We start from the raw sequence: 279,925 nt of genomic DNA, 5'->3' as shown, positions 1-279,925 counted from the left end.
AAAGTGAGGTATGCAAGTCTCAGTGTTTATGCAGACTTGTTTTCTTGACTTTTTACACTACACATTTCCAAGCCGCTGGCTGATCTTTCCAACTTTTACCTGCAGGACAAGCTGCTCTGAAGCATCCTCAGCTGAGTAACTTCACTCACTCGGTGTTAACAGAATGAGAACCAAGGCCTAGAATTTCAGAGTCAAATGTGAAGCACACACAGAAAAACAAGCACACTGAGATATTTATGTGCTGGGTGCTGGCATGGCAGTGACTGCACTTCATCCTCACACTTCCTGAAAATTACATCATTTATCATTTAACAGTACAGCTGCAGATTCCCCACCATTTACAATGAATTAAGTAGCAGAGCTCTTCAGGAAACCCCACGGATTTCCTGGGATAGACAGTATGGCTAGTTAAGTACATGAATATATGATGTAAATATTTTTTTGTTTTATTGGGGTTTCTGAAAATGAAAGCATCCTGTCTCTGCCTCACAGAGGGGAGGGCATTGCTGGTTTTTTTGATTAAACAAATCAAAACTAATGCTATCTCTGCCAGACGTGCCTGGTCAAACTACACTGGTTGATGATAACCTTGCCCAGCACTCTTTCATTCAGGGCTTCATCCTGCAGTCCTTGCACCCCTGGAAGAAGCTTGAGGAATTTCAGTGCTGTCTAATTTGAAATTTATTTCTGCAAGCAAATGTCTTCAGGACACACCAGCCAAGGCAGACACATTCAAACCTATGTCAGCGTGTCCAAAGTCTGGGGGACTACATTGCTGCTCAATGTCCACATGAGCTTCTGTCTCCTGTCCTGACGAATTCAAGATGATTCTGAGGGAATTTCTGCAGTCACAGAGCTTCAAATCAGTCTTTTCCCAGCCTCACTCAGTTAGTAGGTGCTTTCAAACAACCTGCTTATGGTCGGAGAGAATAAGCTTCTTCTTAAGTTCATAGATCAGTCTCATTAGTACTCATTCTTCTAGAGCTCCAGTTAAGCATGTTCGTGTTTTCTAGAACAGCACTGCTTGTATCTCACATAAGATTGCTGCCAGAAAATAAGTGCAGAGTTCCCAGTTCAGACCTGTGAGCTGCAAGGACTTCCTTAAATCCATGTCTAATGTCAGTCCTCTAAAATGGTAGCTCTTACATTTAACCCTGATTTAAAAAGAGGTGCTCAGAACCCCATTTTCATACCTTCCTTAAAGGAGTACAGACCTCCTTAGAGATGTGGCTGAAGGGCAAAAAACTGCCTAATTCTTATTTCTGAAGTCAGATGGGACTTCCACCCTTAAAGCTTTTGAAAAATTTACTATGTCGCTGTTTGGGCTGAATAAAAATTACTGGTGAGAAAGGCTTTTCTTTTCAGCACTCTTTTTAGGCTTGGAAAAGGCTTACTCAGGAAAAGAATTAAAAAGATTAGGCTGTTTTTCAACTTCACAACTTTCCCAATTTTTCCAGATTCTCTGAAGAGGCCGCTGGGTGCTGGTGGGTGTGACTTTCAGGGCTGTGAGCCTTGCAGGGCCACACCAAGTCCCATTAAAGTGAGTGGTGGAGTTTCCATTGATTACAGCAGGATTTGGAGGGTCCCATACAGAAGGTGCTCTAAATCTAGGAGAGCTGATGTTCCCACCCACCTGTTTGCAAGGAGTGAGCACAGGACATGCGAGGAGGAAGTAAAATAAATTTATCTTTTTTGCAAGGAAAGTTTGCCTGATTCTCATTTATTTCAATCCCAGTATCTATATTTCAGCATTAATAATGGACCAACCTGCAAAAGGAGCTCATGGAAGCTGCCAGGTTTCCACCAGGGAGACTCAAGTTTGGCTGCCCAAGGCAGAAAGGAGCTTTGGAAAGTGCTTTGTTTAAAGTTGAAGCGTTCAAAACTGTTTTGCACATTCATCATCCTCAAAGAGAAGTGCTTGGCTGCCCTCCATGGAGGGAGGGGAATGTGCAGCAATGGGACCCTCAGCAGCTGCCAGCAAAAAATAATCCAGAAGAACTATGAATAAATAAAATACATTTTGCTAGACCTAATATTACACAGCTTTCTTCATGCTCTCCCTCTAAAGCTGTAATTCCCTTCCAACCATATCTGGTTTTAGTTTTTATCATTGGTTGCTCTCTTCCTGTCTCTCTTCCTTTAAAGCCTAAACTGTGGTTTTCTCCTTACCTGAAAGTTTCCCCTCTCCATTTCTTAATTTCCTACTAATTTCTCTCTTTTAATCGTCTTTTAAAACCATTCTGATGCAACTCCACAATACTCTGCTGACCTCCAAGACTCTTTTATCTTACTCTTTTCTCTGCAATGTTTCCTTTCATCATCCTCTTCCCAACTTTAACAAAAATTGCCTATGTGTGGCAGAACACAATTCCATTTTAAAGTCAGAAGTGTTTTGCTTTCTCTGAATATGTTGCTATGCCAGTTGTGCTAGTGACAGATGAGAAAACACAGATTATCTACTGCACTGTATCAGAAGTGGAAAAATTAAGTGGTCTGCGGGCTCTGAACTCAGGATCATCATCTTTCAGGCAATGCCTGAATGGAATCATGAGAGAGACCAAATTCAGCAAGCCCTGTTCTTGCTTGAGATGTCTCCTTTCCTACTCGTCATAGCTGGCTTAGGCAAATCGGGCTGCTCTCCACAGGACACTCACTGGCCCAGATAGTTTCAATCTTGTTCATTGTGGCTTTATCAAAGTTAGATCAGGAAGCATAATTCTCAATGCTAGGATTTTATTTTATTCTTTCCACCTCATGGCAAATTAATTCCTTCCCTGCTGCTATGAAGTGCTGCTATGAATGAACTCCTTAACCATCCTCCTCATCTTTGCTGTCTTATAAATAACAGTATCCTGCTCCATCCAGATCCAGCCCCAGCCAGCTGGTTCTGTCCTTTAATTTATGAGGAAAACTTCTCTGATGTGCAATGGTGGCTCCAGGAGACTGCCAGGTGGCTTTTGGCAGAAGTGCTCGACTGAACAAGGAGGACCAAGCTACAAATCTGAGGTGAGGAGGAGCCTACCTCTAGTGCCTTGGTCCTGCTACTCTCAGTGCAGCCAGTCCTTGCCTTGCACTGAATTACTTCTGAGCCCTAGAAAAAGCTGCAGTTGCAGGTTGCTGCTTGCCAGAGCCTAATGCCAAAGTCCTACCTGTCCAGACATCCCATATAACAAGAAAGTGCTGATGGCAGCATGACAAACCTCTCTTTGGAGCTGATGCTATGTAGTCATGTCTGCAGCTGAAGCCCCAGCACAGCCTCACCAGCGGGTTGGTTCTTGTGAATGCTATTTTAAGGCAGTGGGGGTGCAATGGTGTTGCCACAGCATGAGAAATGAAATTTAAAATAGTGAATATTTACAGAGCAAGGTTATTCTGACTGTCTGTGAGATGTGATCTTTTTCTCTGAGTACATGTAGTGCATCATTTCATTTCTTTCTGCCACCTGTAAGCTGAGGCAAGAAAAGTGTGCTATGGCATAGGGTGCTGCATATGGACTCACGGGCGTTTCCTGAAGAGCTCTCACATGCTGCTAATCACTTCTGGGACGTAAGGGTTTGGGGTTTTTTGTGGAGTAGTATCAGAGGAAGAGTCTCAGTTTAAGAGCCATGGCTGCTACTTATCCACAGATGTTTCTGCGTGCTTATCAAGATCGACAAACAGTCAGTCGCCCCCCCAGTGATACGCCCTCGCCGGCAGCGATTGCTCTGGGTCTGGAAGTTGTCAAATCTCTGTCTATCTGCTGATGGCTGAACTACTCTTGTGCCGAGTGTGCCTCTTTCAGGAAATATCCAGCAGAGTACTCAAGCTGGCCAGAGATCTAATTGCGCTAAACCTTCATCTTTTAATGTTGCAATACTGTAGCAGCTGCAGATTGTTTTAATTAAAAAAAAATTTAAAGAAACCCCAAAAAACGAAAAAAAAAACCTAAAAAAAAAAAAAAAAAGAACCACCACCACAACAACTCCTAACCTGTTTATCACCAGATAAAGATATCTGTTTTCTCCAGATAATGTACCGGCAGTCTCGGCCAAGCCCCCCTGTGACTATAAAGAGGTGTTTCAGTCACTAACCTGTCCTCAACGTCTCTCCTGGCTTCTTCCCTCTGTGCACCATGTGATAGCCTGGGATGTGACTGGGACGTTCCCTCCAGAAGCTGATAGTAATCATGGTCTTTGCCTCCTCATCCTCTCCCTCCTCTGTGAGTCATCAGGAATCACTCCCAGTCTTTTGTCTCTTTACTTGGGTGTCATTTGGCTGTGCTCATGTTCCTCGTCTTTCTGCTCTCGGCCCTTGATGGCCTAGGTCTTAGTTTGTCCCTTGTTCTAACTTGTCCTTTGCTTGAGGAGCTGTGTGCAGGGGAAGGGGGAGGGGAGGGGGGGGAGCTGTGATGGTGACAACCCGCTAAACTGAAGATTTTCTCTGTCCTTAGAACCAAAATGCAGCAAAACCAAATTCCTGTTCACCCCATTGCCATATTTTGCTTTGTCCCATTTCTCATCTTCCCTCCATCTGGGAGTTCCCAGCCCACAGCAGCTGGTCATAGCCTGAAATGGGTGGTTTTCTCCAAAACTGAAGCAAAGCCCACCTGCATTGGAGGACGACCATCGTAACAGAAATGTCACCAAAGTAGAAAAATTTGGATGAAAGGGGGAAAAAAAATACCAGCATTGTATCCCACACATGATAGTGCAGAGTAAGCAGTTGCTGCCCTATAAAGCTTGTTTAAACGCCCGCAGTTTTGAGGGAGTTTGGTACCAGCTTTGGCTTGCACAGTAGAATTGCTGGCCAATGCACATTCATCACTCTAATTTTATACAGCTGCATTATTTTCACAGTTTATGGTGGCACCATCTCATTTATGAAGTACACACTGCAGTTACACATATGGCTGTATTATTTTAGGCACTGAAAGTTCAATTAGTAGTTTCACTGAGCTAAGACTGTCAAAACAGCAGCAGGAGTACACACCGTATTGTAGCTGCCCAAAATTTATATATGTTTATGCAATAAATACACTGCACTTTGTGTGCTACAATTTGGGTCACTGGTTCTAAAATAATACCAGAAACACCAGGTGAAATTCACTGTCACTGACTCAGTTTCAACAACTGTGGCTCCAGCTCTTCATTTACACTTGGGATAATTATGGCATTATCATGGGTCACAGAAACTCTGCTTCTTCCCTGCCCAGAGGTGTCGTGAGACAAAACACTGATGTGAGCCACTGGCTCTCTTATTCACAGACCAAGCCTTTAAATACAAATTCATGTTCACCCCATTGCCCAAGCAGGAGGGTGCCAGAAGCTGGCCTTTGGAGATATCTCTGTCCATAATACTTTATTTGAGTCACTTGCCAGCACCATAAGTGATCTTCCCCATTAAGAAACAGTTTCCTAGGGAAAAATGGGCAGGATGGGGAGAAGGAGAAAAATTACACAAATTTCCTGGGTGATTGTGCTTGCTGAAAAATGTGCCAGTTTGCATGTCGCTGATTTACTCTTGGTGCATTAGTCATTAGGGAGGGTAAAACCACAGTGATAACGGAGGTGCTATCGGGTGCTGCAAACAGACTGCAAACTCTGCTTTAGTCGACATCAGTGCTGACTTTCCCCAGCATTTGCATGCTAGCAAATTTAGCAAAGAGGTAGCTGTTGTTCAAAGTTATGAGAAAGAGCTTGGTTCCTCCCAAGCACCTCGTAGTGCTTCTGAAATGCTGACCTTCATGCAGGTGCTGAGCAGTAGGAAACTCTGAAAATCAACTTTTCAATGCTCCAGTTTCACAATATGCAAACCAGAGAGAATTAAAACTACCTTCAGGTGCATTCAAAAACTTGTTTATAGTCTTCCAAGCTTTCTTTAACCCCTGCCTGGAAGGTACCGCTGGGACATGAAGTGCGGTGAAGTTCCCTTCAGCTCCTATGGCTGGTTCTGGTACAATGAGAAGAGGAATGGCCTCAAGGCACCAAATCCAAATGAACAGATGTTTATAGCAATCCTGTCTTCCTCCTTGCTCCACAAAATAATGGATCTATCCTTATCACCATCCCTTACACATGGCCAAATATAAATATAAATAGGAAAATACTTACAGCAGGAAATGAAGACTTGTTGTGGGACTCGTCAGCCTCTGAGCACGTTTTTTCACATCCTGACAGCGCCTGGCATTAATTCAGCTTCTGACACACAAGGGAAAGTATACCTTTTTTTGCTCTACTTTTTTGGCAGTTGTCATTAATTTGGCTCGCTTTCCCCTGCAGTAATGTTGACAAACACATTGCTCATGGTAGCATTTCAGCAAGCCCATTCAGGCAATTTATGTTTCAATATTTACAGACAGCACTGCCTCATGCCAATTTGATCTTTTTGTAATGAATATGTTTTGACTTGAGACAGAGTGGGAACTTGCCTGTCACAGCCACTGCGCCTGAAAGTTTATACCCCCAGTTTCACACTATAAAGAAATGTATTAACCTCCATATTATGTGGTTTTCTAGGTTTAAATTGGTGTGTTTCCTTCCTGTTCTGCTCATTGACTCATTTCCTTAAATTTGACTTGAGCTTGCTATTGAGTTTTAGCCTCAGTACACCAGTAGTGGCTGTAACACCCCCAATTCAGCAGGAAGAGAGGTGACAGCAAAAGACAAAACATTTTCATTACTTTCATGAGATAGTACAAATTATTATTTTCTGCTAGGAGACAAGGAGAAACAACAGTGGACACGACAACCAAGAAGCAACTGAAGTATTTCTTTCAGAGGGAACCTTACCTGTCACTCCAGTGTCCAAGCATGTCTTGTAAACCCCGCAGAAATGCTGACCTGGATTCACAGAGTTGTCATCCATTCTCTTTTGTAGTTGAACGTGTTTGAATGTCCCTTACAAAAGAAGAACAGAAGCCAGAAGTGCTTTTTTCAGGAGCTGAGGAAATCAAAGAACAACTGCTTTTCTCCTCTACCTTAACAAACATTTACTGTTTCTGGTATTCATTCTGTCTGTATCACAATGAATATTTTCCATAATATAAGTTCCTCTACTTTTTTTTTTTTTAAAGTGGATTAAACATTTATTATTTTAATCCATCAGAGCACAGAGCTTTTCCATGCTCAGGCAGATACTAGCTCTGAGAGAAGCCTTTGAGTGTAAATACCAAGGATACAGCAAATGTTCTTGATTCAAAATTGCTTTAAAGCCAGCAGCTGTCTGCTCCTTTATATCTAGTCCATGATTAAAGAAATGTTTTATTGAATGCTTGCCCCTGGCTCTCTTTCAGCAAGGTGAGAGACCTATTCCCTGTTCATGAGATGAAGCACATTGTTGTAGGAGTGTCTGGCTATTCGGTGTCAGCTGGGCTGTGCCCAAGCCTCCAATGGCTCAAGCACAATTTCCTGCCTGCAAGTGCCCCCATTTAGACATCTAACTACATCTGCAAGGAAGTGCTGTGGCTCTAGTTTTTTGCCAGCACTTCAGCATAGATTTAATAATGAACTGCAGGCACCCTACTTGATACTCACATTTAATTGCACCTGAACTGTCAAAATGCAGCCCTTGATCAGGGGCAAGTTTCAAGCTCTTGCTTGTGGTTAAGGAGGAACTTACAGGAAGCATCAGGCTGCATTTGCAAAGAGCCCAGATGCTTTAATTCATGGAGAATTTGTGGGTAAAGACACTATGAGAATGAATTGAGACCTTGCCGTTGGGACAAAGCTTTAGGGGTCCAGAATTCACACATAGTCAGGCCTTGATATTCTTTGGTCTTGGGCAATTCTTTTAGCCTCTTTTGCACCTCTAAAAGGATAACAGTGATAACACCTCACTTCCCTCACAGGCCTTAGTGTGAGCTCATTACTTAGTGTCCTTAAGATACTGTGTAGATAAAAAATGCAAATGACAGCAAAGGCCAAATCCTCGTCTCATCTATCCCAGCTGATATTAAAGTGAATTGAGGTGGAGCCAGGGAAACCCGGAGGAAGACTTGGCTGTAGGCGTGAGGCACCATGACTGATCTGTCTCTGCAGAGCTCACTGAGGAAGCTTCTTAAGGAAGCTTTTCCAACCAGCTCTCCGGCCTCAGCTGGCACAGAAGCCCCATGCTTATTTTATTTTGTTGCTGCTTCTTTTTTAAATTGGCTGCCAAGGACTCAGTACTCCTGTTTATGAAGCCAATGGGCTTTGGCTTGTGTGGATCTGCAGGCAGAGCAATCTCCTCAGGTTCTGCAGTGCAGGAGGCATCACTTTGGGGCAGGCAAAGGTGACTGGGAGCCACCTGCATCCAACTCAAACTCCATGGGTGAACCAGCACTAGTGTGCAGAAACAAGCCCCAGAGAAGCCCTGTGAGGCTGGGGTCACCTGGACTGGCTGCTATAGTCATCAGGTAACAGTCCACCCTATAAAAAGAGCAGCAGAAAGGCAGGTGTGATGGCCAGGGTCATCCCTTCAAGTGAAACAAAAATGGGAGGCTCTCCATCAGCTGAGTGAGGAGGCTTGACTTTTGAGGCTGCCCTCTCTCTGTTTTGGGGACAGTGGCACTGGGTCAGGCAGGGTGAGGGGTGAAATCCCTCTGCCCCAGGCAGCTGGAGCACTCTGCAGGGCCCCTCAGCAGCACACATCCAGGCCCCACCTCTCCTTCTGGGGTATTTTGATTGTAGTAAAAGGCTCAAGAGACAGAGAGAGGAAAAGCTCGTTCTATACTAAATTGACATTTGAATTGTGAAATGCTTCTAATAAATTGCATCTTAAGGAGGGTTTTAATCTGATCAGCATTTGGATGAGTCTGATACTGAATGACATGGTATTCTATAATACACTACATCTGAGATTATTATTATTACTGTTACTACTATTATTATTATTATTATTATTATTATCATTATTATAATTATTATTTTTATTATTATTATTATTATTATTATCATTATTATAATAATTATTATTATAATCTCAGGGTCTTGGGAATCCAATCAAGAAAATACACATGGTGGTTTTATCTAGCCTAGACTATACTAAAAGAAGATAGAACTTACTGTCCCTTCTGCCTGTTTAGTGAGAAAGGAATGTCCTCTACATGTTCATTTGGGAAAAAGGAAAAAAAAAAACCATAAAACAAAAAACCAAAAAACATGTTCATGATACTGGCTCACTCATCCATGCACTTGTTCTCAGGAAATTAAACACCATATCCCTGATTTTTTTCTTTACATGAACATAAGATGAGCCTGTAAATGTAAGCTGTCTCCACATTTCTTAGTGAGCATATTGCAGCTCCTACAATTATCTAAATAAAATGCACCTTACTGTAAGCTAAATTGCCTCTTACACCATTAACTCAGATTTTATCTGGCTGTTGTTAGGGACAACCACATGTCACTTATGGAAAGCCAGGGGTTTTTGAGATGTAAGCACAGGGGATTCATTAGTTCCCCAGCATCTGATCTGACCCATCTTTAAATAACAGGCTGGCTTTTCAGAGGGACGATCCTCACCACTTCCTTAAATTGCTCAAGCCTCCTTTAAGTGTCTTAGACTGAGTCCATTAATGCAGAACTACCCCTGGCTGTGTGCAATCATGGTATTTGTGTCCAGCTAAAGGATTAATTTTTTTCAAATATCAGACCACCAGCACTTGTATAACCACAAGAACAATCCAGAAAAGAAAAAAAGGTTTGACTAAACAGGATGAAAGAGACACCAGAGGGACAAATTTGGTTCAGCATACACATATTATACAAACAATAAATGCATACACAAATATACATTAAAGCAAAAATGCAAAAATATCCCTAATGCTCATCGTTCTTTCCTCCAACCCAAGAAACACTATAAAGGGAAATATTTTTGAATTTTCCTTTTTGTCTTAGGTCCTGAAAGCAAAACTGGTAACTGGTAGAAAAGAAAAAGAAAGCCAAATTTCACTGAATAACCCCCAAATTAGTTAGAAGCAACCATGCAAAAAGATTGGCAAATACAAACATGTTGAATTCAACTCTTTCATGTTTTCTTCACTTGCAGTAAGTCATGGCCATCCTATAAACACTGGAAAAGTCTTTTTTTAAAAAATCTTTTCAGCCAGAGGTGCCTGCTCAGAGCTAATGTGTATTGTGCTGTTTAGATCACGGCTGCACCAGGCTGTTTCCTGAGAGACTGGTTTTGCATTGCCTCCAGCGCCCAGCAGGACAGGATATAGCATATTACTGTCAGGATGCACCGGGACAAGTGCAACCAGTCCAAACAGTTCTCTGGGCCAGCTCAAGCAGAAAACAAAAGCTAGTGTAAAGTGGCTTTAAAGTAGCTGTTCCCAGAACTCCATTAATCATCAGTCTCCAGAGTCTTCCTCAATCCCATAAACAAGCAGGTCATCCACCTCTGATTGGTAACAGGGTTGCCTTGTTCCAATGACCTGGGAAGGAGGAGAGAGAGCTGGAGAGCAGAGTTTTGAAAAGTATAAGGGTTTATGTACAGCAAAAGTGCCCTTCAGACTTTATGAAAGTCTGTTACGCACAGGGGCATCATACGTGCTATGCCACTGTAGGTCTAAGTCCTAAATTTGTATTTTATACACAGAAACTAATGTGGACTGAAGATATGGACTGCAGAGGAACGTATTAAAGTGCTTTTGCGTCCGTACAATTTTTCACACTCCTTTCTGTATAGCTTTTGCACTCATCTGTCCCCTGAAAAAACCCTCCTTCTAAAGCACCCATAACTCAGCAGTTTTGAAGAGGCACATTCAGCCAAGCAGAGAAATGAAAAGGTGGGAATCGAGATCTAAACTTGAAACTCAATGAGCTCAGACTGCAGCAGAGCTTTGATCCAGAAACACCTCTGGTAAATAATTCTTTTGATTCCCATATTGTTTGGGGCACCAAGAGGGTGCACTCTTTTCTGTCAGGAAACAAAATCCATGGAACTCTCTTTTGGGGAAGGATTTTTCCTATGCTGCATAATGATAAATATCCAGTCCTTCTCTTGTACAGCTGCCAAACCTCTTTTGTCACCTAGGCTTTCTGAAATAGAAATCTTAGTTTAGGATGACATTGGGGCTGCTTCTTTAAAAAGGCCAAATCAAGGAACCAACTTCTTTCTCATGCAGGTGAGGCAAGTTTTCTGATACTGGGGTATTAATTCAGCTCACAGCTAACAAAGGGCATGTTCCTAAACAAAATTCAATTCTTCAAAGCATGGTTAAATAATGCAGCATGTTCCTTGGGGGTCCTAGATACTTCTAGAAGTCCTTCACAGCCTGGAATTAGTCTGGGGAACATTAGACTTTAAATGGAAAGGCAAATTTAGTCCAACATCCTAAATATGGTCCTAAACTGTGGCTTTAGTTGGCATGAAACACATTATTACAGAGGACAGCAGTGACAAATGAAACAGCCATTTCCTCCCCCACCCAAGGCAGAAATCAAGTGTAAACTGAACCCTGCCAATCATAGCACACTATTAACAGTGGCAATTACAGATAATCACCACAATTACTAATAAAACATTATCAAGGGTAATGGAATGGGTAATTGCTACCTTTCATTTAAGAAGGTCCAAGACCATGGCAAGACACTCTCAAGAAGGATGATTTCCAGCTCCCTTCCTATTTGATGGCACCCGTTAGGAGACCCCACAGCTACAGTTCAGGAAGAGAAAAAGCAAAGGGGTGTCAATCCTCTTCCCTGGAAGCAGCTTCCAGGGCAAGACTGGAGCACAGCTGCAGTAAAAAGCACCAGCAAAATAACTACTTCTTAAGCACTGTGATACCTCAGTGTGACTGAGATGCCCATGGACACCCTAAAATATTTCCAGCTTGATGCTTCCCAGAGCCACAGTTGAGGATCATGCTTGCAGGCTCTCACTCAGGAGAGGCTCATGGCAAACTCTGTGGCTTGGCTTGACCCTTAGCACTGATCTTTGGCGTCCATCAAGCAGGAGAACAAACATCCTCCCTCAGTCCCCCAAAATGCCTGGGTGTTCACTCCAGGGACTGAACACAAAGAGCTGTGGGAATTGAGCAAATCCTCAGTCCCAGTCTAGTGTGCATTTGCAAAGGCAAAAGTTAGTGCCGTGGAATTGTTAGGCCATCAGCCTCCCCTGGCTGAGGGTCACCTCTTTACATGGCCATTAGGGGACATACGAGAAAGGTATTTTTCCAGCTGACCTGCTGTCTTCGGAGGTTTGCATTTTACCTCACTCTCAGACTGATTTCCCACATTCCACATTAAATTATATATGAGTAAGTGGCAACTTGTGTGCAGGGTGACACAGACCAGCAGCAACAGTTCCCATGCTGAAGAGCAGCTCATACACTTGCTTATTCTGTCAGAGGAGCTGTGCTGAGATGGATGTTTGTGTCCTCTGCAAAGAAACAGCAGTGGCTGTAACCTGGTGCACAGGCACTGATTTGACTGGCATACATCTAAAGCATGGGTACCCAGTTCCTTGGGGATTATTCCATGAGTAGCCCCTCTGAAACCAATTGGGTAGGCATGGTGTGTGCAGCATGGTCCCATTTTGTGGGGACAGTACTGTTTGCACAGGGTGCAGCAGCAGGAGCCTCATCTGGACCACAGAAAAGCTCAGCTTGTTTGGCTCATTTTAATATATTCAAGTAAAGGAAAGGAGTTTCAGCAATGCAAAGGATAAGAATAAGCTCAGTCTTGGTCCAAAAGTGAAGTAGAGAGTAAAATTATTGCTCTTCTATGTGTCTTCTAACAGTTCACACTGAGCATCAAATCAGGAGCTTATCTCAATTCCCAGCACATGCAGCTTTTTTTCCCATTCACCAGAATATTTGCAGTCACAGGTAAAAGTACCTTTTATTGGCTTTACAGTCCCCTTATATTGCTGTAAAAGAAACAGGATTTGAGTCAGTAGCAACTATGTGTTGCTGAGCACAGAGCAAATTCCCAGGGCTTTTTATTGGATTTCTCTACCTGGTACTAGGCAAATCCCCCAGGGGGATCAAAATTACTGCAAAGTCCAAGAGGAGCAAAAGTTTCACAATAAATAGCTGGCGCAGATCCAACAGGCAGCCTGGAAGGTTGCCAGGCTGCTATGCTCAAGTAAAGATGGCTGGAGTCTGTAAGTCAGGTCTCAGCAGTGTGAGCAAATTCAGGGTGATTAGCTGGCAGGTTGTGGCAGCACGCACTGGAGTGGGAGGGAAGTCACACAGGTCTGCTGAGCAGGTGGCAAAAGGTCAGGGAGGAAGAGGACACCAAAAAGGATTGAAGAGAGAGTCTAGCTGATCAATGGACAGAAAAAAAGCCCCTTGCTATTAGAGAAAGTAGCACAAAGGCATATTCAAGTACTTCATTGCACATCTGTCACGTGTGTAAACGGGTGACAAGAGAATCTGGCTTAAACAAGGGCTGGAAAACCATTAAAAAAACACTTTAAAAAAAATCCACCCACTTTAAAGTGTATCCTTTGTTGACAATAGCATGACCAGCAGGTCAAGGGAGGTGATTCTTCCCCTCGATTCTGCTCTTACTCACCTGGAGTGCTGAGACCAGCTCTGGGGCCTGCAATATAAGAAGGACAAGGATCTGTTGGACCAAGTCTGGAGGAGCAACATGAAGATGACCAGAGGGATGGAGGATTTCCTCCTCCATGGAAAGGCTGAGAGAGTGGTGGTTGTTCAACCAGAAGAAGAAAAGTCTCCAGGGAGACCTTATACCACCTTCCAGTACCTAAAGGAGGTCTACAAGAAAGCCAGAGAACGCCTATTGACAAGGGCACGTAGGGAAAGGTGTCTCTGCTCATGGCAGAGGGATTGGAAACTGGCAATCATTTAGGTCCCTTCCTACCCAAACTATTCTTTGAAGATTCTATAAATTTACTCTATAGTTAGAGAGGAAGCAGAGAAAAGGAATTTTGCTGGAAATTCTTGGTGGAAATTTTCTGCAATATTTTCTGTGATTTACACACTGTCCAGTTGCCTTTCCAAAGATGCTTTGTGGAGAAAGTGGGGGCAACCACCGTATGATGTCTCTGCAAGAATGACCAAGCCTCTGAAACCTGAGCAGCATGCATAATCTGAGAGACACAATTATGCAGAGATTTGAGAGCAGCCATAAATTCCATACCCCGAATAACTGAGGCATTCTGCCCACTCTGCAAAACATCACTGTCAAGAACTTCCCCACTCTGAAGGCAAGCCCATGCTGCCAGCAAGGACAGCCTACAAGGGCTATGGTGGAAGCTGCTTCCCCCTTTTCATAATGCTGCTTTGGGACCAGCCCAGAAATTCTCACTCTCTCCTACGGGGCACACTAGGAACTACTGTGAAATACAAGTTTATCACTTCTAGAGATATGGATGTCAAGTATGAGCATCTGGAACAAAGCAACTTGAGAGTGGATTCCTATGAACTGTACTGAGATATAAATCTCTTTGATGGACAACCATTTTTGATAAGGCATTTCCCAAACAGGGTGAGGAATCATGGTTAAATTCCTAGAGACTGATGAGCAGTTCTGGGGAATGGGAAAGAAACATGCCAGGTCTGAGCAAGGAGGGCAGCACTGGTGTTTTCTCAACTTTTCTACAAACATTTCTGGGGATTAACAACATGATAGATGTAACTGAAAACACTGGATGGGTAGATCAAACATATGGAAGAGCTACTTACATTAGGCTAATGCAAGTTTATGTTTTCAATCTATATAACTTTGCTGTGGATTTAAATCTCAGCAAATGGGCCTCTTCTCCTAGACAGCTTCACAAAGTCATCTTATCCACCCTTCACTGCAGCATCTCTGTCTGTGAAAATGAGATTAATAATACTTGTAAAATATCCTGTGATCTCTAGATACAGAGTATCTCTACACCATAGAATTGCTGGCAAATAAATGTGGCTTTTCTCTCCCACTCACTCAAAACCTCAGGTCTGGATATCAAGTTTGCATGTCCAATACAAAGGGTAGAAAATTCAGGCACACCAAGCTCATTTGCTCTTTCATCCTTCAGCCCAAGGAGTCACTGGGTGTGAATGACCTGGGTTTTACAGCTCAGGAAGTCATGAATGGGAAGAAGAGTAGAGAGCCTGTTCTTATGCTCCACTTAGATCTGCTGGAAATCATCCCTTGCCAAACGAGGCAGAGCTTTAGCCTCATCTGTGGCTCACATTGCCCTCCCCAGGAGCCACAACCTGAGATGTCCAGACAACTGCTGGGAGGAGCAACCAGGGCTACAGTGCAGCAGCCTCTGCTGGGGCTCCTGCCATCCATCCTCAGCCAGGAAAATATGCAGGAGGATAAAAGGAGAGGAGGCATGACCTTCCACAACACCCTGCAGAGGCAACTCCACACCAGCTCTTTGGAGAAGAACGAACAGTTTTAGTCACCAGGTGTAGAAGATGTGAGACAGGACTTCTACCTACTGCCACCGCAATGTAACTTGCAATAATGAGCAGTAAATGTAAACTGTGGAGTTTCCTACCACCTACAGGAAATTTCTAGTATTAGGAAGTGTGTGTTTGTGTTTCTCTGTGACTTCACATACATTCAAGCTTATGTACTTTAATGACATTGGTTATTCCTAGGAATATGGATGAGGACAGGCTCCATTTGTTCTGCAAGACTTATAACAAAGGAACAAACTGATCCCTACTTAGGCATCATGCAAGAGAATGGGACTGAGCAAAAAGGCAGCTCTGCCCAGGCAAGCTTGTGAAGCAAGTTCAGGAAATCCCATCAAATCAGAATTTGGGGATTCCTCCGAAAAGTCAGAGCTCAGTGCCTGTAGTGCCAACCTGCTTGTAGAGATGAGTTTGCTTTCCACAGATGAATTTTGCAGAACCCATTTCTTGATAACAAGTGACACCAGCAAAGCACAAAGGGAGCAACCCTTTTGCTAATTTGTTAGCATCTTTGGAGAGGTTTGTGTAAGAGCATGTGAATTGTCTCACATGAGCACGGTTCCATCCAAGGAGACGATGAGATTCACAGCCTGCTGGCATGAGGATGAGGTCTAAATCTGAGCTCAGTGTTCATTAATTCACATCATATTTCCACCAGTCGTGCTCAAGTTCAAGTCCAGCTCTTCCAAGTTAGCACAACACTATTATGCTGTCGTGTTTCTACAATATCTGCTAAGAAGGAGATGCACTGAGGTCATGGTAAGCTTTGGTCACGTGGCAGCAAAGTAAATTCTCAGAGCCTTTAAAAGGCAAGAAGAGATAAAAGAGAAGGAAGACTTCCTTGAGGAAGGGATGATGTATGGATATTGCAGTGTCAGGCTATGTAAACACAGCTGCAAATCTCCACATAGAGTCAAGCTGCTTTATGGGGTGTTTATTACACATCTAGATGGATATCTCTTTATATACTTATAGAAAACAAATATCCACATAAAACACTCTTCTGCAAGTGCTACTCAGGCCTCTTCATTGCGAAGAAATTGTTACAAGCAGGATAAGGGAATACTGTGAAGCATTCAGATCAGAGCAGTGACTACAGGTGAGCCATCCCAATGAGCTCTGTGGCATTACAGTCCAGCAATCCACAGTAGCAACATCAAAGCATCTCCTACAGTCCTGCAAGCACTGCCACCACTGGGTCTTTTAACAGCAGTTTGAGGCCATCAATCAATTACCAACATGCCATCAATGCAGGGAAGAGTCACCAATAGGCCATAGCACTGGGGTAGCATTGGACATACAAGAGAAAATGTCCAATGTCTGCTCTAAAAGAAATGCAGACATAAAACTGAATGAAATCAGTTGGCTTGGCAAGGGATCAGTCTGGTTTATCAAAACATTTATGGATGCAATACCTTAGCTTGCTTTCCTGCAGGCAGTCACCAGCAAAAGAAACGTGGCTGGAGGGGTACCTGACACCAGATTTTGCAACTTTATAGTAAGCTCTGCAGGGATTGTTCTCAACTTGCAACCAGCAGTGTAGCAGTTTTCTGGTTCTCATATTTATTTTCAGCCAGATCAGCACCCTAATCTCCAGCTACATCATCTTTTGTGTCAAAACAAAGAAGAGGGCAGGAACAAATAGCCAGTAAGAAAGGCATCTCTCCTTTACAGTGTTTCTTCACTGGCACAAGTTTTACAACCAAACTTCCTGTTAAATTTCCTCCATACCTTGCATCACACTTATGAATTCCAATACCATCTGCATGTACCTTTCTCTCCAAATTCTTCCAGATTTCTTTCAGAGGGGCTATATACCAGTCAGCAAAGACTAAGCTAGAGCTAGAAAAAAGAGCTGCATATGGGGGCTAGCTTCAGCTGAGAGAATGATGACAACTTCCAAAAGAGCCATCAAAAACTTCTCTACTCTAGGACTGACAGGTGCTGAGTAAAAGGGATGTTTTTAACAGTTCTCTTGCTACCCCTTGGCCCCATGGCACTGGAACAGTAGGACACAGAGGACTGAAGGCACAGTGGTGTCTCTCTTGCTAGTGGAAACCCTTGATGCGGCTGGGCAAGTATTGGGGGTAACTCAGCAAAACACAGATGCTGCACTCCTGACCACATTCTTACTACATTATGCACCAATCCATCAGAGTGTGTTTCTTCAGTACAGGCATAGTTGAAAAATTTGGAAAATAAAATACCAAAATAGAAAGCTGGGAAGAATATCTGTAACCATCTATTGGAGGAAACCTAAACATGAGTGTGCATAAGTCCATGGGACCTGATGAGATTCCTCTGCAGGTCCTGAGGGACCTGAAGTCACTAAGCCACCATCTGTCATTTTTGAAAAATTGTGGCAGTGAGGTGAAATCCCTGATGACTTCAGGAAGAAAGGGAAATATAACCTCTATTCTTAAAAAGGGGCATGACCAGCAGACTCCACCCGGAGTGCTGCAACCAGCTCTGGGGTCTCCAGCATAAAAAGGACACATAACTGCTGGAGCAAGTCCAGAGGAGCAATGATGAGAGGATGAGCACAAAGCTGATGAGAGGACTCGAGCACCTTTCCTCTAAAGACAGTCTGAGCTGGGGCTGTTCAGCCTGGAGAAGAGAAGGTTGCATGGAGACCTCATAGCAACTTTCAAGTACCTGAAGGGAGCCTGCAGGGAAGCCAGACAGAGACTCTTCATCAGGAACTGTAGTGATAAGATAAGGAGTAATGGGCACAAACTGAAGAAGGGGAAATTTAGGTTAAATATTAGGAAGAAATTCTTGGCTGTGAGGGTGGTGAGACACTGGACCAGATCGCCTAGGACCTGGGACATTTATGGACATCTCAGTGTTCAAAGCCAGGCTGGATAAGGCCTTGAGCAACCTGGTTTACTGGGAGGCATCCCTGGCTATGGAAGGGGTGTTGGGAATAGATGATTTTTAAGATCCCTTCAAACCCCTTAACATTCTATGATTGAAGTAGTTATGTAGCATCTATTGCATAACCATCAGATATTATGGCAGCTGTGAGTAGCCTTTATTATTTCCAAATTTTCTTTCTATATTAAAAGAAAAAAAACAAAACCCAAACTTCCTAATCACACATCTTTACCTCACAGTTGACTTCTCACTGTAGTGACTAACCAGATATACCAAGCACGTCAACAGAGATTCTTTTAAACTGTGGTCCACACTTAACATTTTCAGCATAGTTGCAGCAAGAAACTCCATTTTATGATTTAGAAACTGAAGTTTTTGGTTGCAATAACAATTTTGCAGTCATTATGTATTTTGTCAAGGGGATTCTTATAAACTGCCCTTGCATCAGGAACGCTTTACCAACAGAGAGCTTCTGATGGAGCTGCCTGGCTCTAATAAAAATATTCCACTCCTCCAAAGATTATCAGATTAGATGGGAGGCTTTTTCCTTATTTATTTTTCTTCTGGGCAGGCTTAGTATCCAACAACCCTTCAAGGACAATACAAGGCACTCTGAATCATGGATGTCTCAGATACTCTCATGCCTGCATCCCCTCCCACTGAGGGAAAAGTAGAGAAGGGCAACCAAATCCTCCCCCAGCAAAACTGAGTGGTGACAGGAGATCTAAGCTGCTTCCCCCTGCTTTTTTCTCCCCATGTCCTCCCTCTATGTGTGGCTCTGAGGAGGGTGGTAAAAGGTGCAAGTTGTTGTGGGAGAAGGAGAAGCAGCATTTCTCACAGCTGAATTTTTGCCAGCATGAGCTGTGGTTCATGAACTCAGCCTCTGGCCCAAGGCAAAGTTCAATTGTGTCTGAAGTCTGATGAAATGCTTTGCATTGCTCTAATACAAATTTCTATTTCAGCTGAGGTTTTTTCCAAGGCAGGAGACAATTCCTCTGCCTGACTAAAAAACAGGCTTTGAGCACTGTTTGTAATGCATTAAAAGGGATTTGCTTTGTTAATTTTCACAAATACCAAGTCCATTCTGCAGGCATATAAAATGTACAGTAAAAAAAAATGTGATCCATCTAAGGATCACAGAGGTTCTCTTCACATTGTGTCCAGTGGAGATGATCAAGATCCTGAACTTAGAGATTTTGTAATTCATAATGAAAACCTTGACTGTAAAAAGATATTTCTAATATAAATGTCTCTTTATGAGACAAAAATGTAACAAGATCTAATGGCTGGAAACTTGGCTAAGAAGATACAATTAATTTTAATAATCACTAACTATTGAAAGTAATTAGCTACTAGATCAAACTACTGAATAATAATAATTTTTAAAAATCTTAATTTCTGGCTTCATTTAATTGAAAGTACATGTTCCCTTATAAGGTGCATAGTAGCTCAAACAGAAGTTACAGGGCTGAAGCAGAAATTACTCAGAAAAATGCTATGATCTGCATTAAACAGGTCAGGCTGGATGATCTAATAGTCCCTTCTGGCCCTAAATCCTATGAATTATGAATCTAGGGTGCTCTCCTTGGAGAGTTTGACAATGCTTTGTCGACATGAGGTTATAATGCACTGTCATACTGCAGGCCAACCACAGCATCACCTCATTGTCCAAAATCTATGTTTTATGGCCATCTCTAAAGGGATAAACTTTACTTATTAGGGTATTAAATATTTCAGAGGAATTGCTGGCAGATCTGATATGTGGAAAAATTCCCTTTTACAAAGGGAGAGCAGGACAGATGTGCACTATGAGTGTCCCTGTGCCAAGGACCTCTGTCTGCCCAGCAGGAGCACCATCTACTTTCTAGGCTTATATCTTGATATCACCCTAGCAGAGGCACAGAGACCTCAGCTAAGGATATGGGCTTTTCCTCATTGAAAGGGCAAATAGCCTGACCATCTATCTACCCCATCTCTCTGTATTATAGGCAAAATAGAGGGATGAAGACACTCCTGCTTTAGGTACTGCTAAAGAAGCAGTGCAGCAAGGCAGTGCATGCTCATGTGGACACACTGACACCAATATTAAAACACAGGCACGTGGATGCCCCATCCCTGGAGGTGGTCAAGGCCAGGTTGGACAGAGCTTTGTCCCTGCCCATGGCAGAGGGTTGGAAGTAGGTCCTCTCCAACCCAAACCATTCTATCATTCTGTGATAACAAGGAATAAATTTTCAATAGGCCACTTTAAGCTATACAGGGGTTGCTTATTTTAGTTGCAGACTAACAAGACTGCAGGCTGCAATTGCCTCTATGAACTCAGCTCAAACTTTGGAAGACTTCTCTGTCCTTACACAGTTACACAATACAGACTGGTTCCAAAGCAGCTCAGCTCCAGGAGAAGATGTCCCACTTTTGTGTAGCAGGGAGCCCAAGGCAGCCAGCCTGGCAGACACAGATGAGTTCTTCCCTTGCCACCCTCCCACCACCGGCACAGCAAGGTCCCCCCGTACCCAGGGTCAGCCTGTGCTCAGCAGCCCCACAGGTCTGGCTGGATCCAGACCGTGCTCCCTGGTACAGCAGGGACTCAGGGATTCAGCACAGGGTGCTGAGCCACAATCCAGAGCTTTCCTGGACTTCCTAGTGCTACTGAGGGGAAGGATTCACTTCTGAGGATCAATAAAGTCTGGGAAGCCTGAAGATGTCCACTGAAATAGCATTAACATGCCTGAACCCAAATGCCTCCTCTTTGCAGAAACAAGAAGAGCTTCAGAGGCCTTTTCTTTGTGGCTTATAGACAGGAGGGCTGACTGATCATGTACAAACTTTGATAGTGAAACAAGTGTGAACATCAAGGCTTGGAACAATTGTGACTGTACAAACCTCTAAGGAAATCGAATCACTGTGGTATCAGAACTGCTGAAGCAATGTTTGAGAGAAGAGCAGAGAGGATCATCCCAGGCTCTGTTCTAACAGTGTGACCAGGCAACTGCTCATGCCCATGGGACTTGTGTTAAGCCCCTTGAAGCATCCCTGTGTTGTAACAGTCAAACCACAGACCTCTTACACATGAAGCTGCTATAGAATGAAGCTGAATGCTTTTCATAAAAGTCTGATCCAAACCTGCTGGAGACAATATTGCATTTAACTTCTGCAATCAAGCCTAACAGGTGTTTTTTAATATGCCACTGCATTGCTCAGCATGCCCTTTCTCTCCCTTCACAGTCACATGGCTTTCCTACTGAGTTTTATTTTGACCTAAGGTAGCATTTTCAGCAGGCACACATCATGTGAACAAACCAGAAAATTAACAGGCTGGTGATTTGCTGCTGCTCTCGTTAAGTCAAACAGAGAGAGCACCCTTGTCTTCATAAAGCTGTGCTACAAAAAACTCAGCCAGTGAGAAGTTGCTACTCCAGTTAAATAACCCTCAGGTCTGTTTTGAACCATTCTGCAATCAAGAAAAAATGAGGAACCAACAGCTTTGCTTCCTGGCTGAGCCTTTTTATCTGCTTTGGCCAAGGACTTTTTGCCTCTGGAAAGCTTGGTCCCGTTCCTTAGACTGTGCTAAGGCTTTGCTGCAGGATGTACATGGCTATGAGGCAGGTAGGAGCTGTAAGCAGCAGAGCATTGATTGTCTCATCTGGGACAGGGTTAATGGCTTTAAATCATTGTGCTGAGGATCTTCAAGACTTGGAAAAATAGATCAAACATCATAATAAAACATATACTGAAACAAATATCCTTCTTTAAATGAGGAATAGCCCTGCTCCGAGTTCAACAAATGCCTGTGCTTTGTCTTGGTTCCCTCTGTGTAAAGTGGGTTCACCAATATTAGTTCAGAGCAATGTGTTGAACTATGGATTGTGAAAGGAACATCTACCACAATAAGCTCTATAAATAACCTAAAAACACTTGGACAGACACATGTAGCTAAAGGACTTCATACTTCAGTGGGCAAAACCACAAAATACCAAAATAATTAAATTTGCCCCTCAGAAGCCTTGGAAATAATTGGGTCAAGTTTCCCTATTTCATCCCTTCCTATTTTATAAGATAATTATGAACAACTCAGTACACCCAGTTTCTGGAAGCAAAATTCTGCACATCCTTCTTTTTCCTTTTTGCTTCCAAAGAAGCAAACAAAAGAAAGAAAAACTGAGTCTGAGCACAGTTAGGTCTGCAATATGCCACTGGCTTTCCTCCACACAGCTCCCTTGAAGTCAAACCAGCTGATTAGCTCAGAGATGTCTCTGTAGAATCTCTCTTCCCAGAGCCAACCAGAAACGGAATTGTGGTTGCCTGAACCAGAACAGTGCTTCTGGGATTTTTTCATGCACTCTCTCTGTGCAGAAGAGTCAACATAATAGTGCAACATGACAAGATGTTGAGCCACAGTGCGAAGACAACTTGCACACTTTGCGTTTTTCCTATTAGAGATGCATCAGTGGTTCTGGAAGGGAAGAAAGGGAGAGGAAAAGAGAGAAAATAGTGCAGAGGAGTCAAGTCTAGCTCCAAAAGCCTTTGTGTTTTCATTTTTCTATCAAGATGAGGTATTACAAGACAGTGATGATTTGCAGAATTTAAGTACTGTAATAAATTTGCCCTTTTGTTAAAACTGTTTTCCCAAGGAAAAAAAAAAAAAACAAAAACTAACACAAAACAACCAACCAAACACCAACAAAAAACCAGGACCATAAGAAAAAAGGACCAGAACATTACAAACTACATGGCATCCTCAAGTGCATGCTTCATGCTAAGATGAGCAAACAGAGAAAAAACTAAAAGCAAAACCTTCTTTTCAATCCCTCCTCACAGTTTTTCTGGGAAATACTCCCCCCAGATCACACTACCAAAAAAACTGTGAGTTCCATTTCTTTTCTTAATAACAGGAATGAAGAAATACTGAAAGTTTTGAATGCATTTTCCAATCTTCATTTTTCTTCTGACCAGAGACCTGATTTTAGGCCGGTTTGTGTGGACGTTTTTGATTCAAGGGAAACAGGGTTTGTACACTATCTCTGCACCCTTCCAAACCAGGGTTCTCCCCAGTGCCAGTGCAGGGGGTGGCAGCAGCCACAAGTCGGCCTTGTGCTGCAGTTCCCCCCTCCCTCAGCACCCGCCAGCTGGGTGCCCACTGGGATGTCCCTGGTCAGGACTCTCAGCCCGTCTCTGGCTGCCCCTCTCCAGCCCGGGGTGCTGTGCAGCAGGGAGCCTTTCAGCCACCCCCAGCACCCAGCGTGCCTGCTCTGGACCCCAGGGAGTGAGCAGCAAAACCGTGCTTGGGTTGTCACCCACCTGCCCAGGCTTCGTCCCCACAGCAGAGCACCAGGGCCACCACTGCCCTCGGGCCCATTTTTGCAGCCCATCCTACACCGTGACCTCATCTCACAGAGAGTCTGTGACTCCTCACAGCTCTTGAATCCTTTTAATTTGTAGTGACAGAGACAGGGGTTGCCCATTGCTGATGGGCCTGTCTCTGTGCTGGAGGTATGCACATATCTGTTGAGTCATAAGGAGACAGCAGTTCATTTTCAGCCTTTTTCACTGTAAATGCAGTGGTAGATTATGGGGCAGGAGGGTGGTATCATTTCTAATGGAAATTACCTTAATTATAAATTAGAAACATAAAGAGGATTACCCTCACAAAGGAAAGTATTATCTCATAATTTTTATTAAAAAACTACTGCTCTGCTGTTTTAACACAGTCAGCTTAAAACCTCCAGGCTGATGAAAGAGTTCACTCTCAGTGTTGCTTTTTTCAAGTAAGGAGAAGATATTTGGATTGACTTCCCTCCCCACCCCACCCCGCTTCTAAAGTGTCTCCTAAATTGCCCCACAGTGTTACTGATCCATGAGCTGTACTGTAGATATTTGCTCTTAAAGGTCCACAAATCCCCTCTCTTTGTTAGGTGACAACCTATGCCTAGGGCCCTGGCAGAGATTATTAACTTTACCATTTAGTTGGCTTCCTGACAGAGATTTTTAATCCTGTGAATTACTTTTAGGAGGGCTACATCAAGAATTTCAGAGCTGCTTTATTATCTATGAATCAAGCCTTGGCTGCACATTCAGAACATCATCCCTACTTGAGAAGAGCAAACATATGTATGTGTGGGGATATAACAAATGAGTCTTTCAGACCCATCTTGACAATGAAGTTCATGGATTTATGTCCATTCTGAAGATGCAACAGAAAAAGGACAGAAGGTCACAAGTTTCCTTCCAGTATAAAGCCTGAATTTAGCCCCATCACAGTTTTGCTCTATGGAACCGTGAGCCTGAAATTTGCCAGACACCCCCAAGTGACAGAGGGTATTTTTTCAGGAAAAGGAAAATTAACTGGAGATTTGTTTTTTCAAATATGGCTCAGCGAACATTTACCTTCTGTTAAGACTCTGACTGCTGCACTGAACCTGTAACATTTCTGCACAGAAAATTTCCTGCAGAAGTAGTTTTTGCTCTGATTAAAATTTAAATATAGAAACTAAGCAAAGAAGAGCTACTTTTTTAGATAGAAATCACTTTTCAGCAAAACATTTCCTCTTTGACCTTGGCTTTCAGTTAAAAGTGCTTTTAAGCTACCTTTTTAAAGATCACTACATGAACTCTGAAAAGGCTGGCCTTATGGGGAAGGGCAAGGCTCTACATCAGATTTTCTTTATCCATCCATAGAGCTGTTAGGCAAGTGCTGCAGACACCTTAGGGGGCGTGGAAGAGAGGGAGGTGCACACTAGATGTGCATCCTCACACCCATCTGTGCATAAAGCTCATGGAGAAATAGCTTGGCAAGCACAGCAAGCTCCTTCCTGCTCGGAAGAGCCCATGCCCTCTCCTTGATGGTGGCAAAACCCCCTTGTCTTGGTAGGGAAGCACTGAGCCCTGAGCACACCAGGGCTGCAGAAACCTCTCCTCAAGGCCACCAGCCAGGCACTGGAGGTCCCTCGATTCCTTGGGCTTGCATCTGCCACAGGTACTGATGTAGAAAATGGCTGCAAAAGCAGCAACGTGCTGCCAAAAGGGGGAAAGCAACAGGTATGGGATTTGTCCTTCATGGGCTACGGGCATTCCAGCACCTCTTCTGCAGTTCATCGGGCTGGGAGTCCTAAAAAACCTAATAAACTGTGAGCCAGACATTCACCATGTTGGGAAGCTCGTCCTCAGATCACCGTTTGGTCATGTTTATACATTTAGGCTGTATGCAAATCTCGTGGCGAGCTATCAATTATAAAACCTCAAAGGCTTTTGCACTGTTATAAATGATACAGCATGAGAAATGTTAGAGTCGCGGCACTAGTGTTTTCCGAAGCAAAGGCATACAGCCCGGAGCCAGGAATGAGGTAATTACTTGTACAATAGAAATGTAAATCCAGTAACCTGAAGCGGGGGTGGGGGAACACAGAAGCGATACAAGTCCTTACAGAGCCAGGTCCCAGGGGTGAGTCTCAGGCACCGAGGCAAGCAGGCAGGAGGAAGAGAAAGTTTTTCTATGAAGGAATAGTCACCTTTAAAATGAGAGGAAGAGGTAACAGAATATCCCAGCCCCAATAGCAGCAGATAATGAACTACTCTAAAAAGCTAGCTGGTTGAGGGAATAGCCAGAAAAAATAAATACTTAAAGCTAAGTAAAATGTTAATAATTCTTTTATTTTATTAACTTTATTCTACTATTACATACCCTCAGGCCTAAGTAAACACCCTTTATCGTTCAGTCTCATCTACTGAAAATGCTGACTGTCGAGAAACATAAAACACAGGGTTTCCAATCCTTCTGGGCTGGAATCAGAGGATTAGTATGCTTTAACAACAAACAACAGCCAAATTAAAAAATAAAACCAAACCAAAATATTCCCAGGATATCACAAACCTCCCCAGAGAGGAGGAAAGCTCCTTCAAGAGCAGCTGGGCATGGGAGCCCCTCTGATGTTCAGAAGGGGGTGGGAAGGACCCTGGGCACAAAGGGTGTGCAGCACCGATCCATGAGCAGTGCTGGAAGCCTCTCTGCCTCGGGATAAAAGCCACACAGCAAACCCCCATACAGAAGGAGCTCAGGACACCTACCTGAAGGAGCCTGAGATAGGAGGAGGACCACTGGAAGCATCAGGAAGACTTCAGCAATCCCACCTCTTGGGCTCTTATTTCCTAGCTGCCTCTCATCATTCTCCAGCCCCTCTGTCTAAACAAGTCAGCTGAAACCCATAGCCCAGGGCACGGCTGTTCAAATGGAGAGGGATAAACCAGCTGTGTTTTGGCCAGACCTGACTGAAACCCCACTACTACAGTCGGCAGTGCACTGGCAGTTTAAGCTCATCAGCTGGTGAAAATCAGCTCCACATGCCCACCGTAGGTGCAACTGTGGGAATTTGCATCCTGCAAGGCTCTGTTGAATGCATCCTGGCTTCCTTTTCAGTGTCAAAAATAAAGCTTGTTATTTGCTGAGGTTTGGGATAGGGGGTGGGGATGTGACAGTAAGATCCTGAAATGTTTAAATAAATGGAGGCAGCAGTGTTTTGAAGTACTGCTTGTTCCTCTCCAGGCTTTGCCCCAAAAAAAAAGAAAAAAAAAAAAGGATTAAAAAAAAGTGTGGCCTTGTGACTTTTTTATAAAACCCTGCTGCATCAGAAAGTTTGAAATATAAACAGCTGCTTTTACTGACTACATCAGTGCAGCTGGGCTGCCTAATCCTTGGGTAGCAGTGCTTATAAATACTGCTCAGACAGGCAGGTTAGATCAGATTTTCCCATGAGCTCACCCAGGATGGTTGGCTTTCATGGACAGGCACGCAGTTATCTCTTTTAGCAGCCAGCGTTTTAACAGCCGGCTTTTGAAAGGCAGCTACAGTTTTCAAAGAGTCAGTCCTGGGGAGGAGGAGAAGGAGGTGGCAGAGGAGAATATCTTTCATCACAAACCTGACACGGGAGAAGTTGTGCCTGCATTGATGCCAGGGGAGAATGTATCACTCACTGTCAGGCAGAGCCAGGCCATTTCCAACAGGCAGCGACCAAGCTGCTGCACAGCCCTGGGCTCTTCCCCGTGGGCACAGGCCTGTTGAGACCAAGTGCCCCTGGAACACTGGAACCTGGTTTTGCCAAGGGGGTAAATTGTGGCAGCAAAGGATATGGAGCTGACCTCCTCCCTCTGCATCCCTGAGAGCATCCCATCACCCTGGTACTCAAGGGATGGGATCCTCCCACTGCAACCCCACACCCTAGAAACACCACTGGGGGCAGACAGAGAGATGGGATGTGGGTATTTCAATGAGGATTGTTCACTTTATCATAGAAGCTGGGCTTTTTAACATCAAAGGGCAGCAATGCTCCTAGTTGGACCTCCTGGCACTGTGGTTCCTGCCCCTCAGGGGTATTTATCCCAGCGGCATGGTCACCTCTGTGAAGGGTGACACACTCTTAGCAAGAGGAAAGCATCTTGCAAAGAAAGGATTTACTGAAATAAAAACAATAGAATGAAGTAGAAACAATAAAAAGAAGATGCATTGTCAGTAGAGTTTAAATTGTAGAAGGATGACTAATCAGAGCCCAGCTTTGGATGGCCTGTGCGGCCTGTGCCTGGCAAGAAAGCATTAACCCAAACCTCCTCAGCCAAGACACGCAGAAAATCACCTTCAGTTCCGCTGCCTTCTTTGAGCTGATCACTACAGAGGTGCTCCAGAGCAGCAAACACAGGGCTGCAGCTCCAGGGAATCCATCAGGAGGGAAAGGGGGCAGTCCCACAAGCAGAGCAGATTGAGGAGTGTTTTGAGGAGCGCAGGCAAGGCCGGCGATGCCTGAGCCGCCTCAGCGTTCGCCCTGCTCAGGCCTCAGTCAGGCTCAGGCGCTGCAGGAGCCGCCACAGCTGCGGGGCATGGGCTGCCCTTCCTGTCAAAAGCCATTCCTGGAAATCTTGCTCTGGGCATTTGGCTGATGTGTCAGGAGAGCCCTGAGGAGACCAGGGAGGTGACATTATTGCTGCCGCAGAAGAAAAGTGCAGATAATGAAAACTGTGGCTGTGTCAACAGCGCTGCTGAGGAAAGGCTTTTTCCTCTCTATGTTTCTATTTCTTCAAAAAGAGAAGCAAATCTCCAAGTGTTAGCAAAAGAAAAAGTGTTTTTATGGGAGTCCGCTGAAAAATGCAGCCAACATGAAGCCACTTGAGCTTGCTGGCTCCATTAGAGTTAAATCAATGCATCCCTCAGCGAAGGGTCCTGTGGCAAAAGGGCCTTCAGCTATATTTCCTTGTCTGTCCTTATACTGATCCTAGTGGTGCCATCCCAGCTGAAAAAAAGATGTTGAAAAAAAGCCATTACATCTGCATGTACACTCAGAAGGGGCCAGTGCATAATAGCTCCCTGATGAGGGTCTGAGCTCCAGCCACAGACCCAGCTGAGCACAGGAAACTTGCACCCAGCAACCCCACAGGGCACAGAAGCTCCCTTTCTTTCCTGAACACCGTCAAGACTGAGAATAAAAAGCCAAAACTCAGGTCTTCATCACCCCCTTCCAAGTTCAAGGAAGTCAGTAGTGAACAGTGGGACAGGGTTAGTTTGGGCCCATTCGGATCACAAAGTGTAGAGGCAAAAACTTCATTTACCAAAAAAAGGGTGATCCACCTAAATGATTTCTGCCACAGGGCATGAGTTGTCTTTAATTTCCAATTGTCAAGGGCTGCAATAAGGGAGGGGAGAGAAGGATGGTCATTAGGAGGGCAGAGTTATTAGCCTGTGTCCTCAGGAATACAGACATCATCCCTCTCTACCTCTCTCTCTCTCAGCCAATTTCAGCTGAATTTAAAGGAGTCTCAGAGGTATAAGTCTCAAAAACAATTGAACTTCCACATGACTGATGAGCCATAGCAGTCTGGGAGAAAAAGAGGTCCCAGGGAAAAGCACATGGCCAAGACTAGGCAGTGGTCAGCAATGCCATTTGTCTGGATGGCCCCCACCTGGACACTTGAGGAACGTGGCCAGGCAACCAGGGGAAGGGAGCACAGGCTCAGTCTTCCCAGGGTCCACCAGGTCTGCTCATGGGACGTAACTTCAAACAATGCAGGATATTGCTGGGGAGAAAAAACTATTTCAAAGCCATTTTCTGTGACTGCTTTCTTTGACAGGGTGTTTCCATGCTTCAGATAGAGACTCAGCATCAAATTCCTTGGCTGCAGTTTGAAGGAACATTATCTAGGTTGGAAACAATCTCCCTGTTTTCAGAGGTGATGGGGATTTGTCCTGTATGCTGTACGAACACACCATTTCCAGCACAGGGTTACACACATTCCTGCAGCAAGATCCAGTCAGGGCTGTAGGCTTCATGCAGCAATATCTGGCAGCTGATCACACTGATCCTTTGAGCCTTAAAATTAATTAGTGAAAAACTAAGAGGAAGCTAATCACTTTCAGTTATAATGGTTTCATATGATATCAGGATGAATATGTATCAGTTCGACAAGATTACAAGCGAAAAGTGGAGAAGAGGTGAAAAATTCCTTCATTTTTGCTGGTGTATCACAAAGCAAAAAAAAAAACCAAACAAAACAGATGCAATCTCTTCTTTCACAAGAGTCCTGGAAAGAAAATACCCAGCCCTACAAGGATCTCCATTAAAAGACAGATTCAGTTCCCGTCACTCTGACATGGAAGTGCATGCAGAAGTAATGAAGGTTTGCTCTGCTCACAGTTCTCTGTGCATAGCTGCTGGTAATTGTTCTTACTGAGCAGTGAGGCATTCTTCTTTGTGGAAAAAATCAATAAATATTTAATTCATAAATGCAAGAGAGGTGATGAGCAAAATATACAACTAATAAAGATAAATGGCTTTTGTACCCATGAAGAAGTCTCATAAAGAGTCAGTGGAAAAAGCGTCCCTGCTGAGCAAAGAGAACAAAATAAATGGGAGATTATATACTGCAAACACAGCATTGAATTTTTAAAAAAACAACAAAAACAAACAAAAAGAACAAAAACCAAAACTCCCCCCAAAACACAAGAGAAAATATTAATGCATCATTAATGCTGAGTGTTTAAATCTACAGAAATCAGCACAACATAAAGGAAGATTCCTGAGGCAACATTAATTGGGACTTATTGTGGGCTCTGTTATTGATAATTACATACATTCAACTGCATAAACAAATTGCCAAATCTGTATACAACTGGAATGCAAATAAGGGATGTGCAGTCATGTGGTTTCTCCTACACTGTGAGACCCAGCAGGCAACATGTGCAGCAGGAACAGTTTACAGATGCACACACATGTATATATGTTCCATGGACCAGCACAAGGCAAAAAGTCCACCCACAGTACCTTCAACATAAGTTATTTGTGTTTGTTTATTTATTTGCAGGCAAGTTAAGGATGGGGCTAACAATGCATTCTTTTAGTGCTTGCATAATTTGTTTCATCTGTTGTATCTGAAAATGCTGAGACACGACAAGAATGTAACACTCCCTAAGTGGTAAAGTACTTCTACTTAGTCATTTCTATGGCCAAATGAAAACTTTGTGTTATTTCATGTCCCATACTGCCAGTAAAACCACAGCTGAGCTAACATGCTCCAATCCCTATGCCTGTTTTCCAAAGCACAACATCCTGGGGACATATTCTCTAAATTTCTTGCAAAGGCTTTGGAACCACACAAATGCAGCCCAGAGAAAGAGCCTCATCCATCAGCAAGGCCAGGGTCTGTCTTGGCTCCAGCAATAACATTGTACCTTATCAGCACCAGGCAGTCACAACTTGGCAAAAGGCACTCAAATTGATGCTGGAGGGGGGGTATTATTTGCATCACTGATATTCCCAGAAACCCCAACAGAGATCAGATTCCTGCTGCAAGTACAAAAGAAATTGTCCTTCACGTACAGGTAGGCTATTAAACTTTCGGAGAAGGGATTAAGTGTGAGTGGGTCATCCTTTCAAACAATTCCCATTTCAGAGGGGAAGAACTGACCCTTCTACTGAATGCTGTGGATTGAAGTGGGAATTTTGGTGTCCTGACCAAATTTGTTAAAAATTAAATCAAGCTCAAAAAAGTGATCCCAGACTCTTTATCAAGGCACCCAAAGTTGCACACTGCAACAGAACCCAGAGGTGCCACTCTTCCCCACTGGCATTTCCCATGAATAGCCAGTCCCTCCCCACCTCTTGTGCCTCCTCTTTAATCAGAAAAAAATAATGGAAGTGTTCATGCAGTGTTGCATCTTCTTTCCACTTTTGCTTTCAGGCTCCCTGGCATCTGAGCATGGGGTGAAACAGACAGGGGAGACATTCTGCTTAGATGATTTAACCAATCTCATGCAAATGTACTCAGCAGTCGCAGTACCCATTGTGTTTTCACCTACATAATGGCCAAGACAGCTGAATATAGCTTTTTCCAAGGATAATAGCATTTTTATGCATTATTCCTTAAAGCTTTTTGTGCTCACACACTGAAAAACAGCTCCAGCTGAAGAATAGCTGAAGTCAATATACTCGGTCTCTGTCCAGGTAATTATGCATCCTCCTCCCATGCTACGTTAAGCAAATATGATAATGATAGGACATCATTAACATGTCTATTTCCCCTCCTCCTTTTCTTACTTTCAGCATGTGCAATGGAAAACCACAGTTAAACATTTATTATCACATATTTTCTGACATATATTGCCTACTTATCCTGCATTTGAGAAACAGGAAGGATTTTGCAGGCAAGACAAAACGCAAAAGAACTCGTTTAAACCAGAAAACAATACACTTACTCTCCTGAATTTATGTGATCTACCGATTTCTTAATTGTCTGAGCCCAGAAGAAAAGGACAAAAAATCCCTCCCAAAATATATAGATTATATGTATGTATATATGTAGTTTCCTTTAGTAATAGAAGCAAAGCCACTCAATAATGGTAATGGAAGAGTTGTCAGCTCCTCTTCTACACCCCTCACCAATTCTCAGGTTAATTTGCCAGTGATAAAATCCACCTTGATATACCTTCTTCCCAAGGAACCAGGATTGGTAGTGAAAACCAGCGTTAGTGGTTTTTCCCCTCTTCAATTCTGACCAGGTGTTGCTCCTGCCCACACTCGTGGGTTGACCAATGCACAAAGACTTCTGAGTAAGATGGGGATTTCAAATCTGACACCAAGGGAGCTGGAGGATTTGCTGGAGGGAGTGGGGTGGGTTGCATATGAGAAGACAATCAGCTCACAGCCACCTGAAGCATTACCTGGAAAAGCTGTAGCAATGTGGCACCTGCAATAACATTCTGGAAAGCCACAACTTCCGTATAGGTCCAACACATTAAACCCAGCTGTGAAAAAGGAATGATAGCAGACTTACAAAAAATGTAAGCACTTGAATTTTGTAATAACCAGCGTTTAACTTATGCTCCTGAGAGAGCACTTTGACTGTTGATCTATCTACAACTGACCTTCCAATCCATTGGCTTCCACAGGCTTTAGGAAATTCCTGTGGATTTTGACAGCTGTTGGCTTATACCCAAGGTCCATGCCTTCAGAGGCATGAAACCCATTTTGATGCTTTAAACAGATATGGAGAAAGCTCCAGCCCCCCCCACCCTCTGATACAAAAATGTGACTGCTTTCACTGTAGATGTGATCATTGTTCAGCATCTTTCAAGTTAGCTTCATTAGGAGGAGAAATTGCTGAGGGATTCAGGTAATTTGATGAAAACCTGTTGATTTTGAAAAGAAAAAAGAAATACAAAAAGCCTTGAATACAGTCTGAATCAAATCAGATAATTTATAATTTTCTAGTCTGCACTCGTATTTGTTATGAGAATTTGCAGCCATTCTCTCCAAATTGTATTTCCAACTTTTTTTTCTGTCTCCAGGGCTGTCTAGATCCTATTTTTCCCACTTGTTTCCTGGCTATTCAGGCTGGCAACACACTCCAGTAACAGTATCTTATTGCTTAGATCCTAATTTGAGCCCTGGAAAAATATTTCACCTTTTTCTGATTCTTGTTAATTATCCAGAGCCTATGTTTTGGGCATTGAATCCATTCATATTTATTCCAGAAAAGGAGATTATTATCTTCATTCTTGTCTCCTGAATGAAAGACACCATCACACTGACATGCTTTAATTAAGTTTCACCCAACCACCAAGAACTTCAGACATGGTTTAAGAGAGATTGTATCATCAGAGATAAAATGAATTAAAAAAAAAATAAATTATGGAGCCAAAAAGCTTCACAAAATGGAAAGAGCACGCAAAAGCATCATGTATCACTTTGTGGTGACATAAAAGCCCACAAGGATTGAGTGAATGCCTGGTGAATGCACAGTAGCCACTGCTCCCAGGTATCTGCTGGAGGTGGGAGGAGTAACTCGAGGAGCAAGTCACTCTGACTGGAGATATAAGCCCAAATATTCTCATTTAGAAGAGATAAAAGGAGAAAGCAGTGGACTTCATTTGTAGTACTCATTTGGTAAATTTCACCCAGATGCATGGAAACATTCCTGAATTGTTACATGGAGACCAAAACCAGCTCCATCAGAATGACCCTCATCTGGGCCTTCAACTTTTGCTTAACAGTTGTGCTTCAGAGCAGTTTCTTCAACCTCCAGCTGCAGGAACTTCCAAATACACTGTAAGAAAGTGGCTTGTGATGAAGCAAAATTACTAACAGGATTCTTGGTGGGTGCAAAATTAATGCTGGAGAAGAGTCTCAATTACTGGAAAATTAAAATACTGTTTGGAGGTTGGGGGTTTTGTTTTCTGGGAGTTTCTTGATTTTGTTTTTTTTTTTTTTTTTTGGCCAAATCTCATTTTCAATTAAACCATTTACTGAAAGCAACATTTGGCCAAAGCAGAGCGTGATTTTCACAGAACAGCAATAAAATATTTAGCATGTTTATGTTCCCAAAAATTAAAAACAAACCAGAACAAAATACACAAAACAAAACATTGTGCTGAAATGGGCAGACTAGATTAGTCTTCTGCTGCATTACCTCTGGTTTTGCCCTTTGTCTGAGAAATGCTAGGCAACAGACAATTCCCACTTCATCAATAGGAGCTGCATCTGTGCTGAGCTCTGATCTGTTTACAGGCCTCCTTACAGCTGCCATCCCGATTTAAAAGCATTCTACGAGAAAGCTTTTCCTGTTTACAAGCTCGCTTAGCCAGACTCTGGCCCTCCTGGTCACTTAAGCACACATTTAACTAAAGTGCAGGAGCAGATTCCCGAACTTAAGAGAGGTCCTGACACTGCGAGCAGGGCCAGGTTGTTTGAAGTTAAGCACATGCTTAAGTGCTCTGCTGGATTTTTGCCCAAGCTGCCAATCTTTTATAGTTAATCATTTATCACCCCGCTTATGTTCTGGTAGTTATGCTTCAGTGTGCAAATATGTAAATTGCTTTCATAAAGCTCCACGCACTGAGCACAAATAATGCTTCCTCAGCCCTTTGCAGTTCTCCAGTCCTGTGACACCTCAGATAGATCAAGCGACACTTACAACTGGCAAGAAAGTTACTTCTCCCTTAATTAAACAGAATCATTACTGTGTTCGTCTTCTTAATGGTGAGGCACATTCACGGACTTGCAAAGTAAGCAAATAAATAATGCCAGTTAGCTCTAACCTGACAAGTATCACACATTTTGCCTCTAGAAGCATGTACACCGATCCATCTTCCTCTTCCACTCCCAGAGTGAGAAAGGGATCAAGCTGTCAAACCCATCGTAAGCATGTTTGCATAACTTTGGCACAGATTAAGGTAAATCACTGCCTACAAGGGTATTTGCAATGCATCACAAGGTAATTCTCCCAAACACCAGTGACCATTTTAATTTTTCTTTCCCTCCTGAGGTTAATTGCTGTGAACTACAGGGGAATGTCACCTCCACTTACCTGTGCTCTGTTGCTTTGTATTCAGAAAGCTCACAGCTGCCGTGACTTTTCACAAAGAACTAAAATTGCCAGGAGGAGAGCAAACATAGTTACTGCCATTCAGTTCCAATATATTTATTGAAATGATAGGCAGCAATGGTGCCTCGCTGAAACAGAGCCTTAAAACACAATTAGTTGCAGTTCTATAAATTGCAGAGCCAGTTATTCTGTGCTCCTGCCCGTGGGCCTTCCATGCACCCACTAATAAAAAGGCTGCTTTTCCCCAGATGTCAGGTACTTTTGCAAGAACTGAGCAGCAGGAAGGGAAAATGATAGAGTCTGTTCCCTTGCTCTGTACAGCAACTTTTTGTAAAAATTTATTCTCTGTCAAGCAAACTGCCTGAAAAAAAACCCCTCAGTCAGCTACATTTTCTAAGAGGAAGCTTGAGCACTGTTCAGATTGAGTCATATTAAAACAAATTAATGCTGACAGCTGGTCTCACAATCATTACTTGAAAAAAAAAACAAACTAAACCTCAAGCTTTAAGTGTAAATTAACAAAAAAAATCCAACTCTTAAACAAACAAACAAAGAAGCAGCAATCTAAACAAATGGGCCCTCCTGTGATAGACCGGCTGCCACCATGACCCACTGAATAGGACAAAATTCGTCCCCTGAACTGTCCTGGGTTTGGGTCCTGGGACTGCAAAATGCTCCTAAGATTCTCCTGCAGAGCTGGGCTGGCAGATCAGGTCCTGGGCCAACAGGACACATTGCTGGAGAAGTAAAGGCAGGAGGGATCCTCCAGGGAAATGCTCATGCTTGGGAAAAATAAATCTCAGGCAGGGTTCACTGCATGGCTGTTTTGGGATTAGTGGGGAAGTAAAGCCCCAGGAAATTAGGAGCCTCAGACAAATTTCAGAAGGCTTATGTTCAGTTCAGGTCCTGGATGGAGATTTGGCCGTCATCCCAAATACTAGGTTTTCCTGCACTACGTAATTCTTTAAAAATGACATGCATGTTAACTTCTTATTTTGGTTGTAACCACCAGTTAATTACCAAGTTACATTACAGCAAGTAAGTTTGTAGCATTTTAAAGGAAATATAAAGTAGGTTAGAAAAGACACAGAAAGATGCCACTTGTATGGAAAAATGCATGGTGATGAAACAGATATCTTCCTTTCACAGTAGGTCAGATTTAACAAGCCCTTGATGGAAAATATCCACTCACTTCTGGAGATCTAGTGAGATGGAGACACAAATATCTGAGCAGCTAAATATAGTTCTGGATAGCAGTGCTTTGTACAGTAAGTTCTAGTGTCTCTTAACTTAATATGGAAATTGATACAAAAATAAAATCACAGCATTTTCAGAGTCTCTCTCTGCTTGTGTGCCCACCGCAACTCACACCACCAAATTTCAGCCTCTGTTGAAATTACTCTGCAGTTTTTGTCTTGCACTGCCTCACATGCCAAGAAGGCAGAATAATGATGTACATCACTAAAAGGCCACCTCTATTGAGATATAAAGGTTACTCCACAGAAAGTCAATATGAGAACTGCACTGAGCATGCCTTGTCCTTCAGCATTTCCACAAGAGCGATAAGCTAAGTTTAATTAGAGGAGTCCAGGTCTTGGTCAGAGGTTTCCCCAGCCCTAAATGCCAGTGGTTCAATTGTGCAATGTTTGTTACTGGACATGTGCCCTTTGGATCAGCCTGTGGTTGCTGAAGCTTGGAGCCAGGCTTGGGCAGGTACTGCTGGAGCTGCAAACCCCTTGAGAAGGAAGAGGGGGCAGTGGGAACAGTGAAGAGCTGTGGTAGTAACACGTGTCTTTCTCATATTTCTCCTACTTTCTCACTTCGAGGCAAAAACTTTGGACTCCGGTGTGATTGCTTTTGCAGTGATTTAAATTTAAATTCCCCAGGCCTGACTGTACATTACCTTGTCCCTCACTCAGCTGCTGGCCCCAGCACTGGGTGTGCAGGACTTGGTGGCTGTACATTGGGTCACAGGACAGTTCAGGTCAGGAAGGGCCTCCTTGTAGCAGAGGTGACACCCCGAGAGGGAGGGTGCAGATGGCAGGAAACTCAGAGCAGAAGTGGGCTCCATCCCTGGCTGTGTCCCACTGCAGTCACAGACAGCTGGGGGGGACTTGGCCTGGTGCTTTTTCTCCCCATTGCAGAGAAAGCACTGGATGATATCCAGCCGTTATTAACAGGTTTGTCAGCAGTACTGACCTGAGCAAAAGGTAAACCTTTAAGTCAACTTCACTTTATGTAACATTAGAGGCATTTGCTCTTACAACTGACATGGAAAAAAATGCAAACAAAACAAGGTGTGTTGTCATTGCCTTTACATTATCCACCTTCAAAGTTAGAAAGTTATGCCAAGCATAAGTCAATAAATAAACAAATAATGGAAATATCAACAAGTTTGATTTCAAAGGTCATGGGAAGGGGGAGACTGCCATGCTTTCAAGCCTTCTTCTTCCTCTTTTCAGTCCTCGAATTCTAAAATACTGTGCCCTGCCCTGGGGTGAGGAGGGTGCTCTTTCAGGAAGCAGCTGGATTCAGAGCCTGTATAAGCAGATGAACTGGATTCAACACTACACATCCTTATGAACATAACTAGTCCAAGAGAAACCAGAGAGAAGTGAAATAATTTGGTGACTGCCAGCTGCTGTGATGGTCAGTCCCAGCTCACCACAAGCCCTGTCTCATGGATGGATAACCAGGACTGACCTGGGGCTGTACCACACAGCTGGCAGCTCTGCAAGCCAGGTTCCGAGACCTTCCCCAGCCACAGAAGCTCATCAGCAGCTTTCCAAAGACAACACACAGTAGAAGACAGTTTTCCACCTTCAGGCTGGATGAAGCCACGTGATGATAGAGAAGAGGGCACCTGGAGATGTCCCACCACTGTGACACACAGCACACCCCAGAGCAGGTACAAGACAGACGTTCTTCCTTCCCTACCACAACTATAGCTCCCAAAAATATTGTCTTCAGCTGGCACCTGCTCACAGTGCCCCACATATATCAGATGCAGAAGCAGGGCACCCTCCACACTCTCATCCATTTTGCCAAAGGCATCTGGGTGAAGTATCCCCAACACTCAAAGCCACAGGAAAAGGGACTGCAGGGTTCACACAAACAATCTAGAAAAGTAACAAGCATTGAATCCTTACAAATTAGCTGGGGTGGTAAGAGCTGAAAAAACATTTGCATTGTGGCTTCTCCAAACCAGACACTGCAGTTTAAGGTTCAGGTGGGACCATGAATGTTCATTCATATCATTATTCTCATTCAAAAATGTGAAGACTGTACCAGACTTACAACTAACAGGCACGGCATGCATCGAAATCGCCAGAGCTTGTAAAATCTGATTTACTCTGTGAAGGAGAAGGGGAAGTTATTTAGTTTGAGTCATAAGAGGTCTTGATACAATCTAGGCTTCATCATTTCTGAAAAAACAGTTCACTCCCTGGGCAGATATCAAAAGGCTGCTGTGTACAGCTTTGATAACAAAAAAGTAGAGAACAATTCCTAGTGCTGAAGATTACAAGGCCTTTGTATCAGCTGCTCTTCAGTATAGTTTCTCTTGCATTACACCGCCTGATGGGCACTCTAGGTTTACGGTTAGCTCTTCAGGGATCCATGGATCTGAAATCAGGAAGACAGAATCCTTGCAGAGGTTTTTAGTTAAAAAAAAAAAAAAATTAAAGTTGTGCCACCCTTGGTGTGAATATCAATGTCCATCTACCTGTCTTTTCCAGCCTGAGGGTTTCACCCTCTGGAGCCTCATCTGCTCCAGTGTCAGAGAGTGTGCAGCTCTGCTGCAGTTGAAAGAAGGTAGGCAGAAGAGCTTGGGGTAAATTCTGCCTTCATGTCCTTCATGTGTGCTGGAAGCATCTGCTGGCTCAGAACCCCCTTCTGTTGCCTGAATCCTGTCAGGACCCCATGAAGAGGGATGATGATGCTTGAAGACCCACAGGTAGAGCAAAAGAAAGCTTAAATTCATCCAAACACAATTTTACTCTCTACCTTAGCTGCTAAGGTTGGGGAGGATGTTTTATTGCCGATGCCATTTGTTTCTGGAGAACACACATCTGTGGGAGGGAAGAATTGACTTTGTCACACACCCCATGGGGTTGTGTAAAGTAGCTGAGTGGGAGAATTTTTGACACCTCTCCATGCTGGAGTCAACCCAGAAGTGTGGGCCAAGACTCCAGCAAGAGCCTCCCCTGGGGAGACACAAGAATAGCACAGCCAATCCTGCCTCTCCATGAGAGCTGCTCTCCAGCACTCCTGTGGCCTCTGATGGAAACTGAATTCGCAAATGGCACAGAGATGCAAGGAACTGGAGGGGGGAAAGGGAAAGGGCAGCTGAGGTTGCTACCACCATGGCCCAACCAGAGCAAATGGCAAACAAGAACAAACCCCTGCAGAGCAGCACTGGGGAAAAACAACACGCATATTGCAAATTGCACATTGCATATTCCCCTGTGCTCATTGTCCCCTTTCTTCTCTTACAAGGAACAACGTAAGAAACAAAACTCACTTTGTAGAAAAAGATGCTATGGAAACCATAAGAGAAAGAGTAACTGATGCAGGCTGTACTTTGCACGTTCATTTCCATTTGCCTGCATACCACAGTACAGAGATTATTCCCACCACCACAGATGAGCAGCACCAGGTGCAGTGGGCTGAGATGCTGTTTTATTACTAGCCCCCTGTGGTAAAAAAAAGGCCTTAGGCTTGAGCTCCTCTGCATTCTCCCAGGGACCCTGCAGTGCCAGCAGTATCTACCTCCCAATAGGTAGGACATCCATTTGGTCTTGTCATAAATAACAAGAAGTTTTGATGAGCTTGCAGAAGGTGGGACTTGTGGGGTGGCAGCCATGTGAGTCCCACATTCCCAATGTTTCAGTCAATTTCTTCACTCACATCAATGCCAGCTGTTCAGCTGCTCCCATGAGTGAATTTGTTCTACAAACAGAAGTTCTGCAAAGCAGTCACTCCAGCAATGGGGTCTGGGACAGTCAATGGCTTAGAGCTTGGTGTGCTGAAGGGAAGCACTATGGGCAGAGGTCTCAAGACATCAGCTAGGGCACAGAAAGCCGAGGATGCAGAGAGTACCCACAATGACAGAGTATATGCTGCAGATACTTGTGGAGTGAGGCTAAGGTGAGGACAGCTCTCCACAGCAGACACTCACTGGATCCTGGAACAAGTGTGGCACATTCCCATGCCTATACATGGACTGTGCCCTAGTGGCAACTTTCCAGCTGCTCATGGCTGCTCCTTGCTCTGGCTGTAGGGTACAACCACCAGCACCAGGCACGTGTCCGCCTTGAGGTGTGCAGTCTGCAGGTACAGCCTGTAACAAATGCAAAATACCTGCTGTAACTGAGGCCAGCTGTGAGCCAACACGCCCAAGAAGACCACTGAACTACCACCTAGTGGAAAAAATTACTCCCTTAACAGTACTCAGATATTCTCAAGGTACGCTGAAGCTGCACTGGTGACTGCAGGCCCGGGATGCCATTTTTTTTCTAGTACCTGAGAAGCAGATGGAGGTTTGTAACTGGCTTTTCCCAGCCAATCTTCCTGCAGAGGGATGACTAGTTTTCAGAGTGTTTAAGAGACATGTGACCATGGCCAAATGCCAGATGGCGGGAAAGAGCATTGGAGAAGCCCCCACGATGCATGAGCCTTGGCTGCCAGCATCACGCACCATATGTATCAGCTCCCAGATAGAAAGGCCTGGCTGCCACTTGGGAGTGTGACATGGGAATATTACACAGCACAATTTTAGTGATGCCATCATAGAATGGGCTGGAATGAACAACACTTTTTCTTTTCCTTGCTTCTCACTTGTAATCAGTACACAAGGAATCTGCATTAGATTCATTGTGTAGCCATCACTGATGCTTACAGTAATGGAGCAGAACACAAGTGGAAAGAAAAACAAGGAAACAAAAAAAAAAGCCTGCACATGGCATCACTTTCTGAAAAGCAGCAATTCCAGCTACAGCTCCATGACCTCTTTATGCTGATCTAACTGGGCTGCTAGGGAAACAACTAGCCCTAACCTGCCTGCCCACCCTATCATGAGCTGGCTCAGGGAATCTGACTGCTACTTAACCAGGTTCCTTTTCATTTGGATCATGAGTGTCATACCTGGGTGTCTTCCTGCTCAGCCTGCCCAAGCACAGGAGACAGCAGGAGAGCCCAGTCAGCAGCAGCAATTCACAGCAGGATGAGCTGAAAGACCTTGTCTTACAGCAACAGCCTCACAGCACACCAGCCTTAACCTGCCTCAAGATATCCTCACAGGAACATTGACATGGCTGGCAAAAAGCACAGCCCGTTTCAGAGATATTCCAATGCGTGTGCCACATCAGGTACACACAAACCAGTCATCTGCCCATTCATGACTTAGTCTGGGAGGTGCAAGATATGAAACTAAGCTAGAATTTTGCAGACTCCTAATGAGAGTATAGAAAAACAGCTGGCAGCCAAGTTATAACAACAACAACCACCAAACAAAAAAACCTCCCCAAAAAACACAACCCAAATGACAGCTGCCTATGTATTTTAAAAAGAATTTTGTTGCTGTTGTCATGTTCAAGAAATATGTACACCTGAAGAATAATCAGAGGCTTTTTTATTCCCATATTCCCATTGGTATCTCAATGGCAATCCTCAAATGCAAATTTCAGTCTGTGACAGCATTTAATCTGTATCAGCACAGCACTCGATCGCTGGATGGGATTTTGGCACTCCAGTCCATTAACCCTTATTTGCATTCCAGAGCTGGAGGTTGGTTCAGAGGAAGTCTGAGAATGCTCCATCACATGGAATGGTGCTTATTCCTTCTGGGAAGTCCAAGTCTCCGTGTAGTTAACAGCTGGGCCAGTCCATTCATCACCATCATAAATATGGTCAGTGACATCACCAGCACATAGTGGCTAATGCTGCAAGGAAGAGACAGATAAAAAAAGTGAGAGAAAAATAAAAATTTGCAGAGTAAAGAAAAAAACCTCTGACATGAATAACCCTCTGAATATTTTTTTCCATTTTAAGTAGGCCTAATTGTTCACCTAGGATGTAATTTCATATACACCACTCTTAGAAGACAAGTATTATAGCAGTCCTGTCATGTAAAAACCCAAGTCTCTGACAAAATAAAATAGTGGGGACAACAGAAAACACAACTGAGCATACACCAAGTGAGTAAGAGTACCAGGTGTACTTTTCATTCAAATGGATAATTCAGTGTATGTGACTGAAACAATTGCAAAACTTTCATTTGCTGTCAATTATAACACAGAGTCTAGAGAAAACTTGCCATCAGGCAGTAAGTAAGACAATTGGTAGTAAGACAAATCAGATATGTATGTCAGATGCATGCATGCAGGGTCCTGCACCTGGGGAAGAATAACCCTAAGTACCAAGACAGGCTGGGGGACTGACCACTGGAAAGCAGTTCTGTGGAGACAGACCTGGGTGTCCTGGTGGACAATGAGCTGTCCACGAGCCAGCAGTGCATCCCTGTGGCCAGGAAGGCCAAAGGTATGCTGGGGTACATTAGAAGAGCATTGTTGCCAGCAGGTTGAGGGAGGTGACCCAGCCCCTCTGCTCAGCCCTGATGGGGCACATCTGGAGAGCTGTGTCCAGTTCTGAGCTCCTCAGTACAAGAGAGACAGGGAGCTCCTGGAGCAGGTCCAGGGGAGGGCTAAGATGATCAAGGGACTAAGACTGAAGCATCTCTCTTACAAGGGAAGGCTGAGAAAGCTGAGCCTGTTCAGTCTCAAGCAGAAACAAGTGAGAAGGGATCTCTTCAATGTCTGTAAGTATTTGAAGGGAGGGTGTCAGGAGGATGGATGCAAGCCCTTCTTGGTGGTGCCAAGGAACAGAACCAGAGGCGGTGAGCACAAACTGGAACACAGGCAGTTCCACCTCAATATGAGGAAGAACTTCTCTACTGTGCAAGTGACTGAGCACCAGAACAGGCTGCCCAGAGAGGCTGTGGCATCTCCCCTGGAGAACAGCCATCTGGGCACAATCCTGAGTAAAGTGCTCTGGGGGACCCTGTCTGACCAGGAAGGTTGGACTGGGTGACCTCCAGTGGTCCCTTCCCACCTCAACCACTGTGTGATTCTGTAAGATCTGAATTGGGTACTGTTAATGTAAACCACTAGTCATTCAGAAACCAGAAATCTTCCAAAACCAGTGACATTTCAGGTTAGAGCTGCAGAGGAAACACTGCTGCACCCATGTCCATTATGCATCCAGTGTGGCTTTGGTTTTTCTTAGGATTACTGAAGAAATTAGCACTCTGACATGAGAGGTACCAATACCTCCTGATGCACCCATACCTATTATTCCAAAGTAGATGGCTCTTTAGGACAAAAAGAGTAACTTCAGACTCTATGAAGTCTGAGTTTAGTCACAAAAAAGGATTGCAAAGAACGCTTGCTGGCTTAATGACCTGGAATTTCTGCCAGAGGACTCATTCAGTTTGAGTGTTTAGCCACAGAAGAGCAGTAAAGCTCATAATGCCAACACTATCAATCCTCACAACCCTGAGACTGTGACAACTCTGGCTCTAGTGTACACAATTTAGACCTGTGAAGTGGAGAAGTAGCATCTCTCCACAAACCTGGGCTGCTAACCAGTGTGAGAGAATAAAAGTAATCCAAAAAGTTCTTCCACAGCCAGGCTGCCAGCGACCAAAGGACCAAACATGGAGAACATGAAAACAGACTTGATGGATGCTGTAAGACTTTTCTGTTTCACTTAAGTCTGACTAAAACACCTCACAAATGCCCTGCTCAAATGATTAGTTTTAAGAAATCAATTAGAAAAACCCGCCACCATAAAAGGGCTCAGACCTCAATGAGTGGCCGAGCAGCATGCCTACAAGAGCCAAGCTCCTGTCCTGTTTCTGTGGGGAAGGTGTAAGAAGGGATACAGGGAGCATGAAGTCAGACACAAAGCCTTCTGTCACCTCGGCAGTGCACTTTGGACTTCATTGTTCACAGCACGTTTACAACAACAAAGATCAACTCCCTCAAGAGCTGCCCTTGAAAGATCACCTGGGTGTGTTACAACTTTGGTTTCAGTTCTCCATGGGAAAGGACACATTGACAGATGAAACTCAAACTCTTGTTGCAGTTATCTTCGTGGCATAATGTGGCCTTGCGGACAGTACATTCACCACAGGTAGATAAGGTTGCTGACTCCTAAGGGAACAGCCACTCTGGTTAATAGCTGGACACAGTGTCTCCTGCCTTACTTGTAACACCTCAGCTTTCCTTCTTACCTGGCACCAGAATTCTAGTTTTTCATGTAAGCAAGCAAACCCCACTTTCCTTCTAACTTTCAAAGAAAGTGTGAATGCGAAATCTGAAAATCACAAGCCAAGCAAAGACCCTGCCTTTATTCCCATAGATATCCCAAGACCATCACAAACCATGCATGGTCCTCAGACAGGCATCTGAGTTCCTGTGCACCCTCCAAAAGGAGCTCTTTCGGATGTGATCAGGATTTGATGGGGCACAGGGAAGGGCTTTCTCAAAGCAAAAAGGTCTCTTGAAACTCTCCTGATCCATCTGTCAGCTGAGGGACTGGATCCTCCATACTTTTCTAGAGAAGAGTGTTGCACACACTTCTCCCTTGCTATACTGCACAGGTCTGTATAGTTATGCTCCTTTAATAAAATATCAGACATTAAAATATATATCCTTTATATAATAATGAATATATATTCGTTATTATATGAAGAATATATAATGCCATAGAGCACAATAAAAACAATTTCAATCTGCTTGTCATGTAATTACAAAGAGCCAGCATCTCTGTGTCTCTCAGCAACTGGCACTGCACTGCCTGTGGGCAGCTCTGCCTGGTAAATTACTTCTTAGACTTGGGGTAATGCTGTATGTAAACAAAGAAAACCAGACTCTTACAGGTATAAGCCACAACAGCAGTGTCAAATCTTGATCCCTACACAATTCAGAAGCTATACCCTTGACTGGACATGTAGTTACAGTGAAGGAGGTAATTCTCAAAACAAGCTTTCTGCATCAGAAGTCGAACCTGAGCTAATGAGGAGTGAGATTCTAGGCTCCAGGCAAATTAGATCCATGTGGAGGAAGAAGAGCCATTAAACAGGTACAAGAGAAGAGCATAATGGGGCACAGTGGGGCAATGCTTAAAAAGGATGAGATGGCAGAAGCAGCAGTGTGGGGGATCGTGGATGATCTATGGTTAAGGTGGCACTGCTCAAGGGAAAGGTGAGTGACCATGTAGGAATCAATGTCAACAGGCAAAGCTGGTGGTAGGAATATTTTTTATCAGGGAGCAAGACACCTGTTTCAGTGACAAGGAACCACAAGGAGAACATATGAGGTACTACCACCTCCTGGCTTTGTGACCGTGCATATTGGTGAGAGAAAAGGAAGACAAGAAGAATCTAAGATATTAAAAAAAACAGGGGGATAAGTGGTGGGAATCAATCTTGCTCCGAAACTTGGCTTTCTCCCAAGACAGGCTAATTCCTAAGATGACAGACCTGATTAGAAGCTGGAAAGACAAGAAGATGGAGTAAGTCACCATAGCAATTAAAACAACTAGGACCAAAATAAGTAAAACAAAAACAACTTGTGCAAAGTCTTGGACAAGCACTCTCCAGAAGCATCCAGAGACATTATTTCTTTGTGACATGCTCTTTGAACTGTTTCCAAGCACACACTGAGACCCCAGATTTAGATCGTGAATTTTAAATTTCTTGCTTTTCCAGCCAGGATGTCACACCCTCTCTCCTCAGTTTCACCAAAAACAAATCACAGAACTCTTGTTTTAACAGTTCAACCAAAAAGCTCCAGCACCCCAACCCCAAAATTGACTCCGTTATTCCTAAAACCTAAAAAACCCAGTTTTGTGCTTTATTTATGTCCCCTGACCTTTGAAACTGCAGAAGAGCAGTTAAGATCATATCTTTATCTTCCAGCAGCTATAAAGAGAAGGAATAGTACAGTATGTGTCTGTATAGAGCTATATAATAGCCATATAAAGAACCTTTAAGGTTTATCTTTACTATCAGGTTACACAACTATTTACAAAGTGCATGTACTGTAAAGATATAGTAGGCTTTAAAGGTTATTTCTCTCTCTTTCTGGAAATCTACAGACAGAGATAGATAAACACCTTTTAAGCTGCAGAGAAATTATTGTGGTGACAAAGAAGCTGAAAAGCTAGCTATTCCATTTGGTTCTTATTCAAAAATAAAAGGACCTGTCAGAACAAACCTCTCTTGATCATGTACTACACACTAATACATCAAAAACACTAGGAAAATTACATTATTATTTTTAAGAAATTTAGTGGTGTGTTCTTCTGGGTCACATGATATAATTCAGGTTACCTCAAGGTATATAGGTAGAGGGCAAAGTGAAGCACACCTTAGAAGTTTATTTAAGCTGCTGCTTTGAGTCCTGCATTCCCTGCAAGACTATTGCCCCACTATTATACCAAAACAATGAAAAGCACTCTCTGAAAGACAAGCTTACATTGATTTTGGCATCAACATTAAGAAAACAGGCTTGAAAACTTTCTAAGAAGCCATAAATATTTATGGTAATTGATAATTTACTGAGAGGAGGAAATCATTGGTGCATTGATAATTTGCTGAATGTGGTAATACCAGACCTATATGTTGATCTGTTGTTGCTCAGCATTTCATTAATGAACTGGAAGAATGGAAGAGGTAGAAATCTGCTTCCATTCAAAGACAACACTTATGTGACCTGGTGAATTCCAGTGGGAGAATAAAGACATCGTATTGTTAAGGCAACTGTGAGGCATGGTAAAATGTCATGTCATATGGTTAAGGCATAGCAGAATAGGATGCAAAAAGCCAGGAGTTAGGGGTGAAATTTTTAAAAATAGAAAATGTCAGTTCAGTAAACAAACCTTACTTCCAAACAATAAGATCCACTAGGAAAAAAAACATCAAGGTGAAAAAGTAGTGAAGGTCTTTTTATTGCAAGGGATTTAAAGCCAGCTCATCTATATGAAACTTGGCTGTTAGTAAAACCAAATATTGCCTAATGAGTCTCCCACTCAGCTTGCATATTCGTAGTAAGAGAGAAAACACAGAGAACTTTTGAACATGGTAGTCAGAAAATCCATGGAAAGCCCATCACCTCAAAACAGGATGAGCAAGGAAACACACATCAAAGCTTTACAAATGTGGCACATACACCACTGAGCTCTGAGAGACTTTAGAGGAATGAATCTCCACCACACAATTAAGCTGCACGTTTTCTACCTCTGATTTCACTGATGTGCCAACCAGTAATATAACACAAATCCAGGTATTTTTCCTGACACACACATACACACTTCCTATCAGTGTGACAAGATAAAAAGAAAAATATGAGAGCAGCTGTCCCTAATGACTTGTCCTATTCTCAGGAAAGCTTTGGCAACATGGAAAACGTTGCCTGTTGTAAGACAGGATATTTTCAGACCTTGCTGTCAAAGCAGCAACAGACAACACTGCAATGAGAATGCCACAGAGCTGTCACTGCACTTGCAACAGGAGGACAGGAAAGAGCTATGTTAGTATCTCACTCCCACTGGTTTTGGGAATCACCCAAAACCCCTTGAAGCTCATCGTCTCTTTCAGGAACAAACAAACAAACAAAAAAATCTGCTGTTGCCTGCTAATTTTGCCAAGCCTGAGGAGCACACGTTAGAAATCTGCTCAGAGGAGAAAGTTCTGGTGCCAAAAGAGTGCTCATGCTAGATAAAGGAAGGACCACTTAGCTCCACACCTATGGCTTCACTTCCTTTCTTAAGCAACCTCATTTTTCTGATGTGCATATAGACACCTACATATAAGACATATATAAAGAGACTACAATAAAATAACATAGGTGATAGAGTCAAGCAATCAAAAGTGAAGTAATGACAGAGGTTGCCTGAAAATCATGAATTTCCATGTTAAAAATTAATCACAAATTACTCTTATCAGAAGCCTTTTTCAGTGCTTTCTTCAGTGATCAAAACACACACACAGAGGCAGAATTAGTGGTGCATAATGAGCTCTCCTAAACTCTTCAGAATCAGGCAACCTTCCAGCTGAAATAGATCCAGCAATGCATTACTGTTGTAAAGCTCTAGCTATGAAGACCATGTATCAGAGAGGAAGCTTCTGGGTACTTGTAACAATTTACACTTTTCCTGCTAACTCCCTAATTAAAAAACTTATTACCCAACAGAACAGAAATTTTCTGAGGGCTTTAATGTCCTTACTAATCTGCAGAGGAATTCAAACCAAAGGATGAAGCCCTCTGATTTACCATAAACTGACCATAGCAAGGAAGTGAGATGCTAAAGTGACATTTCACTGTTTGATCTAGATGTACCTCAGCCCACTAGGAACCTCAGAAGGGAACAGTGAGCAGGAATGGGAACCTCCAAAGAACATGTGTGCACACACTGCTGGGAACAAAGGGGCTCACAAAAGCAAAGCACAGAGCACACGTAGACTAAACAGAATATTAACAATGGGTCACTATTCAGCTTCTGTTTAAATAACAGTGTCAAGTGACCAGATTGGCTGGATTAGAAACAACGCGCTCCCTACTAAGCTTACTACAGCATTTTATCTATTTTCACAACTCAGGAAAGGTAAATATGAAATGTGTATTCTTTGTATTTGAGGTTAATATAACTGCATAATATAATGCAAAACAAATTCTCTCATTTTAGCTGTGATTGCTATGTGTAAATGCTAAACTATTCCCCAACTAGGGGGAGGATAAGTGCATAGGCCTTAGTAGCCACCAACATATTTACACAAGGTTCACTACTTCACAGTGAACTGTGTATGGAGGCTTAACTAGAAACAAGGTAATTAACAACTTCAATAAATTGTTATTTTAACAGTGATTATAACTAATTAAAATGCAAAACATTAATTAAAATAGGTTTTGTATAATTACTCTTCAAACAGATCCTACTAACTGTATTTCTTGCCATGCTGGATTTATTACTTACTCTGTGTTGCTCTGGCACAAGTTTTAGCTTGGGATATGTATGTGTGCACATGTGTTTCATGTATGTGGAACATCCCCAAAGCATTTGATTAAGTAGAGTAATGGGAAAAAATGACAAGAATTAGGAGTAGATAAACAATAGTATGAACCCATGAAGGTTTAAAAACGCAATGGAAGCACAAAAGGTACTGTACCTTGTGCCAATATCCAGCCAGCTTCCATAATCTTTAACCAAAAAGAAAAAATGCTAGAAAATAAAACAACTTCAATTAGTATAGCAACACTGCACAATTTGAAAGAGAAAATTCAACCAAAATTTTTTCAGGCTGCTTACCCCAAATTCCTAATTCTTCACACAGAATATGCACACCTTTCCAGGAATGACCATTTGGACCCCCCAGTAAAGAACAGTTTAGGAACCCGGAATAGATTTAACGTGGTATCAAACAAAAACATCAAGAGATGGATGAAGTTCTGTCTAGCTTGGCTTGCAGAAACCAGAGAAATAGCAGAACTTTGTCAATAAGAAAAGCCAAGCTACCTTACTGTTTGAAATAACAACATGCCAAATAATGCATAGTGCCTAAAAGTTGTCATGGAATTTCAACACAAATGTCTTTGGGCAACTCTGGCAGTTCTCTACCTGTAAATGGGAATAATTTTGGGAGAGGATAGTAATTCCCTATTAGTGAATTCCCCTAATTCTAGTTGGTGGGCCCATTAATTCAAGACTACAAACATGTTCTCTTTTTGTCCTGCTACTTTCTCATTTCTTGAAAACAGGAGAATACATGAGATGTAAGACCTGGGTATATTGGGGCCTGCTACACACCAGTAAGTACTTGTAATCTTCTTTTGTTTTAATTATACTGATTTTATTAGTTAAATGCTATGAATGTGGTTTATTGGTATACTATTTCTTTTCCTGTGGAAGTTACCCAAAAGCAGATTAGATACAGACTTATTTGAAACTTGACACAGCCACACCTTCTCCTTTTCTCACTCTACAGACAAATTAGCAATTATTTGGTTTTTACTTGCTGTTTTTTCCTATCAGGTGATATTCACAGATCACACTGTACTAAGAAATAAGATCAGGAATGCTTACTCCAAGGGATAAAACAAAAGCAGCATGTATAAAGTGACAACACCAGCTCTACCCGCTGATTTGAAGAAGTTTCTATTTACCAGTGGCACTGCTTGCTGATTTGAAGACAGCTGGAGTGGGCAACAAAAACACACTTTTAACCTGCAAAAACTGTGTTGGGAAATTGTTCAGCTTTGGGTTGTTTTGGCTAGCTTGGTTTGTGGATGCAGGCTTTCTGAAGATAGCATTTCCTGACAGCTTACTACAAAGGGCACAAAGTGTCTGTCTGGATGTTGCTGATCTCCTGGATTCTGACAAGTGTAATGGAACTGGTGGGTAAAGCATTTCTCCTTTTTCTCTCTTTTTCAAGAGAAGCTGGGGTGAGCAAAAGGTTTGGAATTCCTGAACAATTAACTAAACCCTGAACACAGCTAAAACAGATATTCTTGTTTAATTTTTTCCAAGGATTTTGATTGTAAAGCACATGAGGAACTCCAAATGTTAACTTATTATTTCATTTTATCTCTTATTATTATGAGAACATTACTTCTTCAGAAGCATTAATTACATGAAATTTGAAAAGCAGTGATTGGAAGAGTTTTATCTCTAAGTTATGCTAGGATTTCAATCCAATTCTCTGCCCTAGTTAGAAAAACTTTGAAGTCTGAAACAAATTCAGATCTCTCTTGATGGAATTAGGAGAATTCTCTGCTTCTTGATCTTATTTGAAGAGAATGTGCAACAACAACTTACCAAAGCCATAATGTCTGAAATCACAAGAACAATGAGGAAAAGGCTGCAAAGAAAAAAACCCAACAAAGTCAGACCATCAACCTTTCTTTATGGACACAGCTATTAAAAGAGCTTATTAAAACCCACAGAAAGAAATTAAATAAAGATATGATTTCTTGCATTTGCCTTTCAAACAATCAGGTACATTTCAATCTACTAGGAACAATTAAAATACACTACTAGGACATCTGGCATTTATAATTTCACATTAACAGGGTTTCAATTTTGCAATGGAGAAACCCGAGTGATTTTTTGGAGAACAAAAGAATCTTGCAAAGAGCATCTGGCCCATTCTTGATGCAGAGAGCTGTGTGCTGGTTGGACAAAATAAAGCTGATTTAGGAGCTTCATGATGGACTCAAGAGTGAGCAAAGCTGCTTGGCAGGTACCTGAACTGTTCAGTCCCGCTCTGCTGACAACCACTGTTGGGTCACAGGCTGCTAAAGGAGGTGCTTGCCCCCTTCCAAATCTCTGGATCCCATAACCTGCTCTGGGAACATCCAGCATTTTGGTGGTCTGCTCCCAAACCATGGGACTCTTTACAGGTAGCAATTAACTTCTGGAAGTTAGGCTTAGGCTAGTGAAAGGAACCAGGAGGGAGGAGGCAGAGCTATTTTTCCCCCCCATTAACCTAATCTTCTTTTCCTGAAACTATGTAAATCCTAAATTACATGAAAGTAATTGCTGTAACTGGTTAAAACTGGTTTCTAAGTTAATGACACTGAAGTAATGTTGCAAACAGCTGACCCATTAACAAAAGTCTAACTAGAATACAGCTAATTTATCAGTACTACCATCATAAAATTACAAATGTTTTTTGGAAAATGTCCTGCTGCAGCATTGCATGAGCACGTACTGGGGAGATACCCATACCCAATGCCTCCAAATGAGGAACTTGCTGATATTGCCTACATCAATTGTGCTTCATTAGTAAATCAGGATGCAGCAAACCAACTGTATCTTGGACACAGGGAAAGGCTTCTCTCTGCTAACCCATGGCTCAGATAGACAGGATGTTGCAATAATAGTGCTTAGGAGGCACTCAGCTAGAGGGATATTTTTTATAGGCAAGCTCCAAGAACATATTGGGACAGAATATTCCCCACTGAAAAAAAAAAAAAGTCTTTAATCTGTAATCAGGGACTTTAGGAGCAATTTGTCCAAATGACAAAAATCCACTTTTTGCTGTTCTGAACTACAGGAAGCCTTTCTCAACAGAAGGACAAGACTAATTTCAAGGCATCTTTATACACTGCGAAGACAAGATTGTTCCCAGTGATGGTTTAATTTATCTAGCAGGGGCAGCAACAGCAGTAAGGAGTGCAGCACAGACCTCAGGATGCGCTGATAATCAGAGCACAACCTCTCTGGGGATCCCGGGTGCGCCTTGCGGTTTCTGCCTTGTTCCCAGGCGGATGCTGTGGCACTATCCCTGCATTTGTTACCCCAGCCCAGCTAAATGAAACTGGCACAAACACCAGACAGAGTTACAGCCACAGCCTCATGAAGTGGCACAGAAATATTTGTGTCCCCTGGTTAATGAAGGCAGTATCATTTCCCCTCTCACACACTCAGATGCACATTCCATAAAAGTTTGCAATATTACCAGTGCTGCCAAGGCAAGCATTCACAAATTAGGAAATGCTGACCTTTATGATGCTTGAGCCCTAGAAAAGGAAACCACTAGCTGGTAATTTGAGCAACCCCAGGTCCCCAGGGCAGCCCTGCCCTTGTAGAAGCCTTAGGGATGAGGATGAATGCCCTTCCTTGGGGGTCCAAGGATTACACAGGCAGGGTGCACACACAGCTATGGCACAGCAGGTGAAAGGGGTGGGGAGTGTCGTGCTGCCACTCCAACAGGGAGTCAGATTTTGGGCTGCCCCACCTCTCTTTGGTGGTGGGTGGTGTTGTACAAGGAGACAACAGGCAGGGTCAGGCAGGGGGAAAGCAAATAGAAAAGCAGAGGGCATCACAGCAAGTGAGGGCAGCTTCCTCATGCTCAGCTGAGAAATGCGCAGGAGAAAGTCCCTGAAGCCCTCCTGCCACACACAAGCAGGACTTTTGGTCAACCCACACAACACCCCACAGTGACAAAATCACATGGCTGACAGGGACCTCATCCATCTCAGCACCATCCATAATATCACACGATGAGTGGAGGATTCAGTCATGTGCACTGGGTCTGCTGAATGGGGTGAGCAGGGCTGACAAAATAAAAGTCTTGAGATGGGAAAACATGTTTCAAGTCTGGATACAGCACTTCCTGAGGCTGGGCACCCATACTCTGAAAAGTCCTTAGAGATAGGGAAAGAACTGGCAGCCATCTGCTCCTATTGCAAAATAATATGTAATACTGAACACATCTGGGAAGCACTGAACTGCAATGCAAGGACATCCAGTGCCTTTTTTAATGCTACTGCTGGTGAGGTCAGTGCTACAAAGCTATAAATTGGTTACATTATAAATGGGCTACTTAAAAAATACTATGCGATAGGCAAAGATGCAGTATAAGGTAAAAATCAGACTTTAAATTCTGCTCATTGTTAACATTATGGAGGAAAAAGGGTCTTTCTGTGTATTGTCAACAAAGAATATTTAATATCTGATTGTTTCAGACAAGGCCAACACTTCAATTTATACTCATTTATCACTGAGGAAAAAACCCTGAACTTGCAGAAATCACTGAACAAAACCCCAATCCCTAGTAACAAATAATAGCAACAATGAGATCTAATAGGTTTTTTTTTTTTTTAAATTACCATTGAGACCTGAAAATTCTGAATTCCTCCAAAATAGATTTGAAACCCTTACTAATGCAGAAATACAGCATGCAATGTACCTCTTAGAAGACAGCTGTGTTGTGACTTGAACAGCTTCGAAAGCACATGATACCAGAACAAACGGGATTGCAACCTGTTCAAAACACAAGCCACATTTTGGCTTATAGTCATATTTACAAAAAGAACCTGGGCAGGTTGTGAAAATATTTTCCTGTTTTTAAAACTATCACAGAATGGGTATGTTACAAAACAAAATATTGGCTAGACAGGGTAGAAAATAATTTTGCAGGAAACATTTTCAGTTAATTAATAAAAACCCCCTTCCCTGGTCATAGCTGAACTGCAGTGAAATAAGCCACGAGGTAATATCAAAAACTATAATTAAAGCATATCCTCACTTCATTTATCCATTTTAGCACTAGTGATAAATACTCCAACAAGTCTAGAAGACAGAACTATTCAGATCCAGCATCTCACATGACAGGCTGCAGAGTTTCAAGAGTAAAGCACAAGCTCACCACCAAAAAAAAAGTCTGAATGCAGAAGGCATTCAATAAGGCAAGGGTCACACTGCCCCTCCAGAGCCAAGTCATGCAAATGTAAATGGTTCAGTAAATTAAGAACAAAAACTAGAAAACATGAATGCTGCCTTTGCCTCTTTCCAAAGCTGATTTGCAATCCTTATGTTAGCAGTGTATAAAACCTGACTACTGGCATCCAGAAAGTTTTTGCACTATGGATCTGTGTCCTGTAGGACAACATGCAGTGTTTCTGTAACTTCAGGCTGCTTCCTCTGGGACAGAAGCAGCAGAAAAACAGTGGTAAAAAATACTACTAATTTTGGTAATAACAAATAGATTCAGTGTCCCACTTCACCCCCTCTGGCAGATCCTTTACTCAAATACTAGAAAAGAGCTACCACACCTTGCCTGCAAACCAGAAGTGCAATCCAATCTCTGACAGACTATTAAAAAAGACAGAAAATAATGGGAAGGTAAAATGATAACCTAATCAGTAGAACATTCAATACCTCTATTTAATGTAATATAGATAGAGCTAATTATATATATATCCTCAACATTTCTGCTGAAATTATACTACAGGAAAAGCTTAAAACTTGAAAAATCATTAAAGTACTTTCAACATTTGAAATTTCCATCTTAATAAAATAAACTGACCTAATGCTGTTAAATTACACTTCCCCGCACTTCAGCTTCTCTTAGGGGAAACAAAATGATCTCTCTAGAAACACTACAAAGACTGAAAGCTTCACACACAGTTAAGAAGCCTAATGAAGCTCAAATATATATACATATGTTCTTTTGTGAATTGCAAAGTAACAACCATGTATGAGATACCTTATTTATTCCACAGTTTTCTGAGAAAATCTCACCAAGCTAAGATTACTAACCTTCAGTAAAAGCAAGCCTCCCATCATGAAGGGACTGAACACAGTCAAGAAACAATAGACAGAAGCAGGATCAAAACTAGAGAAACATGAAAAAGACATTAGATATCTTTGAAATGGCATTTTCCATTTAAAATAAACCTCAGCCTTTAATTACCTTGTAACACACTGGGTTGTACATACATTTTTAAACAATTTCCAATTTTATCTTCTCTTGATGAAATATTAAATCAGCAGGGACTGCCAACCTCACCTGTCTTTCCCTACAATTTCTCTCTGATTGTGTTTTTCAAGGTGCCATGCTGTTGGTGGGCAACCAAGCTCTCCCTGCTCATCCTCATAACATCTAATGGAATTGAGACAGCCTCACAACCAACAAGCTCAGGCTCTTAGGGCAGATATTACAGAGAGCAGAAACAAAATAGTTATCTCTCCACTGATTACTGCTTTGATTCTGCCGCCCTGATTTTGTTAACTAAATTTACATTTAGTACGTCAACTGCAGGAAGAATTTTTTGTACTCTGTGTCTCAAATAAATGAAAAAAATTTACCTGTTAATAGAAGCTATGTTTCCAGTGCCAAAAAAGGCTGTCACTATGAAGAAAACCTAGATAAATTTAAGGAAAATACACTAAATAAGGAAATAAAACCCACATTTCTCCTCCTTCATTCCAATTTACTTTCAAAATCTGTTATGAAACTACAAGAAGATGATCCACTGCTACAGGTTTACAGCATATTAAGAAATCCAAAGTATTTTCTAGCTCTACCCTAGACTTCACACACACCTATACCAATTTTAAAACACACACTGCCTAGGGTAAGGTTTTAGAGCCTGTCTTGAGGCCCTTGTAAGTTTTTTGTGTCTCTGCCTAGCAAGATAGGAACACCCCTGGACCAGAAACTCAGCAATGCATTCAAACACGTGCTTTTGCAGAAAGTAATGACACAGGCATGTGTTCTGCACATGGGGAACTGACCATGGCTCTTAAAAAAGGCTAGAAGTTCCTATGCTATCCTTACTACAGATTTTTTTTGTCCCAAGATTATGCTGAGTCTACCCATGGCAATAAGGGACTTCCATTTTCTTCCTCACTTGAGGCAGAATGACTCCAGCAGTCTCTGTACAGCTAGAAGCTTTTTGATAAACCTTACCTTTTTCATCTAGATACAGCACTTGTGACTACATGAGCCCACAAAAGAGATTTTTCTTGCACCTGAGCTCACTGGAGCCCATTATAGCTCACATGACTTCAGCTGAAGAATGGTTTTTAACTTATTCTGCATGAGGCAGAGGGTCATAAGTCAGTGAGGATGGGCTGCTGTTGCCAGAGCTCCCTCTGGTCCTTTTGCTCCTGTTATAGCTCCTGCACTGGGTCATTTAAGTCTCTCCATAAACAATTTGTTACCAACTGTTCAGTAGAATAGTTGGGATTCTGCATGCAATATTTTGGAAGGATTAGGTCAGCATAACTGAAGAAATCAGGCTTCCCAAGAGTATCACATAATTTCAAGTTTAGCAACACAGCAGTCTAACAGCCTAGTGCAGTTCTGCTGGTTGAGATTTATAAGAGCAGGTCTGCAATAAAACAAACAAGAAAACACCAGTAACACATAGGTCTAATCAAAATGCTAAGCATGAGCAATCTGAATCTTTTCCTCAAAGACCAGACTGATTTCTCAGCAGATGCCAGCTACTGGGCCTGACACAGGAGCCTTGGGACAACCTTACAGCACACAGTTCACAGGCTTGTAGCTGCAGTATGACTGCTCTAGCAGAAAAAGTTTTTCCTCTAATACCACCACTATTTCTAAACATTACACAGCATCTAAATTTAAAAAAAGACATAACATGTTTTATTTAAGCAGACAAAGGAGATCTGAAAATTGGTTATTTTTTCAGGAGCTGAGCAAAACACATTCAAGTGTTTTAAAGAAGTGCTCACTTGTGGGGCAGTGTGAAGAGCAAAAAAGGCCTGGACTCTGTGCAAGCACTGAATTACCAACACTGCTGTCATCACAAATGCAAAACATAGCCTCACGCGAGCTACCATGAAGAAAATTAATTCTAGCCAAAACCAGCATAGTGTAACATTCCAGTGTTAAAGCTGGAGCTTTAAAAAATACAGTTGGATTAGTTGATTTATTTTTACTACTATTTAGCAACTGACAGCAGTAGTTTTACAGAAGTTAGCATATTTTTTGTTAAAAAAGCAAATGAAATTGATGCATTAATGGCATGGTCTCAGCTCTTTTTAGGTAGACTAAAGCAAAGAAACATCAAACACCTCACAAATAATTCTGCCTTCTTTCTTAGCATTAATCTGCCTTCTTCAATTGGCATCTGTTACGCTTTCTCTGCTGCAGGTTCCTAATATCCAACAACATAGTTCCAAATTCCAAAAGTGTGGGCTCTGTGACTGTGACCCACCCTCTCAGATCTGATTATCTGACCAACTATAAAGGCTGTTTTTGTAGGAACCAGTACTGAGAACTTCCTCCCCAGATACAGTTACTCACCTGCATGAAACCCCCCTGTGTTCTAGACTAGCTCAATTTCTCCCCTGTTTGCTCATCAAATGGTCCTTGCTACAAAATAGCTCTCACTTAATTACAGTCCCACAATGAAAGAGAAAAATGACAATGCTATCAATGTACATTATTAAAAAAAAATCAGCTGCAGTAGCAGTTACAGGAACACAAACTAACTGCTATGTTAGTGAACAAACAGCTCTTCCCTCATAAGACCATAAAATCTCTAACTGTAGAAATCACTTAAGATATAAATAATTCTAGGCCAGATTCTGGGAACATATTTCACTATGAGCCTGCAGGAACTTTCCTTCTTGCTTCATCTGCCTACCACCTAACATCTGCTTCCTAACACACTGCCACACTCTAAAAATGAGAATAATATCACCTATTTCAACTGATTTGTGAAGGTGAGCAAATTCCCTCCAGCTAAAATGAAGTCAAACAAAACCAAACTGAAAACAGAACTCCTCAGAAGAAAGTTTACCTAGCTGCAATGGCCATAAGTGGGCAAAGAGCCAGATTCTAAAACTGCATTTTTAACTTCTTGATAAAATGCCTAATGTACAAGACCATCGCCTTTTGTGCAATATGAGTCAAATCACCCTCACCAGCTCCTGTTCTCAGTGAGTGCCAGGCTACAAATTTTGACTGCAGGTCCTTTTGAAGCAAACCCCTTTTTTGCCCTGGAGTGCAGCAACCAACCAAAGGATACAAAGAAGAAGGACCTCCGGACATCATCCAGGTGGAGCTGTCGGAACTGAGTTATATCCATAGTACAGGTGAAGTTGAAAACAGCAAGCTGGAAAGACAGCAGAAGGAATCAACACCAAATATGAACTAATGGACTTTGACAGAGCCACTGTATTTTTACCGAGATGAATGAGAAAGAAACCTACTTCCCTATTGCCTGTTATTAGAGTATTATAATAAGGACTGCAAACATGTCCCATGTTTTCATTATACTTTAATGAATTAATGAATCTGCCAGAAAGACTGTATAAGTGAGATGATCAAATGAACAGTGAAGCTTCTGCTGTTATCTACACTAAAAATGAACTTCTATGCCTTAGACTTACAACCATCTTTTTTCATCAGAAATATTCCTCCTACACACATACACTTCCACTGCTCACATGAGCATATGGATAAAGATCCTCAGAAATAAAAGACTGCAATTATCCTTATTTGACTTATTTTGTGAGTGAAAATAGTAAAATACTCTCCATCTCCTTTACTCAGTCCTCAGCACAATATCACTTGACTTGAAGAGGAATTATCTTCATGGAATTTAAGAGGTCAGTGAACTCCTTTACATTGGAAAAAAAAAAATCAAGTAATAGACATTCAAGACTGATAACATTTTAATTTAAAATAATCTCTCATCAGAGAATTGAGCTGCATTTTCTAATACAAGATTTACTTTGCAGCATATATTAACAGGCATTCTAGGGATGATATCTTCTGGGGTAAGCATTATTGTTCCTTTCATTTGAAACCACAAGGTTCAAGTAAAAGTTGACAAACAGTGAGTGACAACTTAAAACATAATTACAGCCTACCTATGTTCTTTTCATTTGCATTTGATTAGTAAAGTGCTCACCACTGTTTAATACGACTTCAATAGAATTTTATTTTACAATGAACAGAACACCAGACTAACAGCAGACAGGCAAGCATCATAGATGCCTTGTAACAAGATACAAAAGTTAGAGTGGGTTTTATAGTGGAAGAAAAAATACATCTCACAGATGCTAAACACCTTCAGTCATAACTGTGGCATCACACTAATTGTAATGGTGATATTCAGATTCCATCCCTGTTGCTTAAGATGCTACAAAACACAATCACACAAATTATCATAAGTAAAGGTAGCATAAATAGAAAATGATTCCTGGTTTTAATTTTGTTTTTTAGCCTTGAATTGGTAAATCCTACTCTGTCGAATTTCAAAACTGCCTTCATTGTAGGAGCACCACAAAACCACAGCTAATGTCAGGGTCACTCTGGTGACTGTCTTGGCTCAGGTTTCAACCTCCAGGACCTAATTATTATGAGCTGCAAAAGGAAGGAAAGATGGGTACCAGCACTTCTCTTCAAGTGGCTCTGGCCACTCCCACGCATGTGTAGCCAGGAGGGCTCATCTGGGAGAAGCCAGGGAGAGCTGTGGTGCACACCCACCCACCTGGCTTCAAGGACCCAAACCACTGTAACTGGCACTTGGGATCTGACCAAAACAGCGGCACAGCCCCAGCTGGTTCAACCCCACACCTAACCTAAGAGCTAAGTTGCAGTGTGAACAGCATGGCCTTTGCAAATTGTTGACAATATACTAAATTTTAAGGTGAAGAATTTGCATTGATTGCAAACTCCCTTTTCTCCTCCAGGCAAATCTGAGAAGGAGCTAGTTCCAAGTTGGCCTCTAGTTACTTGTCAGTCTAAACAGAAGTAAGTTTCCATCCTTGGACAAAGTCAAATTAAGATTGCTAATATCTCCTAAGGTCTTTTCAGAAATCAACTAATTTCAGCCTCTCACTCCTGAGTCTATGATCGGACAAAAAAAAGTACAGTGACATTGTACTTCCTCTGAGAGTTACTGCACCTTATGCTACACTTGACAGAGACAGCTCTGTGGCCTACAGACCATACCACCGTGTCTTACTAAGACTGTCTTCCTGCTTTTCTAGAAATGGCTCTGATGTGCAATATCTTCCATAGCATGAATTACAAATCTTACTTAAAAAGTCATATTCCTAGTTCCTGATACAGCTAATATTGACTTCCCAAACTGAAAAGAAACATGAAGTGTTGCATTCTGAAAACCATTCAGAATATTTATAACATCCTGAAAAAAGCCCAGCTAAAGCTATTAATTACATTGATATATCTGTCAAGAGCTGTTACCTTTGGTTTGAGTGAAAGACCATAGTGCTGCAGTGCTTCTTGTTCCATATTTATCCACACAAACATCAAACCAAACAGTGCCAGTGGAAAGAGAGCTTCATATCTGAAAAGTAATGTAATAATCATAGTAAGTGCAGTTGCTGACAACTAATTAACATCAAATGCTGACATGTTTCTTTGCTTTTTTCTTCACACAAAGAATATGCCAAGATCTAATGGCATTCTTTCCCTTCTTTCCCCATTTCCAAATACCCACAGTGGGTTGAATTTTAAAACCATAAAGTAGTTAAATGGCAAAATTAGGAGAAACAGAGTTTGCTTCAGCTTTGCCATGTTTTGCATTTTTTTTTTTGTTCAATGGCTGCCACAATGTTGGATTAATGCCTTTTTTAATCTTAACAAAACTGGAATTTTAAAGAAATTAAAACTTAAAAGAAACAGCAAAAAACCTGTTTGACATTAATTTTCTGCAAAATGGAACATTTCTCACTGAGAGCCACTTGGAATGGAGGGGTTACAGTTCAACTTAAACAGCAGCTAGAGACTGTATCTCTTTAGGACTTATCACACAAACTGATTATGGTGATCTCAGTTTTGTTCTAAGGAAAAACACATCTGTACAATAAACAGAGCATTACATTTCACTTCAGTGAAACCCTCTTTTCTCCACTGTACTCCAATCCTTCACAACAGCAGCATCAAGTCACACACCATGGCCACTAAGCTGTTCTAGCTACACTCCCAATCTCTGGGTACTTCTGGCTCCTACAGCACTCAAATTCCAAACTATGAATGTATTTATGTGAGAGATTAATACTCCCAGATAACATAAGGGTGTAAACTGAAACTGGATAACATTTAGTTTCTCCAGATGCACTTCACGGTACCTCCCAAGTTTTTTTCTTTCAGGATAGAACCGTAATACTGATAAGACTGTAAATGTTTCCCTTTTTATTTTTTCCTTCTTAGACAAATATCTGTCAAAAAAATAAGGAAATCACTGCAGTCAATCTTGGTATTGTTTCTGTTGGCTACAAAGCAATTTCAAACTGGAACAAAAACTTTTGAATAGACATTTCCACTTTAATTATCAGAACCACAGGCAGCTAAACATGAAGATGAAACAGTTATGCCGTCAGCAATAGAAACACTACAGCCCTTAAAATGTTCTACACTTGCCTTCAGATGAAATGCCTTCGACAGAGTTGGTGACAAGTGGTTGCATGCAGCCAAGCTCTTGGGCTGGCTTCAGTGTTTCCACTTAACCCCGCCTAGAGAGGTGCTGCAATTTCCCAGGCAATGTGCTGGGTTATCAGCACATGATAGAAGAGTGCACTGAGGAGAGAAACACTGGACACTTTTGGCACCAGTGCCTTGGGTTTTGTTTTCTCTTTTAAGAATCGCTCCAAAATTTTTTCATCTATTTGGACATTGTAGGAAGGCAGCATTTACGTGGTCTGGTGCAGGGCTAAAATACAAAGAGGGAGATTGCCAGCCTCAGAGAGAACAACATTCCTGCTTTATACAGTAGCCAGCACAGGCTAAGAAGGTTGAGTGTAAGAATGTATGTGCAGTCAGGAGTAACATTAGGATCAAAATCTTAATGGGGAAGTGGGAGGAAGGGGAGGCAGAAGACTGGAGAGAAAAAAAAAAAAAAAAAGGAGATGCTTCAACTAAAATGAGAGTATCCACAGGAGGCAGCTATTAGAAAATGTCTGCTGCAAGATGTTTTATTCCACTTAATTTTCCAGTGTAATTAAATCCAGAGGATAAGTGGGAGGGGAGGCGGAAAGAACAGTTCCTATACTCCCCATTAATTATGCTCTTAAGAGCTACCAAGTCTGAGAAAAAAGAAAGGGCTGGCTGGCATAGTGTTTTCTTCATTTAAAACAGCAGAGGAATTGACTTTTATCCAAAAAAAAAAGCAAGGTCTAGTCTTTATGGGTAACAACATCCCTTTGAAAAAAAAATTACTTCCACAAAAATCTCTCAGAATGCAATTTTCCCTCATTTTAGGACTACCTGTTTCCTGGCACACATCATTTAAGCCATAACTAGACACCAGTGCTGAGCAGCTGGGAGAGATGCTATTCCCTTTTGTTTGTGAGCAGAAAAGCACACATCAAAACAACAAAAGGCATAAACTAAACCAGACTTTCTTATTTTGGTGCAATATTGTTTGAATACACACCCTTCTAGCCACTGCCTTGTCTAGTTGAAAGGAATGTCAACAAACTGTGTTTAATACAAGGAAGAATATGAAAGTTCCCCTGAAATTTTAATTAGTAAACTAAACAAGGAGATAAATGCTGGAAGCACATGTTACTCCTTTAACAGAAATGTGCATGAGATGAAGCAGTTTCACATACAGTCCTGGATTTTCATGAGTAAAACCAACTGAAATAATGTAAGAACGAAATACCCTGTGCTGAGGAGCAGGTAGGTGGACATCAGGGAGAGCAATATGCTGAACAGTCTCTCAAAGAGAAATGTGGGGCTCAGTAGCAGCAACACTGGGGAAAAAACTGCAATAATAAGAAGAGATCCATCAGTCACAATGTGCAAAACACTTCATCCTCAATAACAAGGTATCCTCCAATCTTGACATATTATGTACAGCAATTCAATACAGATCATATATGACCCTCTATTTTCAAAAGTTACTTTTGCTACAGAAAATACAATATTTGGAAATTTTCACATTCATCAAAAGTAGTTTCAGTTCTGTATGATTTTAATTCCCCGTCTTTCCATGTTACAGCCTTTATAACTTCTCATGAACTGATGTTAATAAGTTTTTAAGATGACGCAGAAGCACTACCCTCGAATCCAATCAAACTTGACTATTTAATACTACTCTGACCAATTATCAAGGCCCTGAGGACCTCTGGCAGCTCAAAAACTGCAGAGACAAAGCCACTGCTCCATTGGATTAGAGCCATAGAAAGGCTTGGGTTGGAAGGAACCCTAAATATCACCTAGTTCCAGACCCCCTACCATGGGCAGGGACACCTTCCACTAGGACCAGATTGCTCAGAGCCCCATTTGACCTGGCCTTCTCTCTTTTGCAATTAGATTAGGAACTGGGCTTCTGGAAAAGTGAGTAAAGAGGCAGAAAAACAGGAAAGGTGGCCAGCGCTTGAAGAAGGGAAAAGGAGAAGGACAAGCACTGCTGTGATGTAATCTTTACACCAGTTTTTTAATATATAAAAACTGAATGTTTATAAAAAAGTACACTGACAAATAATATTCATGGGATTCTTCATTGCAGTATAGGAACTTGACATTACTAAATCATTCAAAGGTTGCATCAACAGTAAGTCAAAATTAATAATCACTCCAACGAACACAAAAGATATGGAAAGTACTCCCTTGTGATTATCATCATTGTATCCATTAGTACCTATAGTGAACATATCAATGAAAGGTGAGGAGGTTTCTAAGTCCTGTGGATCAGTATGTTTTATTTCCCAGCTTTCAGCCTTGGCCAGTGCTACAACTACAGAATAAGTGACTTCAAGGGGCCCCAAAAAGGCCCAATTCAAGGAGGAACTCCAGGGACCTCACTGAAAGTCAGAACAGTTGGAAATAAAATTCAGCATGACAACTGGCCTCTGTGAATGACACTGAACATATCAGATGTGTAGCACTCTGAGTGCAATCATAGATGAGAACAGATGAGTGGCTAGTAGGTGATTATTAGTCTTTCTCTTCCATCTCTGATGCAATATATCAGACACTAATCATAAAAAGACCTGTAGGTTTCTGCCTGACCTACACAAACCTCTGTATATGACCCCTGCACACAGTTGTGACACCAATTTCCTCAAAATTCAGCAAGTCGCTATGCTAAATTCCCGCAAATGAAAATTTTAAGACATAATATACATTCATTTAGAACTGTCTGCTAATATTAAGAAGGTTCTGAAGAACATGGGAAGCACCAGAATTAATGTTACACCCCCTGGTTTTGCCTCTATGGTTGCAGTTAAGTGCACTGTATGAACCATCCAGTGTTACAGCTAAAGCCACTTGGACACAGGCCTGCAGGAACCCAGCCATCACTAATTCATTTGCCTGGTTCCTCAAACACCAGTCTTTCTCAAAAAAAGAAAAAAAAAAAGTAGGTCAAAGTTAAAATTTTAAGAGTTAGGCTTCATATTAATCAAGATAAACAGCTGAGAAGGGGGAAAATTCCCTAAAAAACTTCTGAAGTATGACTATTTTTCTGACACAATAATAAAACAGTATTATTATGAACAAATACTGTTAACTGTGTGTTTCTAGTTCTATAAACACACAGAGATGCAAAAAGAGTTCAGTAACAGTGCCATTCTTCCACAACTACGCAAAAAGACAACGAGGAGTTGGACCACCTCTAATCCCACCAACTTGGGAAAAGCTACAGTAGAGTTTGGTACTTTAACTCTTATGGTATCCCATTTGTGGTACACCCTGGCAACAAGGCAGGTGCTAGTTGTGGGTATAGTAATGACAAGTCCTTTCTCTCCAACAGGACTATTGAGGACATGTTGGATGCCTTAGTGTTTTACCTGCTTATTTCTGTGTTTAATTATGGAAAGCAATTTCAGCAAGTACACAAAGCTCCTATCTTGTATATCATATTCACTTAGAATGATTACTTCCAGTCTGAAAGACTTTGCTAAAATATTCAATACTACTGTGGCAGCTAGTAGATATTTTGAGTACCTACAGTTTACTTCACCCTTAGCTTTATTTTTATCATCACCCACAACAAAGAGAATTTCTAATATACTTTTTCATCATAACTCTAAACCTCTTTGACTGCCTGAATCATCTCTTAGATGAAAAATGTTTCTCTTTCATCCTTACACAGGAGAGAAACATAACCTTTACACTCAACTCCTGCTCCAGTAAGCCAAGCAGGACTTCATTGATTTCATTGACTTTACAACTGCAAGAAATTCATCCACACAGAGATCCCCATTTAGCTTTAGCAGGCTCCAAAGAGTTAGGGGAGCATGATGGAAAGGAAAAAGCTCCAAAGAAAAATACATTACTAAGAAAGCATTGCTCACACACACTGATCACAATCACTGAACTTAATCTTGAATCCATTTGCTCAAACAGAAGCAGGATTGCTAAAACTGACACTGATCTGCTTAAGTTAAAACAATGTCACCCGTACAGGAATGTGCAAGACAACCAGCAAGTAGGTAGCATGGGCCACAGTTCTTCCATTGAGCTATGTTTAAATTCCTAATCTTGAGTTGTAGCAAAAAGCTGCTATCCAACGTTATATGGGATATGTTTAACCCTAAAACAAATCCCACATTTCAGATCACTCAGGGATAAACAATGCTTAACATTTTCTAATGGAGCCCTATAGAAATTACTTTATAACTGAAATATGAAAGGTATTGCTTCACTGTATTCCAGAAGTCCAGTAACAATTCCATTTGCTGTTTAATAACACTAAGATTTTTGAGTGGTGAAAAATTCATAGACTTAATTTTTTTTTCTTTAATAATTAGATACTATCAGATATCAAACATACACTATCATCATTATTTCACAGGTATTTTGCAAAGCAGCTCTCAAAATTACTTCCACATGAGTCACTGCCATCCGCTGCAGCTTCAAGTTTACATTGAATTACAGCAACAACCTTTGGTCATCTCCCTGTGTTCAACTGGATTGATGGCAGAACATCTCAGATCACCCATATCCAGCTCCAAGTGAAACAAAAAGGGAATTTATGCCATTATATCCCTAAAAGAGGTCTTCAAAATACTCAGAACACTCAAAAGATAAAGCTATTTGTAAATCAAAGGTATTTGCACTTTATCACAAACTTACAAAGTAATAATATTTTAGAAGACTAACACATATCTCAAAAAAACTCACTTAGAAAAGCAAACATACAGAAGAACTACCAGCAGTCAGATAAAGGAAAAGAAGTTGTTAATGAAAAAGTGACATCATCCCCCACCCAGTCCCAGACTCCACAAACTGCCAGCATAGAAGTTTGAGAGGGAAGATTTTCTTACCTAGTGTCATCCAGCTAATAATTTGATTCATTACAGGTAATCCCTGTTTGATCTTAAGACTGTTATGGGTACTGCCCACAACATATGTCGAAAGTGCAACACTGAACATCTAGAAAGAAGAAATCGGGCAAAACAACACAAAATTAATGTATGGATCTCTGCCATTCCATCCTAAATACATAGATATGCTTTAGAGTTGCATAAACACCTCATCTGAATCATCATAAGAACAGGAAGTCAAAGACAGTGTCAAAATTTATAACTTTTTATAACTTACAATTACTGGCTTTTTAAAACTTCATCTAAATTACTTTTTATTAGCATTCTTGTTATTTATTTGTGCTCTTTTAGAATAGTATCCACAAGTGACCTGGACTACTGATTTGATATGCTCTGCTCTTTGTCAACAGTAACTATGTAAACACTCCTGCAAACCACAGAAAACACATGCCCCCAAGTCCTTCAAGGGGCACCTGTCCTCAAACAGCAGCCACAAAGAACAAGCAGAGCCCTTGGCTTTGCTGCAGAATCAGGTGCAGGGAGAAGGGGAAGGTTTCTGGAAGAAGAGAAGCAGCAGCAGAACTACTTGGAGGTGGCTTTTATAAGATGGAAAGAAGCTGCTGGGTTTTTTGCCCCCCAACTGAATCCACTGAACCACCTCAAGCAGAGCCCTCAGCCTTGCAGTAGTAGAAAAGCTGGAGAGGTTTTTTCTTTGACTAATTCAAGAGACACCATTCAGTCATCAAGTACGTGCAAAGAGCCTTTTGAAAATTACCCCATGAGTCAGTTATTTTTGAAAGGTGACAATTATCCAAGGAAATGCTTGAGCCAAGTTCTCAATAACTGCTATTTATTCACAACTATGCAGTTCCACTAAAAGGCAAATCAAGCATGCACAGTACTTTGCAAACACGTGCTTTAAAACTGCATTACCAGATCTAATTGCAGTCGTGGCTTTTTAGTGCAGGCAACTACACCATGCACATCCATCACTTTGTACCATATGAATAGCTGCTATTTCCCTGCTAGACTGCAGTGATACCTACTGGGATCAGCCCAGACAATACATTTAGCACCAGCATTCTTTTTTGACAAGTTTCACAGGAGCTCAGTATCTGCTGCTTCTATTTCATTCCAAGCCACAAGAACATGTACCTTGTGACATCAATAAACAAGGGCAAAACATTAGGCATCCAAAAGCTCAGGGAATTTTAGACTTCTGATGTTTATTTTGGACACTTTTGCTGTATTCAGGCCCTTTTACATATCTTATCAAGTTCTGTTTGGTGTCATGAGCTCTGGTAATTCCTCCGATATCCCCTAGACACTGGTGAAGTCACTTTGCACTGACTTTGTGTCACCCTCCGTAATATATCCTGTGCCTTGGAAGACTTGTGATGGCCTGGGAACATTAATAAGCACAAGGAACTGCTGCTAAATCTATGCCAGTGTCCAGGGAAGGGCTCAGCAGGTGCTTTTGAGAAACTGTGTTGACATTTTAAGTAAAGCTCAAACTGGTCTTGGCTTTCACCAACACCTCCAGGACTGAGGTGGAACTGAGCAGAAGTAACTTGGAGAGGCAAACTGAGCTAAGCTAAGAATCTGTCTCCCTTCATCCTTCACAATCCTGTCTGATGTTCAGAGACAATTCCTGAACAACTTAGGAGCAGGTCTCAGATACCCATACCTGCAGGTCATACTGCTACAAAGAAGAAACCAAGGGTGACACCTGAAGTCCCAACACTGCCAGCTGCTCTGGCTGGGAGCTCTCCTAAGCATCAAACATCTTAAGGACCCATAGGGAGAATGCCAGGAGAACCAGCATCATCAGCTGGGCACAGGCCAGTTGAAAACACCCTTCCTGTCCCCTGCTTCCACCAGAATGACATGGATTCCTACTGTTCGCTTCTATTTTAAACAGCATGAAGATGTTGCTCTTAGGAACACGGTTTAACGGTGATCTTGGCAGTGTTAGGTTAATGGTTGGACTTGATCTGACAAGTCTTTTCCAACCAAAATTATTCTATAATTCTAATTAAGAGGAGGAAACTAATCAACTGACCATCTTGGACACACATGAAGTCCAAGCATCTTAGGAATAATAACTTGGTTCAACATTATCAACCCATCAAAACAGCAAATTTTCAGTGGTGTGGCAGAAACTGGACACCATCTATGAAACAGATGGCAAAGAGAAGGCGGTGCTCTTTCCAGCAAAAATTAAGTTATACAGTAAGCACTGCAGCAGTCTAGCTGATGGATTATGAATGACTCCTGGTTTCATCATTACTGAAGCCTTAATGACCTCTCAGAGATCAGAGAATCAAACAATTGTTGAGGTTGGCTTAGGTTTAATTCATCAGTGACTCCAAACATTAAGTAACAGCGTTATCAGAGGAAGGCATAACCTTTGATGACTGCCTCCAAACACTGCTTAGGGGAAACTTGCAAAATCTACTTTTAAGAAATCCCTTGTCAGATGCAGAGGAGGAATCTGATTGAGTGTGCTTATCTATTAGAATGCCAGTGGCCTGATCACCATTTGTCACAGCAAAATAAGTATTTTCCCCTGACTAGGGGATTCATCTCACCTTTAAAACTGCCTGGGAGCTGTAATCAAAATTCAGGATCTCAAAATGAGCATTTTTGAAGATTACCCCTTCTTATTCCCACTGAAAAGTCCAACTCAAAGGAAAATATAGAAGTAGAATTAGGGAACTTCATTGACTAGAAATACCAGTATTCTGACAAGCATTTTTTCTTTTGTATTCCTGTACATTTCAAAGAAACTAAATGCAACCTAACCTCAAAACAGGATATTTATTTAGAAACACATAGAATACCTCTGTAATGTCCTTTTATCCCTCTACATCTGAATAATCTCACCTCCCAATCCTTTCCTTACATGAAATGTGAATGGTGGATTCCATATTTTCCATTCTCAATTAAGGTACTGAAACAAAAGTCTAATAGAGACTAGTAATTAAATGTCACTACTGTAAAATATCTTCTGATTAAGAGGCAATTTGAGGAACTTTATGATGATCTTAAAAGTTGGGAGGAAAATGAAGACATTACTTCAGGAATAAGCTGGCAGAACATTTTCCTCTAATTAAGTACCACTCTGAGTGAATTTCCTGATTCTCTACGTTTGCTCAAGAACAGTCTGGCATTACTTTTTTACTATAAACCAATTTCTTCATCATCATGAGATGCTGTAGCAGTTGTGTGGTGAGTTGAGGTTGGCCAGCCGCCTACTGGTTTGCTCCCTCACTCCCCCACCCAGAGTAAGCTTTTTTCAGGCATTCCAGCAAGAAATCCATTGCTGAGTGTATACTGGAAATTTATGTTTTAAATGCTTAGGAAAGGAACTGACATCTCTTTTCCGCATGTAGGCTGAAAAAATTAAGAGACATCACACCATATTTGACATGCATTCATGCTAAGCTGCTAAAGCCACTTTAAGCATTCATTACTCTTTCCCTTCCTCCTTTCAACCAATCTGAGGTCCATACCTAAATCACTGATATAATGAGTGCATTGCTTTGCTCAGCAAGAAACTCCAGCACACACTTAAATCATAACAGATAAGGCTGGTCCTGAAATAAAACTATTATCTTGTAATAGGTTGAGATAAAAAAAAAAGAAAAGAGGACAGCAGGCATGCAAGGTATTATTAGAATCTTAAAGCTCTCTAGAACTTAATTAGCTCCAAGCATGAAAAAAACCTACCTATTTCACAAAGATATAATTCACCTGAAAGAAAACTTAACCAACAGAAAACCAGCTCAATATCAATCTCACATTGTTCTTCTACAGACAGAAACTAGAATTAGGTCAGCCCCCCAAACCAGCAAGCCCAAGTGTGCACATGCAACTACCAAAGGTCACTGCAAGTGATATACACAGACTAAAGGCAGTTCAAACTCTCCAAGCAGAGCATCAAAATCTATATGCACATTGATATAATCAAGCAATAATTATGGACAGGATGGGCTTTTGGGAACATAGCATGATGATATTTAAGTATGTGCACATGGTCCTCTTGAAATAGCCAAGGAGAAAACTCTTAGGAACAATCTTTTTTTTCCTGAAAATTGTGGCCTTGGTAGAAATATGTTCTTAGAAGGAAAGTGTTGCAGTGTGCTGTAATAGCCTGTTTTAAACTTCCGGGTCCCTTCCCCAGGTGTGCCAATACCCCTCTTTCCCTTCCCCCCCTCACCCCCTGCTGGGTTGTCAATCAGTTTTAACATACCAGCAAGGCGTCCTGTGGTTGGTCACTTTCAAAGGATGCCCCTCAGGCCTGGGGGTCATTGGCCTGTCTGGGTGTCATCCTCCCCTGAGACCCCGCCCCTCCCACCTGGTTGGTGGCTCACCTGTCCCCTCCCCTCCCCCTCCCCCGGGAGCTTAAAAGGTGAATCAGACCATGCGGTCGCCATTCTGTTGGAGCTGTTGCCAAGATTCAGACCTCTGTGACCATGGAATAAAGCTCTGGATATTAAACCCTCCAGCAGAATCCATCTCCTTTTCCTCCTCACCATTCGCCTGAAGCCTTCTTCCTGAGGGAAACTGAGTTCCTAACAAGCCTGGACTTGCTCAGCTGCCCAGCTGCAACCACCAGCAAGCTAAGGGTGTCTCTGGGGTGATGCACCACAGCTGCCGCCTTTGGCCCAGCAGCAAGGTTCAGACTGGCCCAGGCACAATCTACCTGGTAATATTGGGATTCATATTCCAATAGAAAGTAAAAATTTGCACATAAAAACTCTAACATTCAGAATTATTGAAAAGTAACAACTGACCTGATAAAAATATATTTTCAGATCTTCATTATCTCTGTACTTATTTTCACTTTTACAAAGACATGTCAATGAGAATAAAGATATCAAGATGGTCAGCAAACCAGCTGCTGTTCTGCAAAAACAAACAAAAGAACAATAAAATCTCAGAAAACATGATCAAAAATTTCTTTTGCCACCGTACACTGTCTTGTTGCACTTGACATCCCACACCAGATTCAACCCCAGGAGCGTTTTGGGTTTCCTAATCTCTCCTGAATATTCAGCGCCTCCAGGTTCCTCTTGCATTATCTAGCCCTGCTTTCATCCCCATGTTTCCTTTCTATGACTGAGCTGATTCAGGAGCTCCCTGCTCCTACCATACAAGTTTCATTAATGTACTAAAAAGCCCTGACTTGACAGTACTACTGCCCAAGAACAGAAACACCTATTTCTCACTGACTTCTTGATTTCTCCCTCTTGTATCTTCTCCCCCAGTATCAACTTATCTGCAATATCCTGAAGTGTCACATTTATTTTTAATTGCTGCTTCAAACCATTCCAGCTTCAAAACCCCCTTGAAAAATTTCAGAGGTACAATGTTGTATAAGAAGAATAAACAGAAAGATGTACAGCCTGCGCAAGGTGAATATACAGAGGTGTCAGAGAGGAAGATCTGTAGGTCATTTAATTCCATTTTGATTTCTAAGCTATGTTCTAAAGAATAGAAAAACCTCAGTTTGGACTAGCAGCAATACATATACATGTATATACAGCTGAGAGGCTGTAACACAGTCAAAGAAAATGTGTGCTGAATATTTCTCATGTGCCAAGGAATGAGACCAAGAAGGGTTTTCAAAGATAGATTTAAAACACAGTAGAAAATATTGAGGGAAAACGTCAATATTCTTGGAAATATCTGGGCTCATAATTCTACTACCTGCAATCACATATTGCTGCTTAAATCCCATATTTCACTGAGGACGAGGCACCCTGGCTCTGCTGAGGCATGACATCTTCTACCAGCCAGCAGGAGCCATTGCAGCCTAGGGTAAATCCACTTTTTCTGCAGTAACTACAAAGAGACCACAAGCCTAACCCTTCAGGCCAACCACCTGGATTGCATCCAGATATGAGAGAATGCTCCTATGACCAAAGAGTAGCTCACAAGAGGAGAGGGACAGATAAAGATGTACTAGAAAAACAATAAAAAACAAAAACTGTAGAAAATCAGACAAGCAATACCAGAAAAGAAGACTCAGGATAGAGAAGCAGAAGTGGAAAAAGAAGAGACACAGGAAACACAGAGGAAGAAGAGAGCTATGCCTACCCTGTTTGTTCTATTTCCCTGAATATCTCATTAGGTAAAGAGTGCTATTCAAAGACAAACTCTCATTAGTGAATAACTGGGGTCTCTGTAATAATGTTATATAAACTCTGAATTTCAACTCCTGTCTCAGCCAGCTTTCAGTAATGCAATTCACCAAAAATACCAAAAGGCAGCCTAAATTTTGAATCAAAGAGGGAATAAAAAAATTTAAAGAACAAGATGAGATTCTTACACCAGAGGAATGTTTGGTTCTCTTCCTACAACAGGCATTAATGGAAATATTGCCAGGAGCACACACAGGAGAGTCCAGATCAATGCTTTTGTCTAGAAGAAGAAGGAGATCATGTGGACAGACAATTGTCTACTGATAAAGAAATATTTCAGTGCACTGCTAACAGCTACTAGCATCTCCCATATGCAAAGACCCTGCATCACCAAGGAGTAAAATTAGCTAAAAAAAAAAAAAAAACCAAACAAAAAACCAAAGAGACCATGGGGTCATCGGTATTACAGAACTCCAATTTAATACAGAAAAGAATTTCATTTATGAAGCTGTCAAAATCCTATCAAAGACAATGATAATTAAAGCCAAGTTTACACTTATAAGCACTTTTCTCAAAGTGTGGCCTTCACACATTGCAGGCATCAGAAATCTGACAAGTGGCCTTCTAGAAGGAAGGCATAAAACTAATACCTCAGAAGGATACAGCAGTTAATTCATCAGCATTGAGAGAGAATACAGTAACATTATCCAGTCTTTGCATCTATGTGCCATTTGATTTAGCCACCATAATCAACTAAGTAGTTCCTGAAACTCTTTGCTGGATGAAAAAAAGCAACCTATCCCAAGTGTTTTATATAACTAAAAACATTAAGAGCTGTGTCATGTAAATTTTTCAAGTTCAAGTAAAATTCATATTCCTGAAAGGAAATTTCACACTACAAAACATCATCTGTGCATATCCAGCTTTAAGACAAGTTACTTGATTATTCAACTAGAACAAAAAATAGTAAATTAAACAAATACAAGCCTCCATCTTGGCAGTTTTTGGAGACCAAGACTTAGCAATTTGACTCCTTTTCTCCATTCCAGAACCCTAGGTTTTAGGTATGCCCTGAAATAAGAGATATTGGAAGCAATGAACAGTAGAAACATCTCTTCAATTTAATACCATGCCACTTCATGAAGGTGGAGGTTTTTTCCTAGGAAAAACAACACAGAAAGCTGCCTCTGAGGAACAGTGTGTCCCAGCTGATTGCAGACAATAACAAGTTGACAATTGCTTTCCATTATCTTCAATTTTTTTTCTAATAAATTATCATATTAGTTAAAGGGTGACACTTTCACCAATCATACACATAAACAGCATAGTCACTGCAACGGTTTGATAAATGATGTGCATTTCATATGATTGAGTCAAGCATTTCTTAGTCATCAACAACAGAAAACTGATAGCAAAATATAGATACCTCAGATACCTCAAAACAGATACCTCAAAACTCTGAAGCAACTCTTATTACTTCTGCTGTGTAACAGATCCATTCAGATCACCTTAAATTCCCTTGCTTTGCTACACGCAACTTAGGACAGATCAGAAAAAGAGCATAACTGAACAAGAATCTAAAGCAGCATTCCAAAGCACTCCCAACATCCTAAGGATTCAATCCAGCTGTTCACCAAAGCAATGCAATACCTTAGCTTGAATCCACAGCTGTGTGATCACTGGCCAGCCACCAAAGACAAGAAGGCCAACAGTAAGCGCAGAGCGGTAGAAAAAGCTGAAGACCTAATTAAAAAAAATCCAAGAGAGGACTGAAAATCAAACACATTAATTCCTCAAAGAGGAAGAATACAAGAAATTAGATACCCTGTTGATATATAAGGATAAAATACTTACTAGTATTTCAATTCCCAGTATACAAACCACGAGGAATCCTGCCAACTGACCACGATGAAGCGACAAAACATTTGTGGCAAGGTCTTGAATGACAGGAATTCTGTTCAAAATGATAGAACAAGAGAAGATTCATTAAAAAAACCAGAAATAGTGTAGCATCTTACCTTTTCAGGGCAAGAATGGGGTCAGAGCACAAAAAGCATTAGAGGTATTGCTGGTCCTGCCTAGACCCCATGGTTGATGGCCAGATGCTCCTGTCCAGTTTTAGTTGATGGAAAATCTACTATAAAACCCTCCAGCTTTTTTCCTCCCATATTTGGCACATCTTTGCCAGTGTTTGGACAAGCTTCAGATTATTCACTACCCAAACTGACTCTGAGTACATGAATATTTTTGGTTATGTTGTGCTTAATGTCTGTCATAACTGATGAAACATTCAGAAGCTTTAGAGAGAGAAAAACCTTCCTTGTTAGCTTTTCCTGTGCTTTATGAGACAGCTCATTATCTAACTGCAGTTGGTCTCATTTTCTCTGAATAACACTGGAGTTGGTATCTACAAATTGCCAGTAGATCAAGAAAGTAAAAGGAATCTGAAGATAACAAGCATTTTTGCGCCTGGAGTAAAAGGAGACCCAAACAAGACAAATATATTTCAATATGGGAGCACATTCCTCAACATGACTAGCACACGCTAGTCTTCCAAAAGTAGCTGGTGTTCCACAGACTTGACACTTTGCAGGATCATTTTGCAAAATAAGGCAGCTGCTGCAGGTATTTGCAAAGATTTTAGCACTCTTTTGTAACAGTACTAAAATTATGTTTTCATGGAAATATCTTTTCTATTAGCAAAAATAAATAAGCTATGTTCTAGAATTGGCAACTGTATCAGTCAGCTTGGACACTACTCATTATGTCAACTGAAATATAAACCAGAGTCCTTTGGAATGTCTCAGGAAGCACTTAATGAAGTTTTCTCCCAAATTTAAGGGAAAAAATTTAATTCTCTACAAAAAGGAAGTCAAGACTTGGTCTTATAAAACAGTAGTAATAAATTCCAGTCTTTACTTACTCTTTCACAACTGCATACCATACTGGCACTGGCAAGAGACTGTATATATAGTATGTCCAAGGACATGTTTGAATCAACAGGAAAAAAGTTATCATCATTCCAGCAGAGGCAAAACCATAGAAGAGAACAGCAGATTTCTGAAATACAAACGTTTGGACAAACATTCTTTTAACAGCAATAAAATGCTTTAAACTACACTCTATTTTCCATTTGTTAGTTACACAGTAAAACAAATGCTATTTTAACACAGCCACACAAGCTGTCATATGTCTCTACACAACTCTAGACAAAGTTGTCAGCCAGATTTAAAAAAAAGCAGGATTTGAAGATCTAATTCTAAATGTGTCTATTCAGAAGGTGCTGGAATAAAATCTGCATGGGAAAGACATACTTGTACAATCTGGAAGCCCAATATATGCAATGTCATTTATGTTCAATGGATACTTGGAATCCATCTGAAGCCAGAGATGCTAAGGGGTTTAGGAAAAAGAAATCTGAAATTTAGATTGTAGAAACAGACTTAATGAGAATATAACCATCAAGTTCAAGTTCATAGCCTTACAGTCAAAGCATTTAATGAAAATTCCATCAGCACATGTCCTCCTTCTGCTTGAGACATTTGTAAGAGAACTAATTAAATTAAAATATTAAGCATTAACTCCTACCAGAAAAAACCCCACTGCTATTCAGTATCTAGGAACAATTACAAGGAAGCTTGTGACCAACCTTCCACAGGAAAAACTTCCTTCCTCAAAGAACCCACAATTTCAAAATACAACAGAGGACTAGTGCTGCATGGCCCTAAAAGGTAGCATAGCTACCATTCTTATGATATTTCATCTTAACCTACAGGTACTGCTTTGGGCTTTTCTTAGAAAAAAAATAGATACAAGATTGGAGCATTGTGTTTCTTGGAGTACATATTCTCCAAGTGAGAACACTCTTGAGGAGAAACATCAAAGAGAGAAGGAAAATTTTCAAATGGGTTATCTCAGATAGGCAGGTCAGTCCTTAATCATCAGCAGAAATCCCTTGTTTGTACAAAGAGAAGCATTAAACAGTGACTCTGCATCTGCCTTTTATCTGGTCATTGAACTATTCTTCCCTATTCAGGGACATTCAAATATCAGATGAATTACTGGTAAGGGAAGATAATGTACAAGTTTAAAATAAACAATTTTATTCATATTACAACTTGAGATAGCAAAGGCAGCTTTAGTGTAGGTAATGACAGACACTGCTTTCTTCTACACAACTGCTAGTTTTTCGAAAGACTTAGGTAGACAGATACACAACTATGTTAAATATGCTGAGAAGAGGAGACAATCAGCTCACAGTTCACCTAGATAGATTAACATCTTTTCTGACTCCCCCTCCCTGTAACTGATGTACAACTGCCTTGATCTAAAATGACAGCAAATGCAAGTTCTAAATTATTTTTAAAATAGATCTTTTCCTAAGATATACCATTAGCCTAAGAAAAGATATGTCATATAGAAAGCTGACCTAGGGCAATTTTGCTTTAGTAGTTTTAAATTTTACATTTGCTGACATATAGGCAGAACGAATATGCATATATATGATATGCACACAGTATAATTTATCACTGAATGAGTAAACACATACAATCAACATTTTATTCCACATAGTGACACAAATACTATAGAGTCCAATATAGTCAGTCATGCATTGAAAGTGGAAAAGAGATTTGCAATTCTGTAAGTATTTAAAATAAATTTAAAGGTCATACTTCTTGCTAGGCAAAACAACATTGTACACCAAAAGAAAAAAAAAAAAGGTGTTTTTTCATACACAGCATAAGAAGCCAAAAACTTCTAAAGATGATATATACAGGATGTGCAGTTTCATTACTCAGAAGCTTCTTGATTTTATAAGGGTGTGTTTTGCAGGAGACTATTTGTCAATGGTAGATTAGTCTCCCAGCAAATTTCTTTAACGTGCTTCAATATAAGCTATAAACCAAATCACTTCCCTATATGAAGCATTAGCCTCATATTGTGATTCTCTAAGTATTTAGGATCAATAAAAAAGGTTCCTACAGAAAAGGGCCTCTTATGAAAACTGAAGAAAAATTCTATAGACGAAGAACTAAGGTATCTTTTTTTTTCTGCCAGTGTCACTAGCATTAAATTTGTCTTCAACAAGTTAATCAATATATGAAATTAAGATCGATGTCAACTAAGAATGCAAATTTTTCCTTAATGTAGTTATTAATATTCCTGATATTCAGCCTACTTATTGCAATTATTTTGTTTGTGTCTAACATAACATGCATTCTGGATTATTTCCTCTCCGTTATTTGATGAAAGAGCAACTAAATTATGCAGTACAGCACTTATGAATATTTTCCACTTTAATTTTGTTTGAGCATTTTCACTAAAGGTCAACACTATCTCATTTCAGCCAGTAGCAAAAAGTTCAAGATAACATGATAGGAATTTTCTCAGAGTAACATATTGAGGGCAGTAAAGATGTTGAGTGCTCACTCTCACCTACGTTACAAAATAAAACAATTCTTTTTATTCTGAAACAAATGCTTGAAGTTTGGGAGAATTTCCCCTCCCCACAAATGCTTTAACCCCTCTCTAGTGAAATGCTAGCTTTTTGCCTATTCACCTTTTTGACATCTCTCTTTTCGTGACGAATGACTGAAAATAAATTCTTAGGATTTTATACTTTGTGAAAAATCAAACCACAATAATCTAGTCAAAAAGAGCTTCCTTCATCTTTAAGGTCTTCTGCACACTTGCAAATCATAAAAAGCAAGAGAGCACACTATTCTGTGAAACCACAGCTCACCTGCTATCAAAACAGGCTACACATTTTAAAAATGCCATGACTGGACTGCACAGTTTCTGAGAACAGAAATAAAATTACCAAAGAGGAAAGGAATAAAATTATTTACATGCTGGGGGTTTTTTTGGCCTTACAGTGAAGAACCATCAATGAAACTGGAAGCCTGAAATCTGTATTCTTCCAAACAATTATTGCTATTAATACTGAAAATTAAACCTGGGAAAACTAAACCCAGTTAAATACAGATCCTTTAATAGCTTTAACTCACTATGTTTTCTCACACTTGCATTAGCATCTCAAATGGACAGCTGTAGCAAGAAAAACTGAAGCAGCACACTCAGACTTACACATCTTAGGAATACTGATCCTAATCACTGGACTTAACAGCAACACCACAGAGGATTCACAGCAGCTGGAAAACTCAACAGCTTGCCAGTTGCCACATTAAGTCAAAAGAAGTATAAGGTATTCAATTTATCCTGCACACAGTCACTTAGCATACATGTAATACTGAAAACCGATAGAAAAAAATAATTGAATGCTTCAAACTTACCTTTTTATTAGCTGGGACAGTCTTGGTCAAATTGGTATGGGCCTTGATAATGACCAAAATTACGTAAGTCGTCCAGCCCACAAAACTCACTGCAATGCTCAGACCCAGGAATAATCTATCATAGGTGTGGTAGTAAGACAAGCCTTCCAAAGCAAGGTTAATCAGGGTTTTGCACAGAGATATCTGGAGGCAGACAAAACATTTAAGTAACATATGAGAAGAGTGTGAGCTCCCCATTCCACAAATCAACCTGACAGCAACTGGAGCTCCAGCAGCTCTACCACTCCTGGCACATGTGTCCTCTCCATGCTCAGGGACAGTGTTTTGGCCAGAACCAACTGCTGCAGGGCACACTGCTTGGGACTCCTGCTGGATACCAAATCAGCCATCACCTGGCTCCATCACCATCCTCCCTGGCCATGGCTGGTTAGAAGGTGAATGCCACACAGACAGCACACCCTGACCATCACCTGCTACCAAGCATCCATTTGGTTTTCCCACAAGCATTTGACTGTACATACTCCAGTGTAAGTTATCCCCTTAAAAATCAGTCAGGTGCTCCTGAAGGCACATTTACACAGGGGGAGGATTATGGATGCAGCTGAAACATGGTCACTCTCCATAGCCTGAAGTACTCCCTGCTGGGTTTTGACATCCTCCACTTCAGTAGTACCTGATACCACAAGCACCAGCAGTGAATTCAGAGACTAAAAGGGAGTCCCAGATGCATTTACAGAGCAGCTGCTTGTAGCTCTCAGGACGTAAATAATTTGGAAACAAGAAGGGCTGTACCCAGTCTAATCACAGGTCCCCTCACTCAATACCTCCACTGGGGAGACACCATAATAAAGACCATGGATTTTCCCACTGTGCCATTTGGGTGTGCTGTGATTTACCAAAAGATGGGAAGTTCATCCACACAATTTGGAAGAGTACAGTAACAAGGTGAACAATGAATACACAACGACGCTTTTTTATATGTGCAGGTATCCAACTGGGATTCAACAAAAACAAACTCAGGAAAAGGTACAGCAACTACTGAAGAAATCACAAGTCTGCCAGTAGGCAAACTCACCCCAAAAGACATCTATTCTATACAATCCTTCTATTCTATACAATTCTGAGTGCATATTTGCAATGCAAAGAGTTGCAAGGGTCAGGCAAACAATCATGCAAACCCCAGGTTCCAGGAATGGAAGAACCTTTTCTTCATTGCAATACAGGATGCTGAGGATAACCAAGGCACAGGCACAAGTCTGATGTGTGAGTGATCAAGAGTGAACTTGAACACCTGGAGCACTCAAACAAGCGGTAAAATTTACATATAAGCAACAATACAAAATCACAAGTTCTACTCCTGAAACGCATAGAATGTCTCCTATCAGTAAATGTGACAGCTAAGTAGAAGTATTAAGAAACCAAAAAGAAATAGATCAAGTTATTTAAGCTGAACAGTTTCCAATTTACAACAAAGCAAGTAAAAAGGCATAAAATAGATTTAGCTGTCCTGTGCATAAAATAGTAATTTATTGCTCCAAGAATCATATTCGGAAAAAAGAACTCAACCCTAGCACACAATGGGAGTCTTCCTTGCGCCTGGCAGGTTAAATATAATCTTATGTATTTAATACTTTCACACTTTTTAACACAGAAGTCAATGACCAAACCACATCTGTTAAAATGAAAGACTTCTTGGTATCATTTAGTTCTACAAATTCTTTCTGTGAACATCAGAATACAAGCATTGGTGAACTGCACCCACCAAGTACCCCACCACACAGTGAGTGTTGGCCAATGCTTAGGAAAGTAATACTGGAACTGAGAAGCATAATTCCATGTATGGCTGCCAGTCTGACACACTGAAATGTGAAAATAAAACCAAGCACAGCTGGTTCAGGTAAAAAAAAAAAAAAAAGATTAGATAAAGCAGGATCCGTGATGGAACAAGATACCAGACTTTTTTCATGAAACAAGCAGTCTTAAGTAGTGCAAACATGAACTACATTCCTCCGTTTATCTGTCAATTTATCCTTTTCTAGTGTAGAAAATAAAAACACGTCTTGTGAGTCATCATACTATGAAATAGCAACAAACAGTTTGAGAAAAAATACAACATGTTAGTATTGTTTATTAGAATTGGTATAAAATTGTAAAATCTTGAAGACTTAGTGGGGTTTTGAGTTAATGAAATGTGTATCATAAGGACAAAAAAGTTTTATTTCTCAGTTACTTTTGTTTTAAAGAAAAAAATATTTCCATATAGCAAAACCAGACTTACCGCTTCATTGTACTTCCGCTGCTCAATATATAGTCTTATTTTTTTTAAATAGTTGATCTGTTCAGAAGCAGAAAGTGGTCTGTACAACAATATAAAGAGATATTAACATTTCTCCTTTTCATGAGCAGAAAAAATTAACTTTGCAATTAAAATAATTATTCTGTAATGAAACCAATATATTCTGAATGTCATTAGAAGCAATTAGGTAATTGAGACTAATCTATTCCTCTGCATTCATCTTCACATGTGTCAACACAGCTGCTTTTTAACTTATCTCAAAATTGCTGCATTAATAGACATTACTTTAATGTGGCTGATCCCATCTAATACTGCTGAGAACTATCTCCCTTGTGCATTATTATTGACCACTGCTCTGGACAGGAAGCATGGCACATAGAAAAATTAAGCAATTTAATTGATTTGAATATGGCTGTAAGCAGTTGATAAGACAGCACTGAGTGCTTTGCTCATTCTATGTTAACAGTAGATGATACCTAACAATCTTCTCTTTAAAAAGTATGACTGTCTCCTGTTACTCAAGGAGCTATTAGCTGAGCAGGGGATAACACAGTTACCTGGCTACACTGAGGTCACTGATAAAAGTCTCTTGGATTTTGATGAATCTGATCATCAGCCTAAACAACTGCTACCATTCTTCCCTTACAGAAAGCAGCAACCAGGACAAAAAAGCCAGTTGACCAAACTCCACTAAATGAAGGCAGAAGGCCTTCTCCAGTACCATTTTCTTTCCATATATAGGGACAGCAGCAGGCCTGAGAATCCCAGACCTACCCTAGATAAGTTATAAGGCACATAAGTTATATGGAGCAGTTACAAGCCATAACACAGTCTCTGTTGTTCTTGGCACCATAGCAAACCCCCATGGGCCACAGCTTCTGACAGGCAGGGAATTCATACTGCAGGTTCCCCTCACACACGGCAGTGGCACAGCACCAGCTCTCAGCATCCATGGCACAAGATGGCCCAGCTGCTTGCCTGCCTGCCTCCTGCTCCTTCCCATGCCTCATTCACAACCATCCACCTCATGTTTCAGACAGTGCCAAATCAGGTCACTCCCACCATTTAAATCATCAACAGCTGCCCACGTGGTCACTCAGCTGAACCACGGGGACAGGTCTTGATTTCAAGCAGCTGCTGCATGGAAATGCTCATTCCTGCAGCTCCCAAACAGCCATGAACCACTTTTGCCTACAACCCAGTCTATAGGGTGATACAGCACTTAACAGATACATCAGCAATACATACGCACCATCCTTTGAGCCATGAAATACATTGCAAGTATTCTGTGCCTCAACAACCTGAATTTTAGTAGTAGTAACATCCTGGTATATTGTGATGCTATTTCATTAAGTTCAGAGCAGAGCAGTATCATGCAGGAATCTTCCAAAACACTGAATAATTTGAACAGCAATTAATCTTAATATAGGTACTACTCTTCTCAAAAGTAAGAAAATGTTTATCTCTTCAATCTAGAAAAGAATTGAAGGGTGGTATGTATAAACAAGTAGGAGGAAAGAGGCACCATGGAAAAGGAAAAAGGGATAAAAAGATAATCACAAGGTCATGGTAAGAGTTTGATCACCTTAACTTTGAGGGGAAGACAGAGGATTTTAGAAACCAGACTTGAAAAATAGCAAAGTGAATGTTGGTTGTTTCTGCACCTTCATGATACATCTCTATGGAAGCCAACCTTACACCTCCACAGGCTGAGGGCTACAACTAGAAACAGTTCCTGAAGGAGGCAAACCAGACCCCAAGCCCTGCCTCAAGGAAATCTGTGGCTTTCAGATTTTGCTAAGTTGTTTGGTAGGGGAAAGGGAGCAAAACATCCACTCAAGATGGGAATTTCACCATGTGTAATAATAGGAGGAGGAAAAGTAGGAGAGGAAAAAAATAGGGGGAGGAAAAAATAAAAGATATCTTAGCTTTTAGGTAAGAATTTTTTAACAATATGGAATAAATATTCAGAAACTTTATTTTGGACTTAAACACATTCAAGTTGTTCCTCTGTTCCCTGGCTCATTTTTATTGTTTTACACATACTGTTATCTGCAAATTCTATCCTTGTCAAATTCAATGCAAATTTCTTCCAAGCCAAAATCATATTTTACTTCATATCTTTAGTCATTTAGCTATAACCCACTTATTATCCTTTTATTCTCACTGAATCCTTATATTACTAATGAACAATAGTCTTCACCTATTCCTTCTTAGAGGACAGCACCTAGGATCTCTGTACATGGATGGTGTAACAGAATAAACGGGGTTTTCAAACAGTAAAATTTTGACTAAATCAAACACTGAAAGCAATTATTTTGTCAAACTTGGTAACCATTAGCAGGTGCATTGTTAATTTTCAATAGCTAACATCATAACACACATATTACCTTACTTCCATATACATAATTTTCAAGAGGTTGCATTTACAATTATCTAACAATTGCTTTTGTAAAATTTATGAATTCACCAGAAATTAAGGACTATTCATATATTACTATGAAAATGCAAGGAATTATCATCTTAAGATGTTTCTTATCTCTGTAGTAAACAAAAACAAAAAGAAGTTATTAAATATTTTTTGTATTTTTGCCAGTTTAAAAAAGTTACCAAATATGCTGATAATTCATCAATTCAAGAATGGGCATAGGTCACCATTATCATCCATTGAGGATACTGATTCACTTCCTGAAGCTAACAAAGTAGATGGGAGATTTAAAAGAAATCTCCCAGAAAGCATAAAGAGACAAATGTGAGCCATTAACAGAAGTGGAAAGTTGCCTATGAAAAAACTCATGGACTTTAGAAATGGTGATTCTATAAAATCTACAAGACTTAGCAAAAACCAAAACCACACAGAAAATTTAAATCTGAGAAGTTAAAGCTTGATCTGTGTGTAGCACCACTTGATTTTAACTTAAACTATTTTAAAGGTCTCCAGCAGAAGACAATGTTAGGAAATAATAAACTGATCAGAGCTTTTCCCTGTTGCAGAGCATCCCAGAGGCATTAGCAAATGTCAACGTATTCTCAAGGTCACTTAATAAACATATCCATGCAATTAATATTAATAACAATGAAGTGAATTTACTGATCATTATTAGAAATATTCTCAATTCTAGAAGGAAAACTTGGGTGTATGTGTATATGCTCTTGCCAGCTATCCACTATCAAAATCCAATTCTAACAAATTCAAGAGGAATAGTTTTGCCTAGTAAAATCTGAGGACTTTTTCCATAACACAAAAATACCTGTCCTATTAAGAGGCACACACAAAGAGAATTCGGTCAGTGGACTCAACTCTGTCTCCTTTTCTTAAAAGTATTGCAAAACACATGCACTGAAAAGGGTAATACTCAGCAGTTTAACTTAAAAGAAAAAACAAAAATTCCATAATCACATAGATTATAAACAAACATGCATTCACGATACTATCAGGACTCTAAAGACTTAAGATTACATTCTTCACAGAAAATGATGGTGGCTCTAGAAGAGTCATTTTATTTTTCATAATGGCTATCAGAGATTAACTTCCTGGTTCCAGAGAGAAATCACAGCTTCATCCATGAATAAACATAATTAATTATGAAACAAGATGATTGGGCTAATCATGCAAGTGCTTGTAAACTCTCCCTTCTGAGATGTTAGTTACCCTTGTCATAGGTATACCTGACAAAATTAATCTTTCCAGCACATCACTCATGCTTCATATAAGCTAAGCTATTTGACAGCAACTCACAACAAGACTGTGATGAAGTACATTCACCATAGCAATGTCAAAGGGATCTCTCTTTGGCCAATGAGTCTGGTTTATCATCACACTACAGTAATTACATCCCCAATGGCATAGGTTGCACGCTGCAGACAAATCAGGAAATAAAAGCTCTCAGAACAAAAGGAGATACCTTGCAAATGCATCTGTATCCACCACTGCTAGTTTGTTGGTTTCATTATGCCTACTTATTTGAGTAAAGATTTGTGGTAATTTTATTGCACAGTAAATTTTCCAGAATTCTGCTATAAAAAGTAACCCCTTCGTGTCTGTATTAGTTGGACACTTATAACGATTCAGATTTAATAATGAAAGCCAAGGAAGCACCATAGACCAGTAGATGAAACGTACAAGAGAAAGACTGAGATCTTTGCCTAGCTCATTGTCAGATGAAAACAAATTCATTTCAGCTGCTTACCTACACACACTTACAAACCCCATGCACCTATGTCAGCTCACGCATATCTACACCCTTCTACCACTGCCTTTTCACTCTCTGCATCAGAAAAAAAGCAAATACTGTACATCCTACAACCCTTTGAGAGTGCAAGATTTGCAAAAGACGGCGATCACTTTTCTATGTCCCTTATCCAGCAGCAAATCAGAAGTAGCTGTTTAGCAGTCTTCTATCTTTTTCATACTGGCTATTTGGGAGATGGGGAGGAAAGCACCTGCTCCTCCTGTTGATGCAAAACTAAAAAGCTAAAGAATATGAACACACATCCCTAGACCCCTGTGCCAACCCCATGATGGAGCAAGGCCATTTGAATATAGCATGATGGAATTTTGTATAGGTGATCATCTTTTGAACACCACATAAAGCAGAGCTTCTCACATGCCTTGCTATGAAATTCCTAACTCCAGAATTGTTAGCAGCAAAAGAGCCATCAGCCTGACACTGTCCAAACAACTCCAGCAACATCTGCCAAAATGCTGAATAATTACAGCTTCTCATCCTCTTCTCCAGAAAGAAGATCCCTGGTACCTGAAATAAATCAGCCAGGATAAAGTTGGGCACCACCCACCCTGCAGAGCATCCGAGGCCTCTGCCATCCAGACACTCCATGGGGCAGGTGCCAGGGTCTCTGGGCTCTCTCCCCATGGGAGAAAATTGCCAGCAACACAATCAGCCGAGTATGTTCAAACCGTGTTGCCACACCCCTTTGTGAGAGGGCCATACTTCAGAGCAGAGAAGGCTTCCACTCCAGCAACCCTGCAAGCAGCTGAAATAGTACTCACAGGACCCACTATTTTGGCTTTGAACCACAAAGCAATAATTTGATCCACTGCTGGCAAAATGCCATCTTGAAAATGCAGCTGTAGGACTGGACTGAAGCTTTTGCAGGGCTGCTATTCAAAAGCAACTGAGCCAGTACAACAACAGGCTTCAAAAAAGCAATCCTCCATGAGAGCTGCCTTCAAACATTGCCTGTGATCAACAGGATGGTACCTGAGAAAGCACCAGGTGGGTAAGGGCAGAGTAGAGACACAGATCTGTCTGCATTCAACACTATTAATGTGGCAGAAACATGACTGCACATTTATTTCTGTTCTACCACAAATTCACTCCAGTTAGCAACCCATGAGTGCAGAGACTTTATGTTGGTGACAGCGCAATGTCAAATGAACCCAACTTGGTAATTCCCCTGTTTCTTGCTTCCTGTTTACTTTTCCAAGTACTGTGCACAGTCTTGTAGGAGCAGAATAAAATGCATAAAAGAAAACTTTCCCACTTCATTAACAGCAAAGAACAATCACAAAGACAGTGAATGGCAAATGATGCAAACACTTAAGTTCATTCAATAAAATGTGAAAAAAAATTGACCAAATAAATATTTCAAAAATCAAAGTCTGGAACCATGATATTGCCTTTCTGTTGAACTTGCTGTGCAATACAGAGTACATGATGTTACCTGGGGCAATGATCAGGAAAAAGAAAGCTATTACAATTCTATGGACCTCGCCAAATTACCTATTTACATGAATTTTAATGGCCAGAAGCCAATTTTTTCCCATTTTCAAAATGCATTCAATTCCAGTGCTTCAGATGTGCCTTTTTGGAAAAAAGAACTGTTTTATAGTATCTGCCAAAGACAGACTGAAAGCACATAGTGTGAGATAAAGAGACAATCCTTAGCATACATTTTAGTTCTGATCAAAGAGTGAAGCTTCAAAGATTAAACAATTTGATGGGTAAATCAGTGATCCTTAATCTGTTTATATGGCCTTAATTTTACTTGTTTACTAAAATATTTTCAGGTAAACTGCTAAAAGAGGCAAGTCCTAAAAACCATCATTTTGATAATTAGAAGATGCATGTTGATTACAGTTTTTAAAAATTACAGCCATAGTATTAGTATACTAAAGTTATGCTTTTTAAAAGAAAATGTGCTCTACATAAACTTACACTAAAGGGTTTACTAGAGCTTCATAAAGCCCAGAACCCACAATATTCCCTTTCCCAACTTAATCTAATGCCTTTGTTCCTGTTGTTCCACTGTCAGGGGTCTAAATTTCAAGTGGGTTTTTGTATTTCTGGATTTTCTGACTACTGTGTTAAATTTTTAGTCAGGTAGTCTAGTTGTAGGGTCATAGTAAGTTATTTTAGCAACTCAGTTATCCTTTTCTTTTAAAGAAGCATTAAAAAGCACTGCTGACACTCCAAAAGAAAGAAAAGAATAGAGAAAGTCAATAAGAGGCTCCAGTTTTTAAGTTCTGAGGTTTTTGTTCTTTAAAGCATAAGGAACTGAAAGGACATAGACACTTCCACAGGCCAAAGGTAGCAAAAAGTCTATTTACTGACACATTGCAGAAACCTATGAGTACATCTATGCTTTTGTATTCATCAGATTCACAAACATGCAGAGGAGGACAGCAGGACATCAGTGAAGCTGCAGGAAATGGTCTGACTGCTAATGCTCTAACCCTGCACTGTCAAGTCCCAGGAATTAAAATAGCCTTTAATATTCACAAATCAGTATCCCTGATGTAGCATATTCAACAGCATAGTGCCTTAGGATATTTATGTAAATCCCTTAGATAACAAAGATGAGAGAAAAAGGAGCTGACAACTAAACTGCCAGCTGCCAATTCACTGAACAGAGAAGCAATTAAGGTAACTGGGCTGCACACAGCATATTTTGCATGTAAACTACTATGGCAAGAGCTTCAGAGAAGCAGAGGCCAGAAGGGAGGAAACCACACTCCAAAACTGTCCCTCTGGTCCCCTTAAAGCAGAACTGAGAAGCTGGATGCAGGGATCTTCCAGGGGCAGGGGTTTTGTCCAGAAAGCCATGGCAGGACATGATGCCACAGCTTTGGAAAGGGAAACTGCTTTTCAGGGAAGGTGGAAGATCCTTGAAGGAAAAGAAAGGCACCATTTTTAAAGTCCCTTCTATTTTAGTATTACAGGGGAGGGATATGTGCTGACTGTCCATAGCAACACCCTGCCAATGCTGCCAGTGAGCCCTCACATCTGCAAGATACATGATTATTTATGTCAATGACTTATATATGATTTATGACAATGAGCTGGATCTAGCTATCTGCAGTGTTGTGGCTATGTAGTGTTATACCACAGCTCCTCTTCTGCTCCACCATCCTACATGCCCATCCTAAACCCTAGTGACCATTTTTGAAGCAGCTGCATCCAGAGCAGGCAGCTTGTGCTGTGCAAGTACCTACTAGCAGGGCCCCACGGGCACCCAAACATGTCTGGGAGAACACCCACACTGATCCTAACCAGGAGACCACTGCACATCAAGGAGTCACTGATCCACGTACCCTATGCAGGCCCAGGCATGTGGTGCCCAAATACCTTGGCCAAGGGACAGACCCAGTCGGCTGGGAGGAACAGAGCAGCCTGCAGGCAATTCCCACTCTGTAACAGGGATTACACTGCCTGCCTGTCCTCATGGATGTAAGAGCTGCAAGTTCTCATGTGAACCTCCTTTCTGTCTGACAGTAGAAATTATCACCAGGGTTGATTTCTTGATTGAAAATCACCTCATTCAAGCAGCTTGAATGAGCAATACAAGGGAATGCCTCCACTGCCAGCATCTGTGTGACACCATCAGAAAACTGATCCCACGCTCCCCAACATAGGGTGCCCAGCATCTGAAGGGATGTTTGATTTACTTGCTATGTTTTCTTCTGTTCATTTCCTATTATTACAACAGCTACTTTATAAAGCTATTTGTCTTTGGGCTTTTCTTACTGGGATCCAGAAAGAGCCCTGTACTCTGCCCCTCACCTCACACCCCAGAGCAGAGCATTCTCTGTCCATCCTCTCCTACCATCTGCTGGAAATCCTCACTCACCCTCATTGCACAAAGCCTCACAAGTTCCACAAAAAGGCCAAAAGGATTTGTAATACAAGGAAATAGAGAAATATACATTAATCTTGTGATATTTTATCTTATATACCAGCCTTTTAGGTCCTTCTTAAGACCTTGCCTACTTCCTATTTGATAGTAAATCCAATTACATCCAGTCCTCCTGCGCAGAAGCCGCTTCCAGTTAGCTTTTCATGTACAAACTAACAGCTCCTGAGTGCACTGCTGAAACTCAGGACCAGCAGGATGTCTGCCTTCTGAGAGGAGAGCAGCAGTGTGCTTCAGACATAGCCCATTCAGTGAGAGAGAAGCTGACATTTTTGCCAAAGAAAGGCATTGATTTCTCCCTGAAGAGATAATACCTTAACTATTTAAACAGGAGGGCTTTTAGTAAAGAATAATACAAAACCATTATTTTCATTTGAGCACTTTGTCTCTACAGCATTGGTGTTCTATTTTTTGATGTATCTACACATGTCCTTAAAGCAAGGTTGAAGGGGAGAGGGCTGCCAGTCTGCCACCCAACACCAGCAGGCTAAAGGTGCCCACACTGGCTGGCTTGTACCAGCAATCCCTTGTGCCTAGATTCACACCTGATAACACGACGGGGACAAAGTGGAGACAGGAAAAGGCTGCCTGCCTTTCCAGGGTTCACTTGGAATTGATAGAAGCTGCTGGTCCTTCATTCTTGACCACAGGATGAAGGGGCTGAAATCTCTGCAGCTAAATCAATGCTTCTGCTAAATAAAAGGTCCTCTGAAGACACAAAGCATTCCAACAAGCATGCAGGGAGAATAATCGCTATGAGACTATCCTTTCCTACTGCAATATTTTCACCCTTTCCTCTTGGCAGTAAATGCGAAATGTTTGCTCTTGCAAGCATTATCACATATATCACAAATACCTTACATATTACCAGTTATTTCAATAAAAGTAATTTATGTAAACAAAACAAAAATAGTATGTTTCAAAGGATGTACTGACATCTTAAGGAACCCTGCCATGCTCAATAGTGGAAAAGAAATCACCTGCTTCACTTTGATCCAAATGTCAATTTTGTGGGAATATCTATTATTTAAGTTTTGAAAGGCCATCAGACAGAGGGAACAATGTAGTACTGTATCTCCAGTCATCAGAGAAAGGAAGAAAAGAGAGATATTTGTGCACATGGCAGTTTTTTGAAGTTTCTGTAATCTTCAAAGACACTTTACACTCTATTTTCTTTTCTATCACTGACAAAATACATAATGGGCAATTATGTGGAAAGACTCAGCCTCTACATGATTGATATTTCCTTACACCAAAGTCCATACAAATGTTTAAGGCAGTTATATCTCAATTCATACTAGAGGATAGAGTAAAGGAAGAGGTACATTTTCATATGGTGAAAAATACATTTTTATTTAATAAATGTACACTGCACATTAAAAATGCAGTGATTGTCTACATAAATATGCAAGTTGAACTAGATTATGCACACAAAAGTAATTATTTGGTACGATGAATATGTAGGATTCAGACTATTAGGTTACTTTAAAAATGCAGCATAAGGTGGGATGGGATTTTTCCTATATGAGAAGATGGCTCAAGTACCTTACTAAAAGTCAAGTTTCTATTTCCTGATAAAAAACCCCCAACCCCCAAGTTTTTATTATTAATAAAAACTTCAAGACACTCAATAAAAAAGCAGAGCTAGTGGTAAGCAAGCACTGATTATAGTTTAGGGGTCCATCCCTTGGATTTTTTTCTGAAGATGGTGGTTCTTAAACTACTGCTCCTGCCACCTTACTGCGAGGGACCAGAACCTGACCAGCTGGAAGCACAGCCATCCCTGAAAGCATTGGATCCACCAGGACTATGCAAAATGACTCCTGTGCTTTTATGTAGTTATCTTAAATCTCTTGTACCTGTTGGGACAATGAAATTGCACTAACTGGTTACACAGATTTTAGGGCAACACTGCTGCACCATTTACTCACCACACCACCCTGTCCTTCTGATACTTCTTGCAGGATTACTTCCACAGGCCAGAGATGCCAACTTTGGGAATGATTTTGCAACAGTAGCATCTGGCCCCTTGGCACACTGGTCTTTGAGCTGTGCCAGCTTGGCAGTTGCCCTAAGGTGCATCAAATGGTCAGAAAGCTAAGATAGTTCACTACCCTGGACATCTTTTTTCCTCTGTCAGCAGTCTTCAGATTTGTCCTCTCACTTCCTTCAAAGCATCTGGTATCTTGGCACCTCCTTTTCTTACACATAAAGGTCAAGGCAGTGTGCTTCTCTTCTCAGAATTCTGAGAAAAGCCTCTGATTTTGCTAAGCAAGTGGCTTTTGAAAATGTCTTTTGTAGTTGGGAAAATAAGGCAGGGAGAGAAAGGAAGCAGGAAGGCAACAAATTTCAGATAGTAACTTCTTTCATATATCCAACTAGAACTGCAGTTAAGTATTCAGTCTCAGCAAGGGATACTGCACCTTGCCTTGCAGAATCAAACACTTGGAGCTGAGTTTCTGAAATGCAGTCTCAACAGTTTCACAAGTAGCCTCAGGATACACTTTTACCCAGATTTGTTCCTTGATGAAGGCACTTTGATAAAGCAAAAATGGCAGCCAGACACATCCTTATTAATAGATGGAGCTATTCAAACTCTAACCCACCTCAAGTCTGGTCAAGTAGACACTATTGAAGTTTCTATCACATAACACAATGATCAGCTCCATCCTCCTTCTCATCATTACACACCTGACAGACGGATTTCAGAGAGAGATGCAATTTAGATCCAAGCAGGAAAGGGCACATATCTACTGGCCTCCTTCATTTCCTGTCCACTGTGCCAGCCACACTTCTGCTAGGGATGAGACTCCCTGTGGAAATCAGAAGCTTTATATCAATTCAATACTCTTCCTCTGTTGCCAACACTTTGAAAACAGGCTTATTTTATCCACAAATATATATGTGTATACTAGCTTTATGCTTTTGGTACAATATATTCAATGTACAACTCAAACACTGGTTTTTGGGTCATTGCAGCTGAAGGTCATGAACAGTTTTCTACTCACTCAGTAATAAAACACCTGAAAATCAAACTAGAAAACAGGATTTTCCCCTCAGAAAGTCAAAACATTTTAATGCTATTTCTGACTGAAAAAATTAAGTCCAGGTTAAGTTTCTGTTAAGTTGCAATTTCTACAGAACACATTGTTTGTGAATATATCCTCCCCTCTCTCCTACTCTGTAAACTACATATTCATTAGTAATTGCACCTCTAAAACCAGAATGTCTCAACCTGAAATTCTAAACTCAGATTTCTTCTGGAGCTCATTTCTACATTTCTATTATACAGACTTTATTCAACTGCATCTTGAAATAATTTAAGAAATTCGGTTCTTAGACATATCTTTGTTCGTTTTCAGGTCACCAAATTGCTGAAATAACACAAAATCTAATACTCACAAACAAAATATTTAAAATTTTCTATGTAACGTCATGATTCCAAAGCGCTTCAGACGTGAATTACCTTTTACTAACTACCAATAAACTATGAAGGAAAAAAGAACTATATGTTGGAGCATACACCTTCTGAGCTTCGAGTTACATATTTCAGGCACCAGAAGGATTAAAAAGAAGAGTATAACTCCTTTGTACAACAACTGAAAATGAACAGAGGCAGAAGAAGTTATTTGTGTCTGAATGAAAGGACAGTAGAGCAGACACAGCACAGAACTGTGCTCAGCTGCAGCAGCAGGTAAGGCCAACCATAGGTTAATACAGATCAGGGATCAAACCTGATAATAAACCTGGGCTGACAACTCCCAATAGCATACAGCTCTGCAGAAACACAACCTCCCTACAAATACCAATGACTCTGAAACATAGCACAGCACACCAGGATTTCTCTTGCTCTGGACAGGAGGTAGGTGTCCCCACCTTAGCATTTTTAACTTCACCTGAAAAAGCAATAATACCCTTCTACATCCCCTATCTGCCACCAAAAACGTGTCTCAACAAAGACAGCAGAAAGGGAATGCATGCCTTCCCCTCTCTATGTCATTCAGATTCAAGCATAATTTGTGTGATTATCTGATGTGGTTTGCCTCATACTAATCAGATCATGTATCTGCAGCTGAAGTTCAGGCTTGTGTTCACTCCACATACATTCAATCATCTGCATGTGAAAGGAGGGATGGATCTATAGACAGGTCATGCCTAAAACTACCTTCAGTCTTCCTTTGGTTCCTGCAGGCTGGAGCACTAGGAAGTTACTCATCTGCTTAAAAGTAAGTTCGTGTTCAACCACTGCATCCCAACTATTAGTAAGAGGTTAGACAAGACCCCTTGGTAGCTTCCCAGACATGAGCCAACTTTTGAAAGTCAAGGAGAGCTGTGAAGACTAATCAGAAGGTGGCTAAACTACTCCCAGCACACTGTGGGTGAGTATTTTCATTAGTCTGTGACCATCCATGGTGAGTCTTTTTCTGCTTTCCAAGCATGAATAAACAGCATCATCCTGAAGCAACAAAGAAAGTCTTCACCCCCACAACATTCCTGTAAGGCATTTCACTGTGGTAGCAGATTCCTGCCTCCCCCAAAACCACTGACCAAGTCCGGAACTAATTCTAGACCCAGCTGCACCTAAACTCCTTCTGAGAAGGACGTTAGAATGTAAGGGGGTCTTCTCTGCATCTAACAACTCAACAGGAGGATCTCCATGACAGCTTTTTCTGACCCATCCTCTATGCAGTAAATAATCAAGTGCACCTTGACACTAAATCTTGCTAACTGCTGTGCCATTTACTATCAAACATTGTGAAACAGTTATCACTTCTCTCGGCTGGAGTGATGCACCTCGCTCATCAATGACATTCACACATCCAAGGAATTATTTTGGTCTCAAATAAAAACATTTCCTGGAACAACTATTAGTCCAAATTTTGATTCAGAAAAAATTGTAAAGTATCTAAAGAAAATAAACTTATTTTTGCAGTGGACCATACCAAAATAACAATATGTTTATACCAAATTTTAGTTGCATTTTCCAAGTGATAAATGTCTCTGGCATTTCCACTTAAATCAATCCAACATAGCATAAAAAAGCAATCCATAAAGCAAGAGGTAATTATTAGATCCTTTAAAGATAAATATAGCATTAAGAAAAGCACATCTTATTGTATAAACTCAGTCTTATTTCTCAAGGAAAGGTAAAAATGAAAGGCTGTGAAATCAAACTAATAGTCATTTATCAAAGAGAACCATCCATCCTTTCCATATGGGCATTTTATTTCACACAGATCCGTAAATTCTTGGATAATGCAGCTGTCATTGTTATTCAGAATTTGTTCTAAAGGATTCATTATGTGCCCAGGATTAACTTGACTTTTGTCTCACAGACTGTCTTGAGCCTTTCCCTTTGAAGGAGCTAGAGGTATAAAATAACACAGCAATTGTCTGCTCAGACAGACAGCAATCATCTTTAACAATAAACATACTTCACAGGAAGCAACTCAAGTGCGTTTTACTGCTGCTATGATTTAACGATCTTAATTAACATTGCTCTATTTCCCAAAGGAAAACAGCTGCTCTTGGTGACAAGGCATTTTTGGAGCACTCCACCAACTGCGAGCAGAACTGAACACTATCACATACACCCATGGCAAAGCTTTCAAAAACCTTTACAGAAGAAAGGAAAAGGAAAAAGAAGCTTTAATTAGATAAGACAGAAGGGTGAGGGGAGCAGTAACTGTTCCATAGATTAGAGTTCCCAGAGACTCCTTCAATAGCCCTGGAAACCCTAAGACTAGGCAACACAAACGCTAAACATTGTAAGCTTCTTTTCCAGATGCAATGCATTTTTATTTATTCTTCATTGGCATTTAAATCACAGAAGAAACAATTCTAAGTTCAACTTTTACATATATATATATAAAAATTAACAGATTGCACTTTCTGACGCTATAGGGACTTGTATCTCCCAAAGTATGCTGAAAAAATTCCCAAACTATAGCAAGAAAAAAAGCAGTACAATCTATATAGCTATAATGTCAAAAAAAGCTTAGACAAATAACCCTTAATGGAAAATAAAATGTAAGGAATAGATTTTACTTTTTCCTGCCCACTGCAGGAAAAGTAAAAATCCACTTGGCATGTCTAAGCCAGTCTGCTTCAGCAGAGAAAAAGGAAACGCAGACCAGATCACCCCAATTACATCTTAAAGTTCTGGTGAGAAGAAGCAGGTAATTGCATAGAGTTCTAGCGCAAAGTTTCATAGGAGATAAACATTTCCATCTAAAAAAGACTTAAGAGACTGAATGAGTTGTTGCAGCTCGCTAAAATACCAAAGCAAGTGGTAAGACAAACAATCAGGTAAAATATACATAGTTTTTACAGACACTTACTTGAATGGTGTGAACAGAATTGACAATGTAGTTTCCTTTTTCTGACTCATCTTAACCTACATAAAAGAGCATTAAATTATTACATGCAAGTGGCAACAAGACCAAAAATTGTATCAGGAATTAAACAACAAGAGATCAAAGATGATGTATGAGACTTGGGAAAAGGAATGAAATCATACTCCCAATATCTGGGTGTTATACTCCAGTATGCACAACTCCTCTGAGCTCCTGGAAACTCAGATCTGCTCTAAAGTAAATAAACCATGCTTCAGCCACTGGTTTTCTCAGAAGGCCTTCTACAGTTTCCAGGATAAAAGGAAGACGTGGATAGAAGTGCCACCAGGTTTCAGTGACAACCACCCTCAATGAAACCAGCACCATTTATACCAGACAGGCACCAGTACACTGCAGCAAGCACTGCCAAAGCAACGCTGTAAATCAATAAACCTGCACATGGACAAAAATAGAAGGTTTTGATGCCATCAGAGACACTTTTTCCAAGGTCCTCCAAAACATCTTTAAGGCCTCCTGCAGCTGACTGACTCAAGTCTGACTGCTGGCATAATGTACAGTCAGGAACTTGCTAAGCACACCACTTGTACAACCTGACAGCTGGAAGTGGGAGCCCACACATTTCATCCTATCCATCCAAGGCAACATCATCTCCAGGGAGCAGAAACTGTGGTCAGGTCAGCCCATCACAGGAAAAGTAAAAATCCACTTGGCATGTCTAAGCTAGTCTACTTCTGCTTCAGCAGAGAAAAAAGGAAATTCAAAGGAAATGCAGACAGGATCATTCCAATACAATGCTAAAAAAAAGCCAACAACAATAACCCAGCACTAGAGAATAACAAAACAAAAGTAAGCTCAAAAGAAAGGAGAAGCAGAACTACTTTGTTTTTTAAATAATCTCCAAGATGCCAATTTAACTGAAAAATATCTGAGTCATCCTTAGTGCTTAAAGCAGAGGTCTTCCAACTGCAGAGGTGATATCTGCATGCTTCAAACTTCACATCCAACCCCACCAGTTACTCCCCCTGTTAATACACCAGGTCTCCACCTGATTTTTGAAAGTGATTCTGCTGCTGACACTGCCACCCTGGTATCCACACCTTTGTGAAGCTGGCATTCACAAAGGGACAGAAGATGCTGAAGGTGCTGATCTCACACAGGTCATCTCATGCTAGTTCATTGTTTCACTATCATGACAGCAATTCCCAGACAGGTTAGGAGTTATTTTGTGTCTTGGCTTCTATCTGTGGAGGATGGTTTTCCCTCGGAGTATTTCTATGCCTTACCAAAACTGGGATTTTGGACAGTTTCTCACTCCACTGCTTTGTGAAACAGAACCTTTTTTATTTGGACCACTCCTGTGTTCTCATAATGCAATATCCAATATTAAATGAATCAAGACAGAGGAACCAGATATGAACACTCGCAAAGCAAAACAACAGATATAACAGCATTAGCCAGAAGTTAATTAGGCCACTAATTTAATTTCTTTAATGCACAGGAACCTTTTACCTTTCTGATCTGTTTGTGTAGTGAGCCTGATTTAAGGCCTTGTCTCCCAGCCCCCATTGCAAAGGCATTATTTCCCTTCTCTGGTACCAGCATTCTACCTACATACTGCCAGTAGATTTACATTAACACCAATAAACATAATTTTTGTTAAGAAGCAAGAAAAAAGTTACTCATTCTCCTTAGAAAATGCCAACCAAACTTCTTTAATAAAGTATTTCAAGCTTCCCCAGATAAGCCTCACAGCTATTCAATCGAATGAATGTGCGTTCAATTTTAATCCTTTCAGCTTGGCACACTATGGATAGGGTAAGTCATACATTTACTTACACATAGCAACAACTATTATTCAAATAAGTTGGGCTTTTTTACCATATGTTTAGTACCTTAAATTGCTCAAGAATCTGAACAGCATTGGTAAACATGCTCTCTGCTTTGAAAAGAGCACTAGTGTTCAGATACTCCAGAGGTAGAGTTCCCTGAGGAAGAAAAATACACATAAGTAAAAAAAAAAAATTAAATTAAATAACAGGAATTTCTCTTAACTGAATTGCTGGCCAAATAAGCAGTAAGAACACTTCAAATTACTGCTGAAATAACTCATGTAACTCCTTTGAAAATATTCTTCTCGCACAGATTTGCAACATTATAGGGATTGTCTGTAACTCTCAGCTTCTACAGGAATGCAAAAAGCATAAATAACAGAAGTTGTTACCAAACTATATACTATAATATAAACTCAACCTCTAATCAAAAGCTATTTTTGATACCCCTAACAGTCTTCTACCCAAAGCCTCACCTGGGCCTGACTCAATCCAGTACTTGGGGTAGGAAAGGGAGCAGCTCCCATGCCACCCTGTGTTGGGCAGCTTTCCTCACACAACCAGCAATGAGTGCAGGACAAGGGGACAATCCCTTGGGCAGAGTCCCCAGAAGAAATATTCCAAAAAATATGCTGTAAATAGGTGTTTTATATGTGAAACTGGCAGTGTGACAGCACACTAATGAAATGCTAATCGTCAATTCAATATTTATGAGGCAACTTTTGAACTATGTAATAATACATGAAAGAAATTAAAAGAAAAAGCCATCTCACTCTTCACTAAATTAGAGGCACAAGATAACATCTGAAGAAAGTACACCAGTTTAATCAAGAAATAATTGAACATTAAATTGCAGGAACTGGCTTGTTTACAGGCTTAGCTTTCATGATCAAAATCATGTGTTATTCAAGCCATATTGCATTTTTACCATCCCTAAAAACAAAGCAACAAAAAACTTTTATATAGCTCAAAAGTATAAAGTTGCAGATGACAAAAGGACCAGCTGCCTCTCCAATTAAGAGCCCTACACAATACATTAAAAAAATTTAAGTTTGTACTCTGCAGATACACACATAAAATTAAAACTACAAGCAGTCTTCACACCCTATAACACCTTTACAAATCTGTAATCCTTCTCCTCACACACCTCAAGTCTTGCCCCCAGCAGCTCTTCCTTTATAGCAAACAGATTTTCATAACATAGAAAAACATCTGTACTTCTTACCACAGAGTTCAGGGGGAAAGGCACACCAATAAGGGAAGCCATCAGTGGTGCTATATCAGCCTGTGCAAACAGAAGCATTGCATTTTAACACAGCTTCAGCCTCTAGAGATAACAAATTCAGCTTAATTTTAACATATCTGCATATGCAAAAGATAATTATGCAATATTGCCAAGTTATACATACAACTCTCCTTTACAGCTTTTTGGGTTTTTAGTTTCTAGTAGTCATGGCATGATTAGATTCAAAATGTGAAACTCTGCTGCTGAGCAAGCTTGAAAAAATACATTTCATTTAAAAAGCAAATATAACCACCCCAGTATTTATTTGCAGGAATTCAACAGCTCCTTTACTGCACTCAGAGGCATACATTTTTTATGACTATTTATATGACCAAAGGAACTAATTTCATATTTACAGTTTTAAGCAGTATTCTGGATATACTGCTTTTCACAACATCCTTTATGCCATGCTTCCACAGCGCAGATTACTCCCCTTCTCCCCTGCAGAGGGAGTTTCTGCAGTTTTTTAATGTCCAGTCAGGCCTCAGAAAGGCCCTTCAATCTTCACTAAGGCATCTCATAAAATAAGTTATCATTTCCTTCTATTTGTGATAATAAACACTGCCTCTTACCACGTTTATATTTTCCTTTAATATAAAACTACACACCAAAATTCTTTGTTTCTCCAGCATAAATCTGAAAAAACTACACTGAAATCACAGGCACTACTCCAGCCTCAGATCTACTGGGCAGACTCCAAACCATTATTTGCTGAGAACAATACACTTGGAGTGCAATGATAATTAAAAGTCTCATTTGCTGTTTTTACCCATAGTCCCATGTGTACTACAGGACAAAAGCTCTGTCTTTGGGAAGTCCATTTTCCAGGGCAAAGTAATACTCAAGACTCTTCTTTACAGTCTCAAACCAACATTGCCATAACTCCTAACAACCTTGAGAGGAAAACTAATCTTTTTTTGTAGTTTTGTACCAGGGCTTTGCTGAAGGCAGCTGATCCACAACATTCCAAATTTGAACCTTCTAGCATGAGATTATTTCCCTTGTTTGAGTAGATTTGGAGTCTGTTATTCATATATTGATTTTTGTAGGATGATGAAGCACCACAGTTTAAAACAGCTTGACTGATTAAGGATCAATGGAAAAGTTGTTCACATTCTTTTCTTCCTTGACTAATTGTCTAAATTGCAAAATATCTGGGCCACAATCACAGATGAAAAAAAAACCCCACAGTTTACCACTATAGCAAGAAATGGTTTTGATTTCGTGACAGCAGCTTGGGGGACCTGGTATATTGTACTGCGCTTTTCCTACAGCTGTGGGGGATCACTTAAAAAAATGGTGCAATAATGCATATTCACGAGAAGTTGTGTGTGCAGCTGTCAATTGCTTGTCAACAAGCAATTTAAAATTGGCCTCATCATGTTATTGTGGTTCCTGTTTCTGGGGAAATGTTACATTGGTGTGATCATGCACTCAAATTAAGTAATTACTTTAAATCACGCAAAACTCATAATTTAAGGGGAAAATTTGTGAACTATTAAATTAGGTGTGTTTGATACCTGATTGACATCAAGCCTCTTCAAGTTCTCCAGTTTCCATTCTGCAAGAAACAACAGAGCACCTGAACAGCTAATCTACACAGATTTCAAAGAATAGTTCATGTTCAGTTGACATTTACTATCTTGTTGCCATTTTCTGTAAAGTGTTGGTACTAAAGAAAATTATGATTTTACATTAGGATGCTAGCTCAAGAAGGGTTACAGATGGAACTCAACAGGCAGAAACAACAAAATGCATTCATTTCAATTCACATTTTCTTTTATCCAGCAGGATAAATTACTGCCTGCAATTGTGACCTAGATCAGTAGAAAAAAGGCCAAGGCTTTTATTTTTTTCAGCACGGTGATGTATTGCCTTCTGTGCCAACTAAAAGAATCAAACTCGGATTTAGGAGATTTATAGCATCTCTTCAATAGTTTGTAAAAAAGGCTAACCCAAGGTCCTAAATGCACTGGTACAGCATGGTACAAACATTAGATCCTAAAGCTTTGGCACATCATACAAAAACCTAGTTGAAAATTGTATTTCCCTGCTCTACGGTGTTCTCTAAAGAAATAAAGAGAAAATTGCTTATTTTCTTTGGAGGTGGAGAGTTATTTAAAAACAGAGTTCAGCAAGGTTTGGTTTTGTTTTTTTCCTTCATACATCTGCAGTATTGCATACACCAAACTTATTTTCAGCAATTAGTTCATACCACAGCTACCTTGGGGGGGTCTGAGTGCAGGTCCACTGTTACTTGGTCCCACAAGCACCCTGAAGAGCAGACTTGTACTTTGACAGCAGTGAGACAGCTAAGGGGAGTTCCCATGGCAACACAGGGGCAGTATTAGCAGCATTAATCATCAATTCTGTTAAACTCACACCAAAAGGTACAAGTTTGCTTCCTTTTGCTTCCCAGAAAAGGAAAGGGATTTATATTTCTAGAAACACTCTTACCCATATTTCTATTATGTAAATGAATTGCCCATTTTCCCTTTAAATTTTCCAAAGAAAAACATTGGAAAACTGTCTACGCACACACAAAATGTGCCTAGGGTAGGAAGAAACTGTCTCTGCTAGAGAAAACTTTTTGTCACAAGTTTTTTCATCTCCACACGGTCTACTCAGATATTCCAAAATTCAGAATTGAAGACATCTGCTTGGGACCAAGAGCCACAGGACACTGAGCCCAGGAACTCCTAAGGACTGTGACACAGCTGCACACTGGCCAGTCCAGGCTGTATTCCCAGGAGTGAGGCATCTTGGCTGTGCATGCTGCCCACACTGGTACATGATTCCAGCTCACTGTCTAGGTTTCCTGTACAGTGCTCAGCAGTTTCCCACCCACTTTATAGAGGGGTTTTTTACCTTTATCCTTCCCTGCTTTTACTGCAGCCTGCTGAGCTGTCAGATGCAAACAGCCCAGGGAAACAGCAGGGAAGCGCCAGTTCAAAAACAGGCTGAGGATGAGGGTACATGTAGCAAAGAAACTCTCACATAAAACTGCACAGAAGCCAAACTAGTGGGGGGTACACTGAGCTCCCTCAGCTGTGCCAAAGCAGGCTGAGCCCCCTACAAAGCAGGCTTGTATCAAGCACCCCACGTCCTGATGCTGCAGGAGGTTGTGCCTTCACTCACAAGCTCCTGTGGGCTTGTGCCCCACGGCCAGCCATCAGCCCCTGAGGAGCTGGAGCGCAGTTCTGTATTCTCTTTCCTGCTAAAAAAGGGTCAAACCAGTGGCCAAATGGGTAATAGCACATGTCGCCCGCAGGATGCAAGGCTGCCATAACAAATCTTTCCAAGAGGATTGCATGAGCAGGCCTGAGGGAAGGCAGAGCACAGGTGATGAAACTGATGAGGAGAAGGCTGCTAACCCAGAGCAGATTCTGTGCCCTTCTGGCCATCCAAGGAACACATTAATGTCTCTGTGACAAACTGGACAGGCTAAGTCCTGCCTGCCTGCTGGCACTGCCTTTGGGGGGTATGAATCCTCCATGGCAACAATGAGAAGACAGACAATTCACTGAGCTCCCTACAGCCTGCTTGCACCGAACAGATCATAAGAAGTTTGTCAGCATTAGAAATGTTCTGTCAATATTTCCATAAACACTTGGAGAAATTAGAAGGGATTGTCAATAGATGAAAGAACTTGAACATTGGAGCATGCAATTAGAAATGTAAGCCTGACACCTGCATACAGCAGTGACACAGCAGTCTTGAAAACACTCTCCTCCCCTGCAGGCAGCCACAGTTGCAGCTGTATTGAGTAGAAAAGACAGATTCAAAGAACATTTCAAGAGAACTCTTTTAAACAGCCTTTCTTTTATAGGTTACCTTTGTGAAAATATCTGGGATTCTAACAATGGAGTAGCTGAGCTGTATTGACCTGTGCAAGTGCCAAGTTCCATTTCAACAACTTTCTCTTCACTTCTAAGCTACGTAACTTACTAGAAGCTCTGATGTACTACCGTAGAGAGAACAGTCCCTTTTTAAGAAGATACTTATTACTCAAACAGAAATTCAAATTCCTAAGATACTCAGAGCATCTCAAATCTCCAGCAGAGATTATCCTTGCCAATTAAGAATCTGTAAGGTTAAGTGTCTAAACAAAGCAACAACATGCTTGACAGATGCAAAGCTAGCCCAAAATAAATGGATGAGTTTCTGATGTCTGCTTTGGTGTGCTTGGTTTTTTGTGTGGTTATTTGGCTTGCTAGTTTTTTTAACCATCAGAAGGAAAATATGAAGCAGGCACAGAAGGGTGCAGACAAATGTTATCCTCCAAGTAAATACACATTGCCTAGCAGATGAGGGCCATATAGCTTTCCCTATTGTGCACCTGGGAGTCAGCTCAATGCTCATCTTTTTTGAAATCTCTCACATCATTTGCATCATGACTTGAAGTTAAATGCTGACTTTAGTTTGCACTAAAGCTGCTGAGAATCAAAGAAACTGACAGATGTAAAATTCAGCTATTACAGATCAACCTTTAGATATCAAATGTCCCTAGAAGTCCAGCAGATCAGCCATCAGTGACAGCAAAATCAGTTGTTTTATTCAGTTTTTTTTCCTACAACTCATTTTCAATTTTATCACAGATGTCATCATTTTATAGCAGCTGTTAGGCTCAAGGAGTGCAAAGGTAGCACTATTTCTGAAATGACCTGATCTGTTACCAAATACCTTCTTGAGAGCAGGGCAGAGTTAGCACCTCAGGGCTGAAGTAATTTTTGCCTGTTTTCTCTAATGTACCTTGACAAACAATCCAATAAAATAGGAAGTCATTGCCTCATTGATCATGAGCAACAACCCAAGACTGAAGGCATCGTAAGAAACAGAGCAGGCCACAAGAATGAGGCACATGAAAGAGGAACAGCTTGAATAATTTAATCATGTGTTAAAGAGTCTCTAACCCAACTGATATTTCAGCAAGGCAGCGTTTATTGCATCATGTATGCAAAATAATAAAAACTCATTCCTTTAAAAAATGTTTACTCTTAAATAAATTAGAAAAGAGAAAAATAACAGTGAAGAATCACAGTTTTTCATTAAGAAAAGCTGTTTACATTTGCACAACAGCTGCAAGAATAAAATGAGACAAGACAGCCCCTGGAATGTCCACAGGGTTGTGCTGTGAAGTTAGAAAGGAGTCTTTCAACTTGTCAACTTTTGTTTCTGTATTAATACATTCAACATCTGGGAGTTAAAAATTAAGCCTCCTTCATTCTCTAAGGAATGAAGTCTTAGGAACATGAATAGCCTTCTGTCAACAAAGAGAGAAAGTCTTCAATTCTATGAGGAGAATTGAAAAGAAAATAGAAATAGAAATAAAAACTGACTGATGTTATCTACCCAATTTTGCAGTAGCTTCCTTAGGCATACCCTGTCACCTTGTCCTTACACATCACACAAAGCAAATCACACTTTCTGAAATGGAACAGAAGTTAGTGAAGCTCAACAGGTGTAATGGTTAAAAACATCTCCGTTTCCACCAGAATCTTTCACTTAAATCTTCTATTTTACCTACCTTTCAAAAAATTGTCTTCAAAGAACTGGGTTGTAACTTTCTGTGGATAATTTACCCCAGCACCCCAAACAATCAGTGGTGTTAAAGTTTCTGAGGGATGACCAGCTCCATGGGATCCTAAGATACACCAAACAAGAAAAATAGAAACTTTAAGACATGTGCAGTAAAAACAAACAAAAACTACATGCAATAAAAATACACACACGTACTAAGCTCTTGATACAGACATACTAAAAGCCTGTTACAGACAACCTATTCCAGCTTCACAGCTTATTCTTATGTCACTAACAATAAGGGCTAAATTCAACTTTCAAGTCACGAAATCAGTATCAGTTAAGTCAAGACTACATAGATGGAACTTTTTATATTAAAACCCCCAAATTTTTAACATCCAGAAAATAAAGCCATAGTATTTTTAAGCCTCAGCATATGGAGGAGTTACCAGCTCAAGACATGTACATGTGCTTATCCTGAGCATCTCAGTGAAACCAGTAATGCCTGATTTCAGTAGTATTAGGCACACGTGAAAAAAAATAATGTAGAACTGATCTCTGAATAAGAATTAGACTTCCACTTCAAAACCAGGAAGCAATATGCATTGCAACTGTCATCCTTCCAACAGTGATAGAAGTTCATTTTTAAGGTTTTAAAGTCTAGTGGCACCTTGCTTAAAAATTGATACAACATTACTTTCTTCCCTGGGGAAACAGATTCCCTCCAGCTTAACATATCAGCCACCAAAAGCAGGAAGGTTGAAAACTATGACATCTCAGCAGCAGTCGTACTAAAGCAGGAGCCACACGAGCTTGAAAGAAATGCTGGCCATTGAACCCAGCGGGTGAGGTACCAGAGCAGTGAGATAACCCAGCCTCAAAGGGAAAGACTTTGTTATACAAACCCTGTGTGGGTTCCTGTATGGTCTACAAGATTACACATGTGCCTTATATTTGCACAGACACATGCTCTTCCCTGTCTATAAATTTTAATAAATACAAAGGACAGACAAAGCACACTGTTGTGCAACCTCAAGGCTATTCCCAACAGCATACCTAATTCTGTCCCTAAAACAATCACTGTGGCACAGCTGAAAAGTCAACTTTACTTACTTTAAACAGCCTAAAGCTTAAGAACATACCGGTCTGGGAATTAGATTTCTGATGTTTCTTGATGGGCACTCTCTGGGCTCAAAAAACAGCAACAACTGCTGTTCTTTGAAGAACTTTGGGAAAAAGAGCTTATGGAGAGAGCACTTCCTGTATCTTCCACAGACCAGGGACTATTTCTTATATCTGTTATATTCTTATTACTACAGGAGGAAAAGTTAGCCAAGCCACCAGCTCCATCAGCATTTCACTGAGATTCTACCTCTACAAATACTTGAAGACAGAGTTGAGAGAGGCAGCTGTGCCCACTCCCTCCCTGTTATAAAGAATTGTTTCAGTTCTGATCTGAATAACAAGAGGGGAAGAAAAATAATTCTTTTCAGCTGGGTCAGTTCCAAGTCCCACCTCTAACACTCTCCATATAGACCTTTTCAGGGAAAAGGGAGAAATGTTGTCATCTCATTGCAGGGGTTCCATACTGTTGTCTCCTATCACAAGAGTTCCATACCTTCTTGGTGTTTCTCATGGACAGCTCCTCAGAGCACTGACCCTTTCTTCTTCACAAAGCAGCGAACTGACTCCAGTTCCCTTCTCACCCAGCCACCCCACTCTTATAGCACTCTTCTTCTCATGGGTTACAGCTGGGGCCTGTTAAAGTCAGGCCTCCTCCTAATCTTTGATAATGGGCCCAGCTGAAACTCCTTAGGGGTAAGATTAATTTCTACGCCATCTTTATTTTTCTTCTATTCTATCCCCTACAGGGTGAAAAGGGTGCTGTTGTTTAGTTGTCTGTTCCATAGACCAGCACACCACACAGGTACTTGTGCCAGGATGGTAGCAGGAACAAGAGGTCAAGGAGAGGGTGGATGTAGAATGCTCTGCTTTGGTGGTCAGCAGTTCCATCAATTTAAAGCAAAAGCATAGGGTCAGACTGAGAAAGCAAGTGACATCACTGGCTTTTGCCAGCAACCACAATGTCTTTGATCACATCTAAGTCAGATCATATTCTTTTCCCTAATAGGCCCCCCATGCTTCAAATATTTAATTTCTTTTAAAACCGGTGCACATCCCATTCTGCAAATAACCACTGAAGGGCTGCAACAGGGCCTGATAGTACCAACCAGCTCAAATTCCAACTCCCGAACTATCCTTCAGACAGCTCACAATGGGCCTGAACAGAACCTCTGGGTTTGCTCTCAGATTCACTAAAGTCAACTTCAAAGTTATTAACACTTCAGGGACAAGATTAAGCTTTTCCTTCAAGACAGAAGAGATGGCAGAAAACTATGACAGACCAGTGGTTCTCAAAGCCTGAAGAAGTTACTCCTAACACCTTTTATTCCACCTCCAAAGGATCCAATGCATAATGAGAACACCCCTACAGCTCACTCTGGCAGCAAGGAAGGCCAACAGCACTGCAGGCAGTGTTAACAGGAGCATGGTACAAGGAAGGGATTGTTCTCCTCTGTTCAGTACCTGTGAGACAACCTCTAGACACTGGATCCAGCTTTGGGCTCCTTTGGTACTGGAAAGTCACCCATCATCTGGAACGGTTTAAGTGAGGAGCACTTGCCCTGTGAGAAGCAGCTGAGGGACTGGGACTTGCTCAGCCTGGAGAAGAAATAGTTTTGGGGAGAACACAGCAGAGCAGCCTGCCTGTTCCCCCTGTGAGGGGGCCTGAGAGAGGATGGGGCTGCAGTGTCACTGTGGTGCACGGTGGGAGCACGACACAACAGGCATAATTTGAAACAAAGGAAGTTCAGATTGCAGACAAAGAAAACCTTTCCCTCTCCATGAGGGCAGGCAAGCAACAGAGCAGGCTGCCCAAAAGGATTCATCCCTTTGAGGTTTTAAGGGCCCTGCTGATAAGCCCTAGCATCTGTGTCTGATTCGAAAGCTAATCCTGCCTTGAATAGGTGGCTGGACCTCCTGAGATCCTATGATCACATATATAAAAATATATATACACACACCCCTTCCTCATAAAAAAATATGAAATAACTTCTTGAAACATATAGGAAAAATACAGCAGAATTAAAATTTTATTGCAAGTGGCAGTCAGCTCAACAGTAAATATTACTCAAAATGGACTATTTTGCAGATGAGCAGATGGTAATTAGGTTGATTGGATAAATACACAAATATTTTGTTATCTCTGATGACAGAAAAAAAAATCTGCATCTCTTCAATTGAACAACTTGAGGATTTCACACAGAGAGTAACATTCTGACTGTTGTTTTGCCACGACCATGCCTGGAGCAGCCCTAGTTCAAAAGTATCATAGTTAGTAGCAGCAAGCACTCAGCATTGAAAGAGAGACTTATCATTTTCACTGGCTGCACACAAGGACAGAAGTGTTCTTAAGGTTCTTGACAGAAAAAAGAATTAGGGAAACATGTCTAAATGAGCTTAGCACTGTAAACTTTTCTCATCTGCCCTCAAAGCATTCAGACACTGTGGCCAAACCCTTCCCAAGTCTCCTCTGTGGCTATCAGCACAGTGCCTCACTGTCTGCTCTGTACTCTCAGCTCTTTCACCTGTCTCCAGCACCAGCCTCCTCTAGAAAGAGCACACAGCAGTCCCCTCCTTTCTGCTGTGCTTAAAAGGCCAAAATAAGCAAAAAGATTTGGCACCCTCCCAAAACTTCTCTGTACAGTTTTTTCACCAACTCCTGGACAGATTTTCCACCTTTTCCAGGTGCTTTAGAGCAGCAGAGTGAGAACTGTATCTCCCAGATGGGCCGAAACAAGATCAAATTTGCTGCTGGCAGCCAAATAACACTATCTCCTGCCTAAGGTGGTTTTCTGCAGCAATCTTTCTATCCCTGCTAGCAGTCACTGAGGAAATTAAGGTTTAACTTGGTGTCTTTTTTCTGTCCAGACATGGAATGCAGCTGTCACAGCAAATTGCATGGATTTTCATACACAAGCAACACTTAGGATACCAAATCAAACCAGGGGTTCCAAAGCTTCTCATGGGACAGAGCTCTCTCATCTCACACCAGATGCCCATAAACTCAACTGACTCAATATTTAAAAAGACTCACCCCAATCTGTCATTCCATGGTCGGAAGTCAAAATAAATGCAGTCTTTCCATCATTTCCATAGAAATTATCAATCAATGAAGCAATTTCTTTCACACCCTCATCAACTTGTTTAATATTCTCCTGGTATTCCCTTGAAAAATAGGAAAAAATGTTACATTCCAGGTGGCTCTCACAGTTGGTATAAAGCAACTTAACCATTGTCATAAAGCCCAGTCCTTTGAGTACAGACTGCTTTAATCTCAAATGAACATCAAGCTAACAAAAGGCTTCCTAGATGTAAAACCTCTCCCCCTCTGAGTCTTACTGAGATATTAAATCGTTGCAGCACAGTTTGAAGATTACTGAAACCACAGTTTCAATGGATTGATAATTCAAATCCAACCTGTCCTTGATATTAGACTATAATTTTACTACTCACAGCTGCCAAGTAAGTTAAGCAGAATGCCAAAACTAAGGAATTCTGGAAAACTCAAACACCTTAACTGTAAGTTGCAAAAATTACTTTTAGCTGGTAACTAAATGGCAAAGAAAGATCTCACCAGGCAGTCTGTTTTGAGATGATTTATAGATCAGGACAGACCCTAGTTTTCTGGAATAGAAGCTAAATAAAAAATTTGTATTTTGTAAAAAATTTGGTATTTCAGGAAAAGTGATTGACCATGATTGACTTTCAGACAATTAATTTCCTATCCGCTGCTAAAGTCAGCTTTAAAACTGTCTGTAAAAAAAAATCATTATAAATGAGCATTAAACACACAGCAAGTATGAACTTTATAATGATGCAGGAAATCAGAGAATTTTAAAGTATGCAAGGATCAAGAGAAAGAAGTGAAATCCTGCAAAGCAGGATGTGAAGAAATTAAAAGAAAGTTCACACAGAATAACACACTTCAAGTTGAATTGGTGACGAGAACTGTTAATCTAAACACTTCTCTTTTTTTAAGTGTAATAAAAAAGCCAAAACATAATGCCAGAATTTGCCATTATTGCTGAGCTTACTGGTGTCTATAAACTCAATTATATCACTTCAGTAGTGGGGAATCTGAAAACTGCATCCATTTTATATTTAAAACTGCATTTCCTATGTATCCTCTAGATTATGTGTTGGCTGCAACTAAGAAAATTGCTAAAAATCAGACTTGAATACAGGAATATAACCTGACATACTGTATAGAGCAAAAATCTGTCATTCCAATAGATGGGACCTTAAAAAGCAAAATAACTCCAAACACTCAGAACATAGGTGATCATGGTAACATATATGACCCCCAATACTACAACACTTGTTTCTGGCTTGGTAAATTGCACTGTTAAAAAAGTCACAATATGCACTTAAAACTAGTAAGAAAGATATGCTTAATGTCTCAATTACCTTGAGTTTGGCCGATGAGCATGTCCATTGGTGTCTATGCCTAGCAAATGCAGGAACAGAACCACTTTCTCTTCATTCAGTGCAGAGAACAATGTTTGATTGCTTTTGGAAGAATTAAAGAAGCTCTGTATGGAATAAGTCATTAATATATTAATCTGAGCAAAATGGAAGAAGATAAGCATCTTACTAGAACTAAGACACTGCTGTTTCCATGTCAAAATACTACTAGTTATTAGAATTTAAAAAGAGGAAAAATAATGACTTCCTAATTTACAGCTTGGAGGACAACTACTGTCAATATGGTCAGTCCAAATTTTCAGCTTATCTAAGACAATATTTACGTTGAAGTGTTCTTTTGTTGGGCTTTTTTTGTTGGGTTTGTTTTGGTTTTGTACTGGGGTTTTCTTGAGTTTGCATAGGCAAAAATAGATCATCCTTTCTTTGCCTGCTGTATAAACAAATTGATGAACCACTCTTGAGTGCCACTTATGGCTTCACATTTCTATTGATTTACTGAATTTAAATTGGAAACAAAGGTCTCAAATATTCTTGCTTTGGAAGCAGGTTCTACAGGACTGAGATACCAAGCTACAATTTGTTTGCAGAAACTAAATAAAAACAGAACAAAACATGACATGCTTTGCAAATACATGAACTACAGAACATACATCTGCCTTGCACATGTCCTACTTAAGCATCCCTGAGGCAGATGCCAGGGGAGAATTTTCCCCTTGGACTGAATGAGTCTTGACAGGGCTATTCTGTGTTAGACCGGCCACGCTGCAGCAATGCAAAATGCAGGCAGACAGCTACTCCTGCATCAGCTCCTTAGTAACAGCACTGCCCAAGGAAACAAAACTGGGTAGGGTCTTAGTTCATAAAAGCATCTAAAGAGCCTTTCAGTACACTAACATAAGTGAGAGTGTCTTGGAACTTCATGCAGGAGTCCAGGGAAAATGCTGGTAGAGGCAGGGAAGCATTCCTGCCACCAAAGGACAGGGCAGTCCACCACACAGCTGTGACAGTGATGGAGCTCTTAAAATCTAAAGCTCATGCCTTGTATAAACAAAAGTCAGTGCACCCAGAGGAAGACCAAAGCGGCATCAAGGATACCACAGTGAGCTGTGCCAGGAAACCATGGCAGTATGCAATTCCACTTTCCTAACTCCCTGAGTACACACAAGCCACATGGACTAATATTTGCATGCTCTCAACTTCAGCTCTTGTCCAAACAAAACCATGACCAAAGTCCAGAGATACTTTAAATAAAGATACAGGAACAAAATCCGATTACATTAAATAGCAATGTAATTATTTTTAAGGAGATTTTCATTTCCCACAGAGATCCATCTACCTGCACATTGACCACAGACTGAAGAAGCTTTCCAGAGCATACCAGTAATTTGCAGGATACAATAAAACTGTTTCCTTAATTTTAATTCAATAAAAGGAAATCAAAACAAAGCGTATCAAAACAGACAAACAGGAAAACTCCCAAAATTAAATCTTAAAATACAGATCAATATGAAAAAGCATATGTTTTTCTACCACAGAACGATTAAGGAAAAAAAAAAAATCATTCAGAGGAAGGCAAAGCCTGAGCTTCTCCTCTCCCACCAGACAAGTCCCCTGGATAAACCAAAAGCATCCCACTTTCAAAGTCCCAGAGCAGCAGCAGCCAGAAAAGTTTGCCCATATTTTGGCCAATTACAAACAAGAAGACAAAAGGAAGATGAGTGCAACCTAAGATGTGATGTCTTTTCCCAGAGCAAACAGCAAACTTTATCCTGTGAAACTTGAGCAAAAATGGTTTACTGAAAAAAATCCCCAAAACAACAGGAAGCTTGCCTGGATTGATGGCTGATAAAGGTGGTGAGTTGGCAAGCAGGTACCAAACATACCAAGGACAAAAATCACTTCACCTTGCTCTGGATGTCTCTGAACTATTTGTTCAGAAGTATCCTGGTATCTCCTTACAGCCTGCTAAAGGCCTCTTCTTTTTGGTACTCTATGTTCACAAAACTTGAGCCCTACTCAACACTACTTTCCAGCCCATCACTCTGTTTTAACTATCTTCCTGTCTCACTCTTTTTTATTCTTGCTTTCCTTTTATTTCCTCTATTCAGTAATATTGCCTCCACTGTATTTGTAAGCTGAATCTCACCAAGAAGTTTCAGGGACAGCAATAATCAACTAAGAGGCTGAGAGCACTCAGTTTTTCCAGTCTCAAGAAAAAGCAGATAAAGAGCTCCCATTGCTGTATACAACCATCTGCCCTGAGAGTGAAAGGAATCTCCATCCTCTGATTGAGCCAGACTGATCAGAGGGCCCCAGAGATGATGCAGGGAGACAGACACAATTTGGAATGTGAAAAATCGCAGTAAGACACAAACTTGAAAAATTATTTGCTAAACCATAACTATAGGCAGATACTGGAACAGCTGCTTAAAAGGCCTGCCCTTGGAGATGCTCAAAACTTGACTGGGCAAGGCCTGAGCACATTGCTCTAACTGAACCTCCTTCATTAAGAGAGCTGGACTCAAGATGACTACAGCTTCCTTTCAACCTTCTTTTTAAATTACTGTGGAAACTTCTGTTTGATTTTCTGGCAGCTAGCAACAAAATAATGCACTGGTTACAACTGATATGCACCTTAAGATGAGCACAAAGCTCCCCATTAAACAATTTACATCAAACTGTGAACTTAATTATAATGTAGTACTAAGTAAACCCCTACAACAGAATTTCAGTTATAGCTATGTGAAATCTTGATCTCATCATCTCCCTCCTCCGATGGGAGAAAGCAAAGAAGAAATAAAGACTATTTATAAGGTCTAACAAATGATACACAGATGTCTGAACAAAATATGAACTTGAAAATGTTAAAGATCTAAGTAATTGGGGACTTCTTGTTCCCTCAAACAGTTTCCTCCATGGAAGCATGATTCTTTAGTAGAGCTGATAAACTGTTGCTGACTGCATGTATTAGAGAGACCAAACAAACTTTTCCCTTTCACAAAGCTGCTTAATCTAGGACAAGTTAATTTAATTGGTTGCTTAAAGCCATGCACACTGATTTGTGCTACTGGGAGAGTTTAAATAGTTATGCCAGTTTTCAGATGTAAAACAAAAGTACAAAGGCAGGACAAACATATATGCCAGGCTTAGATCCCTTGAGCATGATCATACACAAGACACTAACACATTTTAAATGAATCATAAAACCATTGCACTGCTAATTAGAGCAGAGCTATCTGTATTGAAATTCACTGGCAGAAATCAACATCCAGTCACAGCACTATCTGCAGAGCTTCAGAGTTTAATTCAATTCTGGACTCCATCCACCACCCTGCACAGAAGGGACAATCTGAAGGCTTGGGTGGCCTTTCTCCAGCAGAAAAAAGACAAAGGAAGAACGGAATACTGCGTTCAAAATTAGAAAAGAATAAAGGAAAAAACCACAAATTTTTGCCATCTGTATCTGCAGGTCCTTTTCAGTGAGAAGACATTAACTGAATATCCTACCCTTTGAACATAATAAATTGTTGTTAGGCCATTACTGGAACTCCTCTCCAAGACTGAGTTCATAGAATTTTGAACTTTTTATGCTGAAAAAAAAGTTGAATCTTCCAAAACCATTTGCCACTAAATATTTTCAAAAATTTTCAAAAATCATAAATGCACCAACAAAATCTTTTTTCCCCATTAGTTAATCTAGACTCCCAGTACTTTGCTCCTTAGTTTCTTAGCACAGACTCAAACTGTGATTTCAGTAGAAGTTATTTTACTGAGAATCATTGAGTCATATTACAGTGATTAAAGTCTGCTCCTTAATTATTTTGCTTCTTAAAAAAAAACCAAAACACAAACACATCAAAAGAAGCCCCAAACAATCCAAAAACCAGAAAGAAACCACAGTCCATCAACTCCATGCCCACCTGGAACTCCAAACCACTCCCAAGTTATTCCTGCACTTGAATATTGCTGAATTTTCACACTGCTGTAGATAAAAAAAAATCCCACAGAGTCTAGTCCGTGGTGTATTTTCTGTCCCAAGAAAGGGCTATGATCACTTTGTATCATGGGGAGACAGGACAAGAACTATTGAGTGTCATACATTTTTCTTCTACTGGTTATTTAAGCATAGATACAAATAAAAATTGGAGTTTATCATCTCCTGATGATAATTTACTGTTAGGTAGCATTTTGAAAGAGAACAAGGAATTTCATATTGCCAGCACTAGCAGCCCAAACATGAGTTTAGCCATTCTTCATTTTATCCCCATCATGTTTTGGGGCAGAGGAAGCAGCCCCAAACACGTGGCCCTCACAATGCTTGGGACCTGTGGACTGCAGAGTAAAGAGAAAGTACATTTGGTGTCTTTTGTTTCCTAAAGAGGCAGAAACCAGGGACCACACCAGCCAACACATGAGTTAAGCAACATACTGTTAAATACTTGAGATAAAACACAAAAGAGCAAAAAAAAAAAGTAAGCAAAGCAGAATTTAGATTCCAGTATAATGTCATTACTACTTATACATAATCTCACTAGCTCAGCTGCAAGTTGTTAGAGCTATAATAGCAGAGTGACCTTGGTTTCAGTAAGCCCCAAGTTTCACACTCCTGAAGCAGTTGTTGATGTGCAGTTGAAGAGATGATTAATGGAATGTGTGGCTTATGCCAGTCAATCAAGTCCTATCCATCCACAGAATGGAATTTAGATGGGCAAAATAAGTCTTAAAAATAATGGTGCTGGCTCCAGGGAAAAAGTAATCAGTAATGACATATATTTTAAACATATCATTACAGCTTCAAAGGATAAATGCCATTAGGTGTTCTGAAGCAAAAGAAAGGTAGTACCACCCTCATATACTTGTGCAGCTCCAAATGACAGCAGGGTGCAACTTTATGACAACAGCTATTCAAGTGTAACTGACAGCCTAATTTGATTTGTATTATTCATATGCATTACAACACACAACATGGCACAAGTGCACATTCAGGGAAATGATGGCACTTAGAAAAAACATCTTTTCACCTGCAAACTCAGAAAATAATTTCCTTTGAAAATTAGCAAACTATAACGATCTTTCCCATCCTATGTCACTGTTTAAAGCAGAGCTACCTTTAACTTCCTAAAGAGATGATAAAATAAATCAATAAACCAAATTATTTTTTTTATTTGATTTATGCTGGTTAGCTATACTAATGCATACAGCCCAAAGACCATGTGAAAAAAAGTTTTAAAGTCTGAAACTCCATTAACATCATTATGAGATCCAGAAAGTAACTCACTTAACTGCTTCAGTGGTACAGACATTTATACACCAATCCACACTGCCAGCATTTCTTAATCCAAAACAAGCGAGGCAGCATAGAATAACATAAATACAGGAATTAACACATAATCAGAAATCATGTGCCTTGGAGTATTAACACAGTGAGAGTGTCACAGAAAACAACAGTCACGAACCAGCACTGACCCAAGCCAGCTGAGCAGAGCACCACAGCAACAAATTCTACAGCTCGGAGTCCTGGGCTGCCTCTACCTCACACCCTGTCCCCTAAACCAAACTGTGCTTGCTCTGGCAGCCACAGCAGTGTGAGCCACAGCAGAAAATTAGAAGCCAGCTACATCTGTGAGGAAAAGCCACACAGCTTGACCAAAAATATGTTTTGTCAAAATAAGCAAATAATATTGTCATTTCTATCATGCTGCAACAGCTGTTATAAAATCCTTAACTAATTGCATTCAAGATCTTATAGGGTCTATAGTACTCCAAGACAGGTTTCCCATCATAGGCAAACAAAACAAAGCCAAGAATGTTTTTATACGGTACTTTTATTAGCGTTAGTTTTTTAATTAGCACTAAATGACAAGTATTTCCTTTAAGCATCTATTACACTTGTCATGAAAGCTGATTCAAGAAATTTTTACTCATGGCCCCAAGGGATAGGTCTTTCAAAATTTTCATACTTTCTAGATCTATGATAATGTGTTAACAGGTTCTGTGATAAAGTTAACATGCAACTGTGCTTTTTATAAACAGGTAGCATAAAGAGTCTCTGCTTACCTTAACATGATCAAAAACCCACATATCAAGCTTGGCTGCATCTTCTGCTCCAAAGTCTTCACTTTCTGCTGCATAACAAAATGTATAAACATGATCTCCAGTAGCACCTGTAAAAACAATATAAATGGCATACAAGATACAAGGTTTTTTGCTTTTCTCACAGTCAAAAATACTTCAATGCACAGGAGTAGAAACCTAGCAAAAATGATGATCCTGAAGGAAGTCAAAGAAATTTTATCCTTATTTTAAACTTTCCCATAATTAATCCTTTTTGGAAGTCTGGATAACATTTACCTCATTAGCTTATCAGCACCTCAAAGGAATGAGGAACAATGTTATCCAGTATGCTCAGGCAAGGAAGTAAAATGTGGAAAAGCAGATAGGAGAAAACCAAATCCCAGTTTAAGCAAATCAAACAGAGTTTGGTTTTGAAACAAAGAACTTCTCAGAGAAACTTCTAACCAAGGAAGACACATATTCATAGTCTCATTTGAACACGTGTTTTGGGCACAAGCTGTTTAAGAAAAATATGTTCGGCTTTCAGTAGTTCAACTGAATCATACAAGATAATGCCTATCCATGAGGTCTCTTCCACAGGAAAACATATCACATAGAACAAAGGCACCAGGAAGGTTACTGTATTTCAATTCCAGCTACCAAAGGCCCAGTGGACAACTTCAAGGAGACAACACTCAAAGTCTGCATCTTTAAAAGATGCATCCAAAACAGAAAAGGGAGAACTACTCGACTGTGTTCAGTCACAAAGTACAACACAAGGGCCACTGATGTGCAAACACAGCATCTGGACAAGGCAATTCCATTCCCTGCTCACTGTCAAGGGAGCAAAGCAGAGAAGGGAGGGGGCAGGGGGAAGACAAAGACTGGCAAGAAATTAAACTTCAGAAGTCCTGAACAGATTTGAAGCTAGGTGAAGTTTAATTAAACAATTCCATCAATGGCAGAGCTGTTACAGCTCAGGGGTGCCATTCATACTCTTACTATATCAACTCTCAGAGGGGAAAATGCTCTTCAATCAGTTGATGACCAGAGAGAATAAATTCGATCTGCTGTATGTCACAATTACATAATGCAGTTGTGTAAGCTTCCAGGCTTGTGAATGAACCAACATCCCAGGATAAGGCAGCTGCTTAACCAAGATTATGTGCAAACCCACACAAAGGCATGCAGGTATTTCAGGCCAGGAAGATGAAAGCTGACACAGATTTTCTGATGCAGCTCTCCCCTGTACCTCTGGAGATGTTACTACTACTTATAACACAGAACACTCACTGCAGTTCTCAGCTTAAAAGAAAAGGAAGAAAATACTGCCAGGCATTAAAAGTGAATGCAAGAATTTCAATTGCTGGATAAATGAGTTCCAAAGAAGAAATAAGTCCTGTCCATCACTGCCAAGATGACTGATAGTCTAAGAGGATAGAATGCTGCGGTGTTTTTCCACAGTGTCACAGCAAACCTGAGATGTCCTTCCTTGAGAGATGCCACAGAAAAGACAGCACAGAGTTTTCAGAAAAACAAAGGAACACATCTACCACTTACTCATTTCTAATTTCTACCAAAGCAAAACAAAACAGTCCACCCAACCCTGCACTGCTACAAAGAGAAATGGTGGCAAAACGAAGTCATACCAGGAAAGTTTTGAAAATGCCTGCATAGCTTATAAAATAACTGTTTTTCTCTTTTTTGGTGGTTTTTTTGTTTTTCTTTTTAATAAGAACTTCTACTATGCAAAATGTTAGGAAATGTTATTTTAGTTCTGTTGCTTGAGGGGGCAGGCAACAGTATGCCAACAGTTTATTTAAGTCTGGGAATGAGGAAGCAAAGATGGGATAGAGAAGTAGAAGAAAGGCAGGGATGAACACATCTTTCAGAAGGACAGAGCTGTGCTGGGTTTGATGATGCCATTACACTATGGGAAATAACTGGAGGTGCCAGAAACTCCCAAACAAGATGCCACCTATTGCTTTTGCTCTCTTCTCTGCCAATATATCTCACACTTAGCACCCATATTCAAACATTAGGATCAGGGATGAAGTTATCACACTCTTAAAATAAGATTTAGGTCCTGAACAAAGTGAATGTCTCACTCTGCTAGTGGGGCAGGTTGTGACCCATGACAAGTCTGCCATGGGTCAGACTCCAGAATTTGCCAGCAAATTTCACCTGTACAAAAGAGGGCGAAAAAGAATGAATACACAAAGACAGTCAGACACTGAGCAGGACAGTGTGTGGCCATCAGAGAGCTGTCATCAAAAACAGCCATGTGAGGGATATGAGAAATTCTGCATCATTTAACCATAAGGAACTAAACCAGAAGATGGAGAGGTCTTGTCTGTCCAGAATAATCCTGACAATGGTTTGTCCCTGTGTTCCCAAGATCTTGATGATACCTTTCTTCATACTCAAGTTAAAACAATGACCCTGGAAGTTTCCAAAAAAGAGAAGGGATACCATGAAACAAAGGGCATGATTGCCCATGAAACAAAGGGCAATCTGGATGCAACAAACTAGTATCTACTTCCCTTCAGAGACGCAACAGTCTCAGCTCCTTTTCCAGCATGACATTGTGATATACTCCAACCTAGACCACTGACAGAAGAGTAAAGGGTTGGATTTTTCAGGTCAAACCTCACATCCTGGCAAGTCTAGAAGAGCAACTCAAAGCTTTAAGGAAACAAAATACACACTTTTAAACCCTGTTATTTTTAGATAATTTTGAGGTTATAATCTAAAAACATCACAGAAAAGAAGGTTAAAATTAGCACCATGAATTTGTGTATCTTAAGTGAGGTTAGCTATTAGAAACAAAGTGAGGCTAACTATTAGAAACTAATCCTGCTCAAGATAAAAAGGTAATTCAGACATTTTCTCAGACTGAAATACTAATCACACAGTCATTAAAACTTTGCCAAATTTAGATTTCATGTATATCTATTTTCACATTTTAAAAAAATCTGTGAGCATTTTTTTACTTCCTTATAGAATTCTCAACCACTTCCTTGAAATATATATATTTTATTACAAGAAACGTACTCAGAGAAAATAGACAATGACAGGAAACAAAGGATTTTTCTATCCTTCCCAAAAGGCAGCAAGTGTCATACGCTCTTTATGCATCATCCAATGCAAGTGGTGAGATGGTAAAATTTGGAACATATTGGCATGATAAAATATACACAAGAAGAGTCCTGTGGTCTCACTAATTTGCAACATGAAAAGAAAGCTCAATTTCTATCTGCCCCTATCTCCTTCTTTGCTTTTTGGTAAAAGAAAAAGAACAAACACTGATTCCTTTGCCTTCCATACTATAAAACTTGGCCTCATTGAAAGAAAGGGAACTATCTTTTTCTAAAAGAAATGAATCTGTCCTTCTATCATGTGAAATCATGATTCATGTTCTGACACAGAACATCTACTTCTCAGATACATATAACTTTGCCAACTTTGGGGGATTTTCTCCCCTCCTGCAAAAGGAAGCTGCATTGTTGATACCACTCAGAAGAAGCCATATAGAGAGAATTATCCTTGTACATCGCTTCAGAAAACATCAAAGCTGCTCACAAGTCCTCTGCTTATCATCTAACTCAAACAGAACCAGTAGAAAGACAGGGCTCTGGGAAATTCTTGAATTCTCCAAATATTTTCCCAAGAACATATCCCTTAAAACACAAATAATCTGTGCAAGGGCAACTACCTTTCCCCTTTCCCCACCACCATCACACTCTTTCCAAATACAAGCTGTAATCCGAGGTCATGGGAAATGATCAGGAGATATTTTTACAGCTCATCATAAATTCATGAGGCTTAAGCAAAGAGCAGAAAAGAGGGGCGTGGGGGGGAATGTCAGGATGTGAGGGGGAAGAGACATGAGTTCAGAAAAAGTTCAAGAATCATCATGAGAAATATGATGTACATTTTCTCTAAACCAATATTACATTCTACTTCTATCCTACCTAACCCATTTTTCTTATTATTTGTCAATACAAAAGCCCAGAACAGAACAGCAGCACATGCCCTTAGTTTGCCCCCTTTTCACTTGAGTCTGTTTATTCTGAGATGATGTGAAAGGGTGTATATGTACTCATTCTTCCAAGAAAACAACAATATTAAACTTGGAGAACCTTTAAACATTTCAAGTGTTGCTCAGCAATCTCTGCATGCTCAAATACCAACTGCACTGGCCTGACAAGACTTTAACACACTGCACACCACAGGCAAAAGACCTCAGTACCAGGAAATTCTTGCTTTCACACAGTTCTTCCCTTTACATATTAATGTTGTGAGTAGAAGCAGGATAACCCATAATAAGCTACTTCTTCAGCTCCAACACTGAAAAAGCAAGGCTACAGTGTTATCTCTCAGCTCACTGGAAGCTGCAGGCTTGAAGAAAAATCTCAGCTGCAGGCTGGCAAAACAAGAATTTTAAACCTCACCAAAGAAAAAAATACTATGTCCTTATAACTAAAGGTGTGTTCTTTTAGTATACTGACAGAATTAGCTAAGGCCTATTTAAATTAATGAATAATAAATAGTGATATCCTCATCAAAAGCTTGCTTCTTTTCCTCCACCCCATCTTCATGTCACAAACTAGAAATCAAGTATATAGAAATACACAAAGTGAACATAGTTTTTTTCACCTTCTGCTCTAACTCAAAAATGCTAAGTGTCTGTATTTTACTGCCTGGTAATTCTATGAATCTTGAACACTTAATTCTTACCTTTTGCAAACATTGGCAAAATATCCGGGCTTCCCCAGCTCCAGGTATATTTACTTTCATTGAAAACGGAGTCAAATTCCACTGGATTCTCCTTCCATCCTGTTAAACAAACACACCTGCATTTAAATGGCATTGCCAAAAGATCTCATTGACTGCTTAAAATTGATAGTCCATGCAAAATGTTGTGGGGTTTTTTATAAGTTTCCCCTAAATTATTGCACAATGAACTCCAATTTGGGCATCTTGATTTTAATCCCATTTAAACATCCATTATAATTACTCCCCCGTTCATTATGAAGTGAGCTGAAAACCAGACCAATCTCATTATGCAGGGTTTCAAACAGGCAAAGCACACAGCTGGTTTATCTTCTAAACAGCTAACAACTCCCTGAATTCTGCATCTCCTGTTGCCTGAACTCAGTTTTTGGCATTTCAGGCAATAAGAGATACACATAAATGTCCAGAAGTCATGTTGTACTTCCTTACAATAAAATCTTCAAGATGTTTCCATGAAAAGGCACTTGACAGAAACATGGAGTTGCTTTTAACTAAGCATCCTTGCCAATCCTCCATTTGTAGTGATTGTCAGAAGGAAGAACCTTTTCATGAGGAATACAGACAAGACCAAGTAATTCCTCTCACCTCTCCTGTCCAAAACCAGCACACATGACTAGTGCTCAGGCCTGGAAGCCTGGGGGAAGGCAGAGGAACAGACAAAAGACCAAGTCAGTAATGCAAAGGGTTGTTCCACATAAACAAGCCCCAAACACTCAGTAGAAGCTCTGGATAAAACATGGGCTTGGGGCTTTTAGTTTATTTTGCTCCTGATTCTCCAATTCAAGCTTGCAATGGTTCAGCTGAGACACTGCAGTTCATTTCTTGTTTGCAACATCTACTTAGCCATATCCTAGTGCATTCCAAATGATAATTGAAAACTGCTACATGAAGAGGTGAGGCTGTAAGATACTTCTGCTTTTAGGTTCAGGCTGCTAAATTCAACCATATTAAAAAAATTTACGTAAGCTATTTTCCTAGCTATCAATATTAGGATTTGAAAATCCATCCAAAATTACTATTTTCCATATCATCTTGGCATACAAACTACAACACAGGTTATTTATCAATAATCACCCAGAAACCCAGCGCATCACTGAAACACTGAACCTCAGAGGACAACATTGCAAGCTTTAGGACCAGCCTACCTTTAGCAACTGCACTGACATCTTCATAAAATCCAGCAATGAGTGCAACGTGCCCCGGCCTGGATTCTGTTGGGACCCGGGTGTGAGAGATTCCCCAGCTGCCATTATTCTCTAGAATACTCCTGAAAAAAGGATTCAAGGCAGTTTAACTTTCATGACTTGTCAAAGTACAACAAATTGCAGATAAAAAGCATGACAGGTAGATGCGAAGCAGGAAATGCAAAAAAAGCCCCAAAACCCAGACTAAACCAGATTTTCACTACCACCTACTGTGCAATAAAACAGGCAGAACATTAACCTGCAAGTAGTTCTATATTGCAACACTGCACTAAGAACATCACTATTGTGGCCCATCAGCACTGCAAACAGATGAGTTCACCTGGTCTTCTAATACACCTAAAATTAACATACTGGTTATTTTCTGCTGCTTTACTCTTTAGCTTTTTTCCCCTCAACAGATTGTTTCTCCCTGGTGTTACTCTTTGTTCTTTCCATTTAGCCTGAAAATGTCTAATTCAATCTTATCTTACTCTTTAAATACACTCAATTATAATTAGCTCTTGTGACCATGCCTGCCTTTATCTGTGCTGAATCTTGGAAGCAACATTAAGAGAATTTGAACCCCACATAAATCGAAGGTGCAAATAATCTTGGCAGCAAGAAGAAAATTTAAGTAAACCTTGCATCTTTCTCCATTACACTGAAGTGAAGGAGAATGCATTCTCACCACATGCACACAAACACATCAAGTGTCTAGGGTTTATGCACATACAGTAAATAGTTACAACAGATAAAAAGCAAAGAAAACAGAGGACAAAGCCCAAGCACAAGAAACAGCCTCATAAACTATTCTCATGTGCCGAAGATCTGAACAGCTGGAGCCTGTCAGGAAGCAAGAGGTGAGTGCTACCATATGCTGTTTTCTTGTCTCCATCTTCTGGAAGAACAGAAAGATTCACTGCTCACTGTCAGAGCATAGGAAAAAAGAAAACAGAACACAACAGGACATATCTTTTACTGATTTTTAGGAAAAAACAGCAGAATCCTCTGAAAAAATTTAAAGTAGTTTTTAACAGTCAAGTTACCAGGAAACAAACTTTGTTGTTCATTATATAAGCTACCAAATTTGCTATGTTTATGTGTTTTAGTCCAAGGAAATTATAAGTTCATGCCTTTAACACCCTAAAATTTCAGGCTCCACTTTAAGCTTGCAGCACTCACCACTTGTTTGTTGGGGTTTTTTTAAACTCACCTTAGACCTCACATCCTCAGATTTACTTGAAAGCTCACAGAACTACTTGGAATAGCCCAAATACTACAGTGAGGAATATAAAGGCATGTAGAGACACAGCACTCCAATATGTTATTCCTACTCTCATCTCAGCTAGGAGATAATGCAAGTCGTAATGAAAAAAGTAATTAGAAAAAAGGAATTATGTATTAGTCAAAATGGTTTCTTATTTTTCTCACTACAGACTGATCAGGATGTATTGCACTAACCTTCATGAAAGATTTAAAACAAAAATAAAACACTTTATCTCTCCTGAGACTTACATTGTAACAACAGGTAGAAAATTGATTTAATTAGAATTTTATTTCTATTGAATTGGAAACTAAGTCTTTACCTTTGCCTGTCAACAAGAGCATGACTTCAGGATCTGAAGTCAACAACAACACATACCAGGCAAATTTGTCATTTACTCAAAATTAATTTAGATACTTTGAATTACTTCAATGCCTTTTACTCAGAAGAACAACTAAAAAAATTAATTTCCATGACAGTATAAACATTAGCTACCCATAATAATAATTGTAAGTATTAATGATATAGAAATATGGCTGAAACATGACAGACAAGGAAGAAAACCTCTTTCCTGAAATCACCATTGCAGCAATTCGGATCACTTACTGCCTCTCACAGCTATGATAACACTGCCGAAAACCTGATTTTTCATAAATATTGTGGAAGACTAGGCACTTGGCATACATGTATTATCCAACAATCTGCTTCAAGCCTAATGGATATTTATTTTTAATTCCATGCACCTACTAAAACTTTGCTTCTTTTAATAGCACATTGCTACAAGAATGGCTCTTGCTCATTTAAAGACAATCTTTCCTCATTAACAATGCAGTAGTTCCCAAGGCACTCCACTTGGATAAGACTAATAACCTGGCTGTTACGTTGCCCACTACTATAAAGTGGGTAAGGGACTGAACACTTGGAATTTAAGAATGAACATGCAAAAAAGTAAAATTTGTATTAAATTGCATATACCTTGAATTAGTATTATTGAAAAAGGAATGTTCAGACAGCAACAACTTGGCAGAATAAAAAAAGGATAATTTCCAGAAACTAACACATCATCTTGTCAGCCTGTTCACAAAGTTAACTTATGAAAGTCGTGCAGCTCAAAGGTTCACAGACAAAACTCTGAACCTGTTGCTTCAAAATTGTGGCAGCTTGTGTAATAGATCTGAAGATATGCTCTGGGCTGCCTGATCCTCCACATTTCAAAAGGCACAGCATGCTGCATGCTTTTTTCTCTTCATCATCTCTCACACATATGTACTTCTATGCAGAATGAGAGATGAGAGAAATACAGATGGCACTTCACACTCTACTGGCATTTTCTTCCACTCAGGGACCTACCTGCATCTTTGCTTGTTACAAAGCAGTTCTTCCCCTCAATTCACCCATGTGCTTTCAGCACTGGTGACAATGCTTTACTTCTACAGATTTTGAAATAGAAAGTCCTTAACTCCACAAACATGGTCAAGCAGAGAAAGCAAAAGTGACACTTTTCCAGCAGTAGACAAACTAGTACATAGTTTAACTTGTTTCAATATAGCCATGATAATGCTGAGTGGCTAAAACTTAAAACCTCAAATCACTTAATAAAAGAAAATACCCATTATAACTTTTTCCTGGCCACTACTCACCCCTGCTCCCAGTGATGGGGCTATTACAGCATTCATACCTTGATGGTGTTGGTTGGTGGTCCAAAAGACCAACAGTTTTACTGCTAAGGAAAGAAACTGCTCTGGGGTAAGTGTGAAGTCCACAGCTAGCAGACAACATGGTAAACTCACACTGATGTGGCAGACACCTGCCTATAAAACAGTAACAGCAGCAGAAGTAGGCACAAGTAAGTCCATGTGGGCTGGCAAGCATTGTAGCAGGAATTCTCATATTTCTGTATTACTTTTGCAGCAGTGGACTGCAAAAGCCCCAAGAGCTTCAGATGACTGATTATTTGAGTTTGCTCTGATATTCAAGCCCAACCAATTCTATGATCACACAAAAGTAGTCTTATTTAATACTGCCTTTTTTTCAGTGTAGAAAATTGTCTTATGCTCAAATAATTACCTTGACATAAGATGATGGGCAAAGTTAACAAAAAAATAGTTCTAAGCACACAAGGATATGACTTTAAACACTTTTTTAGCAGGATTATTTTTTCACAGCCTTAAACTAAATCATTCCTTTAAGCAATTAGACACACACTGTAGAGAGTACAAGGGAGGCAGCAGGGTCATGCACACAGGAAGGGTGGAATGAAGAGGAAGTGGCAGCCTGCTGTTAGATCTATTCAGGACATCTCTTTTAATCACGCCTTAAAAAATTTTGTCAGTAGCTTAGAATTAGAAGACAAGCACGTTAATGTACTGCTACTCTTAAGCTGAGCTTCCAGGAAGCAGCTTAAATTAGGGACTGCCAGGCTTCAGAATTGATACCATGGTGATGTGAATGGAGAAAGTTCACTCCCCTCTCAGTTACTGGCTATCTGTAGAGTTCAGGGGACAATATGGACTCAATTTACACTGTCCTACTTTCAGCAGCTTTCCTGCCAAGGGACACCAACCCAAGCTCATGCATTTCTGCACAGTGTAACTCTGCAAAGTTGGTTACTGTGAGGGCAGAAGGAAGGCAGTACTCAAGCCACCACAATTGTTGTTCTTGTTCTCTTCACAACACTGTGTAAAGTAAAAGCCTGTAGATCTGTTGGAACCCAGAAAATTCCTCTGGCCGCCCTGAAGGGCTCGAGCCCCTGCCTGGGGGGCTCACAGACCTTGGCACAGAGCCCAAGACCTCTGTGCCTTTGATTTAGCCCTTGGAAAAAACAATTACCAACCTTTATATGAAAAATTACAAGTCAAGAGAGTTTAAGGAGAATAATAGTTAGTTGGTCACAGAGTGAAAAATAGATTTTTGGGGTTTTTAGAATGGGGGCTCAGGAGGCAAGATGGAGGAATCTGGACATGTCCGGTCTTTCTGCTTCTTCTTCTTGGCCTCCATCTTCTGAGTGATGTTGGCAATTTTGGATTGGTTTAAGGTAGAAACTCACTGTCTAACATAGGTGATAGATATTGGGAAGTTACGGTAAGTAGTGTACACATAGCTTTTAGTATATAAAGATAACACTGCCCGGGGGCAGACAGTGTGCCTCTGCCTGACCTGCTGAACAGACCTTGGCAGGACAGGAGAAAGAATTTTATAGATAAGAAACAAACACAACCTTGAGACCAAGAAATGAAGAGCTCTGACTCCTTCTTAGGAGACTTTCTAACACATCTTGGAGTCACTCTGAGCAGCAGAGACTCTGAGCTAGGTCAGTGTAGCTTTGGGCTTACCGCAGGTAAGGGGCCCGGGCTGTGCCATTGCTGTCCAGCTCATACAGAGAATCTGCTCGCAGACCGTCGGCAACAAAAAGCACGAGACGCTTCGCCGGAGGCGGCAGCGGAGTCTGCTGAGGAGTCATTCCATGGACCAGGGGAGAGCTGAAGTAGATGTCAAAAATGGAGACCAAGAACACACAATGCACAAGGAGCCCCGCAAGAATGAAGACTGGTATATCCATGGCAGCGGCCAGCTGGCAAAGGCAAAGCACAACACTAAGAGAGAGAGTGAAAAATCAAGTTAGGCAGATGAGACTTTATCAGAATCAATATTTATTTCATTTGTTATGGAATGCAAGCAGCAACCACATACATCCCCCGAATAAAATCAATTTCTGCTTCCAATAAGCTTTTTTCCCCACAAGTCCTGGTCAGAGTCACTGCATGACTAATTCAGACTTTTGACAACCATTATATCTCAGCAACTCATCTCTGGTGTTCGGCTTCAAAAAACCACTGAATCAAGGCAGTTTGTTCTGTGAGCTACATTTGTGACAGAAGACTCAGACAATGCAATGTCTCCATGAACACACTACCCTCTGCTGGCCGGCTGCACCACAGAGTTGAAGTCTGTTCAGGTAAATACAAGCCAGACAGCCAAGAGAAAGCCATCCTATGATAAACATCCATCCAGCACTGCTTTTTTTTTCCTCCAAGTTTGGCATCAAATCTGGGCTCATTATACCCTGCCTAGAAACCAAAACCTTCTTTTAAAAGAACAAAGATGCTGTGCTGAGCACAGAATGCTATTCCTCTTCTAAAACAAGTGGCAAAAGCACAACAGCTGAAGAATTATGTTTCAGGAATTATTATATTCCCTTTTTGAGTGGTTTTTTTCCTTCCCTGTCATCCTGTGATGTCATATTAGAGACAGAAATATGCTTAATAACACGTACACTGGAAAACGTCCATGTTTGCCAAGCGTGCTGTGGGGTTCATGCAATGCCTCCTAAGTAAATATGTAATTATTTAAGTAAAGTAGGAAGTAAATATGAATATTAGCTGAGCTAAGTATGGGACCTGAGCCTGAATGTGGCTCAGTTCTTTCAAAAGATTATTAGTGCTGTCCAAGCTGCTTAGTTATTTAAATATTAGCTAATTATCCACCTTAGCCAAACATCACCTCCATTCACCAATTAAGAAACAGATGCTCTTAACAGCCCGGAAGGTTCAGACTACCTATATAAATACACACCCCTCTCCAAAAGAAACAGTTTGTTTAAGAATTTAGTTAGAGCTTCTCAATGACAATATAATTATTAAGTTTATCTTGTTACTTTCAGACTTCCAGTAGCTAAACAGACACAGGCAGCCACCATATGGTAAATCTACCACTCCTACCAAATAAGGATAAAAGGCTTCATTACCACATAACCTTAACTCTGAAAGGAGTTTTTTAAAGCAAAAACATAAAAGGCCAGGAAAACGAGCGGAAAAAAAAGAAACACACTAAAAAAAGATTTGAAAGATAATACACAATATTACTTACTAACCTAAAGAAAATTCAGATCAGCATGCAACTTAAACATAACTTCAAATCCCACCCATTTTCCTTACTGAAACACAGATGCAACAACTCCAACTCTAATCTGAAACATTACTACAGCAATTTCTCGTTTGAGATATTTGGAGAGAAAATTAAGTAAAAAATGGAGATAAAACACTCAAGCACTTCAAAGAGACATGTAGTAGTCACACTTTAATAAACAAAAACTTTTTGTTAACCAGGAACTTACTTTTATGTCTACAAGTGAGATTCCAAGAGATTTGGAATATCTGTAAATATCAGTTTGTTTATTTTTTAAGTATTCAGGGTTCCTGCACCAATTTAAATATATGAAATCATAATCACAGAAATACCACTAAGTTCAGTGCCAGAGCTTATTTTATCCAATCAGTTCTATTTTCCACAGGGCTTTTACTTTTGATGCAGTTGTGCTTGATAAGAAAATATGAACGACTCATGCCTTAAACTGATGAGACTAAACACCCTACTAAAGAAAGCTGTTACTTCTACTTGTTGTATGCTCCCAGTGCTACACTTCCACAGCTTAACATATTCTAATGTTCTTCTAATTAAAGTATTAGTAACCTAGTCTGTTTTCTGCACTGGCTAATTCTCTTTGCTTTTAACTCTCCCTAGCCCTGTCTTTGCAAACAGAAGAGTTCAATCAACACAATTCAAACGTAATGCTTAGACTATAGCATCTATAGAATTAGTGAGAAAAGAAAAAAAGGAAAAGAGTATTTCTTTTGCAACCACAGTTTGATTACGTTACACCAAAACATTTATCTGGGCCCAGCATATCCTACTGCTCAACATCATCACAAGGTTTCCAGACAGGCAGCTCCCAAAGCACCTGCTCCTGCCACATCCCTCCCTTCTGCCTCTACCTCAGCTGACCCTGCTCCTTGAATGCAGGACTTGGTGTCATCACTGAAACACAAGGTTGTGAACAATATTCTGTCCTCAAGCTTACAGACAGTTTCCCACAGGTACAGAGGCTCCGGAAAGCTCCTAATTGCACCCAGCTGAATGCAAATTTCTCTACAGAGCCTGGTGCTCGACTGTTCAAGATAGCTCGAAAGGCATGGAAACAATAAGGATAACAATTTCAATAACAACTTATTCCTCACAAGGAAAAAATAACCAGGATAAAAGGAAAAGCTGGATTAAGCACTAGCTTATAAGAAAAAGCAAAAGGCACAGCCTGATGAGAGAAGAACAGAAATGTTTAAGCATACACACTTTTGAGGCTGAGGAGCCATAGCTAAGTACTTATGACTAGTGCCAAAACATCTCTGCCCTCAGGTGTCTGGCCATCCAAAATGGGGATAAACAAACCACTGCTTGAAAATACATCTTATATCTTTCTGTCAAGAAAACTTGAGCCAAAGACATCTCAATATTTTTGTGTCCTGTGATATTTTCTCAGGCAATCCCTTAGTGCAGTACCTTCCACAGTTTTTGTTCTCACAGGGCAAAATACAAGCTTTGCTCAAGTTGTGGCTGCATTACTCTCTTCTGTCACACCAAGAGGAAAGACACTGAGTCCTGTAGATAAGAGAAGCACGTTGCAACCTATTTGCCATGTGCCATTTCTTACTGCTCACCCAAACACATCGCTTGCCACAACAGAATCCTAGAATGCTAGCAGTTCAGACAGCCAAGTCGCCTCCTCTATAGACTCAGCCCAACTAGTAAGCTATATATCAGGCTCTAATTTATATTCCTTTCTTTCTACATTTCCCCCCTTCTGTCACCATCTCCTAAACTATACAGAGCCAATAATGATACTGTCCATCCCCCAGTATGCCAGACCTTAAACTATTCCAATAAAATAGTTTTGTTCAAACAATTTGGAGACAAAATCACAAAGCTGATGTGGATTTTTAAAGATTCTTTTCAGATCCTGAACAGGAAAGTACTAAAGATCCACTAAGCTACTCACTGCCTGTTAAATGCAAGTTGTTCACATGGAGGAAGTAAAAAATGAGCAGGGCCAAGGTGATGCAGGGGGCTCCAGGAGACTTCAGAGCTTCTCACGTCTTTGGATGTTGCAGAGGAGCAGAGAAGAGAGTGGGAAGATGCACGGGTGAGAGTGATCTGAGAGACAGCAAGGCAGAACCAGCAGACACCCTTCCTAAAGTCTAGGAGATTAAAGAAAGAAAAGCAGCAAGGACCTTTTGACTGCAATTAATTACTTTTCCAGAATCAAGTGATACATGCAGATTAGAGAAGGGTTTTTGGTGGTACTCTCTCCTCACTCTGAATTCTCAGTGAGAAGCTCCCAGCTGGTGACAAACAGGATGAAGAGACCCTTTCTTTCTTTGTATTCACACCTATCAAAACAATAAACATAACCCCTGCTATTAGCCACAAGCTCCTCTCCAGCAGCCACATCAGTGCAAAGACTAAAACACCCAGACTGTGATGGTGGCAGGGGAGCAAGAGAGCTGCAATGAGCCACCCAAGAGCAACTCTTCTTCTCATGAGCTTTTCCCTCTTTTCAAGTTCATCTGTAATTTGTTGCCAAGAATGTTTTTTTTCTGAACTTTCTTTTGGATGCCATAGAAGCCACATCCACAGCACCAGGCTGGATCAGGTTCCTCAACAATTAACAGGAAGGCTGACATAATTAAATGCAGCACTCATTTTCCCCAAGTAATCTACATCTAAGTTGCATTGCCTCTGAAGTTATCATCTCTCAGCATTATTTATAAAGCAAAGAAAACCATACTTGTACTGCAACACAATACAGCTCTTCATACAAAATGTAACAATTCCCTTTTATATTTTTCTTTCTCTAAATATACAATGAAACACAAAATAGTGTGTTTCCTCCCATTGGCAGGAATATTTTCTTAAGGACAATGAAGTGTCAAAACAAGGAGCTCAAGGTACATTAGTAATTTCTTTCAGAGGGGGCCATGCTTCACTAATACCATCAAGTCTGTTGATTAAAATAAAGAAAATGCATTTTCAATAAGCATCAGTGGCCTTATCTTCTACAGAAAATATTAATAGACAAGAATGTCTGCTGTGCTTCTGGCTAATATATTTCAATTAAACAGTGTTGTGGTTTTTTGTAATTTAACAGCCCAAGTTGGGACTGTACAGTTTGTCTACACATTAAAACATTATCCTTTTCTAAGGGCAGAGGAGCAAATGGAAGTTGGGTGGTCTGACAGTACTTTGCATGATATGTCAGCTCCAAAGGTGGTGGTTAGCAGTCCCTACCCTATTCTTTCACTAATTTAGATTTTTAAAGAGCCACACCAGTCAGGAAATGCACTCAAGTCATTCCTGCCGTCACAGCCCACACATACTGACTGCACAAGGCTGTAATTTACACAAGAGCTGTACCTGCTAGTTCTGAGTAACTCTCATATTTTCGCTCACCACTTGAGCATAGGAAACCCCAAACCCTCATCTTGACTTCATCATGTATGAAGTAGGAAAATGATAAATTCCCTTTTCCTCCTCCCCAAATTTTCGTTTTCTTTCTCTATTGAAGTATAACATACTCTGCCAGACAGACAATGAAACTATAACTACAGTATTTCCACTTGCTCTGGCACTGAAGTGGCTTTTGTAATTCAAACCATCTGCTTAAAATTATTTTATGTTCAACACCTTCACTGAGTATTTTAGAGATTATAATAACAAATGACAACTGTTTTAAATTTTAAATGTGGTTCAGTAAAGCACACCCAATCCTAAGGCAAAGAGCTCAAAGAATACTTCACTTTCTTTTAAACATCACTTGATAATCAAAATTATTCTGTCTGCCTAGAAAAGTCTCTCATGCCAGAATATTTCAGGGAGAAATGTTCTCCTCTTATTGCAGGGGTTCCATACTGTTGTCTCTTATCACAAAAGTTCCATACCTTCTTGGTGTTTCTCATGGGCAGCTCCTCAGAGCACTGACCCTTTCTTCTTCACAAAGCAGCCACCCCACTCTTTTGTAGCATTCTTCTTCTCACTGGTTACACCTGTGGCCTGTTAAAGTCAGGCCTGCTCCTAATCTTTGCTAACTGGCCCAGCTGAAACTCCTTAGGGGCAAGATTACTTTCTACACCTTCTTTATCTCCTTATATTCTATCCCCCTACAGAGAAATTTGACTATGGCCTGCAAAGCATCATTGAAACATCAAGTGCTCCAATACTTGAACGCACTGCAAGGCTGTCACCCCAGTGTCAGCCTATGCAATTTTCTCTGAATTATCCTTAAACGTGGGAAACTGGATCCACAATTTTCCCAGGAAAAAAGCCCATACCTGAGAACACTGACAATGGGACAGCAGTAATAAAGAGAACAAGAGCACTTCATTAAGAAACAATTACATTTTTGAGGCATGAAAGAGAAAACAAGAGCACCACCCTTTTGTACCATTTGTTAGCCAAGGGCAGGCAAAATATAGAGTAGAAATTTAGCATTACATTCACTCAGGATGCATGCAGCTGAAAATTCAGAACTCACAAAAAACAAAATCCAACAATGAGAAACCCTGTGTGATCTTGCTGTGAATTATTTCACTGGGTAACAGCATTTGGAGGACCTATGCAGGGTCTCAGGAGGTATCTGCAAATCCTCTTGCATATTTCTTGACTTCTAAGTCATTCAGCAATACCCTACCAGCAAGTCTTCTTCAAACATCACTGTGATACTGCATTTTTTCTTTTTCATCTCAATATGGACTGTTTAATTCTTTTTTGTACCACCAAAAGTAGTAGATTCCCTCAGATTTCTGCATTCTTGAATAAAACAAGAATGCTTTCCTGTCACTGTTTTTTTTCCTTAACCTGCTTGGAGATTTTGTAGACAGATTCTTCATATTAAAAGTTTTATATTCAATTGAAAATAACCTCAAGAAAGGGGCACTTTTGGGGAAAGAATATCAGCCTGACAGTGTCTAATAAAACACATCCTACCAGTTTTCACAGGTCAGGGTCAAGGGACAAGTGGCACTTAAGAGAAGACAAGCACATGGAAGGCAGCTTGCCACAGCAATCTTCTGTCTTACTGGAGCCCTCCCTCACAAACCAAGGCTGAAGGCCCCCTGGGGTATTTTAAAAGCCATTTGCAATAAAAATACACAATAAAGCAGAAGTCCCAATACAAGCATAACAGTTCTGCCCTTTAACAACAAAGGGGCAAGGATCATACAATAAATATTAACCTAACACACAGGGATGAGGATGAAAAAAAATAACTTTCAGCTACACTCTTGCAAAACTAGTTTGCAAATGTGTTATAGATACACACAGAGGAAAAAAATACCCTTTAACAAAAAAAAAAAACACCAAAAAACCAAACAAATAGTGCTTTATGTATGCTCTAGAGAAGCTAGTATGAATAACGAAGGTTTTAAAAAGTTGGCAGAAGTTGTTTTGCTTCTACTAAGTCACATTTGCTTACTGAGAGCAACCATTACAAATAAACAAGAATTATGCCATACAGCAACAAGCACATCTGTTGGATCTTACACATGAGCCTCTGAATGCAAATTTACCAAAAGCTTCAGTTTGAAGGAAAAAAAGAGACCACATCTTGCAAGCATAGAATAATACTTTGATAAGAAGCAGCCAAAGAATCAATTATTTGTAGTTTCCCACCTTTACAAAAGTTGGGGGGGTTTTTTGTGGGTTTTTTTGTTTTGTTTTGTTGGGGTTTTTTTGGTTTTTTTTTTTTTTTAGTGATAGACTTCAGAACTTTCTGGGTTCAAAAGTATTACTTAGTTATGCTAGCAAGTTGACCATAACGTGTAGCTGAACACTATTCAACCGGCCAGCATAATCTACATTTTTACCTTTACTTTGATCGTATCTCCATTCCAGAGTGCTTGTAAGTCCTTCTTTTCTGTTTCCAGCATTTCAATAGGAATCAATTTTGGAAAGCTTTGGTGCACGTCCCTGCACTTCATGGCATCCCATGCCTTTTGATGGCTTTCACTTTGGCAAAGAGGCTTTCACCTTTTTTTTTTTTTTTCGGTATCCATGCCATGTCTCTCATATCTTCCCCATCAAAGCTGTGTCTTCCTCCTTGATTTTTTCCCCTGCTTTTGCAGCATCCGTGAGCTTGGGTTTGGCCTGTTCTGGTCCTTTGCGCTGCACCTCATTTCCTCCCAGACTCTTTTCTCGTTGTTCCGTGTCAGCCTTGTTTGGCTGGTAAATGTATTTTCTATACCTTTACGTGCCAGACAAGGCTGACACGGCCAGAGGCGAGCTAAGCTCCCCACTGCGAACAAAACTTCCTCTGAAGGAGGAGCAGGAGCGCGGGCACGGCTCGGAGCTCTCCCAGCGCCCGGCGCTCTCCAGGGTCCTGCACCGCGCCCGGCGCCACCGCACACAGAATCCCGGCACATCCCAGCCCTCCTGGCCTGAAAGAACTGCAACAGTCAGGGTGTAAAGTGTAGAAAAATGATAAAAAGGATGGATTATGCCTCCTTTAAAAGAGCATCAAGTCATAACACAAGCACGCACAGTGTCACTCTAGTTTTTTAAGATTTTCTAAGTCTTCTGATGTTGACATTCTTGTAGTGAATTCTCTCACACACTTTCTGTAAATAACTCATTGTTTTTCATTCCTTTATGGAGGAGGAGAGAGTTGATAGACTGTTAGTTTGACCAGTGTCATTGCAGAGATGTCAATGTCACCTTCCAATCCACTGTCACTTTTGTAAAACTATAAATATTGGAGTCAGAGAATAAAACTTCCCTTTTTTCCCTTCACCTTGAGTAATGGTGTGCTTGTGTTCTCTCGTGTCCTTCAGCAACATGCACAGTATTTGTACAAGGATAATTTGAGGTGCAGTAAGAAATCTCTATGCAAAGGAATCACCTTCTCTTTAACTCTTCCGCCAGCAGCCAAACTTGCAAGCTGTTCACAAAGGAAACATTTCCCTAAGCTCCCACAGGACTCAAAATGTCACTGAACTTATCCATTACTGCAGCCTGAAATATTGGCCTTCACTTTAGTACAAAGTTCTCTGTGCTCCTACATTGGCCTCCACTAACCGAGTAGTTAACATTCATCAGCATTTATGATATATCAACTTGCAAACACCCTCTGCTGAAGCCCTGTGAGCTTGATTTGTTTTTATTACAAAGCCAAGCCACTTTTCATTTGTATAAGACACCTTTATTTTTCAGCTGCTGACTCAGTCTAATAATTAATGGAAACAGAAAATTATGTCTTCGAACAATCTGTGTTCTGCTTCTTTGCCATACAGGGAACTGCTGATTTAAAGTGAAAATTCCCCAGCAGTCTAACTCTTTCAGCAAATGACAGCAACAGAACCACTGAAGAGAAAAAGAGAGCTCAGAAGACAAACCAAAAACTGCTAGAAACCCACAAACCTACAGATGGGCAACAACTCCCCAGTTCTCATATTTGAGGTGATCTGGGTATCAGTTATTCACTTGTACCCTGCCACCTATAAAAACTTGTTTGCAACTAAAAACATATTTTCCAAAATACTTGGGACCAGCAAGGCAAATATATTTTATCAAATATCTTTTATACAATAACAGCTGTCATGGGGGTAGCAGTTAGCAGAACAAGAGGCTTTCACAGTTAGGAATACTCAAGAAAAAACAAGCCAGTACAGCTGCAGAGAGCTGCCCTGCCCTCCTGTGCTCCTGCCCACTTATTCCCAAGGCAAATCTCTTCCTTGGGCTGGCACAGCCAGGTGTACAACTGGATAGTTAAGCATTCTAGAGAATGAATTCAATTGAAAATAACCTCAAGAAAGGGAAAAAAACCAGGAAGAATAAAGATGACTTTGCTGTAGTTTAGTTCCCTGAATTCCCAAGACAAACCTCTCTGTTGGCAGCAGGACAGGATGCCATCTCCTCCCAACAAAAGACCTAACTCAGCATGCTCAAAGCATGTCCTCAGACTCCTTAATTCTCTGAAGCCTGTATCCCACATTAGTTGTAGTCAGCAGGCCATATAAGGAAAAAAATGCTGAATTTTTTTGTCCAAAACTGTGCAAATACTAAATTGAAGAGGAATAACGTGAAGCAGACAGCAAAAGCACAGAGCAGCTTCCCTTCCCCACCTCTCCTGTCCCTCACCACGGTCAGGCAGGGTCAGGCACCCATCTCAGAGCCTCTGCAACACCTTTCTGGGCAGCCTACAGCCCAGCCAATGTGCTCCATCCTCCAGGCTATGAACAAGGCCCAAGTAATTCAATACTCAAGTGTTTGCAGTGTCTAAAAGGTCATGTCTTTGATTCACAGTTTATAAATCCTCACTCAACTGTAACAGCAATTTTTCCTTACATATTCATTCTCACAAAGCCATAAATATACACATAAAAAGCCTGAACAAGTTTTCTAAAATACTCCTTAGGCTCTTAGTGTGTTTGATGTCTTTTTGTGATGGTAGGTTTCCCAAATACCCAGTGTTCACAGTAACACTTCAAAACAGCAGTTTTGGAGGTAGAAAAACACAGCCAAACTTGAATCCAAAGGGATTTTGGGGGGATGTTTTGTTTAATTCAGGTCTTCACCTGATATCATGGGTCATTATCACATTTTTGGTGACGATGAAAATATTTCCAAGTGCCCATTCACACTGCTGTACTACTTTACTTAAAATCCCAATTTAACAAACCCTTATAAAGTAGTTTTTTTCTGGGCAAAGCTACATCTGAATGTAACACACAAGGAACCATTAACTACTGATAGTTACAGGCTGTTCTCATTAAAAAACATTCCCTTGAAACTGGAATGGACAGATACAATTTCAGAGACGTGGCAGAGGTCTTTAAGTACAAGCTACCAACATTATGTGTCTCAACATCTTCATTATGTGGCTCCCACAAAACATAAAAATATTTTAGAGGTTAGAGTTAACAAAGCACTAAAATTCATTTTTAAGGTCTAAAAGCAAACATAAAAATCATAATTGCCATCAAGTTTCTTTTGAAAGGAGGCAAAAGTCACCCTTCAACAAACATATAGACAAAGACTCTTTCAGGCAGCTCACTTTTAGAAGAAAACTTAAGCAAGTGTTGGTAGAACTCACAGATGAGCATTATTTTAAAGTAGAAATCAGATTTTCTTCAGATAGGTCTCCATCATTTTGTTCTCTGTGCCCTAATTGGGACCCCAATCAGATTAAAAAAGCTCCCCTATTTCCTTATAGGACCCACTTGAACACATTAATTCATCTACTTCAAGCATTCAGCACAGAAAAAAGCCCCAGTATGTACCTAATAGAATTAATTTACTTGAATGAAATTAACTTTGGCTGTGGGAGCTGAGACAGAAACCTCCTTAAAGCTTGGCTTAAACTGTGTGTTCAGTGGGTGAGAGAATGGCTGACACTGCACCAGGGTAGTGCAGAAAGAAAGAACACTTTACCCACCCATGACCCCACCAAACAACAGAGGGAACCTGAAACTGCTCATATGTTTCAGTTCATTAAACTCTCAGGCATTATCTCAAGATTTAACACGCCTACCAAAATCAACACAGTAAAAACAAATTTTTTTCTACTAATTTTTCAGCTCAAGGATCATAAATTTACAAGTTCGTAAAACAAAACATGCATAGACTGAAAAAAATGTTTACACCACCCCTTCCAAAAAAAGACTCTTCAGATTTTTTTTGTACAAGCCCATGTATTTTGGACTCTTAGCTGTCTGAGATATATTTAGATATGTTGTTCTTCAGACACAGAGCTCAAATCCTTTAAAAGTTAGAAGGAGACAGCAACTCCACTAAAAGACAAAGCAGCTTGATGAACAATCTGCCTCTCTTAGAATGACTACTGAATAATTAACTCGCAGCTGTCTGCCTCATAGACCTATATAATGCTCCATTTCCAGAACTCATGCAGCTTTTTCTGCCTCGCACATCCTCTGAGGCACTATCAGGTTTTATTCTCTGGTTTCTCAGAACAATACCCCTTTGGCACATAAACTCTTCTAAGCATATTGTTACAAGCACATTTTTCTACCTACACTCTTTATTCCTGGAATACACATTTCAACGAAGACAGCTTTTTCCCAGCCATCCATCAATTATTTTGGAGCAATCGGGTGACATCTGTAAATATTTAACTAACTTTCACAAACCCAAACAAGCCTCTTCCAAAGCACGGAACCAATGGGACGCTTTTACATCGATTTTCAGCGTGGAAGAGTGAAAAAAGTTAGTCCTTAGTGGCACGGAGAAGTGGGCAGAAATGAGTTTGGGAAGAGAAAGGCAGAGGCGGGCGCTGCAGAGCCCCGGGACCGCCGCCAGAGGCCGCTGCAGGACCCGGCAGGAGGCAAAGCACCGGAGCCGGCTTACATCCAACTCACTCTGAACGCGCTCTAACCCTCCAGAAAGGATGGAAAAAGCAGGTTTCCTTAAAGGTTCTCAATTCCACCGAAGCAGCAACGCTAATATGTTTTTGTCCCCATTTTTGTTGTGGTCCCACTGGAATTTTGAAGCATTTTCAACACACTGCTAATTTACGTTACACTACAACCAGTTCATGCTCTGCCACTTAGGCTCTTTTTAGTGGATCAACAACATAAAACAACACAGCAGTAATAAAATCCAAAGTTTATTACAGGACAGAAAGCTAAATGGAGTATAAAATTTACAGAAGAGCTATGCAAATCCAAAACTCAAAAGCACAGTCTTTTATGGCGCACCACCATGTGAATGGAAGAGATTGGAGTGAGTACTCCAGAGTGCTTTTAGATCTCCGTGTCACTGCCAACCATTCCCATTATTCTATTACCAAGAGTTCAGCCCCAATATGCAGGTCCTAGTGGAGCTCCCATTGGTGGGAATGGAACAACATTTTCAAAGAAACCAAACAGAAACCAAAGCTGGCCCTGTTTTGCAGTTCCCAGTGAGCTGAACTTCCTTCAGTAGCACACACTTCCTGGTGCTGCATTCTGGCTGCAAGTGTTTTGCCAGGTAACACACAAAGTAACCACTTTGCATGGTGTTTTTAAAAGTGATAACTTCACACTTCCAGATGCACAACTTCATGGACTCATAGAATTATTTAGGTTTGAAAAGACCTCAAAGGTCATTGACTCCAGCTGTTAACACAGCAGCGCCAAGCCCACTGCTAAAACACATTCCCAAGTGCCACATTCACATGTCTTTTGAATATTTCTAGGGATGGCGACCCCACCATTTTCCTGGGCAGCCTGTTCCAATGCCTGATTGCCCTTTCAGTGAATAAATTTTTACTAATATTTATAGTAGGAGTCCTAGTAAAATATATGTATTGTATAAGTGGCCTTGCCCCAATCCTAGTTGTTCTAAATGGGCTGCAGCTGCGATGTCCTTAATTGGGCAGCAGTTGTGGCTCATGAAGCTAACTGGGATAAAAGGGGGTGGCCTGGCTGGTCAGGGAGAGCTTTGGAGGAGCAGGAACAAATACTGCTGTGAAGAGGTGCATGCGAGAAAACCACCCAGAAGGTATGGGACTGTCCCTGATGTGATAGAGGATAGGACAGCTGAGAGCTGGGACTCTAGAAATATAATAAAAACAAATATTCAATCTTATGCATATTAGAAAAAAAATTAGCGGCACAAGCTGAAGTGATTTCTTTTCCTCCTATCACTTGTTAGCTGGGAAAGGAGGCCAACCTTCACCTTGCTACTGCCTCCTTTCAGGTGGCTGTAGAGAACAGGAAGGTGCCCCCCAAACTTCCTTTTCTCCAGGCTAAATGATCCAGCTCCCACAGCCATTCCCCATAAAACCTGTGCTTCAGACTCTTCTGGTCCACTGCCCTTCTCTGGACACATTCCAGCACCTCAATATTCTTTTTGTAGTGAGGAGCCCAGAAGTGGACACAGGATTCAAGGTGCAGCCTCACCAGTGCTGAGTACAGAGGGACAGTGACTGCCCTGGTGTGATTGCTGATACAGGTCAGGATGTCATTGGCCTTCTTGGCCACCTGAGCACATTGCTGGCTCATCTTCAGGCAACTGTCCATCAGCACACCCAGGTCCTTTTCTGCTGGGCCAGCTTCCAGACACTTTTCCTGCATCCTGTAGCGCTGCCTGATGCAACAGATCCCTCGGCAGAGCCCTGTCATCCTCTGAGCCAATGGAAGCATCATTCCACTCCCTGTTCCCTTCATCTGGCTCAGGGCTGTACGTCATGAGGGCAACTGGCTTTATCATTAAAGAGCAAGGAAAAGAAGATGTTTTGTACCACAGCCTTTTCCTCATCCTTTACCACAGTTTCTCCTTACATCCCACAACAGGACAAACATTTTCCTTAGTTCTCCTTTTGCTGCTGATGTATCTGAAAATACATTTGGTTGTCTCTTACTCTTTTACAGCAATAGTCAGATTAAGTACTAGATGGGTTTTGGCCCCTCTAATTTTCTCTCAGCATAACCTTACAACATCCCTGTAGTCCCCCTGAGTTGCCTGAGCCTTCTTCCAGAGGTCATCACGTTATTATCCACCTGTATTTGTGCCCTCCCTAACACCTGATGCTGGGACACCGCTCACATATCTACCGGGAACGCGGAGTTACGGAACCACCTTGGCTGGAAAAGGCCTCTGAGATGGTGACATCGAGTCCAACACAGGCCCGAACCCACGTCACCTAGACCAGGGCACCGAGTGCTGCATCCAGCCTTTCCTTAAACACCTGCAGGAACAGTGACTCCACCACCTCCTTTGGCAGTCCAAGGTCCATCCCCGGGGCCCTCGCTGGGCGCTGCGTTCCCCGGGGAGCCCTACCCTGGCCCAGCCAACGCAACCCGCCGAGGGTCCGAGCCCCCAGCCCGGCTCGGGTGCCAAACCGAGTCCCGCATCCCTCCCGTCCCAGCAGCGCCCTGAGCCCACACGGGCTGGGCGCCGCCGTGGAGGCTGCGGAGCGAACCAAGCTTTGCGGAAGCGGGGAGGCGCAATCCGTGCCCACCCCATTCCCCGTGCCCCAGGATAGGCCGCCCCTGTCCCGGTCCCTCAGGATTAGCCGCCCCCATTCCCCGTGCCCCAGGACCGGCCGCCCCCTCCCCGAGGGAAGCGCGCGGCGCCCACGCGCCAGAACTCACTCCTCCTCCCCCGCCGCGATCCACTTCCGCTTCCGCCCTCCGCCGCTCCCGGTCCCGCCCCGGACCGCGCCCCGCCGCGGGCACACACCGAAGCCCCGCCCCTTGAATGTGGCCTCCCTCTCCTCGGGACCCGCCCTGCTCGGAGGGGGCGGGCGCGAGGCCCGGAGGGGGCGGGGCCGCACTCCGGGGCACGGCTCGCGGTTGGCCGCGGGAAGTCTCGCGCGAGCGGGGATCCGGAAGCGGCAGCAGGGCGGGTGGGAGGCCGCCGAGGAGGCGGCGGCGGGGAGTCGCTGTGGCCGCAGGTGGCGGCAGCGCCCGCGGCAGCAGCGGCGTCGTCAACATCATCGGCACCATCGACAGGGGCCTGGCAGCGGCTCGGGCCCCGGCCCCGCCAGGAGGGGGGTTCTGCGGCGGCGTCTCCGCTCAGGCTTTGCCGCGGTAGCGCCCCGGCAGCGGTCGCGCCGCGGCGGGCTGTAAGATGGCGGCGGCGGCGGCCGGCGGGGGCGGCAGTGTGAACCCCTTCCTCAGCGACTCGGAGGAGGACGAGCCCGAGGAGCCCCGGCCCGGCGGCGGCAGCAGCAGCAGCACCGAGCCGGGCGGGCCGGCGTACCCGCAGCAGCAGCCGGAGCCGGCGGCGGGGAGCCCCGAGGAGCTGCCGGGTCTGCGAGCGGCGGCGCCGGGCGATGCTGCCGCGGGGGCCGGGGAGCTGCCGCGGGTGCCGATGGACGCGATAGCGGCGCAGCTGCTGCGGGACCAGTTCCTGCTGACGGCGCTGGAGCTGCACACGGAGCTGCTGGAGAGCGGCCGGGAGCTGCCCCGGCTCCGCGATTTCTTCTCCAACCCGGGCAACTTCGAGCGGCAGAGCGGCACGCCGCCCGCCGGCGGGGCCCTAGGCAGCCTGGGCGGCAGCAGCGGGCTCGGGGGAGCCGGCGGCAGGGAGCCCGGGGCCGGGCAGCTCAGTAAGTGACCCTGGCTCGGGGCCGGGGGCTCCGGGAGGCGGGGACAGCCGCCGGTGGGTGCACGGGGCTGGGCGGGGTTGGCTCTCGGTGTCGCTCTCGGCCGGGAAAAGCGCTTGGCATCGCTCCTTCAGTCGTTCCTTGTTCTCCGTAACCTGTGCGGGACTGGCGGAGGCTGTAGGAGCGGTGCAGAGGGGCTGAGGAGGTGCGCTGCCAGATCCGGTGTTACCCTGGTGCCAGGCGTAGTTTCATCGAGCTTCGGTGTCCCTGTGAGCGTCACGGGTATTTGCCAAATGTGGGAGAAATTATTTCCAGCAGCGTCTTTAGAGCTCACTGCCAAGAGATAAGTCGTACGGTGCTGGGAGAAGGAATGGGGTGTTAAGCCGTGAGTGCCACATGTCAAGTCTAAAACTTGTCAGAATTGGGGTATAAGGAGCCAGGGTGTTACTTCTGGTGCTGCAACTAAAGACAGGTCTGAGTTTCGCAGCTCTTGCACAACTAGTACAATGCTTCCTATAATTAACACTTCCATGTTTACCAAGTGTCTGCAGTCTTTGGCTAGCCAAGGAGATGGGGAACTCAGTAAATATACTGAGTTGGTAAAAGTTTAGAGACCAAAAGGAGTGCAGGTGTTTGGACAGTTGTCACACAGCTGGCCTTAACAGCTTTTGTCTTTTAAAAGTAGCACACATGGCTTAGGATGAAATCACCTCAGTGTCTTGTCAGTGTTGCTGTCCGGACACACCGAGTTCTAAAAGGAGATAGATAGCCTGTGGAGGTGGCTTTGGGAAAGAGGAGCTGACCAGCCACCCGAGTTTGAGGACTTAATGAACTCGTGGGAAGGCATTGAAAGGAATTGTGGGTAGCAGACAGGTGAAAGACATAATTATGTGTTTACCAAGATACCTAAAGGCATTTTGTGAATAGTCCTATATTTTCGTTTCTTTTAAGAGTTTCTGATGTTGGAAAGACACAAAGTTACACTTTAAATTTGGAAATAACTAGTAGCATCTGCATGGCTGGGATAGTAGACATCTGAACTTCAACTTGTTAGTGCATTTGAAGGTCTTTTAAAAAATGTATGGCTTCTTTTAAAATTCCTGCTGTGTTGTGTATGTTCTGTTTGTCTTGTTTGTGAATTATTAGAATTTCATTCTTCTCTTTGTCCAGTTGAGAGCTTCAGTATGGTCTTCTTCGTGATATGATTAGTGAACATTGGAAAACCTTGTGCTTCAGGGCTTTGAACTGATAAAAATTTCTGTTTCATCCCCAAGCTGCTTCCTTGGAGATTCCAGTCAATTAATCTGATTGATTAAATATTCTCTTTTCTTTGTTAACATAGTACATTGTTTCCAGTTATTGACACTGCACATACTCCAGAATTAGAAAAGCAGCAGCCTGTGTAGCTGTGTTGTTATGCATGGAAAAAAAAAGACCTAAGACCTCTTGCAGTCTTAGAGCAATGTGCACTTATGTAAGAACATCTTAATTATTATTTTGCTGACTTGCTAATTGATAGGTGCCTGTGGGATGTCCCTATTAAAAAAAGGAGGGAGGAGGCTGTAGCAGTGGGGAGAGAGAGAAGGGGGGGACTAACACTTAATTTGGACAAGTTTAATAATACTGAAGTGCTGAAATTAAATATCATGCTAGAACTTATGCTAAAGGTGTGTCTTGAAGTCTGATATCTGCAATAAGTTAGAGTGCATTTCAAAGGATTTTTTTGGTCTCAACTGTGATTCAAAAGGCACTTCACATTAAGTGACATTGAAAGGTGACAGATGCAGGACAATGAAAAAATATTTTTATATAGCTCAAGTATCTTTTTTAACTTGATGCCATCAGACTTGCTTGCAGTCTGAAGTCTGGCATTGAGCTGGCAATTGTGACAGTGCTGTTCAGACTGAATCTGACTGAACAAGAGCTGATAGTCTTGTGCCTCTGTAGTTATGTCATTTTCCAAGTACTAAAATGTAGATTGCAGAAGACTCTGATGGGCTGAAAATCGTGGTCTTTGGAAGAGTTCCCTCACTTTTTTCCTGAGCATCTGGTATTACTTCATTTAGGTAGGTGGCTGAGCTGTAGTTCAGATCCAAGAATAAGTCTGAACAGTTTCCTAAGTTAGTCAAAATGTCCAGTTTTGTTGAGAGATTCAGTCTCTTGTACCTGTCTTTATAAGAGAGTTGTGTATGTACCTTCTCTTGCTTTAACATGCCCAAAGGTATTTGAGAATGAACTACTAGTTTTCTCAATAGAAACGATGGATGTAGAAAGTAGTGCAGGTTGGCATGATTGCCATTTCAAGGTCATGTGAATTTTATGCTTCAGTGAAAAAAATTCATAACATCATTAAAAAAATTATTTCTGTTTATTTCTGAAGTCAGAATTTGTTCTCAGTGCTTTGTAGCTGCTCCTCCCAGCCCCCAAGTTAGATTAATTTCTCTGGCTTTATTCTGACATTTTTCATAATTGGAGTGGATGCAGAAAGAGTATGACTGGCAATTCTTATTGAATGTGAAGTATGTTTGGAATGCTGCCTGAGGATTTCCACTGAGCAATAGGAGGCTTTCGTACTTTACGTGCTGTACAGAATGGGAGAATTTCAGTACAAGTGTTCATTGCCTAAAAGGACTCTGAGAAGGGCCAGTCTAAACTCTGAGTGCGTGCTGCCATTTATTTTGGTGTGGTTTTATTTCTTCATCTTGAAAGACTGTTACAAAAAGATTTTGCTCAAATGTCATTGGATTTAAACAAGCAGCATCATGTGGTCAGCGAGTGACTTAGAAGCTGTTTTGTCTTTGAACCATGCTTCAGAGCTCTTGGTTGCAACAGCAAATGACAGTCAGATGACTGGGATTTCTTAGTTCTTTGCAAAAACACCCTTCCTTTTTCCAGCAGCAGCAACATCACATCTACAAACTGAGATTAAGATATATTGTAATGAAAAATGTGGAAATGTTTCTTGTGTCTAGCAACTTTGCTTTTCTAGTTTGAAGCACGTGAAGGAGATGACACTGTTCCTTTAGATGCCCAGGACTGTGTACAGTCATCCTTCATGTCCTGTTATCTCAGCCAGATGTTTCCAAGCTTCTGAGAGCTTCTTCCACTGGTTTCAATAGCGGTCGTTTAATATCTGCTAGAGCACTGGATACTGCTTTTCTAATGCTACTCATGTGGGCAGTATGGTTTGGTAATCCCTTCTTACTGTATTCCTGATCTTTTACAAGGCTTTAGTCAGCACCTATACATTAATTATTAATTTTATCTCTATCATTTTTGCATAAGAAGACATAGTACCAATTGAGAAACTCAATTTAGAAACTGAGTGTCTCGAAATTTAGAAATAAAACTGTGGCTCAAATGTCTCATCTGTGTTCCTGGACCACAAATGTGTTTATTATACCCATGACTGTAATTCAAGCTTGTGCATAGTGGGTGAAGAAAACTTCTTTTTAATGTGATTGATATGATGCCCTTTGGTTGCTATGTTTGATTAATGCCCTTTCCTGAAGGAATGCAGTTTACGCTGGGAGGACTAATGTTAGTCTTGAAATTTGCTATTTATTTTTTTCTTTATTGCTACGCAAGTGCAACTTTCCCAAAATTTGAAATAGCTTTAATGAAAATCATAAGGGGTTTGAGCACTTACATTGCAGTTGTGATTTTCAGGAGATAATTTTTTTCTAGTTATTGCCATAATAAAATTTTTGATAGCTTTCTGGGGTTTTGATTCCAGTTACATGAAACTAATCCATGAGTACAAAGATATAAAGTATTGCTGCTTCTTCATAGTAAGCTCTAGGATTTGTTTATGATTTGGGGTGTTTGATTTTTCTTTGGGAGCTTTTTTTGGGGGTGGTGTGGAATATTGTAATTCATTGCTCCTTTTGCTTGTAGCCTCTGAAATTCAGATGGATCCTACTGAAGAAAGCCAAGTGGGAAGAGTATCCTTTGTGAGAGGGGGTGTCTTGGTAACAGCTCTTCTCAATCCTGAATCACAAACGTTGTAATTTTGTGTGGAGCATTGCCATGACCCACCGGTGTTTCAACTGAGTTTTGTTCTGAGTGAAAATATAGCAGAACAGGGCTACTTCCAAACAGTTCATTATACCTCAGTTTAAATAGCAGTCTAAATAAAACAGGAAATTGAGAAGATGGCAAATAATTTTTGTTCTAATGACTACTACTTAGGTGTTTTGGTGTTGTCAGCTGAAGTCTTTGGCTTGTTACTATATGAAAGGAAGCAAAAATACCTAGTCCTGTTGGCTGGATCTGCAGATAATGGGAAGTAGACTGGCAACTTGTGAGTAAGAGTGGTTTTACTGCCTGATTTGGAATACATGCTCCCTTGAGAAAGGATGGAATGGAAAGGTGCAGATAAATAGGCAGTCAAAGCTGCTGCTAATCAACAGAGGGGAAAGGCTGATTGCTGTCACTTTTAATGAAGAGCAGAAAACATTTGAAAGAGTTGAGGCTTGTATGTAATGCTGAAAGAAAAGGAAGCAGAGTTCACTTGAAACCTGGCAGAAAAGAGCAATGCCTGATGGAAACCTGAGAGGTTTGATAGTGCTCTGATGCTGGCTTTACCAGTAGAGAAGCCAGGTGAACTTTTCCTGTTGTGACTTCTTTAAACCACTCCATTTTACTGACACTGGTGTTTCTGACAGGTTTTCAGTAACATGCACTTACAAGCTGCTTATGTTAAGGCTTTTGCAACTGTTGGAAGTGTCAAATGACTAAAACTGGGTGTGCTGGAAGCTGTCCCTGATGGATGAGTCTAAGCTTTGGGTGAAGTAATGGTAGATTGTTCAGGAGGCAGGTTAGTCCCCATAAGTATGTAACTACACAAAGAAGTAACAAGATAAGGTATGCTGATAAGCATGACAGTTATGGACAGAGGAGGAGAGAGTAGAAGCCTCTCTTACTGGGCAGGTCAAATCAAGTAATCCACTGAGTAGCAAGTGACTGTGATGACCATGTTGTATTTTCCCATATCCTAACTTAGTGCATGTTGTGGTTCTTTTAGGATCCTCAGAGCTATGACATGGGGAATTTAATTACTTTTGTCCTGGCTTCTGTTCTGTTCCTGTGCTAGAGTTCCTGTTACTTTTTGATGCTGGGGAAAGCAGAAGTGAACCTCTCTATATATGCACTGTAGCTAGTTCAGTTATGTGTGTGTTTAACCATCCTGTGGCTGAAAGCTTCAGCAAAACAAGCTGGATTTGTGCTGAAGCAGCACACCATCCTTCTGATGGTTTTGCTGTTAGGGAAAGAAGAGATTGGCTTTTGGTAGGTGGAAAGAAGGAAATTAGAATGTTGAGCTAGAGCTTTGCATTTCAGAACCAACCACTGGCAACTTTTCTAGGTTCTCCCATATGTAATTTCAATTCTGTGTAAGTTATACCATATTTCCTGTAGCTTTTTTTCCCTCTGAGAATTGCCTTTTTGTAAACTGAAGATGTGTCTCATAAACTCTGTCCAGCTGAGAGAAAGCTTGCTGAAAATTTTACATGAGCTTCATTTCTGATAAAAAAGTTTGTCTAGTATTTGAAAGCAAGTTATTATCAAGTAGATATTGAAATCAGCTATGTTGGAAGCTGATCTGTGTGCAGTCTATCTCTGTTAATTGAAAATTTATACATACTGGTCTTCTGTGTTCTGTAACACAGAATTAATGAAAATATGGGAAAACATCTTTTCCAGGACGGTCTTACACTTGCCAACTAAATTAAGATTTTTTTACAACATCTGAGTTAGGTAACTTGTATCTGTGGATCTCTTTAAAATATAGCATGAGGAATCTTTTTTTTTTTTTAATGAGAAGTCCTGAAACCTTATACTGCTGTTCCTTTAGATGCTGGGTTCTATCTGACAACTCCTTGTCTTCAAGGTGTTACTTGTATTTGGATTTCTAGCGTATTGTAAAGTTTTGAGAAACTGAGCTGACATCTCCTCTAGCACAGGCTAAAACATTGAGTAATTCAATAAAGTTTGTAGGCCTTATGTATTTATTTATGATGTGAATGCCTGAGACATGCTACTAAGTATATTGAGTGTGTTGGACAAATAGTTTAAAAAAACTAATTAATTTTTTTTTAAGACAGACCAAGTTGAGAAAGCTTTTAAGAAATAGTGAACCTTTTCTTCCAGTGTGCTGTAGGGTAGAGGCAATTTTCTTCCTCCCTTCCTGCAATATAACTTTGCATGATAGTGATGCAGCTGATTACTTTGTTGTTGAATTGAAGGAAATACTGTTACGTAAAAAGTCACAGAACAAGAATTTTGTATTTATATAACAAGTACGTTTTTGTCTTGTTTGATGTTAGAGGAGAAAGAAAGCTATGAGCTGTTTTGTCATTTGAAAAAAACTTTTGGAATAAGAGAAACCATGGCAAGAATAATCTCAGAATCACAGCATGGCTGAGGTGGGAAGGGACCTCTGGTGATCATCTGGTCCAACCTCCTGCTCAAACAGAACTACTGTGCCCTACAGCTGCTTTCCCAGGATGTGACCAGATGGCCTTTTAATGTCTCCAGGGACAGAGACTCCCTCACCCCTCGGGGTAATGTGTGCCAGTGCTTGGTCACCCTTACAGTAGAAGTGTTTCCTGATGCTCCAAAGGAACCTCCTTGTTTCAGTTTGTGCCCGCTGTGGTCTGTCACAGGTCACCACTGAGAAGAGCCTGGCTCTGTTCTCCTTGTGCCCTCCCTTCAATTATTTATACACATCATCAGACTCCTCCTGAGCCTTCTCTCCATGCTGAGCAGCTTCATCTCTCTCAGCCTTTTCTTATTGAAGAAATGCTTTGGTCTCCAGTTGCAAGTTTTGGGTTTGTTTTTTGGTTTTTTTTTAATTTTCTAGGAACCATATGGACACAAATTAAGTTTTAACTGGAAAATTTACGACTGTCCTTAGATAAATGTAGAAAGTGGGCAAATGAGAACTTACTGAAATTTAAATATGAAAAAAACTGAGGCAATACAGTGCTTGAGAATAAAGATAGATATTATCCATACACTTTAAGTAGTCCTTCAGCAAGGGCAACCATTTAAGGACTCAATTGAGACAATTTTGCCTGATGTGAGCGTTTAACAGAAAGCTGGGTTACTGCGGCAAATGGAAAACTCCTTGTGGTGCAAGTTAATGGATGCACTTTGGACAATGCAGTCCTGCAGCATCAAGCATATGGAGTTAATGTGATGCTGGTGAAGCTGTGTGATTTCTGCAAAAGCCAGCTGGGGTCGTGGGCTGGAAGGAGTATCTCCATGCTATGCCTGGCCCTTGGCTGTTCTGTTTTGGGAAGGTCTGCTTGCTCAAGAGCGCTGCAGCTTGAGCTACTCCTTACCCACGTGTAGGGGGTCAGGCTGGGTTTGATGCTTTTCCTAAGGGAACACCCCTCTGGACCTCAGTGTTCACTGCTGCAGCATCCAAATGCTTTGTGCAGGGCTGGCTTAATTCTTTCAGACTCAACTAATTTGGATGCTGCCTGAGAACGTCTATGCAATAAGTCTCTCTCCAAAAGCAGCCTGGTTTTGGTATGGCTCTCCAGGAGATCAGCCCAGGTGCATCTGTATCATAACCCAGTTCTGTGGGCGTGTTGTTTCTGTGCTAGGGTGCACAATCTTACCTATTTTCTACTTGTAATTTCATTTTTCTGGTGAGCTTCTGCAGTGTGCCTGTCATGGGAGTGAGAGTGATGCTTTTCTATTGCAACGTGTCTGCAAAATACTTGTTTTACATATCTGGTGGTTGGGTTTTTTGTTGTGGTTGGTTGGTGGGATTTTGTTGGTTTGTTTGGGGCTTTTTCTTTTCTTGGCCAGCAAGCGTAGGTTAGTTTTCTCTAACCAGCTTTAGGGGCTTACCCTCATATGCTTCCTATGAATTTTTATAACTTACTGTAAGTATGAAGTAGGAAAGTGTATTAATCATCTGTTTTCAATCTGGTTTGGATTGCCCGTCATGGACTAGTATTGAATGTCTGTTCTTGATAATTGATAAGTAGATTGTTCTGACAGCTTGGAAGTTCATTTTATTCTAGTAGCTTTAATTAACTAAGTTTTCATTTGATGAGGGTCTGAAGTCGTCAGCACATACGGATTTGAAAAATTCTGCAGGTCTGATTGATTAAGAACATGTGGGAGAGAGCAAAAGAGGCACTTGAGTTGCAAAGCAAGGTTGGTAGGTCAGGTGCTTACGGTTTTCAGTGCCTGATGCAATGAATTAATTTAAGGCTTTTTGTTCCATCCCCAAGTTACCATAGCAATGTGGAATGTGTTGATCTGGTAAAATTTACTCTACAAGTTCAAGTTGGTTTAAAAAATTGTTGTGTAAGTCTGTTTCTACTGTAAAGGTTGTATGCTAGATCACATGTCTGCTGCAATGGATCAGATTTGCTTTGCTGAAAGATCCAGCATCAGTAAGCTTGGAACAAGTTGAAACATAACAGAAATTTTAAATGCAGCAGACTTTTAAAACTTTTCAAAGTCATACTGCTCCAGAGATGTCTTATGAAATGTGTTATGGTTAAAATAAATTTGCAGTTTTATTTATGGGGAATTAAATAGTTTAATTAATTTATTCATATGTATTGCACAACATAGCTATTTCAGTTGCTATATAAGGTAGTCACAAATACAAACTGTGAATTGATGATCTCTTATTAAAGAATTAGTGATGCCTGATTGTTTGATTTAATGTAGAAAGGACTTTGTTAAAACTCTTGGGGTTTTCACATTATCCCATCTTCTATCACACGTGCTCACTCTCTCTCACAATTTGATTTATTCACATACACGTGTGTGTGGTTCAGTACTAGTATGGGGCTTAAGCATTTACAAAGAAGTACAAAAAGTAATTTATTTTTCCCAATTAGCCTCCATTCCCTGTTTCCTTGGCTTCTGCTATTTTGTGCCTGTGATATTGTGCAGAGTAGCTGAAAATACAAGTTATTCAAGGACATACTTTTTCAGACCAGTAGCTCTAGAAAAGAGCAGGCCATCTGCAGCATGACCCTACTGGCTAGTTTACTCTAGGTCTGGAATGTTTAAGGTAGATAAAATACCTCATTTGCAGACTTCTTTACTGCCAGCAGAAATAGACCTAAAATGTGTATTTATACATCTGCATTCCCTTAGGTCTCAATTTCAATAGTTCTTTTATTGTATCTGTAGCACAGAAGAAAGGGAAAAAGTGTCAGACCTGATTAATTTTCATGGAAGCTTCTCAGTTGGGATCTGTTATTAAAATACTTGCTAGTTTGCCTGTATCTTTGCATTTAAAAATTAGGCTGGGTGCCCTGAAAGTGAAGATAAGCTATACCCTATAAAACATGAGTACTGTTGTCCTTTGCCAATGTCTATGAAATTTTTTTCTGACCTTTGATTTGAAGACACCTTCAAGTTTTGGCTTTGATCTCTTCATGACATAGTTTGCTTTTAGACGGAGAGGTTCCTCCATGCAAGGAGGGGTTTATGTGTATATTGGGAGGAGGGGCAGCTTAACTCGTAGGAATAGCACAGCTCATCAGGAGAAACTTGTGTGCTTTCTAAAGTTACATGGAGCTATATGGTTATTTCAAAGCTTGTCTCAGTAACAATCCATGGCTTGTTGGTTGAAAAACATTGCAGTAGGGGCTTTTATAGTTTCTCACTTTTCGGAGATCTGAAAGAGTATCTCAGAGTAACTTGGGTTTTTTCCCCACATGCAGCTGTAATTGCTTTTCTGACATTTATAATCCCTAACAACTTTCTTTGTATGATAGTTCATAGTTTTTGGAATCTAATTTGCTGCTGTGTGTTAAGTGTAACATTTGTTGGTTGAATTATCCTGTTTTGTTTTGGGTTTTAATTCATAGTAAAAATCAAACCTTAGCAATTCTCTATTTTAATAATTTTGTTCTGCAAAACAGATTTTCAGTGCCCAGTTCAAGAATGAAATGCAACTTATTTCTGTTGTTGCAGAGAGTTGTATTCTGGAGTTGTATTGAGTTTTTTCTTGCCTAGAAGTAGCTGTCAGGATGGTGATGCTAAGGAACGATTTTTGATGGCCTCAGTCATTCACTTACGTAACTTTCAACGTCTGGTTTTATTCAGGATAAGCTAGAAGGCATTAACCTGAGATGGCTTCTAAGCAGGGTTGTACCTGACACTGAACTGGCAGGCCTTGTTTAATGTTTGTCCCTAGTGAAATCCAATGTAGTGAAAATTTAATTTGTGAAGAGAGTGCATTATTATTAAATAAAATTACTACTGGTGGATTAAGTTGCTTGTACAATAATTCAAACACTAATATTAAAACACTTTAACTTTATCTAAAGTAAAAGAAAAAAAGAAGACGACTACATGCAATAAAAATTCTGTGCTTCTGGAGCAGAGCTGTGCTTGGATGATTATTCAGAGTTAGTGATATAAATCTTCATAGTAACCAATAGCATGAACAATGTCTTCACAGTTTTCCCAAGCCTTTGATATGTTCCTGTTTGATAATGCTGCAGTAAATGACAAATACAATTGTATTAACCAATTGGATAGAACATATTCAAAGTGTTCTTTTGCTTGGTTTTGGGGTTTTTATCAATGCAAAGTCATTTTTGGTTTTGCTTCTCCAAATAGTGATGTGTGAGGGTGGAGGTTGGAGTCACCTGATGGCCCTGATAGCATTATAGGTATAAGTTACTATCCAGACCTTTAATAGCTCAAAAAGACTTGAAAAGGTTCTATCTCTCTGTGAAATATGTGAGCTATCTGCCTACAGCAGTTTCATCCTCCATAGACCCCTACAATTCATATAAAACCTGGCTTAAACTGGGAAATATGTTGTCCTAGTATGTGCAATATCCAGTGGGAAGCTACTCTGATCTTGCCTGGGAAGGATTCACTTTTAGTTCCACTTGTATGCTTACCAAAATCCTATTTCCAGTAGCCAGTTATTTCTCCAGTCACTGTAAAATGTGGTTAGCCAGCTATTTCACTCAGCAGTTCAAAACATGGCAATAGTCTGGTTTCAGGATTACAGATATTTTTCAGTACAAGTGAACACTAAGTTAGCTAAGTGAATCTGTCATGTACAAACATAGTATCGCTTCCTCTCTTTGAATTGCAAGGAAAAATTGTGGCTTTCTGGGTCTTCATATGTTCCAGTTGATTAATTGTTAGTAAATGATGATATGATTTTCCATGATCTTAGAGGAAATGTGACAACTGGCCTGCTTTATCAGCTAATAATTTTTTAAATCAATTTGGATGTTTGCAAAGTAAATTCAAATAGCTTCTAAAATATTAATTTTTAAAATATTTTTCTTGTGCCTCCTATCAATAAGTAATGCCACTTAATTTGTCTATGCTTTTAGCTGATTTACAGTGTCATGAACATGTAAAGATTATTTAATGAGATTTTGTAGAAGACTGCAACTTATTTTTACTTAATGCATGTACTGTGACAATATGGCTAACGTGAAAATATGGCTAATATGATCATTCTTGGTGCCCTTTAGGTAAACTGGTAAAAATAATCTCCTTTTATCATCAGAGTGAATGAAATATAACCTTTTTCATATTATGTATGTCAGTGGAGGGGGATGTATCACTTGGAGATTCCCTTACATTTTCCTGCTTTGGTAGTAATGCTCAGCGTTCAGGGAGAGCTGAATATATGCCATGGGAACAGAAGCTGTCAGCAGAAGTCTGCATGTCATTTGGTGCCAGTTCTGGGAATAAGAAAAGAATTAAAATCCTTTCCTCTGGAATGAAGCAATATTTTAAAAGTGTGTATAAGTTAATAAGCAAAATGTAATGTTGAACCCAACTTTTCACTTCACAAATGAAATTAAATTCATTGCATTTTTTAAGGGATTAAAAATCTTTGAGTATATGAATGTTGGCATTCTGATTTTGCTCATCCTTTTCCAGTGGTAAAGGTAAGAGACAAGAGCTGTGCACAGGCTCTCCTTTATTATCCTGATATGTCTCCTGGCATTTCTCTGGTATGAATTATGAAAACCCTAAGCCTATTTCACTGCTGCTCTGTGCACTTTCTTGTTCCATATTGAGGTGATCCATGTTCTGCAGTTGTTTATACCTGCTTGTCAAAATTGTTCTTGTTACTTGGCTTTTACCATTTCTGAACATGAAGCTGACAGCAATTATTTTGCCAGTATTCACTGGGAAAGCTTTTAGCAAAAGAGAATTGCTGATTGTAAAGTGTTTTAATTCAGAGAAAGAAGCTAAAATCCATGCACAGGAGACTTGATAAGAATGAACGTACCAAGACAACAAAATGGGTTCCCACTGCTGTGGCAGATTGGGTTTCTTTCTGGGAAAGAAGCAGATTTCAGCCAAAGTGTACTTTTCCTTTTCAGTGGTTTCTCCACAAGAAGTTGTTTTGATATTCTTTGCCAAATCATTTGAGACTCAAATTTTTATTTTGATTTTAAAAATTGAGTATATGTTGTTTTCTAATTTTTTTGTTCTTCTTCACTTTCAGTTCAGAAAATAGTTCTCTTTTCTGAATGCTGTAGTTGAAATGCTTCCACTCAGTGTCCTGGAGTACAGCTGTTTGTACTTCAGACAAATGTTATTTCACATTCCTCAGGTGAGCTGTGTGACTGAGCACAGCCTTTCCCTTTGATTCCTTTCCTTCAAACAGCCCTGCCCATTTTCCCAAGAAATGAGGCTGTAGTGCTGCCAGCAGGGAGGTGCCTTTTCCTGTGGGAACCCAGCACATCCCTCTGGCTGTCCAGGACAGCCAAGACCCTGCCAGGGGCCTCAGAAGGCCTGGCATGGACCCCAAAACACCTGTGGGTTTGATTATGACCCGTGGAGCAAATTACCAACCTTATATGAAGACCAGCAAGCCACAACAGTTTAGGTAGAATAGTAGTGAAGTTATCACGGGTTGAAAAAGTAGATTTTGGGGTTTCTAGAATGGGGATTCAGGAGGCAAGATGGAGGGATCTGGGTGTGTCCAGTCCTCCTTCTTCTTGGCCTCCATTTTCTTCTGTGATGTTGGCACTTACAGATTGGTTTAGAGTAGAAGCTCATTGGCTAACATAGGTGATAGGTATTGCAAAGTAATTGTAGACATTGTACACATAGTTTTTAGTATAAAGACATGACACTGCCCCGGGGGCAGGCAGAATGCCTCTGACTGTCGTGCTGAGCGGACCTTTGCAGGACAGGAAAAAGCATTTTATAGATAAGATACAATAAACAACCTTGAGACCCAGAAATGAAGAGCCATGACTCCTTCTTCAAGCACCAGGCTGGGAAAAGAGACTTTCCAGCTTTTCTCAGGGTCACTCTGAGCAGCTAGACATCCCAACATTTTACACTCTCTCAATCCTTGGAGAGCAGCTGCATCCTTATGGAAGTGTAAAATATGAGGTTCTAAGATGTTATTCCATGATTTTCTGGACAATGGCATTAGTTTTAGGAGTTAAACCTCCTCTGATGCCTGCTTACAGAGACACTGGTAAGTAGCAAGGTCACAGACACAGTTTCCCCATGGTGACACTTGAAGTGGGCGAGGCCATGGCACAGGCCTGCTGTTCTTCACTGTTCAGCAGTGCCTGTGTGCCCTGACTGTGCTGGTAATGGCACATCTTGGGTTCGGGCTGTGCTAATGGGTGTGCACTTCTGTAATGCAGGAGCATCAGCATTACTGGCACAGTGAAATAATGGTAGCAGGAAACCCACGAGGGCTGGGGTTCCTTAGCAGATCTTCCTTGGTTTCATCAGCCTGAATCTGGCTGGTTGTGCATCCTCCCAGTGTCGGCCTCTACCTAAATGGAGTCCAATGTTTGCTTTTATTGTGAATATGGTAATGATAAAGCCAAGTCAGAATAGTGAATGTACAAGTTTCCACCCTGTAAATTGCTGCTGTGCATGCAGAAGTGGTGCTTGAGGCAGTTTCTGGGTGTTGAAAGCATAAACCCCCTTGGTGTTGCTTGTTCCGATAGGATCCTTAAGGTTGTAGAACTGATTGATATTCAGAGTTGTTGGATTCACAGCTGCTGGTGTGATCTTAAACAGCTTCTGTTGTCTAAATCCTGACAAAGATTGTGGTTACCCCCTGCTTTTTTTATAGGCATCTGGGTTTTGGTGGTTTGGGTTTTTTTCCAGGAAGGTTTTGGCTTTGGCAAATAAGTTTGTGTTTTATGCCTGGGTTTATAATTTCTCAGGGGAGAACCTTGGTCTCTGAATGCACCACTAGACATATAAAGAAAAATTGTGTTGCTTATGGCTTTGGATGCTTCAATAATAGTGGTGTGGTTGACTTAAGTTGAAATTTGAGCATTGTTTCTCTGATGTTACTTTGCTTCTGTTCACAGATCAATTAGAAAATTGATCTGTGAACATGGCAAGGCTGCAGGGGGAACAGTTTTATTTCTGCTTTTGCCATAACAATGCTGTATGTGAGACTTGGTTACTTCTCTTCAACATGAGCTTTTCATTGAGATCTCCATTTAAATGTTGTTTTGAATTTGATTTCAAAAAATGATCTTGTAGCTCCCAATGAAATAAGTTAGAGCAATATCTACTTATCAAGGTGCTGGGTGTTTTGAAAAGTCATTTCTAAAAACTTTCATACTGCATGAATTCATGTTTACTTTTGAACTTCATCTCTTCAAATGTGCAGCAGTCCATTTTCCAAAGATGCTGTAAAAAGAAGAGTTTGTACTGTGTTGCTAAGCTATATGGAACAGCCTACAGAGAATTACTAAATCAGACTAATGTATGAAAAAAATGCAGAGAATGAGACTGGAAGCTGCATATGAGCAATGAGGTTTAAAAGTAATGACCGAGTAGAGACTCACTGAGGAGCAACAGCTTGTTTCATTGTTTGGATAAGAGGGCATTGCAACAGGAAAAAACCCTTTGGTAGATATAAAGTGTATACTGTGATAACCTGTCTGTTCCATTGACATAAAGTATAAGGTTTTCAGGCAAGTCTTGATTTTGTGGAACTCAGCTAGAGTTGGTAACTTTAGTACCTCTCTATCTTTTACATGTAAATGCTTTATTCGGTCTTAATTCAGGTGTTCTTATTTGAGTACAATGCTGGTCGCTGGTCTGTATGTGGAGAGGATGTCACAAGACCTTACAGTAAAATGAAGCACAAATATACGAAGAAATTAATTAATAGATTTTTTTTTGGTTGTTTTTCTTTTTTTACATAATGCAGAATGGGAGGAGCGGTTAATGATGTTAGTCATGACAGAGTTTGATTGACAAGTGATGAAATTGCTTCTATTTCCACTGACAGATAAGAGGTTTTTTGACAGCACTGTGGAGTTTGTTCTTTGTTAATGTGACAACAGTTCTAATGTAATTAAAATTATTCTTGAAGTGCTACATAGAAATTAATTTCAGAAAGAGAGGAAAGATACTAAGGTACTTTCTGCATGTTTAATTGTGCTAAGAAACTGTTCAATTTTTTTTAAGTTCTGTTACCAAGTAATTTGTGCTCTTTTATAATAAAAAGGTGAATATGTGCTTCAACAGACTTATCAAAATTGCATTTTGGTTGATGATTTTTTCTTTGCCATTCCTGTGAAATGAAAAATGTCAAGATCAGATCCAAACCTTATGCTGGTTACTGAATGTCTTGATTTTTTTTTTTCTTTTTTAAATTCAGAATTTAATTATAGAGTGCAAATATTATACCTGCAATAGCGTGAACTGCGCTTCCTTTGCTTTTGTTAGATACTGCATTCCTTAAAAAATGTTAATTAAGTGGGTATGTACTGAAGTTAAGAACTAGATCAGAAGATAAGGAAAAAAGTATTTGGTCACAATGACATGCCTTAAAATACTAAACATGGGAAAAGGAAGTAGAGTGTTTGAGGCAGCTACAAGTTGATGTTAAAAGGGACTGGCTTGAAACTTGTCACACAACAGTTTGGTTTCTTTTATGTTCTCACCCGAGTGTCCAAGCCAAAGCGCTTGGCCCATGTGGAAAAGGGGAAGTGCTACAATGCACTGCTCCTCATCTGCTGTCAACAGGCTAGAAATGCCATCTTTTAGGGAGAGCAAAAATATCTTACAGTCTGTTCAGTGAACTTGCTGTAGTGCTGCATTTTTGGTTCAAGTTTACTGATCTACTCTCTACTTACAGACCTTCAGAAAATGCAGTACAACTTGAGAACATGTAGCCTCCAATTTATAGTTTCTGAAATGAGATGCTGTTTTGACTTTCTCTGTGACTTTCTCTATAAAAGGCAGCTCTTCAGGATTCTTTCTGATATCTTTTATTTTTTTTTCTCCTACCCCTTAAGATCGTGCTGGAAGCATCAGTACTCTTGATTCTTTAGATTTTGCAAGATACTCTGATGATGGCAATAGAGAAACGGATGAAAGAGTAGCAGGTAAGTGTTCTATATGTTTTAGGAATCACAGAATGTTGATTTTTCTGTTTAACTTGTTTTCTGTTTAACTTGTTTCTAGCTTAAGTATATTTAAATTAACAATTTCTGAAGGTGACAGGATTTCACTGAGGTGGTTTAACTAGTTGCTTGATGTTGGACACTTCTGCTGTAATTTCTGTAACTATTCAGGCAGGTGTACTTGTGTATGATTCCAGATGTCACCAGTGCAGAAACACCCAGTATACCTGAAAATTGTGCCCAGCCTTTGGCAATAGAACTGTATCCTGGTATTGCCTGCTGACTACTACTGTTAAGCTGAAACATTCACTAAATTACTCTACATAGTGGTCTGTTGCTACTGTGTGGGTTAGAGCTTTCTGACATAAAGATCTATTGCAAGTCATCTCTTAAACATAGCCTTCATTGAGATCAAATAAGCACCTCCAAACCCAGAGCAAATTTGGGATTTACTCAGTTTCATAAATCTTCTTCACTACAAATCTTAATTCTTGTGCTTTTCTTTCCTATTTGATTCTTTGGTTGTATAAGGTTGGGGTTTTTGCCTTTTTTTCTGAGTCTTTGGCACTTTTAATTTCAGGATCTATTACATCACCAACATCTCTTATGTTAGAAATTATTTTACTAACCACTTTTGCATGTGAGCCATGTTTCTCTGTCCAGGTTTTTTTCCAAATTCATATAGTAAGTTATTCTCAGCTTCTACAGAGAAATCCATAAAAGCTCTCTAGAAATGGCTATAGAGCTCTCTTTAGTTCTTGTCAGTTAGTAGTATTCAATATCCTGAGCTCATGGGAGTTGTCCATGCTGGGACTTCAGCTCACATGGTTAAGCTTTATGAAACCTGAGGTGATGCAAGCTGCCATGTCTCTCTTCCACCCTCTTGTCTCTACTCTGAAACTCCAAGCAACGAAAAGGCTGACAAAACATAGTTCTGTAAAGGATCTTCATTCTGAAATTTCATCTCTGGGTCAGACTGAAATGGTGGGAAAATCTCATTTTTCTTACCCAGCCAGTGTTGCTGAGTTAAAGGACTGGATTAAATTCACAAACTCAAAGCAAATCCAGGTGTTTTGGTGTTCTGGTCTAGTACTGTAGGAACTTAGTGTTCTTCAATTTGTATGGAAACTTCTGGATTCTTATTACTATTTAGCTACTCTCTTTTTCAATATACATAGTTCTTTTTAAGGAGGCAGTGGTTGTAAATAGAAAGCTAATCTTCCAAAAAAAAAAAAAATGGTGTTTAAGGAGCCCAAGCCTTGTGAATTGTGTCCTGGAATGCAAGGAAGAAACAAGCAGAAATCCCAGTATTTTATTTATTTTTGGTTTTGTAAGAGATTTTTCTTAGTTCTAGTCCGTATTTCTTGGCAATAGTGTTACTGAGAGAGCTGGTTTGATTCTTGCTTGGAGCTGTCCTTAGAATTGGATTAGAGATGCTTTTAGAAAATATAGACCAGTCAGAATTGACATCCAATAGAACCAGAAATCTTCTGACAAAACATTAGTGACAAAATATTGGTCACTTCCAGTATGAAATTAATATAGCCTAAAATTAGGTGTTAAGTTTAAGTAAATAGTAAAATTGATCAATATTTTTGATAATTGCTATATAGTGATTGACTGCTGTCATATGTAATTGATGAGGAAATTGTATGTCAGGATATTTACAGTTCTGTGTTCCTTTAGAGATGTTTTTCAGAGTTCTTAAAAAATAACATAAGAACTTGAACGAAATGAGATTCAATATTATTTCTGGATGTTTTTAAAGACTGGAAGTTTTCAAAAATATTTTCTTTGTACTTAAAATTCTGGTTCAGTCATAATTGCTTAAAATATTTTGCCTCAGTCATGTTTAAAGCTATCTTCCTGAGCAATTTCAAAAACTGATAAGTATTTATTTTGTACATTAAGAAACTATGTCAACAGAGGTTTCAAAAATTTTGCAAATCCAGTTCCTTCTTTAAACAAACTCTGGCTTATAACTTCTGCTTTTGAAGTTGTTCTTAGCTGCAAATGCACTTTGAAACCTAACTGGAAGTCCATCTTGCTTATTTGTTTCTTCTAGAATTCTTTCTTTTCTGTTAATAGCTTTGATGCTTAGGAGATTGAAATTGTAATCTGTTGTGAAAGCTTGGGGCCATGAGCCAATAGTCATCTTTTTCTTCTGATAGTTCTGAAGGTGAGGTTTGAGTCATTTCTCTTTGTAAATGCCTTTCTCTTGCTCCTATCTTTGTTTTTTACTGTTTGGACAGAACACATGCTTTCCTTATCCGTTCCCTATCATATCAAATGAAAGATAGGACATAAATGCACATAAGTCACCAAATGAAACTGCTGAACTAGTTCTGAGTCAGAAGGACTTTAAAACTGAGGTTATAACATACCCACTTTGCAAATACTTTTGTATCTTGACTATGTTAGAAAGCCCAAAATGAAAAAATCTGTGCATATATCATCATCCAAAGCCACCATATTCCATTTGCCCATTATGAGTAGTGTAGACTTAGCTGCTATTTTTTTTTTGTTTGTTTTAACAGTTCAAAAATTCCTGGAAATAATTGTATCAATTCTTGTTTGAAATTGATTTCAGTACTTAAAAGCTATTAGCCCACTTCATTCCATCTGGAATTAGAATTAAAATTTGGCCTAGAAGCAAGCATGTTTTGAGGAGTTGCTGAAAAGAGCTTTTCATTTGGGAAATCTGCTGGAAGGGATCTGAGTCCCTTCTATAATATTATCACTTGCTTGACTGAAAAGATGCAAGTCACAGAAGCCAGTCAGGATGTGGAAAAGTATGACAAAACTAACTGCAATTTAGAAAACAAATTTTCTTCTTTATCTACCTGATCTTAATGAAAATGAGAGTTATGTAACAATTTGGATTATACATTTGTAATCCACTAGGAGATGAAACAAAACAAAATGCATCCTTACAGCTTGCAGTTTACTAGATGGAAACAACTTTTTCTCTAAGACTGGTAACTTTTAAATCCAAAGTCATGTATTCAGTGCTTGAAATAATTGCTCCTAGGATAGACTCAGTACTGAAGGATTTGTTAGGGGTAATAGACCTCCTCCAAGTGCTCATAATTTCCAGAATGCAGCTAGAGAATGGGAAACCTGCTCCCTTCCTGTGTAATAAGGGTACACCTAACTTGAATACCCACAGGATTTGTTTAAAATAGGTTGCCTCACATTCAGTCTAAAGAAAATCTTCTGCCACATCTTAAATTTGCCATGGTCTAAATCCCCTACTTTGCATAATTCAAAATGTTTATTATTGCTAACCTGCCTTTGTCATCAACTCAAAAGATGAGAATGTAATAATTTTTGAGAATTTAATAATTTCAAAAACACATGCTGAGCTTTCAAAGATGATAAAATTAATTCTTATAATCAAACTCCATTTCAATCATAAGTATGTTGCAGTGTGTTTCAAACTTTCAGGTCCCTTCCCCAGGTGTACCAATACCCTCTTCCCCCCTCCCTTGTCCCTTGCTGAATGAGTCCTGTCAATCAGGCTTAATATTCCAGCAAAGGCGTCGTGTGGTTGGTCAAGTTCAAAGGATGTCCCTCAGGCCTGCGGGTCACTGGCCTGTCTAGGTGTCCCTTGAGACGCCACCTCTCCCACCTGGTTGGTGGCTCACCTGTCCCCTCCCCTCCCCTCCCCCTGAGCTTAAAAGGTGAATCAGGCCATGCACTCGCGATTCTGTTGGAGCTGTTCCCAAGATTCAGACCTGCGTGACCATGGAATAAACTCCAGCAGAATCCTCTCCTTTTTCTCTTCACCTTCGCCTGAAGCTTTCCTCCTGAGGTAAACGGAGTTCCTGACAAGCCTGGACTTGTTTAGTGCCCAGCTGCAACCACCAGCAAGCTAAGGGTGTCTCTGGGGTGATACACCACAGATGCCGCCTTCGGCCCAGCAGCAAGGGTCAGACTGGCCCAGGCACAATCTAACTGGTAATATTGGGATTCATATTCCAATATAAGTATTCTCAGATTTCCCTGTATTTGCATTGATTTCTAGCTAGTCTGTGGGCCTCTGATTAGAAAAATAAGATTTGAAAGGAGGGAACCAGTTCAAAAACCATTTATTTTTGACAAGTTAATTTATCTGGACTCAGGTTCATAGTTTCTGCTTTTTACAGAGCCTTTTTTTGGGTTTTTTTAGTAGGCACTATTAAATTGCGCACACCAAAATCAGAGGAAAATCTTTTAAAAAAATCAAAACTTAAAAACAGAGCACAAAAGGCATCTTAGTACAACAATCACTTGTTAACATTGTGTGTGTACTTTGTTCATCCCAAAAACAGATCTGGTTTTGTCTTCCCATTGCCTGTCTTAAGCCTGTGAAGGAGTTGTAAGCCTCTTAAATCTCCTTCCAGGTTGAAGGTTGTTCTTACAGAAGGTCTCCAGGGGCTGAAACTGAAGACAAGTCTGCTGTAGTTCAGGTCTTCTCTGTGGGTGATCCTGTCTCATTAACTTCAAAGCATTAATGAGGCTCCTGAGTCAAGTGTTGGCCTCCCACTATTCGAGTGACAAGTTCTCTGTTACTTGCTCACGAATCTTCCTGCTGGTCTTTATTTTTGTACTGTGGTAGTCATATCTTGTGCTAAAGTACAGCTTTCTGATTTGGGGCTATTTGTGTTTTGTGCTGAAGTGTTTCACATTTCAAGGCTGCCTTTTTTCTTCCATCATACAAAAGAGCTTGTAAGAGTATGAAAGTGAGGAAACCTGGGTAAGCAAAGGGGCCCTTGATACTTCAGAGAAAAACTATTTTTAAAAGAAAATGTCCAAATGCCATATAGTGGCTTCACAACACAAAACTACCCTTCTACAATTATCTGAAGTACTGGGTACTTGATGGTGAAATATGCGAAAATCTAAACAAGGTATTCTAAATGTAGATTATAAAATTCTAGTGTAATTGGAAATACTACTGCTTACACAAATGCTGGATGATTTTAGAAGTACTGTTTATTTCCTCAACTTTTTGGCCTTGGTTCAGCAAGACTGCTATTCATGTAGATCTCAACTAGTCCAATCCCAATTGTAGGTGGTTCTTTGTAGGTATCTATGATCCCATAGCTTATGAAGTCATTAACAAATATGAGTCAATAGAGTAAGACCCTTGAGAAATCTTAATTTTGAAATTTCAAAGCTCAGCAGACAAGCTACTCATTCCTGAAATGCAATTCTCTTTCAAGTTAGCTTCATGAAAACTGAAACATTTAGAAATTGCTGATCTGAAAACCTTGGTCCAATTACTTCATTGCTTGCTTGAAAGATTCAACCATTGTAAGTCAGATTTTGTAATTTTTTTCAGGATAGTAGCTGTAGGGATTAGAAACTTTTAATAACAAAAAAGCCATTTAAAAGCCATCACTTTTTATTAAAAGAGCCGTTGAAATTTGCATAGTTTTCTCCCCTAAGGCAAACTAACTTGTTCAGAAATGCTCTTTCCTTGTAGGAAGATTACCCAACCTCAAGGCTCTAAATTTCTATTCTTTGCTTTCCTGGTGCAGAGGAATATCTGATTCTTTCCTTTCTTAGGCTGTCTGCAGCAAAACTTTTGTGCATTATTGTTAAGGAGTGTCAGCCCCTACACCAAGTGCTGGCAGTTGTACATGTTATCAGCCTAGTCAAGCATGAAGGTGAACTTTAGCTTGGCTTGGTCAGTGCTTCTGATGGCATAGCTTCAGCTTTGTAACAGGAGAGGGGGAGAGGCATCAGGTCATTTGTATTAAAAGTCAATAGTTCATAGTTATTACAAATAAAGGGATTAAAAGGTTGCCTTTTTATGTAAGAGAATGCTATAGAATCAACAAATGGGAATTACTAATATTGATTTCATTGGTAGATAGGTTGAATTAAAAATTATTACATGTTTTGGCAGAAGACCACATTTCAGTATAACTTAAAGAGCTTTTAATTACAGTTTAACATTTGACTGAAGTTAATGTTACAGCTGTTTTCATGTATAATTGTATAAACACCTATAAACTTCTTAAAATAAAAGCTACATTTGTGACTGAGTTGAAAGCATCAAGGTTTGTATGATGGCAATTATCATGGCGCCATTAGTAAGATTAGATGAGGTACAACTGTAACAATGCTGTGTTGTGCTGGGATTATGTGGCTGTTTCGACATGCTACCAAGGGACAGCTTCTCAAATATACTGTGTCTAGAATCTTCTACTATGTAACAGAAACATGCAGCAGAGTAATCTACTTTTAAGGTTGAATGGGTAAAGTCCTAAAGATTTCTAAGAATTGTCAGCATCGTCACAGTTCACTAAAATTCAATTCTTGCCGTCTGACATGGGTTTGTCTGACATGAGTTTTTTGGCTTTCTATGCCTTCAGACATGTCTTATTCCTATTTTCCTTGATTGGATCCCTGAGTTTTTATAGTTTGCATTGTTTTTCTAACTTCTTTTATTTTTTATATCATTCTAGTTCAGGGCACTCCTGATCTGCAACTGTTCTGGTCTTTGAAAATATTTTACAAGATTAAAATGATAACACATAGTTATTTCCATAAGAAAAATTTCTAAATTTGAGTTCTTTAAAATTTTCAAAAAGTAACAAATTAGTATCTTACAGCTGTGAATAAGTATCTCAAATGCAAGGAAGTGCTAAAATTAGGTACTTACTTTATCATGAGAGCGTTTTCTACCTTTGTTGCACAGAAGTATTTGCAGATCAGCATTGCTGAATACTAGAGAGATTTTACATATTTTATTCATTGTATCCTCAGTTGCGCTTTTGTATTGCTGCAGTAAAATTCTGTGCATCAAACAAGTTACTTTCATGTAGCAAATGTGGTGTACTGTAGTAACTCCTTCAGTTTTTATGCAGAACTGCAAACTGAGTGAATCTTTTTTCCATGAGTGCCAATTACCACGAGTCTTAGTTACAGATGCTCAAAAGAGGAACTGGTTTTATTTGCAGCCTTCAGTAACGTTTTTTACCAGCAAAGGCCAATGCAGTGTTTCTGCTGTGCCTTGTGTTCTGTGTAAATATTTCAGAATGTCATGTTAAATTGTTTCCAGGCAGTGATTAAAGACCTCATTGAAACTTTCTTGTTAAAAGTCACTATAAAATTTTTCGGGTTTTTGGGGATAAAGTAGATGTTAAATTATTCTAAACAGGTCATCTAACACTTCAGCATGTTAGGTGTTCTGTGGTCATCTCTACTAGTCAAGAGTCCTTCCTTCTGGTAAATGTATATTTCAGTGTGATTAGATTAATCTGAGAATTAGTGAAATGGATGTATTTATCTTATCATCTCTTAAATAGGTTTCCTTAGATGTTCCACATGTAAATGACTATTAAAAGAATATTTGCTATATGTTTTGCAAAGCTCCAGGGGGTTAAAATTTGACGTCACTATGTATGTACGACCTCAGCATCAAATCATGAAATCCCAGTACACAAATCACCACTGGCCCTTTTTGGAGAAAACATTGGAACATGAGAAACAAATAAGAGTGACCAGGGAAGTGGAAAGGTGTATTAAAAGAGAGTGGAGAACTAGAATTAAGTATTTTTGAATTTAAAGCTGACTCTAGGTCTTTGAAAATCGATATAAACTTTCAAGAATAATGGTGCAAAGACTTTTTTCCTTTCAAGCTTTTTTTATAAGTACTGCAGAAGAGCTGCATTTTTTGGATGTTTTTGGTCTTGTATATCTCTCTTCATTTGAATTCAGTGAACTGAATTCAAAATGCTAATCAAGTATGGGACGTTCCTAAAACTCCACTATTTTAAAATAGAAATGTAAAATTACTTTTTTTTTTCAGTAAGATAAAGTATATTTCAAGATCCCCCATTTAAACTACAAAAATTTTGGTGTATGGTTTTATTTTCCAAATCAAGTCTGTGGTATCAGTGGGATTGTACATTCACTTCATGGTTTAAGCTTTGCTACATGGAGACAGCTTCCTCTGCTGCCACAACATGCTTGTTTCATTTAGATCTGTGCTCTTATTGCCCACATACTCCTCTTGCCCCCCCAAAAAACCAAAACATTTGACAGCATCAGTTCCCAAATATTTTCCCAAAACCTTACAGCGAGTCCTTGTCAGACAGCTTGAAATTTTGACTTAGCTGAGCTAAAGCCAGTGAAACTATGGAAAATGTTCACCAGTTTGCTTTCAGACCAACTCTGCTGCATGTGTTCATAAATTCCATAAAGATTGCATGCTTTATGTTTAATACAAACGGTATCTTTTTTTTCATACCCATCCTTGCTTTTTATGTTTTATTTTTGTTTCCCTTGCCTTGGTTGGATGCCTGTGTGTGTTTAATCCAAATCCCTGTCCAGTCCTGGAGTTTGAACTACGGAAAGCCAAGGAGACCATACAGGCCCTTCGAGCCAACCTGACTCAGGCTGCAGGTGGTGTACATAAACCTTTTCTTAAGTCTCTACTTTAAACAATGTAGAAGTAGCTGAGCTCATCCTCTGTGAGAGAGTAAAATTTAGTTCCTTCTTTTTTCCTCCCCAGAAAATGAAGTTCCTTTGCAGGAACGAAAAAATTATAAATCAAGTCCTGAAATTCAGGTAGGTAGTTGGTGATAAATGAACTTTGCATGGATTTTAATATGAATATAACAAGCTTCCATAGTTGGAAGGAAGATAAACCGAAGTTCTAGTGTGTTTTCTTTTTTTTTCCAGGAGCCAATCAGACCTCTTGAGAAAAGAGCTCTAAACTTCCTAGTTAATGAATTTTTATTGAAGAATAGTTACAAGCTTACATCAATAACATTTTCAGATGAAAATCATGATCAGGTAAAATTTCCTTGTGGGTTTGAGGTTTTTTGCACGCCTGCTTTCCATATTGTGATCTTGTCATAAACTCAAGTGAACTTAAGTGGTTTTTCCTGTGCATGCAGTTTGCTTCATATATATGAGTACTCTAATAGTTAAATATGTTAGTTAGCATTTTCATATATAAACCATGGTTTGAAAACACAGCAGTTTGAGCAGTAGTTTCCCAAAATTTGTAGGAAGTAGAGTGCTTGCATTCTTTTAAAGGAAGCAAAAGAAGAAGTGAAATACTGTGTGTTAGATGTTTTCCTTGTATTCTGGTGTGACACACATTCACTGGAAGTCAAGGATCTGGATCTCAAATGTAATCTATTCCTTAGATCCTATTCAGTTGCCTTGTACAGGGATATACAATTTACTCATTGGTTGTCTTCTGGGGATGTGTATGTGTGTGTGTGAGAGTACTTAATCACCTGTGGCATTGAGTACAGTATTGAATAAGCTCTTGGTAATAAAGTGTTATCCTGGCTCTTTCCCAACATAGCTATGCTTTGATGCATTTTTCTTAAGATGGTCAGTTTTATATCTCTGTTGGCTTACATTTGATGGCAAGAATGTTTGGAAGGTGTTAATTACGTTCTGTTTCTGGGTAGACAAAGCACTCTGTAATATCAATACCCAATACGTATTCATCACAAAATGAGGATATTACCAGAAGAATTAAATATGGAATTTCATCCAGTTTTATGGGAAACTGGTCTCCTAAACTTTTCCTACTTTTCATATCCTAATCTGTGGAGCAGATAGGTTGTTAAATAGAATTTCTGAACTTTCCACCTCCACTGAATATTTGCACTTAACATCCAAATACTTGTGAGAATACAGACCCCAAAAAAGAAAAGATTGACGGTCTGTTCTATTTGTGCTCTTGACTAAGAAGTTTTTGTTTTGTGAGACAATTAGCAAAAAGCAAAATTCTTAATTCTAAAAAGTAAATATAAACATACTGAAATTACTGTATAGTAGACACAATTTTTTCTATGTTATTCATATAATTATTTGAGAAAATAATATTTCTTCAAAGAAATGTATGTGACCAGACTATGGAAAAAATAATAGTGAAGACTGGGAACAATAGGAAAAAAGTTTAAACCTATACTTTAAATTTAAAGTCGTTAAAGAGACCATCACAACTCCTGTGTAACAGTGCACAAACTGACTTGTATATACAGACATGAAATATTCTTGTGTTAATAGGATGATAAGATGTAAATGAGAAAAGGAAGAACCTGTTTGAGACAGGAGGCCCTTGTGTTGTTTGCACCTCACTATCAGTCTTCTACAGAGCTGTTTAAGCTATATTAGACATCAGGAGGAAATTCTTCATGGGGATGTTAAATGTTGGAATGGACTGCCCAGGGAGGTGATGGAGTCACTGTCCCTGGAGGAGTTCAAGAAATGACTGCATGTGGCACTTAGTGCTCTGGTCTTGTTCACATGGTGATGATCAGTCAAAGGTTGGACTTGATCTCAGAGGTCTTGTCCAGCCTAAACGATTCTGTGATACTGTGCCTGTCTTCCCTAGGGAAATTAGACCTGCACTTGTGAGTGAAATGGGAACAAAACCAATATTTGTGCCTTGTATCAGCTGCATTGATTTCTGCTAGAATTTGAGCAACATTATTTCTGATTATAAAAAGTGTTCATGTCTTAGCAAAAGAGAAAGTGACCTATGTGGTTGGAAAGGTACTCTCTCTAGTATGTTGCCTAGAGCTGCCTTTGTGGTCAAACTGCTTTGGTTCACAAAATGAATCCTTCCTCTACTATTGTTTCTTGCTGAGTTATTCTTCTATCTGATTTACTGCAATGCAGTCTTGATGTGATTATTTTGCTATTGCATCACCTGTAGTCAAATGAGGAAGAGAAAAGAAAAGGAAGTATATTCTATGCTTTAGTTTCTTTTATTCTTTTGAAGGATTTTGAACTTTGGGATGATGTAGGATTGAATATTCCAAAACCTCCTGACCTGTTACAACTGTACCGTGACTTTGGAAACCATCATGTTGCTGCAAGAGATGTGGTGGACGCATCAGTTGGTGTAGAGGATGACGAGTTAGAGGCTGACACTCCTATACTTGGGACCGTCCCTGTGTTTGAAACAGCACCACAGTCAATAGAAGTAAGACTGCACAGGAGAAATGTTGCAGCTGTTTGATGTACTGCTGAACTTTATTGTACTAAACTCTTCTGTTTCTGTCTTGTGTTTAGCAATGTTTAATAGTGCAAAAATTAGAAGATCAAATTAGTGTGTTAAACAGTGAGAAATGGTCTTTGATGGAACAAATCCAAAGACTTGAAAGGTATGTTCTTATCAACCTACTTGACTCTTGATAAATGTTGGAGAACTTTTCAATGTCTTTCTAACACACATATGGAACCATGACTTAGATATAGGAAATTACTGGGAATTCTTCAGGGCAGGGCAGTCTTTCCTTTTCAATACATAGTATTTGATTTAGAAAAAGGAAGAGACTTCAAACTGACTATTTCCCTGTATTACGTGTACAATTTGATTTTGTAACCAATTTTGTTCTTTCAGTGTGACTTGTTTATTCCTTTAAAAACAATCACTTCTGATCTGTTTTACATAGTTTTTTTTCCAATTAGCTTTATGTCACTCCTTAGTGTGTACAGCTTGCAAGCACTGTCAGAAAGATGCTTGTTTTTACATCTGACATCAACACAGTTTTTCTTTCTGAAGAGCGAGACTAGTAGACATGACAGTATCTTTAAAAGCAGCAAAAAAAAAGATACTTAGAAGTTTTGAGCAACCATATCATTCTGTAAGCCATAAGATATCATTCCTCTTAAGAGGTGTACTGATGCAGTGTGTGGGAAAGTGCTTAAATTTTAAGTATCTTTATTGACTTGGATAGTTACCTTTTCAAAGCCAGATAGGATAGTACATATTGATTCACCACTCCAGTATTTTATGATTTGCGTCCTAGGTAGTGTTCTGTCTTGTAACAATTTGTGTCTCAGTGCTCAGATTTCAGCCAGAAGGAGATAAAACTGTTGCTACTCACTTGTTTCATTGATTCACTCACTCAGTGCAACATTTTTCCTGTTACTAATTATCTACTAAAGTGCTCAATGAAACTAGTGCTTATTTGAACAGTGTGTGTAATCAAAGTTATTTGTTACAGGAATTCTTAAACATACATGAATTGAAGGATGTGTTGAGCTCTTCAGCATGTTGTCTTTGTTTCTGTGCTGCAGTGGTGTGATTTGAACAGCATATGAAAGCTACAAAAATATTTCATATTTTGCTTTTTCAGTGAAATAGATCTTCTCAAGAATGAAAACTTTTCTGTGTCAACTGTTTATGGTGTAGCTCCCCATCCTTCTTTAAAACAAGTGCCTCTCACAGTCTCAGAGGACAATGGACGGTACTTGGATATCAAGAGCTCTGAGAATGACAGTAAACATGGAAACATTGAGGAAAAAAGCCTTGCTTTATCAGCTGAAGTGGATTCAAGGACTTCTAAAGATGATATGCTAAATTCTGTGCCCTCTAAAGAGACAGAGAAACTGTCCTCATGTCCTCCATCATCTAAAGCTGCGGTCCACTTTGATAAACCTAATAGGTTAGTGATAAGTTGTAAACTGCATGATATTATTAAAAATCCTTGTAAAGTGAGTAGATATTTTTCTAACAGAGAAGTTCTGCCAAATGAATAGATCATTTGTGTTTTGAAGGCTAATAAAAGACTTAACATACCTCTAGGGTACAGTGCTGATATTTTTATGGTGTTCCTAATCTCCTCAGGAAGGAGTACATATGACAAACCTACTGTTTTAGTATTAAGTTGCAGAAATTCTTTTCCCTTTCTGCTTTTAAACCCAGCCCTGTTTGTTGGAACAAAAAAATAGGTAAAATCAGAATAGTGAATGGGAAGACAAGAGAGTTCTGTTCTCTTTTAAGTTTTAATTTAATAATTCTCTTCTGCTTGAAGAGTTGGGAAATTTTTTTGCTTTTTCTCTGTAGATGTGTATAACTCTGCTAGAGAGCAGAACTATTTATCATTTACTTATTTTGTAATTATCAGAAAGGTATCTGATGGCATACTGCTTTTTTGAGTTTTGATTTTGGGGCACGCCTTCACTGGGTAACTATGATTCTTTTAACTAAGTTAGGGATTTCATGTTGTGTTATTACTTGGAGACTGGGTTTGTGCTTACAAGTGTTCTTGAGAAAGCCCTTTCAACCTGTACAAGTGTTTTTGTAGTGAAAAGGAGAAGTGATTTGTTCATTAAGTGATAGATAAACCACTGTAGTCATCAGGAGTAACGCGGACCACAAACATAATGAGAGTGTGTACAACTTGTAATTGTTACCACTGCGGACAAAGATAAGCAAGTAGATCACCTTATGATCTTACTGTTGCTGTTTGTAGGGAAGCAGGCAGCCATCCTGCTTTGTCTTTTGTCCCTTAGCGAGCTTTTGCTGGTTTTGATACTGTAATTTGTTTCGGGAATTGTCTTTCCATCTCAAAATACCAAGTAGAAATCTGTGTAGACATTCTGCGCAGATGGAAAAATAAATGCAACCTTGTAGTGGGGTGGAAAAAAAGAACACCGGAAAAAAAGAAGTTGCTAATCCTGCTAGTAAATACCTTTTCTTATAAACTCTAAGAATCCTGCTTTTTCTGGATTTTCTGTACTTCTTGCACTATGTTCGAGGGTCAGGGCTACTTTTTCAGTGATATCTTAACTTTTAGAATTGGACAGAAGAAAAGATTTCTGAATATAATACTTTGGAGTCACATAACAAATTTATTCTCTCTTAGTTGACTATACTAGTGTTTAACAGGAAAGTAGAACAGCTTAGATTTTTCTGGAAAGTGGTCAGTGGTTTGGTTTAAGCTTTCCAGATTTTTTCTTTTTAAGTTTCTTTCATATCCTAGCTAAAAGTCCAGATATGTGTAGTACACTGCACAATACAAATATGTGTAGTAATCAGAACTTCAAGCTGTTGCTATGTACTTGTCTACCTACTTTCACTTGGCTTGTTGCAAGTTTCTTCTTGCTCAGATTAATGGTGAGTGCTGGGTGGCATTAAGTGCATGAATATTAGATTGATGGTTTGGGGATAGTGAGGGTGTATATCAAAACAGGATTAAATCACTGAGTGAGGAATGAGCTGTGTATTTCCAGTGGAATTTATGATGGTAGAGACTAGAAGAACAGCATTTGTTCTGCTGCTCACAGTTGTTTAAACTGCACCTAGATTTATTTGAGAAGTAGTTCAATGAAGCCGTGAATCCCCGTTGAGTTAAATTCACAAGTCCCCTCAAATGCAGTTCACTGCAGAAATAAATAATGCATGTGTAATATGTAGCTATTTTTGTACTCTACTTTGGGCTTAATATGTCAGCAAAGGGTCAAAGGAAAGCGTGTTTGATACAGTGTTTTATAGACCAGTATCTAGTGCTAAATTTTCTTCCTGGATTATGCCCTAGATTTGTAATAATGCAGTAATTTTTCTCACTGAATAAATAGATTATTTGTTAAATGTTTTGAGATCTGCAGGAGAAGCAGCACAATGGAAATGCTGGATATTTATTGATTTCAATCCACATTTATTTACAGAAGACAATTACTATCATTTATGCAGAATGTACTAAGAAGGGTTAACAGCTAAGACTCTATCCTAAAAGGCAAGATCATTACTACTGTGAGTGTTTTCTTGGCATAAATCTTGCCCAGATGGGAAGAGAGAAGGGGAAGTGAGCCTGCCTTGTGTGCCTGCACTCACAGCAGCTGTGCGTGCATGCTGGCAAATGAGGACATGACCATCATTGGAAAAATGCCTCAGTTAACAGATGGCAGTGCAAAGCACTAGCAGTGGTTTAAATAGACTGCACCACATGTGTTTATTCAACTAATTTGAGGTGTGTGGTAATTTGCACCAAATACAAGGTGTTTTCTCTATACAGCAGTCCTGGCTTTTTGAATGAATTGGCTCTTCTGTCCTGGGGTTATATAGAATAGAACAGTAGTGCCTGGGCTTTTTATTCATTGTACTTTCTTATATTTGGATGTCTTCACTGCTGGCATCTATTGCCCCTTGAAGAGACTTGCCACTGACTTGTTTGCAAGAGGCCTTGATCTTTTATTGTTTTTGTTCAGTGCAGCCATCAAGGATTTTGTTAGACTTCATTAAGGAGAAGCTTTTTGGACTCCAAGTATAACCAGCAATTGTAAGAGGATCCACGCTGCCCAGAGCTTGCTGTTATTTGACCCACAGGGAAATTCAGTGACATATTGTCATACTTACTTTTCATTCTCTGCAAAGTGGGAATGGAACTTTGCCCTTATGTAGGGTTTTAATTAGGATTCCAAGTGGGAAAGGATCTGATTTTCTGTAGAATGAAGGCCTAGTTGAAGGACAGACTGGGCAAAGGGCTGGCCAAGACCTTGCCTCTGTGTTAATGTTAAGCTGCTGCTTTGCAATGCTTGCTAATGTTCTCCCAGTATAAAAAACCTCTACAGTGTCGAGTAGAGTGTGTAAATCTGTCACTCAAGAATATTTTACAGCATAAGAACTAACATATTGTGAAAGAGGTCTTTTACAACTCGCTACCGTTTAAGTAGTTTAGTAACTTTTTTTAAAGTGAACCTTGCACAAAACCAAGCTGAATAGAATTAAAACAAGCTTCCTTCATTAAAATTTAAAATGTGCTTCAAAAACCTATACTGTTAAAAAAATTAAGCAATAAGTAAAAATTCTTATTTATCATAATTTTCTAAATAGTGAGAAGAGGAAAACTGGTATATTTATTGATGTCCTCTTGAATTAGTTTAAGTTATTGTAAGTAAGAGCTTTGATTTTTTAACGGGCTTTTTCAGTTAGAAAAGGGTGAATGATTATGTATTTACTGTAAGATGTATTATGTGTCAGTCTATTAGATAAAAATGTATGTGTGTATTTTTGAGGGTTCAAAGGTGTTACCAATTTCCACATAAAAAATAGGAGTTGCCTCCTCTCAGTATCATTAGAGGACTCAAACAGCAGATGATGGAAATGGGTGAGATGTTTTCTGTGCATATTTTGGAAGACAAATGTTGTGTTTCTTCTTTAAACATAGTGGATGGGGCAGTGTTAGATTTGCATCTAAGTACAAGGCCTGAGATAAGGCAGAGGAAGTTGTCATTACTGGGAATAATAGAGTGCTGCTGCTTGCCTGTTTGATGTAATGGTCAGTAATTGTTTTCTGAGAACATTTCTGCCAAATTACCTTCTTCAGACATGGCTGTTTTGAAGCTTTTATCAGGGTTTGATACAGATGCTTAAGGCTTTGAGTAGCTTGGCTGCATTGGCTGGTGCTGGATGTGGCCATGAGGCAGTGCCTGTGCAGATGCACCCTGTAAAAGGGTTTAGACACCAGTTTAAGATTGATTTTGAGGTTCTGGCAGCTTTTGAATCCAAAGTTAGATCCCAAAGTGGCAGTTGACCAAACTCTATTTAACCTTGAAGCTCCTAACTTGACTGACTACTCAAATGCTTTTATGCAATTTGCAGAATCAGAGCATTAAGCAAAAATATTGTTTCATGTGATTTCTGTGCCCGCCCCACCCCGTTTGCATAATTGTATGCTTCCTCTCGTATTGCCTAAGCTTCCTTTTCTTCATGACTTAGTCCTATTTTTGTCTGTGCAGCCGTTTGAAAGATGTTATATTTTTTGGAACTAAATCTAACTTCTTAATTAGGACACTCACGTTTTTTTCTTGCTACGAATGAAACACTCTAAAAGTCAAAGATAATTTTAAAACTTCTGTAGTATGAATCACTTAAACATGCTTTCTGGGTGTCATTTTACCTAGCTGATTAAACCAGAGTGAAAGAACTTGCTTTATCACCTTTCTGATTTATGCTTTCTTCTCCCTCTCCCTTTTTGATGATATTTCAGGAAATTGTCACCAGCTTTCCATCAAGCACTACTGTCTTTCTGTCGGATGTCAGCAGACAGCCGTTTGGGATCAGAGGTATACTTCCAGTGGGCATAAACTAAAAGATCCTTCATTTTGCATGGCAGCAATAGTTAAACAAGTAATAATTGCTTTGAAACAAAGTCATGGAAAGATGAATCTATGTGCATGAAAGTTAAGAAATAAATATATGTTCTTAGATTTTATGCTAAATATGGAACCTAGTGAGAGAGGTGTAATTACTGGGAACTTTGAGTCTCTACTCACGCTTTTGAAATTGCTGACACTTCAAAAACTTACAGCTTCATGTATGGGAATAAATTAAATAGTTTTCTGGTAAGTGATCAGCCTGCTGCAATTTTTATTATTCCTTTCAAATGCTGTTTTTCTGTTCCTGTGTGTCTAAAAAAAGCAAACAAGCAACTTGGTTTTCTAGGTATCTCGAATTGCAGACAGTGAGAAAAGTGTCATGTTAATGCTGGGACGCTGCCTGCCTCATATTGTTCCTAATGTGCTGCTCGCAAAGCGAGAGGTGAGGAACCATGAAATTTTACTTTTTTTTCATCACGCTATTTTGTTGTTAATTTTGAAGATGTTGTGTCTAATTTCATGGAAGTCTATTACTTGCAATCATGTTCTTACTTTTGTGCATGCATCTCTGCTCCTAGAAAATGGTTTTACACCTCTGTCAGGTGAGTTCAGCAAACCTGCATGGTATCCTAATATTCCTTCCTCTGCTTAAGGCACCCATTAGCATTCAGCAAGACTGTTACTGTAGGTCCATCTGTTTGTGGTAGCACAGATGTTTTTGTTAGGGAAGACCATATCAATGTGCTTTGTAAAAACAGGGGCTACGAGTTCAAACATTGTTTCATTTATTTTGTCTATCAATTTAAATAAGCAATAATGTTCAGGTTCTTTTGCAGCACTACTTCAACAAAATAATTTTCAACAAACAAATTATTTTAATGTCTTTTCTTGGAAGCTCCATGTATCAGCCAAGTAAAGGTTCATCAAAAATACCCCTTTGTAAGGAAATGAGCAATCTTGCTTATATGTTTTCCTTAACTTTAAAATGAGAATGACTAAAAATTAGGAACATGTAATGTGTATTTTGAATGTAACTGAAGTTGATGGTTTGCATAATCATTCATGCTATATAGCATACAAAAGGAAGGAAAAAAAATTTGACTGATTTTGTTTTGCTTGGTGTAAATATTGCACATTACCAAATATGTAAAAAAACCCATAAACTGAAGGCATACAAAACAAAAATTCAGTGTCCTTATAGTTGACACTGAATTCAAGGGTTTGAAGTAACATATCTTGTTGAGCAAGTTTTAGTCCTTGTTGACAGGACCTACAGTATGTAGTAGACTTAGTCATGTGTTTTGTGTAAATTCATTTTAAGGCTTTAAAAATTCCTCAAGAAATTCGTACTGATCCTGTAATCTAAAATTTTTATACCATACAAGTAATTATCAGCAGCTGACATGGTGAACTTGAGATCTGTCCTTTGGTTTGAAAAGTCATAAAAGGCTTTATTTTTGAGGTGGTGGGGGTGTTAACTGGGTGCTCTGGAAATGCTTCTGTCTTTCACAATATTCGGTAAATGTTCCTGGATCAGTGCTTAATTTCTGATTTCTTCTTTATTCCTTTCCTTCTTTCTGCTTGGCAGGATGTGGTATTTTGGCTCCTTTTAACAGCTTTTATTTAGCTTAATCTGTGTAATGTATTGAATATTTTTGTAACCTTTTCTTCTGTTTCCTACTTGATTCCTTCCTAGGTTGTTTTACAGTGAAAGTTATATTTGATTACATGTATTTTTGCCTTAAATTATCTGCTTCAGTTTAATTGAAAAAGCCACAGATCACAATTGAGTAATTGGATTACATGGGATGCTTAATGTGTCAGTAATTGAAATTTGTTATAAAAATATCTTCTTTTAGTTCCCTGTTACCTTTTGCTATAACTGTTTTAGTGTTCTTTCTGATGTAGTCATGGAACTTGAAGGAAAAGTTGGGTAGACCATCTGTCAGTATTTATCCTAATCAACTTATGGAAAGCTAACCTAAGAACTAGGCTGTCTTCAACAAGGTATATCTTTGAGTCTTGTCCATAAAGGACCTGGTAATGAGACTTTTGCACAGAGAAGTGGTGTAAAAATATACCTAAAAATCACTGATTTGAGAAAGATGTGTAACAGGTTCAGATCACAATGCAAAGTTCTCACCAGTCTGTTCTGAAACAAGAAGAATGGTAGTATTTAAGATCTTACACTATCAATATATTAGGATGAGAGTTAAGCATAATTTTTGCTGACTCCCTGAAATGTCTTTGTTCTTTAAGCATCTGTCATGTTGAAATTGCTTGCAAAATCTTAAGCTGAAAATTATATGCTATGCATCTTCGTTTTGGAGAAATTGAGTTTGCAGAGGCTGACAGTCTCTCAGTAGTTACTGTCCTTTAGCAGAGATTCAGAAGCCATTTTTCCTATGCTTTTAAGCATCTTAAGGTCAGTAGCAGCCTGCCTGATCCAGTAGTAAGTGTTCTGGCAAATATTATAGTTGACATTTCTGAAATTATTTATTTTTGTGTATTGGTGCAGCTTTAATTGTTCTTCAGTGTCTGTAGTTTAGGTTCCAATGGAAGGTAACAAAGAAGGAAAGACACAGTATTGAGTAGGGTGGCTGAGGGAATAATTTCGTTTTGTTTCTAGAAAAAGCAGTTCAGCTGTGTAAAATCAGTAATGCATCATACAGGAAAATTGCCTCAAAGCAATTCAGAATCATCAAAATTCATGTAACAAAAAGTAAATTTAATTTTGTTTTAATCTCTAACATCTAGGTTATCTTAACTCCCTGAAAACATCTATGTCAATATTTAGATTTGTGTATAAATGCAGTCACAAATAAAGGAGATGTTGCAATGCAAGTAACAACTAAGTGGAATAAGCAGTAACAAAATGCTAAAAGCCAATACTTAAAAAAAAAAAGGCCATTGTTTGGGGTGCAGTCTGTGATAATACTTCTTGAAGATGAGCACCTTGGGTTCATAAAAATTAATCTACATTGTAATCTGACTTCTCAACTGTCATTTTATCACTTAAAATACATTAACAATAAAAAAATTGTAAAAGTAAAATCAGCCACCTTCTATTTCTTAACAGATGTACCATAGAAAAATTCCTTTGACTAAAATGCCATTAGAGAGAAGCAGTCTTTTAAAAATTTCATAATAACTAATCAGTGCAATACTCATTTTTCACACTTTTTAAGCTGTTAAAGTCAATGAGATTTTGTCAGGAAACAAGAATAACCTTGTTTGTACATACAACTTCCATACTCTGCAGTATATAATCCTTTAATGGAGTTTGGCCCAGAGTAAACTTTTTGCTTAAGATCTTATTAGTCTTGTTCTTAATCAGCACTTTTATTTAATTATTTACATCTTTAATCTCACCCATTATTCCAGTGTTAGTCTTTAACTTCTTTTGTGTTATGCAGACTTAGCACAATCATGATAGTAGTGGTCTACTGAATATGCATCACTAAATAGTTATACAGAGAAATTGTTATTTATAGAGAGTTCAACACGTTAAGAATAGAGTTTTGCTTTTACTTGTTTGTAAAATTGAAGCAAAGATTATGTTAAATCTTCAGGCTCTGAATTGATGCCATTCTCGACTCCACTAGATCTCCACTGTAGATTGAAAGTAAGCACATTAATGTGTGGTAACTGCACGTAAATATCACCAAGGCACTTTAATTCTCTGGCATGTCTCTTAAAACACAGTAGAGTTGAGTATCTTACTATGGAATTTTCATCTCAGTCTTATGCTTTAAAAGCCATTAAATACTGGCTTTGCTAAAGAAATGCAAAAGAAGACTGTGTCAGATCTTGGCAGTGTACTTAATTGTTTACTTCCAAGGGTTGTGTCTAGCAGATTTCATAATGGCTGGATATGGATAAAGGTATATAAACCTGAGTTGTGGGGCATGAAGATTGTCAGCTGTCGATATCTCCTAGATGACCACTTTAATTTCCCATTACAGGGGAGAATAAAGAAATCTAAAAGAACAATTACAGTACTATGTTACTCTGTAAAACGTAGATTGCAGTGGATTTCTATAGATTATGTTTCTAAAAACATGGGTAATATTGACCACAGCCTGTTTGCTAGTCCTTTTATGTGGTCCTTTTCTTACTGGTCCTTTTCAGTGCTGGTTTTCGCTTGCAGGGCTGTTTTGTTCAGGGGATGAGGGTGTACATGAGACATAACTATATTTGAAGTCCTTTAGTTCCCTTCTGCTCAACATGAGGGCTTAGTGCAGTTTCCTTAGAGTAAAATAGCTCCGTCTCATAGAATATCCTTTTCATCTCTAGTCTGAATGCCCATGTCTTTCAACACTTGGCCTGTAAAGCTTAGATAGTTCATGGATGTGAGGAGTTGAATTTGATGTTTATGAATTGAATTGCCAGCTTTTGTTGTATCACAAAACTTTTCTATGTGTGTTTTCAAGTAAACAGTAGATACAGACAAAGAAGTAGAAAGTTTTTTCACACTCACACCCTACCATTGATTCATATATAAAAACATCTCTTTGGCATCTCTGAGAGGCTTACTTTGGATCCTGGAATAATAGTCTCACCCCATGAAAGGTAATTAGAGCTGTGATTTTAATATTGGTAAGATTAGTAGTACAAAGTTTTGAGTCATGTGTTAATCCTATGATTATTTTTTTTTTTCATTTTAAATTAAAAGAATGAATTTGGAATTTTAAATACATTCTTGCCCAAGACAGTTCCTATTGGTATTTTGTTGGTACCTGCAGCTATTTCAGTTGCAGACAATAAGATTATTTAATTTTATTTACTTGTTGTCAGAGGCTAAGTTACAGAATAATTTTAGCACAGTATTGGGTCACGATATAAGCATTGACCATTAAAGAAGATTCAAAGGCAGACGTTAACAAAATTGATCATGTCATCCTGGTTTATATATTGTTGCCTGCAATATTAATACATTAATATTTGGAGGAGTAAAAATATAATATTTTACTACTTCAGTAATAAATAATTTTTTACTACTGAAGTAACCAGTCTTGGCGCTTAACACTAGTTAAATTTATCCTTTAAGACAATTATTTTGCTTATACAAACTCCAGCAAGAAGACAGTAATTAGTGAGAGCAATAAGATGTAGAAGACTTGTTGGAATGTTTAGCAAAACGTTGTTATAATGACAGAAACAAAACTGACAGCAAAGTCTTTGCTACCTTCCGAGGTGTTCACTATATGATGCACTTTTAAAAAACCCAAAGTTTACTATTTTGTTGTAATACTTTTATTATGTAGGAGGAACTCTAGGCATATAGTTTAGATGGTACTAATTGCTGTAAAAAAGCCATATTCTTTTGTCTATAATGAAAAGAGAGCTAATCCATATGTCCATGTAAATGTTGCCTTTATTGATAACTCAAATAGTGAATCCCTTTCAAAGGTAATGGAACAAGTTGTTGTAAGTTAGGAAGAAATTGTCCAGAGATACTATGGTGAGAAAAATGTGAGTTTTTCTTTAGAAAGACCTACATGGAGAGTTAAAGAGAAGCAGAGCAGAGGGAAGATGGGCTGTTTCAGTTCTCTCATGCAGTGTGTTAGGTCAGCCTCAGAGCATTATCTGTCAGTCACCTGTATGTAGCTTCTCTCACAGTAAAACCAAAATACCTTCTTTCTCTCCATTCTGCATCTGGGTAGCTCACAGGTATAAACTGCCTCAGATCAGAATTTGGCTTTTCAATAGGAGAGGTGGGACCTGTGACACATAATGTTTTATTGCATCCAGCTGCAAGTGCCAACAATGTTACCATGTCAGTCTGCTTGGATGAGTCACTAGTCGCTCCTGTTGACTAGCACCAACACAAACTATCAAAACTCATGTTCTGAACTCAAAGGCAAAAGAGAAAAGAAGGGCTTGGAGATGAACAGGATGTTTAGGAAAGTTCCCAAATTAAATAGAGGGAGAGTTGTTGGGTTTTTTTGAAACTTAACTTCTTGCTTTATGACTGTCAGCACAAGTGGTATTCCTTCCCGAGGAATGCAGAGTGTTTCAAATAGCACTGGAAGTCCACTCCTTGATTATTAATAAATATATAGAGTCTCTAATACCATGTTGTGAACTTTTCTCTTGAATCTAAACAGCCAAATACTAATCTTACCGTGTTTTATTGGAAAATTGCTACTTCCTATTGCTTCTCTGCTGGTTTCAAGAATGAAAAATATGAGATTTGTAAAACAAATCTACATCCAAGGCATGACCCTTAGCACCAGGAAGAAATGAGCTCAAACCTACCAGTAGGTTGTTTTTTTTTTCCTTCATGCTCCTGAATGTCCTGAGAAGAATCTGCCCCTTATAAGTCTTTGGGAGACTTCACTTGACCTGTTTGATCCCTCTGTAGAGCAGTTTTGTTCTTCTGGTCCCACAGTCCCCTTTGCTTCCAGTTTTACCCTCCTGTCCCTGAGAGCTTTAGGGAGCACAGAAAACACTGTTTGAGACTTCTCACTGTTTCTCCACTCCCGTTAATAGAAGGAGCTGTAGAAGCCCTGATGCAGCGATGCAGAGAACACTCTCTTCTCCCATAGTATGCATGAGAGAATGTGACCAATGGACGAGAAAATACAGCTAATTCCATCAGCTAGAATAACCAGCTTGCTGCAAGGTAAAGAACTAGCCTTGTATCTGCCCATGTCAATGCTCTTAGCTTACTCATTACCTTTCAGACACAAGGCAGTAGTTTCTAGGTGAATATTCTCAGGTGTTTTCCTTTCACGCAGACTCAGCTGAAAAAAGACAATGTTAACTTCTTTAAATTCTGTAAGAAGCTTAGAAATACCCCACCTCATGGTACTGCTTTAAAATCTAGCAGTTCTGAATAAGCAGTTGAGGTTTTTGAGTAGGTACTCAGACATGCTAAGGAAGTGAAATCAATGTGTTGGTTTCAGCAGATGAAACAAAAATCCATAAATGTCCCATTTCATGGAGGATATTTTATCAGGGTTTTCATAGGAGTATTTAAGAATACTTGCAAGAGCAGTTGAATAATGTGAATTTAGAGTAGATTTCAGAAAGTTAGATTTCACTAAAGTAACCAATGTATATTTAGCTTTAAGATTTTAAGTGAGATTTATTCTTTATAGTAGTAATTTTGTTCTGTATCTACAAATTGCAATCAGATTTAAAAGATTTTAGTTTAATGTATAAGTAGTGTTATTTAGAGTGGTGTTGAGGCGGGTATTATTTTAGAAATGTTCTTTCAAGTCTTTTTGAATTAAAGCAGCATTTGCAGGAGAGAAAATTCTATGCAGTCCAAAAAGATAAGTTAAATAAGTTAAATCCTCTGACTTCTCATAACTTTAAATGGGCAAAAATTTTAAGTAAAAATAATGTGATCTAACATGAAGATTCTAGAGGGAAAGAAGCTCTCAGCTGAACAAAGTTAGTTGTTCATGCAATTTAATTTGTCAAGTTCCTTTAATGCAGGTTTTCAGTTCATGCTGTGTTGTGCTACACTTATTTAAAAACAACCACAGTTACTCTTAAAAAAGTATTTAAGAAATGGAAATGTTCAAAGTATTTAAATTTATTTTTCATTTCTCTTTCTCTCCTTTTAGATTTTTTAAGTGATTGGTAGGATATTTCCATGTTGTCTCCTGTGTCATAAATTCTCTAATCTATATCATAATAATTGAGTTGAATATTCCCAGTATATCTTCCAGAGTCACAGAATGTTAGAATGCAGTTCAAGTTGTGTCTTGGTCATCTTTGGAGATGAAAAATAGAGCATGGAGTAGAATTCTTGTAAAATGAAAAAAAACCAAAAAAAGCTTGTCAGGAGTTGGCTAGCTTAGGCACTGCTCTGAAATGGAGTCTTGCTCTGTGTTTAATATAAATAGAGCTCCTGCTGTTTAGGAAAATACAGGTTGAGCAGTGAGGATGTTGTCAGTGGTGTTTCCACAGGTCCACAAGAACATCATGATTAGATCTCTTGGAATATCTGCAAGAAGAAATTTGCACCTCCCTGCAAAATCATTCTAAACAACCACAGGTTTTTCCAGGTTTTGTATAATTTCTCCTACTAATGTTAGATGTGTTTCCCACTGTCACCTGCTTATTTGTCTCAAATTAGTAATTCACAAAAAGTCTTTCTGCTGAAAATAATTCCTAAGTACACAGCAGGCGTGCAAGGTAATCTCCAGATTACTTGCCCATGTTTTTTTCCAGACACTTAGGTTTTTTCTTCTTTTTTTCCTGACCTCCCAGTGGGATGTTTCTGTCTCTAAGATATTAAATCACTTAAAAAACTGTCTGGCTTCCAAATTCAGTTGGAGTAAAAGCTCACATCAACAAGGTCAAGGGAAGGGACTTCCAGACAATGTTTTAGAAACATTTGGTTCTTCTGGGAATGAATACCATGGGCTTTGTAGGCATATTTAGAAAGGAGGAGGCCTTCACTGTGAAGATCCTTCTATTTTCTCTCCATGTTTTACACAGTATTTTCTTTGTAATTTGTTCTTTTAAGGGGTTTTAATTACTCCAAAAAGAAAATTCAGCTTCAAAGATTACTTTTGTATGGGGAAAAAAAATCATGAAACCTTTACAAAAATCAGATAATTGTCAGTCAACACAAAATCTGTCTGCAGTCACCTTTACCAATATATGTTTCTCAATGTTTATTTTTTCCAACTTGTGCACAAAACTGTGTGGATGTTTAATAGGAAATTTTAATCTTTAACTCCGTGGCATTTTTTCATAGGAGCTTTATTCCATAGTTGTCTGTGGAGCTTCAGTTCAGTAGGCAGTGAAAACAGTTGAAACCATGATTGTCCTCTAATTCTGGTTACAGGTGACCTGCATATGTTAATTGTCATCTTTGCAGAGCTTTTCATTTTATGTGCTGATTCTCCCCTGATTTTTCCTAGCAGGAAAATAATTCTAACTTTTGTAGACCTTCACTTTCCTCAAGTCACTTAAGACATCAGGACTCGAAAGTATCTTTTCTAACTGTTTTGATGTTATATGATTTTAGATTTATCTTCTTAGTTTCTTATGCAGTAAATGAATGTATGCCCAAAGCAATTTTACTTTGTTTGGTTTTCCCCTACCCACAACTTTTTAGGAATTGATCCCACTCATACTGTGTACAGCCTGCCTCCATCCTGAACCCAAAGAGAGAGATCAGCTTCTGCACATACTGTTCAATTTGATCAAACGACCAGACGATGAGCAAAGGTGTGTTTGCGCTTGTGTGATATGGGACAAGCAGGAACTTTTTTCTCTGTGCAAGCAGCAGAACTTGTAAAAATTGGATATGATTGGGTGGTATTAAACAAGTTTTGTTTAGCTGGTGTTTTGCTTATATAGTGTTGACAAATTTATGCCAAGTTCAGGAGTTTCCATTTCCATGATCTGTACTTCCAGTTACTGAATTGTAAGAATGTGCTTATAAGCTACAGTGTAATTTCAGTTCCTTTTTCTGTTCAAAGATGAATTTAAACTGTTTTGCTAAAATTATCTTTAACATCATAATTCTTAGCACCAGTTGATGTAGAAATCAAAACAGCTTTTATTTTAAAATCTGTGTTAGTGATCTACATGTTTGTTGAGATGACCACTACATTTCTTTAGGGAAAATAGTGCTCTTTCTACCTGTGGCTCATTAATATGGTGGGAGTAAAAAAATCAGAAGAGTGTAGCAGTGATCTAGGTCTGACAAGTGTTAAGGATGTTGTTTCATTTTGGTTAAGCTTCTGAAACAAATTACACCTTTTGTTCTATAAATTTAATTCTTCCCTAGTGCTCAGGAAAACTGACTTTGTACTGATCTTGATGAAAATATCCTTAAGGTTGAAAGACAGTGCCCAAGCTGGTATGTTTTCTTCTCTTAACTGTGGAATGACTTTCCATGTTTGATCTGTAGCTCTTCCATTATTTTCATTAGAGATGTTTTGGAAAGCATCTGTATCTATTGTTGCTCTAGGCTGTCTTCAGACAAAATAGGCTTTATCAAATAGGTGGAAAGCATTTCTTTTGGAGACTCTCCAAAACTGAAGTGTTCAGGCATCTTTTTAAACCATTCTCATGGTAAAATTTAGAGATTAGGTATAATTGAAAGCCATGGCTTTGGAGACAAAAAAAAGAAGCTTAAACAAAAGCAACTTGTAGCATAGTGGCACCATGTAGATTGAAATTACAAAAAGATGCAGTCTTGGTTCTACTTCAGAGTCATTAGAAATCTGCTTCTGAAGTGTTCTAAATGTCCCAGTGGATTGAGAAGCTAAAATAATTTGTGGTTGAAGGGGAAGGAAATTGCATGTCACTTGGAGTCTCTTGTGATTAATTTGTTACAGGATTGGTGGCCTATCAAATCCTATCAAATAGACTTCTCATATCCCCCCCCATAGGTGCATTAGGTGTGTATATTCCAGCAGTTAAGAAAGAAGAAAAATCTTTTTTCCTTGAATTTGTTCCATTTTTGTTGCAAATTAGAGATTTATATATAGAAATAACTTGTTTCCATGTGAAATCTCGGAAAAATAGTCTGCCATAAACTCTAGGACAAAGCATGCATATACATAATATACATTTGCACACATAAAAATAACAAGTGCTTTTGAAGGTGCCATAATCAGATGGAAAACCAGTTAAGATTATATGAAATAAAAGAGATTCTGAATAGTAATTAAATAGAACATACTTTTTCAGAATTTAAGGGCGGTTATATTTATAGATTTCTATGGAAGTGTATTATGCATGCTTTGTTTTTATCTAAATATATTTAAATATTTTAGAAGTCTTATGCAATATGAAGTGAGCAAAGACATTGAGGTTTAGTCACCAAAACGATGATGTTGATTATCTCATTACTTGTTTGCCTTCTGCTGTACTGTACAGGCCTACTACATTGTACCTTGCTGTAGCAGCTGATTAGTTGACATTTTTAATTTGCTAAATGAGAGAGACTGAAATGTGACATTGCATTTCTAAGAATTAACCCATTAAAAGAAATATTTTGTTTTACAATGTCCAATATCTGAAGTATGGTAAAGATTGTGCAGAAAGACTGGATTATACCTCTTGCCCATTTGAGATGCATTTTGGTGTTTGGCATATTTCTGTAGTCTTGCACGCTAACATTGGATTTGACAAGGCCACTTGTATCCTCATGGCTTTGCTCATCAATGTTCCGTTCAACTTTTAAGAATGCTTATCAAATGCTCTTCTGCAAAGGAGCAAAAATGTGTTCATGTAACCTCCTTTTTGTACAGTTATGTGAGTTTTGGAGGCTAGGACTCATGATGAAGTGAGATTAATGTTTGACTCTAATAGGACAAGATTAAAACATTGCTTCAATCGCCTCTTATTCAGATCCTTACAGCTTTCATTTCCCTGAAATGCTGACTGTTATATGCTGATAAAATGGTCACAATAAAATATTTAAAATCTTATTCTAAAATATTTTTGAAATATCTTCAAATTCTCATCTTGGTAGGCAAGGCAAAAAGAAATCTGACTTAATTTTGAGATTTCATGGAACTTTAAAAAAAAAGTTTTGGTTTAAGAAAAAATATTTTGTTTTATCCCATTTATAAAACAGAAAATTTCAAGTGATTACTGTGTTCTGCTATTTTCTAATGTCTTGAAAATATAAATTCTCTTGCCCAGTTCTGTGATTGGGTGCAGTGTATAGGAACAAAGACAGTAATTCAAATGCCTATTTAGTTTGCAGTAGAACTTCGAATTACCACAGGCTTTTGTCTCCATATTGCTATCAGCTGTTGATTTCTTGAGTCTTATCTAAATTTTTTTTGTCTCCTTACTTTTTACCTTAATCAAAGGCCTAGTTCTGTGAATGTGGCAGAGAGGTAAAAAACCCAAACACACAAAACTCAGAAGAGATTGCTCTGATTGTTGGCGTAAAGAATGCTGGGATTAAAAAAACCCAACTTTTTGATAGGATCTTTCTCCTAAAAAGTTCTTAGTGAATGAGTCTTTTTTGGTGGAGTATGTTCTCTAAGGATTTAAAAGATAACCAGCAGAATCTCTGCCTTTCAACCTTAAGGGGATGCTATTGGTACAGAAAATATTTAGGAGTCTAGACATGACACTTAAATGGTAACAAATTAATTCTGGCTTACATTTCACAGAGGAATAATAAGAAACTCTGAGTAATGTCCTAGTCTTACTGAGGAAGTGATAAAATTGAGTCTCATGTCCACACATTATCATTTGAAACTGGGTATTTAATAATTCATGTAGGCTCTAAAGGTAAATAGAATTGGTGAATTGCATTCAAAGTTGGTACTATTCCAATCCTATCAACAGGAAAAATAGAAGTAGAAACATCTTAGCAAGATAGACACTCATTAAATAAAATAGCACAAATGACAATTTAGTACAATCTTACTGAAATTTTATATATGCCTCTGTGCCTATAAAATTGATGGGAAAATGGCAATTTCTTGCAAACTTTAATGAAAGGTTAAAGAGTATAAGAATATGAACACAAATAACAGGTGATAACAGATCCTACTGGTTGATTACTTGCTTTCATTTTTTAGTGGTCTTTAGAAGATTACTCACAAGAGTGAAGTTCAGTATTGTGTGAGAGATGACAGTAACTTGCATGTCAGAAGGTTGCAAAACTGTGTCATAAAAGAAATAAGCTGCTTGCTCTGAATAAAGTTCATTAAATCTCACAAATGCTTCTAAATAAAACCAGTTACTTCAGTGAAATACTGATAGTATGATAGTACTAGGTAATTTGGATCCTTTTACTGCATGATAATATTCAGTACTAAGAATTAAATGAGAACTTTTGTTAGAGACTGCCAATCTCAGATTTTAGAAAATCAGAAATACCCAAATCAGAGATTCTCAGACTAGTTTATGGAGTTGAGGATCTGCAAGATTTTGGAAAAGGCATTCTGAATATAAAACAAGGTAAAACATAGAATAGTTTGGGTTGGAAAGGATATTTGAAGGTCATGTAAGCAAATCTCCACCCTGCAATGAGCAGTGATATTAGTGGCTTTCAATTTAATATTTAGTCTTTAAGTCAGTGTGGATGGTGTGGAATCTTGACTGCAGACAACTACCTATTGCCTGTCAGCATGTGTTTTTCCTAACTTAGGAATATATGTTATATATTATAAAACTTTATAAACAGGTTAAAGCTTTACATTTATCTTTTCAGACAGATGATACTGACTGGGTGTGTGGCTTTTGCCCGACATGTTGGACCAACACGTGTAGAAGCTGAACTTTTACCACAGTGTTGGGAGCAGGTAACTGATTAGTGTTTGCTTTATGCTCCAAAATCAGTTAAAAGTTTATAAAGTTGAGTTTTACTTGTTCAAGGGGGAGGTTTTGGGTTTGGTTTTCAGAAAGATATTTGGATGTTCTTTGTTCTCATCGTATATATTTTTATTTAATATTAAAAATACCTCAGAAGCAGAAAGCTTATTAAAGACTATCTGGAGAGATTTTAGTTACCTGCTTGTACCTGAATAAGCTTGTTATATTGAAGTGTAGATAAGGACATGTTCATCATCAGTGTTGTGTGACATATTGCTAGGTAGGTACTTTTATAATTTTTGCTCTGCCTTCCAGCCTGTTGGAAATCCATTTTCATTCAAAGATTTTATTTACTGTTTTTTTTTTTTTTATGTTGTATTAAGTCCCTGGAGCAGTGGCCACACCAGCTAGTTTAAATTCTTAAACAGAAAATCAAAGACCAAAGTACTCACAAGCGAGTCTCTCATAGATGAGCATCTGTGTCACGAGCCTGAAGTTTACATCTCTTGTAGAATCACAGTGATCTTGTTCACAGATACTCGAAATTAATAGAAATAACTGAACAATCAGATGGAAATGTTTTTACTGTTTCATCTGAGGCATGGAAGCAGAACAACATGAGTTCAGGTGAAAATCTGTTGTATTTTCCTACCACAATGAAGGAAAGGGGGTTCATCATTGCCTGAGAAGACAATGAATAACTAAGCCATGACGGAGTGGGAATGCCTGCTTTGATGGCAGAGTCTTTCTGGTCTGGTAGTTTCCTACTGTTCCTTGCATAACACAGCAATCTGTGTTTCCCAATAAAGTCTAAGCTTTAATAACCTTAATGCTTTCTGACAGTAGAAGTATGAAATTATATGCAGCATTTGTGCTTGTTGTGAATGACTGATGTATCTGTTGATTAAGTGAAGGTCTCGTGGCAGTAGTAGTTTAAAAGGAGCTGTACAAAGACTTCTGTAATTTTGCCTAGTTTTGTAAGCAACATTTTGTTTTCTTAGTCCTTATGAAATTTAAACTGTGATTGAAAAAAAACTATCTCACCTCAGGAAGAGCACATTCTTCTCATCCACTTCTTGCTAATTGCTGATGCGAAAGAGAAACGAGTCCAACTGTACAAGTAGAGCATCTCAGACTGCCAAGTCATATGCATAGTGCACTTACCTAATGCAGTTTGCCAGGCTTTGTTTGGCAGTACTGAAACCAGATCATTATTTCCAGCTGAAATACCAGCTGAATCTCACTGTCACAAGTCTTGAGTTTGTAGAAGGAACTTTAGTATAAACATCATTTTCTGCTTTTTGCAGTAGATGTGTAAATCATGAAAAGGGTTCATGCTCTTGGTCTCCAACAAAAATCTGTTTACAGATGCAAAGGTCTGGGCCCTCAGGAAGTTCATCCTTTTCATTGATATATTGTGGAGCTCAGTTATCAGGCTAGTCTTTTTAAACTCTCTGCCTGCTCTTTTGCAGGTAAAATTTGGTAACTGACTAAGTTTAGTTGAAAGCTCTATGAATGCTAAAAGGGTTACTCAAAACTGGTGACCAGTTATTGGCTTCCAAAATTACTAAAGACAAAAGGAAAATAAATAATAATAAATATTTTAGTTACATTTCGTTTCCAAGGGCTACTCATCTTCTCTGAACACAAACCTGACAGAAATTTCAGTCTTTTTTTTCTCCAGTATGTGTTTGCAATATCAGGGGTGATCTTTGTATTGCCATGCCAGACTACCTAAAACCTGTAGGGGGATAGAATATAAGAAAATGAAGATAGTGCAGAAAGTAATCTTACCCCTAAGGAGTTTCAGCTGGGCCAATTATCAAAGATTAGGAGCAGGCCTGACTTTAACAGGCCACAGGTGTAACCAGTGAGAAGAAGAGTGCTACAAAAGAGTGGGGTGGCTGAGTGAGAAGGGAACTGGAGTCAGTTGGCTGCTTTGTGAAGAAGAAAGGGCCAGTGCTCTGAGGAGCTGCCCACAAGAAATACCAAGAAGGTATGGAACTCTTGTGATAATAAACAGTATAAAACCCCTACAATAAGATGACAATAAAAAGCTGCTGAAACTTGTCATTGCTGTTTCCCTCAGGTAGGCAGAGCTCCAGAAGGTGATGTGTGTCTATGTTGCCAGTGGGGAATTTGCATTTGAAAAGACGGCACATAAGTAAAAGATTTTATAGAATAATAAAGAGGGTTTGGAAGGGACCTTAAAGGCCATTAGCTCCAAGTCTCATCCAGCCTGGCCTTGAACACTTCCTGGGATGGGGTGTCCATGGCTTCTCTAGGCAACCTGTTCAGTGCCTCACCACCTTCACAGCCTAGTAGGTTTTAAAGCAGCCTCTTACTTGTCCATAATATTTTTCATCTGAGATCTCCATACTTCCAAGAAATTATTGCACGTGCTCTACTGATGAATGAATGCAAAATAATGATAGACACACTCAAAGAACATTCTCATGCTTGAGACTTCAGTTTAGTCCTGAAGCTTATAATTTGTTAATTTAAGTCTCTTTGAAATCATCTTTTCCACACTTGATTCTTGAGAGTTCTCAGTAATTTCATACCAGAGCAGTCAGAGTCAGGCATCATTGTTGAGTGTGCTGAGCCAGTCATCTCAGAAAGTTGTCAGTTTGGTTGTGTTGTTTTTTCTATGTAAATACATCTTGGCTATTTCCAGCCACATTCTTGTCCTTTGGGAGCGCCTTGTAAGGCTGATTGCTCCAACAGCTTCCCAGGAGCTGGTGTGAGGTAGGCTGCCCTGTGTTTGATTGGGTTCTCTGTCTTACCCTTCCTGAGGGTAGCAGTGACATTAGCTTCCAGTCCTCAGGGATTTCCCCCATTGCCACAACATTTTCTTAATTGTCAAGAGTGTTCTTTGAATGACATCAGATGTGAGCACTCATGGATACATCCCCATCAGGGCCCAAGACTAGTGTATGTCCAATTTCTTCAATATTTCCTGGCTGCTAGTTTCTGCTAAAGGTCCTCCTGGTGCCAGAATTTGGCACGGATTTTAGGGACCTCAGACTACTGAAGGCAAGTCTTTCAAGACAGAGACAAAGAAGGCAATGAGTACTTTGGTCTTTTTTCATGGTGAGATGGTTGCCTCACCGAGGCTATACACTACATAGCAAGAAAGAGGCAATTGCACCAAATGCTGCATATCCTATTTTATTTGACAGCATGAAAAAGATCATATTTTACTCTCAGCATGGTACCACAGACTTTTTTATTCACAAAATATTGAAATACTTCATTGTTTCATTGTACAACCATTACAGCCACTAAATCTGGCTCCACCAGAATGCACGTTTGATTACGAAATGTTAATGATAAATATTAAATTTGAAAGGCAGAGTTTTCAAGCAGCTTTTGAGTAGAAAGGGGAAATATCACAGGATCAAGAGGTTCTGGTAATATGAATTGTTTTTAGAGCTGTGATATATATATGCTGGGCTTCAGAGCAGAACTTTAATAGAAGGCAAATGTGTTTCGGCTTCCACAGGTGTTTTCTTCTGACTGTGATTGCTTAGCAAGACCTGGGCAGCTCTGCTACACTGCTTTGCTCAGAGCACTAGAGGGCACTTGTGCAGCTCTTGGAGAAACAGTGCTCCTGAAAGTCTTCATAAGACAAAATATTTTGTGCCATGCCAGTTCAGGACTTACGCAGATTCTTTAGAGTACAGCAGCCCATACACTGCTTTCCTTTTTATTGCTTATATGGCTTCTCACATACATATTTGCTTCTCTGACTCTTTCCCTACTATAAGCTATGTCTTTTAGGACAGCTGCCTCACTTTTATGCCTCAGTGCAAGAATTTGAGGCTGCTTAGTACCCAGGTGCAACTTCTGTGAGCTCAGTCAGTGTTTATTGAAGAGGTGCAGACACACCCCTCTAACAGGGTGTGCACCCCTCTGCAGTTCACTCTAACCACATTTTGAATGCTGGTTACTGCAGAGCAAACAGTCCATCTGTTTCTCTTTACCAGATCAACCACAAATACCCAGAGCGACGGCTGCTGGTAGCAGAATCCTGTGGAGCTCTAGCACCTTACCTTCCAGTAAGTATTAATAGACTCCAAATACCTGCTAGGGAAAGCAGGGTACAAATCTGATGCATAATGTAAGCATTCTTTATCATTTTAAATATCACCAAGTGTGTATATTATGCACAGACAGTCACATTGTCATCTACTTTATATCACACATGAGATTCATTAAGTCACTTAAGGAGATAGTTTGTTACAAATACAGGTTAATCTAGCTATAAAATGTTTCTAAAAACAATGTGAATATTCATTTCAGTAAAAATGAGGTAAAGAAAAGATAGTTAGGACCAATTAAGGAAACAATCTATGAAAAAGGAATTGGCACCCCGCTGTAGTGTTCTTCAGACACTGTGGAATGTTACATCAAGAGTGCCGCCAGTTGGAAGAAGCAGTGAAATTATGTCAGTGGTAAACTAGAATTTCAAGCTTCAGAGAAAGGGTGGGGGAAGGGAACTTAAATTAAAATCCAATTTAGCAATGCAGTGATTACTTAAAGTCTAGGCCTATAGTAGTTTTACTGCTGTAAGTTATTTTTGGTTCCTTGCGAATGAAAGGACCTTAGTTCTGTGCTTAGTCGGACAAAAGTCTCTCTAATGAAGCTGCTGACATTTTATATTCATTCATTGTGAAAGCTGAACATGTAATATTCATAAAGGATTTTATGGTTGGAGGAAGGAATTTTGTGAGCACTAATAGGTGTGGGAACTTTTTAGTATAGTTGATGCAAATCCACATTTCTTGTTTCATTGCCTTTAACAAATATGTTTCTCATTTACAAACAGAAAGAAATTCGTAGTTCCTTAGTACTTTCCATGCTGCAACAAATGCTAATGGAAGATAAGGCAGATCTGGTACGAGAAGCTGTGATCAAAAGCCTTGGCATCATTATGGGCTATATTGATGATCCAGATAAATATCAACAGGTATCGTTTGGTTTGGGTTCTGTATGTGTAAAATGCTTTCTATAGATATTTCATAAATAATGAAGGAGGTTGTATAATAATAGATGACTTTTTAAATTCCTGCATTTTTCTTAATTCTTTCCAGTTACTTTAAAAAATTGATTATTTATATTAATGTTGATTTTACTGTATCACCAAGACAAAACAGAAAAACTACAAGTAGCTGTAGAATTTCAGGTGTAAGCCTTATATAGAAGCTGCTCTAGTAGTTCATAATTTGCCTTTAAGAGCATATCACTTTTCTGCCCATCTGATATTATTAGCCAGTTTGACATCCCCACTTAGTAGTACAGATTCATTTGCTGCAACAAAGTCTACCTATAATTCAGCTTAATGCTGAACAATAATGTTTCACATAATTGAAAATAAAGAACTTTTCCCTTTGAGTATTTGAATGTGTATATCAGTTTTTGGGAAATAATTGCATTCATTACTGTCTTTTACCAGGGTTTTGAACTGCTGCTTTCAGCTTTAGGGGACCCTTCAGAACGTGTGGTTAGTGCAACACATCAGGTATTTTTACCTGCTTATGCTGCCTGGACAACAGAACTGGGAAATTTACAGTTCCATCTTATACCTACACTGCTTAATAAAATTGAAAAATTGCTCAGGGTATGTACTCAGCTGTTTCTACAGTGGAGAATTTTCTTTGTATTCTTCACTTGTACTTTGGAAGAAGAAAAAAAACCCACCAAACCTCCCCCAAACTAAACATACTCTTCTTTAATACTGATCTGTTTTATATCTTAATAGCATTGCCCCATGTCTAAATTGTGTAGATTTTGGTAAACTGCAGTTTTTATTAAATAAGCAAGAAAAGTAGATTTGAATGGTTAAGTTAGGTCGTTTCCAGTTATGATCCAGTTTTCACATCTCATTTGATAGATAACTCAGAAGTTCTGAAAAAATTGTGTGCCTCATAGCTATCTAACACGCTTGAAAGAAGATGCTTGCTCTCAGAGTATGGGTGACTTGTTTATTCAGTTTAGATGCCTTTGTCACTGAGGCAAAGGATCCACATTTCCAAAATGTGCTGAAAAATGTTCTTTCAAAATATCAGTCTGTTCATCAGGATGAACTGTTAAATGCCAAAGGTTATATTGCCTGAATCTTTTCAGCAGAGGTGACCTAAGAGTGGCAATATATGCTCATGATTAGGCTAAGTTGCTTTATAATTAGTGTGTCTGGGTAGAAGCTCATCGCAGATGTGCTGATGCCTTGCCAGGGAATACACACCTAAGGAATAGATCTTCCAAAGTAAAAACTTCCAAATTAATGTCCAGATGTGCTGATGCCTTGCCAGGGAATACACACCTAAGGAACAGATCTTCCAAAGTAAAAACTTCCAAATTAATGTCCTGTTTGTTTCAGGAAGGAGAACATGGCTTGGATGAACATAAGCTCCACATGTATCTGTCTGCCCTGCAGTCTTTGATTCCTTTTCTGTTTGCACTGGTGCTACAGAATGCACCTTTTACAAGCAAGGCTAAACTTCAGGGAGAAGTACCACAAATAGAAGGTAAATTATTCGTTTCTGGATTTTTATATTGGTCTACCTTAGTAAATTCTTAAGTAATACTTCCTTTTTTCACCCCTTGCTATGCTTGAGATACCTGATTATCACAAAAAACCTTTAATTTATTTTTCTCTACTTCTTAGAAGAAGCTTTTAGAAAGCAAAGCAATTTTTAATTGTACTTCCTAAAGGTTCCTAAAGAACTGATTTCCATTAATAGCCAATAATAGCTCAGGAGGGCTGGCCTCAGATTCAGTTAATTCTTACAAATTTATGGAGTGGGAAAAACACAGCAAAATGCAGCAGCATCACCATCTGTTATCTGTGTAATATCCTAGAAGACCATCCCATCCCTGAAAGTGTCCCAGGCCAGGCTGGATGGAGCTTTGAGCAACCTGGTCTAGTGGAAGGTGTGCCTGCCCATGGTAGTAGGGTTGGAACTAAGTGATCTTTAAGGTGCCTTCCAGCCCAAACCATTCCATGACTGAATGGCCTCATGGTGAAGTTGTCCTTAGATCAGCAAACCTAGCCTGTGGAGTGTTTTCTCCTGTTGCAAATACTTTAAAGATGTTATTGGTAACACCTGCCACCATGCTGATAATAGTGCTGTGTGTGAAGATGCAAAGGAAAAGTAACAAAGGAGAATTTGGAAAGTAGCTAGTGGTACATTACTGCTGATACTCCTTTGAAAATGGATGCCATGGTAAGGCTCATCTGTCTGACTTGAGTAATTTGAAGATGAGCACTTTTTCTGGGTGGCTACTACTTAAATAACAAATTCAAAAATTTCAGGTTTCAGCCTAGTCTTCTCCATGCTGAGCAAGCACAGCTCTTTCAGCCTTTCTGCATAGGAAAGGTGCTCTGTCCTTTTGTTCACACTTTTGTAGCCCTTCTTCGGACTTGGTCTAGTAGGTCCATGTCTTTCCTGTGCTGGGGACCCCAGAGCTGGATGCAGCACTCCAAGTGGAGTCTCATGAGAGAGAAGCAGAGGGCTAGAATTACCTTCCTCATCCTGCTGCCACGCTGTTTTGGATGCAGTCCAGGATAGTGTTGGTTTTCTGGTCTGTGAGCAAATATTGCTGGGTCATGTCCAGTTTTATCATTGACCAGCACCCCCAAGTCTGCTCTCAATCCCTTCCTATCCCCCAGCCTGCATTGCCCTGACCCAGCAGGGGTGCTTGCAGCACCTTGTACTTGGCCTTGTTGAGCCTCATGACATTCCTATGGGCCCATTTCTCAAGCTTGTCCAGGTCCCTCTAGATGGCACCCTGTCCCTTAGGTGTGTCACTGCACCACTAGCTTGGTCATCTGCAAACTTGCCAAAGGTGCACTCAATCCCTTTGTCTTTGGTGAAGAGAGTGAACATTACTGGTCCCAGTATGGACCCCCGAGAGGCACAACTTGTCACTGATGTCCATCTGGACATTAAAGCATTGACCACTGTCCTCAAGGTGTGGGCATCCAGTCAATTCCTCATTGACTGAGAAAGCTGATCTATCAAATTCATATTTCTCCAGTTTGGAGGGGATGTTTTGGGAGACTGTCAGAGGCTTTACAGCAGTCCAGATAGGTGACATCTGCAGCTCTTCCCTGTTCACAGATACTGTCATCCATCATAGAGGGCCACCAGGTTGGTGAGGCAGGGTTTGACCTTGGTCAAGCTGTGCTGGCAATAATAATAACATAATCTCCCTGTATTTTCTCTTTTTAACTGAGGGTTACATAATCTCTTCAGAAATTACTTTAACTCACTGATTTTTAAAAAGCAAACACATAACCTTGTAGAGAAGGCACTTAATGAGTTTCACAGTCTCTTAGCTGTTGTTTCTGGCATCACCCCCGTGGTATTTTCATCATCTTTCATTCATGATTGCTTGTTCTCTGCTGTTACAGTCACTAGGTTTCCCCGACCTGTGTCGCCTCTTCAGGACGTCGCTGTCATCATTGGAAGCCGCGAACAATTGGCGGTGCTGTTGCAGCTGTACGATCATCAGCTGGAACATGAGGGCACCACAGGCTGGGAGACTCTGCTATGGGTAGTCAATCAGCTGTGAGTTCATTTGTGTCTTAGGGCACCTAATCTTAAAATGTGTCAAAATTAATAGTTCTTAAGCATGGTCTGTGGCATTCACATTCGCTGAAAAAATTGCTTCGCCCAGGATTTTTCTCCTGGGAAGCTGAGAAACCTCAGAGAGAAGGAAAACAATTCTTATCTCATTTGCTTCTCCTCTGTTGTGCTCATGTGTGGAATGTTTAGAGATTGTTTACACACAGATGATTGTTTCATTGTTCTCCAGTGTGAGTTGTTTTGACTTATTGGCCAATTGGTGCCAAGCTGGGTCGAGACTCTGGAAAGAGTCATGAGTTTCCATTATTATCTTTTTAGCATTCAGTAAGTATCCTCTCTGTATTCTTTAGTATAGCATATATTCTTTAATATAATATAGAATTATAAAGTAATAAATTAGCCTTCTGAGAATAAGGAGTCAGATTCATTAGTCCTGCCTTTGTCGAGGCATTTCCCTGGAAATACAATACATGGTCATGTTTAACAATTACTGAATATAAGAATGCTATGAATGATTGCATTTGAGAATTACCAAAGAGGAAAACTTAATTTACTTTAGGCATTTTAATTTTCATGCTGAATTGCCTTTGATTTTATTCAGAAAATATCAAGTCTAGCAGAATATGTAACTATTTGCTCTGAAAACTTCTTTCTTTTATTTTTGCATCAGTATACTTAATTCTCTTGCAAAGTACAGATTGTTGTATTCCATCTCGTGATAGCAACAGATGTTTGAAAATATGGGTCAGACTTTTCTGGCACTTAAACCCTTGCTTTCTTCACGGGTCAGGAATTGTACAGAACATGTAGCTAACTTTATTAGAACCAGTAGTGCTCTGTGTGTGCATGTATTTATTAATATAAGCAATAAATCTACACAAATGCAGATGGACAAAAGCAATAAGTCAGAGTAGTGTTTAATATCCTTTTGTTTTCTGATTTTTAGGCTACCACAGCTTATAGAAATAGTTGGCAAGATCAATGTAGCATCAACTGCCTGTGTCCATGAATTCTCTAGATTTTTCTGGAGACTTTGTAGGACATTTGGGAAAATTTTTACAAACACTAAGGTAAGATATTACTTGAAATATTCTATACCCTTGATAACATATATTCTCTATATTTACAGTATGTTGGAACACTCACAGTTTGTGACCATTTATATTTTCATGTCACATTGATGCTTTTCCATAAGTACATTTAAACCTGCTATTTTTAGAGCTGTCTTTGTGTCCTTTTCTGGTTTTGGTAATTTTGGAATTGCCTTCTGTCTTGCCTAACCAGGGACACTTTTTTTTTAAACTATATTCTTCATATTTCTTTTGTGAATGACAGAGAGAGTAGGAGAGATCGTCCTAATTCTGGTTATTTAACAACTTTCTTCAGAGCACCATACTGTTCACTCTTTGCAGTGTACATAAGTACTCCAGCTTTACTTGATTTGAAAATTTGAAATTGATGCCTTCCCAGACTGAAATATTTTTTGGAGGTGGTATCTAAACATTTTTATCAAGGAATTATATCGTTTTTGTCAATAAAATAACTTCTGAATAAAATTTAAAAATACTTCAAGGGAAATTGTCAAACATGAGAGGATTACCTAAAGATAAAACTCTGTTGGCAGTATGTGCTAACTCCAGAGAGGGGATTGTTGTTGTTTTGTTTTGGGGGATTTTTTTCCTTTGTTTTGCAATTCTTTTTATTTTTCTAAGTTAATTGACACTGGTAACAGGTCAATTACCATTGACCAGTTCTTACATGAGATTAATCATCCTTTGCATAGGTAAAACCACAGTTCCAGGAGATCTTAAGACTGTCTGAGGAAAATATAGGTAAGTAGCTTTTTACTGAAATAAATTGATCTTAACTGCAGCAGGAAAAACTTTCATTCTTTTGTTCAAGTAACATTGTGAAGTTGCAGTTCTCAAATTTGTTATTTTTGTGAAATGTTGAAAAATCTAGTCTTAATCTGAATGGAACACTCTGAAGTTGTAGATTGTGTGTAGGGTAAAAAAAAATCTCAAATCCAAATACCTCTTGAGTATTATTTGAGCACATTTCTGTAGATATGCATATAAATTCTTTGTGTATATATCAAAAGGTGATTGAATCCATAATACTTAAATACACACATGTAAGTCTACTATAGATAATATATGTGTCCTATGCTCATGTGTATGTATAAAACCAAAAATCTTCACTGTGTTTCATTAGATTCCACAGCAGGAAATGGAGTGCTAACAAAAGCCACAGTTCCCATCTATGCAACAGGGGTCCTTACATGTTATATTCAGGTAGGACTGGGTTTCTGTTTCTTTGTTGTATAGTAGTGTGTGAAACTTATTTTTAAAAAATACCTAAACATTGCTGTGTTCATTGAAAACTTACTGTTCTTGTGTGTTGAAGGTAGGTAGATGAATGGGCAGCTGTAAATATATTTACAAAGTTTTCTAGTCAGGTGGTGATGGACATTTAGATCATGTGTTACCATGCCCCTCTATCAAAATTCTATTAATGTTGTTCCTGAAATGGGTTCTCAGCCATTTAACTGTGAACTTGGCAAACGTCATGGTGCAAAACAGGTACTGAAACAGGTAAATTGCCATTTGAAGCCTAGTGGGAGTCTTAAATTTTCATGTTACCTAGTACTAAAACAAGCACACTATTAATCTTACCTAATCTTCCAGCAATGAGCAGCCAAGGTCTAGTACTCACATATCTTACAAGAAAAAAAAGAAATACTTCATAATCTTACAAAATTTTAGTGCATTTAATTTATAAACTTTCAGGAGTCATAAATGTGCTTAAGTACTGTTCTTAGAAGTTTCTTTAAGAAAAGAATTTAAGCATGAGTATGTGCTTAGTAGATGAAACACCATCTCGTGTGTTTGCTTTGAAAGGCTCTTGTTCTTTAAACACATTTTTGAAGTTCCTAGGAAAATTGTTAAATGCCTAATCTCGTTTGTTCTTTTCCATAGTTTGTGTCCTCTGCAGCTGTAGGTTGCCATCATAACCTCAGCAATCCTTCTGCACATTGATCACTGTGTGATAACTCCCTTCCTCCCTTCTTTCAGGAAGAAGACCGCAAGCTGTTAGTTGGATTCCTAGAAGATGTAATGACCATGCTTTCACTGTCCCATGCTCCTCTTGATAGCCTGAAAGCTTCCTTTGTGGAACTAGGGTAAAGAATATACCTTGGGGTTAACTACATCTAGATACATTAGAAGCTTTTAATAAAAAGCTGCTAATCTATTTGTAATTTTTAATAACTGTGATGCTTTGGATGAATAAAGGGTATACTTGCTTTTTTTCCCTTCTGTAAATGTAATTTCTAGGTTAAAAATGTAGCAGTTAAAAAAAAAAATGAAGTGTGGAAGAGGAGCACCAAAATCCAAACAAAAAATTTCCACAAAAATAACTCATTGAGAATACAACGGAAATTAATTTTTTATTTACCATACTATTGTCATTTGTTCTAGATATGTATTTGCATTTAATACAATTAATTTAAAATTATGTTCTTAAAGTTGAGCTTGGATTCGGTTAATTAACTTGTAAAAAGAACATGTTTTCTAGACTGCAACATGGTGTAATTCTTTCAGAATGAGAGAAGTATTTTGTATCCTTCAGAAAGGATAAATGCTGGAGTTTTAGATTTGTTGAACTCTGCAATTTTTAGGTAAAGAGCACATCCAGGGCTTGGGAGTATTTTTGTTTGATCAGTTGCCCAACTGTTTTCTTCTAGTGCAAACCCAGCTTATCATGAGCTACTATTAACTGTTTTGTGGTATGGAGTTGTCCATACTTCTGCTCTTGTTCGGTGTACAGCTGCTAGAATGTTTGAGGTAAGTGTTGTCCAAACTGTTTTTCACTTTTTTAAAAACTAGAGTTTATTTTTTAAAACAGGGATCAATCAGACAATGTTTCTACATTCTTAATAATTGCAAAAACTTAAATAAGCTGTGTACTGTGTGATGGAGCAGGAGGTCGTTGTTCAGTTGTTTCTGTATCTGTTCTATGTTCAGCAGCACATCTTTCTATAGGTCTGTAGTTAAATATAAGCATCTCTGAGTTTTAACTTCTGCTTTTGCTATTCAACACATCATCAGTAGTCTAATATACAACTTAACATTTTCAGTAGGTCTCGTGTATGCTCATGCAATGCACTTGCATTGTAATTCAAACTAGTTTTCTTTGTACCAGATATGGTGGTGAAGACACAAATATAATTCTGTATTTTTTGTAGAAATTAAAAGAATTTTAAAATAATTTACAGTTAGTTTACTTGCCTCCTAATGACAGCTTAATTTTTCCCTTAGTATCTATAAATTTTGGTCAGAATAAAGACTGAAATGTGTACCTAGTAAGTTTGCTTTTATTTTCACATCACATCTTTGTTTCATCAAATGTTCATTTTAAAAGGCATATGCGAAATTCTGAGACATATTCCATTGGCTGAACAAAGAGAACTTTCTGTTCATTGCATGTTAGAAACACATATTTCTGATCACCATTACTTTTTCCTTCTCTTTTTTTTGGGCATTTTTCCATATATGTCTCATTTGGATAACTTTGGAGGGGACCTCTAGCTGAACCTGACATCTTGTATCCATTTGCAAAAATAAATCTGAAGTCTGCCTCAGAAAAAAAGAGCACTTAACATATCCATCAGCTTTCTTTAGTGACACTGAGCAAGTCAGAGCAGAGACAGCAGTAAACAACCACAACAAGCTCCGTCCTGAGACTTCAATTGAAAACATCCCACAGTGTCCTCTTTTGCTGGGTTTTTTTTTTTGCCCCTCCTTTTAAAAAGGAAATGGTAGTTTTTGGATGCTGTTACAATCTATTTGCATATTTTCCTTCTCACAAAAGCACTTTTTATATCCTATTTGTAATAATAAGTTCTTTTTCCCTAATAAATATTAGCCAAATGTATGAAACAGCTCAGTTACAAGAGGCTGTTGTCTTGGTTGCAGCTTCTTTTCAAATTCAGCTGCATGTTGATTATTTTTAGGCAGTCTATGCATGCTATTTCATATCTTGTTTCTTAGCATATTTCAATTTTTACCAAAACCTAGGCAGCTTTTTTTTAATGCTTTTCTTATTTGAAAATAGTAGCATATTGCTATTTCCTGGATAGCCATGGCATACATATTTATACATGGTATTATGTAAATTTGAGAAGTCACCTGTGCAAAGAGGTAGTAATAGCTGGTTACTGCTGGAAGATTCCATCACTTGTGGAATTTCTGTAACCTCAGAGGCTGAATGGCAAAGCCCAGTGATTAGATAATATGATGAAGAGTATGTGACCTGCAGGACAGCTGTATGAGAACAGTGAAGATTCTGAGCAGCACAGAGACTGCAGGCCTGACTGCTTTACCGAACCTTTATAGTCTGTTAAGGGTTGGAAGGACACAGAAGTGATGTGGGGCCTTTCCACTCCCTTGCTTCTTTGGGGCTGGAAGCATTGTGCTACCATTTTAAGCTGTAGTATGTGTAAGTAATTATCTAGAGGAATCAAGAAAAGATAACAATTTACATTGTCTGTCTCACTCTAACCTTACATGCTGCTACACGGCTTTGCCACCCAGCTGTTCCTGTTGCTTCTGAATTAATGTTTGTAGTCAGCAGCTTCCCATTTGAATGTTGATGCAAACAGATTTGATTGCTCTGATTTGAATAAGTCTAAGTTGACTTATAAATCAGCTTTTTTTGCTGGTCTGTTTGGGTTCAGGGCTAGGGACACATCTTCAGAATGACACTTGTATTATAAAGTGTGCTTTGTTTTCTCTATGATGGAATGCATCTGTTCTCCGTGCTTTACCATACTTAAAAATGTGGCAGACCAGACAGGAATGAAGCTGAGATCATTCTAAATTATTTGCTAATTATACAAATCCCAAGTATTTGATTTTTTTTTTTCAAAGCACTGTATAACTGCTAGGCTTTTCTCTAAATGAAGGTTCATAAAGAAAACTTAAGTCTCTGTTTGTCTAAGACTGAAAATTGTAAGCATTCTCTATCTTAATAAATGTGAAAATTAGCAAAGCTATATATGAGAGTAAAACCATCATAAGCAAACCATGAGCTGTGTGCTTAACAGCTGTTTGAAGAGTAGCCCATGAACTCAACAGATTGGCACTTGGAGTTGTTGCCAATGTAAATAATTGTGAAATGTATTAATGTTAAAATGTTGTAGTTGAGCTGACATCCTAATACTTTCTGAATAACAAGTATAGGATGTTGCAACTTTGCTACTCCAGGTGCTTTGCAGCAATATTGTCTTATGTTCTTACACAGCTTCTCCCTGTTCTTCCTTCTGCAGTAACTGTCTGTGAGGCCACACTCTGTTCCATGTCTGTGTCACTCATGCACGCACACACATACATGACACATAAATGTTGATTAATAGGAGTGACTCCTTTATATGGAAGCTTTTGAAAAGTCATGTTCCTTCCAATATTTTACAGCTTACTTTGATTTAAATTCAGAGTTTATAAAACAGGAATGCTCTAACAAATAGCAGAATGTAAAATATTCTTTAGTTAGAAGATGTAAATACTGTCTGGTTTTGGTACTGGTATACTGACAGCTACTGCTTTTCCCAGAGGAATAGCTTAGAGTTTGTGTTCATTATGCAATATGAGTAATCAGAATGTAGCTAAATATTAAAAAGACACTTCATATTTCTTATATAAACTTACTGATAAGATTTTGATATTCATCTCCTAAAACCAGCGAATACATGCAGACTTCCTTACATGAGACACAAAATGGAAATATCTAATCATTCCTCTTTTTATTAATAAAGACAAACCCACCATTTTGTTGAATATGAAAAAAGTTTGCAACTTGGTTTGAAAATCAGTAGGTTTTCATATGAAGAAAGCATGTAAAGGGCGTATGCAGCAAAGGCTTGTGTATAACTACATAGGTAATGTAAAAAAATCACCTGGGAACATCTGGATTCAAACAACTTTGTTGTGTTCATGGATAATGAGTTTCACTGTGATTTCAAGCTTTTAACGTTTGGGATGCACTGCAACAAATACATCTCTTCCTTAGTTTGCCAAAAGACTTGAGGGAATACATTTCATGGCTCTAGTTCAAGGATTCTCCATTTTCTCCCTGCACAGACCAGCATTCATACTGTTTGGATGGTTGTTAAATATTAACGAGTCCTGAATGATTTTCAGGAAAACATTTTGGCATCTGGGAAGGTGCTGTTTGTCTCATTGTACAAGGTGTGAGATGTATCACTCAGTGTGGGGAAATAACACACATTTAGCCTAGTCAAGACTTCTGTGTTGCATGTCACAGCCACCTACTATGATAAATATTGTTGTGTAGAGTTAGGAACAGCATTTACATGAAATCGTCAAATTCAAATTGACATCGCTTTAGTACTTAATTACACATAACTTTATTTATAGTTATAATTATATCTGAAATAAAACATGGTTTGAGTTCGTTTTAAAATATCTGAAAATAAAGAAAACATTGTATTGTTGAATTTGTCATGTTTGTCCTGGTTGCCAAACCACTTTAGCTTTCTTCATGCCTTTGCATTTATGAAGCTCTAGTGTAGCAGTATTTGCTTAGCTTCTAATTTTGGTTTGCTTTTTGTGTTTTTTCTTTCTCTCTCTTGGTTTTGCCGTTCTTCTTCCCATGATACTGTGCTCGCTCTTTCCGTGCATCACCTGTGATACCCCCCTGCTCCGACCATTCAGCTGTTGGTGAAGGGGGTACATGAAACTCTGGTAGCTCAGAGAGTTGTTCCTGCTCTCATTACTCTCTCCAGTGACCCTGAAATGTAAGTTCCCTGACTGTCTTATATACCTAGCATCCCTCTTAATACTTAGAAAGAAATAACCATCAGTTATGTCTCTTAATCTAGCTGAACAAAAATTAAATTCCTTTTAAAGGAAAGTAACCTTTAAATCATTTCTTTCTAAATAAAAGGGTTTACTGCAGCAGTTGGATTTAAACTGTATAAAAATGCTGAATAAACTTTAAATAGAAAACTAAATCCATGTAATTTAAATTTTGTTTATATTTAATTATGTTCTCAGTTTTCAAATTTGCTTACATCATTTCTGGTAGAAAGCTGGATACTACTATTCTGTAATGCTGTCAGCTTTGCTACTGCAAATTAAATATCACCTGCATTAATGAAATACAAAGTAGTTTTGGCAGCATCTTATGTCTGATATACAACGGTGGCACTTCATTTCGTGGACATGCTGATGTGGTATTTCTTTCCAGCTAAGGAGGGATGCTGTGCTAATCTCACTAACAACTTGTTGCTAACAGATGCTCCAGCATGAATAGAGTTTTAGTGGCTTTAATGTCTTGTGTGGGTGACTAAACCAAGAAAAACCCCAAGAGTCTGCCTGCCCATCCTCAGTCACAGCTAACCCAGTTGTTCACGTTTACCAAAGCGTTTTTTATTGCATGTTGACTGGTTTACAGCTGGCTCTTCGAGGCATGAGTGAAGCGTTAGTTGGCAAGCGGGTTGCTCCGGCCCTTGTTACCTTGTCCAGTGATCCTGAATTGTGAGTTTCAGACTGAGACCTTGAGTTAATCCTGTCTTTTTCCTGGTCTGCTTTTTTTTTTTTTTTTGTTTCCCTTTGTCATTGCTAGAAACTAATGTAACTTAAAAGTACTAATTTTAAAATTTTTATTTAAGTAATTTTGTTCTTGGTGCTGAATACATCTTAAAAACCCTATTCTTCCATTGTAGTTCAGTAAGGATTGCTACAATCCCTGCTTTTGGGACCATCATGGAAACTGTTACTCAGAGAGAGGTAAGACACCTGTTGTCAACTGTGTTTTTGTAGCATAAGAAGAGGATGATTTTTTTAATAAATACAGAATAAAAGAAAGGGCAAGTCATAAATTCTTTCTTTATTTCTTTCTTTGTCATATTCTCTTCCAAAGTGCTTTTGGATTTTGCAATGGCCTTTTTTTTCCTCTCTAAACAAACCAACCCTTGTAACTAATAAAAACATTTCCTTCTAAATCTCAACCAAACATAAACAAACAGAGACAGATAAGTAGAGGGGAGGCCTGTGCTAGAAGATGGGAAATCCCATGCTGAAAATGTTTCTTTAAAACCTTCTCCAGTACAGTTGTGAAATCAAACTCTATTATTTCCAAATGAAATAGTTCTATTTTAAAAGAGTGACCAAAAGCATCCACATATTGTACTTCTGTATACTGTACTTTTTTAGGTGCTTTAGGATATCCTGCTTGGCTCCCAAATATTTTGGAAGAGCAAAAGACTCTTGTTGTTCCAGTCATATATGCTGGTTTAGCCCTTGATTTAGTCCCAGATGGCACTGAAAGACATCATGACATTTAGCAAAGTATTCCTTGAAGATAATGCAGAGATGCAATTCCTCATCATTTTTAATGTAATAGATAAGAATTTTGAAGATAGCCAGGATTCTGCTGTAAACAGTAGAAAACTGGATTTTGTTTCATGTAACAGCTGTGCAATCAAATTTCTTCTGTAAGGCCTTGCAGCTTTTTGCAGAGCTTGCATTCTTCCCGTAATTTCAACATATTCTAAAAGAATGTGTTTGAGGAAATGTGAGTAATGTGAGTCAAGTCAGTGATGACTCACATGTACTTGGACGATGGAAAAGTTAGAATTTTGCAGCTTGGAATGCATGCCTATAATCAGTTGGGAAGAATATTGTTTTGTTACCACACAGAAATTACTGTATCCATTGCACTAATTATGATAAGCCTTAGAGTACAGAGGTGATAGCACCTTCCAAAATGTATCATAAAATGTTACTTTTTTCAAGTTTGAATCCAAATTAAATACCTGTCTCATTTTTGGTTTTCTAGCCTTTAGTTGAGGGAATCTTTTTAATTCCATTGATTTTATGATAGTTACTTTTACATCTCTGTCCTCTGCAAAAAAAATTTCAACCCATTAACTGAGATACATTACAAAAAATGCTATTAATTGGTTTGTAATTAAACAGGAAAACTTTGTAGTCATTAAGTAAGAGGGAAACTGTAGTAGCAGGTAAAAAAAGGGAGTATCAGACTCAAGGAAATCTCAGGAGGAAAAATCAAGTATATGGGAGCACCTGTCTGTTGTTAAAAACAGATTTAAAAATGAGATCAGATTACAACCCTGGTAACAGTCTTTAAAATATAGAGGTTCATTGAAGAGTTTGAAACATCCTCTTAGAAAAAATCTGTAAATTAGAAGAAAGTCCAAGATCTGTCATCTGAAATACAGAAAATTGTAAACATACTCTGAACTCACCATAACAATTTCTAGCATCTTGATTCTTTTGTGTTCTGTCTGTTTCTCTGGGAATATTTAAGCTTCTGGAGAGAGTAAAAATGCAGCTGGCATCTTTCCTGGAGGACCCTCAGTATCAAGACCAACATTCTTTACATACAGAAATCATAAAAACGTTTGGAAGAGTTGGACCAAATGCTGAGCCCAGATTTAGAGACGAATGTAAGTTGCATCCATGGGAAGATGCAGTCTTCTTCTCTCTGTCCAAAAGCTAATAGGTATGCTGGTTACATTGATGGGGTTTTTCTTTCTTTTCTGTAAACTGTTATTACTTCAAAGGCACTCCAAGGTAATTTTTTGTTTCAGATGGTGTTACCACAAATTTTTATTTCAAGTTTGAGTCAATCCATTAAATGTGCAAGGGCAATCCCATCAAAAGCAATTGTTTGCAGTTCTTATTCCATGCTGATGTGTGAAGTTTCAAATGCCTGCAGTTGCCACATAGCACCTGTTTAATGCTAAACAAGTCTGTGGAAAGCAGTTTCAAATACTTATTGCTGTATTTACTTTTCCAGTTGTTATTCCACACTTGCACAAGTTAGCCTTGGTCAACAACCAGCAGTCTGTTGATTCGAAGAGATTGGATATCGCTACCCACCTGTTTGAGTCCTACAGTGCTCTTTCCTGTTGCTGTATCCTTTTTTCAGGGGAAGTCTAGCTGTTAGTTCTCTGGTGGTGAGAGAAGTTTAATATTAGAGAAATAACTAAGTTTGTCTTTGGATCTTTGATATAAAACATGATCTATTCAACATAAGGGGGAGGTTTTCCAAGATGGTGAATATCACAGATTAGCAGCACACCAGGTGCCCCCCAAGCCTCTCTCCTTCCCCTCCTCGGCAGGATGGGTGAGGGTGGGGGAGAAAATCAGATGGAGGAAAAACTTGTGTCAAAATAACAGCAGTTTAATAAAGCTATGTATGGAAGCAAAGCAAAACAGAAGATTTTTCTCTCCCTTTCCGTTAGCAAGCAATATCCAGTTACTTTCCAGGAAGCAGGGCTTCAGCACGTGCAGCAGCACTCTGGAACACAAACATCACAATAACAAATGGTATCCTGCCCCACCACCACCTTCTCTTAGTTTTTATATCTGAGTAGGCATCATATGGTGTGGAACATCCCTCTGGTCGGTTTGGGCCAGCTGTCCAGGCTGTTTGCCCTCCCCCAGCCTACTGATGGGTGGGAATGTTTAGAGAGAGCACTGATGCTGTGCCAATGCTGCTCAGCAGTAGCCTGAGCACTGGTGTGGTACCAACACCAAGATTTCTAGGTACCAGTACAAAGCACAGCACTGAGGGCTGCTGTGCAGAAAATGAGCTCCAGCTCAGCCAGACCCCTTACAGTGGAACTGATAGATACTTGAAAAAACAAAGCTGCAAAAACAAAACTCTTGATCTTAACTGATTAATCAAGAAAAAAAATCCTAAAAGGATTATATGGGTGTATGAAATACGTGATGTTAAACATGTTCAACATCTTTTTTCCTTTTTATTAGCTGTGAAGTGTCAAATGCCATTCCGTTTTCTTAGTTTTGCTGCTGCCCTTGTGTTCCATAAAGCAACATTATCAGAAGACAGAAAAAAAAGTATAACTTCAAAAGGCAATCCTTATAATACCTTAACAACCTGGGTTTTAGTTATTTCAGAGGATTTAATGGTCAATCACTTTTTACCAGGACTGAAGTGTTTACGAACCGACATGGAACATCTCTCTCCAGAGCATGAGGTGAGCAGTAAACTATGTTTACTGAGTATGAGATGTAGGTGGCAGAAGTTGAAATGTGATGGCATTTAAAACCAGAAGTTAAGGAGAGCTGCTCCTAAGTGGTTTCAAAACATGACATTGAGGAGGTTTTTTTGATAAAGAATAGGTCACATGATTTCAAAACCAGTAAAATCTGGTAAAATATATTTCTAAGCTGAGAATCTCTGCAGACAAATACTCAACCATCAGAAATGCATGTGGAAACATAGAGCTTCCTAGACTGAAGAAAAAGGAAATGTTTTTACCATCTTTATGTTAGTCAAACCAAGGATGCACTAAAATCAATGGCTACAATATATCCAGTTAGGCAAAAGTTTCATTTTCTTTCACCAATGGGATAACCGATCAAGTACTTCATTTTTGTAGTTAATGTAACTTCTAAGGTTTAAATGCATAGTCAGTTCAAAATATACCCTGAATTGCAACAAGGAGTTTGATTGAGTTTGAATCTTGTCAGAGAAGGAATTGAGGACTGGAATAGGATTTAAAATAAATCAGTAGGTAACGACAGCTCTTAATTCTCCATTACCACATTTTGCATTACTGTGCTTAAGTGACTTAAGTCGTAATGCCAACTGCTTTGGCTTTTTAGCCAGAGAGCAATATAAAATTAAAAGTATTTACTCCTGCTCCTGTGGGTTAGGAAACTCAGTACAGGCCTTACAATTTTTATCCCTTTTTTTGTAGAAATGGATATCTAGGGCTTGATCAGCTTCCCACTTTATTGGGATGTTTGTAGGCATCATGATAAAGGCTTCTGAGACCCAGTGAGTTCTCGTGTGTCTTGGAAGCCTTCTATCTGAAAATCTTGTTTTCTGAAATGAATGTCATTTACTGTCTCAAATAATTAGACATTTGCATAAACAGAATTAAGCCTTTTTTTACTATTTTGGCCTCTATGGTGTTATTCATTATTCAAATGGCATATCACTTGACAAACACACATACATTTTCTAAATCACAGAGCCTTAGCTCTAATGCCTTTAACGTCAGTACAGAGTTTATGCTCATCTTGGAAGGGTAACGTGTAATTGGCTTGTGTGGTCCTGTCTGGCAGCGCTTACCACTCATACCTCATACTTGTTTTCCTTTCTTTCATATAAATAAAAGCATAAGTTGTGCATTTAGGTCAGAGCTTCTCATCTTTAAAGGAAACATTTCACCTTGTGCAGACATTCAGATACTTTACCAGCATCTCTTGTTCAATGTCAAGTCCCTTCTTCCTCATTTTCCACTTACCTTCTATGGGTTTTCAAAGAAAGTGGATTTGAGTTGCATGATAGTGAGTCAGTACTTTGTAAAAATATTTAGTCCATATACTGCAGTACTGTTTATAAGACTTCAGTATGTTAAGTCTCTTAAGTGTCTCTAAATATAGAGTTAGTACTCTAAAATATTTCTCTTTAAGGAGATGTGATTTCATAAGCAGTCCTATGACCAAACAAGGAGAACCCAAGGGAGTAGGTCTGAGCAGTATGTGCAAAGCCATAATGTAGAAATTTAGAAATTAATCTGCAGAAGAGGAAAGAATTGCTCCACTTCATCCAAGAATTACACAGCCTTCCCAGAAGGAGCTGTGCAATGGATGGCAAAGCCATCCTCTTATTGAAATGATCCTGGGTCCTTGATGAATTATTCTCCTCTTTGGTCAAGGCTTCATATTTGTTATTTGGAACATCTGGATTCAGATGTACAAAAATGTAGGAAAGCTCCAGTGCTCAGGTGGAAATTATAAAAATTATGGCGGCTACGCTTGAAAATTTCAGGTCTTTTTTGATACAGAAAAAAATTCTGAATGTATTTCTCTTGTACCTCTGTACTCTTAAGCATTAAGTATTTGTATAACATTTTATGCCAATGGAGGACAGCAAATGTAGTAGGAAGAGTTGTAGTCCTGTTTCAATGTTGATCTCTGAAACACTCAAGGGTGGGTAACACCTGCTACCTAAAATGATTCAAATGCTGAAGTAATACTTGTGGATTAACAGGGTGAGCAGTGGCACACGTCTTCAGACCAGACCACATCTTATCAGTGTAATTAATGGTTTTGCTGCGGACTTGACAGAAACCAGCATTGTAATTTATGCAAAAACATTTAAAAATAGTTATTGGTGGTAACCATTAGTGACTGATCTGTATTTTAGAGATTGAAAATAGTCTTTTTCCTTTGTTGTATATATTCAGGTTTGGTGAGGCAATACTAATTTTAATTGCTTGTAGCTTTGAGATTTTAAGTTTAGAGTCTCAGAAAAGTATTCAGCCTTCTGAGCTGTGGCAGAGGAAGTTTCCATTTATGCAGTGTGTCTATATATGTGTGTGTATGTACATATTATAGTTTCATACTTTGCATTCTAACTTTTTTGCCCAAGTGTTGCAAAATGTGTCTTGGTTTGAAAAGACAGGTGTCGGCTAAGGAAGGCAGGAGCCTCTCTTGAAATGGAAAATGTAAACCCCCTCCCTCCAGATTGTTATAAATTTGAAATTAAGGGGCTCTCAGGCAAAGATATGGGAGTAAAAATAACAGTTCTTTATTAGGAAAAGTAAAAATAAAAATGCAGTAATACAAAACAACACTGATAGAGTCAGAATACGACCTGACACCCTGTTGGTCAGGGTGTTGGTAGCAGTCCCAATAAATGGTGGCTGCAATCCTCCTGGAGTGGCAGATGTGGTTCTGTTGCAGCAATGATCCTGTAGAAGGGTGTAGTTTTCTTCTGAAGGTCCAGGGGTGGTGTAGATGAGCCTGGTCTTCCTCTGGGAATCCAGTGGGAAAAAGGCTGTCTATGGTGTTCCAAATCTCAGATTATATCCAGGAAGAAATTCTTGGGCAGAGCATCTCACAGTGGGATGATGTAATTTTATCAGTCATGCCGTGAGATTCAGTGGCCCAACAATAGAAGATACCTCGTGGAGGGAGGATGGGTTGTGGAAGAGATAAAGAAAAACTGCCCAATTAACAGAAGATAACTGTCCCACCTCTGTGTCAATAGAATACACACCCCAGCCATATCTTGCATTTGCAACCTAAGACAAAACACTTTTGTCTTAATGTGCTGAAACAGTACTGTTGTGAACAGGGCAGGGAGTCATTTCTCTGTCCCATGAATTAACTGTATGATTTTGCTTTAAAGCCTGCTATTGGGAATCATTTCCTTATTTTTGGATAAGTGTAAAAATGTCAGTGTGCAAGTGTCTTCAGACTTAAATACTCTGCAGAAACCTTTTTAACACTGTACTTGCTTAAATAAAAGGGAAAAGCCATGAGTCATAGGAACTCTGGAAGACACCAGTGGAATGGTATCAAGTTGATTTTAGCACTTCCTTCCATTAAGATACTGTCCTAGGATACCATCACACTTTTTTCTTTCCTTGCTTTTTCTTTCTGCATAATGTTCATGAAGATATAGCATGTCACAGATGTAGGTTTGTTTTAGTGCTGTTTTTGAAAGCCTGGGGCAAAAGGACAGAGTCCTGAACTTCTGTAACTATTTGGAAAACGTTTTCTTCCTTAAGTTATTTTGAACGTTTTTGTTGTTTCTAACCACAAGGCATTATCAGATAACTGGAACGCAAAGGCACTTGAAAAAAAAAAACAGGGAAATGTTTTAAACAGTTCTGCTAATGTCAGAATTATTTGCAGAGAAGTTTTCATAAGAAGTGTTAATGTAAAAGGAAAAATGTCAAATGTCATGTATCTCTCTTCCTTATGTCTTAGGTTATTTTGAGCTCCATGATAAAAGAATGTGAACAGAAAGTGGAAAACAAGACCGTCCAAGAACCACAAGGGTGAGACTTCCACTTCCCTTTTTCTATGTGCCTCCAGAGGAGTGTTCTGCAGACTATATTCCATAATGTTGTCCAAGTTTGTGACCTGAAATCCTGCACTGACATGTGCTGTATTTGAAAACAGATTTTGGAAACTTTAATACAGTGTTTCTGTCTCCAGTGTAAAACATGAGACAACAATTACTTTTATAGGAATGATGTTCTTGGTTCTTAATTTTTTGTTCATTTAAAGCTGAATTTAAATTTCTGTCCTGAATCTGAGAAATCAGGGAGTGCCTGGCCTAAGTGCTTAGAGCAATGTATGTAGCAGACACTTTGCCACCCATGGGGGTGGCGACCTGCAGGCTGAAGGAATTGTTCTGGTCCGGAAGGGCTTGCTTCAGGCTGCTCTCCTGCTTTGCACAGGACTGGGGCACACAAGAACAGTTTCCCCAGTGTATAAACTGACCCCTGTGTGAGTGTACTGGTTAGGCAGTAAGCTGACTTTGGGAAAAGGCCACCTGTGTTGCACTTTGGTAAAACAACCTTTCCACAAATACAGAGTAAACCCAGCTCTCCAGGGAGGCAGTAGACACACAGTGCTCATGCATCCATTTGCTTCACCTGTAGAGATGGTGTCATTTGTGTGCACTTCCTGATTACAAAAGTAGCCAACAGACCCACCTTGGATGTGGAAATTTGGAATGCTCAGTGTCATTACAATGAGTTGTATGTGCTCTTTTGCCTGCTTATTGCCTGGAATGGCATGCCAGCAGGTAAATTCTTGTGGATTATTATATAACTTAACAAATCCTTAGCAATGCTGCCAAGGAAGTGTGTGAGAAGGTATCTGAAAAGACAATCTGTTTTCAATCCCAGTGCTTTGTCACGAGAATTGAGAAAATTACTGAAGCTTGTTCATGTCATGGTTCCTTATCTGTGAAAAGCTGATAGAATTTACTTCTTGAAAGAGCTCACCCATAGTGAGCTGGAAGCAACTGGTAGTCTGAGAATGATTAAAACAATAAAGGTGTACAAGAGCTCAACAAAAGAAATGTAAAATAGAAAAAGGGTCAGTCAGGCACCAAGTAAAATACTTCAGGCTTTACTAGTAGTAAATACTGTGAAATGACAGTCAGTCCTATTAAGCCTTTGCAGAAACAAATAAATGCAAACCTCATACATCATCTAATGTATTTCCTTTAGGAATGCAACTGCTGAAAACTAAGATATGAAAAGGATAAGTCTTTGTAATCTGTTCCTTTGTTCTTTAATTAGCCTTCCCCTTTCTTATTCAACGTCAGGCTATGGTTGTCGTCTTGTACTGTACAAAATTAACAAGAAATATTTTACCACTGAAGAAATGACCTTTTCATATACGTAAATATCTCTGTTTTCTTGCTAAGTGCTTGCTGATTTCAGTTCCTAATTTCTATGACAAATACGTATTTGACAAAGGATTTAAATACAACTGGGATATAAATTACTGGGGTTTGTTAACAGCACGGCAGTGCAGGCACAGAAATCAAAATGGGTGCAAAAGCAATCTTCTGATGTTCTTGTCCTGTCTGTTCCCCTTGCTGCTAGAAAAACTTGGTCAAATAATACAGGATCAAAGAAATCGTTTTTTCAGAAGATTAAACTCTGCATTTTGAAATATTAACCGCTTTTGTTAAACATTTTGTTTAGCAATTAACAAGGTATTTTAATAATGGATAACAACTGATATTACAAACTGATTGCTATAAAATGCCCATTAGCAAAGTTTGTTTTGCCCTAGAGCTTCCCCATAAAACAGGCAGAACTCTGTGTGGCATCTGATTCATCTGGACACCAGGAAAAATTTGACGTTTATACATTATTTTTATTTGTGGGTTGGGTTTTGTTTTGCTTTTTAAATAATGGATTGTTTTAAACAAGATATACTATTGCTTTGTTGGGTTATTTTATTACTTTTTAAAGATGTGAGACTCAAATTATTTGATTTCATATTAATTTCTGCTATGTTTAAATATTCACTTTGCATAGTAATGGAAGTACTTTGGAGGCTATTAATTTTGGATATTTAAACTATTAAGCATGCAGGATGCAGTGGATTATGTTTCTGTTTACAGTAACAGTATTGGAAAACATGAACTTGTAGGGTCTGCAGTTGTTACTGTTTAATTTTTGACATCAGATGGCTCATATGCCCCAAACTGTTTCAAGAACCAATAGAATACCTCCATGTTTTCCTCAGTCTTATTCAGGATCATTAGACTAATGAAAGCATAGTTTGTTTAGAACTACAGGTTTGTCACCAGTTGCTAGGCTTTCTTTTCTGAAGTGAGCACTTTTATTTTCTTAATGCTGCTAATGCTTGGAATGTACAGTATTTCCCAAATAAGTTTTCGTAGCTACACCCAATTCTAGGATACCTCATGGTCTGAGATAGCTTCTTGTCCTTAACTAGCTGACAGTGAGTGTAAATTGTTACTTATGTAGTTTATATGCCCTTGCTTTATCATGAAATCAAAGGAAATTGCAAAAGGCTCTCATCTTACTGTAGCAGTAATTTCCCAGCTGAGTTTTATCAGCTGGAAGTATGTGATTCGTTAGTTGACTGGAGATGTTTAATCAAGCCAAAGATGTCTGGCTATGTGATAGTGCCTGAAATAAATGTTTTACTTTAAAAGTTTATCATTAAACTATTTGCAAATCCACAATACAGCTTTAGTGAGAAGCTTCTGTTTTATTTTTAAGGTACTTTAAAAAGAACCAGAAATCATTATTACTAAGCACCTTTTTTCTGTGATGTGAAATGGGAGAAAGAGCTGCATGTATCCCTTCTACCTTTGAAGAAATCATTCAAGTTCTGTTGAAAAAATTCAGAGTTAGCTTCAGTTTTATGTCCTTGATGCAAGTGTGTCGGACAGAACAGCTTATAACTTTTCAGACTGCAAAGTCAGTTCCTGGAATCTGGCCTTTGCCTGTAAGACAGATTTTGTGGTCTTAGCTGTAATTTTGAAATGCAGAGTCCACACTGAGTTCACAAGAACGAATTTATTTGGTAATGTTTTCTAAAATTGTCCTTATCCAATGTTGATAAACACTTGCCATTTTGACTACAAATATAGGAACTATGGAATATTTGTTAATATTCCTGCTATGTACATTTACTCTGTCTTGAGACAGATGACTCCTACTGTGCTAAACAGCTTATATATATCTGAAGTTGAGCTCGCTGATATGTTGTTAATTTTAAAAAAATCTGTTAATTTCACATAGTAGGGATAATTTCTTAACATATTATTCAAAGCTTAGTATCCTGTAACTTCAGCATTGCTTGGGTTGCTCAGTCTAGTTTGTGGGAAACCTATGAACTCTCCATTGTCCTGTGTAGTATGTCTCAATTAGGAACTTCCAAGCACAGGTAGTAGGAGCCACATTCAGAAGAACCAGAAGAGGCAGCTCCTTACTCAGCGTGGGGTTCGCAAGAAATTTATAAGGAGATCGAAGGGAAGCTGATCAAGTAATATAAAATAAAGATTTATTGAGAATTACTAGGTTGACAATCCTCACCAGTTTTTAACTCGGCTCAGGTGAAAGTAGTTGGAAAATCAAGAGTTGAAAATTAAAGAGAAGTGTCACTGTTTTGTACTTACCTTGCTTTTGCTCATCTCTACACATCTGCTAATGTCACTGTTGGAGGCAGGTTACTTGGGTTAGAAAGGTCTGTGTCTGAACTGATACTGGTGAACTTACACTAAATAAACACAAGAATTGACATTTCTGGTGAGGAAGCAAAGGCAGTCTTTCAGAGAAGTATTTGTCACTACAGCAGTTCCCCAGTAGGTAGCAAATGCTAATGTGGTGACGTCCAAAGGTACTGAAAATTAGTGCACAAAAATATTTTACTGTTTTCACAGGCACTGTGAACACATTATAATAAATTTACCATTATATGTATGGACTAGGTAGTGATGGGTTTTCAATTTTTCTTCACAGACTGGTCTTTTTTGTTGAAACCTATGAAACACAAAGACAATTTAATTGCTTAGTAAATAGCAGCATAATGTTCTTTTTAATTTGTAGTCTCATGCCACTAAATGTTTTCCTTTCCTAGCTCGATGTCAATTGCAGCGAGCCTGGTAAGTGAAGATACAAAGACCAAGTTTTTGAACAAAATGGGCCAGCTGACTACATCAGGTGCAATGTTGGCTAATGTGTTCCAGAGGAAGAAGTAAGATGGGAAAAGGAACTCCCAGCTAACACTAAGGTGGACCTCACAGAGACTGGTTCCTGTACTTGAAGTACTTGCCTTTTAATTTCTTCTGTCTTATGTTCTTGTAGTATAATTTTATTCTAACCTCCAAAGATATTTGCACTGCTTTTGAATATTGCTGTGTATCTGTTAATTTTGGGTTAACTGTGGTTGATATAAAACTGAAATCATAGTCTGTACCAAGTCCCTGTTCTGTGTTCTTGTCTTTCCAGCATATTTTTTTTATATAGTGGAAGGTTTTGGTTTTTTTTATTTTCTGACAGGATATCAGCAAATATCTGTATTATACATGGAGCTATTCTGACGGTACTTAAAATAATGTAAATTTGAAGTCATTGTCATGAAGTAATAAAAGTGGAGATTACTTATGTATTTAAATTATGAGAGAGTAATGCAGATTTTTTAATTATGTTTCTAAAAAGAAGAGGAAGAGCCACCAGCATTTGTCTGTGCTTCTAGGGTTGTTTTTGTAAGTATTGTGCATCTTGAATCCAGAGGAATTGCAGTATCTAATGTGTGAGACTGCTTGCACTGCATCAGTCTGCAGGGAATGCTCATGTTTCACATGCTTTATGCCGACATTGTAAATGCTGTACAAAGTCCTTCAGATAAAATTCTCACATCTCTGTGGTTTTTTGAGGGGTTTTTTTCTTTTGTAGGGGTTTTTGTTTTGTTTTAAAGCACTTTACAAGTCTACACATCCACAGGCACATCCATTAAGTAAAGGAAAAACATGATAAATGAATAAATGTTTATAAATGTGTAAGCTACTTCACAGGGTCCCCAGTACAGTTCTGCACGCAGAGGAAACCTTATGCAGGAGAGAGTCAGCTTTCATCTTGCACTGAGTGTGCAGTTCTGTGGACTGTGAAAACTAAAGATATTTTGTTGTTTAGATTGAATTTCAGTTCAAATTTAATTTTGGAGTGTTTGAAATTATGCTGAGTTTGATGTGCTGTTTCTTTAAAATGTTAAGTAGACTGCCTACATACTTTTTGAAAATGACATTACAGGGATTATATACAACTACCAAATATTTTTGTTAGCAAGGAAGCATTAACAACTAAATCCTTTTCTTCTTATACAGCACTTTTTTTCCCCCTCTTTATGTCAATCTAATCTTCTGAAAGTAAACTCAAGTGCATGCATGAACTGGTATGAGGTAGCAAAGTATAAAAGCTCAGGTGTTCTCTGACACGGTACCATTCAGCTGGAAGTATGGACATCTTTAAGGACAGGAAAAGCAAAACAGAGCAAGGGAATAAAGTATTCCCCCCTGAAACAGAATATGGATGGAATAACAGTTGAGCATCACCCTTAGATGGAGATAATGGAGAAAATAACTTGAGGCTTCTGCCTGCTTCGTGTCTGTGCCTGTTGGCTCTGCGTTCGCTGTTCCTGCCACGGCTGTGTTGTGACAGGGCCCGCTGCTCCCGTGCGCGCCGTCGGTCCCCTCGCACTGCGCTGATGGAACATCTCTCTGGAGGTTGCACAGCTCCATGCCTTCGTGTTGCTCGTTGCCATGAAAGTACGCTTTTAGCAGACTGACTGTGAAATGGAGACATTCCTGAGGAATGGGAAGTGGTGACGTTCCTCTCTATTGTTCTGTTGTCAATAAAAAGTTTTGTATACCTGCCTTGTCTTGTTACTTCTGCTCTTCTCTGAAAAAGATAATCACATCAACAGAGTTGTTACAGGAGAGATGTTTAATGCACAGAAATTGTTTAGCCTAAACTCTTTTTACATAGCAGGTAGTAGGCTGAACTTGCTCAATTTCCTTGGCTCCCAGACCTGTGACTTTACTGCTATTTTCAGACTCATTTCATAGAGTCTCCTCCTATGTCTTCTGTGCTACGGTTGTGTTTTGGATTTTTCTTCTCCATCTCTTCTCTGACTTCTCAAGCAGTTGCAGTGCCAGAGATAACTTCATAGTCATGAGACTGAAATAACAGGGCCATGGTTAGGCTGCCACTTTCTAAAGCAGGGCAGCTGCCTGTGAGAGTGGCTGCTCACCTACACTGAATTTCATCCACTGTTTAGAAAACTTGCAAATTCACACGAGCCTAAAAACTGTGACGGCAATCTAACTTTGGAGAAAGTGAGCTGAGACTCTTTAGTTCATTAGTATAAATGTAGCCTCTTTACCCCCATAGACTAATGGGTCTAGTCTCTCCAGCCCCTTGAAAAGTGTAGCTTCTGCTGCTCACTGTTCTACTTCCCACCAGTTGTAGGAATTTGAGCAAGGATCACAGGAAGACCAGCACAGTAACTACTGAGGTGAGAAGATTACTGGGTAGGCAGCAAACTTCCAATGCAGGTTGTCTTCAGGAGTTTTGCCTCCTAAATTTGAGGTCTCTGTTAGTATATGTTGGTTGCAGGAGTTTTTCAGTGTATATTAGTTTTCAAATATGAACAGACTTTCAAGATTGCAAGAAGTTGTTCTGTGGTGGGGGGGCTTGGTGATATTTGGGTTTTTCTGATTATTCCTCCTAGCTCTGTCACTGTAACATTTAGGACTGGAAAAATAAAAGACCCATTTAATGAGAATTACCAGAATATTTTAAATTAACCTTCTCCCACCTTTCCTGTTACTATTCAAAGTAAGTGAACCTTTTGGGACAAAATGTTCTGTTAAAAGAAAGCAGTTTGTCCCCTGAGGGTTGTCTTTAATTGCTTATGGCTCTGCCTGAGTAAGGATTCTGTAAAAAACCTAAGTGTTTGCTTTATTGGCATTGTCTAAACTTCTTCCACTTGTTAGCCTTAAATGTCAAAGGTCTCATGCTGCCCCTAGTGAAGTTTCAGATAAAATCTTTGTATCTTTATTTAAAATATTGGCTCTTGTGTTCTTAAACAAAAGAAATCAGTGGGCTGAAGGTACCTGGCTGCCTCTATATATGTTCTCTGCAGATCAAGCATAAAGCTAATTGGTATTGTGCCTATATTTGGTTCTGAAAGATTCCTTTCTAGACCTCTAAATTAGGCAAATTGTTCTTCTTGTATCTTCTAAGCAAGGTGAATAAAGGGAGCTCCATAAGAAAAGCTGCTCAGTCTTCTGTTAGTCTCTTCCTACTCCCCTGCTGCACCAAGAAGAAAAACAATCCTGCTATTACTGTACATGGAAGTATATTCTGGTTAGGGGAACTAAAGGCAGTGTTTGAATGGATTTGGGGCTACAAAAGGTGGGGAAGCTGATGGATTTAAAGATTAAAAACTATCCATGAAAAAATCTGTTGTGAAGACAAGGAGGAGGTTTTTTTAATATATTGTGGGAATTCATTGCTACGTAGGGGATGATAAGATGATTCAAAAAGATTCTGCAGAAAAGTAGGTTTGTCCCTCTCTGTTGTGACACTGTTAATGGTATTTGTGTTCCAGGACTCAGTGGTTCTATGTTTTAGTACATTTATGAAGGTGAGTATAATGCATTCCAAATGTTTTAAGTAATTTCCCATTTGGAACTTGCTAAGTATGATATTTAAGTAAACCATGAAGTACCAGCAGAGGTTCATGGAGCAGAAGGTCACTGAAATGTTGATAGAGCAAAATGATTGCCATGCCACTGATCTGATGTGGAATCACAGAAGTTCCTGCATCAAATGTAAGTGCTGATGAATAACAGGAATGAAGGCAACAAGATTTCTAGGAAACTGGCTCACTGATTTTCTGAGTGCATTTGGTTAATGTTTCTAGTAAATACATTCAGATCCATAGCTAATTTGGTTTACACTATGAAATTGATCAACAAAGGCCCAGAGGAGCATGGTTGTTGAATAAAGCTATTCAGGTCCTGGATGTCAGCAGCGTACACTGATATATCATGTGTTAACTAATTCAAATGAATGACCATGAATGAGTAATCATTTTTCCAGAGAAGCTGTTTCTAAGGTTTAGCTTAGAAGCTGTTTTAAGGTTTCCTTAGGTTTAATGCTGGCCAGTTTTCATCCATACAGATAAGCTGTAGGAAAAGAGGATTCTGCTTACAGAGTTAGTAACAAGCAAGTCAGTGGCAAACAGCCTCTGTCTTGAGAGGCATCTGCACTACATGCTGAACTTGAACGTCCATCACACTTCCAGTTTGGTGGAAGACTTCCTTAGGCTGAAGATTTTCATTTCCCGGAAACTTGTGAGTATGAACCGTTCTACTGCAGAGCTGAGTGACTTGAAACAGTGATTTAGCACTTGGTGTCAAGGGCCAGCACCATGGCAGTGGTCAGTCTGGTTCCCTTGCAGCCCTGGGATTGCATGTGCTCGCTACTGCCTCCCTCAGTCACCCCTTGTCAGGCTGGTCTGTGCCCTCTTCACCATCCCACAGAAGCAGAGGGCTGTTTTCCCTACCATTTAAATACTGTTTGCAAATAGGACTGTTTGCTGCGTATTTGAATATTTCCATTCCCAAAACTACTGTGACTGTGGCCTTATGCTGCGGCTCCTTGCCCTGCACTTTTACAGAGTTTTTTCCCCGTTCCATAACACCTGAGAGGCCTCTTCAGGAGATGGAGGCAGTACAGTGGAGTCCTGCTGAAGTGACAGCAGCTGTAGCAGAGCGTGTGCCTTGTAGGATCATGTGGGTTGTTCTGAAAGGCATTTGCACCTTCCCTTTAACTACACTGCAAAGCAAGGGGAAGTGGTGATGGGGAAGAAGCAGCTTCAATGTTTAATAGGCAACAAGGACCTTGGTAGGTTTGATCCCTTGCCAACAGATGAATGCACTCCGTTGATCTAAGTATGAGTTATCTCAATCAGGTGAGTTTTCAAAGGAGTTTGGGATCATTAAGTGTGCTGTTGGATAAAATGGCAGGGTGGCTCTGGGAGCTGGTAATGGGGTGTTGCCAAGGGGTTATGGTCTCAGTCCCCCTGCGGGTAGGTGTTTGCCAGCCTTAAGGACTCAGCTCCAGGGCTTGAGGAATATCCTGGGCAGAGCAAGCTCCCCAGGCCATGCCAGTATTGCTCTTGTCCCAAGGATGAATATATAACTCAAGTCTTAGGGGTCAACAGGTATCTTATAAACGTCAAAGTTAAAAATTCACCATGACTTTGTATTTCCTCCCTGGAATAGGCAGGCATAGCTGTTGCCACAGTGGCTGGTGATAACCTATCAGCGCAGTGTCTGCTTGCACGTACTTCAAATATCTGACGTACTAGCGGTGGCTGGTTGGGAGCATTTTTCTTTTGAATGCTGTGGACTTGAGGTTTTCAGACAGGCATTTAGCAGTGGTACATTTTTGTGGGATTGTAAAAGGTGTGTTGTGTAAACCACACCAGTGTGACTAAGGAGCTTTATTATAGTTGCTCTGTCATGGGAAATATTTGTGTCCTTGAAAATTTCAAGGAGACTGGGCAAAAGAATGGTATGGAAACTTGCCTTTCACAGGAAGAAAAGAGTTTCAAGTTGATGACATGACTTTGTGTATGGGTTGTAGTTTTTTGTAAATAGATTTTATTTTTTAAATTTCTTTATTTTAATACCTAGAGTTCTCAAATAAAACTAGAGCCTTCTGTGCTAAAATATTTTTCTAACTTTTTTCTCCAAGTATAGAAAGCTCCACATGCTGGGTCATACAGTAGGGCTCCTTCCCTGCAGTGGGTGATGAGGCAGCTGAAAGCAGCATTTCTCCCTGGTCCCACAGCAGACTCTCTGCATGGATTGCTGGTACTCCAGAAGCTGCACTGTGACCCACCTGCCCCACAGGGCATCCCTCTGATTTAAAGGATCTTTCCAAGAGCTCTGACTTTGCACTGCACTGCCTTTCCTGCTCACCTGCTGAGAGGCAGGTGCTCATATTTACACAGCCTGTATTTAGTCCACAGACTGAAACCTCAGATAACCTTTGTGACACATACTGAAAGAAAACCACTGATCATGATTGATCAAAACCCTTCACCTCATCCTCTATCCTCAGCAGCATGCAAGAGGCAAGGGAATGCCTTCACAGCCTTCCTGCACATAAGAAAAGGTCTCCCAGGGTGCAACCATCTGCCTTTCAGTGTTGCTTCTCTACCCAAGTTTCCATCATGTCACTTTGAAGACCTTGAAGATTTAACGAAAAGCGTCCTGGTTCTCCCTCCCTGGGAAAGGGGGCATCACAAGGTGTTGGTGTCCATGTGCAGGTTAAGGGGAGTTCAGTGGCATGGATAAAGTGAAGGAGCAGCTGGGGACGTAAACATGAGTGCACAGGTGCTGTTCAGATGTCCTGGTGTATCCACCAAACCATTCCCGGCCTTTGCTTTTTGGGTTGAAAATTTTGGGAAGGTGGGAGACAAATGTAGGCATCGGCTGGGACTGAGCTGCCATTTATCCAAGCTCCTGCAAAAGAGAAGTTTTTACACTGATGCTGAAAGGGTTTAATTTTCCCACAGCTACAAAACTTGCAGTTTTGATGTAGATAGCAACTTTTAGAATAGCATTTAGCAGGTAATACCCACTTTTCTCTCTAGGAAGGAAGCAAGAAGAGATCCATACTGACCGCAGCCCCACTAAGCGGTCAGCCAGGCTCACGGTTTGTTTTCCATGGCAGGCATCACCAAAGAAGGGATCCTGGAATTATCCAAGGTATTATTTTCATTCTGTCACACCACTAAGGCTGCACAGGCTTTTCCATCTCTCCTCTTTCATGAAAGCTTCCCAAAGGCTAGTCCAATTGTTGCTTGTGTGCCACAGCGGTGAACAGAAACAAGAGGCACCTGAATGTCACTGTTAAGTTTGAAACCTCAATTTTTCAAGCATTTTGGTTTTATTCAAAACAGGTGCTTTGCAAAAGTAACTGACAAAATAATGTTCTGTAAGAGAAAAAAAAATCTAGAACAGGCGGACAAAGCAGTTTTGGTATAAATGTTTAGGTTTTATCTATGCTACATAGAATGATATATGTGATAACTGTGAGAGAATTGACAGTGCTACACGTTCCCCAGTTCATATTTTATAGCATTCACATTTTAGTTTATAACAATCTACTGCAATCCATAATTAAGACTGTAAAGCACCCAATAGTGGCTTCTGTGGGTTTTGGCTCAGAAACATAAAATTTAACTCAGAGGAAAATATCTGAGCTTTCAAAAAGAGGCTGTTTTCACAAAGTGGTAGAAAATGAGAGAAATTTCAGCCCAAACAAGAAATATTTCAGGCAGGATCGGGGTGAGAATGCAAAAGTAATTGAGCTGATTTGCAATACCAACTGCTCTGGAGCTCCTCTGAGCTGCAGGGCTTGGCTTCATCCCGATGCCTTCAAAGCCTTCACTTGACACCTTTGGAGCAAGCTGATAACACATCTAACTGCTAGTGAGAGTGTGAGTTTGCTCTTGTAAATCTCTGGTTAGAATGAGCAGCTGGTAAACAAACACAGCCTATAGCCTCGGTGTTGTGCTAAACGTGAAAAGGGGAAGAGACTTAACAGACTGTTCTGTTTAAAAAGAAACATTTCCTTGTACCATAAACACAAACATTTTAAAACCTCCCGGCTGGCACAGAGCTGCATGTTTTCAGCAATGGGTGGATGAGGCTCCAGCAGAAGGATCTCACCCCAGTGCTATCCCTCCCTCTCAGTGGGCTCCCTCCAGGATGAACCAGGACTAGCACCACTGCCAGCAGTTGGGCACACACCTTTGCACATGTCACACCTTACCTTGCAAAGCCCCTGACAAGTCTGCTTTGCATTTGTTCCCTACCAGGCAAGCTGGCTGCTGTGGCCATCCCTCCTACTCTTCACTCCCAACTCAGTTGTGTTCCGGCCTGTGCAGCCCAAGTGTGGTGGGACCCTGACTCCTCAAGCAGGGTGACAGGGCTCTGACATGCACTTGCAAGCTCGATGGCTTGCTGAAACCCATCAGCATGATCCTTACCCAGTCACCTCCAGAAGAGTGAGGGCATCAGGAGCAGCATGTCATGCAGTGTTGCTTTGAGCCACAGCCACAGTGAAGCATCAAAGTCACCTAGGGGCCACCAGTGCCCAAAGAGCCCCGTGGTGTCAGGGAACGAGGCCAGGACCTGCAGGAGCACAAGGACCTCAAGCAGGACCTGCTTAAGCAAAGATCAGGCAGAGCCCAACGCTTGCTGAGGACATTGGGGGGTCAAGCAACTCTAGGGAGATTAAAAAGGCTTTATGGTGCCTGGAAACTATCTAAGGGTGAAGGTCATAGCTTGGTGTTGCTGTGGAGGCAGGCCCTCCTCTAGCTAGAGGGAAAAAGCTCAGCAGCTGTTTCTGTCCCGGGTGTATCATTCCTCTGAGCAGAAATCAGACAACAGCACAACCGAGGAAGGATCAGTTTTTAATATTCTCTTCATCTTTTGCGTTTGAATTAATGTATTTATTTGAAAACATAGAGAAACTCTACACTTTTTTCCAGGTCAAGGGTTAAATCTAAATACATAAGTGAAAGAACAACTTCCTTCTTTGCCCACGTCAGAAACGTGCTCCCAAGCTCACTTCTCAGCATGTAAGCACAGGGCAGGTTTTGTGTCCCCAGGGTCATCTCCCCTGGATCCTCAGCCTGTGTAAACAGCCGGGGCCTGTCCTGCGGCACCACAGAGAATTCCTGACCCTCTGTGAGGGCAGGGACATCGCGGCCGTGCCGGGCACGCCCCCAGCTGCAGCCCCTCGGCCCGGGCAGGGCGGTGCGGGCCCTTTCGGGGGTCAGGAGGCCACCGAGCAGCGTTCCGAGTCAGGTCGCAGGGACTGGCCCCGGGCACGGCCTGGAGTGGTTTGGGAGAGCTCCCAAAGCACATCTTCCGCTTTTCTTCCCCTCTTGGCAGCAATCCCGTCCGCCAGCTCCCGACATCAGCTAAAGTTCGTGGAGGGGGAAGGGAGGGGGACCGCCAGCTGCGCCAGAAGGCCCAGGCTGGCACCCACATGTTGCACGGGCACCGAGAGGGAACAGGGCACGGGAAGGGACGGGACAGGCGCTCTCCTCGGGGCTGGGGGCAGACCCAGGGCGCATGGGGGGCGAGGTGGGAGGCTGTCTGAGGCCCAAGATGTCCTCTGGCAGTGACAGGCCCCCTCCGGGGGCATGAGGAGAAGGCAACAATTCCAGGGGAGATGACAGCGGGGAAAGGGGCTCAGGGCTGGAACGGGAGGGCGTAAAGGCGGAGGCAGGTGGAAGCACGGCCCTGCCGAGAAGGGCCAACCGGGAATGCAATCCCCTCCGGCCGGAGGAGGGACGTGGGCATGGTGACTAAACTTCTTGTAAAAAGGGGTGGAGAAAGGAAAGGGAGGGACAAGAAGCGAGGGAAAAAAAAAAAAAAAAAAAAGGCCCTGCATGTCAAGGCTGAGGAAATGCTGTGGGAACTACAGCCAGGCGCTTTTTTTTTTTTTTTCTTCTTCTTCTCTCTTCTCCCCTCGTGTAGCTGAGAGGAAGGAAAGGAAGAAAGAGAAGTAGTCAGCTCAAATGCGCCTCGCTGCGCTGCCGGGGCGCGGGGGCTTGGCTGGAAGGATCTAGTTTCCCTTGGTGGCAGGAAAAGGAGCCACGGGAGGAGGCAGAGACGCGCACCCAGACATGCCCGTCCCGTCAGGCTGCTGGCTCCTTCTCCTGTGCCTCGCTGCCGCCGGCAAGCAGGTAAGGCTGGGAGCCGGCCGAGGGGGAGGTGGGTGTCGCATCCCGCCCGCGGGGCTGCTTTGCTCGTCCCTCTGCTCGGGGCCATCGGCGATATCGGAGCCCGCGGCATCCCGCAGAGCAGCTTCGCCTGCCTTGCCCCCCGCTCTGCTGGTTTGGGTTTTGGTTTTGTTTTTATCCCAGCAACTCATAAGCTTCTCTCGCTTCTGTAAAATCAAAGTAGTCCAAACCCAAAGTTGCAAAGGAAGCCAGGGGATCTGCGGGGAAAACAGCAAACCCAGGGCAGGGTGTGAGAAACCAGAAAATATTTGCAGCGAGGTTGTTGAGGGATATAATTTGCATGTAGAGTAAAAATAAGGCAGACTCCACCCTACCGAACAGATTTATTCGAGAGAGCGTGGGCACACTTGTCCCTCAGGCATGGGACGCGGGGTTTTGGCAGCCCGGGTTCAGCTTTCCAGCTTCCCCAGCGGGATGAGTCCCCTCAGGCTCTGGCCATCCCGCCATCCCAATGCCGGCAGCCCCGCGCGGCCCCGGGACGTGGGACGGCGCTGTGACCCCCGGTCCGCGAGTGGGCGGCCGCCTGACTCGCCCGGAGGCTGCTGTGCTGCTCACGGCGGAGCCGGGAACCCCAGCCCGGAGCCGGGTCAGCCGCCCCAAAGGGCAGCCCTCTCCTCCGACGGGGGAAGGTCTGAGCTAGCTGTGGCTCTGCGGTTGTTTGCAAACACAGCGTGCTCCGGTCGCAGCTCTGTGCGATGCCAGGTGGCTGCTGGTCAGCGTGGTTCGCTTGGGATCGTGGCTGGTCTTCCCCTGCCGTCGGAAAGATCATTTTCTACAGCCAGCTCCTGCTCAGCCGTGTCAGCGGCGTACATGGCGTTTCCTCCAGCAGTTTACATCGGCAGAAGCTTGCTTTGCTCTTTCTAATTATACAGCTTAAAAATTATCCTTCTCCCTTGTGGTTGTTTAGACCCTTCTAGACTGGCAGGATTTGCAAATAACATGCTACCCTTTATTTACACTTTATTTTCATTCATTATTCCATGTTTGGTAGCCTCGCTACCATTTGTATTTATTTCATCAGAACTTCTGGTATTTTTCTGTGTGTCATTATTCTTGATAAGTTATGTAACCTGAAGTGCTTCCCTCAACATGGGGATGTAACCAGGCCATGGCTCGGTTCCCTGAAAGCAAGGTGCAACTTCAAGAAAAAAGAGATAAAAACCCAAACCAAAACAGAAAACCCTCTGCTGTCTACAGCTTACAATTTCATGTCTGACCGCACAGTCCTGAGAGCCTTTCCTTTGGATTCCTGGTCCTAAATATGTTGCCTAAAACCACACAGCCCTTTTTTTCCCCTCTAGAACATACGTTTCATTTTGTCCACCCTCACTCTCAGGCTTCTCTCAAATCACTGCTTTCCAGGTGTTCTCCATATGTATGTGTATGAGCCTGCAAATTTCAAAAGTGATTTTTACATCACAGCTTTCAGAGGGTTTTCGCTGTCCCTCAGTATCCTCTGTGTCTCTCTTTTTTCCTGCCTTGGTGCTCGGGACTGATCAGTGCAGCAGGAGGAGCAGACCTCAACACTCTTCGGACCTTTGCTTCAGATCACTAACCATCACATTCCTGCTTCCTTCTGGAGCCATTTGGGCTTAGTGCAGTTTTTCCCTTTGGAATATCCTCATTGCCTGGAACTGGCTCAGCTTTTGACCAAACCTTGGAAATTCAGATTTCCATGGTATAGCTCCCGGCATGTTTCGGGCACCGTGATGTAGGAGCCAGAGCTCCTCATCATTTCTCACCTCTTGATTCATAGCCTTTCACAGGACACAGAACAAGGAACTGGTATTTATTTTGGGCTGATGTGTAAAGTCTTTCCACTGCCTCCAACACGTGCTTAATTCTGAGTCTGTGTTTGTACAGGGTGCAACTTTGCATCGCCGTTGCTTTGGACAAGTAGCAGCACAAAACTGTAGGAAGCTCCAGGAAAGCTGTAGCATAAAGATAAGGATAAAACATAATTTTTCAAAGAGCCCATTAATTTAATATTCTGCCTTCAAGAGTGAGCAGAACCCACAAGAATGTGAAAGGCAAGCCTAGAGAGGTGCTGCTCTGGAAGAGCCTTTCAGTTTCTCCTTTGACTGATTTGAGCAGTGGTTTCTTAGAAGAGAGTTGCTTTCTGATGGAACAATTGTGAGAATACGAGTGGGACGGTTGAGGTTCTTCTGATGCATTTGTGTTCGTTTAGACTGGTTAATAGGGTGGAATAGTGCTCGAATGGTGATATTTGCAATTTATTTCCTGCAAAGAATGAGAAGCATTTAGAAATATAAGTTATTGCATACTCACTCATAATTCTGCTGAGAATAGACATGATCATTGTCATCATTTTCACCAAAGAGGAAATGGGAACAGAGAATTCGTGACTTGCTCTAGGTCACACACCAAGCATGGAGCAGAACTTCTGGGAACAGAGCTCAGCCCTACTTATCTTGTGTTTCAGCCACAAGATGATCTTTCCGAGTGATTTGTTTTGGGCACCTGTCAGAGATATTTTGCTCTCTGGGGCATGATCTGCTCAGCTTCTTTGCACAGAATAGTCACATCCCTTTCCTTGCTGAACACCAGCAAATCTGTGCTACTATCAGATGGGAGTCAAAGTCTCTGAGAATGTGCATTTGCAAATGTGCAGTAAATCAGTTGCACCACAGATTCATCTCCCCTTGTGTGGCATGGAATGTGTCCTTCCACTGCTCTGCAACATTTACTTCTTAGATAACCTTTGCTCATTGCTAGCATTTGGAATTCTTTGCAGTGTAGAAAAGTTTTGGCAAAAATACAGATTTGTCTCTAACTTCCTGAAATGCACAGTCTGTATGATGAGAGAGGGGGAAAAAGAGCATAACAGTGACTGTACTGTGTTACCATGGGCTCTCCTGGTCCATTTTTCCCGCTCTGATTAGGGCCAAAGGAATCATTCAGTAGAGCAAAACTTCTACAATATCTAAACTCCTGGATATATTCTACCATTAACAGCATGGGCTTCAAAGCTACTGTAATTCAAATAGTTCATTTGTAAAAATTGCCTTGCAGCAATGGTTCTTGTGAGGAGCACTGGCAAGCCTTCCATTGTCTTGCAGTTTCCCCCAGAACATGTGAAAAATCTTACAGCACCTCATATCAACAGAATGTAATGTATGTAAAACTACATCAAACCACAATTTAAGAGATCTGTCCCACTTCTCTTTTCATGTTAAGCATCATCTGCCTGATGTAATTTCTTCTTTCCCACCAACAGGACCAAAACAAACCTTTGCCACATTTCTCAAATTGGTAGAATTCAAAGCTTATCAGACATCTCGAGGGTACTGACCAATGTCATCTAGGTCACAGGGCTTTCTTCATACGCTGCCAGAAGGAGAAAAAAGCCAAAAGAAACAGGTCAAGCAGAGAGGTTAACTGCATCCCTAAGGATCTTTTTTTGTTTCTACTGCCCATTACTGTCTATAACCCTCAAGCTCAAAAGAGTGGGATGTAACTTGACAGCCGGGCAAGAACCAGTGCAGATGGTGAAAGGGATGCATGTGTAACTACGACATAGAAAATCATGGAAACCTCGAAGTGATGCCCTCTAGCATCACTTAACACTATTTAACACACCCTTGACACTATTTAAAGGAATCATACTTGAGTCACTTTGCTAAGCTTATCCATCTGTCCCTAGGAGTTCAAGTGGTGAGAGGCTCTCCTGTAGTAGGTACATGCACAGAAGCAAGGAAAAGGAAAGGGCAGTGCTTGCTGCAAGGCAATGCCTCCTGCTTCTCCCTGCCCACTTCCTCTCTGTATGACCAGGTCTCCAGGAAGTCTTTGTGGTGACCAGAGCCAGGAGGGTTCCTGCCAGCACATGCTGTTACCACAGAATTCACATCTCCCTCCATCTGTGCCCCATGCTGCAAGGAGCTGCTGTGCAGCAAAGGCTGCAGGACACTTGGAGGAGATGGTTGCTTTGAGAGCTGGTTGAGCTTACACAGGAGGGAAGAGGGAGACAGAGAGAGCTGGTTCATCATGTAGTCAGCTGCAGCTCTGCTCCTTGCATAGACTGTCCCCTTCCTTTCCATAGGAAACTGGAAAGTCAGCTTGCTGGAAACTTGCTGGAAACTCAGCTTGCAAGGCAGCACTGGCTTCTGCTGCTGCAGCCACACACCCCTGTTTTTAAGGATGCCTTGGCAGGCGTTGCTTGCATGGAGAAGCAGCTGCTCTGAGAATGGCTCATTATTGCCGATGGAGAAGGCAAAGGCAAATATTTGTGTGTTATAAATGCAAGATAAAAATTCAGTGATGTTTAACCAGGTTGCACTCTGGACTCGAGCAGGCCTTGGTCTGTGCGACACAATAGCCTGCCTGCAAGAACTTGCCCCTTTTTATGACTTACTCTTTGAAAATGGTCCAAAGTTCATGTAGTAGAAGAAAAACTCCACCAGCAGCAATGGCTGGAAGTCACAAGGCGGCTGCAGGTGGGAATCCAGCTGTGCTGGCACTCAGGGCAGCCTGCTGTTGTGCCTGCCCTGTGGGAGCAGGACTTGGTGTGATGCTTTGGCGCTCAGGAAGGCAGATTTTCTGATTTGTCCCTGTCTGTGTGTCACTGCAGTGTGCTATCATATTTGTGATGGGATGCCTTCTGGAGGGCTCAGCACTGCACAGCAGGAGCAATGCTGACATCACCCTGGCACTCCAGGACATCCTGGTTTGTGTCTCATACCTGTGTACCTCATACCGCCTCAGCTGCTTTGTGCAGGGCTTCTGATGGTTGCCTCGTTTGTTTGCCTTCTCAGGGTGTGAGCTCTCTGGGCATGGCTTTCTTTGGTGTTTGTGCAGTGCCCAGGATGTCGTGGCTGCAAACGAAGCCGGAGTCATTAATCACCTTGGGATAGTGCCCCATCTGTTTCTCACCAAAGTCACGGGGAGGTCTGCCCACGCAGGCCCAGGAAGGGAGTGGATACATTGCCCTGGCTGGATGCCGCGGTGTAGGCTGCAGCATCCAGCCCTCACCCTTGTTCTCTGGATCTTCTTCTGCCCAGGACCCCTGCAGCATCCCCACAGCAGAGGCACATTCCCCACACCACTTGGCCAGATGTGTTCGTGCTGCCTCCCTGCAGCATTCCCAAAGGAGTGGCTGGAGGAGGGGCTCTGGCAGGGAATGGCAGCATAGTGGGCAGGCAGAGAGAGCCTGAGAGAGAGCTGAGACCCAGGGTTGCTTCTCAGCCTCTGCAGAACCATCTGGCTGCCTCCCTTCTTAAAATCTAGATAAAAGAGACCAGAAAAGGCTGTGTTTTGGTAAAAGAGCCAAGCTGTCCGGTTTAATCCACCCTGCAAGAGCAAATTAGCCAAGGAGGGGGGAAAAAAATGAGGTCATTCACCCTCACCACTTTGTGGCTACTCCAAAAGAAAAAGAAGTATATAGGGTCTGTTCAAGAATGGCAAAGAACAACATTTGTGACTGCAGATGGACACAGAATATATTTAGTCAGTGGTCAAAGGGGAGGGAAAAGAAAAGAATGTTGTATGGAAATAAAAATACTGTGAAGTTTTGTTAGGCAACCCATTAATCTGGAATGCAGAAATACAGATAGGGAAAAATGCGCAACTAGGTTCATATGAAGTCCTAAAATTGCTTATGTAGCACACAAGAAAATCTATTTTGAGTGCATTATTTTGCCACAGCGAAGAGTTTTGCCTTAGGAGCAGCATATGCTCCAGTAACTTTGCATTGTTTGGGAGCAAGGATGAGATGGTTCCTTGAATCTGATCTCACAGGAAGAAAAGCTCTCCCCTGCAATACCACATGTTGTAAAACAGGCTGCTTATGGAAAGCAGCCAGGGCCTCTTCCAATCAGGGAGGAATATTTCCATAGACATTACTGGCCGCAGCCACCGGCAGAGCTGGTTCCTTGTGATTGACACCTAAAGAGTGAGTTAATCAATCCTCAGCCCAGTCCTGAGCTCTTTAATAAAGGCAGCAGTTCCTTCACAACGGAGAAGGTGCAGATACAGTCATGCAGTCCCCCCTCTAAGTCACACGGAAGCAGAATGAGCTGTGGGTGTTACATGCATCCCCCCAGACAGCCATCATTCCCAGCCCTGCCCTTCATGTTCCTGCCTGCAGAGCATGCAGCAGTTGTCCCATGGACAATGGTAAAATCCAGGAGAAGGAAGCCAGAGCAGAGCATCAGGTGGTGCAAGCTCTCTTCTACTACAGACTTTCTCATTCTGCCCAGCAGCTCAGCTGGGATTGTGGGATTTCGCCTCACACAGTAAGAGATTACCATGTTATATTCCACTCTGAGGGTGTACTGGAAGGGTACATAAATATACAGATTTTAAGCATGGAAAGTCCACATTGGACACCTAATCTGGCATCCTGCCCAAGAAATCTGTCATGGTCATTTCTTCATTAAAATTCATCTTCAGCTGATGAAGCATAGAGAAATGATCTGCTGAACTAAAATGCAAGAGGAACGTGCTCCCCCTAAATCATTGTAGCTGTACTGTTTGGGGTTTTTAATTTTTTTTTTTAATTAAGCATGAATGGGTGTAGGGTGTAGAGTTACTCATGATGAGTCATTGAGACAGTACCTGGAGTGGGAAGGCTACTAAACTTTCCTTTGGAGCGCTGCTCTCGCACCTGTGCAATCTAGAAGAGATTTGCCTCTGCAGGCCTTACCACAAGCACACCTAGGTATTAGCTTTGATAATGCCATTATTCTGCAGCCTTTATTTCTGCTTGTTATGGACTGTTGGTCTTGCTGTCAAGCCTTTTTGGTAAATATTTTGGTTTGGTTAGCGTTGGAGTTCTCGTCTCTGATTCACCTTCAGAGTATTCTGCCTAGTAGCTGTTAGTCTTTGAATTGCTGCAGCTGTGGGTGCCCGTAGGTTAAAGCACAAGGTTTTGCAGCAAAGTGCAGAAAATGTGCAGGCACTGCTGACTGCCCAGGCAGTGAAAATGTTAAGTGTGCCCCTGTGTCTGCGTGTGGAGGTGACTTTGTCTCTGAATGACAAATGTTGTGCACGTGATGGCAAGTCCATGGAAGCAGGCTGGCTGATTCACAGCCTCAGTCAGTCCCTGTTTCAGCCCTGCTGTCTCTCACCCCCATTGTCTCCCATCTGATCTATCTGATATACCTGAGGTTCCTGTCTGCCTGCCCCCACCCCACCGTGGGAGCCGTCAGTGGGGCACTTCTCCTTTGCGTAGCTGCTGGCCAGAAATAGCTCTGGTGGGTTTGAGATTGAGGAATGCTCCTTCCCACCAGTGGGGCAGCACCAGTTGCTCAGGTGTTTGCTGCATGCTGGAACAGAGGGACATGGGGAATGGGCAGGACAGAACTTCTGCCACCATTTGCCCAAGTCCTGGCCGCACGTTACGGTTTTCTCTTCACCTCCTCATTATTGATTTTATCCCTTACGTTCTTTCTGGCCTCTTCAGGCATTCAGGCTGTAGCAGGGTTTTAAGGACCTATTTTTAAAAGTGAAATAATATTTAGTTTAAGCTGTTGCCATTTCCCGGCTCTATTTTACCACGTGGTGGTAGTTCTGTGATGTGGTTTACTGGTCACTGGAAAGTTGACATCACCAAAAGCATTTCATTCACAATCTAAGATTTTTGTGATGAATTACAGGCCTGCAAGCAAATAACTGGAATTGCAAAGCTGTGACTTGGGTGCTGCTTTGATTTAATTTTTATCCACAGTGAAGGCTGTCCATGAAGGAACTGTTGCATGCAATGTGATTATGATTAAGTCTTTAACACAGGACTCCTCTTTCCCCTTGTACACCCCTTACACAACTGTAAAATTTTCCAGAGTTATTACTATTATGTGCCTCAACAGCGTGCCTGGGAGCACCAGCCACACCAGCACCCCTCAAGAACCAGATTCTGTTTTCGCTCTTAGATAATTTTTTAGGCAAGCCTCTGAAACTGGCAATGGGCTGAAGAAATCTGGAGTCTGGTTAACTGTACTGCTGACCCAAAACAGGTAGGAGCCTGGAAGGCTGTGGGCACAGCTGGTACCTGTGAGGGGAGAGGCAGTGGCTCATATTTGAAGATGACTGCAGAGGCCCTCTTAACTGTGCTTGCAGGGGCTACTTCAGTTCAGGAAACTTCTCAAAGCTCACTCCTGTTGACAAAGGCTCATAAAGCCCCAATTCTACAGATTTTTCTCCGTTTTGTAGCAGGCAAGTCTAAGGACCTCAAAGCAAGTGGCTTGAATAAACCTGGACTCCAAAGTATAAAGAAGAAGTGGCGTGTGCAAGGCAGGACAGACCAAAGTTGTCTTTCCCATAGGTACTTTGATGCTGTAATAATAAATGGAGAAAAAAATGTGCTTTGATCAGTGAAATGATGACAGATGACTTGAATACTCTCCAGAAACAACTACACTGGTCAAGAAGGTGTCATCTTAAAAGACAGCTATCCCTTGACGTGTCTCTTTACATCTCAATTTGTGCAAAACTGAGATTATTGCTAATGAGCAATCCTCACTGAGGCCTCAGGTTCTTGTTCAAAAGTGTCATGGGAAAAAGATTGTGGAAACCCCCGACCTTGTTCTTCCAGATTTTTTCTTTTCAAGGAAAGAGGCCCATGCAACTCTATCTTTTCTGAAATGTGAAGAGCGAGAAGAGTAGTTTTAGCATCCATGACACACAGCTTCTGCTTCCCTCTGATTGCTCAAGGACACAAAGAATAAATATTTCGTTAAGCCTGAGGACAGGAGTCTGAATGCTGCTGGTTCTCCCCTTCAGAAGCACCTGTGTGTGTGTTTTTTAAGGTGTGAGTAACACAGTGTTGCTTTGTAGTGCTGTCGTCGATGTTCTCCAGCCCTAAAAGCGCATGCACACTCTTGCTTAGTATCCTTTTCAACAAATAAGTAAGACAAAAACCCAAAGCTGAAAAGTCTCCCTGTAGCTCAACACCAAAACACAATCTTTCTGCAAACCTTGATGCAAGCATGCCTGTTTTTCCAAAGAAGTCCATTGTGGTAATCATGTGCTTAAAGGTAAGCAGGTGTTGGTGTGCTTTACCAAACTGGATCTACCAAGCCTGGAGGAGGTTTGTCTTTTTCCCCCTGGCTTCTTCCCCTGTCAGATATACTTGTTCTGAAGTAATATTGATCAAACAGGAAAGCTGCCTGGTTTTTTAGGAGCTGGTGGAAATCTGGGTGCTTTGCACACTTTCAAAATGACAAATTAAATTTACACAGGATACCTAGAGCTCTCTGAAGCACGTATTTACACGTGGTGGTGGGATTTAATGAGCAGCTTCATCAATAGTGAGACCATTAAAGGAACGAGCAGACTGGGTGTAATCTCATTTAAGCACTTCAGAGGAAGTTGGCACTTTCTCTCTCTAGATAAGAGCTTGGTGATGTCCAAATCACTCTGACCCACAGGCCAGCATCCGAGGAGAGGAAGGATGTTCCATGGGTAACGGAGCAGACTTGAGCCTTGGGAGACTTGGTTTGGTTTCCTGTCACCTCTGTAAAGCCAGATGGCCTCCTGGTACAAGTTCCTCATCTACAAATGAATTGCACTTCCCTGTCTCAGAAGGACACATTGGCAGGAATGTGCTGGTGGTGGTGAAGCATCAGGTCATCGTGCTACCAGCAGCACAAGTACTTCTCATCCTCCAAAGGAAGTTAATGTACAGCTTGAGACAGACACATCTGCCTGGCAGAGGGATTAACATGGGATAGCTTCACGTCTAACAGAGCTGTGTTAGCAAAAAGTTTGGATCCCCTCATAAGAAAATTCCAGGTTGCTTTGATTTCCCTTCCTGTCCACTCTTGCCCCAGCTTTCATTCTTGGCAGATCCAACCAGTCCATACCAGGCTAGAATCCCTCACCTTCACCTGGGAGTTAGCCCCATGAGAGCCTTGTCCTTGGACCATTGGGCACAAATCAAAAGAGGGAGTATTCAGCTTTATGAATGCCTTGGTTTGTGTGAAAAGGGGAAGGACACAGACACAGAAGAGGCTGCTCATTGACACAGAGCACAGGTTAATGCAGCTGTGACCAATTCCATAACAGTAGCCCTCACTGTGTTGTAAAGCCTGGTGGTAGCAAATGATGTCCAACAGGTGGCTGAGCAATTAGCCTGCTCCCTTCACCTTGGTTCCAGGGCCGTGCTGCTTCTCCTCAGGCTGAGTTGTGATTCTCAGAAATTACTCCAGACCCTTTAGCTGAATGCTCCTTAGCAGATTTGCATATTCTTCCGCAAAAAGGATGACTTTGCCCTTGTTTGACACTTCAGTAATTTTTTTTGTCTTTTTCTCTAAAGAGGAACTATTAAACAGGGGCAAACGAGGAAGAAGAGGATATTCTGTAACAAAAAGCAAGTGGCTGAGACTGCTTTTGGTCTCACCACGATTGTTACCTTTGTGGATGGCTGAGTAGAACATCAATTGCTCAAGACATTCTTTGTGCTTGGTTCCACATCATCACCTCAGCCCTTTGCTGGCCATCTCAGTGTTTTAGCCTGAGGTGCATTACAGAAAACGAGCTCTTTCAAGTGTAGGGGTCACTGAGCTGTGTCACTGTTCAGCTGCCAGCCTGGCCCAACTCTCCTTTTCCTAGATTGCTTCTTCTCTCACCAGTGCTGCCTGTTATCCTGTGCCCCTCCTTGGAGGTGCTGTGTAAACAGGGAATGCAGTGTTTGTTCCAAAAAGGCATTATCTAATCGCAGGAAAGGTACTGCTAATGAGTGCAAAGAGACAAACAAGGAAACAATGAGACAACACAAGACTAGACTCTTAATTTGACCCGGGATTGTTGTGATGATAAAAAAAAAAGGCTGTAAATTGTTTATAGCCTGCAAAAATACAAGAGCTCAAGACCTCTGACTTGTGCTACTTTTTCTGTTCCAGACACAGCTAGTGCAGTTTTGATAAACACAAGTCATGAACCAACCCATGGCTCAAACTGCAAGCCAGAGGGTGGTGTTCTAAAAAAAATTCAATCTTTTTTGGTCATCTTAAATATACAAGACCTTTCCCAGCATTAGAAGAGAGCAAGGTGCTTAGGGGAAACATTTTTTAAGGGATTGCTATTGCTTAAACTAGAAAAGGAGAGAGGAGAAGATGTAAAGATTTGGAGGCAACAAGGGGATAATGCTAAGTAGAGGAATGGGAAGCAGCACCAGCAGGCCTAGGGTTGTCATGTGCTATTAGATGGCAAAAGCTCCCTTTAACCAGCAGAAGAAGCTTTATTCCAGCTTTGTCCAAGTTAATGCAGTTTTCAGGGCTGTATCCAAGAGTAAAGAATTCCTTGCTATGGGCTTGATTTTGAATCACCTTATCTAATTTCAAGATCAACAACTGTGAGGTGTTGGGTTTGCCTTGAGGACTCTGAGCTGCCAAAGCAGGGTCAGTGAAGGGCTGGGCACAATGCTCAGCTGGCCAGGATCCCCAGCACAAGCCATGCCCTCAAGCCTGGGCTCTGGGGGGGACCACTGTGTGCACAGGGTGCTGAGAGCTGGCAGGGAATGCAAAGGCCTATGAGGGCCAGAGGCAACTCTGCTGCCCACTTTGCAGATTCCCTGTCATGTACCCACTTTAGATGGTGAGGGGGAGAGGGAGTGCTTTGTGTAGATTTGTGTTGGTTTTGGTTTGGGTTTTTTGAGACACAAAGAGCTGTTGGATAATTGCATCACCTTTCTAGATGGCTGCCTCAGTTCCACCTCTGCAGGACACACTGGGAGCCATAAAAAGCTGCAGAATTTAAACTCGGTATTTCATGGACTAGGCAAGAGCATTTTGTATCCTAGTGGGAAGCTGGGAACTTCTTCTTTTTCAGGAATATAAATCATTCACTTTGCTTGTTTGCTTAATGCTCTGCATTAAAACTGGCAGTTTCCCAGGTCTTGATCTGAGGTAATTTCTGTGGAAGAGACTACAGAGGTATCACTATGCCTTTTTTTGCCTTTACAATTGTTTTAAAGTCGTAGATTTTAAATAAAAGAGTACTGTAAGAAAAGGTTATGTAGCAGGCCAAAAGTTCATGACAAATTGCCAGATGGATTATTTATTTGTCACCTGGCTCTATTAAAAGTTCCTGTGTGTACATCATCAAGTACATACTCTTAGCATGCTTACAAAGCACCTTTGAAATCACAAGTGTTGGGTAAGTTTTATTGCTTGGCTGTCCACAAGAGATAGAAACAGAACATCTTCCTTCTCTCTGCCAGTGCTGGGACTGGGTAGGGCTGGAGCTCTCCAAGTGTATTGGTTCTCATCATGTCCTCTCTTTCCTTCCCTGCTCCAGCTGTCACTACAAATCACTCCGCCGTGTGAGAGCGAGCAACACTATGAGTACTTGGGACGGTGCTGCAGGAAGTGTGAGCCAGGTATGTGAGCACTGTGGGGTGAGAGGCTCCTCAGCAGCTGCTCTGAGGGTGAGGCAGCCAGCTCTCCTGGCTGCTGGTGGATTGGCACGTGCCTTGCAGCTGCCTGGTCTCAAGTGCCTTCCTAGGGCAGGAGTGGTGCTGCTGGCCTCAGCAAAAGCCACGGCAGCTGTTTTGTTGGGATAGCACCTAACCACTGTGGGAGACAGACAGGAGCTCAATTCTTGTGCTCCCAGGCTGCCCACTTCACAGATGTTTCAGTGCCACACTGAATGGGGACCAGATTGACGAACTAAAAAGGTGCAGGAAGAAATGATTGTCCATAGCAGTGTTAGCACCCAATCTCTTACCTTTCTCTAACCTCCTTACACAGCTGCTCTACAGCTTCCAGGTGACCTACTTGTTCTTTTCTCAATCACAGGGAAGTATTTGTCTGCTAGATGCACTGCTACTTCTGATAGCGTGTGCCAGCCATGTGGCCCAAACGAGTATATGGATGTCTGGAATGAAGAAGATAAATGCTTACTACATAAAATATGTGATCAAGGTGAGCTGTTGATACTGCAGAACCCTTTAATCCAAATTAGTGAAGCATGGAGATGGGAAAGTGGATCTAGGGAAGTTGCTGTGTTCAGGTGGCCAACACCAAAGGCTGAGCTTGCAGAAGAGCCTGGCAGAGAGGGAGGTCCCCAGACAGCAGAGCACCATGACTGCAGTCTCAGTGCTGCTGATAGTGATTATCTTCACCGGGGCCATTCACCCCTGTGAGCTGATTTTAGAAGTTGTCCTTTTGCCCAGCACACTCTGCATTCACTTCCCCTAATGTGTTTGTCTCACCCTTGCAAATGCTGTGTTTATTTTCTACACAAGCCACAAGGAAATGTATTGTTTAGAAGTGCAGTGGGTGAGGAGCCCCGTGCCGATCAAGGGTCTCCCGTGCTTCCGGAAAGACACCATTTCCTCTAACATGAGTGGCTTTGCATCTGCCATTCAAGCAAAGCAAGTAGGTAGAACGGGAGGTTCAGAAACTTGAGGCTTGTTATCAGAGAGATTTTTCCTCTCATCTGCTTTCTCTTTTAGGAAAGGCCTTGAGAGAAGTGAACCCAGGGAACAGCACGTTCCAGCGGCAGTGTGCTTGTACGATGGGCTACCACTGGAACGAGGACTGCGACTGCTGCCAGAGAAATACCATGTGTGCTCCCGGACTCGGAGTCAAGCCTCCTGGTAAGATACAGAAAGGGGATGTACAAAGTGAAATGTCCAGCTCAGGCCTGCTGGATGAGGCCAGCATCATGTGGCTTGTGACATTAGAGAGGGTCCTTTAGACTCTCAGGTGACAACAGAAGCTGCATGTCTGAGTTGTTGTTACTACTGCATGTAATCCTCCTGGACTATTCACATTTTGATGGCTCCTGCCTCTGTAGTTTAAATAGTGTCTTGGATCAAGTGACTTCTGCAAGATATCACGTGGACATGGCAGTAGTTGCAAGGTGTCCAGTACATTTCTGATGTTTGCTGAGGTGTCTGACTGTGAGTCACTAGGTCATGCGTTGCTCCTGTATTCAGAGAAGCACTCTTTTGGGGGTTGTTCCTGAGGTCAGATTTGCAATCTGGGTTTTGTGCAATGACTTTGCTTTGCCACTTTTTAATGTTACAAACAAGTTAAAACTGATTAGCACTTTTCAGGTAGCTCATGTATTCTGTTTTAGATGGCTAGTAGTGCAAAGGTTTATTACAGACATTTAATTTAAAGATAAAACCAGATGCAGGTGTTTTGTGGGTGGAAAACAGAGTTAAGTTCAGAGTGAACACTGGGAACAGCTGCACCAGGCATAAGGAACCCCAGAAAAGCAGCAAATAATAGAGAAATGGAGGAAGAAATGCTTCATGTGTCTGGAGGACAGTTGCTGTTTTTTTCTCCAGCCTAACAAATCCTGATGCAGCATTTTGTTTACTGTGGCTTCATGGAAGTGACAATACCAGTCAGTGTCACTGTCTGTGGCACAGCATCATCATGAGGGAATAAATAGAAGGGGAAGGGTGTAACAGCTGTGTGTTATTTTTCAGTAAATAACACAAATGGCTCCTGGTCATTTCTCATTTTGATCATGTAAAGAAGTGCTCAGGTGAGACTTTCTGGGGTTTACATGAGGCTGTGATTGCTGCCCTAATACAACCTAAGACCCCACTCTTTATGAAAGCTTTTAGGGGGATTGAGGGAGGAGAGTGGAGCGGGAGGATGGGAAGCATAGTCACCTTCCTCTCGCTTGGAAGGAGCCCACAGAAACTCAGCTATGACATTTTTCTTTCCTACACACAGTGCAACAAGACAGGGACACAATGTGTGTACCGTGTCCCAGAGGCTACTTCTCAAAGGTCTCTTCATCCACTGACGAGTGTAAATCCTGGACCAAGTAAGTCCTTGGGTGTTGTAAATGGAGCACACCAGCCAGAAGGCAGGGAGAAGCTTGGGCAAAAGCATTTCTCAGTGGGGTGGTCCAGACTGCCTGTAGAGCACATGGAGCATCAGCATTGGCTGTGCAGTGATGAAGGCATTGTCAGGCTGAAACTTGAATTCTCCTTAGAGGAGAACAAGAGAGAGCAGTGACAACAGGACTGCTGAGCCAAAAATAAAGTATCTGAGGTTCTTAGGGGTGGAGAAATGTTATGTTTTACAACAGAAAGTACTGCTCTGCATAAGTGTAGGAGACACAAAAAGCCTCCTTGAGAGAACTTAACTTCTTTGTCTTTCTATTTTAGCTGTACAGCTCTAGGAATGGAAGAAATTGTGCCTGGGACTGACAAGTCTGATGCAGTTTGTAAAGAACGGAAGATGCTTGAGCCATCAGAAGATGGTTTGTGTCCTCATAGGGGTTGTTCATTGGAAAGTAGCAGGGAGGAGGAGGGATGTGATTATTAGAGGTTTGGGCTGACTTAAATCCATTCTCATTGTGGGTGACTCTAGGGAAAGCAGCTGTAGACCAAGACAGTGCTCTTGGACAGAAAATCCCATCTTTAAAAATTGTTTCATGCTTGGTAGCTCTAGGGCCTGTGTCCACTATTAAGCTGAGTTTGACACCTGCCACTAAAACTGCACGGCAGCATTGCTGTTATAGCCATGTTATACCCATGACTCCATCACATTTACAGCTTGTTCATTTTTATGTGCTTTCCATACACACATTACCTGTATAAAGACTAGCAGCTCCTCTCCTTGCTTATTTTATAGCAATGGATACAGTCTCAGCCTGATCCCCCTCAGGTATCCCTTCTTGCCCACTGTCCATTTCCTTCTTCAGTGTGGATATGGTACCAAGGAGGTTGCTTGCCTGACACACAGCGATCCATCATAAGATAAAAGACAAATTTCTCCACCTGTATCTCCATGAAGTGTGTGTCCTCTGTCCCCTGAGTGAGATCAAGCTTACCCCAGTGGCCTGCTGGCAGCTTGCAAGGGAACATTGAGAGAAGCCTGACCAGACAACATTGTTCTGTAGCACCAAGATTCTGGTTTTTATGGAAGTGTCTTGGTACCAGGTACCATCAGTGTGGCTGCTTGTCACAGAACTGCATGAGTGCTAGAGTTACTGTTCTTTATTATAGAAACTAAAGATCAAATAGGAAGGAAAAACAACCCTCTCCTGCAGAAGAGCAGGTAAAATGAGCAAGGATTGTCTTTCTGCTGAGTGCAGGCTGTGTTGATGGCACTATCTCTTTTACACCCTGCAGGAACAAACAGGATCTTGTACGTGTTGATTGTCGTCTTGTTTTTTGTGACACTAATTGGCATTGTCGTCTTCATTGTATACTACAAGAAGAAGGGGAAAAAGCTGACAGGTACATCATAGCTAATGGTGTTCATGGGAGTGACAACTGTGGCTCTCTGTGTGCTCTGATTTCATGGGTAACCAACAGATTAAGAAGCTCAGGAATTACACTGGAAGTTCTGTGCCATCCCTATGTCTGTCCATATGCATGTGCTTTATCTAGCGCAAAGCCAGGCCAAAAATTCCTTTCCTCTAGGCAGGCAGTAATTCACAGTGTATTACCCTTGACCCATGGAGTGACCATCCTCAGGGCAGACATGAGTGTGGTTGGAAGGAGGAGGGCTGGTGCTGGGGGCTTTCATAGCAGTCTGGCTGCTCTGCAGCACCTGGAACAGCTGGCCCCTAGGCTGAAGGGAAGCAGGGACAGACAGAAGTCCTGTCTTCTTCACCTTACTTTTCCCTCCCACCCAAAATCCTGCATCTGGACATGTTAAAATATGGATTTCAAGACTGATGTGTATTTGAGGATATGATGGAGATGATGTTTTTAGCTGAAGACTGAAGTTCTGATGAGGTATTGAAGAAATACTAGAAGGCAATAGTATGAACAGTTAAAGTAGAAAAATAGAAAAATTCTAGCCAAAGGCATACTGGATAAAAGTGGGATACTGAGTTTATTATTAATAGAATAGAAATACCTTCATATTCTTCCACTCTATGTTAAGCCCTGGGTCTCTTTAGTGAAGGACATGCAGAGGTATTGTTCTGTTGGTTCTTAATTTTTTTTCCCCTAAACATGGAAAGCTTTTTCCATCATTTCCTTTTCCAAGTGCTAGCAATTTATGAAAAGTTTTGGGAGCAGTGGAAAGGAAGACAGAACTCACTTCTTGTAAAGTATATTTCAGCCCATGTTTTAGAAATAGGCTGCCTCTGCCACACTAAACATGGGTTGTGCTAAATCTGGAATTTCTGGGATGGGCTGGAGGAAATGGTGACTCTCTTGCAAACCAAGTACTTGCGATGCAGAGCAGGTTAGGGGGGGAATGCAATTTCTTTGGCTCTTTTATTGCCCTGCTGCTCTGCAGTGACAGAGCAGCATTTGCCCCTCATTGCTTTTGCATGGGGAATCCTGCTCACCCGGCCTGGGAGAATTGCAGGCTCAGGAAGAAGCCCTTCCTGCTTGCTGTGGGTACTGGTGGTAAATCAACATCAGGGCAGCAGAGTCATTGCTGGGAGCTGCACAGCTCATCTCTCTTCAGCCATGCAAAACCATCGTAAACTTCAAATGTACATGGGGCTTGAGCCCTTCAAAATCTCCTGAATTTATAAACAGGAACCAAGGATTGCTTCAGTTGTTGCCCTAAAGCATGTTGGACTTAAAGCTTTTCTTTGGGAGTTGCTCCAAAGAAATTGGAATTCATTTCCCCATTAAGCATACCCTGATTAAGTAGCATATGCTATATTTGAGGCTGCCATCCTGTGGTTTCAGTGGTTTACCCTCTTCTCTCCAGGCTTCTCACTCCTGTCTGGGAAGGGCCTTTGGGCCATCCATGTGACTTCTCTTGAAATAGAGCATTTCTGCTGTGAGCAGGTCGTTGTTGGGCCAGTCATAGCTTGGTGTGACATATGACCAGGAAAGAAACCCCATTTGATGTGGAACACAGTTTAACCGTGGTCTATTTTGGGAGTTTGGAAACATTTGTTCCACAGAAATACATCCCTGTTCCAGTTACAATGAATCCTCAGCTAGACCGATGCTGGGACACTTGAGCAGGCAGTAAAAACAGGCTTGCTGGTTTTATTTAATATGATATTGTGGGTTGTGAATGACTGTGGGTGTTTAGGTCTGTGGTTAACTTAAGTGCCTGCTATATGTTACAGCTACTCTTTTGTTTTCCCTACAGCAGATCTACAGAACTGGGCTAATGAAGTGTGCAGCCAAATAAAAGGAACAAAGGTAAAGTCAATGATGGTAGCATTTTCTCTTTGTTTTTTGTTTTCCTCGTGGCATTCCTGACACCCCTTCTGAAGCAGACTCCATGGTAATCTTTGGCTAGAAAACAAATTTTGAGTTCCTCAAAAATTGCTCACAACTTTGGCTTTTTCAGTCTGGTTTTCTGTAAATGTGAGGCATGTGAAATCACCATTCACAAATAGCTTCTGAACCTGCTCTCTGGTTTTACCCAGTTTTAACAGAGATAAAGGTCTTGCGATTATTTAATATTTATGGTGAAAAGGTTAATCATGAACCCACTGGTTGCTGAACACCTGAGACTGCCTGGGAGGGAGCCTTTCTAAATCCTAAGTGCAGGAAAAACTTCAGCTGAGTTTGCCCCTTGTTACATACCAGAGTACTCACAGGGAAGAAATTTGGATTTGGGTCATGCCAAAAATGTCAGGCATGCAAGGGATTAAATACAGAGCCATCAGCTAAAGAAACTGTTTGACTTCTTAATTCTAGGGAGGAAGAAATCCTACTTGTGCATTCCAATATGAAAAAAATAAGAGCTTTTGCTCTGGAAGAACACCAGCTCCATGCTTGAAACAGATAGTAGCACTGCTTCAAGTTCATGTGCACAGCCTGCTTAACACCATGGATGTGGACTGAGGTGTCCCAGATGTCCCACCACTCCTTCTAGGAGCTGTGATGAGCTTAGCTGTTGAAAGGCTCCAATTTCATAGCTTAAAAGAAAAACAAAACATACCAAAAAAACCCCACCTTTCTAAGCAGGCAGTTCCTCTTTTGTCTCATAAGTCTTCATGCAACCTCCTGTCTTGGCAGCTGCTCAGGTCCTCTGGGACAGAGGAGTGAATCAACAGCAATTAGTGGCTGGCAGCACTTACACTCTTTTCTATCCTGGAAGATCTGAACAGATGCTAGAAATTAAAGGTATCAGTTCCCAAACACCCATCTTTAAAGCACAGCTTGTACAAACTGAAGAAAACCCCTGAAGTATTTCCCAACCCTGTTTTTGAAGCTGCCACCAAAAATGTAGCTTTACTTTGTCAGTTCCTGTGACAACAGGATGTCATGGGCCTTTGCATTTTTTTGTCCTAACCTTTCAGGTTTATACAACCTTGCTTGTCTTTTCTTCTAGCTTGTCTCAGAACTTCTGAATCAGTCCAGGTTCTTTCTTCAGTCATTGCTGACATTAAAAATTCAGCCTCCAGTAGGGCCTTCACAGATCAATAGCCCTTCAGACACATGGAAGTGTTTCCAAAACCTAATAAGCAGTGGGTCTTACTAAGGGTCCATAAGGAACAGCAGAATCCAGCAACTCTTCTAGGTTTATTAACTCTTCTTGAGTGGCCTCGAAGAAAAAGCTAGGAATAGTTGTCTCACAGGATGGAATGTTATTGCTCCCCAGGCCACCAGATTCCATTCTCAGCACCTGCTGAGCCCAGCATCACCAGTCACAGTTTCACAGCAGAGTAGAATTGCCCATCAAGACTCAAATATAGCAGCACTGCTCAACCTCAGCAGCTCCACACAGAGGAAGGACCTGCCTTTTCCTTCTTTGTCTAAAAAACAATTCCATGTTGATCTATTTGTTAAAGACGTTTTTACTTTTAATTTCTTTCAGGAACTCCCCAGAGATGCACTTGTTTCTGTGAACATCACAAATGCTCCTGTCCCCCAGACTGCTGAAGGCACATGTCTCCTGGTCCCCTCGGGCTCTCCTGTCCCTGGAAAATCGTGCTGCACCTCTGGTCACACTGCTTGCAGGAATGAGAGCCCCAGCACAGAGCCTTGCGAGACAGGAGACTTTTCTGTAGTAACCGAGACTGATGATTACCAATTCCCACCAGTTCCCACGGAAGATGAGTACATGGATAAGGACCTCAATAACACTGATTATTTATCTTTGCTAAGTCAGACTGCAAGTAAAACTGTGTCATCATTTTCACAACCAATGGAGGCAGGGGAGAACGACAGCTTGAACCAGTACTTTTCAGGTATTGGGAGCACAGAGGACGTATCAGTCTCTCCAGGCTTTCACCCTCCCTCCAACACAGATGGGGCACACGTTGCCACGGACCAGCTTCTACAGAAATCTTGCCAACATGCCCACAGTTGCCCGAAGGAAACAGGCAACAAAGACACAGATAATTTTGCAACAAACTGTGACTCAAAGAAGATCTGTGTGAGGTGTGGCATTTTGTACAGAGAATCTCCCCAAAAGTGTTACAAACCCTGTCGTGCTGCAGCTGACAGCACCTCCACCTCCCCAGAAACTGGTTCCTGTGCCCAGTGCACCTGTGGTTTGAATTTTCTCTCTGCTGGTCAGAGCACTCTAGGAAACAATCTTGGTATGGAAGATGCACCTTCAGACAGTACTAACGTGAAGTACCAGAACACAAATGGAAGCACTTCAGGGACACAGAGCAGCACTTCAGGGACACAGAGCAGCACTTCAGACCTCCCTCCAGCATCTGGTAAGCACATTAGGCTTCACCCATACACACTTGTATAGGATTGTCCTCTTTGCTAGCTCAGCAGTATTCAGAGGATCTGATTTAGGAGAAGAAAATTATTCTTTTTCACTTAGTTGCCCTGAAGGTAGTCTGAAAAAAAATCTGAAACTGTAAGGCTGTTTGGTTTGTATTGAGTTCTGCAAGAAGAATGAGCCCAGCAGGGGACCATTGTCCCACCCTGATCTAACCAGCAATGCAGAACCCACCTTCTGGCTGTCACTGCAGGGGCCAGGCAGTTCTGGTAGCAGAACACAGTGAAGGGACACAGAGGTTGAGCTAAGGAAGGATGCACAGTGCTCAGGCAGATGCTTTTCATTCACCAGTGTGCACATATATTTTTGCCATTAGATTTAAGTCCAGTTACATTTATACAGTGCTCAGTGAAACTCCAGCTGGAGCTGTTAGCTGGTGGCTGTGACTGGGTCTAAGAGATTATCTACATTTTCTGCTTATGGCTCTTTCGCTTTGTTTTTATTTGCTGGGATATAAGCATTCACATAAAATGGTTTCATACAGAAGACACTGTTTCTCCATGTACATATGCTTTGTTCCCTGAACAACTCTGAAACACTGATTACTTTACTAATTGTCTGCCAATTTATTAATTGAGTTAATATAGCAAAATTGTCAGATGAAAGGGAAGAAAAGCACTGAAGCAAAACCAGCAGAAGGGAAGTTACACATCTTCTCTGGATGCAACCTTCCTTCCCCAGACGTTTTTTCAGAACAAAAGTCTGCAATCTGCCTGTCATATGTTATTAGTCATTTTAGATTATAATCTCATAAAGTTGGATGGTCTATTTTTATTTATATCAGTGTACTGCCAAGCATAATGAGACCTTAGTGTTGAGTGGGACATCCAAGTATTACTGTAATACCCACAGCAGTTGTAAGCTGTTGGCCTTCCTTAAAACCATGTCGTGCCTTAAAATTTCTTACAGACATTCTTGTCAGTCTGCCAAAGCCCCAAAACAACACACTTGAAGGCCCTTCCTCTCTCAACATGCATTCCATATGGGAATCTGAAAGTGTGTAGCATTCATCTTCTGAAGAGCAGAAACTTTCTGGGCTTCAGTTTCCTGAAATCTTGACGCAGTTTCACTGGCTGGTCTATACAAAATGCAGCAGGAGTAAAGAGAAGACAGATTATCTTTTATGTTATTGTTGGACTCTTGAGGTGCAACTGAAAGCCAAGTTATATTTGGTACTGCTTTTCTTTCTTAATATGACACAAAGAGAAAGAGAAAATATTAAGGAACAATAAAGCAAACGGGAGAGCTTGGATATAAGCGCTGTGCTAGCAAGTGACATCTTAGATCTGCAGCACAACTCTTTATATGGGATTTCATCTGTGTCTGTGCCTTTGGATATGTACATGCTATAGTGCCATCTGGTGAAACCTGAAACACAGATACTGTGTTCCTAATTTGCCAGTTTTTATGCATGACTACAGGAAGATACCGACAGAGCTGTGGGCAATATCAGAACGTGGGTTAGTTATCTGTGGGTAACCTGGCTTGTTGGCAGAGTAATTTTTCTGCCCACAGAATGGCCGTGCTCTCCTGGCAGGGCCTGGTTGCACAAAGACCAGGACAAGGCTTAGCCACAGGTTCCTCACTGAAGCAGCACCAGGGCTGCACGTGTGGGTGATCAGCGTCTGTCATTTTGCTAGGCCTTGTGAAATACCCAGATGGAATAAGTGTGCACGTAAAATAACTTTCTGTAAAGCTTTTCAAAGCAACTGGAGCCACCAGGCTTTGCACACAGTTATGCTAAAACAGAATGGTACAAAAAAGGGTGGGTGAAAAATGGGAAGAAAAAGACCATGGTAAATTCCATGAAGTTTTGGTCTTGGTTCACTAACACTCAGAGTGACAACAGAACTGGTAAACTCTGTGCCTCCTGTGAAACAATCCTAGAGGACCAAAGTGGACCTCTGGACAGGTGCCCCTTGCAGGGCTCACCACTGGAGATGGAGGTAAGCCTTCAAGCAGTTCTTCAAAGCTGCTCACAAGTTCTTCTCACGAGCCTGGAGGCAGTCAGAGCATGAAGGATCAGTTCAGGCCCACCTCAAATCCTGTGCAGAGCTGCAGCGTAACACGAGTGCAGGAAAACCTAGCTGACTCATAATTGGGACTGGTTTTGCAAAACATTTCACTTCCAGATCCCAAACCAGCCTGGTTTGGCAGTGACAAACAGTTCTCACCACCTAGAGGCCATTAAATGTCTCAGAGAAAATGATTTGCCTGCCTTTTTCCAGTTCTTAGTGGACAATTACCACAAAAATTAATCTGTCTTTGTAATTAATATCAGATAGTCTGAAGAGATCAAAAGGCTGAAACACTGCAGAGGACAATGCCTTCATTCTGGATGTGTCCTTTATAATTTTCAGGTTGGAAGCACTTTTGCACAGTGTAGGAAGCTCTTGTGTCCATTTTCTGTGTTTTTAGGCCTTAAATATCCTTTTGTTTCAGCATGATGTCTTCAGAAAGCACAGAAGGTTTGCCAGCCACATTCAGCTAAACATTTAAAATGTGTTTATCTGCCTTTTTTTTTCCCTTCCCACTGTCACATATATTGCTAAATTTTTGATCTCATGCTGAGCACTGGTAACTTTATTCACAGCACCTTTTGCAAGTGACAGGCAATCTGTTTAAAGACAAACAGTTATTTTTGTACTGCCATTATGCCCAAGACTTTTATTCATGGCAAACAGCCACACTGAATGAAACACAGGGGAAAGAACCAGCAGGGAAAAACTCCCGCAGAGAAAACCCTTATGGACATCTCATGTTAATCAACAGCACGTGGGAAGAAAGCAAAGAGCTAGCAATGCAGTGGTTTAGGTGAAATAAATAAGATTGCTTAGGGGGGCCTATTAGAGAGACACTTGAGTGGTGCCCAGACTCAGCTCTGAGCAGGCACAGATCCTGACTCCACACAGCTGGATACCAGTGCCCAGTGCTGGTGTGCAAACAGCACCTGTGGCCACTGGAAAAACAGCATTCCTCTGGGCTGGGCTGTGTTTATCTGCAAGGAAAATGGGAATGTCTCGGGTGTTGAGGAATGTAATGAAGAAAACACAAAATATCTAAAAGGAGTTGGATCGGTCTGCAAGTAATGATGAAGTGAAGCTCAGCAGAGAAAACATTTCTTAGAAAGGGTGTTGACAGGCTAGGAAATTTTTGTTGGTTTCTTCAGTTTGTTTCGTTTTCAAACTTCAGCAAGCTTGTTAGTTTGATGTTGGAAGTTTGTTCTCAGTTTTTTTCTCTCTGCTCTGAGGAAAGTTTATTAATTCCCAGAGCCTGGTCCTGCTGTCACTTAGGTCAGCAGCCCAGTCCTTGAATAGCAGAAAGATTGCATTTGTACTGAAAAATCTCTAACCTCAGGCAGACTGACTGAAACCATAACTCTGTTAAAGTTGCTACAATATAGAGTCTGTCTCTTCAATGGCATCAGTCTATATCCAGCTAAATCTTTGCAGAGACTAGATAAGTGTCAGAGTGTAGCTTCATGGGGCATCTGGACTATATAACATAACTGTATAAGCTCTGTGTTTTTTGGATGCTGTGGGACTGTGTGATCTGATGTTAAGTCTTTCAGTATTTCTTCAGTAAGCCTGCTACCTAGCCCAAATGGTAGGATTGATTGGGAGTTTATTGCCTCTTTGGTAAACAGTGTGATTTCTGGGACTCTAGGAAAAAATTAATCTCATAATCAGAAATAATTAGCATTTTCTCACAAACTGCAGGCAGAGGCAGATTGGACACAGCTTTGTGCATCAGATAGCACAGGGGACACGAGATTGTCACCCTGTCTCTGGCTTCCCAGATCACAGCTCAGAGGGAAAATGTTTCCAACCCTTCCAGACAGGCTCCTTGCATATGACAGACTTTGTCCTGAGGAGATGAAAATGGAAATAATGAAAAGGTCCAGTGGAAGGCATTGATTATGAGAGCATCCTCATGTCACAGGGGAAAAAATAATGGAACGAGGACAAAGCCACCACAGCAGATTAAGTTCACTGTACTAAGCGTCCACCTTGTGAGGGGAAGATATTAATCATGTGTGTCTTCTTTTCTCCCCCGTCCTTCCTCAGGAAATGTGACTGGAAACAGTAACTCCACCTTTATTTCAAGTGGACAAGTAATGAATTTCAAGGGCGACATCATCGTTGTGTACCTTAGCCAGAACTCTCAGGAGGGGACGGCGGCCTCCTCGGGGCTGAGCGAGGACCACGTGGGCAGCCCGGTGCAGGAGGAGAACCTCAGCCGCTGCGAGACCTTCGCCGGCAACGCCCAGCACTACAAGGAGAAGTGTGCGGAGCTGCAGGGCGCCCGCCCGGCCCCGGGCAGCGGGGGACCACGGTGGCCTGGTGGAGCCCTGGCCCAGGAGTGGGGCCCCTCCTGCGGTGGCCAAGCCTCCCAGCCCGTGCAGGAGGAGGGGAAGCTGGGACACTTCTCGGAGAAGGTGTTGAACTGAGGGGACACGGTGTCCTTGCTGCGGGCCAGGGCACCGGCACACAGCCCCCGATGGGGTGTGGGGCTGCTGCCGTGCTGCCAAAATCCTGGGTGTCGCAACACACTGGGAGACTGTTGCTGCCTCTGGTGTCTCCTGGGAAATTTTACAGCTGGAAGGACCCTCATGGCGCACATGGTGGTGGTGGTGGTGCTCTGGGTGGAGGCCGATGAGGATGGGCACGCGTGGGAAGCCGGGCACGCTGCCCCTGTTGAAGCAGCAGCAGGGCTTTCTCCTCTTCCCTACAGGGACATGGGCTCCCTGCCTGCCCCCCATTCCCTGCCACCTCTCCCTGGCAAATGGCAGAAGGGAGCTGGTATCTGTCGACCTGGGGACTCTGTGAGGAGGAGAGCACTGCTGGCCAGGTGGGCAGGATGCCTCTGGAGAGAGGGCGGTGTGGCCAAGGACCGGACTCATGGAGCCCCTGAGCTGTGCCTCAGGGTTTCTTTTTTGCAAGTAAGCTGTACCCATTTTGCTGGGTCTTGGAGGTGGAAGGAAGCCATGCTGCTGCTGCAGCCTTTGCCTCCCTGTGGTGATGTGGCAGGTGGCATCATCTCTTTCCATCTTTCCCCAAGGAAGCAGACACTCCAGTCCCAAATCAGCGCCAGAGCCAAGGTCCTGGGCTGCCCCTTATTGACTTGTGGGTATAAATAGGTGTGTGTAATGCTGCCACAAGGGGATGATAACATGCAAAATACAGCTGATAAGCCTTAAAAGCATATCAGATTAATCTCGAGCAAAGAGCATTTATAGTGACCCTGATTCACCTCTGCATTATTGCACCTCTCCAGAGGAGTTCAAACCTCTGGAGATGAGAGTGATGTGTGCCTGCTACACTGCTGCAGGAATAACATCACTATAATTTAAGACAAAGAGCTGCTAGCAGAAAGAGATAAAGGAAAAAGGGTCTGTGACAACCAGCTGTGGATGTTTCCAGGAGTTACGAAGATGGAGAATTCGGTCAGGGTCAAACACCTGTTCTTTTATGTGCCCAAACAATTTTGTCATTCCCTTTGCTATTTTCATTAATAGGCAAAGATTTACTTAGGTAGCATGAAGCTATTTCCAGAACTTGGCCTGTGTGAGCTGAAGTCAGAGTGTAGCCTCTGTCGAACTGACAGCTGATGAGCAATGGGACTAAAGGTTTTGCATTAAAGAGCAATATTAGTTGTTTTTAGAAGGGAGTCTTGGCTACTCAGCTGGCTTTGTTTCATGTCCAATATCCTTCAGCCTTCTCCAGGAGCCACTGTGGAGAGAAAGATGAAGGGAGCAGAGTCTCAAGGAACTCCCAAAAGAAAAAGAAACATTTTTAAGGATTTCCTGACAAGGGATAATTTTCTGACATTCTCCTGCAGGTGCAAGTGATGCAGGCATCTATCTGCAGCTGGAGCCCTGAGGAGGGCAAGTGCTCTGTTTCCTGTTTCCTGCCAGACAGCAAAGGGATTTCTTACCTAGTGTAGCTTTGGCTTCCCTGTTGGAAAAGGTCTCTGGTTGGGAGGGCTTCTTCCCGGGAAGTTTTTAAAGTTGAGGGGTTCACTGCATAGCTGCTGTTTGCAGTAGTACTGCTCTGTGGGGAAAGAGTACCTACAAAGCTGACAAGGTGATCACTGTGTCACAAAGAGCTGCTCATGCATAAAACAAAAGGATGGGCTTTGCCACCTTCACCTCTCAGGAGAATAATTCTGCATTGTTTCTATATCTGGGATGTAAAGTTCAGTACAAATGTGCAAGACTCTCTCTCGGGTGACTGGCAAAAAGGGCAGATGAACAGCCAATCTCACTTCCACCTCTCTGGCCTTCGAAGAACTAGATCACCCTAGCCTAGACTCAGACAGGCAGGTAGAGTGTCCCATTCAGTGATGGCCCAAGCTACCTCTGCCTCTCTGAAGGTGTGTAACTGAGGCTCTCTTGTCTGTGGGATTCTTTTGTCTTTCCTGCTGGATCTTTTACAACCTATTTCTAGTGTCTTCTGGAATAGTTCTGTATCCCCTTGGCACTGGTACAATAGGGGCAAGGAAGCAGAACCACCATCACCTTCAGGAAAGGTGGCATAAATATTTTCCTGCTTCATCTTAATTTTTTCAGTTGCTTTTTTCTGGAAAGCATTCTGCAGGACATCAGTCCTGCTGGAAAACATCCAACCAGCCCCATTTACAGGGCAGGCAGGACTGAATTCTTGCCCTCATCTCTGGGTAAATTACCCAGGTCTGTCTTTTTCTGCAGCTTCTTTCTTCCCTTGGTTTGTAAATGCCACCAGAGAGCAGGCTCAAAATCCTGGTTTGAAGGGAGGTAATGAGAATTTATTGTGCCCTCGATGAGGACACATTTTTCACTTGCTGAATTTCAGGTTCCTACTGAGCAAGGACTGAAACTAGGATCATCAGCAAGCATGAAGAAATGAGTCCCATATGGGAAACATGATGCACCAACAGACCCAGTTCTTTTTCTTCCTCCAGAGTCTATTCCAAAGTGAAAAAACAGTATCACAGTCATTAGCATGCTGCATGTTCCCTGGGTCTCTGCCTGACTCCTTAGATAAGGATCCCAAAGGGACTTCTTTATCCTCGTGATTTCATTTGTCATCAGCTTGGAGCTGGGAGTGGTTTTTAGCATCTGTTAGTACAACAGGGACCTGTGCATTGGGCACTGATTTGGAGGCTTCTGGCTGCTATTGTAATACACATAATTAATGATAATAAAAATCTGAAATATCTGTTTGAGAAAAGGTGAAGGTTTTATTTGAATAAAGAGGGAAAATGAAATACTTTATTATATGCCTCTGCCTGTTTAAAGAAAAAGAAAAAAGAGCAAAATGTGAGCATAATCACATTCCTAGTTAGGCTTTTTATAACATTTTCTGTATGTTGAATTGTTTTAACAGGAAGTGCTTACCTTCCACAGTGCATTCTGCAATGCATATTCTGCACCTGCACTGAGCCTAATAGGAGCTCTCCTAGACCTGGTGTGGTAATGCTTTACTGCTGAGAACTAGGCACTGATTCCAACTCATTCCTGAAGTTTCCTCCTGCTCAGCATGCATTTTTACAAGTCTCTTAGTTTGAGGCATTGCATGAATTATCCTTGGTGAATATATTAGGTGTTCTAGAAAGTCAGCCACTTTCAAACCTAGCAGGACAGGAGTAATTCTGCATATAGCCATGGGAAAACAAGGACACTGGAGCAGCCCTTCTTATTCCCATGGAACACAATATGGAATTGAAGATCAGTGTAGACAGTAATGGCTGTTAATCTATGTACTTTGCTACATGTTCACAGAGAGACTGGAAGTTACTCTGCAAGGCTTACAGCATACCTGGGAGTAGCACCACTAAAATGCCACTGCTACTTGTCCATTCAGGTCTCCTCCTTTTTATCATGTTGACGGTATCTGAGCAATTACACCCCTGTGTCTGTCATAAAACAGAACCCTACTGAAAGATGTCGCGTGCTTATCAGGTATTTAATAGTGCTCTCATTTTATCAGATACCTACATGCACATTAGGCAGCAGTGCCCCTGTAAAAATAATCTACCATGACTGAAGAATTCCCTTCTGCAGCACCTGGGCAGACCCCAACATATACCCCTGTTTCCCAGTGTTCTCTCTTCGATCATGTGGTTGCTTGGTTTTTCCTTCTGCCAGGCATCCAAGTTGGTTGTGGCCTCCAAGATGATTGTGTTGTCTCTGCAGCAAGTGTTGGTCCAGCCTTGCTTTCAGGCTCTCCAGCTGACTTGTCACATCTGTTGTGTTGTAAAATGTGAGCATTTGTAAGCATGAACTTTGTGAAAAAATGCTTTATTACAATTCTCTCTGGCTTCTGAACAAGGCAATGACCGCATAACATTAAGGAACCCTGTTGCGGTAGGTGAGGATGCCAGAGTGTCCGGTCGATCTGTTTTAACACTGCTTTTTTATTTCTTCTTCTTCTTCTGGCTAGTTGATTTATGGTTTCTTTGTTTTGGCTGAGGGTTACCACAGTTGTTCTGGTTCATTTCTCAGCCTGCCTCACCACTTGGCCGATCCCTGGGCGTTGCACCAGTTTTTACTTGCATCAAAGCTGAAAGGTCTGTTCCATCATGTTTCTGTTGGTGGTCTCACATTTCTATTCAATATATGCAGATGGCCATACATGAAATTGCTCCTATTTCAGCTTCACAGGAAACTGTTGGAAAGGTTTCCAAGGAGAGCAAAGGAGCTCAGGGGTGTTTGAGACCAGCTGTACAAATGGGACATACACAAGTCAATGGGACTTGGCAGAATGCATCCATAGCTGCTGGGAGGGCTTGCCAGCATCATTGCAGAGGCACACTGCAATATCTTTGACAGGTCGTGGAGTCTGGGGGAACTGGAAAAGGGCAAATATTACACCCATCTACAAAAGCAGAAAAAAAAGACATTTGGGAAATTACACATGAGTCAACCTCACTTGAGTACCTTGAAAAATTACAGAGTGGGCTCTCCTAGAAGCTATTTCTGGGCATGAAGAAGAAAAAGGCAACTGGGAGAAGCCAGCACATACCTTAGCTAAATCACACTTTTCCCACTGTCAGCAGTTTGTTACTTGCTTCCTCATTGATTCCATAGAGACTTGGAAGCATGACCTTCCTCATGAAGATCTAGGCAAAGAAGGCTTAAAGAAAATCTTCAGTTCTCCCTATGTCATTTGTAATTAACTGGCCAACCTCACTCAACAGTGGACCTACCTTTTCCTTGGCCTGCTTGCTAACACACAATACAGGATGTTGATATTTTCTTGCTGTTCTTGGCATCTTTTGCCAGCTCAGGCTAGGGCTGGGCTTTAACCTTTCCCTCTGCGTCTCTGCGTGCCTGAGTGATATTTCTATATTCTGCTTTGGAAGCCTGTTCCTTTTTTCCATCACTTTCATGTTCCTTGTTTTTGCATCTGAGCTCTTTCAGTATCTCACTGTTTAACCAGGCTGGGTTCTTGCTGGGCCTGCTTAGGTGGATGGGCTGCTCTTGTGCATGGAGAATGCTGTCTGAAAGTCTCCCAATGCTCCTGAGCACCTTCAGCTTCCAAGGCAGACTTCAGGGATAGCTCCTGACAGCTCCCTGAGCAAGATGAACTCTGCTCTTATGAAGGTCTGGGGCTTTACTCTGCTACTCACCTTCTTCACAGTCCTTAGGATAATCTCACCAGTGCAGCCAAGGCTGCCACTGCCAGTCTTCAATTGTTTGAAGAATATTTTATCTGTTTCCACATCAGATCTTCCACAGCAAACACCTACCACAAGCACTTCCTTGATGGTGACTCCTCTGATTTTGACCAAAAGACACCCAGTTGATCTGTCCTCTTGCCCACGTCCTCAAATCACTCTTTTACTCCTCCTCTTCCACCTTTTCTATTTTCCCTCAAAAGCTTGGAAGCTGTTGCTTTTTTTTCTAATAGAGCTGTTTCCTTAGCTGATGAGAAAAACCTCTCACCAAGTTCCCCACCGTTGTGCTTTTGTCTGGTTATAGGTGAATAAACTTTATCTTGTGCCTGGGAATGGGCCTTCAAATCTCCCACCTATAAGAAGGGGAGGATGAGAGGCAAGGGCTGGAGCTGGTGTGAGGAGCAGAGACTGAAAGATGAGTTCTCTCTCCCCACTGCCCTGTAGAGATGTGGGGAGAAGAACTTGGTGCTGCGTGGCCAGCAGCATCCTGGAGGCTTTGTCATTCCTGGTGTCCAATACTGGGTGTTATCCCATGAGACCTCAGTCTCCTCTGTCCTGCAGCAGAAGCAGCAGCTGGCAACGCATCCAGGTTTCCATTGGATGAAATCAAGCCTGTGTGTGTCTCCCTCAAATAAAATCAGTGAATACAAAATGAACTGAAATTTTTCATAAGCAGCACATGAGGACAAACCATCTCAAATGCAGAAGCCACTGCATCAATAGGCTGTTCCTATTGATCGTCTCTGGATTATAATGGAAGGCTATTTATACAAAGTCTCAATTATTTGAAGCACCTCAAATGAGTATCTGGAAGGTGTTTTTTAGCATGCAGGCCTGCCACTATGGTTCTCAATTACATATCCTTAGGAAGAAGCTTACTTTCTTTATTCTCTCTGGTTTTGTTCAGCTCTAGCATTCATTTGTCTCCCTTTTAGTGTTGTAGGCACCACTCAAGCACAAAAGTTCTTGCTCCCTGTGGGAAACAAAACAGTTTCCCCAAGGGACATTTGCCTTTTGCATCCTTTCAGTTCCTTGTTGGGTTTTTTGCAAGCTTAGCTGGTCATAAATGAACTAGACAACAGATGGTAGAGCTCATGCTATAACACAGAAACTTTTAATTTAACAGAGGTTTCCACTTAAAAATGCAGCTGTCCACTGGTGCACGGCCAAATTTTCTTTTGAGAACACACTTTGAATGTATTGGAGAATGAGATGGATGCAATGATTATCTCAGCAGGCTGCTCATAAATGTTTCTTGCAACCCCTATTCTTTTCATCCACACCCCATAGATCCAACCTGTCTGCTGGATGGGCCACACTTCAGGGATACATTAAAAACATGTCCAGTTCATTATCTCACACAAAACAATCCTTGCCAGGATTTTGTCCCCTCTGTCTGAAGGGATGCTCCAAGTATGACAGAGCCATAAATAATAAATCCACGTAAATGCTTGGGTTTTCTCAGTTAGGCTGGCCTACTGTGTTTAAATATTGACACCCTTTGGGTCTGTTCTCTTCAAAGTCATGTTCTTTGACAGGTCCAGTTCAGGTCCACCACACTACACTTCTATGTGCTCTGTAGGAAGTGCTACAGCTGGTGGTTTGTTGATGAAAAATAATAGAAATCAGTTTAGTATTTGTTTGTTCTTACTTGTGTGGAAAACCACATTCAAGAATTCTGTCCCATTAGTAATTTTAAAAAATCTTATAAGATTTGTTTCCTTTTGGATTTTCATGTTTTGGTTACTTTGACAGTAACAACTCTTCCCTGCCAGCATTTTTTCCCTTGCAGGATAATTGTGTGTTGCTGAGGATGGCTGAGGGGCATGATTGTTCTAAATTAAACATGGACTCTATTTCTAAGTGAAATATCTCATATGGTTCCTTTACTGGATGAATGGACACAAAAAGCCTTGCTCTGCTTTACTGTGATCAGAATATGCCTGCTGCAGGGATTGCAGAGCTGTTGACATTATTCCCTTGGAGTTCATGCAGATACATTAAACAAACCCAATCACAGCCACAACTTCTTTGGCTTGCATGTGAATAACATCAGCTGACTGTGTTTCAAAGAGCAAAGATATGCCTGGGTTTGGATGTTTTATGTTTTAAGGTTTTTTCCCCCCCTTCCCTCTAGTTTTCTTTCCCTGTCCTAAGCTTATCATTCCTTTTTCGGTGTAAATACAAAGGTCGTGGTTTCAGTACGGTGGATGACTCATTCTCATGTTTGAGCAATGTGATCAAAATGGAAACTTAGAATTCCCGGTGTGGTGTGTGTCCTACGCCACCCGCCTGCACGAAGGATGCCTTTGTGCATGCTGGCTCTCCTGCAGGGAGCCGGTGCCATGTGTGCGATAACCTGAGCGCCAGATCGGAGCAAATGCTTTGAACCTGACAGCGCTGCATGTGGAAAAATAGGGCCGGTCGCTTTTTGCTGTCGGTGCATGTGACACCTTTAGCAGCCGTGGGCGTTGTGTCCATGTGTGCGTTTGTACGTCTGTGTGTGTGTGTTTCTGTGCGTCTGTGTATCTGTGAGTGTCTCTCTGTGTGTTCCGTGTGTGTCTGTGTGTGTGTCAGCCTGCGCCCAGCGCTGTGTGCCGGGCCGGGCCGGGCCGGGCCGTGCCGGGCTCACGGGGGCGGTCCCTGGGGAGCCGTGCCAGCCCCGTCCCGCCGTGTCCCGCGGGGCCGCGCGGTGGCGCCGCAGGGCAGCCGTGCCCTCAGGAGGCGGCGGCGGCGGCAGGAGCGGGGCCGAGAGGGAAGGGCGGCTCGCAGCCAGCCCCTCTCTCCAGAGGCTGCTGTTTCCCCCGGCACGGCTTCTCCCAGCAGCCAGGAAGGAGGGGTTGTTTGCTGTCCGCCAGCGGAGCCCGGCCGACAGCCCTGAGCTCCAGGCCGGCCATCCCTGCCCTCGGTGCGCTCAGCAGCCCTCGCCTGGCCTGGCCTGGCCTCGCCCCCTGTATGCCTGCGGGCTGTATGAAACTGCAGAGCCACAGAGGGGTCCTGAAGAGCCGGCCTGAAAGGAAGCACGGCTGCACATAAAATACCATATAACTACCCTTAAAGTCATAGAACCAGAGAACAGCCTGGATTGGAAGGACCCTTGGAGGTCATTTAGTGTCAGCCCCCCCCTGCCATGGACAGGAACCCCTGTGCCTTCCACTAGGCCAGGGTGCTCAGGGGCTTGTCCAGCCTGGCCTGACACTTCCAGAGATGGGGCATCCACAGTTTATCTAAGACCTGTTCTAGTGTCTCACCACCCTCACAGGGAAGAATTCTTTCCTAATTCTACTCTCTGTTTAAATCCGTTCTCCCTTGTCCTGGCACTACATGATCTTGTAAAAGTCCCTCTCCATCTTTCTTGCACGCTCCCTTAGATACTGGAAGGCCACAACCCCAAAGCTGTCTTTATTCTAGGCCAAATAACCCCAACTCTCTCAGCCTTTCCTCATTGGAAAGGTGCTCCAGCCCTCTGATCGTCTTGGTGGCTTTCTCTGGACCTGCTCCAACAGGTCAGTGTCCCTTCCCCCTGTTGGGGACCTGAGAGATGGATGCCCCACTCCAGGAGGGGTCTCACCAGGGTGGAGTAGAGGGACAGAATCACCTCCCTTTACCTGTTGGCCACACTGCTTTGGAAGGTGGAAACATTGCAGCATCCTGTGGCAATATAGTCCTATGTGCCACTTCCTCTATAGCTAAATAATTCTTCCTGCTGTCTAAATTAGATCACTGCTGCCATGGTTCAAGATTGTATTCTCATTTTCAGGCCATTATATGGAAAGAAAATATACTGTTCCTGTGCTCTTCAAATACATATTTTAGCCTGTGTTGCCCATTGACCAATCCTTAAGTGAAATGTATAAATGTTGTGCCCAAAGCCCACGGGATTGCGGTCACGGAGCTTAACAAAGGTCTATAAATAGGGTGACCGGGGTTCTTCAAGGAAATGTAAATATGGACTCAAAATGGAAAATATATCTAAATCCCTGAAGCTGCTTTGAAATCCTTAGCCAACGAGGATAAACAGCCACAACAAATAATATAACTGAAATCTGAATGGGAGGAATAATAACTTATGAACAGATGCTGATGGTCTTAAAATGAGATCTTATCAGCTGACAAAGTCAGTGGGACCTTGGGCTCCATGCACAGAGTGCATATAATTATGTATTTTACCAAATGCATAAACTCAGGAGCTCAGCAAACTGGGCTGTAGCCAGCACTGTGTGCCACTCACTAACATGCTTTACAAGAATAGACATTCAACTAATAGAAAACATAATCTAAAGAGGAAATTATTGGTTTTATTGGTCCTGTGCCAGCTAGAAATTAAACCTTTGAAGTCAAAGACTGTTTTGTACTAGAATTAAAGCTTTCTTATCTGACTCTTGTTGTACTGGGACAAGAGTTGCCTCCATTGGAAATAATTTCCTAGAAGTCTTCTCATTTCTGAGCTGCCTTTGAGAGTAGAAATTCTGAAAGAAAAAAAATTCCCTTTCTTAATAGAGAAAAAGATCGCTTAAAATTTACTCTATTGAAAACTACTATATAGAAGTTTTTTTTTTTCCTGCTGAGTCTAACCCAGGCCTACTTTCCTGAAATAAGAACTGCATTCTGCTTAATAAGCTCAGCACAAAGAAAATTATTCCTTTTGTAATGACTATAACCTCTGCACTTTTGAGTCTAAAAGATGACACTTTGGGTTTTAAAGATGAAATACGTCTGTGTGGTTTTTATCCCATTGCCATTTCTGTAAAACATGATATATGGCTAAAATCTGGCTTACATGTGAAGAGCATATATATATATACTAAAAAGAAAAACATTAATATAAGACTGTAAATTTATGAACAAGAACTACATATTGCAGATAAAAAAAGAAAAGAAAAAAGTATGGAACACAGTTACTACAAAAAGTTACATTTTTAAAGCAAATATTGGTAGCCTAGTATCCTGATAATCTTTCATTGCACTAATAGCAATCACACACGGTTAAAAAATAGTAGAATATTTGTGAACAGATTCAGACTTTATTAAAAACAACACAAAGAGATTTGGGTTTGCTTTTAACAAAGCAGAGGCATTGCATGGTTGGTTAAAGAGTGAATGCTGTATTGCAATGCTGATATGTAATATTAATAGTATATAGGAAATACATGGTATACAACTCCAAAGCAAAAGCATAATTCTGAAAGAACTTTTTCTCTGTTTTCCCCAAAGTTACATGCATACAGATTAAAATACAAAAGTGCCAGAAAGATTTTCTGGCTGAACATCTTTTCCTACTGTCTGACTCACCTGAGGTGAAGCATTTGGTGTCTCACGGGAGGCTGGTGAGCCTCAGAATCTTAATGGCCACGGAGGAATCTGCTTGGTTTGTTTGTGTTCAAACCAGTCTCAGTAATCCAGTCCTATAAAATGCAGGTCCCATCACACAAAGCCCAGGATGCTCTTCTGCCTGTGTAGACTAAAGCAGGGCTTAATGTCTGCAATATCAGGGAATGACCAAAGGTGGGTAGAGTTCAAACCACTCTATATGGCACTATAAAGAACAGCCTAATCTTGGGGTTATAGCCTTACTTCACCCTGCTCCTTGAGAGGGCTTAAGCCTTCATCCCACTAGGATGGGTAGACCTTGTTCACTCCATTTTGAGTAGACTTAGGTCTTCTTCTGCCTGTGCTCATTCTAGTTTTCAAGTCAGCTGTGAAAATCTTGGCTTTTTTTCTCAAAAGTTTTTGCCATAGGCTCCAGTGGCTACAAATTAAGTAATCATGGTTCTGCTACAGAGAAAAGAATCAATGCTACAGAGTCAAAGAATCTCACTTTTCAGACTGGCAGTGAGAAAGGTGTGTGTCTGCAAAGAGCAAGACTTGAAGGGTCTCTTTTCCCTCCCGAAAGGGATGTCTGGTTAGAGCAGCTTATACCCTCTAAGGCTGTCACAGCAAGATGTTATGTGCAACACAGGACTCCTGGATTCTGCAAGCAGACCAAATATGACTTTCCCATTGGAATCATTAGGGGTCCTGCACCTAGAAGCACTGCTTGTGTAACTGGCCCACACAAAAGTAATGGCACATGTGGAGAGAAATGCTCTTGGAAAGGCCTCACAAAATTGATGCCTTTATTTTACTTTCTGAGTAGAAGTCATAAAGTTTCCTAACCTGACATTTTTGCTTTTCCCCCAAGCTTTGCTAGCAGCCCTTCTACCCCTCCTGCCCACAGCAGAAAACCTGCCCTTGCCAGTCCTCTGCAGCTGCCTCAGTGGCTGCAACATTAGCAGGCAATTTGGTGGCAGTGAGGCAATCACCTCTAACAGTTTCACAGGGAATAAAGCCCTACAGATGGGTTTGACTTACCAAAAGGGAACTTCTCCACAGGTAAAAAGCTATTTGACTTCTGAGTAATTTCTGTCTGACTTTAGATTGCTTCTCTGTTTTCTATTTAACACACACTGATGCTCACTGTTTAACATACACACACCCCTGTTTAGCACACAGTGATGCACCAGTATTGTGGTGGATTGTGTCCCCCAAAACAATGACTTGCTCCTCTATGCCAAGCTGCGGTGTTGTGACTCCATTCCCATTCCTCTACTTGCCCTCCCAATTCCAGCACCCCGCAGCTAACAGTGTCTGAACAGCAGACCCTGCAGAGGTGAGCTTGCAACACCGCTGTTGAAAGGTCCTGGAACTATGTTGCCTGCTGGGTGGAAAAAGTTTGCAATTTTTCTAAATTTTCAGAAAAGGTCACTGTGTTTTCAGAAGGTCTTGCTGCTTAGTCCCATTTGCATCTACAGGGAAAGAGATAAATTCTCTATCAGTTAATTTGGGTGAACTCCTAGGTCTCTGGTTACCCACACAACTTGTAATCCTGCTTGAATCTGATTATGTTTTTGACATTCACGCTTCCTCCGTAGATTAAGGTTTTGTAGCTCTGACCTATATTTGCTGAGCCAGCAGCTGCAGCTCTGTTTCATCACAGACTTGTTACTGCCTCTCTGTTGCTGGCTTTCAGTCCCATAATGAAGTGGAGTGGAGCGTGTGCCCCAGCTCCCAGCTGCCAGACCTCACACATCTTGCTACGTGGCCACTTTCATTCAGGTTTCTTTCAGGCTAAGGTTTCAGCCACTGATGAGGGGTGACAAGAGAGCCAGCGTATGGTCCTTCCAGTGTCTGCCCGCAGGTACAAAATAGCAAAGAGTGTCCAGGCAGTAACCTCCTAGAGTGCTTTCACAGCAATTTCCACTGCATTTTAAAATGTATCGACTGTGTAAAAGTGTTTCCTTCTTGATATTGTGAACTTCCCATCTTCTAATTTGTTGAATATCCCATTTTTTTATTACAGAGAAAGGAAAGGAGAGGCTCTTGGTATTTGCAGATCATTTCTCTTTCCCCATGCTTGCTCTCAGGCCCCCTCCTAGTTGTCTGCTTCCAGGAGAATACAGTCTCACTCCTTCAGATCACTCTTTAATGGGAAAGGTATCTTACTTCCTATTCTTTATGAATGCTTGTGATACTTTTTCTGAAATATTTTAATCAGTAAATACACAGTATTATACCACAGTCTGCCCAGTGCTCAGTCATTTGAGACAGTCTTAAAACTTTTTTATTTTTTTATACTTGCAGCCCATTCTTTAAGCCTTCTCATATATTGTCAACATTTCTGATTGCATGGTAAGTAATGACTTCCACTGAGCTGTGCATTGCCACCTGGGTCACTTTATGAAATTGAGGTAGTTAGTTTAGAGCCCTTATGGTGCTTGAAAATGCTCTCGCTACTCCTCCAACATGTATTACTTTACATTTACTGAGACTCAATCTCATTTCTCATTTCTGTTCATCTAACCAGTTCTCATCTCTGAAGATAGATAGCAAAGCATTCCAAGAGGGCAATCTGCTGGGGAAATTACAAACTTAGGTTAGTTACCAACTAGTCTGTTTAATGAGGAAAACATCCTAAGGGAAGCAAAACTGTGCAGACTTCCCTGGAGCAGCCTGCTGAGGTGAAAAGGTGGAGACTTTCTGGTTTAGACACTCGGATTTCATATGTAAACAATATTATAAGGCAGCGCCCTTTGTGGTCTGGAATATACTGTTGCCAGGATTAGTGAATGATGCCTTTCATTTGCAGAACCAGGGCTGGTTGGCTATTGTAACACCCTGATCTTAGAGATATTTTTAATGAAATGCATCAGATGAAACAGTGGCGCTTGCTTCTTTCTGTAGATGTCTGTAGTTTTGAGTCAAATATGAAATGAAGGCTTTGTCCTCGGTATGTAGAGAAAATTTCTGTGCAGGAATAATCCTGGTGAAGGATATTCAGACAGCACACGGATCCAGCTTTTCAGGCAATCCTTTATTGAGGATTTATTAACACAGCTTTTCCTGCAAGCCAGGAAAAAAAAAAAAAAAGTCAGACAGACATTTCGGGCACAAACATGTCTTTCTGGCAGTCTCGGATGGTTCACTTTCAAATCTGGGAACACCCACTCCTCCCTACTGTCTGGAGCAAGAAGGTCACTGGGGTGTTTCAGTGCACTTTAATGACTTTCTGCAGGAAAGACAACCCAGCCTCAAAGCTGCTCACTTTCCAACAGATTAACTAATTATTCTGAAAAGAACTAAAATGATCAGTTAATGAGAACTGTGCATCATTTTATAGTGCACTGTTTTGTGCACTACAGTACTTTACATCAGCCAGGCATGGTGTCAGTTGTGCCATTAAAGTGTTGATATTGGGACGTGTGTTCAGGCTCACAGGGATTCTGGTCACTACAGCTTTTCACCCCATATACCCCCCCCTTTAGTAGAAATCCATGGAGGACAACTAGTACTTCCCAACACCTTCCTTGGTTTTGAAGGGGAGAGGTTTGGGGAGGGTACAGTGGTGGGGATGGGATGACTTAGAGTGAAGATAGCTCCAACACAAATACTGGGCAACCCCCTTGAGCATCCCAAGTGTTTTGGTACTCTGGCCAGTAATCCTGCTGCAAGGAGATATAAAGAGAATGCATCCAGATGCTTAAGCAGCCTAATGTCAGGGTGTTGTCCTGCTGTGGCCCCCTTTGCCTTTCATTGTGCTGTTGTGTCCTCTGCACCTGCCTCTGCTTTACAGAAAAGCTATTTTAGAGCCTGCCAAATTCAGTAATGTTGATCTATTTCTTATGCCTCTCCCTGTAATAACTAGTTGCCGTAGTTACCTCATGTATCTAAGGCAACCAGATGTTACAGACGGAGGCACTGAAATAGCATCAACAAGTACAAAAATTAAATGGTTCAACTATTTTGCCTGAGTTAAGCCACTCAGGGCTCCTTCCTTCTTGGCTCTGGAATTTGTCACTTCCTCTGATCACACCTGCTGGCCTGTTCCCACATTTCTGCTGCAGCTGTTTGGAACTGTAGACATCCCAGTGTCTGGGATGGACAGGAGTGATTCCCCACTCCCCTTCCCCCAGGACTGAAGGTCGTTGGACAGCTTGACTTTTCTATTAAGGACATATTTCTGTGCTCACAACATATTGAAAATGTGGCAGTGGGGGAGCAAGGGGTATTTACAGTTAGTGCAGACCTGGAAGCAATGACCTGATTTTATTCAGTTTGGGAAAAATCTCCTCACAGAATGAGGAGGATTTATCTCATTATTGGTTAGGGTTTTTTTTAAGAAGACAATGCTTGCAAGACTCTCAGGTGATTTCTAAGTACTGCCCCATGAAGAACCACTGGCTTCTAAGACATCAACAGTGGTGCAGTGGTGCTGTTTTCATGCCAAGTTGGTCAAACTCAAAATATTAAGTGGCTGATCCCTGTTTCCACCTTACTAGGGAGCTCACTGAGCTCTCAAAGAGAAAAGTAAATTGTTTCTTACATATAATTATTTTCCTTAATAAAGTTGCAGCTGCTCCAAGTCGCCCAAAGAGTTGGATGTCTGGAATGAGTCTTCCTTCAGGTGCAGTACAACACATGGGGAATTGGAAATACAGCATTGAAAAGGCAGAAAGCACAAAGTGCTGCAAGAAATAAGAATGGCAGTGCATGCACATGTTGAAAATCCAAATCCCTGTTCGAGGATAACTGCCCTGGGTAAGTAATATATACAAGCTGTGAGTCAATCCCAATGGGAGTTGATTTCCCTATGGCTGTGCACAAGTTACAGAACTTTTAAAGATTTGTGAGCAGGAATGGTTATGTCTCCCCTCCATGCCCTTCCAAAAAGGCCATAAGGTAGATGGAGAGGGACCTGCATGCCAGGCCAGGTAGGAGAGGAAGGAAAGTGCACTTTGCCACATGATGCAAGCAAAAGGAGTGTAACACCGGGCTGCAGCCCAAGGTAAGGTGTTCCCAGAAACACTTTTGGAGCATGTGGTCCCCTTAAGAATTTTTCTCCAGCTGCAATGCTGTATGGATGGCTTTGGTTGTATTCCCAAGCTGCATGCACAGGCAGGGCTGCTGCTTAGCTAGTGACAGCCATGCTTGGAGGAGGAGGATGGATCTGTGCCACACAGGTACCCCAGAAAAGAGAGAGACAGATTTCCTTGGAGAGTGCAAGATGGGGCTAGGTTGGGTGAGGTTCGTCAGTCCTGACCTTATACAGCTTTCTGTTATCTTAACTGGTTTTGTTTAAACATGAAAAAAAAAAAAATCCAGACTGGAAAAGTTTTGAGGTTTTTGAAAAATAAATTGCAATGGAAAAGGAAGGGTTAAGCAGGGATGCCAACTAGGGATGTATTACAGGGAAAAGTAAAATTAATTCAGTAAGGTGCTGTCTTTATTCTATCATGGGTTTCATCTTACAGCTGTTGTCTTTTCACTCCCTCATTTTTTCAAAAGCTCAGATTTCCAAGTGAGAGCCCAGGGAGGGCACCTAAGCAATTAATTTCACATGGTAAAAGCACCTTCCTCGCAAGGTTGTAAAAGCAGAAATTAGACATAACACCCTTCTAAGGCATCTTTCTCAGGCTGGAAGGAAGCAGGTGTTTAGTGTTACATTAATTTTAAACCCATAATTAGCGTAACTTGAGTCCTGGACCTCATCCAGGTTAATTCATTGTATTCCTGCAAACAGGACTCCCCTGCTGATTTTATGTAGATGCAGCAGGCCAGGTCTTCAGCTACCCAAGCCTTTCCTTGGGATGTTTGGGGTGCAGGAAATGAGGTGCCAGGGAGGTGCCATATGGGTTTCTATATGGCCTCTGCAACAGAGGTGTGGTTGACACAAGCTGTGCTCCAGCTGCTTGCTGGCCAGGAAAAGGATGTAGGTGGCCCACGGGTGATGGTGTAAGAGAGCTGCCTTTGGCTCCTCTCACTGCTCAATGCCCTCCAAGATACAAGGTCATCAGAAGCTGTTTAATGAGGGTTTTGCTGCATGCCTTCTTTGTTCTCAATCTAGTGGATCCCCTTTGGAGTGCTTATGTTTGATGGAGGATTTTTCACTTCCCACTCTATCTTGTGCAGCTGTGCTGGTGGGGTTGCTCCTTCTGGAATGGGAGCTATAGCTGTTTGCAGGGAGGAGGCATTGCAAGCAGCTTTTATTTTATCTAGTTTGGAGAAATAAAACACCAGGATGAGCACTGAATAAAGCAAGTTGGACTGCTGTAACAAATGGCATAAGGGATTGCTTTTGTTTGCCTCTTGGAAGCAAATTGATATCACTGGGAAGTACTTCATGTTGGAAGATACAAAGCACACAGGCTCAGCCTGGAGTGAGGCAGGGAAGAGGATGCAGCCAAGCCATAACTTGACTAGCTGTTGATAACCACAGCTTTGAAGTTACTGTTATTACTTATGTGCGTGTTTCCTCTGTGGAAAGCTGAGAGGAATTCCAAGGGGTACTCTGTAGGAGTGGTACCTGCCGGGGCACTGGCTGTGGCGTTGTGGCTCTGGCGCTGTGGTACAAGATCACAGCCTGGTTGTGAAGCCAGTCAGTGTGGGTCAAACCTGCCTCTGGCTTTGCTAAGCTGAGGCTAAATATGAGCTACCTGATTTAACTCTGGCTTTGTACAGCTGTTGCTTGGCAGAAAATATCTGGGACAGGAGCACAACTAGGGGAGACTGAGAGGACATGTGAGGGGGAAAGAATTTGTGTGTTTCAGGCAGGATTTTAATTTATCTGAGCACTCAATTGACCAGAAAGAGACAGAAATGCCATTGTACCAAAACCGCTTGGGAGCTCACCCTCCTTCCGGGAGAAAGCCGTAAGGTCAAAGCGAGGGGAAATGGAGGCCTGGAGGGGAGCTTCGGAGGGAGACCGAGCTGCTGGAATCTGCCGGGTCATCCGCAGCCAGACACAGCACAGAAAGCGTGAAGTGCCAAGACTTACTGGGGTTTTACTGAGCTTGGTAGGATATCTGTCAGCCCTGTGTGAGCAATTAGTGCTGATTACCAGTTCCCTCTGCTGGCTGAGCTAACGAAGTTATCCCTTCGGCTCTGCACGAGTGCTGCTGCTGCTGCAAGGGTGCGTAAGGTTGAGCTGTGTGGTATTTCCACTCGTGAATTAACGACATAAAGCGGGACTACAGGGCAACTACGCAGCAAATAAAACCGTGGCTCACTCTACTGCCACTGAAGTCTTCTCTGGTAATAAAAAGAGCAGAGCAGCCACAGACTCTTTTTCTAGGAGTGATTTTGACAAGCATTTCCCTCAGAGCCATTGCTGATGTTACTTTGCATTCCTTTGGCCGCTGCATTATTTTGTGGAGATTTTTGCTCTGTGTCTGTGATACATGCTGTGTGTTATGGAGCTTTGAGCAAGGACATAAGTCTACTCATTATTTTCTATTAAAATAGTGGTTTTGATACTCCATTTTTGAAAGAGACCAAAATATTGTTTTTCTTCAAGGAACAATAAAGCAGAGCACTAATTTGACTTCTACATCTCTTAGACAAAATGGAGATGTGGTGAATTACCACATCATTAACAAGTTGTGATCTAACTGATACAGACCTCTGAAGGTTTATGTCACCCTGAAATAAGAAATGAAGTCAGATTCTCAGCATCTAAGCCATCTTCCCTTCTGCCCAAATGAATCTTTTTGATGTGGCTCCTCAGGGCAGGAGAGCTCATGGCAAAGCCAGTGTCTGCTCACAGACTTAAACAACATCAGCTGCAGTCACAGCTCAGTGATCCTATGAAAACAATTTTACAGACAGATGTACTTTTATTACCTTTCATGTATTTAATATTATTTTTTTCCTTTTTTTTTCCTTTTTTGCCCAAACATGGCCTGTGAATGAGAGGCCTCTGCTTCTCTTTACATTTTTGTCATTATTTGCCAGGTGCTTTTAGACACATCTGCCGTTTCTGCTCTGTGTGGAGGGGGATTAATGTTAACTCATCTCTCACAAAATGCTTTACAAATGAACGTAAAGAAGGCTATGAAACTGTTAAATAGCTGTTTTCACTTCCAGGGTACCTGGCCCAAGCCCAGTGTCTGAGACAGCCGAAGGCTTTCCACGAGAAAATTCCTGTGGGTTTCTGTGAAGAACCCACCTCCCGTTGCCACCAGCCCCACCACCCAGTCAGAACACAGACCCGAGGCAAAACCACGGCCTTGCTCCCCCTGCCAGAGAAATCCTGCTTCACTCCCCGGCTGGAAGCTGAAATATGTCCTTCCCGTGCGTGGCTCGAGCTCCTCAGGAAAACTTCAGCTACATCCAAATTAATAACTGAACACAAGCATCCCAGCCTAAGACCGGGCTTACTGTGGGAACGACTGGATGCTGGCAGCGAGATTGGCTGCGGCGGGAGGTGAGCACGGCCAAGCTAAACAACCGCCGTCTGCTCCCATGTCCTCCTCCTCCTCCTCCTCCTCCTCCTCCTTGTGAGCGGCAGCCCTTCACTGCTCACCATGAGGCCGGGATTGGGGAATCCTGGTCATTGGCCCTGCTAGCCAAGAGGTGAGGGAGCCCTTTCCACACCTGGACTTTGGGATCTAAAAACACGGGATACTCAATGCACCTGGCTGCGTGCACTATAAACCACTTTCACCTTCTTACTCGAGCTGTGGGAATTTGCATGCAAAAAGCCCCATTAGGCCCCATCAAAGGATATTTAGGTTGCTGGTGTTGAATTACCAGAAGCAGGCAGTTTAGTTCTGAGTAGAAAGTGTTTCCCACTTAAAAGTGAAACGGTGTCATAGGAAGGTTTCCCTCACCTGTAAATAACAGTTGTACAGCTTTGCTTGCTGGGTCTTCACCACAATGTTAAAATTTAATTTCTGTAATGACAGGAGATTGAGTTTCAGGAAAGGTAAAATTTCATCCTGGTTTTCTTTTTTTTTCAGTGTTAAATATTTTTACAGAAGGTGTTGACCATCATTTATAGATGTATTGTTTCACCATTACCAAGTGAAATAAATTTGGTTTATGCTACAAATAATATTAACCAACCAGACAACAAGGGCAAAAAAGCTTCAAACAGAATCACTTCTCTACAAGTCCTTATCCCCTTTGTGGTTCAAGAAACTGGCTCCAATGAGGTAAAGACTAGTTCACAGTTAATTATTTTCAACTAACTCCTGATTCACCAAAGCTCAATCAAGGTTCAAGTCACCCCTTGTTTCATATGTTGGGCTGTCTGAACCACGAATATGTAACCCTCCTGGTTTAAATGGGCTAGGAGGCTTCATTGCAGGTGAGAAAAGCACCCAAATGGAACAGGCACAGGTACAAATATATTCTTGACATACATTTCCTCTGGTGTGTACCTGTGCTTTTCTTGCCTTAGTCACAGGGGAAATTCAGAAATCCTTGTGTGAAAACTCAGAAGTATTGGTATGCAAATAGAGAAGTGTGACTAAGTAGTCTCACTGCTCCCACTATTTCACATGAGAAGTGCAGTATTGACAGTGCAAATGTGGCATGCTCTATGTGCATTTCAACCCCTGACTGTGTGTTTGGGTGTATGGATGCATTAAATCTAAGGTAAGAGAAGTGCTTTTCCTTAATTAAACAACATTGAAATTGGTTGTTCCTTGGGATTTCCTACTGAATTAGTTCTTACGCTGTAAAAGGGATTTTTCAGCTCCTCGGGTTGAATGAGAGCTCCCTCTGAGATGCTTTCTGTCAGAAAAGAATGCACAAATGTACACAGGGAGGCTCAAGAGTAAATAGGCTGGGAAAAGCATCCTAGGAAAAGGGAGTCAGCAGCAGCAAACCAGAGGTGGCCTAGGAGCCCACAAAGCCCAGCTGAAAACCACTGTGGGGTCTCTGGGACACTGGTAAGGTCCTCACAGGTGTGTTCAATGTGGTTCTGTCCCATGTGGGGGACGTGTAAATCTGAGCACATGAAGATGACTGTGCCAACAGGGTGATGGAGGAAGGTTTTGGTCTGGAAACAGGAGACAAAGGAGAGAGCAGGCAGGTGGGGAGATGCTCAGCCAAGAAAGATGAGAGAAGGGATTCATAATAAGGTGCAGTAAGAAATGTGTTGGATTTCAGACAACGACACATGCTGTCAATAAACCTGTTGTTTTAGAGAGAAAAGGAATGAAAATTCATTTTGAAGACCCTAAAAAAGAATAAATCTTTTGTAGCAAAGCTGTATTTAATTTGGTTATAATCCACTGAATTGAGATATATTTCAACTTGACTGAAGACTCCCAAGCACGGCTCATAGGAAACCAGATCACTTCTGGCAGAGGGAAGAAAAACTGTGTGTTAGAACTAAGTTCTCTCAGCTGGCATGTTTATCGCCAGAGATCAATGAAAACCAGAGCATAAATAAAAGCAGATTTTGAAAATGAATCGATAGACATTCAGGCACCAAAAAGCATTTCTTTTTCTGTGTGTCTTATTTTTCTTCACTGGAGAAAATCAGATTGAAACATGTTTTATTGACAAGGATGTATCTTATTTGCACATTTGCAAGACCAATAAACAAGTGGCCCAGTGTCATGTAGGTCTCATATTTGCTGCCCTTTCAGACCTATTAGTTTGTGGAGACTTGGATGTGGTGTGTCTTTCAAGGTGGGACACAGTGTACTGCTTTAACAGGAAGCACGTGGCCCAGCTTTAACCACATAGCAGGATTTAGATGGGAATAAAATTACCCAGCAGCATGCTGATGATTTTATAAAAGCTTAACTGTATTTCCCCAGGGTGCCTCGGTATTTCTAAGGGAAAGAGAGAGTAAACAGTATGTTTGTATTTAATAACAGAGATACAGGGGTGAGAGCGTCCCACATAGGCATTGCGATATTGCTCCCAGGATCTTATGCAATGTAGAAGCATCTGTGATCAGTGTCCTTGCACACATCTTCTTGTGTGCCTTTCTTTGCTTTAGATTCAAATGTACTGGAAGAGCTGAGCTTCTATTCAGTGTCTGCCCCACCTGACCTCTCTCCTCTGTGCTCTTTGCCCTCTATTAAACAACACAGCATTTTGTTTCCATCCCCTGCAATATTATTGCCATATGTTGTCTGTCTTCCATGTCTCCAACTGCTCCCACTTGGCCTTCCTCCCTGAATTTGATTCTGGGCTCTTTTTTTTTCCTTCTTTCTGCCTTTTTCTGTGCCCATGCTCTGAGGGACACCATGTCTGTCCCTGCCAAAATGGACAGCCCCTTGAGGTGATCTTCCAATGACCCTGCACTGTCTCCACTTTCTGAACAGCTAATGAATTTAACAACACCAGGTTTTCTCTGACACCACTTTTCCTGCTTTAAGGGAGTTTACTGAAGGTATGCACAAGACTTTTATTAACTGGTTTCACTAGCTACCTTAAAGAATCCTGCTTTTTTATGGTGCTGATAAAAGAAAAGAAAAGGACTAAGCCACCAGGGTGCTGAGACCAGGGCACTGTACACAGATCAGTATGATTTCATTGGTTCCATATATTTGCCCATTTATTGTCCACTCCATCTGGCCTTATATCTGTGCTGTGAACTCTCCATCCTTTTGTTCTGGATTTGTGCTTAGTACAGCGGGATCCACCCCTTGACTAAGATCCCAAAGGCTTTCTGTAACGAAGTATTTAAGAAGAGGAAGAGTAGTTGAAATTTATCTGTTACCAACAGTTGTTATGGCTGGAGTGAGACTTTAATATAGAATTCAAACAGGGAAGTCTTTTACTTACAGACTGTTCCTGTGCTTTTTGTATATAAATATGTGCTTTACAGTGGATTGTTTATAATCTAAGTAGCTTTGAATCCATATTTCCTTTAGAGAAATAACAAATCAAGAAAAAATATTACCAATACAGAAAGGTGGAATGGTGTTTTTGTTATATACTGTATTTGAACTAAAGCCTGTATGATAGCTGCTATGCAGTACTCAAACATTCTGGCAGCAAGACAGAGAGGTCAGCATGCCTGTCCATCTATTGATCTTACTTTATTTTTTTCTTTCTTTCCTGAGAACCACTAAAGTCCTTAGATATTAGTAGAAAGATGTAATGCAGGAGAAAAATGAGGTTGGATGAAACAAAGGCTTGATTCAGTGAAGTGTCATGAGAGAAGTTATATTTTTTCTGGTTAAAAGAAAGAATCTTATCAAGACTGTCTCTTTGATTTGCCCATACTATTTGAAGCAGATTCCTGGTATTTAATGAGCTGCAAACACAATGACAGCCATAATTTGGCTAATTGAAAGCGACAGGCAAGGATTCTTCCTCAAAGGCAGGAAAAACCCTACTCATTTCTCTTAATAGTTGGTTGGCCAGTCTGGATCTTCTCATCAGCACAATCTGGTGAAATACTTCTCCAGCTGGGTCAGTGCCTGGGCCTTTTCTGAGAGCACATCCTGGCCTTGTGACAAATTGTCATGCAGAGACCTGCAAGGCAGCGATACCCTGACTGACACTGCAACCCAGAGCTGTCTGGTGGAATTCCCTGAGGAGCAAGGGGTGTTAGATGCCTTGGGAGGCAACGAGTCCCCACCAGCTTGTCAATTCTGTACATCTGCACTGCTGAGTTTCTGTTACTCTCATTACTTAGGGCAGCAGGATTAGAAATGGCCCACGTGTGTATCTGTTCCAGTCACACCATTATGTGCTTCCTTTATGCTTTTGTTGGGCAGTTTATTGTCACAGCTAGTAGAAAATCATCTCATCAGTTTAATCCCACCACCTCTTCCTAGCCTACCTTGTTTCACTGCTTCCCCTCCATACACATGTTCATCAAAATTTTTTATGTTCCCATTATCTACTCACTCTAATTTAAAACTAAGATTAAAATATGGTCAAAGCAGCTTTCTTTTCTCGCTTCTTCTTTCAAGCCAGTATGTCAGCAAAGAAGGGTTCTCATTTTGCTGAGTTGGGAGTTACTGGTCTGACTTGTGCTCAAGCCTCTGCTGCTTAAACCAGGTACTTAACATCTCTCAGCACCTCAACCTTCTACCTGCAATGTGAAATGGCAAAAAAGCCCACCTGTTCTGAGCTTTACCATACTGCTCTTGGGAACTTGTTGTAGGATCTTATGATGGAAGGTTTGCAGGGACATGAAATGCTTTTTTCCTGGGTGCTGCTAATGGATTAGCACTGCATTTTTTGTAACCACTTATGTTTACACCAGTCAGTAAACAGTGTAACAAACGGCAAAGGGGAGCGGTGGGAGCCATTTTATGTTCACACTGCATGCTTGAAATGTGAGTGAAAACTACTGATTGGGACCAAACCACGTTGTGATAGCATCCCACCCCTCAGTCCTTGTAATTTTTCACCTTTCACCTCTGTGGGATATATCCATTACTTGTACCCAATTGTTCAGTTAATTTATGCTTTACTCTGATGCATATCCATGTCACTTTGTCCTGACCACTTCTCCTTCCAGCCCCCCATGTAGGTGAGCATTCCTCTCAGTCCCACTGCAGCACTACTGTCAAAGCAGCCCCTTCCCTGTCTGCTGGCAGATGCAAATGGTCAGTCAGACAACATGTAATAAGTTGAACTGTGCTAGTCCAAAGGAATTGGATGACCCTAGGAATTCATAAGCATTCATAACTTATCCAATTCAAGTAAATCTGTGTCTTACAACTCTCACAGAGCAGGGTAACTTACTTGTGCATTAGCATATCCATTCTTATGTGATTGTCTCTGAAAAGGGAGCCCAAATAAAATGCACTCTGCATGTAACCTGGCTGCCATCAATCAAGTATTGATTTTCAAGAAAACCCACACCTACACACCATGCTATTATAAAGCTGTGTAGTTACAAATTCAGGAGGTCATCCCACAGTGTCAGTGAGACCTTACCAAGTTTGTGGTTTGATACCAATCAAATTATCTTCAAAGAATTAGCACAGGAAGTTCTCTCCTCTCCCCAGCAAAAGTGAGGAATAAATAACTCCCCCCTTCCTTCACTTGAGACTGGGAAGATAAGCTTATTTCCTCTCTTTCAACAGCTTTAGAGACTAAAGAACTCCATCAAGTTAAACAGAAAGAAGAGCAGCAGAAAGCACCACTACAGAGAATAACTCAGGGGTTTCTTATATTACTCCACCCAGCAGTGCATAAAGAAAACCTGTCTGAAACAGCAGAAATCACCTAATCAAAAAAGTGTATGAATTGCCTTTCCTTCAGCCTTCAGGTAATATATAACATACAAACAAACACACACACCCTGCCTTGCCCCATCTTTTCCTTCCTGGACTAAGAAGCCCTGCCAGGTCCCTTCAATCTCCCCAAACTCTGTGAAGAATGGCCATGAGCTGTCGTGCTGAGCAGTCACGCTCCTCCCAGATCTGTGCATGCACCAGACATCACAGATCTGGCAGTGCTCTGCCCCATCAGACAGGAATGACACAGTGTCATATGATGCCACCATCGGCATCTTTTCCTGATTCTGCTCCTCCCAGCACTCCAGGGAGAGCCCCTGATGGGAGAAAACTCAAAGTGCCTTGAGCTCAGCTCCTGAGGCCACTGCTCATCTCCTCTGCTGGAATCCTGGATTGGCACCAGGGCTGTGCATTTCAGCTCAGCATCACCACCACACATGGCCAGGTGCCCAGAGTCCTGACCAAAACTAGACATGCAAATTATTAAAACCACCACTGCTGCCACCAGAGTGCTGTACAAAAATTCTTGTTTTCAATATGACAAGTGACTGAAGTACCACCTCCCTTCAAAATAAAAAGGATATTGAAAATAGAGATTGAATAGTTCAAGACATGTGTAATAGGGGATGAGGCCTCTGCCAAATCAATTGTGAGTTTAAGTAAGCTCAGACTTGATAACTAATTACTATTATGTCTGGGATGTCTGTTTCGTGGTCTCTGCCAAATATCAAGTTTTGACCCTGAAGAGACTCCCAGTGTAGAGCTAGCAATAGCTCTAAAGCAACTACCACTGAACCAAGCCAGCAGATTTCATTCTAGGCTTAGGAAACATCTTGGGTGTATTTTCATGACAGCTTAAGCTGGTCTAACTCAGAGCTGGAACAAGCACAACTCCAGCCAGGTACTTGCTTTGCCCTGACACAATGTTTGTCTCATGATAGAACAATTGAAAGAGCAAACCAGAAAATCAACAGACACAAAACTGAAATTACCAAGTTGGAAAAAAAAAATCCTGTAACTTTTTCCTCACTCAACTGCCTGAACTAATTTGCAGTAGAGACAGAAAAATGCCAGCAGCAGACACTTTTGTCCAGCAGCCTTACAGAGCTGAGGTACATGAACAGGTCAGACACAGCAGCAGAGCCCAGGCTTCTCTCCTGAGCACTGGAAATCACTGGCACCTTTTTTTGTCCTATGCTTTCTTCTTGACCTTCCTTTCCTTCACAGCCTTTCCATTTTGTCTCCCTCAGTGTGGCTAGCACCTGGCTGTTTTGCATTTTTCTTTTTCCAGCTGTTCTCTGTAACTGCCTCCTGTAAGTGATGCGACCTGCTTTCCTGTCAGCTAGTTTTCCCATTAGTGAGGTCTGGAATTTGGAAGTTGGAAAGACTTTCCTGGGTGCTAAAGACAGCATGAGCCTAAAAGGCAGCATTTCCCACCAAAAAGATACGTGTCCCTTATACCTGTGCAATAAACAGTATCTGGAATTGGCTTGTTTCATGGACTTTGGAGAAGGACAGGGGTTCTGAGACACAGAATGATGATACAAAGATTGGTGCAGGGTCTATTTATTACAACTGTTCTTATTTTATTAGCTGTTCCTTGATGACACCTATGCTGGTCATCTTTGCAAGATTCTTGGCACAGAAAGCTACATCCATAAAAGCAAACAGTGCCCAATACTTATTCTGTGGGTGTATATGCAAGCTCTGCTTGAGATTATGCTCCCTGTGTTCCAAGTCTTACTTATACAACAGCAATTCTGCACCCTTATAGGCACGTAAATGGGCTCTTAAGAAGACACAAGTATAATTTGTAGCCAGCCTCAAGACATGAATTCCCTCCCACCATTTGGAAATGTGTTATCAAGCTACATTAGGTTTCAAAACGATTTTTATGCAGCAGAATAAAATTGTGTTGAGGCTTCTATTGCAAGATCAAAAAAATTTCCAATGTTTGTTTCTGTTTGTGCCCTGGTCAGCATTAAGAAAGTAATGCTGTAGTTTTGAGAAACCATCAAGAATTTCATCACAACCAGTGCATCCCTACAAATCATTTCAGCTTTGACAAGACAACATTTTTCTATGCAAATTCATTTTGTTGGGTGTTCTTGTTGGTTCCAATCATCTTACTTCCACTTTACCATCCTTTTTAAATGGCTACAGCACAGTAAAGTGGATCTTTGCATTGAGTGTCAACAGGGTTGGGCAATAGGTGTTAGGAATAATTCCTAACAAATAGTCCTGCTTCTGCTGTGTCCCTAATGAGACAGTTTGAAAGAGGATTTATTGCAAATAATATAGTTTATACAATACTTTTCAAGTCTGACACCATTCACTAATTCACCCTGAATGAAATGCAGGATAATTTTCAAAAGCTTCACTTTTTTCTTCCTTTCTTCCTTTTTTTTGTTTGTTTTTGTTTTGGATTTTTTTTTGTTGTTGTTTTGGTTTGGTGGTGGGTTTTTTGTTGTTTGGTTTGTTTGCTTAGTTTTTTTTTTTGTTAACGTCAAAGATTCTGACTGTTCTGATGATATTTAAAAGGGCAGATATTGCTTAGGGATAGATCTGTCTACTTGGGTGCCTAAATTTGTTGTATCACATTATCTCATTGGCAAAGTTCCTGATCTGCAGGAGTTTAAATCTGCAACTAACTGCACACTGTGGACCAATTCTGCCAACCTTCTCAGGCTAAAGCTTTGAGGTGGCCACAGGAGAGACAAGGCTGTGGGAAGCAAGCTATTAGATGTTTCTTTCTGGGTCTTACAGCCAACAAGTTAACCAGTGCTGTTCTGGTGATGCTGCATGGGAGGGTAAGCATGTGTTCCTCAGATATGCTATCAAGATTTTTCAACCTGCAGGTATTTTTATTGCAAGGCAATGTTTTTGGCCAGGAGAAAACAAGAGGACTGACAGTGCTGAAATGTGTACTGGGGATACTCACCCTGGCAGTGGCAATGGTGCGTGGTGCCGGTCAGTGTTTGGCTAACCAGAGGCAATGAGGTGGAGATTCATTTCTCGCTTCTGTCATAATGCCCTCCTGCTTTCCTGCCTGAGGAGATCTGCCCAAGCATTAGGTCCATTTCACAGACAGGACACAGGAAGATGAGACAAGGG

At 40.8% G+C, this 279,925-nt stretch overlaps 3 protein-coding genes and 1 long non-coding RNA gene across 10 annotated transcripts; 3 read left to right on the top strand and 1 right to left on the bottom strand.

The window, feature by feature from the left end:
- Positions 1-41,690: 41,690 nt before the first annotated feature.
- On the bottom strand, positions 41,691-141,321 carry PIGN (phosphatidylinositol glycan anchor biosynthesis class N). Of its 4 annotated transcripts, none has more exons than XM_064705428.1 (29): positions 141,293-141,321; positions 126,710-126,970; positions 122,075-122,196; positions 120,873-120,971; positions 116,136-116,242; positions 110,061-110,185; positions 108,688-108,818; positions 104,539-104,655; positions 100,532-100,572; positions 98,952-99,011; positions 97,790-97,882; positions 95,883-95,938; positions 81,370-81,448; positions 79,092-79,274; positions 75,722-75,858; positions 74,653-74,752; positions 74,449-74,541; positions 72,987-73,078; positions 71,449-71,560; positions 66,650-66,758; positions 63,040-63,142; positions 60,618-60,720; positions 58,429-58,515; positions 55,733-55,788; positions 55,184-55,259; positions 53,832-53,905; positions 50,954-50,996; positions 49,308-49,360; positions 41,691-42,018 (listed from the first exon to the last, which is right to left on the bottom strand). In XM_064705428.1, the coding sequence occupies exons 2-29, from the start codon at positions 126,934-126,936 to the stop codon at positions 41,895-41,897; spliced, it is 2,802 nt and encodes a 933-aa protein (XP_064561498.1). In that variant the 5' UTR covers positions 126,937-126,970; positions 141,293-141,321; the 3' UTR covers positions 41,691-41,894. The 4 variants fall into 4 exon arrangements, with proteins under 4 accessions (XP_064561498.1, XP_064561499.1, XP_064561502.1 ...); XM_064705429.1 differs by lacking the exon at positions 141,293-141,321 and adding an exon at positions 132,146-132,218; XM_064705432.1 differs by lacking the exon at positions 141,293-141,321 and adding an exon at positions 130,207-130,289.
- A 233-nt stretch (positions 141,322-141,554) lies between these two features.
- Positions 141,555-219,097, top strand: RELCH (RAB11 binding and LisH domain, coiled-coil and HEAT repeat containing). Of its 3 annotated transcripts, none has more exons than XM_064705427.1 (29): positions 141,555-142,251; positions 158,523-158,612; positions 166,959-167,030; positions 167,140-167,195; positions 167,310-167,423; positions 169,378-169,581; positions 169,671-169,762; positions 170,741-171,049; positions 175,376-175,451; positions 175,831-175,926; positions 184,570-184,682; positions 188,647-188,737; positions 192,737-192,808; positions 193,579-193,719; positions 194,206-194,370; positions 195,130-195,277; positions 197,167-197,323; positions 198,288-198,411; positions 199,125-199,173; positions 199,556-199,635; positions 200,416-200,522; positions 201,087-201,186; positions 205,817-205,899; positions 206,088-206,151; positions 207,695-207,833; positions 208,187-208,303; positions 209,305-209,393; positions 213,148-213,218; positions 217,303-219,097. In XM_064705427.1, exons 1-29 carry the CDS (start codon positions 141,771-141,773, stop codon positions 217,421-217,423), a joined length of 3,621 nt encoding a protein of 1,206 aa, XP_064561497.1. In that variant the 5' UTR covers positions 141,555-141,770; the 3' UTR covers positions 217,424-219,097. The 3 variants fall into 3 exon arrangements, with proteins under 3 accessions (XP_064561497.1, XP_064561495.1, XP_064561496.1); XM_064705425.1 differs by lacking the exon at positions 205,817-205,899 and adding an exon at positions 205,075-205,157; XM_064705426.1 differs by lacking the exons at positions 166,959-167,030; positions 205,817-205,899 and adding an exon at positions 205,075-205,157.
- A 7,697-nt stretch (positions 219,098-226,794) lies between these two features.
- Positions 226,795-254,925, top strand: TNFRSF11A (TNF receptor superfamily member 11a). Of its 2 annotated transcripts, XM_064705423.1 has the most exons (10): positions 226,795-227,007; positions 239,317-239,398; positions 239,817-239,942; positions 240,476-240,619; positions 241,716-241,809; positions 242,156-242,250; positions 243,125-243,232; positions 245,067-245,119; positions 246,747-247,599; positions 251,738-254,925. In XM_064705423.1, exons 1-10 carry the CDS (start codon positions 226,948-226,950, stop codon positions 252,118-252,120), a joined length of 1,998 nt encoding a protein of 665 aa, XP_064561493.1. In that variant the 5' UTR covers positions 226,795-226,947; the 3' UTR covers positions 252,121-254,925. The 2 variants fall into 2 exon arrangements, with proteins under 2 accessions (XP_064561493.1, XP_064561494.1); XM_064705424.1 differs by lacking the exon at positions 243,125-243,232.
- A 14,419-nt stretch (positions 254,926-269,344) lies between these two features.
- Positions 269,345-277,335, top strand: LOC135443208 (uncharacterized). Its single transcript, XR_010438884.1, has 3 exons — positions 269,345-269,775; positions 270,729-271,798; positions 276,659-277,335. It is a non-coding gene; the product is annotated as an uncharacterized LOC135443208 (long non-coding RNA).
- Positions 277,336-279,925: the final 2,590 nt, after the last annotated feature.

The sequence above is a fragment of the Zonotrichia leucophrys genome, chromosome 2 (assembly GCF_028769735.1).
Source record: "Zonotrichia leucophrys gambelii isolate GWCS_2022_RI chromosome 2, RI_Zleu_2.0, whole genome shotgun sequence".
NCBI classification, from domain to species: Eukaryota; Metazoa; Chordata; class Aves; order Passeriformes; family Passerellidae; genus Zonotrichia; species Zonotrichia leucophrys.
This window is presented reverse-complemented; position numbering and strand designations above follow the sequence as displayed.

Bases quoted from the DNA above. Each gene is read 5' to 3' on its own strand.
- PIGN (XM_064705428.1), bottom strand. From the start codon at position 126,936: ATGGATATACCAGTCTTCATTCTTGCGGGGCTCCTTGTGCATTGTGTG. The intron at 110,186-116,135 runs GTAAGCAGAGAC...TATTCCATACAG, and splicing joins GGGTTTTTGATCATGTTAAG to AGCTTCTTTAATTCTTCCAA. The intron at 63,143-66,649 runs GTAAGAAAATCT...TTATTATTGCAG, and splicing joins TATTAGCTGGATGACACTAG to TTTTTTCCCCAGTGTTGCTG.
- TNFRSF11A (XM_064705423.1), top strand. From the start codon at position 226,948: ATGCCCGTCCCGTCAGGCTGCTGGCTCCTTCTCCTGTGCCTCGCTGCC. The intron at 239,943-240,475 runs GTGAGCTGTTGA...TTTCTCTTTTAG, and splicing joins ACATAAAATATGTGATCAAG to GAAAGGCCTTGAGAGAAGTG. The intron at 242,251-243,124 runs GTTTGTGTCCTC...TACACCCTGCAG, and splicing joins GCTTGAGCCATCAGAAGATG to GAACAAACAGGATCTTGTAC.
- RELCH (XM_064705427.1), top strand. From the start codon at position 141,771: ATGGCGGCGGCGGCGGCCGGCGGGGGCGGCAGTGTGAACCCCTTCCTC. The intron at 158,613-166,958 runs GTAAGTGTTCTA...ATCCCTGTCCAG, and splicing joins AACGGATGAAAGAGTAGCAG to TCCTGGAGTTTGAACTACGG. The intron at 195,278-197,166 runs GTAAATTATTCG...CTGCTGTTACAG, and splicing joins AGAAGTACCACAAATAGAAG to TCACTAGGTTTCCCCGACCT.